We start from the raw sequence: 242,017 nt of genomic DNA on the forward strand, positions 1-242,017 counted from the left end.
GGGGAAAGGGACCAATAGGTGGTCAGTGTGCTTCATAGTGACTGGTCCAGCAGTCGTTCTGCCTTTAGGGTCAATTTGCATATTACCTTTTATTATATAGGATAGCCCAAAAGTGGAAACAACCAAACTGTTCATCAGCTGAGAAATGGATGAACAAGATGTGGTCTACTCATTCAATGGGATGAAGTGCTGATACATGCTATGGCATTGACGAGCATTGAAAACATTACGCTGAATTGAAGAAGTCAGGGATAAAAGGTATATATGACTCCATTTATATGAAATATACAGAATAGTCAAATCCATAGAGGCAGAAAGCAAATTAGTGGTTGCCAGAGGCTAGTGGGAATCTAAGTGACTGCTTAATGGGTATGAAGTTTGCTTTTGGGGTGATGAAAATATTCTGGAACTTGATAGATGGTTGCACAACATTGTTAATGCACTAAATGTCAATGAACATACTGTAAATGGAATCCTGAGCCTTCCACAGTGTGGAAAAAGACATGTGGAGAGAGCGGCCAGCTGTCCCCATTGCCCCAGCCAGGCTCCTGCTGTGTGCGGAAGGCCCTGTCCTAGGACCAGGCACAGCGGAGCACCGGTCCGCCCGAAGCTGCCTGAGAGAGAGCTCACTTGCCATCAGCAGCCATCAAGCCCAGTCAAGTCCAGTCAAGCCACAGAACTGTGAGAAATCATAAATCACGGTTGTCTGAATCCACTTCCTTTTCGGTGGCTCATACAGAGAAACAGTAACTAACATAAAGAGTGGCTGCCAGGCAGTTGTCACTCAACCTGCCTCCTGCCTCGAGGCGTTGATGCCTTGTCCAGCTAACTATTCTATACAACTCTGTCCTGGACATTCTTATAGAAACAACTCTCTGCACTTATCTGATTCCCCCCCTAATACTCTCAGCAACAGCACACTTGCATTTAATAGAAATATTAGGGAAAGAACATTCTAAACATATTCCTAACTCATTAAAGAAGCAAAAGCAATCGTGGTGATTTCAGGCCACGTCATTTGGGAAAACAAGGCCTTGCCAGGCTGCTGAAGAGCTGGTGTAGAATCGACCCTGTGATGTATCTCATGAGTCCTATCCCCAAGTTTTTACTTGTATGCCAGCCTTAGGCTTTCTAGATTGTTCTTCGGGGCTTCCCATAGGGTATGTGGGACACCTGTATATATATATATAAATAATTTAATTAAAATATGTTACAAAATGCTTGGGCCTATGTGAGGTGATTTCTCCATGGAGATTTGATAAGCCCTTGAGTATTTTTTTATTCTGATGAGTGTACATAAAGATTCATTCCTCTGAGGGCCCAGACACCAACTTTTCCTGTTTACGTTCAGAAAACATCTCACATTTGTCTTGTCAAATGTGACATGTGGCTACTTTCTGTCTCCCACCAGGAAAAAGGGGTAGGGAAACTGTTATTATTCAGTGTCATGGATCTTCAGAACCTGTTTGTATTAAAACAATACAGAAAATCATACCTCTGTAGCTGGCTTCTTAATTCCATTTACTTAAAGCTAACTGCTTTGTTGTTTATGACCCTATGTTGTTCATCGTGGGCCCGTGACGCTCCCAAAGGCTGTCACAGTGCTTTGTTAATGATGACCACAAATGCAAGTCTAACTCAGAATATGCAGGAAAACGTGAATGATAATTTCTGGGTCAGGTCAAATTTACCATTGAGGGTCATATGATTACTTTGTAAGGTGTAGAAATATCTAATCACTATGTGATACACCTGAAATTAATACTGTATGTCAACAGTAATGGAAAAACAAATTTTTGAAAAATTTACCATTGAGAATTTTATAGCATAACCATTGAACAACACATCTCCCAATTATATCTTCTCTTGGACTTCACAGGCTATAACAAGGCATTCTGAGCATATGGTTGATTTCAATGTTGAGTGCCCCTGGCTTTCCAGCATCACCACCAGTGGGGAGGTGGGAGTGGGGCCAGGAGTGGAGTGGGAAGAGCTGTCCCATTCATGCAAGAAATGTTCATCTCTCATTTGGCTCAGATTAAGGACCCCTCACAAGACTAAAGACACCATACTGATTGGAGGCAAGAGAGGACATTGATTGGCAGGGCTGATTGACAATGCTGAGCAACTGTCAATAAGGAGAATGTGAGCGCAGTTAACCTGGAAGATTGCCTGATGTGAGGCTCAGAGCCAGTGAAGGGAGTAGGATGACTGTTCCTGTGCCTAGGGTGGGGCCACACAGTATAAAGACCCTTGCCACCTCCCCACTGCAAAGGGTGCTATAGACCCAGGCAGTACCACTGTTTGTCAGAACATATAGGTGAGGCCTGACACAGGAGGTCACACACATGCTAAGTCCAACAGTCCCACCATTGGGGGACTGTTGGTGGCAAAGAGTACTGCAGTTTGCCTCTGTCCAAAGTGAGAATCTATAAGCTCCATGAGGTCCCCAATAAATACCAGCTCTGGACTTCTGGATGACACCATGTGCACCATAGGGGGTTAGTGAGGGCCCCAAGTGGGGAAAGACTGAGAGTAAAGCCCACACAGACCTCATCTGGGTCCAGGGTGGCCTGGATGTCACTACTAGTCCTAGCTAGTCCTAGCACCTAAAGGTCCATAGACCATTTTAAGGAACGCATTCCCAAGCACAGTGGCCCACTTTCTTCAATCTGCATGTGTCAGTCCTCCTAAAGTATTGGTAAATTGTAGGCAACAAAATCTATTTCAGAGAACAAAAGGAGACTTATTAGAGAGTGTTACAAAGTTTGCTGTATCATTGCAGAGCTGGAGGATGGGCTTTAGGCAAAGCTTCCAGAAACAATTCTTAGAACCACAGCACAGAGCAGGCCTGATAGGTCAGAGGCTGCTTAACCTACCAACCTAGGAAACCTGCTTCTCCCTCTGCAGTCCGGAGGCTGCTGTCCCCACAGCTGGCCACAAAAACATGCTGCCTCTGCACGGCCTGGGCCACCAATATGCAGTTTGTTTCCTGAGTAAATCTTCAGTGGGTACATCCAACTGGTAGAACTGAAGCTGCAGGTTTGGAGCAAATGGAACTTGAAGGTTCTCCATTGGGTTGAAGGGGTTCACAATGTGAGGACCTTCTAGCACGGAGATAGGATCATTGGAAGATATGGGGCAGCTCTACATGACAATATCCACTCATTAAGATCACTGAATTATGATTATTCCATTAATAAATATAGGAAAGTTGGTAGATGTTGATGAGGAGAATAAAGAAGGTTTAGTTTGGTCATATAAAGCATGAGAAGACCCTCACTAGGAAAAATCCAACAGACGGTTGAAAATATGGGGAGGGGACTTCATAGAGCTTGAGTTATGGATTTGGACATCATTATGAAGAGATGGCAGTGGAAATACTGAGAATTAATGTAATACTGAGAATGTAAGAGTGGGGAAGAGAATGCATGCCTAGGAATGACCACATTTTGGAGGATGGAGGGAGAGAGGAGCCTGTAAAAGTGACAGAGAAACAGGTCAAAGAGGTGGGTGGACCAGACCAATGCAGTATGAGAAAAGCTAGGTCGGAATGGCTACATAATTTTTGGGACCCAGTGCAGAAGGGAAAAGCAAGGTCCTTTGTTAAAAAATCAGCAAGAATTTGATGGTGGAAAAACCAAGAACTGGGCCCCTTCTGAGCCTGTGCAACTAACTCTGCAGGTTGCACAACTGTGAAGTTGGCCCTGGAAGCTAAGATGTTGGAGAGTTTCACAAGAGGGCTAATGTCAAGGAGGATGAAATTTGAGAACAGGCTGTTGAACTTGATTATTTTGAGGTCATGGCCATCTTCAAGGGAGTGGGATGAAGGGTAAAAATCCCATTGTAAGGCGTTGGAGTTGACTGTTTAGAGATGAAGTGTAGACAGTGAAAAGTTAGGGGTTTGAAAAGAGATGGCTTAACAGTTCAGGGAGCAATTAGGTGAAAAAACAGCTATTTTCAAGTCAAATACACACAATCACATATATTGGCTTGGATAATGTGAGCAGAAAGATTCAGGAAGGGGAGGAATATGTGAGGGCACAAGGTTCGGAAGTGGTAAACATTAGCATTATCAACAGTAACAACAGAGGTGGAGAGATGGTAGGTAACTCTGGAGAGTCAGCCTCTGAGCCACTGTAAGAAAAGATGGGAGCATGAAGATAAAAGAAATGGGGAAGGAGGGGAGCTGTGGAACAGAATAGACCATCACCGAGTGTTCCCAGGATTTATGCCACTTGTTTATCACAATCAGTACAACCGGACTAACCACTTTAAATGGACGTGGATTAATTTATGAAAACAACTCTCTGTGTTTGTGTGGGTTCTCAATTTAGAAAGCATTCTTGCACTTCAAAAAGTGATTGGGATTTAGTCAGAATCAACTGTCCACTGAGTGCCCGAGCTCATCTCGTTTAGAAAAATGACTGCTAACAAATTAGTTTCTTGAGTGTCTTATCCTTGCGTTATTTCTGTAATTTGTACTTGTTTAATTCTATTACAAGGTGAAGCCTTTCAAGCATCCCCCCTCCTCAATTTTATTCTTTTTATAGAAATCTTTCACAATCGCAGTTTCACATGGAAAAAAATGTCCTTCCAGATTTTTGAATTGCACGTTATGAGAAATAAAAGAAACACTTGTCTACAAATGTTTAAAATCCCCTTAATTTAAAAATTCCCTTAATTTTTGTTTGTTCAAAAAGACAAACACACGTGAATTTTTAAACATTCAGGACTAAAAGTGACCCAAAAGGAGGAAATGTTGTTTAGTTAAACTCAAAGAACAGTATTTTACAGTTGTGTCAGTTATTAACCTCTAATTTGTGTGAAAGAATCTTCTAGAACTTTCCCTTTCCGTAACTAGTAATTAAACCATTACTCTGATTGGAGCAATTAGAGCTGAGTGTTTTATAAAAACAAAGGTAATGGGAAAGACGCTACACACTAAACACATCCAGATTAAGAACTGCTAAAAAGCAACCGAATAACAGCAAAGAAAGCAATTTGAAATCACAAAGGAAGTTAAGACAACCCATTTCAACTAAAAACAAACTCTTGGTGGAAAACAAAACAGGACCATTGTAGCACTTCACTCACATAGATGCATACATAATCCTCCCTTGGAGTGGCAAAATGGTCCCACCTATATTAAGATAAAGTTTTGCCAATTTCGGATTAATTTATGCAGCTAAATAAGAGAATGTCGTTTGAGCTTTATTGATGTTTTAATTTGAAAATATAACACTCCATTAACATGGTGTCTTTAAGAAATAAGTAGGATAACTGGGAAGGAACTTTGCCTTAGAGTATTAACATTCCTGAACCTCTGTTACTTCTCGGAAGGCAGGGTTTAACTGTTTTAGCCCCAACACTTTTGACCAAAGGGTTTCACAGATCCTTGAAAGGAAGCACTTAACTTTAAAAAAATGGTAACAAAAGTGGATATTCTTAGAAATCTATTGATTTAAAATGCTTCCCTATCTTTGCCCAATTTTGTCAAAGCCTTGTAAATGTAAGACTTCTTTTAAACAACCGATTCAACCCCAAATACGTGGAAGTTGGATGTCCTATTTAGAAAGTTTAAAATATATAACACAACCTTTGCTGTTTATTCAGCAAATAGCCTAACTGTTCAGTTTATCTGTACACCTCTTTGAGAATGTACATTTATGAGGAAAATCTGATGAATTCTGACAACCTAAAGCAGTGATTCTCACACCCAGAATTGCCTAGTAGGGTGCTTACTAACATTCAGATTCTTAGACACTCAGCCCACACCTGAGATTAAGAAACAAGCTTTGTTTTTTTTGAACAACAGTCCCAGGTGAGATAAACTTTTCAATTATAATAAGTTAGTAAAATTCAACCCTTATGGATTGGATCTGGCTCATATTCTTCATATGAGTCAAGTTGGGGGGTAATTAACTATATCTTCTTAAACAACAGAAATGTGACTTTTAAAAACTTAGACTTTATTTTTAGAGCAGTTTTAGGTTTACATAAAAATGGAGGGGAATGTGTCCATCTACTCCCTCACTGCCCCCTCTCCCTAGCTTCCTCTATTACTAACATGTTCTATTAGTGTGGCAAGTTGTTACAATTGATGAGCCAATATTGGAAAGTGTCTTGGCCAAGACTGCCCAATACATTACTCAGTGCCTGGGCTGTTGCTGGGATCCGCGCTCCACCCACACACCCACTTGAACAAGCTGCCTGGTAATTTCTCTTGGAAGATGTTCTGTACAGATTAATAATAGCATAATGACTGTAATTGTTCTGCTCCCATATTTGAACACAGGTGGCAGACTCATTTGACTAAGCACTTTGATTAGTGCCTGGGATTGCTGTTATTTATCCTGGCTCTATCTTCGATACGGGACACAGTCTTTATTGGCCTATGAAACAGGGCAACTATAGCATAGTGCACTATCACAAATTTATACCATGACATTTTCCAAAGGGGGGTGGGCTGAATAAATATTAACACTGGAGAACTGCTCTGAGAAGGGTTATAAACATGCTAGGAGTTTCACACAAGGGTTCATTCATTCTTTGAGAAAGAGGGGGGATACAAATTTTAAAGCACAGATCCCTTTGTTAAGGAGCTTCCATTTTCCCACCTGAAGACAGGTAGGACACCAATAAAAAGCCCCTTACAAAACGATGTAGTTTCTTCAGTAGTCTTAGAAATAAGTCACACCCATGGCTCGGTGGAGCTGGAAGCAGGGTGAGTGGCTTGGCATCTGGTAGGCTTCCTCTGGAAGATGTGACTTTCTGGCTTGACTTTTAAAGCATGAGTTGGCAAATCCCAGAGAGCGCGTTTCTAACTATTTGTGGTGAAGAACCAGTCATTTTTGTGTCCATCTGCTAGGAACCAATAGGAGATCCCTGCTGTGCCAGGTATATGACTCACCATGCAGTCTGACAACACCCAAACTGGTTTATACTCGGTTCAAAGAGTCCAACGATCATGCGCTTGGATGTCGTGGCATTTTAAAATCATTACAAAAGTTTCTAAACCTTTGTTCTGTATTTCTCTACCTGTGGCAGACAGCCTTCAGTTTGCAGATCTGCACAGGTCCAGGTGCCACCCTCTGAGGTCTTGTTAGAAATGCAGATGGTCAGCGCTCGCCCCACTCAACTCCAACCTGCACTTCAACAAATTCCCCAAGTGATTCCTGTGTACGCTAAAGTTTGAGGACCTGCCGTAGCGGAAACCAGGACTCCGTCCATACCTGGTGGGTTTGATCCTTCATCCATCCGACTTTCTTATTATCTCTGTTTCCTTTAAGTCCCAGAACAAGGTTACATTTTTAAAGGTGCAATTGGCCACGCCCTCTTCCAGTTTACGAAACTGCTTTTCCCCGCGGCTAGGAAAACGTCTGTTAGCCTGACCGCAGGAGAGAAACTCAAGACGGGAAAGCAGCTTCCAGAAATTCTGATTAGCCTCAGTTCATCGCTTTGATCTGACCCAACAGCCGGGGCCGCTCCGCGGACCGCGCTTCCTTCCTGGGGTCGCTCATCTGCCGAGCTGCATTAATGAGATACGGGTTGAGCGGGTTCCAGGGTCTGCCGGAGATCAAAGGCACAAAAGAATCTCTCAACCCCTCCTCCCCGGTGACTATTTGGTTTCTATCACCAGAGGGAAGAGTCAACTCCCCCGCCAGCCTTTAGGTGGGGAGGCGGGGACAGGAGTGGAGCCACTTGGAACCCGCCTTCCCCGCCCGCCGCGGAGTCTGGAGCAGCCCAGGCGCGGAGTGGGCGGGGTCTGGGTGGTAGGTGGGGCGGGGCGTGCCGCGGAAGCGCGGGGCGGGGTTGGCTCCGGGCTGGGCTCCTGGAGGGGCGGGGCGACGCGGGCGGGTGGGCGTGGCCTAGCGAGCGGATCGGGGCGGGGCGTGCTCCGGTCTGCAAGTCCCTGAGCCTCGTTGAGCCGGCTGAGCCACGGCGCCCGAATACTTTTCGCGGCGGCGCTCGCACGGGGAGAACGACTCCGGGCTCGCCTTGTGGCCGCTGTCCCCGTGCCGGCGCCCAGCGCCTCGGGCCGCAGCTCAGAGGGAGAGGGAGCACTCCCCAACCCCCCGCCGCTCTCCCTAGCCCCGGGGAAGAATGTGCTACCAGCTGTTCTCCGCTCGCGTGCGCTGCGCCCAGAAGTGAAGAACTTGGAGGAAGAGGAGACAAAGGCTGCGTTTGGGACCGATGAGTGAGAGAATTGGGTTTGGGCAAACAAAAGGTGCGAAAGACGAGCAGGGGATGAGGCGATGGCAACGGGAGAACCCCTAGGGCTTGAGTTCCTGGGAGTCGCGCCGTGACATGCATGGTTTCTTCCCCGGACCTTCCGCTGGGCTGACTTCTCCGAGCTGGACACCCGACTGGGGCAAGTCGGGGGACGCACTGGAACAATGGACAACTTCTTCCCCGAGGTGAGTGCGCTCGCGGCCCCGCGCGGGCTCCCTTCCTGGCCGGACCTGGCCTCGATGCCCTGGAGGAGGGACCTGCCCACCGCACCGGGCGCCCGCCTGGTACCTTTCCCTAAGCCGTGGAGGGCGAAACTTCCCGTGAATCGCCTGAAATCACCCCCTCACCCCCCGGGGGAGCCTCGGGATGAGTAAGCCGAGGCAGGTTTTGTTTTGTCCCGCGCTTGCACTTTGCTCTGGGAGGTAGCGAAGGTGAGCTTCCTTTTGCGTGGGTAGCTGGCTCACCGGTGTCCCCGCGGCGCCCGCGGGAGGTGAGGCGGCGGGCGCCCGGGCCTGGCCAGGACTTCTGCTTGCCCGACTACCTGGGTGCAGGAAGCCTAATAAAATGTTCCACCGGGACGTGCCTTTCTCCAAGAAAGGTCTGGTATTTCCTTTGCAAAACGTGCCGGCTTCCTGTGAGAGGGGTGCAAACACTTCCAGGGGAGACGGCTTTAATGAAGTGTGAGCGGGAAAGGCGAGTTTAATCATTCACCGTGTTCTCTGCCCGCTGGACCTTTGGTGTGTGACTTGTAGTTCTCCCCAAGAAGCGCTCTGTAGGGTTTGAGATCATCCCAGGAGGTGAGATCAAAAGATCAGGTATTTGTGCTGACTGCCCTTGGAAGATTTTGAATTTGAATGTAAAGAAAATCGTTTAGGGCAAACAATGGCCGTTTAAAAAGATTACACTGATGCCCCTTTTAGGTTCTTTGAGGGCGGGACACCACAGTTACTTGAAATCCTTGACTGGAGAACCCTCTCCCCTTTCTCCCCCGCTGGGGTCCAGAGTTACTGTAGTTTCTTGGCTCCCTTTCCTTTCTTGGTTGTGTTTATTTAATAAGTTCTGTTTAAGTTTGAGGTTTGAAGTGGCTCAGAGTAAACTTAGTTGACTTAAGGGAGTCAGATGTGACTTTCATTGAAAGCCAGGAGGGGGTGTTTTGTGAATCCAGGACAGTTTTGGAATGTTCCTGCAAATTATATTGGTGAGGGGTTGCATCTGTGTTCCCTAACTTACTTTTTCAGACGTAATTGGATATAATATTTCAAGTCATTCTGCTTTCGGGATGCCCACGTAGACAACTATTAATAATAGCCAAAGTGATAAATATATTCTTGTGTAATAGTAATATCCAGTTTTTTTCATAGTGGCATCTCACATGTGATACCCATATTCTCTGAGATGTGGGCTGGAAAGGAGTTAATCATCCATTAATATGTATTTTTACCTTTTTTTAAAGAATGAAATCTATAAATGTGAGACTGTAGCGTTTTTTAATCCGTAGAACTTCATACCTGCAAGAAGGCACCAGAACTTTTTGCAGGATTGCAGATTAAGCCATGAAGAAAACCTAGGCTATGCCTGCAGGACACTAATTCTTAACTTTTATTGGCTTTATTTTACTTTTGCCTGTTCTGGGTCCCTCAGGAGATATGATGGGACATAGAATTTGTATTGAGTTTTTTGGGATCCCAGTCTCCATGAAGCCTGTCTGGACTACAGGGGGTCTGTGGCCTCCCCTTGGGAAGAACTCTGCCCCCTAGTGCAAGTGGGGGGAACTTCAGGATAACGTGGGACAGATGCCTCTCACATTTTCTGGTTGAAAAACTTTTTCCTTACACTATACTTTGGTTCAGTGTAAAGTAACCTGGTTGTTGGATTTTTTTTTCAGTGATTAATATAATACTGAAGTTGGCTTTTAGTGATCATCCATCCCCTTCATTTCCTAGTCGAAGCATTTTAAGTCAAAGATTAAGAACTTGTTGTAGAATCCAGAGCCTTTCCCCTCTGTTGCTGGTGGAAATGTTCATTTTGAGGATATTTTCAATTTTTAAAATAATATTTTTAATTTTGTGGTGTATTTCTAATCAGCCTTCAAAGTTCCGCCCCTGAGGTGGCGGCCAGCAGGGCCAATGAGGGTGGACACACATTGCTGTATTAATTGAAAACAAACTCCTAATTTAGTCTCTCTGTTTAGTGTTTTATAACAGAGCCTCCTTTTGTGAAACTGTCCAGGGAAGAAAATCTTGTTATGTCCCCTGAAAGTAGAAACAATAAGTGTGGAAGTGATATTTCCAAGGACTCCTTATCACTAAGTGGTGTCCTGTTCTTGGGTAATTTTTCGCATTGTGATTTGGGCATAATGACTTGTTGCTTGTCGGACAACAATTTGAAGCTAATGCTAACGGTTGAGAACAAAACATTGAAGGAAATGTTACATGTATTAGCTTCATGTATGAATGGCCAAATAATAAGGAAATAGGAGTTACCTGGGACTTGCAGCGGTGACTCAGAGCAGGGCCAGGGTTTCTCAAACTGGGTTCCAGTGTCATTTGGGGCCAGTTCATTCTTTGTTTCAGGGGGACTGTTCTGTGCATTGTAGGGTGTTGAGCAGCATCCCTGGCCTCTAGATGCTAGTAGAGCCCCCAAGTTGTGACAACTGAAATGTCTGCGGACATTGCCAAATGAGCTCTGGGGAGCAAAATCACCGCCACTTGAGAACCACTGAGCTGCACCCATGAAGCAGTTGCCTCGTGGAATGAATTCTCGTGCGTGTTGCATGCACAGCCCTCTTGCCTTGGAGTTTCTGCTGTAAGGAGCAGCAGACATCTATCTTCCTGCCCACCAGTCAGCTGGACACCTGTGAGGCTCACGCCCCTCAGCTGATGGCTGCTGACTTCAAAGTGTACCCTGGGATTGGAGAAACTGAGCACCCCACACTCCCTAATAGAGTTTGTTTCTTCATGGTCTGCCTTTAGATATTGATGGCTACTCTCAAGTAAATTATGTGTACACTTCTGGGAAAACTAGTTTTTTGTTGTTGTTTTTTAGCATTTGGAGGTAAGTTGTTAAAACGTTTACTTTAGGCAGCAACTAGATTTGCTATGTCTGTAACCAAAGCAATTGAAAAAATAGCAGAAGAGTCTCAACCAGCACAGTGGCCAGACTACTGTGCAAATGTGTTGTTGTTATTTTGAAGTGGACGCTGTTTCCATGTCCCCAGGGCCAAGTACAGTGCTGAGAACACTGGAGGGCAAGTAAGCACCTACCAGTTGAACTCATACATGAGCTTCACTTTTCTGTTTTCCATTCTAGGGATAGGAGTGGCACAATGGCTATTCAAGCAAAAGCTCTTTTGAGGATTACTAATGGGACATACAAACGCTTTGATTTTTCAGAATAAATATGTAAAATGTACACACATATACTCAGACATCCAGATACAGGAAGCAGGTATGAATGTTTGAAGGCAGTGGTCTGCAAACTCATTAGTCAACAGAGCCAAATATCAACAGTACAACGATTGAAATTTCTTTTGAGAGCCGAAAACCAACTTCTGGCATGGGCCACGAAGTTTCAATCGCACTGTATGTGGGTGCCTGCACGTGGTATTTTGTGGAAGAGCCACACTCAAGGGGCCAAAGAGCCACATGTGGCTCGCGAGCCGCAGTTTGCCGACCACTGTTTTAAGGGATAAATTGTTAGGTACAGCTAGAATGTTTCCCACTATTTCTTACAGCCTGGTTCACTCCAGGTTGGAACGGACTCAACTTGGAAGAGGTTCGGTGGGAACACCTTTTTCCTCAACACTCAGTTTGGGTTTGGTTGTTACCTGGAGTTGTTCAACGAGCTTAAGGTGCTAAGAGTGTTGGAGCCTATTTTTTCATAGCATTTTATTTTGTTTGGTTTTAGAGCTTATTGGTATTTCTTGTTTTTGTTCAAAAAATCAAGACTCTTATTTTTGGCAGCTCCTTCCCTCCCCCCAAATCATCTCTCCCAGGCAAAAGGGAAGTGCTGAGGACTGCCTTGTCTCACCAAATCCTGAAGCCCACCCTTTTGACGACTGTATAATAGAATCAGAGCATTTGCCTTTTCTCACCACGGAGGTACAGTGTCTTGCCCTTTTTGCACAACCTCAGAGATTTCTATTGTCAAGTACATTTTTTGGCCCCTGTCACATTGGGAACAGCAAAGCCCCGGGAGCAGCTGCAAGCAAGACAGTTGTTGCCAGCAGGGAGCCCTGATCTCCCTGGCCAGGGCTGCGGGAAGGGCTGCTCCCCGCATATCATGTGGCCTCTACAAAATCAGGCACAAACCAGCCTAGACAGGTCTCGTTCACGCGGACCCCTACCTCTCTTTCCTCTGAGCTTGGCTCTGCCTTCATATTAACCAGAGCGCTGAAGGGAGCAAGCAGAGTGTTTGCTTTTCCAGCTCTGCTGGCTTTAAGTGGGGTCGCCTGTAAGGACAGGAGCCTGGGAGGTGCTCCTCTGTTGAGATTTGTAGGCGAGGCTACCTTTTGGTTAATGGGTTTTCAAAATTTTGCTTTCAGGGTAATGGCTACGTAACATACATTTTCATGTCATTAATTTGCAGGGAACATTTCAAGAATGAGTAACCCGTGAAGTCTACATTAAGCTTGGCAAGACTTCCTCATGCCGAAAGGCCCCTGGGCGGAGGGAAAAGCACCCCATCCCAAAAGTAGAAAAGATGTGGCCTCTGGGAGCCCCCTGTACCCCTCCCCGCTGTGGGAGCTTGGCCAGGTTACCTGACCTTTCTGGCCTTGATTTCTCTGGTCTGTAAGTGGGCATAATCGTGTTGACCTTGCATGGAATTAGAGATAAGATTTACAGATCACTTGGCACGGAGTAGGTGGGTGACTAATAATAAGAGTTTAGTTACAGTAACTGAGAAATGAAGCACGGGCGGCTGTCCGTGGTGAGTGAATCCCAGCACTCACAGGCCTTAGAGCTTTCCCAGGAATCATTTCTGGTGCTGGATTGCATTTATTAACCTGCTCCCTTTCAACCTGTACACTCTGTACAATACAGAGTTTGTATTTCCAGAATTCTGTCTTAAAGCATCTCCGGATTGCTTACAAAATCAAGTTCACGTTCCCGAGTCTGGTTTTCCAGGCCTTCTGACCTTGCAACTGTCTTCATTCATCCCCACCGGGACTGGGCTCCAGAGGCTCCCTTACCAGCCCAGCCCGCACCTTTGTGCAGGCCGCCCTCACTGCTGGATCAGATGGCCTGCCTGCCTGCCCAGCTCCCTTTTGAAACCGCCTCTGACAGGTCTAGTTCACGCTGACCCCTACCTCTCTTTCCTCTGAACTTGGCTCTGCTTTCTGTCCTGGTCGTCTTAGGAATTTACTCCTGTTTTTAGAGGCTTTACATACCTTCCCCCACCCACCCCCTCTCAAGTGAGTAAACAGAGCCTTGAGTGGTTAAATATCCCATTTACAGATTTTATCACCTCGTTCGCACTAAAAGGTCCTTAAGGACGGGATTCTATCCTTGGATAGCCTTTACTTTCCCCTAAAGTACAGATTGTTTTTATGATGGGTGGGGAGATGTTCATAATCTTTTTTTAAAAAAATATTTTTCTTTTTTTAAATTTTTAAAAAATAAATCTTTATTGTTCAGATTATTACAGGTGTTCCTCTTTTTTTCCCCCCATAGCTCCCCTCCACCTGATTCCCCACCCCATCCCATGCCCTTACCCCCGCCACTGTCCTCATCCATAGGTGTAAGATTTTTGTCCAATCTCTTTCCGCACCCCTCACACCCCCTTCCCCCTGAGAATTGTCAGTCCACTCCCTTTCTATGTCCCTGATTCTATTATATTCACCAGTCCATTCTGTTCTTCAGATTTTTTATTCACTTGATTTTTAGATTCACTTGTTGGTAGGTCATAATCTTTTTTTATTAATTACAAAGCATTTTACAATTCTTTACAAGACAGTGATAAATAAGGCTAACGTTTACTGAGTGCTCTCTATGTGCCCCGCATGTTCCTGAGCACTTTACATTCAATACCTCATTTAATCCGTTTAGCAACCGCATTCGTAAGGAAAGTGAGGCACAGAGAGGTTAAGTCATTGGCCCAGTGTCACACAGCTAGAAAATGACAGCCAGGATTTGAACCCAGACCAGTAGTCTTCAGAGCCTCTGTGCTTTTCACCGCCTGGCCACGCTTTTCTCTCCTGTTGGTGTCCTTAGCCAAAGTGCCATATACAGTAGGCACTTAGTAAGTGATTTTTGAGTTGAAAACAGCATGGGAGTTTGGGAAAACAAGTGATCCACACCCCAGAAACGTTGCAAACCCAGCAGGAAATTGTGAATCAGCTTTTGAACACGCCACTGATTTTTATTTGGTTTGTTGTTGACTTAGGAAAGACAAGTATCTTCTGTTTCTTTGTAAAATGTGACTGCTACAGCCGCTGGCCCCAGCCTCCTGAGGATGGTAGGGAGATTGTAAAAGAAGGCGCTTAGAACACTGGGTTTTTGAGAAGTGTTTATTTTATGAAAAGAAAGGGTTGGAAGACTATAATTTTTCTCCCCAATTCTACTGCTCAGTTATTGGAGCATTCCTCCTTCAGATTTCCTGATGGAATCTCCTCCTTCGAGTACAGCTTCCGGCTCCTTTCCCAGAGTTCCTGCATATCAGCTGTGCTCTGCTTGTTAGCTGGTGAACGCTCGTGGGGTGATCATGATGGCAGAGAGAGAGCAGGAGCCTTCCCTGAAGAACGTTTTCTGCTGCTTTCGCTCTGAGGGCTTTTCAGAAAACGTGTCCACCAGGCCAAAAAACCTTAAATCTATTTTGATTGCCCATATTTCAGCAGAATCACTAATTTTATTGTAGTCATGATGTTCACACAATAATTTGTGTATTATTGATAGTAGCGCCAAAGTAGAAAACCTTTCTTGAGTCATTGTGTGGTTCTTAGATTTGTTTTTGTATTAATTTCAGTTTGGAGAAGGCCTGCTTTGTTAAGGCTGGGCATTAGTTACTGCTATTGTCAACAGAACTCATATAGCCATATTTAGATTTAAAAAGGTATAGGATTGCACATGATAAATTATTGATATTACAGGATTTACACAATTTTGTAATTTTATTTTGTCACTGTCATTGTGAATCTCACCGTTTTTTAAAAAATTGATTTCAGAGAGGAAGGGAGAGAGAGATAGAAACATCAATGATGAGAGAGAATCATTGATCAGCTGCCTCCTGCCCACCCCCCACTGGGGACCGAGCCCTCAACCCAGGAAGTAAACCGTGACCTCCTGGTTCATATGTTGGGACTCAACCACTGAGCCATACTATTCCTTAAAACGATCTTTAGGCCCATTAAATAGTTCTTAAATTGTTTTTCAAAGTTTCCAATGCTGTGCATATTATAAAGAAAACTGAACACAGAAGTTAATTCATTAAAAGTCTGTTTTCAGATGAGACTATACCTTAATGCACATTGGCCATGAAATAGTTTACATAAAAATGATTGGGGATCATGTGTGTGTAAATTTTTTTCTTTTCTAGTCATACAAATATTTTTATTTCCTTTATCTGATTTTTAAGTATTTTCTTGAAATATCAATTTTGTTGCATGTTTCACATTTGTTTCTTTTTGATTGAGGAAAATTTTCTCTAATATTTTAAAAAACACATGTTTAAGTGAAATGGCTAAATTCATTCTGTTTGGGGTTGGGGAAAGCTTTTGCTAATATTATTAATAGTAAGAAATAGTTCATATCAAATTACTGCCATTTACTGCAAGTTTGAAATTAATAATATTTTTCACCCAAGACCATGATTAGCTCTTTGCGGGACTTCTGTTAACTTTTTTTGTGTGTGCCTTTGTTATGTACAGGGCACTCTAAAGCCTACAGCACAAGGCAGGGGTCCTAGGTGTCCAGTTCTAAGAGTGGTCCTGCCCATTTCTCCTGGGCATGTATCATCATTTATATGACCATTTTAGGTTGTTTCTAGCTAGTTGTTTGCTTTTATAGAAGACATCACACAAACATTCTTGTTCCAGTATCATTGCATGCTTGTCTGATTATGTCTTAAGGATACCATTTTCATCAAAGTGGAGATGTTTCATCAAAGCGTTTGTCACATTATTACTTACCATTTGGCACAAAAACTTTTATGATATGTGCCAGTGCAGCTTACTGCAGGCACAGCCGAGACACTCTGTCATGATGTACTTACGATAAGAGGGATTTTGTAACTTCTTGTTAGTGACATGCACTGCTTAACAGAGGATATTAACATTGAGTACTCGATTTCTGTGGCCACTGTCAGGTTCTTCTTTAAGTCTGGGTGGAGGAGAGAGGCATTCTTCTCAGTTATTAGCAGGGCTGGTGATTTATGTATGGCCCCCAGAAAACCCCAGTGTGATTGCTAATGTTCGTTTAAGACCAAAGTACACACAAGGGATGCAGCCTTGGGCTGAGTGGGGAACCATGGGCCATTTGTTTAGGGTATTGTTTGTATGGATTTTTCTTTTACTTCTCATTCCTTTGCATTGTAAGTATCCTTGGGCGTTAACCCTGGGCCACAACAGTTATGGGGTGGTGGTTTTAATTGTAGGGATTTGGGTGACATGCAGCTCTGGGGTGTGTGTGTGTGTGTGTGTGTGTGTGTGTGTGTGTGTGTGTGTGTGTATGTTTCACTTGAAGGCTTATTATTCTTATTAATTACCCCCAGGAAGTCTTTCCATGAACTTTGAAATAAAAGTGTTGAGTGCTAGGTGCAAATAGCACTGCATCTTCTACGATGTTGTCATTTCATGCAGCCTTGCCTCTGTGTATTTCCTCCCCCATGTTGTTCTTTTAATGACTGGGCTAAGGGCCAGGGTATTCAGCCCTCCGGTAGTTTTCAGCCCCAAATTTGCAGATGTGGATAAACATGCCCTCTTTCTAAGCCTTCGCAACCTCGTCACTGTTGACATTTTCAGCTGGATCAACCTTTGCATTTGGGGGCTGTCCTGTGCATTGCGGGGTGTTGAGTAAGATCCCTGGACTCTAATCCCTAGATGCCAGTAGCACTTACCTCCTCAGTTGTGATAACCAAAATCGTCTCCAGACATTGCACATGTCCCCTGGGGAGGGAGGGAGCGCAAAGTGGCTCCAGCTGAGAATCGCTGTGCTGTGTCCATACTTTTATGGCCATACGTTAAATTTGGGTCTCACTAATATCCAAACCCTAAATCATTGTTTATCAGCTAAGTCGTGGGTTAAGTTGTTCGGTCTGGTTAGAATACCCACATCCGGCTGTATCCTCTGTCCAGGGCTTTTGCTAGTCCCCCTTCTAGAGTTTGACCTCTCACTCCCTAATTTCCCGTTCAGATCCTCTCCCCAGAGCATTAGAGAAATATATGTTACTAGAAGCCCAGCAAGCGAAATCGTGCGGCCCCGACCACCCACGTGTGCCTCGCCGCCCATGCAGCCTCCTGGTGACGGGTCTTTGGTCGTTATGGTGTCACGACCACTGGGTTTTTATTATATAGACACTGTACAGAGTGATGTGACTGACAGTTCTCTAGAAGGCCATGTTCTCTGAAAGTTGAGAACATGTTTAACTAAGTTATATCTCCTGCGCTCTCCCCCAGGTATTTATTTCAGTTTTATTCTGGGATGCTTTTTTTTTTTTTTAAACAATAGGCTCAGCAGTTCCCGAATAGTACAGCACGGTCCTATGTACCTGTCACCCAGCTTCCTCAGTGGTGACATCTTATGTAATAGTAGTACAGTATCAAAACCAGGAAATCGACATTGGTGCAGTCCTCACACCTCGTTCAGATTTCACCTCTTTTTACACACACTTTAGTGTTTTCACATATATAGGTTTGTGTAACCACCAGCATGATCTTAATACGGAACTCTCCATGCTTTGTGCTAACCCATGAGAAATATTCCCCACTCAGTCCCTAGTCACTACTAATCTGTTCTCTATGAATTTGTTATTTGTGAGTGTTATGTAAATGAATCAGACAGTATGTAAACCTTCTGAGATGGGACTTACCACTCAGTACCCTTGAGACCCACCCATGTTGTTGTGTTTATGGACAGTTTGTTCTGTTTAATTGCTACTTAGTGCTTCATTATTCTGGTATTCATTTAATACCTGTTGCTAACATCCATTATCATTCTGAGGCTAACGGTCATTTGCATAATAAAGTACTTGTTTTGTCCCAGGGTTGTTAATACCCCAGATTCGCCTGGCCCCACTTATTTACTCCTTGTAGTAAATTGAAATGCTGTTGTCCAAGAATTTTCTGATCTGTGACACCATTCTCAAGTCTTGTGCGGTAGATTCACTCAGACCTGGTGCATTCAAACTCTTGCTCGTCGTGGTGCCAACTAGCAGATTCCGATTCCTGGTCTCTTTCCCTGAAACAGAAACTTCATGAAATGAAATGACTTCTGCATGGTTAGTGCTGTCGATGTCACAATCCTAACATGTGACAGCCCTATGTGGCCTAGCCAGGTGAGTAAATGGATGCTGGAGTTTGCTAGAGCTAAGACTTCCTAGCCACTGAACGATAATGCAACAAGCTGTTCCTGACTTGGCTGGTGTGGCTCAGTTGTTTGGAGCGTTGTTCCATACACCAAAAGGTGGCAGGTTTGATTCCCAGGCAAGGCACATACCCAGGTTGCAGGTTTGATCCCCGATTGGGGCACATGCAAGAGGCAACTGATTGATGTTTCTTTCTCACATCAATGTTTCTCTCTTTCTCCCTTCCTCCCTTCCTTCCTTTTCTCTCAAATCAATTAAAAAAAAAACTTTAAAAAAAGGTATTGCTATCATCCATCAGTATCTCAGCAGGACTGAATGGAAAGGGGATTTGATTTCTAGGACTTCTAAGGCCACTGAAAGTGCCCTGACTTGAGTCAGGTGTATGGTGGTGGCAGCAGTGAAGGGGTCATCCTGTAAGAGGTGTGAGAAGAGATAGCCTCCACCCACTTGATCAGCCAGGGACTGGGCCATCCCGATACCACAGTCCTGGGACACTAGCTGAACTACCCTCACACATATAGCCAATTACTGTGCCAACCTACTAGGCTCTGTCTGTCACCCCCTGGGTCTCTGATCTTGTTCCTTTTTCTTTTTATAATTAAATGGAGTCAATCCATTTCATACCTGGTCTTCTTCTTTTCCTGCTGCTTTCTATTTTTCCCCACATTGTTGTCTTTTCCAGAGAACCCTGCATTGTCATGACGTGCCCGGAGTAGGACAGTTTGTCATTTTTGACTCCAGCGATATTTCGGGCTTAATTTAATTGAGGGACCCCCTTGTTGGTCTTTCTGGTCATCCAAGGTATCTGTAGAACTCTCTCCAATCCCATATTTTAAGAGAATCAATGTTTTTCCTATCAGCCTTCTTCACTGTCCAGTTTTCCAATCCATACATAGTAATTGAAAATAAGAGGCTGTGGATGGTCTCAGCCTTGGTTTCTAATGGCACATGTTTGCTCTTGGTGATCTTTCCTAATTCTTCCACTGCTGCCCTTGGAGTCTCTCTTTGGAAACCTTGTATCTTTCCAAGGCCAAGTTGCCTGTGGGCATTTTCCACATCTAGTGGATGTGTTGTCAGAAGTGGAGTCTTCAGTAGGCACTATATCTGAACTGCTTTCAGATTTTTAAGAAGATAAAAGTTAGCAGCCTCCCCACAGTTAGCAGCCGCCCTACACTTTTACACATTCTTGCCTTGGGGTCATCAGAATACTGCTTGTGAATCGTAGGTCCTGCATTTCCAAAGATTTTCATTCTCCAGGGATTCTCTCAAGAATAGGTGCCAAGTTCAACTTCAGAAATATGAAGTCAGGTGTAGACTGTAATTTCTGACCTTAATTTTTTCAGCCCTTGAGAACCACTGGAATTCTGGGATGTTCCTCTTGGTAACGTGGTATTTTTCAGCTGTAACAGTTTTTCCTTCTTGCCTTTGTGCAGATCTGGTAGGTTAGCTTACTCTGTTTTAGGTCCTAAAACCATATTCACTTAAGGTTCTCCTTGCAAAAGCCCTGTGTCTTTCCTACAAATATTTCAAAGATGGAATCTCTCATTTTTCAAAGTTACCGTAAGAAGAAAAAACATTGGATAAAATGAGCTCTTGGTTTGAAAGTAGGATGAGTGGATTCTATCGTATTTTGGAGAGTAAGTCAGTCAGGGGCTGTTTTGCCTAAGCTGTGAAGGGTCATTTGGAAATCTGTCTCTCCAGCATAATTATTTCCCAGTATTTTATTTTAAAAAATTAAAATATGAGTCACCAATTCTAAGAGTAAAAATGGGGAGCAAAACTCATCCTAGGTTGACTTTTCAGGCCCTGCTCTTCTGCGGCTGTATGCCGTGCTCAGAAAGTGTGCTTCGGAAGTGGACAGCCTCTCTCAAGGAGGTCAGAGAGCTCTGACAGGGCTGGAGCTCAGCCTGTACGCTCCTGTTGTTTCTGCGATAGCAAGTGGGTTCCTTTTACCCGGAGGCACAGAGAACTGGGTTACTTTACCGAAAATCTGCCACAGATGATGGGGTCAGAAATATAACTGAGGTTGTGTCTTTTAAGTCTCTTAAAATCCCCACAGGCTCGTAAACCTCCACCAGATCCCTAAATGGTAATCTTTAGAGTTGGCGTGTGCATATGAGACAGGAAATGGGCTATCCTCAAGAGCTCAAGGCCCCGGGAGGGTTTTCTTTCGAGTTGTAAAATGTTTGATGAAGTTGAAGAGCTATTGCCTCCAGGAAAGCAGAATTCTGGAGGCTTATTTATTTATTTATTTATTTATTTAAAGGGTATATCCTATCTTTACCTTACTGAGGACAAAATTACCTTTTAAAGAAAAAATATTTATTCTAGTAGTGTTCTCTAAGTCGTCAGTGGTTTATTTGTCCAAGGAAGAAATATGATGTATCATTAGGATTTGATATCCTGAGGGACTTTGGTAACAGATTGAATAAAAGGAACTCAGACCAGGCAGGTGTTGCTCAGTGGTTGAGCATCGACCTATGAACCAGGAGGTCAGGGTTCCATTCCCAGTCAGGGCACATGCCCAGGTTATAGGCTTGATCCCCATTGTGGGGCTTGCAGGAGGCAGCCGATCAATGATTCTCTTTCGTCATTGATGTTTCTGTCTCTGTCTCCCTCTTCCTTCTTCTCTGAAAATCAATACAAATATATTTTTTTTCAAAAAGGAACTCAGCCTTGGGGCTTAACCAGGGTTTTTTTTTGTTGTTGTTCAGTCTTCATGTCCCCTGCGTTTTCTTTTAGCTGGTTTAAATTTATTGAACACTTACCATGGCCTGGGTCTGTATAAATTCCTTATGTGGATTAATTTATTTAATCTCCCCAAAAGTCTTAATGTGGTTGGCACCATTCTCCTCTGCATTTTACATAGAAGATATACGGAGTCTTAGAAGTTAATTTTCCCAAGTTCGCACAGCTGGGAAGTGGTGGAACCAGGATTTGGACCCAAAGATGGAACTTGGATTCATGTGGAGGTTGCTGGTAGTGGGTTTTGTAGATAGAAGGAGGTATGGATAGCATCTGTGTGGAGATCTTTGGGAATGTGTATTTGCTTCTCCAAAGTCATGTGATACAAGCGGGGAAGAATTACCCATTTTTGCCAGCAACTGGAGTAAGGAATAGAAATTTTCCTGTAATCCATCAAAGCGAAAACACAGTCCTCTGATTGTTAATGTGACGACAGCAAGTGAACACTTGTAGGTGAATACTGTTTGGGAAGAAGATTCAAAGACTAGTTTCAAAGAAACTTTTATAGGTTTCTCTGGGGAGCATCTCTACTGAAGGCGAAGGCCACACTAGATTTCCTAAGTCATTTGTCGTGGCTTTTGTCTGTTTCTGACAACCCCCAGCTTCCCGAGAAGTGATGCCGCGAGAGGCATGTTTGCTTTGGAATCTGTGGGCAGTTTTGTGAATCTTGCTTGTCATCTGCAGAGCGGACAGCTGCTGTCTGCCTTGTGGATGTCCGCGGCCCTCATCACAGATGTGGGCATTTGAGCTATTCATATCTTCCTCAGCAAAGAGGGAGAAAAGTGCCGCTTCATTCCCGTTTAGGGATACATTTTCTCTGACGGATTTTTTTTTAAAGAGAAGTTTTAGGCTCATAGCAAACAATAACATTTTAAGGAACTATTTAGGAGATTGGCCTTCCTTTAAGTGAGGTGAGTTTAAAAAGTAATTAATGGTTTACATTTAAATCGACTTTTCAAAGCTGTAATTTAGTTAAGATGGTGATATGGTAGCTGCTAATGTTTTTCATTCCTAACCAAGACAGATTCTGTAGTTTACAAAGAAGAGTCTGGCGTGGTTGTATCAGCAGGGTGTTCTTCCTCATAAAGTGTGCAGTCTGGATGCTGGTAAGGGCTGGGCAGATCTTTAGGAATGGGATTAGAATTATGTTTTATATAGAATTGAGGTTCTCAACTTGGGGCAGTTTTGCCTTCCTGAGGATATTTAGTGATGTCTGGAAACATTTTTGGTACTTACCACCAATGTGCTATCAGCATAGAAGGGATAGAAACCAGGGATGCTGCTAAACATCCTCAGATGCATAGGACAGCTCCCCCTAGCACAGATTGATTCAGTCCAAATGCCAGCAGTGCCAAGATTGTTCCTGAAGTGTACTTTTTAGAGGTAGGTATGCACATGTGTTTGCGTATGATACATTCATCTGATTTTTAAAAATTAATTTTAATGTCAGAATTATATTTTATAGCTTACCTATACTATATATCTAGATCTATAGATATGTTATATATATATATATATATATATATATATATTTTTATAAACTATATTTTTATTGATTTCAGAGAGGAAGGAAGAGGAAGAGAGAGATAAAAACATCCATGATGGGAGAGAATCATTGATCGGCTGCCTCCTGCAAGTCCCACCCTGGGGATCAAGCCCACAACCTGGGCATGTGCCCTTGACCAGAATCGAACCTGGGACCTTTCAGTTCGCAGGCCGATGTTCTATCCACTGAGCCAAACTGGCTAGGGCTATGTTAGTTATATTTATTCAAAAATTGATTTCTGTAGTATTTAGTGAAAAATAAATATATTTATTAGGTATAAAAATGTATATTTATATAGTGAAATATAAAGTTATTTTTTTCCTGGCTTCCTTAACTATGACCTTGCACTTGATTGTAAAACAGCAGAAAATAGACAATTGGACAAGTTGTGTCATCGAACACCAGGAAACCGATACGTGTTTCTGAGAGGGAAGGAAGCTAGGGAGGGCCAGCATCAGAGATCTGCACTCTGCTCTCTGGACCTCCCTCCCCTGATAATAACCAAGCACTCAGGTTACCCATCTTGATAAAGCAAGAGGCGGCTTCTTGGAAGCAGTCATAAGTGAAACTCCACACCTTTCCTTTTCCACCTCTCTCAGTTTGGATGAGTAAGGGTGTGATTTTTTTCTTTCTGCTTAATTTTCACCTGGCATGTTGTTTTCTTGCAAGCCACAGGAATGAATCACCGAAAGCTTGATAAAGGCTGTTGAATGAGCAAGGAGAACTCTTCACTTGCTGAAAATATTTGGGAGAATATTTAGAAGTTTATACCCTTACAGCTCTCCCCAAACCTCCAGGCAGGAGGGAAATTAAGTTGGGTTTGTTTTAAAATTCCTGGGTTTAATCTGTGGTTTAGGGGTGAGCTGTTTTTTAAAAAATTTATTTTAGTTTTATTGAGATATAATTGACATATAAAATTGTAAGATGTTTAAAGTGTACATTGTGGTAGGAGTGAGTTTTTTCTATGTTTCTCCTTCCCTCCCCCTCCCCTTCTAGCAGGAGGACAAAAGAAAACATTTTAATCTGATGTTCTTTTGACCGTGTTGCTTTTTAACATGTAAAATGCTGTAAATGAGACATCTTCCTAGATGAACTGTAGTATCATGCATGCTTTGTTTATCGATTGGGAATCATTTAAGTGGACTTGCAGGACTCCAAATGGGGTGTTTAATTTGTTAGAATAAGGGTCTGTGCCACTATCTACTGACACACAGTTAACTTAAGTGGATAATTTGTTGGGCATTAGCTGACCCTGACATGGAATGAAGGTTTCTGGAGATGGTTCATGATGGAAGTCTGGGCTTGATAGGTCGGTAATGAGGCTGCAGCGATGACACTGTCACCAATTAACACTCTGACCAAGCCATTCAGCTTATAAGGGACCAGCACCCAGTACTTATTCTCCCACTCAGTTCATTCAGATTAATAAGCAACCTGAGTATGGTGAGCAGTTTCTTTGCTTTAGAGATCACTGCTTGTTAAAAGACCACTGTTGGTGGAATTCAGCATGATTCAGTTGTGCGAAGGGACCTGTGAGGGACCCGGCAGGTGTGAGACTAAGGCTATGCTAAAATCGACATCTAGGCTTAGTGGGATTCCCACCCTGCCTTACTGAGACCATGATGTCATGGAGGGGGCACCAGAGGACTCGGAGGAAGTACTGTTGATTAACCCATGAACCTGAAACGTCCCTAAGGTTTATCCAGACGCTGTAGACTTCTAAAACTAACAAGAATAGAGTATATTTATGAGACATTTACCTGGTAGCATTTACTGTGCTAAACCCTTTCTATACATCATGCAATTACAGTAAATCCTCTGCATGTTAGCAACTATTGTTAATCTCAGATAGAGTTGATCAGTTGTGGCTTTGAGAGACTAAGTTACTAGTTAAGCCACAGCTGGGAGATGGAATTCCAAGTTTTTTTGTGTGACTTTGGAGCCTGTGTTCATTTTTTTTCTTCTGAGTTGATGTCTCAAGAGCTTATCAGAGTCTCCCGGCCAGGTGCATTGCCAGTCTGCAAGGTGGATTTATCAAATGTTTAGACTTTTCTTATTGCTATATGATCCCACCCTGGGCAACAATCATGTTTCAAGGTTATTTTCATGGCTTGTGTACCCAGATTGAGGGTGTGTTTTGTCTAGGGCTCCCTCCATTATAGGACATATCTGGGGCTAGAAACTCAACATTGCAAGTGGACAAAACAAAAATAGTGGCTTCAGCAAAAATAACAGGTCTACAGAATTAACAGTGACATAGATGGGCCACTTAGGCTTCCTCGGACATCCCTGGTCCTGAGATGTGATGGGACATAGTGATTTGTTCTTTTGCTGGCTGCTCTCTGAGAGCCTAGACTTACTGATGACGGATATCATCATTCGGTTCTTTTACAAATGGGTCCCGCGGGCTTCGTAGGGTGTTTCAGCAGAAGCTCATGAAGTTCCTTGGAAGGTCTTACGGGTCAGAATCACATAGAGTGACTGTGTGGCCAGCAGGTGGGATCAGCAGAGTGGAACCCAGCGGTGAGTTCTCTATGTCTGGCTGCTCTAACATTGGGATCAGACAGACGTTGCTCTGCCAGACATTCCTATTGCCCAAGTCCGTGGCCCCAGGTTCCTGCTTCCAGTGAGGAGCCCACGCTGTAGATGGGTGTCGTATCTTGTTTCTTGCCTCACTGAAATGATAGAAAACATTCAACATTGAGGTACAGAGTACCCCCATGATGGAGGTTCTTCCTTCTGTGGTGCCTCCTCAGCAGCATCCTCAACACCCCCTGCCCCGCGCACCCCAAGTAGGTATAGGCTTGGCTTTACCTGTTGTATTTAGAGCTCTCATTGTTGCTGTCCTTATTTTTGAACTTTAATACCCATGGATGTATCGTGGTTCTAACTGGTCGCTTTTGTTCTGACTCCATAGCTGGTGGTCCCCTGGCCACGCCCACCCCAATCACATAGAGTGGCCCCTGCTTAGGCCACTGCCCAGGGTGATCATGCTTCTGTGTAGAACCGCCCCCTCCTGACCTCCTCCCCCGTCTCTGACTTGTTGCCATTCTGGGGTCTCAGTGATGACAGTTCTTAGCAGGAGTCTCCACCCTGCAGATGCAATTTCTCCAGGACAGGCCTGGGAAGGAGGAGATTCTCCCCAGGCAGAACTTGAAATTAATTATTCAGTTTTGAGTGTCAGGTGGCCAGGCGAGGAGAAGCAGGACAGCATAGTTTGAAATGTTCACCAACAATTTATGGAACAGTGGCCTGGATTTCCTGGCAGAATTACCATGTATCCTACTCCCTGCTTTATTGCTAGTCAGAGAAGAATTGATGATATCACTCAAGGTTTGGATTTTTAAAAGTAATTGGCAAGAGTTTTAAGAAAACATTGAGAGCTGCTTGTACCTTTTCTATTTGGTGAGTTTTTAGCACCTTTCAATTCTGAACATGAAAGTCGTTTGTTTTATATCTGGGGAAAGCAAGCAATTTTTGACATTTGTGTTAGGATAACAATCACAAAAGAATGGAAGCTCTGTGGGAAATGTAGGCTCCTTTTTGGTGAACCTGACAAACACTAAAGGGAAGATATAATCAGTTTTTTTGTTTGTTTGTTTTTGAGGAATACACAGAATTTCCTTGCATTCTGGCGTTCAGTTGGCAGCCAGCCAGGAAGCATGCCTTTAGCTCAGAAATTATCCCAAACCAAAGTAATGGAAAAAGTCTGACTTGCTGGAGGCTGAAATTCAATATCAAGGTGGTGACATGGTGTGTGTGTGTGTGTGTGTGTGTGTGTGTGTGTGTGTGTGGTGCATGCATGCACATGCACGCAAGGGTGTGTGCACTGGCATTAGTGGTGGGGCAGGGTGGCGGGTGAAAGCTGTTGGAAGCCTTAACCCCTGGCAGCTATAAATAGAATACTTACTCACTTGAATGGCTAAAATTCATGCTTTTAAAAAGGGCTTTATCCTGCCATTTGGTCAGAATTAAGATTTGATTCAATATATTATGGCCAAGACTGGCTTAAGAACATACTCATTTTCTTTTTGATTTGAGCCAAGTTTAATTAAGAGCGTTGCTCGACAAGCCCATTAAAAATTGAAACACTTCCCTTCAAAAGCGTACGCTGAATGGAGGCACTATGCACAAAATAATGTATATTTTAAAACCCTATATTGAGACCCAGAATCCATGAGGCAGTATGTAAAAGGGTTGCAAATAGTAGACCACAGGGCCCAGCAGGTAAGGAAAATGAGTGAAATGAGCCAGCTTATGGGCGATAGGGCCTGGTGGGGACTGTGGTTGACAAGCTCACAGATCTGGGAGAATTAAGGCTCAGTGTTGCCAGGCCTTCCAATTTTTAAAGAGAGGCCAGATATGTAGATGTCTTAGAATTATTCCAATTTGGAAAATGTTGAGAGGTAATGCAAAACACTGTTTTAAAGTATATTCTTCTAAAAAATTTATTGATTTGAGAGAGAGAGAGAGAGAGAGAGAGAGAGAGGGAGAGGGAGAGGGAGAGAGAGAGAAACATTGCTTTGTTGTTCCACTTGTTTACATATTCAGTGGTTGATTCTTGTATGTGCACTCACCAGGGATTGACACCGCAACCTTGGCACATCGGGACGATGCTCCAACCAACTGAACTATCCGGCCAGGGCCAGACATTCTGGGTTTTTAATGAGTGGGCCACACAAAACTTGACTGGGGCTTGTAGTCTCTAAAGAGTGAAGAAGTTACCATTTGCAACAGCATGGGTGGAACTGGAGAGCATTATGCTAAACAAAATAAGCCAGTCTGAGAAAGGTAAATGTCACATAATCTCACTCCTATGTGGGATATAATGATCACCATAATTTGATGAACAAAAATGGATCCAGAGACAAATGGCAGGGGAGGTGGGGGACGGGGGTTAGAGAGCAACCAAAGGACTTGTATGCATGCATGTTAGCATAACCAATGGACACAGACACTGGGGCGGTGGGGCCTTGCCCAGGGTGGGAATGGCTAGTGGTGGTGGTGGTGGGTGTCAATCGGGAAAAAGACATATGTAAAACTTTAGACAATAAAAATAAATAAACAAATAAATAAAAAAGAGTGAAGAAGTGATACTTAACTTTGGAGCAAAGAAAAGGAATGGGATGGCTTGCATTTTCCTTTGAGTTAGTTTTAGTTTGCTTCCAAAAAATATTTACTATATTGTGAAACTGTTTTGAGGGGATGGTATCTAGGTTAAATTTCTGCACTTTCAGAATGGAACCCATGTTATTCAGTCTTTTTGGCCCATTCCTTACGTTTTCACTTGGGACAGAAGCTGGGTAATTTTGTCTTTGAAAGGGGAAAAGGGTTAAAAGTTTACTCTGTTCTTTTTGCAGAGCTGTGAGGTTTGGAGAGTTGAATGCCGTACTAGATTCTGTCCCACCCCCTTTCTCACTTAGCATTCAGTCACAGTGACTGAGGACTCCCCGTAGAGTGTAGGTTAGAGGGGAAGGTTGTGGAGGCACACCGCCCGGGTTTGAATGCTGTCGTCCTTCTGCCCAGTGTAGGACTTTGGGCAAGCTAGTCACCGTTCAGTGCCGCATGCTCCTGTTTGTAAAATGGGTTTGATCATAACTGTCCTGTCTTAGTCAGCTTGAGTCACCACAACCAAATACCACAGACTGGTGGCTTAAACAACAGACGCTTCCTTTCCACAGTTCTGGAGGCTGAAAGTCCAAGATTAAGGTGCTGGCCGATTCAGTTTCTGGAGAGGGCTCTTTTCCTACAGAGAGCTGCCTTGTGGTTGTGACCTCAGCATAGAAGGGAGAGAGAGTGTGCTGTGTGAGTGTGGTCTCTGGTGTCTCTTCTCAGAAGGACCCTAATACTATTGGGTCAGTACTCCATCTTTATGACCTAACTTAACCTCCAAATAAAACCCCAAATCCATTAAAGAGTCATTCCCCATTCATCCCATCCCCAGCAACTGCCAGAATAGATAAGTCTCTATAGGTTTTCCTATTCTGAATATCTCTATATATAAAAGCCTAAGTGACCTTTATGATCCGGTCGACCCTACGACTGGTTGATTGGTCACTATGACTTGCACTGACCACCAGGGGGCAGATGCTCAACACAGGAGCTGCCCCCTGGTGGTCAGTGCGCTCCCACAGCCAACCTCCTGCGGCCGGCCAAACTCCCACAGTCCCTCCCCCCAGCCGGCCAGCCCCAATTGGCCCCTATCAGGACTGGGCAAGATGGCCCCGATCCTCCAGATTGCCGGCCAGGCTGCTGAGGGACCCTATCTGTGCACGAATTCATGCACTGGGCCTCTAGTTTCATATAAATGGAATCATGTAGTATATGACCTTTGTGTCTGACTTTTCACTTAGCATGTTTTCAAGTTTCATTCACTTGGTAGCTTGTAGTATTTCATTCCTTTTTTTTTTTTTTAAAGTTTTAATTGATTTTCTTTAGAGAGAGAGGAAGGGGGAGGGAGAGAGAGAGAGACACATCCATGAGAGAGAAACATCATTGATTGGCTGCCTCCTACAGGCCCCCTACTGGGGACCGAGCTGGAAACCTGGGCATGGGCCCTGACCTGGAATAGAACCAATGACCTCTTGGTTTATGGGTCGACGCTCAACCACTGAACACATTGGCCCAGCTCATTTCAGTTTATGGCTGAATAATATTCCAGTGTTGGCTCCTTTTTAAAATATAAATGTGTATAAAACACATTGTATAATATGTCTATATGTTTTTAATACATCTCACATATATAATGTACATATTGATTTATCTCTGGCAAGAGGCCCACATTTAGAGAGATTGGAATGGGTGTGTTTTTATTTGTGTTCTTGGTATATGGTATCATGGTAGCTTTCACACAGGTCCCACTTTGTACCTCTATTTTCAATTGGTTTAATAAACGTATTTAAAATGGTTTATCCATATCCCACACACAAGTGATCAGTGACAGCTTCTTTGGTCCTCTCTCTAGCAGTTGATACTTTCTGCTTGGGTTCCCCCAGCCTGTGTGGTGCTTCCTGTTAGCATACACTCTTCTTCTGTTTCCTCTGTTGGCTTGTTCTCCATCTCTCATTTGAGAGACAGTGTAATAATTATGGGCCCTGGAATAACTTCTGTTTTGAATCCTGGCTCTACCATTTAATAAAGTTACAAAGAGGCAAGCAAAGAACAGAAAAGGAGGAAGTAAACTTTTCAAGGGGTTTTTAGAAATCATGATGATCTGGTTCCTTGAATATACATAGTTTCCTCCTTTCCACATTAGCCTAGGCCAGTGGTTGGCAAACTCTTTAGTCAACAGAGCCAAATATCAACAGTACAACGATTGAAATTTCTTTTGAGAGCCAAATTTTTTAAACTTAAACTTCTTCTAACGCCACTTCTTCAAAATAGACTCGCCCAGGCCGTGGTATTTTGTGGAAGAGCCACACTCAAGGGGCCAAAGAGCCGCATGTGGCTTGCGAGCCGCAGTTTGCCGACCACTGGCCTAGGCCCTAGGGGTTCAGAGAAGGGGTAGATCAGAGACATTGATGGCAGACCCACAGGGCTCTGGCACCTCTTGGATGTAGGGGATGGGATTGTTTAGAAGGTCAGTTTCCCACCTAGTGATGGCAGAAACCTTCAAGATGGGGGTGGAGGAGGAGAAGGTTTGTAGAGATGATAGGGTGGTTTCGGCCATGCTGACTTCCGGCATCTGGTCCTTGGTAGTTAATGATTTATAATGGCCTTACGATTGCACTCCCGTCCTGGCCCCCGCTGCTCTCAGTCGTTACCTTGAGTTCACTCCCCTTGAGAGTTTGGATAAATTCAGTTCAGAGCTGTAACTGTCCTAGAAAATCAATTCACTAAAGGCTGATCTCTCCATTCAGAAGTGTGTAGTCTGAAAGTACAGTGATGAGAAACTGCTATTTTATTTTCATTAAAAAGCTTGATTGAAAACAATAAATGAAACTGCTTCTTGAGGGGGGGGACTCAATGGGCCTGAAATAGCCCCTGGTCTAAAGAAACAATGGCTCTCAGAGGGGTCATTTTGCACCCCCTGGAGGTTACTTAGCAATATTTGCAGATAGTTAGTTTTGCTTGTCAAGTTAGGGGCAGGGTTGTCAAGTGAACAGAAGCCAGGGAGGCTGCTAAACTTCCTGCAGGTCACAGGACAGCCTCCCACAATGAAGAATCAATTGGCCCCAAATGTCAGCAGCATTGATGTTGGGAAACCTGCTTTAGGCCCTTCCTTCAGTCCTAGGCGAACCTGCGCTCCTCATTCCAGTCTATAGAGATGTGGCCATGTGGCCGTGGGGTCCTGGGGGATGACCAGTGTTGACCCTATCCCTAGTGACCCTGGGGGATGCCCTGATTGAGGCCTGGGAGCAGCTGTTCCTTCAGGGAGTGGGTACCTTCAGGGAATGGGTGCCTTCAGGGGGTGGGTACCTTCAGGGGGTGGGTGCCTTCAGGGGGTGGGTGCCTTCAGGGAGTGGGTGCCTTCAGGGGGTGGGTGCCTTCAGGGAGTGGGTGCCTTCAGGGGGTGGGTGCCTTTGGGGGCGGGGGGTGCCTTCAGGACCTGTAACCGGATACAGGCTGCGTTTGAGAGAGAGACTGTTACCATTTTTGTGAAAATGCCTAGTATAAGAATCTCTGTTGCCTCTGACAGGGACTGCCGTTGAGGATGTGTCCATCCTAATCTGTGGGGGCTTTTCTTCCCTCTTTTTGTTTGTTTCTGATTTGCCATGGAAGATATGGAACAGGAAATCGGACTCAACAATTGCTGGATTGTTCTCCCTCCTCAGATGTCACTTTGTTCGGAAGCGTCTCTTAAGTCCCCACAGCACTCATCTTGGACCCATACATTGTCCTGTGCGGGTCAATGCACAGGATGATGTATGTAAAGGCTTTCTCAGCCACTTCGTATCATTGAGATCAGGGGTTAGATTTCTTAGTTCTTCCCCTAGCCAGGGAGTTTATTCTTTAAAGCAAACAAAGGATCAGTTGGTGTCATTGCGTTCCTGAGAACCATAAACTGTCTTTGAAAGTGGGTTCCGGAAGGTAATGCTGCCTTTGGCTTTGGCAGCCCCTAGAGCGGAACTTTCTCACTTTGGGGCACTTGTCAATCTGAAAGGGGCGCATTGCCCTGGCAGGCTGAGGGCTGCTCCTGCCACCAGGGGAAGGCTGGGTGCCAGGGAGGTGGCTCTGGCAGGGGACTCTAGCTGCAAGGGCAGGAGCAGTTTGAAGAGGAGGAGGGTTTCAAGGTCATTGAGGGCGATGACTACTCTCAGTAGACAACAACGTAAGCTTTGCAGAATGAGACCAGACAAACGGCTGAGGTGGAGTATACTGATTTCATTCTTGGAAGTGTTTCCTGAGAGTTGGGAAGCCAAGAGTGTGTTGGTTTGTTTAGAGACGGTCATACCCATCTCTAGAAAAGGGCTTAGACCGCTGTCTACAGCAAGCATGATTCTTTCCCTCATGTTATGTGGGTCAAATATGCAAGACTCGCCTTATAGAGGCTTTGGGCTCCCTCCGGAGTTAGTGTTTTAAACGATTTAACCTGATAGCCAACACAGCGTCCTCTCTTTTACAAATACTTAGCTCAAGAAACACAGATCCTTACTCTCATTTAAACACACAATTGCCCTTTGTCTTTGTATGTGCACTTCCAGTTTCATTTATCTCTCTGCATTTTATTATGGCTGTTTTCTGCATTTACGGGTTTTGTCTCTGATTAGATTAAACTCTGAGAGGGTCCTGTCTTATTCATTTTCAGGCCATGGAGCAGTTCTCTCTGCTAGGCATCAACATCCTTTTACTTGTGCATTTCCTAAAGTTAACCCCTTCACTGCTCTGCTGACCGGAGCTTATTCGCAATTCGTAAGATAGGAAACTGTCTCAGGAAAGCCAAGTGATGGGAGAGGTGGAATTATGAGGAATTCGGAGGATGAACTTGCCTGGATATAAATAATTTGATGGTATATACATTTTACATTAATAAAGCTGTTCTTTTAATGAAAGAAAGCAAAATAAAAAATAAAAAAAACCCAACAAAAAACCCAATGCCACTACCTGTTAGCTCTGGGATTCGGGGCAAGTTCTGTAACTGCTCTGTGCCTCATTTCTCACATCTGTTAAAGGGGGCAGTATTGTTTGGTGTGCATTGCTGGTGTTAGAATTAAACAAGTTAGCTCATGCGAAGTGTTTAGAACAGCGGCTGGCAGACATGTCTGCTGTGACTGTTACTCTCCAGGGCAGCCAGTCAGGGCATTGGAGTCTGGGCTGCTGCGTTCTGAAGCCCATGTCCTCATCTTTGAATTCTGTGTCTGTCTTGGCCCAGAGACTGGCAACAGGGGCTAAGTCAATATTTGTAGAATGAATGAATGCATTGGAATTTTGGGTGGTGGCGCTTCTCTAGGTAAAATGAGTTTGCTAAACGTTGAGACCCTACCTTGGGATTCATGGAAGAAATAGAACACCAGGTCAGAGCTCTGGAAAGTACTCTTGTATACCTCAGCCTGGGCTGAAAAAACAAACACTCCTCAAATCAGTCATTTTAAAGGAACGCCCACCCATGTGGAAACTGTGGCCTCATGTTGGTCTGGCTCTAGAGCTGCCAGGCACTCAGGCTGGGGTGGTGGTGGAATTCCTGTGCCCTCTCTGCCATCTAGAAAACCTGTCTGGCCAGCGCTGGAGGTAGCACGGTGGGGCTGGGCAGTGAGCGGATCGGTGCCTGGGTCCCTGGGTCAGCAGGCACTGACTTCTCATTGTAGGGACTCTAGCAGAAGGCGGGCGCTGCTAGGTAATCAGGATCTGAACTGTTTTAGGGGGTAGCTATCACTTGTATTATTGGCTTCCACAAGTGTGAACCCCAGAAACTGTAGTTTCCAGTCTTCTCACCTGTTTCAGTGCTGTAAAGATAAGCTTAAGGGAGTGAGTTGAACACAAAAGGTCAAGGTCATTATTAATAGGAGAGGGCTGGTAAAAGACAGAAGCACTCTCCTGGCAAAGTGTACAGATGGGTGGAGTTGATGCTGAAGCCCACCGTGTTCTTGGGTCTTCGTTACGAGTCTGTCCTTCTGTCTTTCCTTGCAGAGGTGACCCTGCCTCTTCCTCCCCCCGCCCCATCTAGCAGGGAGGGCTGGCACTGCAGAAGCTACTTATGTACTGATTTCTCCGTCTGGGTACAGAGGTGCAGGAGCAGAGGTGATTGTGTTGGGGAAGCAGGCCAGGGCCTCCCAGGGGAGGTGATATTGATGCCCAGGCTAAAAGAGTGCAATGGTATTGCTGGCAGAGCAGTGGGGAGAGGCTCCGCACGGCTGAGACCTGAGGAAAAGTCCAGACGAGGCTGGAGGCGGGGAGGCAGGGGCCAGAGTGCCCATGGTCCACAGGCCACAGGAAGGATTTTGTCCAAGTGTAAGGGCTTTAGATAAGAAGGGATGTGGGTCTGCAAGGATCACACTGGCTTCCTGGTGTTGCATAAATTAAGGAGGGACAGGGTAGGGTGTGGGACCAGGGTCGGGGCATCAGACTTGGGAAGGTGTTGAGAACAGAGGGTCTAACTGGATCTTGTCCCTGGATGGTGCAGCCCATGTTTTGAAAAGCCAGTTTGCCTCTCTGAGCGGTTCACCTCCCTGCTGAGTACTGGCGGGGGGTGGGGGAGGAGGGGGATTTACAAGTTTTCTCTGCAGTCTTTCTTCTGATCCCTATTCCAGACTACAGGGTAGTTATCACTGCTGCTCAAATACCTTCACCTTCTAACCTAGAGCTCACGGAGCCCCCAGTTCAAAACACATTTGCCTTAGACTCTTTCCTCTTCCTCTGTTGTCACATTAAAAATATCTGGTCATGGTTGGGAGGAGGAGAGGGCAGTTTTGGGGTGAAAGCACATGCTTTCTGCTGCTTGATGTATATATAATTAATTGTCTAGTTTTGTTTGTCTTCACTCTAAATCACCAATAACTCAGTTAATGAGCTGACATATGCAATTAAGAGTTCAAGAATTTCTAAAACATTGCTGTTGAAATTTCTGCTAGTTTTCTATTACAGTAAACAGATACGTTTTTTTCCTCCCTTGGGTAAAAAATGTCATGGGTATTTATGTGCCAAGTTCCCCAATGCTGTTTAATCATCTTATAGAGTGGGCATGTAGAATTTACATTCTTAGAGCAATTCTGTTTTATCACATGCTTTTATTATTTCAGAGCTAGAGAAAAAGAATGTTCTTTATTTCCCCAAGTGAATGTTGAATAGGTTAGGGTGGGGCAGGTGAGGTGATGAATAATTCATACATAGCTTTGCTGGTTGTTGTCCCTGTGGAAGTTTGTTCCTTAAAATGAGAAAAAGCAAATAAAAGGAGACACCCTTCCCCCCACACACACACGCCCCCCCCCCCCCCCCCCGCCATCTTAGCTCACATATAATGATGTCTCTAGATTCTAGTGTCTAGAACTTCGTGATCCAGTTCAGTGGGCAATTAAAATACGGCTGTTCTGAAGTGAGATGTGCAGGGTCTAAAATACCCCCCAGACTTTGAGAATTACCATGAAAACATATGCAAAATTCTCATTCATACATTTTTATATTGATTACAGGAGGAAGTGATAATATTTCGCACCTCTAGGGTTAAATAACAGGTAATATTCAAATGAAGTTTACCTGTTTCTTTTTACTCTTTTATAAAATGTGGTGGCTAGAAAGTTTAAAATCTGACACGTGGCTTGCCTGCATCCTGCTGTGAGCATTGGTCTCAAAATGCACTGAGCCTGGAGGCAAGAAGGGCTCAGGGGGAGCTGGGAACCGAGCATGGAGCTCCTGAAGGTTTTATCTCCGGAGTCTGAGCTGCTGGCGATAAGTCTTGCTGCTCGTCCCCCAAGGAGAACGCACTGCTTCCTCCATTGCTCTGCTGCGCGGGCCTCCCCTGCCTGCCAGCAGAGTTTCTTAGGAGAAGTCTGCTTATCTGCCAGTCCTGATTGATGACAGCAGGAGGGCACACATACTTGTGGGTCAGCTCTTTCTTAGAACAAAAAGAGTTCAAGGAGTTCTTGAGATTAGGAGGGTCTGGAGAGTTTTAGTGACAGTCATCAAGTGCTCGATAGCATTTGGTGGGTTGCCCAGGATCTTTCTGAATTCTGGGTTAGCCACCGAGAACATTTGGTCCTTGCTAGTTTTCAATGGTCCCCTTGCATTTAAACCAACCTCTTTGGGGTGGGGAGGGAGGCTCTTGCTCTTTCCTGTCAAGTGAGGGGTTTGGACCGTTTTGGTTCTGACCTCCTAGGTCAGTGGTCGGCAAACTCCTTAGTCAACAGAGCCAAATATCAACAGTACAACAATTGAAATTTCTTTTGAGAGCCAAATTTTTTAAACTTAAACTTCTTCTAACGCCACTTCTTCAAAATAGACTCGCCCAGGCCGTGGTATGTTGTGGAAGAGCCACACTCAAGGGGCCAAAGAGCCGCATGTGGCTTCCGAGCCACAGTTTGCCGACCACGGTCCTGGGTGATGCTAGGTCTCGTGGCCCAAGCAGGATGTCCCCAGGGAGAGCCGTCACTGTAGCCTGCAAATGGAGGCAGTGGAGACGAAGGGTTGTTTCTCAGGACTTCCGGTGTCTGTTGACAAACCTCAGTGGCATTTGTTGGGAAAACAAAGGAGTTTGGATTGTAAGGACATGGGGCCTTCCAGTTTGCCTGGTGTTAGCAGGAGAGAAGAGCGCACGGAATTGCTGTGGAAGCCTGTAAAGATCTCTTGGCGTTTGAAAAGCCGAGGTGTGGGCTTACACTCAGATACATGTGCATGGGTGTGTCTGGGGATGCCAAATTCACCCACCAGTAGGGCCCTTTGCACAAGTCTTGGAATGGGATATTTGGTATTCCATCGCCATTTCTTCAGGGGTATTGCAGAGTCCCTAAAGAATGCTAATTAAGGACATTTTCTTTAAAAGGGTACATTTTTAGGGGATGGTTGGCAAGCCAGTTTTGGTATCGGTGCAGTTTGGTGGGAACTTCTAACATAGTTTTTAAATGGCATGTTTCCAAATGACTTAACTGATTTCCAAACAAGTATGTGGATTGCAGTGAGCGTTGGTTTTTGGATTGAATACTTGTTGAGGTGTACGTCAGCATTGTATAGTACATACCTCAGGAGCAAGGCGTTCTGTTTGGTGACAGAATAACTTAACTTTTCTCCCGCCGCCTCTTCCTGGTTTTGCTCGGACCTAATGCTTTCCCCTCGAGGGCAGCTGCTTAGATTCATGGTTTTAAACCCAGTGCTCTTCGTTTAAGCTGGTGTTTGCTTTGTGCAGACCCCTTGTTTCCTGGGAGTGGACCAGGGTTGAGAGTCACTGAATTGGTGAATGTGCAGATGGGGGCAGGGGAAGGAGCCCTCAGCCTTCACCCCCACCGGGCCCAGAACCACAGTGGAGCCATCGAAGATGCAGCGCCTGCCCTCCCAGGAGTGCACATCTGGACTGGGCCCCTGGACTCTGCTGAGGTTAAAAGGCTTTTGATTCTGCTGTGAAGTCAAGGATGAGAGTCTCCCTTCTGGGCGTTTCTATCCCTGGATAGTTTCCTGGACATGTGCTTGGCCTGGCATCTGAGTTATGACTTCCTCTGCCTGCAGTGACTTTCCTTCCGTGAGCCTGTGCAGTGGCACAGGGCCCTGTTTTGCAGAGAGAAGCAGTGGGGCCAGGAGGATGGCTTAGTGATGGAGCTCTCGCCCAGCCCTGCTTGGCCTGCTCATCCTGCACCCAGGCCCACCCGGTCCTAGAGGAGGAGCCCCTCTGTTACGGGGTCACCAAAGGGGTTTCATAGGCATGCCCTTGCTTCAGCCAGGAGTCAGGCTTTGTACTGAGCAGGCAGAGAGAGAGAGAGAGAGAGAGACAGACAGACAGAGAGAGAGAGAGAGAGAGAGTTAGTTTACTTGTAGCTCAAGTGGTGTGGGAAAGGATGCAGTAGGGCAGTAGGGGTTGGAGGACTGGACTCCCCTCATAGGAACTTTCCTTTGGTCTCGCTGGGGAGCAGCTCCTTTGCAGGGCCGAGCCTGTTCTCACCACTAGCCCTTAGGTAGTGAGAGACCTCGTGGGAATGAGAAAGGGGAGCAAAGCGTCCTGCATGTGGACCAGGGCCACTTGGTCTAGATGGGGCTTGGCATCCAGGGGCAGGGAGAAGCTGACCAGGAGCCAGGAGGAAGTGGGAGGAACTTTTCTTTTAGCTTCAGATCTCAGAGCTTGGTATTACCTGCCCTGAGCCCCCCCACCCCCCGACATTTGGTTGGCAGGCCACAGATTCAGCCCACCGGATTCAGCTTGTTCTCCTGGTCCACCCCAGTGGGATCTTAAGTACAGTCTCCAGTCCCTGCTTCTGCCCACCATTTAGTCTACTCCAGGAGATCTTGAGAATTTCCAAGTTTTGCATGACCAAGGGTCTTTTGAACTGAGATAGAATTCAAAGTTGATACCTCAGAACGACGTGGCTGCTGTGTTTTGCTTCTTGTGTTTGTAAAAACATAGTTAGAAAAAAAATCTATCGCATTGCAAGACAGTGGAATTTGACCCACAGTCTGTTGGTCAGTGGGGAGGCAGTTAGTCCTTAGTGGTTTCTAGCGCTTGGTGGGTTTGAGTCTGAGACTTGTTTCTTTTCTTGGACTGAACAAAGGTGAATGCCTTCGTTGTTCCATTGTGTGCAGCTGTTAATAGTTTACAGATGGTGATGAAGTCAAGCAGGTGAGCCATGGTACAGAGTCTCTTGGCCTAAGTGGTGCTTGGCTGATTTGCATCATTGGGCTTTACATCTTGAGCCTTCCACCTGCCCGGTGGGGTTTGTCCTATTCATTCATCCGCCAGGACCCAGATCTTGTGAGGCCTGCTTCCTTGTCAGCACCCCCAGGCACCGGCACTCTATGTGTATGTATCCCCAAACTAGCCCTGTGGCATCGAGTGTAAATGACCCAGCTTCCGTCATCCCTGTTAGACTGCAAGCTCTGCTGTGTGTTCATCTCTGGGCTGTGTCTCTGGCACAGCGTCTTCCTTGCTCACTTGGTCAGTGGCCACTTCCGCTCTCGTTGGGGAATTTGTGCTTCTCCACTCATCCTCATCTCAGAGTTACCTGGGAGGTAGGTGGTATTTATTTCTCCTCTTAGATGAGGACACTGAGGTCCCTGGTGGTTAATTTGGCCCAGACCACATTCAAATAGATGCAGGAAAGCCAGGATTCCCATTCAGGCGTTTTGACGCCTGCGTTGAGCCATCACTGGAAACCACCATACTGTAGTCTAACCTTGAGAAAAACCCCAGACGAGCACCAACTGAGGGGCATTCTACAGATTACCGGACCTGTGATCCTCAAAACAGTTTAGGCCAGGGGTGGGCAAACTTTTTGACTCGAGGGCCACAATGGGTTCTTAAACTGGACCGGAGGGCCGGAACAAAAGCATGGATGGAGTGTTTGTGTGAACTAATATAAATTCAAAGTAAACATCATTACATAAAAGGGTATGGTCTTTTTTTTTTGTATTTCAATAGTTTTATTCATTTCAAACATTTTAACAAGAATGTAAACACTAATTATTATAATTTGAAACTTCAAAAAATGGAGGAATCATAGCACAATAACATACCTTATATTGAAGATGGCAAAGGCAAAATAAAATTGCCTAACAAAGGAAAGGTACAAAAGCCTTTCAAATTAAACTTAAATATAATAAAATAATTTAAAACTAAAACAAATAGAAAAGAAAAAAATGTGTAAACAGTAAATTAAACATTTTCTTTAGTGCAACTTCCAAATTATGCCCGGGACGTAGATGTAGATGGCAATGTAAACTGGGTTGAAAGGTTTTTGGTCTTTAAAACATCAACTTCAGTGGGAACAGTGTTGTTGGTCTCCTTTTTAGCTAATGCTCTGATACTGTGCTCTCCAGGGGCGTGTCTCCCTACATCACCACGATACCGTGTCTACGCATCCCCAGGGTGATGTCGGGGGACGCATCCGCGGGCATTACAAGGAGCCTCTGGAAGATTGAGAGGTTGTTCCTTCTACTGAATGGGCGGATATAAATCCACCCACTCAGAAGAAGGAGCTGCGGCTGTGTTTCCGGATGTTGCCATGTTAACACTGCTGCTGGTGAAGGAGCGGAGGGGAGAGCAAGAGAACCCTCCACTCTTTCGGCTCTGCAGGCCGGATAGAACAGCCGAACGGGCCGGATCCGGCCTGCGGGCCGTAGTTTGCCCACGGCTGGGTTAGGCCTTTAATCAAGGAAAGTCAGATATGGGTCTACTTGTTTTTCTGTGTAGTTGTCTGTCGCTTCCGTTTCTCTTTTTTCATTTGAGATATAATTCACGCATCATAAAATTCACCCTTTTAAAAATGTATACAATTGAGTGGTTTTCAATGTATTCTTCGCTAAATACTAGTATTTGTATATATTGGTATACTAATACTGGTATATACTAATAGTTATGCAACCATCACCACTATCTAATTTCCAATATATTTTCATCACCCCATAAAGAAACACCATACCGCCGAAACCGGTTTTGCTCAGTGGATAGAGCGTCGGCCTGCGGACTGAAAGGTCCCGGGTTCGATTCCGGTCAAGGGCATGTACCTTGGTTGCGAGCACATCCTTAGTGGGAGGTGTGCAGGAGGCAGCTGATCGATGTTTCTCTCTCATCGATGTTTCTAGCTCTCTATCCCTCTCCCTTCCTCTCTGTGAAATATCAATAAAATATATTTAAAAAACAATAAAACAAAAAAACACCATACCTATTCCCGGTCACTCCTACACCCAACCCTAGGAGACCAGCTACTGCTGTCTGATATTTCATATCTATGGAATCATATAATAAGTGGTCCTTTGTGCCTGACTTCCTCCACTTAGCATAATGTTTTCAAGGCTCATCCATGGGGTCGCATGGATGAGGTCTCCATCCTTTACATTCCCGAGTAATATTCCACTATGTGACTATACCACATTTTAAAAATCTGTAGTGACTAATGCTACTGGAAGCATTTGTGTACTGGTTTTGATGTGTAGACATATATTTTCATTTCTCTTGGGATATGCCTAGGAGTGGAATTCCTGGGTCATATGGTAGCTCTGTGTTTAATATTTTGAGGGACTGCCAGACTGCACCATTTTTACATTCTCACCAGCAGCACATGAGAGGTCTGTTTCTCCACATTCTCATCAACACACATCTGTTCTTTTTTGATTGGACGGGATTATCTTTTAAGCACCTTTAAATTCAGGAAGTATGATTTTATGAAAAACATTAACTATTTTTGAAATTTAATAAAATTCTGCAGAGGCATTAATTAGCATGGACACGATAGCAATGAGAAATAGCTGTTTTAAGTTTATTTACTTACCACTGTGTACTTGGGTCGTTTGTTTTTATGAAGTATTGGTGAACTCCTGTTCTGAGTAAGTTTGTGTATTTTTTGCTAAAAACAGATGGTAGCCAGAACACAGCCAGGATTTCATCAAGATAATTTTATCAGTTTTTGTTTATTTGTGAGTTTTGTGGGTTGTTTTTTTTTTTTTTTTTTTAAATGTATTCACATCAAGAACAGGAAAGGACAATAAGCTCTAGGAAAGGGGAGATAAAGGTCGTCTGGTACTACATGCCATGGAGAGTACAAACATCTTGAGATGGCTTTTATTGCTCCTTCTGTTCCCTGTCTCCTACTGTTTCCACTAAAAGGAAGGATGGAATGCAGCTCTAAACCAGCTATTTTATGTCTCCTGGAGAGGATTTCCCACTAGTTTTTTATAGTCCTTAGACTCAGAACCGTTTTATTCATTTTATTAAATTTGCATATCTTTCCCCCACTTACCTGCTTTTCTTCCTTGTCTTGTTCTACTGCTCCTTATGTTACATAACTTTTCCCTTTGAAAGAGACTAGATGGGCCCTGGCCAGTGTGGCTCAGTTGGTTGGAGCATTGTATTGTACACCAAAAGGTTGTGGGTTTGATTCCCAGTCAGGGCACATACCTAGGTTGTGGGTTTGGTCCCCTGTTGAGGCACGTATAGGAAGCAACCTATTAATGTTTCTCTCTCTCTCTCTCTCTCTCTCTCTCTCTCTCTCTCTCTCTCTCTCTCATCAATAAACATATCCTCGGTGAGGATTTAAAACAATTTTTTCATAAATTAAAAAACAAGATAGAGAAGCTTTTTAGAATAGGCACAGTTTACTTCTAATATATTGTAAGCTCTTTAGAGCAGGAACCATTTTATACTGTTTTGTAGTGCTGATACGAAATAGGAAGCTTAAGAGATATTTGTGGGAAGCATGGTTTGTGGAAAGGTGGTCTGGTGGATGATGGATGCATGGACAGATGGACGGACTTATGGGTAAATGACTTACACATCCTGAATGAATTTTAGGGGTGTTGGCTGATTCGTTAGGTCCATTTTCTGTGCTGGTTTTATTTTTAAAACACCTTGTTGGCTAGGTGATGTTTGGTTGGCTAATAGACGGAGTAATTAGATTTTTGTTTCTGGATTGTCATATTCCTACAGTGTTCATCAAGTTGTGTCAGCAACTTGGAGATGTCTCATTTCTTTCAGTGTTAAATTGTTTCTTGTATTTCTAGTCACTAGATCTAACTGAAAAGCTGTTTCAAGGAATTGCAAGGAAGGTAGGGAAAATCAGCATATGAAATCAGGACTGAAACATTTGGCAAGTTGAACCCCTATAATCATGGGGATATACTCTTTACGGGGGCATAAGTTCATCCTGTAGGCATCTTGCCGTTTAGTCAAGTTGGTTTTTGTTTTTGTTTGGGTTAGAAGTAGGGGATGCCGATGAGTCTTTATTAAATATAAAAGTTAGTTTATTTTGCTGATACTTTTTCCCATTTTCTTTCCTGTTTCCTCCCTTTCCACCATCTACTCTGTACAGCTTTTGTTGTACCCTTTGCATGGAAGCTGCCCTTCTTAGTAGCTGGTAGTGATGACAGAGTTTGACCTTATGGGCAGGACAATGGGAAAGAACGTTGGTGCCATGCGATCCTTCTTGCTGGGTGCACTGGAGACCGGACTGGCCAAAGACCTGGATGGGTTGTCTGTGAACTTGATAGCAAAGAATGCAGACATAGTGTGTTGCAGGTGTGAGTTAGTTGTTTGGGACACTAATCTTCCTGTGGAAATAGGGCTATAAGTGATCCCAGGCCCATAGGCAATCCCAAGAGATGATGTTGATGATGATGATAATGATGATGATGACGATGATGACATAGCCGAAAGCTACAAATAGTTGTAGCTACAAATGGTTGAATGCATTTCTTATTTAAAAGCAACACCTTTCAAGACTTCTATAAACCAGCCTTGGGAATAACCCAACACTTCTGCTATAATCTTTGGGGAGGGGGACAGATTATGCCATTGAGTCCTGACGTGGAATGTCAACCACACATTTTCCTCTGGAATTGAAAGGTGGCATCATGTCCGGTGTCGTTCTTGGGGTTGCCTGTATGGGAAACAAAACGCCAGCGTGGTCTCATAACCAACAGTCAAGTGGCACAGACTTGGGATCCTCGCACCACATTTCTAACTTCTGGGGCTGTATGCTCACAGTTTCTCTTTGACCCCCTTTGCTACTTTTTCCTCCTCAGTGGTTGGTACTGGCCTTTGAGGACAGAGCCTACACTTGCCCATGTTCCATTCAGAGACTAAGAGCCCTGGGCTGACTTGAAGCTTTGCTCTGTGGAATCTGATACAGTTCAGAACTGATTGCCGGGCTCAGGTCTAAAACCCTGCACTCACGCATGAGTCATGAGTTCACTCAGCGCTGTGGGTCCTCCCTCTGCACGCTGAGCCGCAGAGGCTCAAGGACCACCCACGGCTGCGGGGATGCTTGGAGAGCCTGGCGCCTGCCCTCTTCACTTTATTTCCAGGGCCCTCGAGATTCTCCAGCGGGGAGGATCTTAGGTTCCACCTTCCCCTTTAATTTTCCATCTCCTGTGTCTATCCCCAGCCAGCAGTACTTCTTGTCCCTGATGCTTGTATTCACGCTGCATTTTTCGTACTAATTTTGTGGTGTGATTGTGTTGTGTCTTCATTCTCTCTGTTTCCAAGCGTCCTGACAGGGTTTGCAAGCACTTAGGGTGGAAATAGCTCCGGAGGGGGAAAGCGCAGTGAGCAGTTCCAATGACCTTCATAAGAACATTAAACGTCAGTTCTAGTGAACGTTAAAGAGCATTGGAAGAAACAAAACAGAAACAGCCCCATGGACAGAGTGGAGGAAGAGAAGAGTCCCTCTGGCACCACCGTCGAACCGGCTGCCTCAGAGACTTTCCCCTTATGTGTGTCAAACGTTTTGAATCCCATTGCAGAGGTCACTCCCAGACCCTGCTGTGTGCACTCAGTTTAATGTCCCTGGAAATTAGATCTGTCCCAGGTATACTGTGTCCGGGCTGATCCTACTTTGGGAGGTTGTGGAAATTCCTAGAATTTACAAGGGAGTCTGCTTTCAATTAATTATGTCTTGGACAGTGAATGGTTTTGAGAACTCCTTCAAAACTTTGTATGACTCTAGATCCACAGTTGTCAACTGGGACAGTCCCCTCGCCCACAGCGTCAATAATGCCGAGGTTGAGAAAGCAGCTTTAGGACGTTGGCTGTTACAAAAGCCGTGTGTCCTTTGAAGTGGGTTTTAGTCATAAGGATTAGGAAAAAATAACATCTGTTAAGTTGAAAAGGTATTCCTACTTCCAAGAGGAAAAAAGACAATAAAACAGGAGACATCTCACTTACATGTGGAAGCGAGATAAAAGAAACCAAACTTAGAGGTACAGAGAACAGATTGGTGGCTGCCAGAAGTGGGGGTGGGAGAAATGGATGAAGGGGGTCCAAAGGTACGGACTTCCAGTTATAAAATAAATGCTGGGAATATAGTGTACAGCATGGCAACCACAGTTAATAATACTGAATTGTGTACTTGAAAATTGCTAAGCGAGTAGATCTTAAAAGTTCTCATCACAAGAAAGTAAATTTGTAGCTATGTGTTGTGATGGGTGTTAACTAGACATATTGTGGTGATCATTTCATAATATACACAAATATTGATTCATTATCTTGGATGCCTGAGACTAATATAATGTTGTATGTTAATTATATCTCAATTAAAAATAAACAGGAGAAAAAGTGCTATTTAAATCCTTAGTACTATAATACATGATCCATATCTGGTTTCTGGAATTCAACACCATTCACAACCAAGATCCCCTTGCCCACTCCCCCAGCCTTCCACAGGAGACTTCTAGGCCAACTTGGGTTGCTTCTTTACTAATTCACTACAGGCAAAAAAGTAAGAAATTTCTCTCAGCTGCTCAATTTACTGCAGATTTAAATAGTCTTTAATTTATCCTTTACAAAGTTATTTGACCTCTTTGTCTTAAAAAAAAAAAAAAAAAAAAAAAGGGAGATCACATTTCAGGACCAAATTGTGACTTTCTCATGTAGGTTGTTAGAGAATCCTGAACTGCGATACTTAACATAGGCCAAGTAAGCGGTTGTGGGACAAAAGTAGGTGTGGTGCCCTGTTCTGGGTCTGAGATTGAGCTGTGTGCTTTGCTGAAGAATATTCTCTTTGCCATGAATCTATAATTAGAACATGCCACACAGCATGGTATTCAAAGTCCATCATCATTATCGCTTTTCAAGGGTTATTTTCTTCCCGTATTTTTAAACCTAATTTTTTTCAAAGCCAGGAAAATCATTGTTAAAGCCAAAAGAGAAATATCATAGGTTTTCAAAGGGCAATAGGAGGTTGAAATCTGTGTGGTGATTTTTATCTTCTTTACCTTAAGGTAGGTAACAATAAGCATTTTTGTGCAGAGGGCCATTTTTATGTAAGTATTTCAGGCTTTGTGTGGCTACCTCACATAGCCGTGGTAGGAGGAAGGAAGGAGCCAGGTTAACTTTCTTGCCCAGAGGGGCACTGGCTGGGGACTTATGATTAACTAGAGGCCCGATGCATGAATTTGTGCACCAGTGCGGTCCCTCAGCCTGGCCTGCGGGATCACGCCGGAACCATCTCTCCGACATCCCCTGAGGGGTCCCGGATTGCGAGAGGGTGCAGATCAGGCCGAGGGACCTCACTGGTGCACAATGAGGGCTGGGGAGGGACATGGGAGGTTGGCCAGCCGGGAAGGGACTGCAGGCGGGCTCCAAGGCGTGTCCGGCCCATCTCGCTCAGTCACTACCAGCAAGACCCCAGCAGCAAGCTAACCTACTGGTCGGAGCATCTGCCCCCTGGTGGTCAGTGCACGTCATAGCGATTGGTCGATCAGTTGACTGTCTGCCCCCTAGTGGTCAGTGCATGTCATAGCGAGTGGTTGAGTGGCCTTAGCATATCAGCATATTACGCTTTGGTTGGCTGAAAGGCTGACTGGTTGACCGGATACTTAGCATATTAGACTTTTATTATATAGGATAATTGAGTTCCATGAGACACCGCACCTTTCGATTACCTTAGGCATGTCTTGTGTGGTGTCTTGGCTCCCTGGTCAATGTTAGTGGAGAGGAGATACCAATTAATTCAATTCAGAACTCTGAGTTTTAACACAACCCTTACAATTAATTGTTATGGGTTTGATTTTTATTGAGTGGTTTCTTTTGTATGTTTCTTGGTTACTTCCATTACTCAAATACAGAAACATGATTGGGTTTTTCCAAGTATGGAATAGTTAAAAAATAATTATGTACAGTGGAGATGTATATAAACTGGGAAATTAATTTTTAAAGATGATTTGAAACTACCAAGGTATAATAACATACAATAAAATGCACCCATTAGAAGTGCACAGTTGAATGAGTTTTTGTACATTTATACAGTTGTGTGGCCATCAACACAGTCCTGCTTTAGAACAGTCCCATCATCTCCCGAGTTCCATTTTCCACGTTCACAGTGTCCCTTCCATCCTAGCGCCAGGCAGCTGTTCTACTTTCCGTGTCTATGGATTTGCCTCTTCTGAACATTTCATGTAAATGGAACCCTGAAATACATACTCTTTTGTGTGTGGCTTCTTTTACTTAGCATGAAGTTTTTGAGATTCATCTTTATCTGCTGATTCTATCAGTGATTCGTTTTTATTACTGAAGAGTTTCATTGTAGGGGTTTATCACATTTTGTCTCTGTACCAGCGGTGGACATTTGATTGGTTTTAGTATTTGGCTATCACGAATAATGCTGCTATGACTATTTGCTTGCAAGACTTTTAAAATTTTTTTCTTGAGTAGGTAGATATCTAGCTGTTGAATTGTTGGGACATATGGTAAGATTATGTGGAAACTTTTTTGTTTTACATGCTCGCCACTATCTCCACATTGTCACCAACACTTGGTTTAATCGGTCCTTTTTTATTATAGCTAGGAAATCATTTGTTGGCAATGGAAAATGGAACCCCTATGAACCTCACTTTTGAAGAAGGGATGGTATTTCTTGCCTCCCTATATCTTACAGGATTGCTCTCAAGATCAAAGGAGATGGAAATTTATGGGAAAGGGCTTTATAGTGTAAAACTGTTACTGGTGAGTATGTGCAGAAAAGTATTTAGCTGTTAAATTTAACACATATCCGTCTCAGAGATTAAGATGAAAACTTGCCCAAGTGTTAATAAAATGTGTATGTTATGGTTGAACTTGTTCTACCTTCTTATAAAGGCATATTTTACTCAAATTGTGAGCTTCCTCCATATGCCTGCATTGTACATTAAATTATCAGCCTTATTTCACCATGACAGAATATAATGGTTTGCATATGCTGGGCAATTTTTTCTTTCCCACTCAAACTTGGATGGTCTGGTAAATGTCTGCTTGTGACTTCATTTTCAAATACCTGTGGGTGGCCTCTTTTCTGGACCTGGGCATATGTGTTCTATTCCAATAGAATGGAAGGAGAAAGTCTGGGGACTCAGAGAAACGACCAGGAAATAGTTTTTCTATGTGAATTTACTTTGCAATTCTGATTCTATTAAAATTGCCAGTTTAAACTTTTTCAAAGAACAAAGGGAGTTTTCAATGCATTTCCCTCCCTACCTGTGGGAGCCAGCTGCCACAGGTCTTAGGGGAACTGGCCTGGGGGCCCTAAATTTGCTATTTGGGGCTGTATTTCATAAAACTTGCTTATCAGCCGTTCTTCACACCTGTTGAGAAAGACCTTTGGACTAACGAAGTTGAACTGGTGTTTTACCATGTACCACTGTGTCAACAAAGGGCTTTATGGCGCTTTCAAATGGAAAGGTAAACAGAAACAACAAAACTCAAGTAGAAGAAGCTGCGTGCCTTACAGTTTCTGGGAGTCCGGAGGTTTATATTAATCCTGGTGACAATTTGTATTAATTCAGTAATGTTCCCTAATAAAAACCTTAACTTGTTTTTACTAAATAGACAGTTTTAATAATTGGGAAATGTGTACATGAAAGCCTTTTTTGATAAAAATGATGCAGGTGATGGGTCATAGCAGCAGGGCTTTGGACCCAGGATCTGGGATGGAGGTCCATTGAATTAGTATTTCATGATTTTACCTACTGAGCAAAAGTTCTCACCTTACATGACTTTGAAAATTTCTGTTTGAATATGGGTACACGCATATGTGCGCACACGTGTGTGCTCACACCCGTGTAAGTATTTCAAAGCTTTCAAATGTTGCCGTCTCCAAAGTGTGAATTAAACAGGAGATGCAAAAAGTAGTTGAGGCTCTTGGAAATCTTTTTCTCGAGCATTACTAATAACACGGTTTGGTATGGAATGATGTCTGAGAGAGCAGTCTTAGAGAAGGCCCGAAGTAAGTGTTCTTTTTGGAAGCAGCTGTTTGCTAATAAAGAATCAGAACTGTCAGGCCGTTGGTTCTCATTGTTTCTGGGTGTTACCAGCATCTCAGCCTGCGTCGGGCATCAGAGGTACGTGACCCACTCCTGTGGAGATGGGAACTCGCCACTGTGGGTGTTACGCCTGTTCTTTAAATAAGCAGACCTCAGGACTTACAGAGAAACCCCTCATATTCATTTCTGATGATCTTTTCCACCTTGATCGTGGAGGACTTCAACCCCTCTTTGGAGGGATGGTGAAAGAAGGAACGATGGGGTTAACAACTTAAAGTTCCCGTAATAATGAGAAATGGGGTGCCATGGGGAGGGCCTTGCGTGGGGCTGTCATAGGGGATGATGCTAGGAAAGTTGCAGAACTCACACAGGGAATCATGTGAGCTGGTGCCCTTTAAACTTTAGGCCTCAGCCACCTTGATGTTCTTGGAAATGCTTGTAGAATCTTATGCACATGTGGCCCCCGCCTCTGGGTCCCCCTGCTTCCAGAGACCCTGGTCCAGTTAGCTGGCCCCAGATGCTTTCATCCAACTCAAGGTGACTTCCTGGATCCTGAGTGACAGTGGTGTAACAGCAAACATTTTGAGTCCTGGCTGGTTATCGATGGCACCGAGGGAGTAACTTAAATTGGATTTGTATATCTTCTTAAAATTTTCCTCCTGGGGGGGGAGGGAGGGAGGGAGGGAGGGAGGGGGAGAGAGAGAGAGAGAGAGAGAGAGAGAGAGAGAGAGAGAGAGAGAGAAAACGATTGTATGTGATAAATGACCACTTAAAGGGGCCTTTGTATTATACTTTAATTATTGACTAATCTATTAATACATTTGATTTATTTATGGGTTATTTCAAGGAGACAAATAGAGTCGGTGTGATGTGTGGAAAGAGCCTGGGGTTAGGGAATGGAGAGATTTGAGACCTGACTTGGTCACTCACTGACATCAGGCAAGAAGTTAGGTGCTGAACTTCCGTCTCCTCCCAGGGAGGGGATTCTTATCTTACTGAGGATTAGTGTTAGATATAGAGTGTCACTGAGGCTTTTAGCACCTGGCCAGGACACCTCATGGCACTCCGTTACTGCAAGCTGTTGTTTTTGCTGTTTATAAAGAGCAAAAGTAGCATAAATTCAGTATTCTTCTGTGTTACTTCCTGCCAACTCTCTGTTAACAGAGCAGTAGTAACCCCTTAAACTGGAAGTTTAACATACCATAACCAATATATTGTAAATATTTCACTTAACAGTTCAAATTAAAACAGAAATTACACAGGCTATTGAAATGAGGTTGAAAGTTCTAGAAAAAGAAGTTGTTCAGTTTAACTGCTATGTCAAGTTATAATTTGGTATATTTTTTCCAGTTTCATTTTTGTTGGAGTTAATGAAATGGTTGAGCTCAGTAGCAATAACGTAATGAGGTACTAAAGCTGTCCATCATATGGGTGTACATCTTAAATGCAATTCTTTATAATTGGAATGACCAGCGAACACCCAGTAATTTCTTCAAACTCCTTTATTACTCCTTGGAAACAAATAGTTTCTATGTTGTGAAATCAAAGGAAGAACAGCTAAAAATATGTTTATTTCATTTGTCCACTTGGGAAATTACAATGGAAATGAAATCAATGCCAAAAAAATATTCCCTTCATTAAAACAATGGGATCTGGAAGTTATCTTTTGGACTACAACCCCAGACTTTGGAGTGCATTTGGTGTCTGTTGGAATCCTACCCACATTCCTACTAGTGGATTGGGTTCCCATATTTACTAAAATATTAGTCCCCTCTCTTGGTGAATCCAGTTGACTCATGGATTTGGTACAACTAGGGAGTCTGATGCCCTCCAAGAGGGCAAGTACATGGGGCTTGGGCCCAGGAAAATGAGAGTCCTTGCAGGCCCCAAAGAGTTCTAAACTTGGGGTGAAGCAGAGTAGTGACCTGGCCAAATTTGTGGTTTCTGGAAGCCAACTGCCTGGGGTTGAGTTCTCTCTCTGGCTTGCGATGCTGGGCATAAAACTTTACCTCTAGGCCTCTATTTCTCCATCTGTAAAATGGGCGTGTGATAATAGTTCCTGCCTCAACAGGTGTTTGTGAATGAAATGAGATAATCCCTGTAAGTCAGCTGCACTCAGTAACACGGGCTTCAGTTTTCTCAGCCCCTTCTTTGTTCTCTCTGTCCAAGTGGGCCTCCCTCTCAGTCACACTTCTCTATAGTAAAGCTTGCAGATGATGCTTTCTGAAGAGTCATTCTTTGCTTGTTTGAGAAGAACATTTACATTTCAAAGAGTTTCTTTTTTATTTTTTAAATATATTTTTATTGATTTCAGAGAGGAAGGGAGAAGGAGAGAGAGATAGAGGAGAGGGAGAAGGAGAGAGACTCATTGATCGACTGCCTCCTGCACACCCCACACTGGAGATCGAGCCCGCAACCTGGGCATGTGCCCTTGACCAGAATCGAACCCAGGACCTTTCAGTCCGCAGGCCGACGCTCTATCCACTGAGCCAAGCCGGCTAGGGCAAAATAGTTTCTTTTTTAAAGGAATGTCATAGTCATAGTAATTTTGAGGGTGGTGTTTTGCCACAGGCAATCCAAATGCATCATTAAATTCTGTTTATTTTGTTTACAGGGAACACGGGTCTGGCTGAGAGAAAATGGCCAGCATTTTCCGAGTACTGTCAATTCCTGTGCGGAGGGCGTCGTCGTCTTCCAGACAGACTATGGTCAGGTGAGCACATTCCCTTCGCCCAAGGAATGCGAAGTGCGCACCTCGAGTGCGTGTGAGGCGCAGTGAGTTCTCCAGTGGAGCACGGAAGGGTTCCAACCAGGGCGGGCAGCAGAGCCTCCACTTGGCCCGTCTCCTTCCTGGGGGATCTTGTCCAAGAATCAGAAGTATGGAATGCAAGCAGCTGGAGGAAAAGTCCGAATATATGGATGTTTGCTCATTGGTTTCCGTACCACTTTCCCTTAAAATTCTTAAACTATTCCTAGAGTATCGGAGATCCTGGCTGCCAGTGAGAAAGTAGTGTGGCGGTGTCCTGATTCCTGTAAGAATCAGACTGACTAACCCCCTCACCTGAGCTACCCATCCACCTTGTTAAGCAGCTGCAGAAGTTCCTTCTGTGTGTGGGAATTCCGCTGCTCCTGGGTCTCCATTTTTGTGTGTAAAACAAATGAAAAGCCCTATCACTGAAAACCGAAATAGGATGTGAATCCAGAAACTGGCTCATTGATTGAACAGCTGACTCTTGAACAACACAGGTTTGAACTGTGCAGGCCCACTTATGCATGGGTTCTTCTTCTTTTTTTAAAAAGTGTATTTTTATTGATTTCAGAGAGGAAGGAAGAGGGAGGGAGAGAGTGATAGAAACATCGATGATGAGAATCGTTGATCGGCTGCCTCCTGCATGCCCGACACTGGGCATCGAGTCTGCAATCTAGGCATGTGGCCTGACCAGGAATTGAACCGTGACCTCCTGGTTCATAGGTCGATGCTCAACCACTGGATTTTTGTTTTTTTTCCCCAAGAAATGTTGTAAATGTGTTTTCTCTTCCTTATAACTTTCTTAACGTTTTCTTTTCTCTAGCTTACTTTATTGTAAGAATACGGTATATAATGTATATAAATATACAAAATGTATGTTAATCGACTATTCATGTTATTGGTGAGACTTCCGGTCAAAAGTAGGCTATTAGTAAAGTTTTGGGAGAGTCAAAAGTTACATGCAACTTTTTCAACTGTGCAGGGGAATAGGTGACCATAACATGTTGTTCATCAACTATATCTAAATAATTGTGAAAGGAGCCCAGTCTCTCCATTTTCACGAAGGAGATTAATTGTAATATTACAAATGGGTCCCTCCCTCAGAGGCACATATCAAAATTTAAGACATAAAGAAATAAAAGGATGTCATACACCGGTATTTAAAACTCAGAGTTTCTGAATCTCATTTGTAAGTCGTGCTGAGCATGAAAGCTGCAAGGCCAGTGCTGTGTAGTTGGAGGCAGACGAGCTCCTGGGCGCTCCCTGCCTCTTAGCCCAGCTGGTCCCCATGAGGTGGCACCTTTCTCATTTCTGGGCTTCACGAGGAGTGATTTTACTGGGCTGTTTTGTAATTCCTCAGATGCTTTTTCATCTGAGTCTTGAATGGCTCTTCATCGGGTGGTGTGAGGATATAGCTGTGTTTTGTGGACGTAGATTGGGGGCTGGCATCGGGAGAAGGTGGCATCGGGAGAAGGTGGCATCGGGGGAAGGTGGCATCAGGGAAGGTGGCATCGGGGAGAGGTGGCATCAGGGAAGGTGGCATCAGGGAAGGTGGCATCGGGAGAAGGTGGCAAAAGGATCTCATGTTTAACAGCCCTCGCAGGTGTGGTCGCTGCACTGGTGCCCAGTCTGGTTCCTTTCCCATCCGGTCGTGTTGTGTGACCTATAAACCGACTAAATGACGTCTGCTGACCTTCAGGGTCAGGCGCTGCTGTGATGCTGAAGTTCCCTTGCAGGCTTGGTCAGCATTTTTCTGTCTTTCCTTGACTTCTGCCTTTTCTTTCTCACTGGCCCCACGAGTTCAGTCCCTTTCAGGCCCCGTACTTACTTCTCAAGATGCAATAAAAAAGGAAGACAATACTTCCTCAGTGTACCAGTTTGACATAAGTATTCCTAAAAGATTTATAATGCAATTATTTTTGTTGTTGTTGACTTATCTTTTAATCCCAAAGATAACGTTTTAAACCTTTTTTCCCGTTTTGAAAAAAAAAGGTGGTAAAAATACACACAACATGAAATTTACTATTTTAAGCACTTAATCGTGCAGTTTGGAAGTGTTAAGTACATTCACATGCTGTGCAACAGAGCTCTAGAACTCTTTCGTCCCATAACATGGAAACTGTACCCACCAAACACGGATCCCACATCTCTGTAACCCCCTTTCTACTTTCTGTCTCTGTTATTTGACTGCTTCACATATTCATATGGGTGGAATCATACAATATTTGCCATTTTTTTGTGACTGGCTTATTTTGCTTAACTGTCCTCAAGGTTCTAAGACACTTTCTGTTCTTATTTCCACTTTGCTTGGTGGATGGAGGCTTCTAACATGGCAACTTCGGAGCGTTTCAGTGCTGCTGCCTGTGACATGTGGTCAGCAGTCTGTGTCACAGCCCATGGACAGCTCTCGGAGAGGGTGGCAGTGGAATGGGATGGTCAGGGAGCAGTTCTGCTCACCCTTGACAGTATTTATGGATTGTGGGTTTAGAAAGAACGAGGCAAGAATAACGTGTACTTAAACATGAAAACAACTCTCAACGTGGACTTCTGATCTTCAATCGGTCTTCAAATACTTGGTCTTAATGTTGTCTACTCTGTCATTCCCAAGTCTGACAAGTATAATTAGCTTGGTGATTTGTGTAGGAATTGCAGGGTTTAAAATATGAGAAAAGTGAGATGAGATTGAAAGAATTGGGCTCAGACTAGGATCCAGAACTGGCAGTGGCCAAAAGGCGCTAGTTTCTTTTTTTACTTGCCCTACAAGTTCACTGTGGGGCATAGGGACATGGTCACCAAGGAGTAGGAGATGTTCATTTACAGCTCCTGGTGCCTAGGAACATCTGCTTTTTAACTGGGCTGGGATAAATTCTTTTTTTAAAAATCTTTATTGTTGAAAGTATTACATATGTCCTCCTTTTCTTCCCATTGACCCCTTTATCCTGCCCCCGCCCCCGCCCCGGCCTTTACCACCCTATTATCCATGTTCCTGGGTTCTGTACATATGCATACACGGTCTTTGGTTGATGTCTTCTTACCCACCCACCCACTCACCCACACCTTCCCTCTGAGATTCAACAGTCTGTTCAATGCTTCTGTGTCTCTGGATCTATTTTGTTGAACAGTTTATTCTGGGATAAATTCTTGAAGGAATCTGGTCAAAGATGCAGAGCATGGCCTTGTCCTAGTCAAGCCCGTGTATAGTAACTTTCCAAGGCATTGGCTGATTTCAACCCAATTTGGTATGTTATCAAAGGGTGTTAAGAAAGTGTTGTTTCTGACCTAGCCAATGGGGCGCGCAGTCAGTTGGGTGTCCTCTGGTGCACCAAAAGGTTGCTGGTTCGATTGCCAGTCAGGGCACTGCCTGGGTTGCAGGCTCAATCACTGGTAGGGCGTGCAGAAGGCAGCTGATTGATGTTCTGCTCTCACATCACTGTTTCTCCCTCTCCCTCTAAAAAATAAAATCAATAAATTATTTTAAAAAAGAAAAATTGTTGTTTCTGGGGAGAGAGAGGAATGAGGATTTATTGTTTAATGAGTGCAGTTTCAGTTTTGGAAGATGAAAAGGTTGTGAAGATGGATGGTGGTGATGCTTACACAACAGTGTGAATGGATTTAATGCCACTGAACTGTATGCTTAATGGTCAAGATGGTAACTTTTATATTCATATGTATATTTTAGTGCACACACACAAAAAAAAGATATTAATGTTTGAAGTCGGATGGTAATTGGTAAAACATGCCAATGGGTATTTTTCTATATCTTTAAAAAGACTTTTGATGAAAATTTTTATGTTGCCAAAATATGACTTCTCAGAAACATAGACGGCTTGAAAAACTAATTACTCTTTGGCTCAGAGCAGTGCACCTCAAACTTTGCTATCCACGGATCACATGGGGGTCTCCTTCCCATGCCAGTTCTGATCGGCAGGTCTGGGGTGGGGCCTGAGGGTCTTGCATTTCTCACAAGCTCCTTGGCAACTTGATGCTGCTGGTTCTTGAGCCCCAGTTGAGGAGTGAGGATTTAGAAGACATTCCTGGAAGTCACCTTAGGGCCATGGTTACGGCAGGGAAGTCTCTCCGACCTCTTCCATCTGCCACCTTGCAGGAAACCACGATAAAGATAAAGGTGGAGGACTTTATAGAGAAAGCTGGAAAATATTTCTTTGGTCTTTCAAGGCTTTTCTTTTCTTGGTGTCCTCCCTTCCAACAACCATTTTACCTTGAGCATGGCCAGGGGTGGTGCTGGCTGCAGCATAATAATCCTCGAGTGAATTTAAAAGCAGTTTTTAAAATTCTAGTTAGTGTTAGAGACCAAGGAGAGCCTTGTGTGACTAAAATCCTACAATGTAACCACGGGCACCCTGGGAGGTCGTAGGCGATAGTGTGGCCGCACAAAAGGGCATGTTTTTTTATTTCCTTCAATCTCTGAGAATTTTGCACACTCATGCAAGCTGTTCTTTTTTGGCAAGGGAGATAGTTTTAAAGCTCACTTAAAATTCCATTCCACACGAAAATTTTAATTGCTGTTGATGGGTCCTCGGAATACGGAGGACCGAAATACTCCCCTGGGACTCATAACTTAGGCTACACTCACCAGCAAGTATTTGCAGAAGGAGAAAGAAATGTGCAAGTGACAAGCTAACACACTCGGTTGAAAAATATGCATAGTTGTGTCCTCGGGAGGATGCAGTACATGGGCAGGTCAGCACATGACCTGAAATGTCAAAATTACTAGCTTATCGTCCTAGATAACAAGCTTCGGACAGAGATTTAGAAGAGGCAAATTAAAAGGCACCACGATTCTGCAGGGTGCAGAGGTGGCTGAGCGCTCAACTCTTGTCCAATGCCGTCTTCCAGTCTTACCCTTTCTGACGTAAGGATGTCTTTTCAGGAACATGCACGAGGCACATGGGTGATCACTATAGCACCCTTTATGCACATTGTAGAAGTGAGTAATAAATTCTAAATTAGATTTTTTCACTTTGAGAGTGAACTATTCTCTCTGATTGCTCTGAAATTGCTTAGAGAGATCAATTTACCTAATTGTATTTTAAAGGGTAATTATTTAACTTATCCCAGTAAACTTAGGACGATTACTGCATGCAATGATTTTGTAGGATTTTCTGTGTGCAGTCTCTGTATGGGGTCTTTTGAAATACTCTACTGGCAGGAGATATAATTGCCCCAATTTACAAATAGATGTCCTCCTTCATGCCCTTCACTTTTTATTTGCAACCAACATAACTAGACTTTGTTTTCAAAGTTATCCTTCTCCTTCTGTTAATCCAGGAAAAGGCTATTAGGTTGCCTGGCACTTTGAAGTCATCCCCCAAGAAAGACTTCCCCAGGCCACACAGGAAACACAATCCTAATTATTTATAATCACATCTCCCATTTAAAGCCGTCTCTAACCTTTTTGGTCTGACCTTCTGGTTTTGACTTGTTAGAATTAATATAAGATGGGCCCAATGTTGGGAAACTTGGTAATGGGTCAGTGTAGTGATTTTGAATAATTTTTTAAAGTCATTTTCACACTTTCTGCCATGGCCAACTGCTTTTCTTTTGCTTCCCTCCCTCGCCTCCACTTTGCCCCCATTGGTTCCTTTTTGTGTCCCTTGAATGTCTACGGACATGGGTGGCCTTTTGACCTCTCCACACCCTCCCTCCTGTGCACTCCTGTGTCCTGGAGAAATCTGCCCCAGGCCTGCTGAGTGCTGGCATTCTGACTGTGGGCCTGCCCAGCACGGCTCTGTCCTATTTTAGAGCTCCAAATAACAGTGGGACCCACACATTGTCAGGAATTGGACAATTAGACTCTATGATTTCAACCTTTTGGCGGGGAGGGGGGGTGTTCAACCTTTTGGCGGGGGGTGGGGGGGGTCTGAGTTGGGTCTGACTGCTGATGGATCCTAGGTATAGCCAAGTGAAACATCTCACATGAAAGGAAGCTGACTGCACACACTGGCCCCAAGAGCCCAGGAATGCCTGCGCTTTTCAGCAGCCAGGGGAGCTGCATTCCAGGCTTCACACACAAAGCCAGCTGTTGGTAGAGGCAACTGCCTGGGGACAGACGTCCCCCCACTCCCTCCTTCTACAGGAGCCGGTGGGATGTGAGAAACCATTGGCACTGCTCCCAAGTGAGGTGGCCAGCAGCGGGGGACCAGCTGGAGTCTCCGGGGTAGCTCACAGCCCAGGAAAGAGTCTCCAGGCTATGACTGGTGGAGGAAGGGGAAGAGACCTCAATTTATGAAGATGGAGAAAAAGGAGTATGGAGGGCAATATTAATGATGCAGAAGTAGTCTCCTTTGACTCGAAGGGCCACACGCCAAACTCAGGGACAGCAGGACATTCTTCCTAGTCAGCTGTCCTGGACATAATTCCCTTTCTCCCCACCCCCCCAATTTTATTTTGTATTGGTTTCAGGTATACAGTTTAGTGGCTAGACAATCATATACTTTCCATAGTGTGCCCCTAACATTCTCAGTACCCCATCTGACACCATACATAGTTATTACAATACTAAAGGCCCGGTGCACGAAAATTCATGCACTCGGCGGGGGGCGGGTGTCCCTCAGCCCAGCCTGCGCCCTCTTGCAGCCTGGGAGCCCTCGGGGGATGTCCACCTGCTGGCCTAGGCCTGCTCCCTGGGGGATCGGGCCTAAGCTGACAGTCAGACATCCATCTGGCAGCCTGGGAGCCCTCAGGGGATGTCCAACTAACGGCTTAGGCCTGCTCCCCTGTGGAATCGCACTGACCACCAGGGGGCAGCTCCTGCATTGAGCATCTGCCCCCTGGCAGTCAGTGCACATCATAGCGACCAGTCGTTCTGCCCTTAGGGTCAATTTGCATATTACCCTTTTATTATATAGGAATTATATAGGATAGGATTATTGGCTGTAGTTCCTATGTTGCACCTACTTCCTGGGGACTGTTCCATAATTACCAATTTGGGCTTCTTAGTCCCCTCACCTCTTTCACCCAGTCCCCTTTTGTTATTTTTAAAGTATATTTTATCTCCTTCTCAAACTTTCTTATGTCCTTTTTTGTGTGTAAAGCAAAGTATTTTTATATTACTGCATGTATTTGGGAGAAACCTTACCCATTTTTTTTTTTTATGGAAAGGAAAGAAACATAGGTGCTGTGTCTTTTGGCTCCTGTAGTCTCTCAAGTCTCAGATGTCCCATATTTTGCAACTAGAGGCCTGGTGCACGAAATTTGTGCACGGGGGGGGGCGGTGTCCCTCAGCCCAGCCTGCACCCTCTCCAATCTGGGACCCCTCAAGGGATGTCCGACTGCCCGTTTAGGACCGATCCTAGGGATCGGTCCTAAACGGGCAGTCGGACATCCCTCTCACAATCGAGGACTGCTGGCTCCCCACTGCTCGCTTGCCTGCCTTCCTGATTGTCCCTAATTGCTTCTGCCTGCCAGCCTGATCACCTCCTAACCACTCCCCTGCCAGCCTGATTGATGCCTAACTGCTCCCCTGCTAGCCTATTTGCCCCTAACTGCCCTCCCTTGCAGGCCTGGTCACCCCTAACTGCTCTCCCCTGCAGGCCTGGTCCCCCCCCCAACTGCCCTCCCTTGCAGGCCTGGTCACCCCTAACTGCTCTCCCCTGCAGGCCTGGTCCCCCCCCAACTGCTCTCCCCTGCAGGCCTGGTCCCCCCCCAACTGCCCTTGCCTGCAGGCCCGGTTGCCCCCAACTTCCCTCCTCTGCCAGCTTGGTCATCTCTAACTGCCCTCCCCTGCAGGCTTAATCGCCCCCAACTGCCCTCTCTTGCAGGCCTGGTCCCTCCCAACTGCCCTCCCCTGCTGGCCATCTTGTGGCTGCCATCTTGTGTCCACATGGGGGCAGCCATCTTTGACCACATGGGGGCAGCCATCTTGTGTGTTGGAGTAATGGTCAGTTTGCATATTACTCTTTTATTAGATAGGAGGATTGCTGCTGCTGACCAAATGAACCTGGCGGGTCTTGTTGAACCATATGAAATTGCCATCTCTCTAGGATGAGAGAGTTGAATATTGGCAATTTTATGTGGCCCTCTTTTAATCTTGTGTTTTAGCTTATCTATATGTTTATGATGTAAAAGATAGAACTTTTGTGATGGGGTACAGTAAAGTTAAACAGAACGATGTTTCTGCAGGTGAGGTGAGGAGCAAAGCATGTCCCTATAATGATATCCAGCGCTGGCTCTTGGAGTACCACTGCCATCTTCACTGCTGTTGTGGTTGCGTATGTTTGTTTGTTACTGCTGTGACATTTTGCATGCCTTTTGTGGTTTTCCATTTTTCTGATGTTTAAAAATTTGCTACGATGGGTCTCTACTGCAAGTGTCCAAGTTGGAGCTGAAAGAAAAATGAATGAATATACAATTTATTTTTTTGAACTGGAGCTTGGGTTTTTCCATATTGTCATGTTGGTGTGTTCGTGTTTATTGTGGGAAATATAAATGACATAAAATTGGCCATTTTAACCATTTTTGAGTATATAATTCAATGGCATTAGTTACATTTGTAGTGTGTGCAGTCATCACCATTATCCATTTTCAAAACTTTTTCCTCACCCCAAACAGCAACTCTATAACCATTAAGTACTGACTTTCTATACAATTTATTTTTTAGCTACCTTCCTCCTGGATGCCTTTTCTTGTGCCGATTTCAGAAATAAGAGGATGTTAGAAAGTCTCGTTTGTGTTGTTTCCTAAGGAGTACCGTAGATAGCATCGGGAAGCAATTGCTTTACTCAGTTCCAGATTCCTGGGTGCCAGGACTGCGGCCCAGCACTGAGCATTGGGCACGGGCCATGGATGTGCACGTGGGGTGGGAGGTACTGCCCGGGGTGGGCAGAGGGCCCTTCCCAGAGGAAGGTGGCTGCACAATCATTCAGAAATTAAGGGGAATGCGGGGCACGATGGTGACAAATGGCAATTTTTAAGAATCAGATGCTTTTGGCTCTTTTTTTGTTGAAACTTCAGTTTGGGTCCATCTGTTATTCTTGGAATTCACTTCAATCAAAACAGTGCAGCTGTATTAAAGGGACAACGCAGAGCTGGGAAACTTCTAAATTCTCTTTTCTTTTCCCACAATCTGCTAATTCATCCTGGAAATACCCGCCTCTGAGATGGATATGACACACCAGCCACGAGTTTCTTAGAATCAGAAGTCATTTTCCTCCAGAGACTGAGCGCCAGGGGGGCTTTCAGTCTTGCTTTGAAGACCAAATCCAACTTACTTGGTTTTGAGTGGGAAAAAAAAATAATGTTTCTATGTTCTAAAGCCATGTGATTGGCCCTCTAGACCTCTTCCAAGAATTTGGTTTGGCATCTTATGGCTCAAAGATAGGAAGTCAAATGTTTCCATTAATTTTCACTCTGGAATGATAGAAAAAAAAAAATTGATGTCTGCTTGCTTATTAGTGTACTTTATTTTTTTAAAATATATTTTTATTTATTTCAGAGAGAAAGAGAGAGGGAGAGAGAGTTAGAAACATCAATGATGAGAGAGAATCATTGATTGGCTGCCTCCTGCATGCCCCCTACTGGGGATCAAGCCCGCAACCCAGCAATTGCCCTTGACTGGAATCGAACCCAGGACCCCTCAGTCCGCAGGCCGATGCTCTATCTCCTGAGCCAGACCAGCTAGGGCTGATTAGTGTACTTAGCTCCAGAGAAAAACATGTGAGATTTTGCAAGTCACAGCTCTGCATGGAGGGCTCCCTTATTGTAGCCTGGGAAGAGCTTGTCCGTCAGGCAGCCTGGGTGCTCGTCTTTCCCCTTTTTGGGAATCTGGTTCCTGTACAGATGCACCTGGCTCTCCCCGCTTCACTCAGGGATGAACGCCCCGAGGGAGACCTTCCCAGAGAGAACTTCTCGACCTCTCCATCCGAAAGAGCCCCCACCTTGACATTCCGTCACTGTGTTTATTTGATTTTCGTTCTCTTTCCTCACCAAGCTCTCTGAGAAGGGGGCCTTCTCATTGTTGTGTCCGTAGCAACTAGGAGCAAAGCCTGGTTGGGGAGACACTCAACCAGTATGAAGCCAGACTAGTCATAGAATGCTGTGGGCTCTGCCGAGACTGTTTTATGACATTTCAATAAAGAAATGACAAGTCTGAAAGGACCTCAAGTGACAGAAGAAAAAGCCGCGTGTCGCAAGCATCAGGGTGAGAGTTTTGTGCGATTCCTATCCTGGTAGTATATCAACCACGCTTGGACCCGAGGACTCCACAGGACCGGAGTGAAATAAAGGACATCGGAGATAATTAGAGCCTTTTTCAAAGTACTTCTTTCACGTGATAAACTTCAACTTATATGAACTGCATTTTCATTTTTTGAGGGGGAGGAGGTGGATATTGATCTTGGTTCAGAATATTTTCCCAAGGTTTGGCATTTTGACACCTGAGGCTGCTAATCCATGTACTTCAGCCTCACATTGAGGCAGGAAGCAGTTTACAGTGACAAACACTAGAAGCTCTGTTGGTGTTCTAAGGACTGTGGGCTGTGTCAAGTGCTGTAGACTTCAGCTAGCAAGGGCGCACACCGTTTCTGTTCTGCTACCTGCTATATTCCTAGCTCCTGAAAATCCATCGCAAGACCTCGAGTCCTCCCTCCCTGTTTCTTTAAGAGTAGCTAGCTTAAGTAGATTAGGAATCCAGCTTATTCCTGCCCCTTGCTTTTAGAACATAGCTTTTGTCTTCAAGCCCCCACCTCTCTTGAACTAAACAGACAGGCCCCTCCCTGCCTGGCCCTCGCACTGGGCGGGTGGTTGGATGGGGAGGGAGGAATAGATGGCTATTAGAGGTATTTACTGGCTCCAGTGAAGCTGGAGCGGAACACACACACATTAAACAGTTTTTTTTTTGCAGGAGAGCAAATGGCCTCTGCCCTGGGTCACACCTTCTTTGGCTTCCTGTCCTCCTTTGAGCCAACTTGACTTTCTCCGTTGTGGATACGTCTCGACTTTGGCCTCTTCTTTCCTCCCTGGATCTGTTGAATGAGCCTCTTCCCAATCCTTAGGCTTGGTCTGTTTCTTTGGACTCAAGCCTCCCTCTGACCTGCCTGTGCCTCCTGTCTTTGGTTGACTTCTGGGTTCCAGGTTCTGCGTCAGGGTAGCTCAGCCGACTTGTGCCCTGTGTGAGCCTGTGGTCTATCCAGATCCTTCCTACAGCCAGCGAGAATCCTGGTCCTGCAATGGTATTGTCCAGGCACAAAGAGAAGAGCTGATATTTTGTGCCATTGGACTCATTGTTTTTAATTCCGTGGTTAGTTCAGCAAATTCAGTTGTTCATACTTGAAGGTAAACCGGACACTAACTTGCATTTTTGGTACCCACGAGGACTGAAAATAGATAATTAACGCTGGGTGCTACGCTCAGGTTAAATCAAAACTTGATTTTTTTTTGGAGGCTTAAATAAATACTGTGCTTTTATTATAAATTTCACTTTATGAAAAATGTATGTGAAGACCTTATTTGGAAACAAAACAATTTATAAATTATCCGTGGGAACCAGACATGGCACCATTTAACGCTGGGTGTGATTTCAGCAGAAAAAGCAGAGGCAATGTGTTAGAACCAATTCAGGCAATTGTCAGTTTGTGACTCATGTTGCATTCCATTTCAAAAATTCATTTACAACCAGTTTTCCCAAAGACTTGATGATATAGGTGGGGAATTGGTGTATCCAATCCATCTCCAAAGACCTGTGTACATACCGCAGTGCTGAGAAAGTTCTCTATTGCCTGGTTCCGACCTTAAACGTGTGTTCAGAGTTCCAACCTAGGATGCCACCACGGTGAGATAAGGGAATTGCATTCTTCCCATGATCACCTCTTTGAGAGGTGAGCCGTGAGAAAAGGGGGCACCTCACTTCTCAGCCATAGCTTCCTCAGCAGGGCTGGCATTCAGGACGGGTCTAGGGAAGAGGATGCCATTTGTTGGGTGGCATCTCCACCTGGCAGCATGCTAATGCATTCTGTCTGTGTGTCCTCGTGAATCCTCGCAAATACCCTCTGAGGACGGCGTGATTATGCACATTTTAGTGATATGGACATGGAGCTTTGGTGAAATAACATGTACAAGAGTCCACACTTGGTCAGTGATAAGTGATAGAGCTGGAGTTTGGGTCCAGAGTGGCTCGTCCTCCCACTTGATCACCTCCCTTTTTAGGGAGGACGTGCAGGAGGATGAGGTGAGACTGGTGATGGGGGTTGACAATTTCAGAAGTTCTCAGGCCCTGTTACTCCTCATACGGGTTATTTCTTTTCTCTCTTTAGGCCCCTCATCTTCTTGTCATGACGTTTGTGCTTTCTCTTGAAGTCACTCTTTGTGGTGGCTTCCCGCCCCCCCCCCCTTCCTCCAACCTTTGTTTTATTGCTCTAGGCCCAGGGAATACAAGGGTCAGCAAAAATCACTTTTTTAAAAAAATGTTTCATTATCTTGTGTTCACAGTCTTGCTTTGCTGCTTCTGATGGTGTCTTTATCAGCCTGGCCGCATGTTACAACTCACTGGGCAGCGTTTACCAAGCGCCTTGGCCGTGCTCCACAACCACGAAATCCGAGTCTCGGCTGGGACTCGGGCCAGGGTGTGTTTTCCAAAAGGCTCTTGGTTGCCCTTTAGGGAGCAGCCAAATTCAGAGCCATTTCAGAGACAGAAGGAGACTCATCTCAAAATATTACCTTAAAAGTTGTTGAAAGAGCACAGCTTGTGCACAGTGGACTTAGCGCTGATGTTACCCGTGATTCCTAGGCCTCGGTTTTTCCCATACAGCTCCTTTTCTGGAAGTCTTTGCTTACACGGTTTTGTGAAATGTCTCCTGGGTGCACATTCTTTGTGACTGCAGCTCCCTCTGCCCATCCAGCTCTCTCTGCAGTGAATGGTACCTGCTCCTCATCTTCTCATCTTCATCTCTCTGCTCCCACCCACGCTCTTCACGTGGGGATACTCCACGAGAGTGGGGCATTTGGGTTTAAATGTCCCAAACCCAATGCAGTGTTTCTCGATGTGTGATAATCGTGGGGGCTCTCACCCCAGATCTGCGGGAGCCCACTTCTCCGTGAACACGGCCCTGGGATCTGCAGTTTAACAAAGTTCCCAGGTGAATCTGTTCATGTTGAAATTGGAAAACCTTGGACACAGTGGGTATTTTGACCTGAGATAAATTGGGGAGTGTTTTTCTTCCCTCTTCTCACTGCCTCTCATTTGCTATTTACTTCACACTGGCCTGCTCCCTGCCCTAGAAAGCTAAGGTCTCTGGGGAGGGCTGGCCTTCTGGTGTTGAACATCCCCCCCTTCCACCAGGGATGCCCCTGACCTCACCTGGGCTGGATGAGAGGCAGGGTGAAGAAGGGCTGGGAAAATCCCAGGTGGCTGCCCAGCATTGGAGAGGACAGGGGCCTAGTCGCAGTGGGTGCCTGTGTGTCACTTCTGCTCGAGGGGCTATATTGCTTAGCTCTGCAGTGAAAGCGTGAACTTCCAGCTTCCACTTCAGGCTACTCAATGAGTAAAGGTGACCAACGTCTAAGGAGTCATGCTGCAGGGCTACTTCTAAGGAATGTGATGGGAGGAGAGCGCCAGTGCACTTTCTGAGGTCAAGGAAACGGTCAGCACATAGTTTCTGGGTGGCTTGTCAAGCTGTATATTTTGCCGTGTTAAACCTCAGCGTTGTTTTTTTTTTTTTTTAAGTAACATGTAGCCCTTTTGAAGGCAGCTGTTTGTATTGAAGTTACATATGTCAGGAACACCGCATTCCTGAGCTCAACAAAGTCCATGTAATTACTCCGTGTTCAATGCAGACGGCAGCGGCAGCACGGCCCACGCCTGCTGCCTGTATTTTACCGGCTGTGAGCTCAGAATGGCTCTCACGTTTTTAAATGTTTGGGGGGAAAACAATCAAAAGAATCCTATTTTATGACACGTGACAGTGATAAGAAGTTGAGATTGGATGGAGTGGTGCTGGACCTCGGCCACGTCCACTCGCTGACTTGTCACACGGGACTTGTTCGTCTGCAGCGGCCGGGGATTTGCCATCTGGCCCTCTGCAGAAAAGTCTGCTGACCCTGATGGAAGGGCTCATTTTCCCCAATTACTTCTGATATGCTATTTAGGGCTGCAGCGGGGGGTCTGGGGTAGAGGGGGGTAGAGCTTTAGTGGTTCCCAGTCCTGGCTGCACGTTGGAATCATTTGAAGGGCTGCTAACTGAGAATCCTGGGCCTCTAACCTGCGCCCAGTGGTACAGCTTCTCAGGGGGTGGGCCCAGGAATCTGTGCTGTGACCCCCACAAACAGATTGGTTAGTGAAGCCCCAATATTGTGTTTTCCCTGGGAGGGGGTGATGCTTGCCCAAGAGGATAAAGCGCATCAGTGGCAAAGCCACGTTTCCTGCTGCTTGTAGGGCAGTGGCTCAGACCTGAACCGGCCTCAGAACCACCCAGAGGGCTTGTTAAATCACCGAGTCCTGGGCCTCCACCCAGAGCGTCTGCTTCAGAAAAGCTCAGGTGGGGCCTGGACATTGGTGTTTCTGCTCCCAGGTGCTGCTGCTGGTCTGAAGCTACCCTTTGAGAACCAGTTTATGGGGCTTGGCAGGCTGTGTGTGCACTAAAGAAAAAAAAAACAAAAAAAACCATGTTCTAAATAAAAGCATCTGATACACAGTCTTCTCCTCAAAGCCTGTCCTATAGAAGCACAGATGGTCACTCGGACAGTCCAAGTAGCTTTTGACTGCTGCAGCCGTGGGTCATTGTGCACAGTGCCTGTCAGGTCCGGGGCAGGCTGGAGATCTTGGTTTTAAGGACTAACACCTGCCGATGGTTTAGTCCAAGGGTGGGCAAACTTTTTGATTCGAGGGCCACAATGGGTTCTTAAACTGGACCGGAGGGCCGGAACAAAAGCATGGATGGAGTGTTTGTGTGAACTAATATAAATTCTAAGTAAAGGAGCGATAGGAGAGCAAGAGAACCAGATAGAACAGCCAGATCCGGCCCGCGGGCCGTAGTTTGCCCAAGGCTGGTTTAGTCTGTAGCCCAGTGTTCTTTTCTGGGTTAATGGAGGGTCATGCCCAGGACAGCAAAAATAAGAATATATAGCCTGTGGGTTATGTGCTCGGTACTCTCAAACATTTCCAAGGAAGTATTTCAAAAGTGAGCTGATTGTGCTTGTACACGTTCAAAGTTGCTGTGTAACTTTTGACACCGCGTGCTTATTTTTAATATTGAAGAGCAGTTAAATTGTTAACTCGTCATTTGCTGGGTAGGCAAATATGTAGCTCCCATTTTCTAAACGAGGTGCCAAAGCCAGAGAAGGAAGCAGAAATTCTGTATGTGTAGGAGCTGCTGTGAGGACTCCCAAACTTTTCACAGTTACCCTGAGGTTAATATGCTGTTGTGTTCCATTGTCCATGTCACCCTGGCAGAGAGAACGTTGTGCCCGTAGCTAGAAAGGGGGCCAGGACCCGGGTCAGTGAGTGGGGTGAGTAGGGCGCAGGGATATACAGAAGTTGCATTTGCACGGCCCCCATCCAGATTTGGCTTATTATCCTTACACGGTGCGCCAGGCCCCTGCCTCACCCTAGTCCTGGTCCTGATCAGAACCTGGGAGTTTAACCAGATCTCCCCAGGACAAAAGGTCCATCTGTCGAATCGGACATCCCTCTTCCCCTCTCTTTACTTGAATGACTTATTGGTACTTTAAAAAGACTCTGAGAAACAACTCATTTTGAACAGTCCTTTCATAGGTACTTATTTTCAAATATGTGTGTTCGCAAACATTTTATTAGTGAACATGTTTTAAGACTCAGTTATTGCAGCATGCAGTGCAGTGTATAGTATGATGGTATTGACTGTCCGCATGAATTTTTGAAGGGAAAAAATGTTCCCAAGGGTTTCCTGGACGAAGGCTTGCTAGCAGGCTGTGCAATCTCCTCTAAGGCTGTAATGACGTTTGTAAGTTCAGCACATGGACTGTATTAGAAGCCCCAGATTTGGCAGTGGCTTCATTTCAGAGGTTCAAGTCAGCTTTCAGCTGCTTTTTGGGTGTTCCAAATGGGTCTTGCATTGATTCTGAATTAATTATCCTGATTTCTATGTCTTCCAGTGAGGGTAACTGAGTAGCTCACCCTTGAGAATTCAGCAAGTATTTTTGTCTTCTGGAATGATCTTCTGTCCTGAAATGCATCCATCTTCCTGCCATGTCAGGGTTCACAGTGGCTTGCTTCAATCGTCTGCTTTCGCTCTTGGCAAGGGAGCTAATGACAGATGTTTGCTGGGTGGTGCTGAGACCCACTCACTCCCATGACAATGGGCCGGAGCATATGCTGTCCCCAGTTCCAGAAAGCTTTTGTAACAAAGGACTCAAAAGAGATCGGGCCACGGGGGAGTGTTGCCAGCAGGCCTTTGTACAGGGCAAATCCTGGCCGATTAACCCAATTTCCTTCCTGGAGCAGAGATAAACCGGGGCGATTAAAATTGCAGATTTTTCAATGTTAGCATTCTTCGCCCCCCCCCCCCCCCCATTTAAAAAATGTTCGTAATTACAATTTAAGCCTCTTTTTTGTTTGTTTTTTTTCTTTTCTTTATTGATTAAGATATTACATATGTGTCCTTACCTCCCCCCCCCCCCCCCCCCCCCCGCTCATGCCCTCACCCCCCTGGTGTCTGTGTCCATTGGTTAGGCTTATATGCATGCATACAAGTCCTTTGCTTGATCTCTTCCCCTTACCCCTGCCTTCCCTCTGAGGTTTGCCGGTCTGATGGATGCTTCTCTGTCCCTGGATCTGTTTTTGTTCATCAGTTTATGCTCATTATATTCCACAAGTGGGTGAGATCATGTGATATTTATCTTTCTCTGACTGACTTATTTTGCTTAGCATGATGCGATTTAAAAAATGTTCATAATTACAATGTAAGCCTCTTTTTAATTTATCAAATGTATGATGCTTCATTCCGCCCCCCCCCCCCTTTCATCAGAAGGACTTAACTTGCCTTAGAAGGTAGTACCTGGGCCTCAAGAACTTTCACTGGAAGTGTCACTAGTGAGAGTAGATGTCAGCATCCGAACCCCACACTTGTTTGGGAGGTTCCCTGTTTGGGACATTCCTGCAGTGGTGTCAGTGCCACAGAGAAAAGAATTCCTGTCTTTGGAGGAAAGTTACACTCCGAAGTAAACATTGTTGGCTCCTTGCTGTCTTTGATAGAGATTTTAAAATAGTTTGCAGATGTTACTTTTAGCTAAAAGAGTAAAAGAGGTTGTGGCCGCATTTTAGCACCTAGGATATGATTAGTTAATAACTTTCATAAGTTTGGTCTTTGATCTGAAATGAAAAGAACTATTTTCTATTTTAATTTAATTTAACACAATTTACTCATTTTAGGTACACAACTTAATGGCTTTTATTATATTCACAGAGTTGTGCAACTATTGGCACAATCAATTTTGGAACATTTTCACTACCCCCCCCCCCAAAAAAAACACAAAAAAACCTTGTACCCCTTAGCCATCATCCCTAAACCGTCCTATTACACCTCCCCCACCCCCCCCACTCTCATCCAAGTACTTTTTGTCGGCACAGATCTGCCTATTCTAGACATTTCATACAAATGGAATCATGCAGTCTGTAATCTTTTGTGACCGGCTTCTTACACTTAGCAGTGTCCTCAAGGTTCATCCATTTCATCCATGTCCTAGCATGTATCAGTACTTCATTCCTTTTTGTTGCTAAATAATATACTATTGTATAGATATGCCACCTTGTATTGAAAAGGAATGGTCTTTTAAAGCTAAGTAGAAAGAAAAATATGAAAGACTAGTGGCCCGGTGCACAAAATTCGTGCACATTAAAAGGGAATTAATTAGAGGAAATATTTTAATATTGCTATTTGCCCTTTCTCTATAACAGAAGTTTCAGAGATGAAAGAAAATTAGTAAAATGTATATGAAAATATTCCTCCTCTCAGAGTCTGGGGCATGCCGCGGGACCCAGAGTCAAGTCCCTACTCACCCTCGCGCACCTTGAAATTGCGCAAGATTCAGACCCAGCCGGCCCCACCCCTGTCCAGCCTCACCGGGTGGGGGGCACGGCCTCAGGGCCCCCATCAAGCCCCACTGGGCAGGGGGGCATGGCCTGAGGTCCCTTGTCAAGCCCTGCTGGGCGGGGGGCACAGCCGCAGGTCCCCCGGCCAGGCCTGGCGCCACGCAGCCTCAGGTCCCTACTGATCGCTTGTTATAGGAACCCCGCCTTCTCTTTGGGCGCAGCCATCTTGTGATGGCGTGAGGGTCAATTTGTCAATTTGCACATTACCACTTTATTATATAGGATAGCAAAAGAATGGCGAGCCATATGTAGTCACTTTTTATATGGTTAGTAATGGTCACACATTTAATATTTCTAAAATTAAATTGGAAATATTAAACGTGATATTTTGATGTGTAGGCTGGAGATCAGGATAATAGTTGAGGGCTGTGAGATAATTCTTACTTATATTATAACACCAGCTTAGACTTTCTCTTAGGTAGTATTTCTAGTTATGGCCTCACATCTGAAAATGGGCTCAATGTTGTTTATATAGTTCTGGGAAGACTGGGAGATCAAAGGCGTAGAGACCGGTTTTCCCCAGAAGCAGCCCAGGGGGTGGATTATTTAGCCAGAAGGTTAATTAAAGCCCATAGGATACTTAGCTCGTGCAGACCAGCTATTCTTTCCTCCCGGAAGAATGGACTTCAGTCCAGACGGGATGACCCTCCTGCACTGCCAGCTCTCCGGACACAGGACCTCGACAGGTTGGATAGCAGCAGGGAGGCTGGTGTGCTTAGCCATTGAGAATAAAGAGTTGGCCCCTGTCCTGTTTGAAAGAATGGCAATGCCCTGGGTTTTAGACCTGAGGGTTGTCCGGAGTCATTTTCTCTCTGCCTCTTCTGTCCAGGCCGGTGAGAGAGTGTCACACATGTTTCCTTGTGCAGGTGAGACTGTGTTACCATCCTGACCTCGACGGGATGGACGGTAATCGCTACAGGCGGACGGGACATTTGACGATGCTGTAGCAGTGTAGCGACTTTTAGAGAAGGTGTAGCTTGAAGAAATGAAGTTTTTATAATTGAATTTTGAGATTCTCTTAGTGGTGTCTCAAGTCATCACCGTTTCCTTCTAGTTCCACCCTCACCAGTCCGCAGGGATCCCCATGGGTACAGCTTACTATTCTTTTTCCTCAGCTCCTCTGTGGCTGCCCAGGAGGTTTGCACAGCTCATTTTAATTCCAGCATTTTTCAGTATCTGCTAAACACGGGACCTTGGGGGAGGAAAGGACATAGGGGACCACCTAGTTTTGCGGAGTCATTTGATGTGAGTGGAGCTGGCTCAGAGTGCTTTAATTAAAGTCACCTGAGAGAGAACAGGCATTGGGAGCGAAGAAGGGTTTTCATTCTGGATCGGGCCTGAATGGTTCTGCTGGCCATCTCCCGCTGAGGGTCCTGAGGGGCGGCTAGGCCAGGCCTGGAGACTAACACGAAGGAACCCAAAGACGCTGGTGAGGGAATCATGATAGGAAATCACAAATTCATGCCTGACAGGCATGACTCAGTGGTTGAGCATCAACCTATGAACCAGGAGGTCACAGTTCGATTCCAGGTCAGGGCACATGCCTGGGTTGCAGGCTCGATCCCCAGTGGGGCATGTGCAGGAGGCAGCCAATGATTCTCTCTCATCATTGATGTTTCTATCTCTCTCTCCCTCTCCCTTCTTCTCTGAAATCAATAAAAAAGTATATTTAAAAAAAAAAGAAATTCAAGTAATGTCTGAGAATCAGAAGCAAAAAGACTGAGTTAATGTTTTGGTACCAGCTGCCCAATTAACCCTTGTGAATGAATGTATTTGGGATAACTCTCAAAATAAGGCCCTGAATGGAGAGAGGAGGGCTGTTTTATACATCCATGATTAAGCCGTTGTACAAAATCATTCATGGACAGTAATTAGTAAATGTCTCCTTTGACTTAGAATCTCTATTTTTCGATACTTTGGGTCCTTTTTTAACCTATACCCTCAACTGTGCTTCTTATTTAATGAGCCTAAACTTGCTTGCAGACTTGGTTTTTATAGGGCTTGTTCACCACATCTGTATCTGTCTCTGTCTATATTTCTATTCTCATCCATCCTAACCAATGGCTAGCAAATTCTGATTTCTTCACTAAATTTACCAGGAACAGCATGTTTGTGTACTAACTGCTACTTGTCGTGTTTTCTAAGTGTGTATTATTTAATCTTCCCAGAGGACCCAATTTGGCAAATAAAAGAGAAATCATGATCACAGTTTTGCAGTCCTTACCTCGAAAGGTCACTGCCTCCCATTATCCCTGTGAGCACCAGAACGAGGTGGTGTGTGAGGAAGTCTTGCAGAAGCCCGACATTCGGATAGTTCTCCCCTGTTCAGAAGGCACTTTCACTTGATGGGTCTAATTTTGATCATCATAACAATCATGCAACCCAAAAGACCAATGTCATTTATAAAGATCTAAGTTCTTACCACGTCCTCTCCATTGCATAGACAGAAGCAGTTTCGGGTCTGTCACTACCGGGACCTGACTGCAGGGTAAAACAAGGCTAGGGAGCTGGGGGAGCGTCCTCAGGCCACCTCTCTAGAGGAGAAACAAAATAAAACAAAAACCACCTGAACAGAGTGGCCACTTTTCATTCTCTCCCTGAAAGACTTCAGCTTCCGAAATGTAAAATGGACCTCAGGGTAGAAATAAAGATTTTATTGCTGTCTACTCCGTAGTTAAAAGCCATTTTACATGGCAGGAAAAATCCAGAATGCATTCTGTACTTCTTCCCCCCACCCACCCCCATCTCCCACCACCGTTTTTAGAGGTGTCAGAATTGCCTTTTGCTTGTGCTTACCTATACAATGGCTTTATAACCATCTCTCTCCCTTGCCAGTGTCCATTCCATTCGCTAATGGCACTGTTAGGCTCTTTGGCTGAGAATTTCTCTTATGTTGCTTTCTGAAAATTCTTTTTTTCAAAAAAGTACAAGCAGAGTATTGGATTGGACTTGGAATGTCAGATTGACTATGTCACGCCAGTATAAACTAGAAATAGCTGAAGGAATTGATGGTGCTTTCTGATAAAACATCTTTACTACGATTGCTAGGCTGGGCAGAATGACTGATACGCTGAGGGATATTGGTGAAGACTGATTAATTTTTTACTCACCTAAAAGCATTCCTTTGTCTATAGAAATGCCGGGTCTAAAGTCGCCATGAGGGTCAGACTTGCTGAATCAACAGTTTGATGTCAGTCTTCTCGGTTACTCTGTGTTGAGACTAGGCCATCTGCCTTTACATGCTTTTACTCTGCTGGCTCGCAAGAGCACACGCCTTTTGTTTTCAGATTGAAACAGATGTACACAGCCTGCCATCTTAATTTCTTTAGTATGGGTTGGTGTGTATGTTAGCTGCTTTGAAATGTTGGAAAAATTTCAAATCACGTTAGGGAAGAACATAAATAAGTTGATTTTTTTTCCATGACCAAGTTTACTAGTTCAAATATTTTGTGAACAAGTGTTCTCTGAAAAAAGTACACTTATTTAACACCATTGAATGCTTCTCTAAATTTGTTGTTAATCTTTTTATTTTTGTTCCAGATGCTTAACTTATGTCTGAATCATGGAACTATGGTTTGAGTTCAGTGTATACAGGGAAAGAGTGTTAGATCTTGAAATATTTTGGTGCATGAATGTATTGTGGGATAATGTTTTCTCTCCAAAACACAAACTCTGCAGCAATCTTGAAATTTATCCTCCTGATTCAAAGTTAGCTTTTATCTTCGCTAGTTTGTGCTTTTATAGGTGTGTACCTTATTTAGGTGGCATACATAGACTCTGCCCTTAATAAAATTTTAGTTAGAACTGACTTTTAAATTAATCAGTTACTCTTAAGATTATGCCTACAAGCCATTTTTTGAATTTATTTTTACTTACCTGTGGAAAAGCCATATATTTCTTTAAGGTGGGGGAGGGGATTCAATCTCCACCGTGGCCCAGCTGCAGAGATTCGTTTGGAGTAATCAATAAGTGCGTGTCATGGCAGATTATGGATTGAAGGTATTTTCCAGTTACCAAGTGGAAGGAGAAAAAAAAAATGCTTTAAAAAGAATTAATTCGAATAAAGACTTTAAGGGCACCTTTTTTAGTTGCTATTAATTAACCTTCCTGAATAATATTCATGTTTCCCAATGTAGTTGAGAAAACTCTTGTGCCTGCAAAGTATGCTCATGCCCAAGGCAGAATTGAAGAAAGAGCCGTGGTCTCTACCTTCGGGCACTGATTGCTCAGCACCATTGTCAATGATGTGAACCAGGACCCGTCCCGCTGGTGATGATGCTGGTGTAGACACTGGCCCCTCGAGTCTGGAGGAGAGACTGGTCCTTCCTTTTGTGGCTCATAGGTAGGCGTCAACTCCAGGCGCTTCACTAAAGGCAGTATTAGCTACCAGTGTTCCCCACAGACAACTAGGGAGCACCAGTCCTAACTGACGGTTGGAGACGCAGGTGCGGGGTGGGCTACATCAAGTGTGGGAAAGGCTACATTATTTCTCAGGAATTAAGCACACATATCTATAATAACAAAAGCGTAATATGCTAATGAGACCAGACGTCCTTCCAGATGACCTTCCGGATGAAGCTGGGGCTGTGAGAGAAGCCTGGGTCCTGGTGCCCGAGGGAAGCCGGTGCTGGCAGCCAGGGGAAGGAAGGCCTACCCTTGCACGGATTTCGTGCATCGGCTTCTAGTTTAATCATAATTTCTGCAGGTAAAGAAACACGTTTCATGCTTTGCTTACTAATGCTGCACATACCTCAGGAGAAGCCGTTCATAAAATTAGTGCTCACTAACGAACACACATTCACTTCGGGAAACGCTGAACCAGACGCTTCCTTTTATGTGGCTGCCTTTCATTTGGGTTCTTAGATCAGTGAAACTCAGTTCATACCCACACTGTCTTCTCTGGGATATGAGTCCCATCTGAGTCCCATTTGTATGTTTTATGTTTCTCCGTGACCTTAAAAAATGTGTGTGGTTGTGCGTGTCTCTCTTCCTGGACTCTGCGCTCCGTGAGGTGGACACCGTGTTTTTGTTCCTCTGTATCATCTCCCAGAACGGTGCCACACAGGTGCTGTTGAATAAATACTGCTTGGATGAAGGAATAGAGATGAGTTCTGTGTTCTCGACTTAGTTACAGCTATGTGGAGGGCACGGGGACACGATTTATCTTGAATGGCCTGAAGAGGAGCATCTTAGAGATCAGATATGACTGGTGATAGAGGGCGGAGTCCTCCCTATGACTGCCACCAACTTCGGACAATTACATGACATTAATTCTCTGTTTTCCCATCTGGGAGACGGTGATGGGAATACTGGTCTTTCAGCGGTGTCTGGAGGAAGAGGGAGGGAGGGAGTGCGTGAGGGTGCCTAGGGATGTGCTCACATCCTATATACTTAGTGCCCGCCATGTATTATGAAGAGTCGTCCCCATGGCAGGCCCTGCACAGGGACGATTTTCCCCACCTTTTAATACCAACTGGCCAGTTAGGAACCTATTTGTGGCCACCCGGCTTCTCTTCATCCTCTTTTAGCTGCAGGCACACCTGTATGGCAGGTTCAGGTCCAGACCTCTGTAATGAAGTGAGGATTGCAGTAAAGGAGGGGGTGATCTTTTTGCTGGTAGAAGGTCTTGCCTTTGGTTTGTGCAAAATGCCACATCTGTGAAGTGCAGTAAAAACGAGGTGTGCCTGTACTTTTGACAACAAAGAACCAAGATAATAAAGGCGTTGGAAGATGATCAGTGAAATCTGTGTTTTCATGATGAACAGAATCTAGGAAATTTCTCTCTTATTTTTTAAAAATATATTTTATTGATTTTTTACAGAGAGGAAGGGAGAGGGATAGAGTTAGAAACATAGATGAGAGAGAAACATCGATCAGCTGCTTCCTGCACACCCCCTACTGGGGATGTGCCTGCAACCAAGGTACATGCCCTTGACCAGAATCGAACCTGGGACCCTTGAGTCCGCAGGCTGACGCTCTATCCACTGAGCCAAACCGGTTAGGGCTAGGAAATTTCTCTTTATAGTAATGGACTCTCTGAGCCTTTCTGCTTGGGTGTGGAGGAGGCTGGGGGAGTGGGAGGAGAAAAGGGACTTGGCAGGTCCATTCTAGTACAGTTTGTCTCACACCCAGGAATAGCTGTCACCCTTCAGTGACTTCAAAGTGGTTTTCAGGGTTGTGAAAAGCTTGCAGTGAAGGAAACTTCATTCAAATCCTTTTAGTCTTATGACACTTAAAGATAGTAATGTCCTAATTGGTCCTTCAATAGCTTGGCCTCATTTTACTTTGAAAACAAAATCAGTAAATACAGCCCTTGAGAACACCTAGCCACGATCAGTCTGCATTTGCTGTTCTCTGGTGCCTGGACGCTGCAGCCCCTTGGTTCCCAGGCCTTTGGTTTTCTCCACCCAGAAATTCCAGGAGACCAGCAGAGAGCTTGCCCATCTTTTCTATTTCATAATGCCTGGGCCAGCATTTTATTTTTTAAAGGCAATTGTAATACACTTTCAGTGTGTTGAAGGACATAATTTTACCCTAAAGGATAACATTTTAAATGGAAGAAATTAAGCTTTAGGAAAAAATCATTCCATTGTCTTATATTTGTTTGGCTACTGATAATAAGTAGCCCCACTTAAGTGTTTGTAGTCCCTGCTGCAGTTAATTCAACAATAGGGATCTTTTGCTTCAGAGCGGAAAATGCACTTCCAACCCCAGGCTTGTAATTCCTGGGCCTGGTCTCAGCAAGAGGTTTAGTTCTGTAGCAGGTATTTAAATTACTCTCATTCCTTTTGCTTAAAGATAAGGGTTTTGATCGTTTTAATGCAGCTAGTTATGGCTTCAGTTATAGGTTTTGGTAGGATAATTAAGAGAGTTATTTAAAAAGGATATATATATATATATATATATATATATATCTGGAATTATTTTGTTCAAATACAATGTTACTGGAAGTTCACAGATTTTATAGACAACTAGAGGCCTGGTGCATGAAATTCATGCACGGGGTGGGGGGTCCCTCAGCCCAGCCTGCACCCTCTCCAATCCGGGACCCCTTGGGGGATGTCTGACTGCCACAGGAATCGAGCCTAAACCGGCAGTCAGACATCCCTTTTGCAATCCAGGACCACTGGCTCCTAACCTCTCACCTGCCTGCCTGCCTGATCACCCCTAACCACCTCTGCCTGCCGGCCTGATGCCCCTAACTGCTCTCCCTGGCCAGCCTGATCGCCCCTAACTGCTCTCTCACTGGCCTGATTACCCCCTAACTGCTCTCCCCACCTGGCCTGATTGCCCCCTAACTGCTCTCCACTGCTGGCCTGATCGCCCCTAACCTCCTCTGCCTCGGCCCCTGCCACCGGGGCTTTGTCCAGAAGTATGTTCAGAAGATGTCCAGTCTAATTAGCATATTACCCTTTTATTAGTATAGATAGAAGGAGGAGTGGGTAGAAACAACCCCCTCATTTCTTCATTTGTTTCTGTGAAACCTGGAGTTCTTCAGAGCTGGCTTTAAACACCACTAACTGAAAATAATCTAGTCAACATAACACGAGCTCTTAGTGCTGCTGTAATTTTCACCTAGCTTTGTAGTTGGGTTGACACACTTTTAGGGCAAAAATTAATATACCAGGGGAAAGTTGGAATTAGTCATTGGGTATAGATTGGGTTCTAGAATTCTGTTTATGCCAGTTTTGTGTTAATATGGTGTAAGACCATCTTTTGCTTTTCAGAAAACAAGTAGACTTTCTGTTCTGGTAGATTAACTAGCACGTTAAACTGAGTAAGTTTTCTTCATTTGTTCATATTTCTCTTTTCTTATTATAACTACTTTCATAACTACACATTTGCCCTTTTTGATTGAGACTATAAAAAAAAGTCAGTTAGGCAAATCGTTGGGGAAAGTGTAGTGGATAAACCGTGGAGTCAATGGATGCAATCTTTATTTTCAGGAATCATTGTTCTCTGCTCCTCTTAGCTCACTGAGGTGCTCTGAGAGTGAAAAACTATGTGAAAATTAAAGATTTGTGTTCATATGGGATGTGGACCTGATAGCAGTGAAATGTATGTTTTTTTCTGTGATTTGTGAGTAATACTCAGGGCCCAAATACTCAACACTGAGTTGGATAAGGGATTAATTATTCAAAGAAAAAAAAGGTAGATAAAATTGCTTGGAAAATTTTTTTTAAATCTAGTAAATTGATTTAAAGAATAATTTTAGGGGTGCACAGGGACAACTGGATAGAAATATGGAGCAGAGTTCTTCAGGGTGACTGAGGGGAGCAGAAAACACGGAGAAGTGAGTTGATTGTGATTGGCACCTAGATCAGCGGCTGATTCATTGAGGGACTTAGGACAACCCACTTTTCTTGTTTTGCCCAATTTTCCCTCTTGTGCGTCAGTCCCTTTGTTTGTTGGGATAAATTATAATGAAGGAATATGGGTTAAGTATTTAAAGTTCTTATGTAACCGTGTAATTATTATTTATTGGTATCCTCACTTCACCCTTCTGTCTAACTTGTGCAAACTAGTTTTGATGCTATTAAGGAAGTTCAGAAGGCCGAGAAGCTGTTGGTTAAGTGTTAGCATCCCATTTCCTATGACTATTTCACTTCTTTAAAAAGAAACTCTGCTTTTACCCATCAATGTACATTTGATGTGCTATACTAAAAGAGTCCAAGTGCTTAGCATAGATGCAGTTTTAAAATACTGTTCCGTTTATAACTTGATTTTTAACAGAGGGCAGGCAGGAGCTACTATTTAGATAATTATGCTAAGCAAAATAAGCCAGTTGGAGAAAGGCAAACATCACATGACCTCACGTATACGTGGAATCTAATGAACAAAATAAACTGACCTACAAAATAGGTCCAGAGGCATGGATGCATGAAACACAATGACAGAGCTCAAAGGGGGTTGTAGGGGAACAGACGGGATGGGAAGAGATTAACCAAACAAGTTACATGCATATATGCATAGCCCATGGACACAGACAATCATGTGGTAGGGGCCTGGAGTGGGGCAGAGGTAAAATGGGGGAACATCTGTAATACTGTCAACAACAACAAAGTTAGATAAACTGGTTGTAGGACCTTTGGATACAAATGAAACATATTTCAAAGCAGGAAAATACGGCGCACGCTGGTAGCACAAAAGCCGCATTTCCACAGTAGCCTGGTATCTGATGGATGGGCCTTCGACTCCCAGCCCTGCCTGCCACACACTGACCTTGGGCAAGTTGTTGAAGGTCTTTGGGCCTCAGTTTTCCCACTTATAAAATGGGGATTCAAAGAGCACCTTCCCAGAGGGCTGATTGCCATATTATACAGATAAGAATTTCCAGACCTATATATGTATATCTGTTTGTGTGTGTGTGTGTGTGTGTGTAGGCATATACGTGCATGTAGATACACACGTATGAGTTACAGAAATAATTGGAAGTAGGTCATTGCCGTAGGCATTTGGAAGGGAGGGGTGGAGTGGAGAACATGATTTTAACAGGAGCATGTGGACAGCCTGATGACGTGTGGAGGCCGGTGCTGAACTGGTCTCTCTGGGTGTGGTTTTGGCTGGCTGCCAGGACGGCAGGGAATGGCTGCAGGAATGTATGGCCATTGGCTCAGAGTACTAGAAGAATGAGACAAAACAGGGAAATGGAACCAGAATCCATAGCAGGATTTCCAAGGAAACAAGCCTCTGACAGTTTGGTGCTTGAGCCAATGGGCCCACTGCCAAGTGATAGCATGAATCTTACCTTGGCACAAGCGATGCCCACTTTTCCAGGTCCTGTAAACCTGGGCATTGTTAACACCTGGATGATGATCTCAACAGCCTTGTACCTGGGAGTTTTTTTTCCTGCCTTTGGACAGATAGAAGGTTCTGAGGAGTGGACTGACTTTTGTCAGCTCATATCACTGAAAGTGCTGGGACTTCTGTGAGGAGGTGATCTCCCTGGTGGAGTTGTTCTCCCTGCACCTTTGTTATGGCCCCTTTTAGGACACTTTCGGGATCATTTTTTTCAACCGCCCCTTCCTTTGACCAGCTCTCATCTGTCTTTTCACTGAGTGGCCAGATTATAATCTGGCCACTCAGTGTGTGTGTGTGTGTGTGTATATATATACATATATATATATTTATATTAGAGGCCCGGTTCATGAATTCGTGCATGGGTGGGGTCCGGCCAGCCTGGCCAGGGGGAGGGGACATGGGCGGTTGGCCGGCCTGCCTGCTGGTGGAACTCCTGGTCGAGGGAGCAATTTGCATATTATCCTTTTATTATATAGCATATATACTGAGTGGCCAGATTATTATGCGTTCAGAGATCATAATAATCTGGCCACTCAGTGTATTTCCTCAGCTCCTTGAACATGTCAGGCACGGAGTCAATACATTTTGAACAAAAAGAGCTTTTGGCAAAAGGCAGGTGAACAGACTTAAAACCCCATCAGTCAACACATGCATCAGAAATTACACTTTTCTAAACTTGGACAGGTGTGGGCCACATTTTCTGAAGTGTGCAGATATGTGCAGAGGGTTTTCTCTATGGTGCTATTTTCTAAGGGCCTATTTTTATTCTGTGAAACCAAGGATGTACTTGCTCCCTGATTATCTATTTATTGTGTAATACTACCCCCACTCCTAACAAACCCTCCAGAAGATTAGTCTCATAGCTTCGATGATTCTGTCCTCTTTGTCTAGGTATCAGATATTGTGCTAATCTCAGCAGGGAACAGGGTTGTGCCCAAGTGTGGGCTACTATGTGCCCGACCAGTTAAAAACACTCCAGGCCCCCGAGCTTGCCCGGGTCTGAAATAATGAGGCGAGGACAAAGAGATCATGGGCTTTATTATTAGACACACTTGCAAAAAAGCTTATTGATGAAAAGCATTTGCGGGAAGAGTTGGCATAGAAGCCAGCTTCCATTGTTAAGAGTCCGAAGAGCACTTGGCTTTGGACTGAATCAGTTATTAGTGTCTCAGGCCACAGGCTGCTCTGCTCGGCTGTGATGGTCCGTGGAGCTCATGAAACATAACCGTCCTTTCTATCTCAGAGAAAGAGGGAAAATTAAAATTTTCGTATGAAAATTAATCTTCAGCCCTGCTGTTTCATGCTTGCTCATGCATAATTTAAAGGGTGTTACATTTGCAGAGGCAAATGTTGGTGTCAGTTCAAAGTAAAGACATTTTAAGCCGTTTTTCTCAAATCTGAAAATTCTGCCCTACTGTCGAGTGTTAGCCCGATTAACAGAATTGTTCGTATTGTTAGTAATTTGTTTTGACCTTTTGTACAAAAATATGGTCTCTATTTTAATAGGCTTAGCTCAATCCACAGAGTAATTACCCGTAATATCTCAATTCTTCTAATTTACGGTGAAAGACTTTAGAGCGGAATTCATTTGAAAACGTGCATTGTTTCTGAATAAGATTTTTTTTCTGGGTCCCTAGGGTTTCGTAAGCAGCTTCTAAACATTGTAAATCACCTCTTTTTTAATTTTTTAAACAAAGTTAGCTCTTTGTATGTTGGACCTTCCCCCAACTCTGCATACATTGGTTTTGGCTTTATTTGTAGCAGCCAAACATTGTAAATAAAGGCTTATGGCCTGTTTTTCATTGGACCTTGTTGGCAATTGTAGCATCTCCTCTGAAGCCGTGTGAACCCTAGAGATTGGATGTAGCTGATGGTGTGGGAGTGGCCACACTGTTCCTGTGGCGGTAAGTACCAAGGCCATAGTATTTTTCCACAAGGGCTTCTAAGACCAGGAAAAAAATCGAATGTTGCGAATAAAATGTAAAGCAGAGAGTCTCAGGGCAGGAATGTTCAGGCTCTTCCGTGTTACTTTTCCTTCTTAATTGCTGTGTTACAGTCTGTTAGTGGGAAACCTGGCCAGGGATTGTCAGAGCCGGCTGGACTGTGCACCCCTGTTCCATCTTATCCACAGGCCCACCCATCTTTCTCCTGGCCGCCCAGACTCCTACTTTAAGTGTGGAATTAAAGCACACGGTCTCTATAACTGTAACAGAGTGGTTCACCAAAGTAGAGGGCATAGGGGAACTGGGATTTGAACCCTGGACTTATAGAGAATGTTGAATATGGGGGTTGGTTGGTTTTTCTAACCACCTAGGTACTGAATTGCTGCTAAAATCTCTGCAATCTTCCTCCTCCTAGCTTTGTTTTCCTGCAAATGTACTGGTAAGTCACCCAGCACACAGATCCTGAAGCCCTTCTTCCCAGCTACTCAATTGGCTCATGTCCTGTGGATTCTGTCTTCATGTGCTGACAGCACCCTGAATTCAGATCCACATCTGTTCGTGCTGGCTGTTAAGGACGCCTTTTCTGGAGTCTCTTTCTCCATCCAGTCATACCCAGATTCATATATACATTAGTAATAACAGTGATCAATCGTGGTCTCAGGTGCTACTCAATGGTTCCCAGTTGTCACCTGCCCTCGTCTTTATAGCTGATTCCAACACCCAATTGACTGGCTCCACTCCCCACCTCTACCCAGTCACACCCTCTGAGGGAGGGACCAGATGGCAGCACGACTCACAGTTCTGCGGAGAATTCTTGGACACACCAAAGCGGGAGGATGACCCTCACCACGCCAGCCTCAGCCCGGCCTCTGCTCTGGGTCTTACTCTGTAACTCCGGCTCCCATCTTCTGGTACCACACACGGCTCCCCACTTAGTAAGGTATTCAGTGAAATTTCAGAACCAAGTCAGGAAAGCAAGGTGACAGTGCTGATTTTGTTTATGTCATAGTGATGATCATGCTAAAGCACATTGCAAATGTCTCATGCTTAGATAGTGTGAGAACTAAAAGATGCCATAGCTCTGAGTTTTGCTGGGACTCTCTACTACCCACCCAGGTATTCCCAGTGACTCTTGGTCTAGTGTGCTTACCGGTGCTTGAATTCACGTTTTAGAGGAGGATTTAAAAAAAACACACCAAAAAACATTCAATCCATCGCTGGTGCTTTTTGATGCTCTCACAGTTAGTCATTTGGAAAGGCAGGTATTTCCTCTTAAAGGGGTATGAGTCCCAAACAGGATTCTTATCCTGGGAGCTAGTTCAGTATCCTATAATCCTCTGCAGAGTTAACAAAAACAGTGTGAGTTTCTGGGATTTCTGGTTTTACCTCATTTCTGCCTGAATAAATACTGTGTTTGAGAGATTAGTTCAGTAAAAAAAGCTCTATACTATTTGGTTCATGTAACATCGAATTCACAACTGGAGGCCCGGTACACAAAATTCGGGCATGGGTAGGATCCCTAGGCCTGGCTGGTGATCAGGGCTGATCTGTGGGGTGACCAGTGAGGCAATTGGGGGGCCCCCGCTGGCACCCACCTTGGCCAGCCTGGTGCCGCCCACTCGCCAGCCCCCCTCAACTTCCCCACCGTTGCTGCCGCTGGTCGCCTCTCTCTGCAGAACTACCAGTGGGCGGGGCGATCAACCTCCCCCCTCTCCCCCTCCCCGCTTTGGCTGGCCTGGGGCCTGCGGGCTGGGGGCAGCTCCTGCGTTGAGCGTCTGCCCCCTGGTGGTCAGTGTGCGTCATAGCAACCGGTCATTTCTAGCAGTAGAAAGTCCTGAGAAAGGGCCTATTGGCATATATTTCTGAAATAAAATTCTCAGTTCACTCCATTTAATGATTTTTGAGGACTTATCCATTAAGTATTTATTAGTTGTGTCTTTACTAATAGATTAAAGAAAGATCTTTTTCTATATTAAAGAAAACATTTCCCATTGGCTAAAGAAAATATCAGCCCAGCTGGAGTGGCTCGTTGGTTGAGCATCGTCCTGTGCACCGAAAAGTTGCCTGTTCCACATCTGGGTTTCAGACCGATGCCTGGTCGGGGCATGTAGGGAAGGCAACTGGTGGATGTTTCTCATATCACAGCCTTGATTGGACATGGCAACAATGTGAGCAGGGGTTTGAATTGGGGTCAGTGGGATGCCAGAAACTATAATGACCAGTCACAATTACTGTTTATACCAGGGGTGGGCAAACTTTTTGACTCGAGGGCCACAATGAGTTCTTTTTTTTTTTTTTTTTAAATATATATTTTATTGATATTTTACAGAGAGGAAGGGAAAGGGATAGAGAGCTAGAAACATCGATGAGAGAGAAACATCGATCAGCTGCCTCCTGCACACCTCCCACTGGGGATGTGCCCGCAACCAAGGTACATGCCCTTGACCGGAATCGAACCCGGGACCCTTGAGTTCGCAGGCCGACGCTTTATCCACTGAGCCAAACCGGTTTCGGCCACAATGAGTTCTTAAACTGGACCGGAGGGCTGGAACAAAAGCATGGATGGAGTGTTTGTGTGAACTAATATAAATTCAAAGTAAAGGAGCGGAGGGGAGAGCAAGAGAACCAGATAGAACAGCCGGATCCGGCCCGCGGGCCGTAGTTTGCCCAAGGCTGGTTTATACTATAGATTAAGCAAGTGATGGCTGGTGACTTAGAACTTGATGTTTTCTACTTCAGCCCGAGCTGTAGCTCTCTGTGTCCCTGATTTGGCCACACTGCAGATGCCTTGCTTTACGCAGCCTGGTGCTTTCCTGCCAGCCCACCATGGCATTTGGAAATGCGTCGGGTTTTGTCCTGTTGCCAAGACTAAGATTCCAACCAACTCTCCATCAGTCTTTCTAAACCTCAGGTACTCTGGCTTTTAGATACTTGGACCTGATTTCCTACAGCAGGTGTGCAAGGCTTCTTATAGCCTTTGCATTCACAGACATTTACAGAGGAACAGTATTTCTTTGTTGATACTTTTCAGGGAGAAACAAGCAAGCATTATTTTTTTAGTTCCCTTAAGTTGTTCATGGTCCAAAACTCAGTACATAGTATTAATTTTTCTTATTAAATATATATATTTCTAAAGGGATCGTTGCCATCATTTAATGACATATTTTTTCAGTCTTTTCTCTTTCCAGCCTACTGCCTCCTCCTAATCCTTATAGTAATTAAAGTAGCATTTCCCTGACATTTCCAGAGGATTCCTTGGCAGTAGGGGTTGGGTTAGCATACAGGGACAGTGTGGGAACCAATCCTTGCATTTTCCAAGCTGTGTGCTTTGTTTCTGGCCTTTCCTATTATCTCCCAGATGACTTGGTTTCTTCTGCTTCTTGCACCATAAGTTTGAGCCAAGCTGGCCTCTTGCCCCCCCCCCCCCCGCAACCCCCCGTACATATTTCACCAAACTAACAGCCAAAAATGACTTTGGATTTCAGTCTTGAATCTGGAATCATTCTGTCATTGTTCACTGGATTAATAAATGCCTTGCTTCATATCTCTTACTTGCCACTTGGAAATGAATAGCATGCACAAAACATAGTGCTTAAAGCTAGGATTAATAAAATTGATTGTGACTTCGTTTTAAAACTTCAAGATGTGTGCAATTTTGGCTCAAATGTGCCTTTTTCATTTCACTTTAGAGCAGCTAAGGAATTACTATAACATTATTCCATTTTAGGCAGTTTCAAGGCAGCCAGGAACTAAAATGTTGATTTACAACTCAGCCTTTGGAGTTAGGTTTTACATGCAAATGCAAGGTGCTCCTTATATGCTCCTCGCACCATAGAAGGACAGCTGGTGCTCATCCCTTTAGCAGACGGTTAGTAAGCCAGTGGCGCCAGACGTGTCAGTAGGCGATAATGTCCCCGAGGTTTTCACGAGATTGGTCCTTCCCGATTGGTCCAGTACAAGGCCGGCAGCGTGGCCCTGACTACTGTAGACATCACTGTTCTGTCTTGCCCTCCTTCCCACTGGCTGGCTGGAGCCCCAGATCCTCCTCATGCTGCTCCAGGAAATCAGCCACTTCCCAGCAGGAGCCCAAAGTTTTGCCACCCTGGTTCCTAGGAAGAGATGAGAAAGAGATTGCATATATCCGTTGGCCATTGGTATGTCTTCTTGGGAGAAGTGCCTGTTCAGGTCCTCTGCCCATTTTTTAATTGGATTGTTTGTGTTGTTGTTGAGTTGCATGTGTTCTTTATATATTTTGGATTTTAACCCCTTACACTTGAAACCTATATAATTTTATTATCCAATGTTAAGTACAATAATGTCACCTCAGTAAATGTAATAAAGATTAGCCGAAACCGGTTTGGCTCAGTGGATAGAGCGTCGGCCTGTGGACTGAAGGGTCCCAGGTTCGATTCCCGTCAGGGGCATGTACCTTGGTTGCGGGCACATCCCCAGTGGGGGGTGTGCAGGAGGCGGCTGATCGATGTTTCTCTCTCATCGATGTTTCTAGCTCTCTATCCCTCTCCCTTCCTCTCTGTAAAAAATCAATAAAATATATTTAAAAAAAATGTAATAAAGATTAAAGAAGAGGGTACAGTGATGACAGGAGAGGTTCCGTGCAAGGTGCAGTGGGAGGGAAATGCCTGGCTCAGGCTGGGTGTGCTGGCTGAAACTTGAAAGAGGATGACCAGGAGGAAGGAAGGGTGGACCCCAGGAGAGTGTACCGCAGTGTGGAAGGTGAGAGGGGTAGGAGAGAGGGCAAGAGACAGGGCTGGAGTCAGCTTGGTGGGAGAAGCAGCATGGGCCTTCAGGAAAGGCATGGTAGGAAACCACATTAGGGAGATTACTCTTCATCCTGGGAGTGACTGGGAACAAACTGGGAGAATTTCAGTCAGGGCAAGATCAGATTACATCACTGATAATAATAACAGGACCCACAGTGGAAATACCTGAGTTGCTTACTCAGCTCCAAGAACTATCTCCCTACCACTTTGCGAGGTATATGTGTTACTATTTTCCTTTTCTTGTGTATGATGAAGTGGACGGTGACAGAACTGAGTCATTGGAGCAAGTTAAGGTTGCTCGGCCAATGGGGAGCAGAGTGAGGTTCAAGCTTACCAAAGATGATACCGCTCAGACTTGAGTTGTGTCCCCTTATAGAGCCTAGTCAACTCCACTTTGGGAAACAACAGCCGAAGAAACCAGAGATATTTCTCTGAAAATGTCTTTCACTTCTAAGTTATCAGTGCTAGGATAGATTGTCATTAAAACTGGTAAAAAAAACCAAAACAAAACAAAACCAACTGTTGTTTTTTTTAAGGGAGAGGTGGAGAGGGAGAGAAAAACATCAATGTGAGAGCAAAACATGGATTGGCTGCCTCCTATACACCCCCTACTGGCAATTGAGCCCACAATCAGGGCATGTGCCCTGACTGGGAATGGAACTGGTGACCTTTTGGTGCATTGGATCACGCCCAACCAACTGAGCCACACTGGCCAGAGCGAAAACAAACAAACAAACAAAAAACCCTTAAACTTTTTTAATCATTAAAACTCAAAATCAGCTTGAGCAATAGGAATTCATGCCATGGGACACTGGAGGCAGAGATACTAATTAGAAAGCTGTTGTAAGGGTCTGGATGAAGAACGTGAGGAGTGAGCCATGGCTGAGGCAGGAGTGGAGAGGAGATGGATTCCAGGGAGTGTTGATCATTTAATCAGCAGGACGTGGAAGGTGGATGTGGAGGGACTATAGGCTGATGTTGGTCTCTGCCTTGGGAGCTGGTACTGAAGGTATCATTCCCTGAGGAAAGGATAAGGAAGGAAGTAGCACAGGGTGAGGAGGAGATGTAGTCATGGGGGTTGCTTTTCTTTGAGACGCTTGTGAAACATCAGTGCAGTTCAGAATTGTAGGAATGGAGGTTCAAGTTCATGCTATAAGGGTCCTGGCTCATGATTCAGAATAAAGACATCAGAAAGGGGTCCTTAAAATTAGAACAAAGACCAGGACATTTACACATAAGACAGGTATCAGGTGTCAAGTGATGTTTGGGCCAAGAATTGGGGTTCCTGGACTTTCACCCCATCCCTGTTTCGTCTCTGGGTTGAAATTTACTATGCATAAGACAAGTGGGTTAGAAGAGAAGCCCTTTTTCCTTCTAATAGTTTGCGATTCTTGGTGGAGGTTTAGTATTTAATTTTATTTTGTTTTTGTTGCTTTTTGAAAATATTTTTTAAAATTGAATCAGTTGTATGTGTCCAGATATGTTCATTGATAGCTATATTGATTGGCCCGATTTATCTTTGTAAGTCTAGAAATGTTGAAAATTTTTAGAAAAGTGTCATAGAAATAAACAAAATTAAAAACACCAAAAAACTTGCAATCCATCATTGGAGTTCTGATATATTTTCTTCCAGTTTTTTTTTTCTCTATGTTTGTAGACGCCATTTGTTTTGAGATCATTGTAAACCTACATGCATATGTAAGCAAGAATACAGAAAGATCCCAGGACCCTTTGCCAGTTCCCCCCAGTGATCTTACATAAGATCCCAGCCAGGGTGTTGACACTGATATAGTCAAGATATAGAAGCGTTCCATCATCCCCAGGATCCCACATTAGCCTTTTACAGCCACACCCACTTTCCCCTTAACCTCTGGCAAAAACCAGTGTTCCATGCTCTATAATTGTGTCATTTCAAACATATTATATAAATAGAATCATACTGTGTGTAACATACTGGGGCTGACTTTTTCAGCTTTAGCGTATTCCAGATAAAGCTGCTATGAACATTTAAGTTTTTGTGTAAATGAGCGTTTTCAATTATCTGGAATGAATGTTCCAGAGTACAGTTGCTGGTGTGTGTGTGTGTGTGTATGTGCGTGTGTGTGTGTGTGTGTGCACTCACGTGTGCGTGCATATGCATGTGCATGTGTGGGTGCATGCACATGTGTGTATATTTTAAAAAATAAGCCTAGGATTATACTATGCATGTGCATAGAATAATTTTATCAAATTTTAATAAAACTTTAATGGAAAAACATTTGTATAGCATGGTCTTTTCCAGCAGACTGAATTCTTTAACGTGGAAAGACCAACTCAAAGGAGTAACCTCTTCCTTTCCTTGGGGACTTGGCCTGTGTGGTGGTGTAAGCCATGAGGAAGCTGCTAGAGCCATGTCCTAGCACAGCTGGAACAATAGGGTGACTTCCTTTGGGCAGAGTTTCCTGAAAATTTACACATATAATTTTCTTTAGTGAATAAGAAATGTAGCTTAGCATTTTAAAAAAGTCTACATAATTATTTTATAAAATAATCACAATTGCTAATGTTCCATATAAATTCAGATTTGAGGTCTTATTTCCTTTATATGCAAACTAGAGGCCCAGTGCATGAAAATTCATGCACTGGAGGGGCGGTCCCTCAGCCCGGCCTGCCCCCTCTCACAGTCTGGGAGCCCTCAGGGGCGGGAGGCGACTTGATGATCAGGGGAAGGCAACGCCCCATCACACCTCTGCTGCTGCCACTGCCAGCAGCGCAAGCCTTGGCCGGCTCTGGTTACCTGAGCCTTGGGTGTCCCTGGGCGGCTGGTCAGCCGACATCTGAGGTTTGCCTGTGCCTTGGGCGTCGGCTGGGCAGCTGACATTGAGGCTTGCCTGCACCTCGGGCCGGCCCTGGGCGGCTGGGCAGCCAGCATCCAAGGCTTGCTTGTGCCTCGGGCCAGCCCTGGGCGCCTGGGGGGCTGAGGGGACTGGGGGACTCTGGAGGCAGGCACGTGGTGCCTCAGCGGGGCTGAGGGGACTGGGCGCCGCCATCTTTGAGGGCGTGGCAGTCAATTGCCAATTCCCTCCTTATTGGCTGTGGGTGCCACCATCTTTGTGAGGGCGAGATGATCCATTAGCATATTCCCTCTTTATTAGATAGGATAGTCTACTGTGTTCTTTAGTGTGTGTGTGTGTGTGTGTGTGTGTGTGTGAGAGCCATTCCTTCCAGCTGTGCCAACTCACTGTCACAGTTGGTTCACTTTTCTCTCTGAAGTTCACCGGGAGGGGTCCGGGCCAGTGTATCATCTAGGCCTTCCTGGTAGTGGGCTGTTGCCCGAGCAGGCGAGCTAGCTGCCTTTGGCACTGCTTGTTGTGTGGCGTGGCTCTGCATCTCCAGCGGCAGGCAGGCTTTCAGAGGAACTGCCTGGGTGTGTTGGACTCTCGGGTTCTCACCCCTGTCCGTCTGCCGCAGACTCTGCAGGGCCATCAGGAAGATCCCTGCTCAGTGGTTACCACTTACTGCTTGGGCTCACCTGCAGAGCCTCATCTTTCCCGGGTTGTGCGTGTCATTGCTGGTGTGTTACTTGTGAACATGAAATCAGCGAGAGGCCCTCCATGGGGGGACAACAGTGCTTGTAGTGGTCACCCCAGAAGAGACTCAGACCTGGCTTTCCTGGGGGGTTTCTGGAAAGTTGGTCTCATTGAATTGCATTTTGTAGTGAGATTTCTTCTTTGTGTCTGGTCTCTAGAAAGGCAGTGTCAGTGTTAGGTTTGCTAGTAGAGTTGTCCGTGACGGTGAGTAGGTAGAGAATGTCTGCCCCCACTTAGGGGCTTACATGGCCTTCAGCTCCTTTGGGTCAGAGGCCAAGTGCCACTGCGGGACACGGGGCCCACACGCTGCCCCCGCCGCACTCCACCAAGCACCTGCCTTGTGCAGCCCGGCCTCTGTGTCTGCTCTTCCCTGGCTGTCCTCCGTCCCACGTGACTAGTTCCCATTGTGCCCTGGGAATTTCCTCTGTTTCAGCCCCCACCACGTGGGTATGATTTGCCTGTTTATTTTTCTGATCCCTCAGTGGATGGTAAGCTTTTTGACGGAGGAGTGTTTAATTCATCATTGTATTCCCAGAGTCCCACTCACAGCATGGCATGGAGGACTGGGGAACTAGAGAGAGTAAATGAGAAATAATGGAATAATTGAGACATTAAACCCAGCATCGATGTGTTTTCCCCTTCCCCTCTGTATCTAGATCTGGGATTCAGAAGGCCACAAAGTTCTTTCCCACTATATGTGCCCAGGGATGGACAGCCAGTAAGTTGGCAGAGCTGGATGCAAAGCCCATCTTTAAACTAGTGTCCCTCCAACATGCATGCTTTTCCATTCTCCCAAGGAATTCAATGCTAGCTGTGCTGTGTGCTGTTGGGCAGGTTTCCTAACTGCTCTGGTCTTTTGTGAATTCATCCTTTAAAAAATGAGCAACAGTATTTCCTCTCCCTTGAGGATCAAGCGAGGTAATGAAATCCACGTGCCTGGTGCAGGCAGCCAGCACTCAGTAAGTTCGGTTTCCTCTGCCCAGCCTCCTTCCTCACTTTGGTTCTGTGCCCAAATGCTGTGCACGGTGCTGCACTGGGCATCAGAAACCTGATGACAGTTTAAGGAACTTAATCTCACAAACTAGTTTGAGTCTCTGGAAAAGAAGATATCAGTCTTTGCTTTATCTGTGTTTTGTAGTCGGTTATCTAACAAACTCACCCAAAGGAGGTCAAAGCAACAGATTCTTACTTATATCAAGGTTATTTTAACCCCCTGTGCCATGGTTATTAGGATGCTAAGTCTCTGACAAATTTGAGCTGAAAGCACCATTTTCCCCCCATTAGACATGTATAATTTTGCTTTGGATTAGATCCCAATGGAACATTCTAGTGGAGTTTACATTTTCATGCCCCAAATACTTTCTCCAGTCTTCTGCGACAGAGCAACACAATTAACAGGCTAGGGCAGATTTTCAGTTAAGTGGTCGGCTTCTTTTAGACTTGTCCTAAGAGCATAGCTTGAGTCAGTGAAGCTTAACACGAGGAAGCTCATTTTTTATTTACATGATTGCTCATTTTAGCCATGTCAGGAGGCAGATGTCTTAACCTTTGTCATGGATCATACTTTAATTTGTGAGTTAAGGAGACAGTAAACAAATGAAAGAAGGAAAATAAATTGAGAGGCCTCCCCAGATAAAATGTAGAATTCCAGGGAAAATCGAAACAAGGCTACCCAGATTTGTGCAAAGGGATTAAAATAGAAGAAGAAAGTGTTATGTCAAATAGTTTTCATCAGCACACAAGTCAAGAGATCGCTATGGAATATGGAGAACTAAATGTGCAGTCCTCCCTCTGGCTCAGTCCCTTCTCCCGCACATTGGGGTTCAGCCCTTGCCTAAGTAGTGGGAGCTCCCCAATCCATGCCGAGTCTCTGATTATTTCCTTATAGAATGTTCTGTGTTGTTCCTAGCATTACATCCCTCTCACAAAAATAGCAACTTTTACTGAGCTCTAGTGTGTGCCAATTACTCTGACTTTTATCTACGTTATTTTATTTTGTTTTCACAATAATTCTCTGAGTTAGGTATTATTATTACCATTCTTATTTTTCAGATGGGGAAACTTGTGAGCCAGAGGTTATCTTACCCATTGTCCCTGAGCTGTAGGTAGCATAGATCTAGGAGAAATGAATCCACCCAGATCTGACTCCAAGACCATGTTTCGGGACCTAGCCAGTGTGGCTCAGTTGGTTGAGCATTGTCCTATGCACCAAAGGGTTGTAGGTTCGATTCCTAGTTAGGGCACAAGCCCAGGTTGTGAGTTCAGTCCCTGGTTGGGGTGTGAGACAACCAATGGATGCTCCATTCTCATTATGATGTCTTTCTTTCTTTCCTTTTCCCTCCCTCTCTCTCTAAAATCAATAAAAACTTCAAAAAAAAATCATTATTCCATTCTGCCTCTCCTTCTATATTATACCCATTTTGAAGGCCAGGACCATCTATTCTGCACTTGAGTCTGTATAGTGGGCCAAGGCTGGGCACTGGGGAGTAAGCTCAGCATGCTTCCTGCCCTCATAGAGTAGAGTTTTCAAATTGTGGTTTGCAACCCGTAATAGCGAGGTGTGAAATCAGTCTGAGGGCCACATCCAGCATTTAAGAGAAATAGAATAGAAAGTATTGGGATGCATCAGCTATTGTGGTGTGTTTTATTAAACTACTAGAGGCCCGATGCACGAAATTCATGCAAGAGTAGGCCTTCCTTTCCCTGGCTGCCAGCACTAGCTTCCCTCTGGCACCCGGGACCCGGGCTTCCCTCACAGCCCCGGCTTCATCCAGAAGGTCGTCCGGAAGGATGGCCAGTCTAATTATCATATTTTGCTTTTATTATTTTAGATGTGTATAGTAGTTTACAGTATAAACATATTTCTTACTGTAGGTTGTGGTGCGAGTGAGGTGGTTTTAAACAAGTATGATAATAGATCAGATAAGTGATTATAAACTGTCATAATGAGCTATGAAGATAGCACACGTGTGATAGGTGTCTTCTGAGAGGGTAACATTTGGGCTGAGTGACCTCAAGGAAGAGAGTAGCAGGATGTCAGTGACCCAGACAGGGGAACAGCAGTTACAAGAGCCACAGGCCAGGGAGTCAAAAGTAGACATGGTATGGACCATAGCAGCGGTCATTAACCTCTCGGACCTCACAGACCACCAGTGGTTCGCGGGCCACCGGTTGGCGACCGCTGGACCATAGTGTCTGACCATAACACAGTACAATTAGAAATACAGAAATGTAAGCAAACACAATGCCTAGTAGTGACCTTCATCATTATTATCATCATAACCATGAACCTTCTTTAGCTGCGTCAAGTAAGGAAGACTCAAAAACTCTACTAGTAAGTTACATAATGTTGTTGTTCTGGCCTTTGATTTACCTCTACCCTATTCACTGTCTTTAGTTGTTTCTGAAAGACTTGTTTTTTTGTTTTGTTTTATTTGTTTGTTTATGAAAGGTTTTGCTTATAGGCATTGGCTTACTCTCATCATTTTTTTTCTAGAATCTATATTGACATCTGGTTGGTTGGCCTGCTGTGGGATTTCTAAACCAGGGTATCTCAGCCTTGGCACTCTTGACATTTGGGCTGGATAATTCCTGACCTTCGCCAATAACCTCCTTCTCCACCCGCCACCCCCCCACCCCGCCCCGCCACACTTGTGACAACCAAAAATGCCTACAGACATTGCCATATGTTCTGGCGCGGGGGGTGAGGTTGGGGGAGGTGGCAAAATGGAGGACTTGGAGAACTGCTCTAAGGGAAATTCCAGGCTAACATGAGGTGAAGTCTCCCAGATTGAGAATACCCTCTATTCCACCTGTTTATCAGGAGAGGACATGGTAAGACTACTCCCACCCCTGCCCTTTCTCTTCAATAGAAAAAGTTAGGTTTTATGACTGAGAGTTCCTAATGACTTCAAGAAAGTCTGTATCCATCACTCCTTGCTATAGAAACTATCGTGTAAGTGTGGTGGGGTTGCCTTGCAATGTGTACTATCTTAAGGTTAAAAATAAAAGGGGATTGATAATGGCTCAGCTGTTTTATCTAATTAGTTGACTCCATGCCTTTTCATACAGAAGTGGACACAGCCTTGGGCAAGCCTACTTTGAGTTGTTTTTCCAATAGTGTTGATGGGTTTCCTTTGTTCTCCACGCTTAACCCAGTCCATCTTGTGACCAGTGGCTTGTAATTCTGTAACAGGAGCTATTTGTTCTAAGGCCCCATTTTTCTCTAAATTGATATCCTGTCTTTTAATCTTCTCTATTTTGCTCCATTTTGTAACCTCACTACATTTCTCCCAATAAATGCTCCATTGAAGTAACTCAGTTTATTCTGAGTTGGGTTTTTAGGGATACATCTTGTTATTGTATGTTGGCAATTATCTATTCCTGAAAAAATCCTGAAGAAAAATTCCATTCTTTAAACCTAGAATTTTCCTTTCTGCTATTTTGGACTAATCTTGAGCAACTAAATACCCTGTTGATTTTCGTACATAGGAATGAGTTTTGATCATTCAAAGGCTCTCCTTAAAAATCCTGGAATAAGAGCCCTAGCTGGTTTGGCTCCGTGGACAGAGTGTCGGCCTGCAGACTGAAGGGTCCAGGGTTCAATTCCAGTCAAGGGCACGTGCCTGGGTTGCAGGCTTGATCCCCAGTAGGAGGTGTGCAGGAGGCAGCCAATCAATGATTCTCTCTCATCATTGATGTTTCTATTTCTCCCTCTCCCTCTCCCTTCCTCTCTGAAATCAATAAAATATATATTTAAAGAAATCCTTGAATAAGATTGTTGGTCTTATCAACCTATTGAAATATTTGAAAATTCAATCATGTGGGGCAAAAGTAGGTTTATATTTGTGAGTATTCGAAACACAGGGTTTATTCTTGTACTAGTAGCCCTGTGCACGAATTGGTGCACCAGTAGCTCGCTGCCGCCCTCCAGTAGCTCTCTGCCCACTGCCCCGCCCTCCTGTAGCTCCCCTGTCCCCTCCTGTAGCTCTCGGACACCCACTTGTAGCTCGCTGCCCCACCCTTCTGCTGATCCGTGACCCGGTCCTTATGCGGTTGGTCATTACGCTTCACAGCATAACGACCATTTGCATATTACATCTTTATTACATAGGATTATTATTTTCCATACGAATAACATGTATGCCTCACTCTGAATGCATTAACATCCTGAATTCAGTGGGCTAGTTTCACCCCTTAATTACATAGGGTTTCTACTTTGATATTATCCTACCAGTGAGGCTGTCCCTAAATACCTAATATAAAGTAGCCTCTCTTGGCACTTAGTCCCCTAACCTTCATGATGTCTTCATAGACATTTCTTAACATCTGTGATGCTATATACTTGCTTGCATGTTTGGGTCCTCCCGCCCCCGCCTTTCCTTATTGGAATGTAAGCTATATTCCTAATGCTTAGAACACACTAGTAAATATTTGCTTGAATGAGTGAATTTTCTTAATTAATTTATCAGACACTTATTTAGCACCTTTGATGTGCCAGACATCATTCTAAGATCTTTACAAATATTAATCCATTTCCAAGTGGATGGTTATCCTTGCCTTTCCTTCACAAATACATTTTCTCTACTATCCCCCTTTTCTTTGAAATAATCATTGTTTTGAGCAGCTGCATTCCTGTATCTTAGCAGAATGCTTCTTTTTTGTTCATAGCCTCTTGTGTATGTAACTGTTTTTTTCCATCATGATTTCCTCTCCCTGAGGTCATGAATTGTTCTAGGTCTCCCGATCACCCCTCTCTTGGAATGGGCATGGGCCCAGGTATGTTCCAGAAAATATCTAAGGAAACCCGTGTAGAATGTGGGGAACTCTATTTACAGGTCATGGCCATTTTTTCAGTGGCCATGTGACCAGCTCTGAGTGGCTTACTTGTGCTCACAAATGGTCTTGCTGCTCCCAGCACATTAAAAAACAATGCAATGTTTACATAAGACATAAATATTTAATCACTGTTCATATATATTTTAGTGTCTAAGTGTTGTACCGTGTGTATTATTTCCAAAAAAGCAGAATCAACAGAAATACAGACAACGATTTTAATATTTTAAATTATTTCTGTCCTCAAATTCTGGGATTCTCCATCTACCCAGACAATTCGTGGAAAACGTTGTTTGTTTTCATGTTGGGCAGGACTTGCTGGTGGTGAGCTTGCAGGAGGTAGTTTTGCTGACTTTAGTAGTGTGTCTTGGTTCCTACAAGAAAGACTTTTCTGGGGAACTTGAGTCACCTGTCTGCCAGTTGTGGTGGCAGGAGCTTTGAGCAAACAGAGCGAGGAGAGACCTTCCCGGGAGTGCTGGGAGCAGAGAGAGGACAACGCACAGGGCTTCTGTGCGCTTAGCCTGCCGGACATTGCCTGGCCCCGCCCAGTTCTGCTTCTGCGCCCACCCTCACAGTCACTTCCAATGGAAGACCAAGAAACCTGTCCAGTGGTGGTGGTTCTGGCAAACCTGCCTGGATTGACATCATGGGCATGTAGAAAGCTGGGGAAGGCAGAGGGTCCCAGCTGTTGCTTCTGGGATTTTCCATATTGCCCTAACATAAGTACCTGTACTTTTAGCCTACATTTCTCTGTTTAACTTTCTTCCATGGTATTTATGAGTTAAAATGCAAGCATGGGTGTCCCGAGTGTTTCCACACTCTTGAATGTGCCTGTGCATTTTTCTTACCACCTTGTTATCCTGGCATACTCCACCCTGAGCGCCCTCCCAGGGCCCCAGGCCTGCCCCAGCCTGCGGGTGCTCACGTGGCAGGGTTGGCCACCTCGCCAGGAGTGGGGCTGCTGGGAGGGGTGCATCTCCTGGTGGGTGTCCCGGCACAGGAAACAGCTGGGGAGAGTGGCTGGTCCTCAGAAGGCGAGCAGGGTGTCTGCCCTGGCCTCGAGCAGTTTCTCAGGACTGGTTTTGAACAGCTCTTGTGGTTCACATGGAAGAAATGCCACTGCTGAAGTTTTAATTTTTCTCTAGAAAAAGAAAACATGCCATTTTCCGTGGCTTATGAAAACCATCGAATTGGCACTTTTGCTTTTTTTGGTGTGTCATTCTCTTTTTGCAATAACATACCATTTGTTGCCATGTAGGCAACTGGTCAATATTTAAAAACAGAATCCCCAGTCATAAAGTTCTGCAAATATTCCAGAAGGTTGTTTGGTGTGTGTATGTGCACACGTGAGAATGGGTGTGTATGAAGACTGCTTATTTTCATGTCTTTTAGTTTCTTGTTTTTTTGTTTTTTGCATCTTGGAGTTCTTGTTTTGTTTTGAGGATGGACGTAATAAAAGTGTGAAGTGAATAAATGTGGAGTAGACTCCATAATTAAATGATGTTACTACATGAGTTTGCATGTGAAGCTGGACAGGCTTGGTCAACAGATGGAGCAGACTTGAAATGGTTAACCCGAAACCAAATCAGTTGTGAGAAAGAAGGACTGAGCAGGTTTGAGAAATCCATGCACGTTCGGTAATCGGTCTGACAGTATCAGAGTTGTCTCGAGTACATGCTAAAGCTGGTATCCAGCACTCACCACGGGCATTTGGGACTTTCAGGAAGACAGGCTGTCAAACAAACAAACCGATTTTATTTTAAATCTGAGAGGGGATTTGTTTTGCCTAAAGGTCACGTGAATGCTATATATCCCGATAGTGAGGGGAAAGCATCCAGGGATATTTTTCAAACATTCCTGTGCAAATGCGTTCCAATCTTTGAACAAATCTGTAGACATGCAGTGAATTTACGTACCACTTCAATGGGAGAATGATATTATGAAGCTTTGAAATATATGATCCCGTGTGAAAGATTATGCAGTGAAACCCAACTGTTTTCTAAAAGCTTGGTTAGCCAGTTTCTTAACTGATTTATATCAGTTGGAGAAATAGGCAGAGAAGTGAACTGTAAGGTTATAATTTTTGTGGTTTCCGAAGGATAGTTAGCCCCGAACTCATGTCTCTTAAGAACGTCGAACAGCAACTGTCAAGACAGTTTCTTCCCTTAAAAACAGATGGGTGGCACAAAGAAAATGAAAAAGTTCTCTGCAGTTTGTTTTTGTATTGGCTAATGCAGGATCTTGTTGCTGAAATGTGTATTGTTTGTATGGTACGTTCAGGAAACTTCTAGAAACTCTGATAACTGAACAATTGAATTCATCCCACCCCCTCTTTCAGGTTTTCACATACAAGCAGAGCACAATTACGCACCAGAAGGTGACCGCTATGCACCCCACGAACGAGGAGGGCGTGGAGGACATGGCCACCTTGACGGAGCTGCACGGGGGCTCCATCATGCACAACCTACACCAGCGATATAAGAGAGACCAGATTTACGTAAGTGCCGCTTCAGGCCCTCTAAAAGTCCCTCAAGTTTGACTGTCTTTTTTTTAAATTTTCAATTACGGTTGACATTCAGTGTTATACAAGTTTCAGATGTACAGCATAGTGGTTAGACATTTCCATAACTTACAAAGTGATGCCCCCAATAAATCTAGTACTATTTTCAAAATTATTGTTTTCAAAGAGTACTTCCTGCCTTTTGAGAACCTCTAGTTAAGGTAAGTAAAACTATGTGTTCAAATGATTTGCCAAATTAGAAACGTGGCTCGATAAATCATGTTCTCTGTGTTTATTGCCTTGATTTTATTAGAGGGATTACTTAAATTGAAGGGTAATTTGACCTTTCTTCTCCCGAATGCGTTCTGTTTGTAAGTGTTCTGTTGTACAAAGAAGGCAGGCAGGAGGAGTGGTTTGACTTCCTCAATTAAGGGTTGGGAAAATGTGGATTTGCAAAGCAATGTACCTGAGCTTAAGCTTTTTTCTCCTTTTATGATTTCCTTTTTTTTTTTTTTTTTTTTTTTTCCTGGCTCTGGATCCCACCCAGGGATATATTTGGATTCAAGGGAAACCATCTACTTTACTTGTGGAATCTGTTTTGAATGGAGACATGTCCATAAGAAGCAGACATGCACATGTTTCTCTCAGTGTTTATGAAATGTGACTATTTCTGCATTATCAAGTAATATTTAAAACTCACTCCTATAATAACCATCCTTTACATTAAAGCACATATATATTACATTATCCATCAAGATAGAATGGCCTGCAGATTTTATCCATTTTATATCTGCCTGTTTGCAGGTTTTTACAGTAGACTGGGCCAACTGTTTATGTATTTATTTTTCCTATCAAGTTCAAATTCATATAGCTCTTAATAAAACATTTGAATATTCTGTGACAACCCTTCATCTTTGAATAATTTTTGTTCTTTTGGAGTTACACTGAACTTGGCTAATGTGTCTGTGATTATGATGAAGAGTAATGTCAGCTTTTGGAAAAGCTAGTAGGTACTAACTGATACTTAAAGGCACGCTTAGGAGTTAGGGCCCTCCAATTTACCTACCTTAGACCAGGAGAGAAGAGTTGGGAAAGAGGAGGAATGAGAGATTTGGGGGTTTGGGGCTTCATTTTATTCATCTTTTTAACAAGCATGTTTATTTGCCTTCTCTTTGCATTGGGAAAGTGTCATTTTTGCCAGATCGACCTAATGTTTGCCAAATGTTTTCAAACAGCCCTGTCTAGAGAAATTTCATCATGTTGTAGTCCTCTGACGTGCTGAGTTTGCTTACACTAAGTCTTCAACTTTAAAATGTTTTCCATATGTTCTTCAGAAAAGGTAACGTTCATACATGTCTATGTAAAAGTGGCTGTGTAGTCTGTGTCTTGCATGTGCTGGCAGGACGCACGTTTATTCCTCTGCTTCCATCTCAGAAATCTCTTGGGCAACAGTGAATGCCCTCTTCCCAGGGAACGCTCACGGCACGGGTGTCTGAGTTCCCATGTCCTGCACTGTGTTTTTAGTATTAAGTATCCGACAATTCCATGTATCTACTTGTTTACATAGCACATTCCTTCCTCAGTTTGTCAAGGACTTATTTTGTCTTTCTGGAGCCAAGGACATTGCCAGGCACCTGGTGGTTGTGCAATAAATGTTTGTATAATAAATGTCATACATATCAGAAAGAACCAGTTCTGGTTGGTAATGAAATGGGAACCTAGGTTGAAATATTTTTTATTGGTGCATGTCTCTTGTAGGTGAGTATTTCAGAGCTCATCTCTTTTCATGCAGGTCCTTACTCTACATTTAATAGTCAAGCACAGGTAAGTCAATTAGGAGGAGAAAAATCTGCCCAATGGATTTATTTATTTATTTATTTTTAAAATATATTTTAATTGATTTCAGAGAGGAAGGGAGAAGGAGAGAGAGAAAAACATCAGTGATGAGAGAGAATCATTGATCGGCTGCCTTCTGCACACTCCACACTGGAGATCAAACCCGCAACCCAGGCATGTGCCCTGACTGGGAATCGAACCATACCTCCTGGTGCGTACGTAGGTCAACACTCAACCACTGAACCAAGCCTGCCAGGCTCTAAAGTGCTTTTCTCCATTTGTTCACTGCTATGTGATCCAAACCCAGATGACCCCCGAGTGCCAGAGACTGCAGGGATCTAAAAAACAGACAGAGATAAGTACAAGAGAATATCTCGGGAATTGACTCAGAAGTATGCCATGTGATGCTACCTTAAAGTCAGACTAACCGGCATTATAGTCGGAATAAACTTGAAATTACTGTTCCTTATTTTATTTTTTTTATCCGGCTGCTCTCCTATCAGACCTCATCTTTTTAAATTTTATTTTTTGTTTACCTCCCTCCATTCATTCACAAGCTCATCTCAGAAGACTTAAGTTCTTTTAGCTTTGGACAATAACTGCTTTTAGAAACTGTAAAGCAGTTACAAGAGGACAGTTGCCCAAGATTCAGAATTTAAAAAAAATGGGGCATGTGTATGTTGTGGCCAGTATCTTCACTCTAATTTGGTTATGAGACGAAACCATTTCTCACTGATCTAACATGCTGAAGAGATCATCTGAGGGGGAGGGAGATGGGTGCTCAGTTGTCCCATCAAAGGAAACAGCACTAGTCTAGCAGCATCCATCTCTTCCACTGCTGGAGATCTGAGGTGACATGATATACTCTGTGCTCATAACTGATGTGGCTGGAGAGCTGGTATTGAATTTATAGCATCAGCAGAACAGAAAATGTGATGTCTCTTATGCATGTCAGCAAAGGAATGACCTGTTCTTATTCTACTGAGAATGGAAATGGGAAGTCAAACATCCTTTGTATTCCAAAATAGGGTCTCAAACATTTTGTGATTTCCATTTAAATTGTTAGGAGACTTGGAGCTATTAGTTAATCTGTCTTCCAATACACTGTTTAATATAGCACTGAATAAATGATGCAAGTTGTCAATGGATGAGTGATCAACTAATAGCTCTGCTAGTCATTGATTTATTTTTCTTCAATAAAGTTGCATAAACCAGTGAATTAGCTGCTGGATTAATCAGCATGGGAAACAATCTTTTGTAAATGCAAAGCTGTTTTTTTAATTTATATATATATTTTATTGATTTTTTTACAGAGAGGAAGAGAGAGGGATAGAGAGTTAGAAACATTGATGAGAAACATCGATCAGCTGCCTCCTGCACACCTCCCATTGGGGATGTGACTGCAACCAAGGTACATGCCCAGAATCGAACCTGGGACCTTTCAGTCCGCAGGCTGACGCTCTATCCACTGAGCCAAACTGGTCAGGGCAACAAAGCTGTTTTTGTATATACTGTTGAGATCTGCTTCATTGTTTGACATCAGATGATGATGTAAAGTTCAAAAGAGTGAATATTTTGCCATGTTCAGTGAAAAGTGCATGGTCTGTGCACAGGTTGACACATTGATTGACCTGATTTATGCAGAATTAATAAGATAGTCAGATACTGTGGTTTTCGTGTGCTGCGCATGATACTGGCAACACTGGAGTTCATAGATGCACTGGGGACCCAGCAGTTTTGAACATGTGTATGGAGTTTACAAAATTTATTTTCCAGGTGCAACCCCTATATAACTAAATTTTTTCTTCATCTTGTACACTTGACAGGTAAAGACACTATAACATGGGAGTAATAATGGGTTTAAATTGACAAAATAAAGTACTGTTTGGTGTGGGAGTTGTAAGGCTGTGTTGAAGTGACTTAACTATGTGGGATATTGAGTATCCATTGAAATGGGTTTGTTCCGCCATTTACATTAAGGAGCATTTAAATTCAACAGATATTTCAGGTGACTTAACATGAGTGAATAAAAATAAATGCTATTGGAAAAATAATAATAAATTGCCCAAATAAACCCTGTGATTAGGATCTTGTTTTTGTTGTTGTTGTTTTCCTGAAGTGAAGATATTTTTCCTCTCCTTAGAGGGGAAAAAACCCAGGATTTTTGTACATCCAATATGCTGGTCGACTCAGTTAATTTTGCCTATATGCCTTCCTTTTGAGACTTGGATCATTAGATTATTATCCATAAAGCAGCCACCAGGATTTTCTGATCATTGCTGAAGCCATTGGCAGTGGGTGCCTACCGTCAGGTGCCCCAGTGAGGAAAGCACGGCTTCTCCGCCTTTTATCCCAACTCTGAGTGATGCCCGTCTGCACATGTAAAGGAGGGAAAAGATGGCTTGACTTACAACATAGGTGAGAGCTAGCCTTTCTGGATGCTCGGGGGTGGGGGAGGACCCACTTTCTGCTCGTTCCTGGTGCTGGCAGAGTTCCCCTGGGACTGAGGTCCTCGCTTTCTTGCTGGCTGGCAGCTGAGGGCTGGCCCAGCTTCTAGAGGCCCCCCTTCCTGGAACTCCAGGTTCCTCCTGCTTAAGGCTCTACCAGGTCAGCCTTTCCCATCCTCTGCTGACTCCCCAGGCGAGAGCCCAGCTCAGCACTTCAGCTCCCTACCTGCAAACCCATCCCAAACTTCCACCTTGAATCTCTTGCCTCTGGGCTTCCTGATGGTCTCACCCCTGGGAGACAGTCTGATGAGGGTCCCACCCTCCTCTGTCCCTTCCTACCATTGAGGAGACCTGGTGAAGACAGTGTCACTCTGTAAGTTCCTGAAGACTCAGGGAGTGGAAAGGCAGGGTGTGTGTTTGTGGTACCAGGAGGCAGTAGGTGGGTGAGGAAGCCTGAGCTGGGTGTGAAAACCCTATGGCGCAGGGGCAGTAATGACAGTACGGAGAGTTGGTTAGAAGGAAAGCCTAGTGAGACATCACGCATGAAGATGCAGATGAGAGTGAATTTGGTGCGATGGCCTCACTACATCGGGAGGCTCTTTGCTTATGGAATCTGGTGTTTGTTGGGGAACGCTGAGATGTATGCAGTCAGGCTGGGTAAGGGAACCCCGAAGCAGTGGTTCTCAAACAAGTGATGCGGCCCCTGGGGACAGTTGGCGATATCTGGAGGCAGTTTTGGTTGTCATAGCTAAGGAAGAGAATGCTAGTGGTATTTGGTAGGTGGCGGCAAGGGATGCTGCTAAAGGTCCCACAGTGCACAGGACAGCCCACGACCTGGTCCAAGACGTCAGAAAGGCTGAGGTGGAGAAACCCTGCCTTCCTTAAAGCTAGTCAGCGAAGTTTGGGCTCAGTGTTGTACAGACTATGCTGTCTTTGTTAAAGGTTTATGAAGAGAGAATCTACCAGAGAACAATTTTTAAAGAGTTGATAGGGAAGTGATGTGAGATGAGATTAGAGAGTCAGTTGGCTTAGAGAGTGTTGCAATAATTCAAGGGTGAGGAGCTGAGGGTTTTAGACCAGGGTATACATGGTAGTGAGCAAGATAAGAACAGATATGAGGAGTGGGAGGGAGGTGAAGGGGACAGGATTAGCTTTAATGACACCCCTCATCAAGCCCCTGAAAACCTGGCACCGTTGGTCCAGGCAGCCAGGGGAGGGGAAGGGAGGTGGGTTTTGGATGCCTGATGTACTGTAGTTTCTGGAGCCTGGACCATTTCAAATTGTTATGTACCCAGGATCTAAACACAGTGTTGACAAGAGTAGATGAGGTTTCTGTTATCTTGAAGGTGAGCTCTGTGTCCAGAGTGGAGAGACTGCCACGCAAGGCCCATGGTGTGGCCGCTCTATTTTCCTCTGAATGGAAGAGAAGCCCATTCTCCCCAGGAAAGGGTTTGTCATGCTCTGGGTCAATTGCACGGAGACTCCTGCCCCAGCCCTGAAGGAATGGCTCAAAACCACATCAGGGAGAGAGCTGCGGGGAGCTTGGGGCGCGCCTGCAATTATGGGGCAGGAGACGGCTCCGAGGAAGCCGTGCTGTTCCACCCCGCCCTTGGTTAGTTTGTTGGTCTTGTTGTACAAACAGTGCAGAGACCAGAATCAAACCAGGCCGGTTAACGACGTGGGGCTGTGTCTAAGGATAAGTGCTCATGTCAGCACAAAGGTTCTTCACAGCTAACGTGTTTTTAGGTGTTTCAAAAATACTCTTCTTCGGTTAGGTGGCGTTCCAGACAGAATCTGTAAATGTGTTTGATGTTGTTCCTGCATTAACTTTGAAGCCTGTTTCTGTCAAGCCAAAGGTGTTAGCATTTCTAAAAGGCAGCAACCAGCCCTAGCTGGCTTGGCTCAGTGGATAGAGCGTCGACCTGCAGACCAAAGGGTCCGGGTTCGATTCCAGTCAAGGGCAGGTACCTCGGTTGCAGGCTCCTCCCCGGCCCCGTGCCCTGGCTGGGGCGCGTGCAGGAGGCAACCAATCAGTGTGTTTCTCTCCCATCGATGTTTTTCTGTGTTTCCTTCTCTATTCCATTCTCTCTAAAAGATCAATGGAAAAATATCCTCATGGGAGTATAAATAAAACAAAACAAGACAAAAGTAAATAAAATGCAGCAACCAGTTAAAGACCTACTAATTGCAGGAGGCAGGTGGACTGGGGCGTTAGACCGGACACCATGCCATGGAGGGTACTGTTTTGGACATGTGAATTGAAATCTGCATTTCATTTCCTTGTGTTGATTTTTCCCAAAGTAGACCTTTTATTTTTATTTTTTTTGGTTTGTTTCTTTTCCTTTCCAAAGCCAGTGTCGAGTAACAGCTGCCTGTCACGGATTCGGGATGGCCCGTTGGTGGGATGAGGAGTAGGCCTGGCATGTGTCTCGTACCGGGAACAGCTGAGTCCAGTGTGGTTTGCCCGTTTTTTTTTCACATGAAATCAAGAACTGGTGTTGCCAAAAGATGATTGTAACCATCTGTCTGACTGGGGATGTATTTTTAAACTTTACCAACCGTTTATGCTTTGAGTGGCCACTTCCACGTCAGCACATGATGGTGGAAATTACAAACTTTGTTTTTGTGATTTTTTTTTCTTCTTCCCTGCCTCTCTTTGGGGTCAGATTCCTTTCAGCAAGGAAGGGATTTTAGTCTGAAAGCCACTCGAATTAAATCGAAATGTCACCTCTAAATGTAAGAGCTTGACTTCAGTAACAGCTTGAGTTCTCTGTTGTGATCTAGTTTTCAGCGGCCTTGAATGCTTCATGGTTTTTTTTTAATGGAAAGGTTTTTAATTGTTTAATCGACAGTGATGGCAAACAGTTTTGTTATGTAGAAGCTAGTGGCTTAGAGAACTAGAACACATTTACAGTGTGAGTTTATCAGGTGGGTTGGTGGTCAGGTCTCGGGCTCCCAGTATATCTATACTGATTCAGCCCTGCCTCTGTGTCAGGATGTGTGCTAGGCCCCGAGGGTGCAAATTACTCTTCTTCAAGGTAGTTGCTTCTTGAAAGATTGGATAAATGAAGGACACTGCCCCTCCAGGACCTCCCAGTTTATTGGAAGACAGACACAGCACACCATTGACAAATAGCTCGGGGTAACAATGCATGTGACAAAAGTACTTACTAGGAACACAGAATGGGCCTTGGAAAGAGATGGTGAGGACAGGGTCAGGAAGTGATTCCAGCCCAGGCACCAGTTGGGCCGAGTCTTGGAGCATTCACTGGGGAATTTGGTCCAGGAGGAGGGTGCCTCATTCCTCACAGAAGGTCAGCGTGTACAGAGGCATGGAATCGTGTGATGTTAAGCATTTGTCCAATTGCAGGACATTGAAGATGCAGAGATGAAGGCTGCATGTGGCGGGCTGACAAGGGGGTCAGGAGCAGGTGAGGAAGGGCTCTATGTGCAAAGTCGTGACCTCAGATTTATTTGTGAAGGCTGCAGAGAACAACTTTACACATGAGTTCTGGGGAAATTCATCTGGCTGCAGGGTGATGGGTGAGTGCAGGAGGGGTGGGTCTAGGAGGAGAGGGGACCAGCCAAACAGATGGGAAATGATGGGGTTCTGACCCAATCCTGGGAGAGCTTTGAATTCAGAAGATACCGAGAGATAGAATCTTAAGTGATTAAGTCTGGGGGGGAAGGCAGGCTGAATTTCTGCAGGATGATACCTAGATTTCTAGATTAACCATTCTGGTGCCATTTGTCATGCATGAGGTGACCGTGAAGAAACAGGTGTTTGGGGGAGATCAGCTGAGTCCTTGTTACGTGTGAGCTAAGGGGCATCTGAGTGAAGATGTCCAGTCGGCCATCGAGTGGACAGACCTGTCATTTAAAACGGAAGCTGCGTTCTGGATAAACATTCTGGGAGTAATTCATTGCTACGTTTAACTGAGATGATGGAGAGAGAAGGAAAGAGGAGAATGGTGAGTGGCTAACGACTCCGCTTCTTAGCAAGTTCTTCCCTTTGGAAAGTGTGCCATGCACTGACTTAACCAGTGTCCCTGCTGCTTTCACATGACTTGGTCCGCATCCAGCTTTCAGGACCACATGACAAAAAGCAGTTGTGGTTTTATTTTCATTAACAGGAACCATCGTAGATAACTTTGATTTATGTCACAGTTTTATGGAGCAATCGTGTGGGATGACAGGGGATGTTGTTATTACTGATCAGAATCTTTGGCCCGGAGGGGTGTCCCAGGGAAGGCAGCCCCAGGCTGAGGACTTCCAGCTTCTGACTTGGCCACACCTTGCCGTCCAGTCATCGGCTTCTGTGTTGGAGAAGCCACTTCCCAACAGTAGCAGGACTGCTCCCTGTCGCCAAACAGCTCTGCGGCTGAGGCTCCGGGGCACTTCGCTTTCTTAGTTGTAGTTGTGTGTGTGTGTGTGTGTGTGTGTGTGTGTGTGTGTGTGTGTGTCCAGGGTTGGAGAGCAAGTATTATATCCTTATTATGTCTTTTGAAAGCCTTGAATTGGTAGATGTTGGATTGAAGAAATATAGTGAGCTCCTCCCAACCGTTTGCAGCAATGTGTGCCCCAGCTGTTCCAGATTATTAAAATGGGCAAGGATTTGTGTTTTTTGGTGAGTTATGTGGAACTTTTCTGAGTCTGAGCAGAAAAAAAAGTTTTATGTGCTTCAAAATAGAATGTACTTTCTATTTCTGGAAAGCCGTTACAAGGACCAGGCTATTGGTTCGTGCGGAATTCGGATTCTAGTAGGAGGGCACCCGGACCTGGTCCCACCTCGTGTTGCATGTGCCTAGAATCTTAACTACCGAAGTCATCAGGGCCCTTTTTTAGAGCAGTAATGATACACTTTTTATAGAGTGATAAATGGTACAAGCAACAAACGTCGCCTCCTAGTTCTCAGGGTTCCGTACTACCTTTTCTCTGCTTCCCTTGGTACTTAATTTTCTATGGGCACTTCTCCTGCCCCTCCATTCCCCAGTTGCCATCTTTACTTTTTGTTACCTGTTGAACTTCCTTTATTCAAGGAATCTGTTCTTTATTTAGTGACAAAATCACTCATGCAACGTGGTATATTTAAGGTAGTGGGGAAAATAAGATCTCTTGTCTGGGCAGTGATTATTGTTGCTGATGGACCTCTGAGATGTCACACAATGTCTTTCTTTGGATAAAGCGTTAGGAACTATTGCTCTTGTTGCCATGTTACTTTACACTTGTGTTTAGGGAGGTTCACCAGTGCTGTTTGGTGTGCACATGGGCACAAGCAATACACATTCAATGAGTCCTTATCCTTAAAGACCCTCAAGGAACTGAACCCCGCCCCCCCTGCCCCCCCCCCAACCTTAACTGCAGTGAGAATAATAGAGTAGGGCATGGGGTGTCCTATCACCTTCTTGGAGCCACTCAGACGCCCTTTTCGAATATTCCTGTGGTTGACCCTGAGAGTCATGGGAGGGATGAAGAGTTTTAAGCAGGAGAGTTTCGTTTTCAAATGTTACTTGTCAAGTGTGGAGCTTGGATTGAGCATACAGGGCCACGTGGGACATCAGCGAGGAAGAAGGCGTTTATGGAAATCTAAGCAAATGAGGTCAGGGCGGCGGAGAGGGCGGGAAAGGGAAATGTTCTAGAGTTTACTGAAAGCGAAGCTTAAAGGACGGGGAGGCTTTGGCCACTGATGATGCGACTGGAAGCATCTGGAGTGATTCCCATTCTGTGTGTGGTGGGTGGTGAAGGCAGTCACGCAGACCCGCAGTGTGACAACAGTCCCTGGCGCTGTGACTGTAGGGCAGTGCTTACCATCCTCTGCCCATTTGTCACCTGCCAGAGGAGGTGGAACAGCGCCTCTGCCCTGCCCCCACCTCCAGGCTGCCTTGGAGCAAATGAGGACTTGTGAGGATGTCATAACGCAGGTAGTACGTCCTCTGTGCCCCACGATTATAAATGTCAGGTAAAGTTGTTTTGGGAACATGTAGACTCAATTGTCATTTAAAATCGGTGACAAGCCTTTTGAGAAATAACTTAGGTCATTAGTGAGAAGGTGAAATTGTAAACCTTGAGCCTTCATGTTTTAAGAGCCTAGTTTACTCTGGTACTAAATGGAGTTTCTTGCAATGGAGAGGCCTTTTTAACTCTAAATGAAGCAAGATTTTCTATAATCTTAAAAAATCAAAAATGGGGCTCTCTCCATACCAGCCAGACACACATTTAACACATTCTTTGCTTTCTTTCCTTTTTCTTAATAAGAGATTTCAGATTATTGCATTTGGTTCATAGTCTGTTGTTTGCTGTTGGGTACGTTGTTTGCTATGGTATATGGGAGTCCATTTGTTGAATTTACTGTCAACCACAGCACGCATATTTTATTATTTGAACTCTAAAGAGACTATCCCATCCCTGAAAATCTAGTTGCCTCTGTTCTCTCCCTTACTCAGTGGTCTGTGATTGTCACCAGAGCATGTCTGTTCCTCACTTGGAGTTGACATCTGAAGATGTGTACTCTAAAACTTTTTATGAAGGTTAAGGAACATGATGCATCTTGTTATTCCTGGATTTGTGAACTTGTGTGTCTGGCTTCTTTAATTGGGTAGTGTTTTCAAGGCTCATCTGCATTGCAGCAGATAGCAAGTAGCAAGTACTTCGGTCTTTTTGTGGTGAATATTCCATTGTATGGATATTCCACTTCTTGATTGACATTTGGGTTGTGTCCACGTTTAGGCGATCATGAATAATGCTGCTGTGTCTTTATTAAAGTACCTGTTTTTAATCCTTTTGGGCATATACCTAGGAGAGGAATCATTGGGTCATACGGTAATATCCCTTTTATGTTTTTAACCTCTTTTGGTTCAATATATTTCCAAAACACATTACAGACCCCCTTCCATTTGAGAACAGTTATATGGAACGTAGATCCTTTGCTTGATGTTCCTGGCAGTCACCATGAATATAAATGATTACAAATTGCTGTAATATGGTACAGATGCTGTCCGGATGTTTCCTGCTTTCTGTCTAGTGTTCCCTGCGTTCCTCCCGCTCTGCTGCATTGCCCAGCCTGCCAGTGAATGAGAGTGGGCTTTGCATTAGGTCGCCAGGGTTCATTTCTCACCTCTGCCACTCACTGGCTGTGTGGCCGTCCATGGAATTTTCTCTCCATGCCTCAGTTTCCTCATTGGAAACTCAGGGATAGTAATACATTGAACTTCCCAGGGTTACTGTGAGTGTTAAAGGGGTCAGGCCCTCTGTATGAGTCTGCTCCTGCTGCCGTAAAAAAATGTAACTGACTGGGTGGCTCAAACAACAGAAGCTGATGTTCTCACAGTGCTGGAGGCTGGAAGTCCAAGATCAAGGTATCTGGCGGAGTTGATGACTTCCCAGAAGTTGATTACTTCTCCTCAGCTTGCTGTGTCCTCCTCTGGCCTTTACCTGTGCACACACATCCCTGATGCCTCTCTGTGTATCCAAACCTCTTTTCTTGTAAGAACACCAGTCAGGTTGGATTAGTGCCCACCCTAATGGTTAACTTCAACATCTCTTTAAAGGCTGTGTTTCTCTCTATGGTATAATCGTATTCTAAGCTGGTGGGGATTTAGGGCTTCAACATGAATGGGGGGCACAGTTCAGCTCATTGCCCCCCTAAACCCCTTGGCACATTGCATGCGTGCCATAAAAGCCGGCTGGTGGCCCTGCCGCCCCCTCTTCTCATTGGCTTCTTCTCTTGGGTCTGATACTGGAAACCAGACAACCACACTTCGGTAGCATCTTGCAGAAGTGCAAGCGAATGCTTATGTCCATACGGAGGGGGCATGAGGTGTTCCGGTTTCATAGCTCAGTGGCCTGTCCTCCTGCTCTGAAGATTTAGCTTAATGTCTGGCCTGGCTTTGGTTCCAGAAAGGTCCGCCTGTCTGTCTGCTCAGTTCCAGGTGAGTGACAGGCACTCAGGAGCCATTGAAATTACTGACTACCCAGGATTTTCAAAAAGTCTTGTTACTTTTTACACATTGAGGTTCAATACACACACAATCACATTTACCATTTTGATTATTTTAAGTACAGTTCAGTGCCTTAAATACATTTGCATTATAGGGGTGATCTTTGTAAGTTATATAAATGTCTAATCATGGGGTTGTACATCTGAAACTAGCATAATATTGTATGTCAACTGTAATTTAAAAATTTTTAAAAAGCATTTGAAATGTTGTGTAACCATAACCACTATCTACTTCTAGAATGCTCTCACCATCCCAAACAGAAACTCTGTACCCATTACTCTCCATCCCTCCTCCCCCAGCCCCTCTGCCTCTCTCGTTCTTTCTTTAATCCTGCGTTCATAGCAGCCACCTGAGAGGACAGGGTCATGACCAGGGCAGGGTTAGGAGGTCACAGGGACAGGGATTTGGGCCTGGGCTGGTTCACCATCTTTCTCTTGTGTTCCTTCCATAGCAAGTCCTCTTTGAAATGGCTGCATTTGTTTGTGCAGAATGACTAGATTTTGTACCAAAAGTTATTGGAAAAACGAATGCAGTGGGGAGCACACATTACCTTTCCCCTACGGGACACTCAGTGGATTCCCTGACATGTGGCAGCCCGCCCCCTCCTCCCCCCGCCCCCCGCCCCCGCCCCGCCCCGGCCGGCCCTGGCCCGGGCCCCGGCCCCCCATGGTGCCACATAGAGCTGCATGCAGACGCCCTCTGGCCCAGCCCCAGCAGGGGTGGCGGTGCCAGCCCTCACCCCCCAAGGCCGTGTCTAACCGTGTCCCTGTCCTTGCAGACCTACATCGGCTCCATCATCGCCTCCGTGAACCCCTACAAGCCCATCGCCGGCCTGTACGAGCGTGCCACCATGGAGCGCTACAGCAAGAGCCACCTGGGGGAGCTGCCGCCGCACGTCTTCGCCGTGGCCAACGAGTGCTACCGCTGCCTGTGGAAGCGCCACGACAACCAGTGCGTCCTCATCAGGTAACCAGGGGCTCCGCCCGCAGCGCTCGCCAAGCCGGGCCCCCACCCGTGCCCGCTGAGAAAGCCCATAAGCGCCTGATGCCTCAGGGAAGCTTTCCGTTTGGGATGATGGCTGGGTCCCTACAGCTTCCAACACACACGAGGCGCTCACTCTAGAGCAATTACTCCGTTTGTTTCTTTTTGGAAATTTGCCTGAATTACTCTTCAGCTTATTCCAGTTGTGAGGCCCGCGCTTCCTGTGGACGTAGGAGGTGTCGCCTAGTTCTTCACTGAGAAGGTTTGATGCTCCAGAGTGCTAGACAGCATGTCGCAGGTTTGAGCAAGCCTCTTTTTCCTCATACAGCGTGACTGCCCTAAATGGCTCTCCCAAATGGAAGACTTTTCGGTGGTTTTAACTGGACACTCCTAATCCGTACCTTTGAATTGGCTATAGAAAAGGGACTGCTGTTAATATGTTTAGGAAATGATAGGACAGCATGCTTATTGGATTTAGTTTTTTTTTCGAGGAGGTAGGGTCTTGACATAATCTCTTTCAGCTCAGTCTTCCTCATTGATTGGAATAAACCACCAGAAGCCCCAATGTCAAAACCTTCATTACTAGGAACTGTCTAAGAAGGAATAAATTCTGTCTCTTTAAAAAAAACACTTCTTCGTTTTTATTAACTAATTCAAAATGGCTCGTCACCTTTATTCTGGTGACATCTTTACTGGACCTTCTTATTAATTGTTTATATGGGGCTCCTGTTCTGGTGACAGTCAGCACACCCCTGGAAGGTGTCCAAGGAGGACGAGCTGATGTCACTTTCAGTGGGGTTTCCGTGGAGTCCCATGCCGAGCTGCGTGCCACTTTCAGTGGGGTTTCCATGGAGTCCCAGGCATTTCATTCATTTCTCCTCCAGGCATTCCCTCCTGGAGCGTGGCTGTTACTGGGAATCAGTGGTGTATCAACAGAACTGCCGGGAAAGATTTTGACATCTGTTTTAGATGGCTTTTTAGTCCCAACCTGTGGCAAAATAATCCTATTATTTTAAGAGGAAAGGGGTGTGTGCATTTGGGGAAGCCAACAAATAAGATCCCACCTACCCGCCGGATTTCTGATTCAGTGGAAGTCAGGCCCAGGAGACAGATGGACAGCCATATGGCCGCTGTAGACTTCCAGCCGATCAGGATCGCTAACATTGCAGCCCCAAATTAGACAGACAGCCCACCTGGTCAGAGTGCAGGCAGGTAACTGGTGGCCACAGTTCCTGTGGGAAACCAGTTCCAGATGGCGAGAAGCAGGCCAGCCTGTCAGAGAAGTGCTCCTGGTCCTGTGGGGCATGGGGTGGGGAGTGGGGGATGGGGGTGGGGCAGACATGCTAGAGCAGGCCCTTCCTGGAAACCTCAGGGAAGGGAAATGGAGGAGCCTCTAGCCAAGGATCTTCTCGAGGGGCTACCCCACCCTATGTGGTACCTGAGCGAAAATGGCTAAGAAATGACAGCTGTTCTTTTCTGAAGTATTAAGTGTACTGGACACTGTGCCAAGAGCTTTCCAGGCATCAGCTCATCGAAACCTTCCCATAGCCCTTTGATGTGGGTGTTCAGTAGGATATGTTCACAGAAAAGTACTGTCAAGGGTGTGTTCTTCTCACTGGCAGTTTTTACCCATAACTCTAGTTCTTGGCTCCTTGCTTTAGTAACAAATGGGCATGATATGAACGACAAAACAGTGCCTTTCTCATCCCCCCGCCCCCCCCCCCCCCCCCAGCCTCTTTCTTTAAGGGCTGATACTCGTTTTCTCCATCACCTTACTGGTGCTTATGTGCTGGGCTGTGGAATCCACTCAGAGGGACTATCAATTTATTCATTTAAGCAAATATGCAGGATTATAACTTACAGTTAATGAAAATAAAGCTACTTGCTTCATATATAAAAACAGAAGCACTATTTCTGGGTTCATTCAGATGACTTCACAAAAGTTCAGAAGTTAGGGTTTAAGGTCACTATTTCAGGTCACAGAATCTAGTTTAATAAGATTAACAGAAAGAAAGAGAACTTAATCTATTTTAAGAAGATCGAATTGTTTTCCACACTTAGGTACCTGAATGTTTGCCATTGATAATGGCTTGTGCTTATTACTTTAAGTGGAAAAAAAAAAAGAGAGAGCATGACTAATATATCACTTGCTAGACAGAGCAGCTTAGGAATAAAGTGAAAAATCAAATGAGATCATTGTGCATTTCTGTGTGTGTGTGTGTGTGTGTGTGTGTGTGTGTGTATGCAATAAAACGGAAAAGGGTTGGCATTTTCATGCCGAAGACTGTGGTCTTTAAAAGTCAGGTGGAGGGAGTGGGGGAAGGGAAGGGGGGGAGTGGATCCCTAACAGAAAGCTCCCATTGTGCCATGCTGATGTGAAAAAAAACTAACTGTATTTATCTAAATTAACTCAGGAAACAGTCTTTCAAAATAGATTTCTCATTAAAATGTATTTTGGCTTTTAATAGCTCTCTCCAGCAGGTTTTTTTTGTTGTTTTGTTTTTTAAGTGAGGGCTGGGGCTATTGGAATGAAGAGAAAATTGAGTATGAAAATAAAAATAGCAGGATACTGGAGCCCTATTTAGATTTCCTCAGGCATAGTCTGCCCCCTGGTGGCTGCAAAATAAGCCTATTTAGAACTAGACAGAACTTCCTACATCAATTTCTCTCTCACTTAATGAGCCCTCATCCCTTGGCCAAGGTCCCCAGCTGGTTGGTGTCAATGCCATGTCTCTCAGCTTCTAGTTCAAGCCTCTTTTGTTGGTCTTACTGTCAGGGTCATTCACCTCGCTCTGTTAAGCCTAGTTTTCACTTTTTGTGCACATTTAAATGAAGAATGCTCACGCTATTATCGTTTTAAATACATAAGTTCAGAATTTACTTGAGAATTCTTTTTTCATCTGACAGACGAGGTCAGCATTTGACCTTGGCTGACCTACTACATTCTGCCTTGACTTCAGTTTTTCATACATTGTGTTGGACAGGCAGAGTTTAGTTAATGATGGTCTTTTCAGTATATGTGATCTTTTAAGAGACATAGTGCAGGCAAGGGCTGTGGCTCATTCACCTTTGTCCAGGACAGAGTCTGGCAGAGGGCCCGCCTTCAACAGCTGTCAATCAAAGGATGGACAGAAGGAACAACTATTGGGTTAGGACCTCTTCATCCTTTGCATATTTTGGTTTTCCAAAACCAAAGCAATTTCTTCTTAACTGTCGTTTAGATTCTGGAATGATAATTGGGTGTGTGGTATTTTTCTCTTTCTCGTAATATATTTAGAAGTGATTGAATTGGAACAGTGAACAAAACTTGCACCCTGGACCAGAAAGGTACCAACCAGAATGAGGTGCAGGACGTGCCTCGTGCTCATGTCATACCTCAGGGTCCTGTGCTAGGCTTTGGGGATGTAAAAAGAAGAATACCCAATCACTGCCCTTCAGGAACCTCTACTTGGACGGGAAGAAACTGATGTAAATAATTTCCATTCAGCCTGCCAAATGCTGTAATAGAAAACATGGCTGCTCAGTGAAGGTGCCAAGAGAGCATTTCACAGAGAAGGTGACATGTGACCATGTGGTTATACAGCCAGCAGAAAGGGTAGGAAGGACACAGAGCATTTGCAGAAACAGAGATATTTGGTCAAACAAGGATACTTAGGAAGTGGAAGGTATGCCTCTAAGGCTGTGGGGTTTGCTGAGGGGCATGAAGGAGCTGGGAAAAGACAATGGGAGAGAACTGATATTTATTGAGAAGACAGGCTTGTGTGTAATCCTCAGAAAAGCCCAGGCATTTGGGGAAGCTGAGGCTCAGATTTTGAATAACTTGCTAAAGAGACCAGCTATGAACAACAGACACAGAATTTGAACTTGAGTTTCCCAGTGTTTGTTTCAGATCAGAATCCTAATTCCTGGTACAGAGTCGAGCGAACTTTTAAGGATTTTGTCCTGCTTGCTAAGATCTTTGGACTGAATCCTCTGGGCAATGCAGATGTCTTCTTGGTCTTCTACAAGCAAGGGAGCGGTGGATGTACACTCTGAGAAGATCATGTGGAGTGGAGGGATTTGATTGACAGGACGGAAATGTTTTTGGATGTCAGCAAAGGGCCAGGGTGTACATATTTCAGGCTTCGTGGGTGAGACTCTCTGTTCCAACTGCTCAACTTTGCCCTTGGGGTATGAAAGTGTTTATAGATAGTCCACAAATAACAGCCGGGCTGTGTTCTGATAAGACTTTATTTACAAAAATGGGCAGCTGAGTAGATTTGGGGGCCATAGTTTTGGGACACAACTGCACTGGTCTGGGACAGTGGTCGGCAAACTCATTAGTCAACAGAGCCAAATATCAACAGTACAACGATTGAAATTTCTTTTGAGAGCCAAATTTTTTAAACTTAAACTTCTACTAATGCCACTTCTTCAACATAGGCTCGCCCAGGCCGTGGTATTTTGTGGAAGAGCCACACTCAAGGGGCCAAAGAGCCGCATGTGGCTTGCAAGCCGCAGTTTGCCGACCATGGGTCTGTGGGGTGGCTAAAGGGCCCCATTTGTGGCAGAGGCCCATTCCTTCCTGTGTGGTCGAGATCCCTCTCCTGCTCTCCCGGGGACTTCACTCCATCTCTGAAGTCTGCTTGACCTGATGCTTTGGCTGTTTGGCATCATCATCCAAAATTTCTAGTGTGTTTCATTAAAAAAAAAAAAAATACATGCACCTTTGGTTCACGGCCCGTTACACCACATGTTCCTCCCATCTCCTCCATGGGGCTCCTTCCTGGCTCTGTGGGCACGCCTCCCCTCAGTCATGTTCCACCTTCTCCTCTTCCAACACCTGCCTTTCCTCTCAGATCTTCATGACCGCAGACTGAAACACCTCCCACGTCAGTTTCTCCTCTGAGCTCCAGACACACATCCATGAGCCCTTGAGGCGTCATCACAGATGTTTCACAGGCCTCTTGGGTGCCATGTCCTACATCCATCCTCGTTTTCTCCCAGAAGTGTGTTTCTCCTCTCATGTTTTGCATCCTCAGCAAGTGGCCTTTCCTTTCTGGAGATCCCAAGCCTGAGATCAAGAAGTCATAAAATTACATATAGCAACGCATGTTGCTTTTACATGTACACTTTGATGAGTGCTGCCAGTTGTGCACACCTGTGTTACCAACGCCCAGGTCATGCTAGCAAGCTCCCGGCTCTCAGGAGTCATTCCCATGCTCCCTGTCACTTAAAACCACCCCTCCTGACCAGGGGCCCCCAGCCCTTCTTCCTTTCTCCCTCCGCAGTCCTGGGCCTCACTTCTCATCTGTTCTCACATCTTGTTTCCCACTTCCTCCTTTGCTCCCTCCATCCATTTTCCACACTCCGTACTCTACACAGTGATTCTTTAAAACCTTGAACCTGGTCATGACCCTCTCCTGCTTAACACCAGTCTTGTGACTTCCCATTCTGCCAGTGATAAAATTCTGAAAACATTTGATACGGCCTGCGAGGCCCATGTCAGTACTCTGGGTTATTGTTTTTTTGTTTTTCCATTTTCACGCTTATCTTTGTACAGTATAAGCTCATTTGGGTTCATCTGGGTGAACGTGTTTTCGCCGAAGCCCATGTTTCTGTTTGCAATCGAGTTGGCGTCAAGGGTTAGGACTCGAATGGCCCTGGGCTAAGGAGAAAAGAGTAGGACTAGAGATGTAAGTGATATGTTTGCTCCAAGTGAAGGTGAAATAACATCGTAATTGCTGCAGGAGTTACTGTTTTACGTGGCTGGAGTAAGGGAGGGGGTGGAATAAGTGAGTCACAACTTGCCCGTGGTAGAAAAGGCTCCGCAGGCTGAAATCGAAGCAATAGGGCAGTCAGGGTGCAAAGTGAGCAAAACGAAATGAACCAGAGGGTTCAGTTAGTCTTGTTAATTTGCCTTTTTTTTTTTTTTTTTTTTTTTGGTGTTATATTTTCCCTTTGGCTGAAATCCTGACCCCTCCTCTCGCCTTCCATTCCCTCTCTTCATTTTCACCCAGTTAATCGCAGAGCATATTTTTGCATTTTCCCAGAGAGGTCTTTACGGAACCCTTACCCTCCATCTAAATGATGGCTTCTCCCATCTAAGATTTCTGTTTGACAGTATTAACCATCATTTGTGCTTCTGCTTTGAGATCATAGACAAACAGTGTCTGTGGACGTTTTGCTTATGACTGTGGCCCAGACCGTAGGGCATAAAAGGCATGTGAATAGGCATGGAGGGGTGCTCTTCCATTGTTTCAAAGATCGTGTTGGTTTACCCTCAATAAATTGCCTTCGTTGGGAACGGTAAAGTCGTAGGCAGGGTGGGAGGTGGAGAGGAGGTATAGAGTGAGTCCTCCCACAGAGTCCTGCCGACTGGGCATTAGTGTCTGCAGCCATCAGGCATGTGTCTGGGTTTTAATGACTTGTGAGTTATTTATTTTTATTCGTTGCCTGGTTTATGTCCTGTCCCCAATCCTGTTTACAGTAGCCACCAGTTCTCATCTCCCAGTACAGTCCTGTCAGAATTATGTGAATCGTAGTTCCCAAACATGGCTTCATAGTAGAATCATCTGGAAAGCTTTTTAAAATAGTGATGACTGAGTTCTCCCCTATAGGATTGGCGCATACTAGGGGAATCTAGTGTGCAGCCAAGGTGGAGAGCTTGCAGAGCATGGCGTAAGCCTCAGCTTTACTTTTCTTCCACGTTCACCCAGATGAACCCAAACAGGTGTACTTAAAGGAGACACTTGCAGAAAATGTGGTCCAATGTGAAAAAGGGGGGCTGAAGATTGATGTAGGTCGATATCGGGGACTGGTTAATGGCCGCGAATGTCCTGGGTTTTCTTCTCTACCAAGTCTTTGCTGTCCAGTTTGAAGGATATCTTCTCTGAGATTGTATTGTTGCTGTGCTGTGTTCGTCAGGGTAGGCTGATTGCTGTACAAACAGCCCCCAAATCTCAGGGGTATAACATGAGCATGGTGTATTTCTTTTTTTTTTCTTTAAATATATTTTATTGATTTGTTACAGAGAGAAAGGAAGAGGGATAGAGAGTTAGAAACACTGATGGGAGAGAAACATCCATCAGCTGCCTCTTGCACACCTCCTACTGGGGATGTGCCCGCAACCAAGGTACATGCCCTTGACCGGAATCGAACCTGGGACCCTTGAGTCCACAGGCCGACTATCCACTGAACCAAACCGGTCAGGGCAAGCATGGTGTATTTCTTACTCATCTCCCATTCCTACATGGGAAGCTGAGAAACTCAACTTGACTCCGTATTATTTTGTTTTTGAGATGTGTTATTCCTGAGGGCACCTGGGTGGCAGGTAGAGTCCAGAGGACCACGAGGGGTGTTAGCCACCAGACATGGGAGCAGCACATGTCCCTCTTGCTCCGTTGTTCAGTTGGCCAAACTCGGTCCCTGTTACTGATTGCTGTCCTTAAAACAGGGGGGTGCAAATGTTGTCTGTTCTGTGTGCTGGAGCATGGAGAGTGAGATTGCGGAACACGTGACGTTATTTCTGCCTCACATGTTTTAACTAGAGAATCATGCCTTTGAGTTTGTTTTTTAAACATAATTTAATGATCAACAACCACTAGAGAGGTGAGTGTGTGTTTTACTATCAGGAATTATTTAAATCTCTTCTTGTAACTTTCTCTTGGGTTCTGTGTTGTTCATTCAGTGCATCCTTGCTGAATAGCTCGGGTCTGCCAGCCACAGGGCTGGGCAGGTGCCAGCTACGGGAAGGCGAATGCTAAGCCCCATGCTGGGGAGATTCTGGTTGCTGGTAACAGAAAACCCAACCACAGTTGGCTTAGCATGCATGGCTCTTATTATCTCAGACAAGACAACAGGGCAGTTTCAGGGTTGTGGATTCAGCCACTCCCGCTGGCTTTCACTTTCTCAAGGTAGGTGTGGATTCCCAGGTGCTCGTCTCCAGCCAGCAGGGGGTGGGAGGGCATTTCTGCCTGTTCTCTTTGGTGTGCATTTAGCCCTCCCCAGGAGCCCTCAGCACACACTTCACTTTCAGTCTCTTTGGCTGAAATGCTGGTGCCTGTCCTTGTCAGCGGACAAAGGGAATGGAATGACTGCAATCGGCCTGGACCAGTGGAGATGCCCCATGGGCCCGTGGCACCCAGCAGGGCACAGAGGTGTCATTTCTAAGTCATTTCCTCTCCTTTATTACACGTGTTTAATCATTCACCAAGTGTTCAGCAACATTCCTCTCTTATGATAACTTCTTAGATTTTGGCACTCAAAGAGCACTTCTTTACAACTTACGTGGAGCTCATCTGTTTATGTCGCCCATTTAGCAATTACCAGCATGCTGCCTTGTGATATCGGTGGCATTGCTGTACTGTTATTCATGTCCTGGGTTTACCTTTTTTGTAAGTTCTCTGCCTTTTTACTACTTCTGCTCTTCCCACTGTACCGAGCATGGTGCCTTACACAAAATTAAGTTTCCCCTTCAAATCCCTTCCATCCCCATACTTTCCTTTCCGTCTCCAGCCAGCTGGACTTGTCCAGGAACTACCACCTCAGGGTTATGGCAGCTGATCTCTCCGAGGGACCCTCTCTCCTGGAGCATTAACTCCAGAGCGACTCTGATGCGCTGTCTTTGCCTTCCGTCTCATGCAGGTGCCTCTGAAGGGTCAAACTCGATCCTTTGGCTCCCTCGCTCCACCACTTCTACTCAGTCCTGCTGACCTAACCAGAACCGCACTCCCTCGTAGACCTTTCCGAGCTCATCTGACTTCCGTGCTCTCGCTCACATTGTTGTCTAAACCCAGTCCTTCCCCTTTCCTCTTTGCCTGGCTGGTGTTTGCCAGTCCTTTAAGACACAACTTGTACCTTACTCAGTTCTTTCCCATTGACCGCCCCCCACCCCTGCATGGCTTTGTTCCCTTTCCCTTAATTAACCAGCATTAAAGTAGGGCTTCTCCAGGACTTTGGATGCAGACAGATCTGGTGTTAAATTCTGATTAAGCTTAGCTGCTGCCTCCCACTTAGGACAATCATGGGAATAGAGTGACTTAGTGTGGGTTGAGTACTTGAGGGTTCATATTTCATTCCCTCAATAATATTTATGACTGATTGCATTTCTGTGCACATTTACCTGCTTAAAATGCCCCAGAAACACGCTGATAATGTGCTTTTTTTCATTTAACAATGTCTTACCCAGTGCCTGTGACCAGCCTGGCACTGTCGAGGTGTCTGGGATATGCTCGTAGACCTTCCCTCCCACGAAGGGCACCGTCCATCTAATTACCTTATCTTAGCAAAGGTAGTTCTGTTGACCTCATATGCCCTCTGAGGCCAGTGGGACAAAGGACTTCTCCTTTCTTTCAACTCAGCTCTTGAAACAGGCATTTTGAGTTCTCTCTTTCCACCTTTCACCAGTTGTTCAGTGGATGGGTTGCAGTGACATTGACCAAGGTGGTTTTTGTAAAAGAAATTATAGAAGCACAAACTTTCACATTTTGTCTTTCAGTGGTGAAAGCGGGGCAGGTAAAACCGAAAGCACAAAGTTGATCCTCAAGTTTTTATCGGTCATCAGTCAACAGTCTTTGGAACTCTCTTTGAAGGAGAAGACGTCCTGTGTTGAACAAGCCATTCTTGAAAGCAGGTATTTCTTTGTCATCTCTCTCGTTTCCTGCAAATAGGATTCACTTTCCTCACGGTATGGCTTTTTAAAGGAGGAGTTAAAACTAGTGGGTCTGTTTCCTCTCTTTCTTGGACTTCTCTTTCCTCAAGGAAAGGTCTTGACACGCATATAGCAATTTCTAGTAACCCAAGCAACAGAACCTGACTCTCCATCCTTAGGCCAGGGTTGAGTTGGGGAGGCCTCCTTCTACCAGAGTCCTTGACCGGCTTTTTGGAGGCCTTGTTATCAGCAGGAATTTCCGCCTCCAGCCACTGGAGACAAGTGAGCCTCTGTTCTGCATTCTGCCCCTGGAAGTGCCACAGGAGCAGGTCGCTTATTTGTAGCTTCATGTGGCAGAAAATCACTGATCCATCCGATGGCAGTGAGCTCATGAATTTGAAAGTGTGGTGAGGTATCATCTGGAATTTTCTTTAAAATATGCAGTTGCCCAGAGTCTGATTTGTGCCTTACAATATTTTAGAACCTGTAGAGACTTTTATAGATCCTACTAGATGCTCAGTGCACGAAATTCATGCACAGATAGGGTCTCTAGTGGCTGCCAGCTGCCAGCCGGGGCCTTCCTTCGTTCCGCATCACCCCCCTGGTGGTCAGCGCACATCATAGCGAGTGATAGAACTCCCAGTATCCCAGTCGAACTCCCGTGGGGACACTTTGCATATTAGCCTTTTATATATACAGAAGATTCTTTAGACATTAGTCCAGGAGTCTGCAAACTTAGTCCAGATCCTACAGCTGGTTTTTGGTGGTTTTTATTTATTTATTTATTTATTTTTCATCCAAACTTATTTTTATTTTTATTTTTTTAATATATTTTATTGATTTTTTACAGAGAGGAAGGAAGAGTGATAGATAGTCAGAAACATCGATGAGAGAGAAACATCGATCAGCTGCCTCTTGCACACCTTCCACTGGGGATGTGCCCGCAACCAAGTTATATGCCCTTGACCGGAATCGAACCTGGGACCTTTCAGTCCGCAGGCCGACGCTCTTCCACTGAGCCAAACCGGTTTTGGCTTATTTTTTTAAATTGTAATAAAATGCACATAACATAAAACTTCTAACCTGAAATATTTTCCCAAGTACGGGATTAGGTACATTTACCAGGCTGTGCAGACATTTCCACTATCCAGCTCCAGAATGTTTTTCATCATCCACCTGCAGCCTGTTTTTATAAATTAAATTTTACTGGGATCCAGACACTCATTTGTTTATGGTTCATTTTTGGCTTCTTTCAAGCAATCACGCCAGAGCTGAGTAGCTGTAATGAAGACCCCCGTGGATATTTATAGAAAAAGTTGGCTGACCCCTGACCACTTAGAGACGACCCAAAGAAGTTACTCCCAAGACACAACTAATGGGTAGAATTTTCAGGATGGGCTTTATTCAGTTCCTAGAATTACAAGAGGAGCTTTTTCTGTGCAATCCCTGGCTGGTATAAATAAGCCCAAGCTAATTGGTGCAGGGATGAGCCTTCATGGCCTCCTTCACTCAGTGAAGCATCCTGTACTCTCACAAGCAGCCCTGAGAGCTCTCCTTCAAGGTGGATGTTCTTGATAAACCCATTTCAGCAAGTGCTTTGGAAACCTGGCTCTTCTGTGAAGGAACATAACCATCGTTGGTCCTTTCGAACTCAGATTTTTCTTGCACTTGTGTATTTTGACGTCTGTGGGGACTGCCCTTGCTGTGTCTTAGCTCTGTCCTCATTAACACTGCTGCTATCCTGACTTCTTTTCAGCCCCATCATGGAAGCTTTCGGCAACGCGAAGACCGTGTACAACAACAACTCCAGTCGCTTTGGGAAGTTCGTTCAGCTGAACATCTGCCAGAAGGGAAATATTCAGGGCGGGAGGATTGTAGATTGTATCCTGTTTCGTTTAGTTTTTTGTTTTTTGTCTACAGTATTTGACTCCGCAAGTAGAAACTGTTCTTGTCATAAAGATGGATGAAGAATATGAATGAAACATTTCTGTCTGGTTCTTTTCTATCCAGTTTTTGCTCTATTATTACTGTGTTTGACCTATTAATTATTCTAGGGGATAAAGAACCATTTTTCTTTTGGAACTCTCTGATAGCATGTCCATAATCTGAAAAAATGGATTTCTGATCAAACATTAGCTGTTGTTTGAAATCAGTTCTGCCCAGCTGTTCACAATTGGATTTCGGTGAAATAGTCTATGCTTTCAGGGCTTATGTTTTGGCACTGGAAGTCTCAATGTCAACGGACTGGGGGATTGTAATTATTTAGGTAACAGAGAACAGAAAAAGAGAGAGTACTTAAGCGGGTCATATCCTGGTTTTGTTCCTTGACTTGCCATTGCTTTTCACATGAAGATTTATTAGAAAAAGTAAGTAGACATGATTTAATTCACGTTTTCCTTCACAATAACAATTTTTGGAAATTATTGGTTTGTGTTAATTAAGCAGGGGAAAACATCTCTGAATAGAAATCTGATTTATTTCCACAGAACCGAGTAGTAAGGCAAAATCCTGGGGAGCGGAATTACCACGTATTCTATGCACTGCTGGCGGGGCTGGAGGGCGAGCAGAGAGGTGAGTCACTCATTTTCCCTTTAAAAACCATCAGGACATGAGAAGACGTCTGTTTGAACTTTGTCAATATTCCACCAATTGATTCAAAATGTATGAGAGTATAGACAATGTTGAGTTCCTTTCAGAGCCAAATAATGTACAGAGAAAGTCATCAATAGGGAAATCTTGGGTTTTGTGTTTGTTTTTGGAATCTTGGTGCTTTTCTGATGTAAAGAGTATTTATGAAAACATTTATATATAACGTATTACTACCTGTTTTAGTTTGAAGCTATACCCGAAGAGAGCTAATTTGTGAACATTTGATTTTTTTTTCTGAATATTTGATTTCTAAGAAAAAGTAGTCAAAACAGGATCCTTATCGATTTTTTTTTCAGTAACATTTTCTATCATACCATTTAGTTTCATTAGATTATTTCTATTTTTCCTATCTGATGATTAAGAGAGAACTTTATCTTAATAGGGGACTATTAGCACAGAATTATTATTATTTTTTTATTATATTTCTATTGATTTCAGAGAGGAAGGGAGAGGGAGAGAGAGAGATAGAAACATCAATGATGAGAGAGAATCATTGATCGGCTGCCTCCTGCACACCTCCCACTGGGGATTAAGCCTGCAACCTGGGCATGTGCCCTTGACCAGAATCGAACCCAAGACCCTTCAGTCTGCAGGCCGATGCTCTATCCACTGAGCTAAACTGGCTAGGGCAAGCACAGAATTATTTATGTACTTGATTTTAACATCACAAAAGTAAAAAACTCAGATTCAGTCTTATCCTGGCCAGTCAAGTATTGATATTGTTGTTTTCTCCTTTTCGTAGAAGAGTTTTATTTATCTGTACCAGAAAACTACCACTACTTGAATCAGTCGGGATGTGTAGAAGACAAGACAATCAGTGACCAGGAATCCTTTAGGGAAGTTATTGTAAGTTACTTTCTTATTTTCCCTTATTAAGAGTGACACAGAACAAATTTTATTTTCTTTTTCAAATAAAACTTTTACTAAAAACAGAAATAATTACATTTGCACCACTGTCTGGGAACAGTATTTCTTTTCTTTCCCAATTTTATTTTGGCTCCCTCAATGTCTCTTGTGACTCAGATTTTCTCCATTCACAATTCATTTACTGCATTACTCCTTTGCTGAAAGATCTTGCATCAGAATAAATTAGAAAACTCATTCTTATTTTTGATGAGTTGCAAAAAAGACTTGTCTCAGGATTTTTTTCGATTTTGTTTTATTTTTGCTTTCTTTTTTTAAATTTTATTTTTATTTAAGTATAGTTGGTATGCAGTCTTATATTGGTGGTATTAATTTCAGGTGTACAATATAATGATTCAATTTTTTTATACTTTACACTGTGATCGCCCCACTATGTCTAGTATTCATCTGTCACCCTGTAAACTTACCACAATATTGTTGACTATAGTCCCCTTCCTTTCACCCATCCTCCCACCCCCCTTCCTTCTGATAATTATCCCTTTGCTCTGTTTCTGAGTCTGTTTTTATTTTGTTCATTTATATTGTTCTTTAGATTCCACATATAAGTGAATAAAACATATGGTATTGGTTTTTCTCTGGCTTATTTCACGAAGCATAATACCCTCTAGATCCATCCATGTTGTCACAAATGTCAAGATTTTGTTCTTATTGCTGTGTAATATTCCATTGTGTGTGTGTGTGTGTGTGTGTGTGTGTGTGTCCACACCACATTTTCTTTATTTATTCACCTATTAGTAGACACCTACATAGCTCCCACATCTTGGCTATTGGAAATAAACTAAAAGTAAGCAGAAGGAAGTAAATAATAAAGATCAAAGCAGTAATAAATAAAATAGAAAATAAAAACAATAGAAAAGATTAAGGAAACTAAGAGTTGATTCTTTGAGAGGACAAATGAAATTGAAATCAAGCAAAAAAGAGAGAATACAAATAAATGAAGTTGGAAAATGAAAGAGGAGAGATTACAATGGACACCACAGAAATACAAAGGATCATTCAAGAATACTATGAACAATAATACGCCAACAGAGTCCCAACCTAGAAAGTAATGATACATTTTTAGAAATACACAACCTTCCAAGATGAAACCAAGAAGAAACAGATTCTGAACAAACCAATTACTAGCAATGAAGTTGAAGCGGTAATCAAAAAACTTCCAACAAACAAAAGCCCAGGACCAGATAGCTTCACAGGTGAATACTACCCAATACTTAAAGAAGAATTAGTATCTATCCTCAAACTCTTCCAAAAAAAATGGAAAGGGAAGAAACACTTTCAAACTCATTCTACAAAGCCAACATTACTCTGATACTAGAACCAGACAAAGACACCACAAAGAAAGAGAATTACAGGCCAATATCCCTGATGAACATAGATGCCAAAATTCTCAACAAAATATTCTGCTTCTTTCTTGAAGCTGCCCAACAGTGCTTTGTGATAGGACCTTGTTCCTGGTAACAGATAGACTCCTAATTATCTAAGTGGTAGTTCACTGCAGGTGAGACTGACCAGCTGACTGGCCACTAGGGGGCACTGGCAGTGAGGCCTGCCCTCGTCCTGAGTGCCGGGAGAAGGTGCTCTGATGGCTTTCCTCTTGGGGCACCATTTTCTGATTCAGAACTGTTTGTTCTTGTTAGCTGCAAGTTAATTTTTGGAGCATGCCCTAGTTTCAGTGATTGCTAGCATTTATTTTTAAATTGAAATGATAGGTTTTGACATTTGAAATGTGGTCTTACGATGAAAGGCTTTGTCTTCTAGAAAGGAAGAAAAGTGTATACATAAACTTGGCTTTGTGAATGTACACAACAAACTTAAAAGTATTCTATTAATAGATCCTAATACTTACTTTGCAATTACCTTTTAGTGTGGACGCGTCAGAAATGTCAAAGACGACGTTAGCTGTGATTATTGAAATGTGGTTTCCTTCTTCTGGAAGTTCTAAGCAATGTTGTCAGAAAAGAAACATAAATGAGCAGCTTTTCAGAAAGGAGGAAAAATATTCTTTTCTATAAAAAATAAGATTCTTTCCCCCTAAACTCCCAAAATCATGAATTGGAGAATGGCTTTAATAATTTGTTAAACCCATAAAGAGCCATGGCAACAAGCAAAGCACATGTTCAAGTATATTTAATAGTTTGGGAAAACTTGCTTATTACGTACATAAGGAAGGTGGTTTGCAGCACTATAATCTTTTTATTTAAATAATAAGCATTATATGTACATGGTGGGGCCAAAGTAAGTTTACATTTGTGAGTATGCAAAACAGAGTTTATTCTTTGATTATTTATTAATTATTGCATTATTTTCCATACAAACAACTGTAAAACCTACATTTGCCCTACCCTGAATATATATCATGTATATATAATAATTATATATGCAGAAAAGTATTGGAACAAAATATACCAAAAATGTCACCCATGAGGCAGAATTCTAGGATTGTATATATTTTTTACCAGTCTCTGTGTTACATTTTTACAACAATCATCCCAACTTTGTAATAATTATTATGATAACATTCCTAAAAGTCATATCCTATCTAATGAAAGAGTAATATGTACATTCACCGTCACTCCATGACAAAGATGGCGGCGCACATAGTGGCCCGGGTGGGATGCTGGTGGCATCGCCCCAGCAACACGAGCCCAGAGTCCGCACCCCAGCTGCATGGAGGGAGGGGAGGGGAGGAGCCTCGGGCCGGAAGCGGAAGCTGAGAGCGCAGGGAGCACCAGGAATGCTGGGAATCGTGGTTCTGGTGGCGGACGCATTGCATGATCTCCTATACACTCGAGCGAAGTGAGCCTGGAGCAAGTTACTGTTGTGGGTGGGGGATGGAGGGAAAGCAAAGGTGAGAGACATAATTCAGAGTGTTGATGAAAAATTAAAAGGAAGATATCCTGCAACTTCTAGGAAATCACCAATGGAGCAAAGAAAAAAAAAAAGACCTCTATTATTCTGTGAGCACCAAACCAAACTGGGCTGGGGTCTCACACAGTTTGCTCATAGGATTGCAAAGACAGAGAGAAACTTCACTCTTTCATGTACCCAGGGAGATACAATGCACGACATGCACGTTTTCACGGAAGAGGACTTAACAGCACCATTTGCTATACACCCTTTGCTAAGTCACCTTTTTGGTGGCCATCTGTGTTAGTTAATTGCCATAATCAAGAGTAAAAATTAAAACTTTTCTATCTCTAAGACAAGCAGGTCCTTACAACTTGGAGCAAGGCAACTATCTATAATAATAAAAGTGTAATATGAGGGGCAATGAGGCAGGCAGGCAGAGGTAGTTAGGGGCGATCAGGCAGGCAGGCAGAGTGGTTAGGGGTGATCAGGCAGACAGGCAGAGGTGGTTAGGGACGATGAGGCAGGCAGGCGAGCAGTTAGGGGCAATGAGGCAGGCAAGCAGAATGGTTAGGGGCAATCAAGCAGGCCGGCAGGCAAGCGGTTAGGAGCCAGCGGTCCCGCATTGTTAGAGGGTGCAAGCAGGGCTCCAAAGACACCCCCCCCATGCACAAATTTTGTGCACTGGGCCTCTAGATTCTATAATATAGGAATATAATAATAAGTATCATTACCAGTACCAGCCAGCCCATCTTTCTGCCTTGAGCAGCACTCTGTTACCAGAAGTGACACAGAAATGGATAAGAAGACTCCAGACTCTTCTGGCTGGAGGTGATTTCATATGTTCAGCATATTTGAGCCTCTCTGTGTGCTGGGCACTGGAGAGACAGAGCAAGCAAACCACATGATCACTGCACTCTGCTGAAGAGACTGGAACGGATTATACTGTTGTTTTTTATCTGATTCATCTCAATATTTCCTTCCAATGGCAAATCCCACTTAAATTTGTATGTTCATACTCAAATTCCGTAAAGCTCCTTTTCCCAGAGGTTTGGGGATTATAGGAAGGGAAGGGACCACATTCTGCTGGGACTCATGGGCATATGTTAGCAGAGTTGTTCAATTGCTAATGGAGAGAAATTATTTCTATGAATATGTATGAACATGTCACTGGTGTTCTTTTTATTTTTTATTGATTTTTTTTTTTTTTTTTAGAGAGAGGAACGGGGGTGGGGGGGCATGGAGAGGATCATCGATTTATCGTTCCGCTTATTTATATATTCATTGGTTCATTCTTGTATGTGCCCTGACCTGGGGTTGAACTGGAAACCTTGGCATATTGGGATGACGCTCTAACCCACTGAGCTAACTGGCCAGGGCTGGTGTTCATTTTTTTTAGCTTCTAAAAAAAATTACCCTTTTTATCAACTTAAATACAATATACTTTGGCAATATACTTATGAATTTTTCTTATTTCATTGAGAATTTATGTATTTTTAAAATTCACCATTGCCATCAACAGTGATGCCATTAATATAAATAAGTACCTGTAGCATTAATATAAATAAGTAAGTACCTGTGAGGTATCCTGAGCAATTATAGGGCGACCTAGGTTTCCTGGGGCAGGAACAGGACCTGTTAAACTTCGTGACCATTTCTTATGCAGCCTTCCAAGTTTCCTGTTAACTGATCAGTTAGGATGGAAAGCTATTTTAAGTCAATAGTAACAACTAATTTATTCTGTCCCCTGCATTGACTCACCAGGATGGTGGCTGATGAACTGTGTGTGAGGTAAGATGAGTCTTTGAGCTGTGATCTCAGTATTTTCTTCCTCCACAGTATTGAATGTTTTGTAGTGAGCCTAGTCATGAGCCACTCTGGGATTTCCTCACCGTATCGGCTCACTGGGCATATCCGTGGGTGTTTAATGGTGTGAGCCCATGTATATGTATGCACAGATTCATGCCTCGTGAGTCAGAATTTATGAAAATTTTAAGGGCTGACTTGATACCTCAATCTTACCAAGCTTGGAAACAATGTCTTTCAGTGTTGGAAAACGTGGGAATATAAACCAATTTTATATCATGAAATAGCATATTATGGCCTTGCTGTAACATAACATTACAGAGTAAGTGATTACATTACTTACAATAATTTGCTATGCCCACAATAGCCTTGTCTTCCACCATTTCCATTGTACCATTTATTCGGAGTTGATCTGTGATCCCTTTGCCTTCTTGAATGGAGCCTCCCCACTCACAACTGACTTCTGAGATCCTGAGCATATCACATGTACCTTTTGGCAGTGCATTACCCTCAATTCGCCGCTCTTCTCTATTTGTTTCTAGTGTGACAGCCTCTCTGCCTTCAGTCCTTCATGGTTGGGACTGTATCACCCCCAACATCTCTCACACACACTTTCACAAACATTTAATTTTTATGGGCTTAGTACAGACTTTATTGAAAATATGTTGTCTAACTTTGTGCCAGTTTCATAACTAAATTGCTGTTTAGTGCTTCTGAACTATACTGAGAATTTCCCAGGGTTTTTTTTTTTGTTTTTTTTAAAGTCTTGAGCCCTATTGTTGAGAAAATAAGATAATTATAATAAACCTTAAAGTGCTACTCTTGCCTAGGGGTGGAGATTGCTACTAAAAATATCGTAAATAGGACAGTAAGAGACAATGGCTGGAGCTCTGGCTAGCAATTTTGGCACCCACACCCACGCTGGCGATAATTGGTTGCAACCATTAAATTACCCCATGGTGTTATTAATGCAATTACCACTTATCACCACACTCCTCACTAATTAATTCACTCAGAGTTGGACTTGAAAGTGAAGAAGTCACAACTTTATTAATGAAGTAAGCACACTTTATCCATCTGCTTTTGTATCTCCATGTGTACATTGTATGTATTCTCAGAACTTAACCAACAATTTTTTCATAGGCATCTTTTGACATTTTTCATTTGACCGTTTGAAATTTTCTGCTACTGTAGACTAGTTTTCAAAAAATCCTGTTTCTTTTAGCGATGTTTAAAGTCCAGGTAGGTGACTTAAAGCAGTGAATATTTTCATTTCTGTGGTCATTCTAAGATGAGCTTAGAACATTTTTACAAATGAGTATTGACTGTGTCTGGTAATATGAAGAAAACTTTCATCATGGAAAAGGAAAATACTAACTTTTGCACAGCATAGGTGATTTTTAAAAATTATTTTTCTGATGTCTGATTTGATCCTGACCACTGTTTTAAAGTCTAGAACGTAATAAATTGTTCTGTATTTCTTAGCCATATTTCTTTGCATTTAGAATAAGTAAATTTGAATAATTATTTTTCCATAGGCCTTTTTATTGATAAACAATTGACTAATAGTTGTTTTTGCATTGTTTTCTTTGTACCCTGAAATGAGTCTTCTCATCCTTGATTAAATAATTCATGGTCTTTCATTTTTTTTGTAATAAACTTTACTGAGCTATAATGTATATAAAATAAAATGCTCCCATGTAAAGTATGCATTTCAATGAATTTTTAATTTACACACCCATGTACCTACAACCACAATCAACATAAAGGACAGTTCTGTACCCCAGAAGTTCTTTGTTCCCCTACCCAGACAATCCCAGCTACCCCACCCCACCCTGGGGAACCACCGATCTTTCAGTCACCATACATGGCATACATTGTCTTTTCTAGAGTTTCGTGTAAATGAAATCACACAGAATGTATTCTCCTGTGTCTACCTTCTTTCGCTCATCCACATCCCACATAACACAATTCATTCCTCTGCATGGGGAGTAGTGTCCCCATTGGGTAGAGAGCGATTTGCATAATAGTCTCATTTGTTGTTCAGAAAGATGTCAACAACATTAAAGGACATGATACAACACAGTGTTTATGAGCCACTAACACTACCATATTTTTCATTTTGTAAGTTTTCTTCCCATCCTGATTTTATTAGTTATGGTTAAAAACTGTAGTTTTTACTCTTTGGATAAAGCAAAATATAATCATGTTTCTATATGATGTTGAGAATTTCCTTTAAAAATGATACACTATTCTAACAATGTTATTTACTCTATTTGTTTTGCCTAATTATGGGTTCGTTAGAATTCTCTGAAAGAGTTAAGATAACACTGTAGTGACATTTTGCAAAACTTTATTATTGTCAACATTTTCCTTGGAACAAATTTTCATCATTGAAGTTATGGGAGATTACACAGGAGAGTTCTTACTTTTTTTTAAATGTCCTTGGAAAGTAATAAAGTTGGATTGATAACAAATTCCTGGACTTTGAATCTTGCTTATGCAACCCTGAGAAAATTCCTTAACCTCTGTAAACATTGTAAGAGTGTATGCACGTGTGGCCCAACACAGTCCTGCCACATGATCTTGTTTTCCAAAAAGTTATATTCACTTATAGTATCAGTGGTCAGTGCCTAAACATCCTAGTTTCACCACTTTCAGGTCAGTTCTTCAGAAATGTGTTGCTAATTTAATAGAAATGATCCCCGATTTTCTTTAATTTGTGCATGTTTCGTTTCTATGACGGAGACTACTTTCCCTGAGGATTTGCACTTCCTGTGTAAGAAGGGCCTATTTTATTTTTGTTGCGTGTGTATCTCCCAATATAGCTCTTGCTCCTTCCTTTGCATTTTTTCCCTTTTAATGTTGTTTCCCTGTCTATTGTTTTTGCCCTTTGTTTCAACTTCATTGTTTTTTCCTTGTAAAGAAATTATGTGTCTCACATTTTAAAATCTCCAGTTGTTTCCTTTTGCAATTTCTATTGCTTCAAAGTGGTTGGTGCATGGTTTCCTTCTCCCACGTCTCCTGTGGTCAGCGCAGTGATTTCGGATCCAAGTGCTCTTTTTTCTTTCTTTTTTTTAAATATGTTTTTATTGATTTCAGAGAGAGGGAGAGAGGGATAGAAACATCAATGATGAGAGAGAATCATTGATTGGCTGCCTCCTGCACCTCCGCATCCCCACTAGGGATTGAGCCTGAAACGCGGGCATGTGCCCTGACGGAATCGTACCAAGACCTCCTGGTTTGTGGGTCAACACTTAACCACTGAGCCACACCGGCTGGGCCCAAGTCCTCTCTGTAGGTCATTTCAGGAGTCTTGTTGCCAATTTTGTCCTCAGTTGTGGATGTGGGTGTGAAGAGTTCCTGACATGAATATGGCTCCTAAATCCCAATAGAAAATGAACAAATCTTCGGTGTGGTCGAGAAGACTCCTGGCTAAAGTTGTTTGGATACTTGCTGGTTACAATGCTCCTGTAGGCAGATGCCTGTTTATTGTTATTTTTCCCCAAACAGCATTATGTTAGGTTTCATTTACTACCCAGAGGCCAAGATAAGACCTTAAGAACCCTTCGGAGAAATGAGAAGTAGAGACGTCAAAGAATGTCTAGGGCAGATAGACCCAGATCCATTCCTAGGTCCACCAGTACCTATTGTAAAAGGATACAAAGACTCTCCCATTATAGAGTCCCTGTCCGAATTTTATTCCACCTCCTTGGGTTCCTGCTGTGAGTAACCATGAGGACGAGCCCCAGAGTTGATCCTGCAGAACTCTCAGGAAGGCTTAGCTTCCCCAAATTGCCCTCCTACTTTCATGTGTAAGAAAATAAATGTTCCATTATGTTTTGATATCTGTAGGGAAAAAATATAATTTTTTGTGGCATAACTAGGAGACTTGTACATTAGGTGGATACTTATTTTTATGTCTTCGATTAGGCTCTTCCTCAACATTCTACAGTTCTTAACCTCATGTTCTTTTATGTGTATCTGTGTAAAGTCTTTATCTTTAAAACTGGTCGTGCATCTATTTCTTATTTTCTTGCCTTTTAAAACAATACCTGACAATTTTGTTGAGCAATGGGTGTTTTTAAAATTTTTTCTTTAGTATGAAAAAAAAAACACAACATAAACAATGAAACACGTTACTTTTCTTCCAGACGGCAATGGACGTAATGCAGTTTAGCAAGGAAGAAGTCCGGGAGGTTTTGAGGCTGCTTGCTGGCATACTGCATCTTGGGAACATAGAATTTATCACTGCTGGTGGGGCGCAGGTTTCCTTCAAAACAGGTAAGGTCGCCCCTCCCATCCCTGCCCCTCTTTTCTTCCTTGGCTTTTTCCTAGTAGGAAACTTAGACCTGAAATAGTTACTGTCTGGCCTTTTACAGAAAGAGCTTGCTAACCCTGAAATAAAGAGCTACAGAACTTTGTCCCTGATGTGAACTGTCAGCAAATAAAGGGTCAAAACCTATGAGACTTGGTTCCAGAATGGGATGGCGGTTGTGTTCTTGTTCCTATTAAGAAAGAAGGAACATGGGCCAAATCAGAGGAGACACGCGTAAGGAGGATGAGATGTAGGAAAAGTGTTCTGAGTCGGGCGGAGTGTGGGCATAGTTCTCCAGTTATCGAGTGGTGGCGCAGTGCAATGGTGAGGGCCTTAGTTTTCAAGGCAGAGGCTCGGTCCACAGCCTGGCACTGCCTCGGGCTATTTCCTGGGTTATTTATCCCCTCAACACCAGCAACTTCTTGTTGGTAAAGTGCCTCGGGGATGTGTTGTCGAGATTGAGTGAGTTCATGCACACATAGCTGTGTCAGTTGTCATTTTCCTGGAGCGGTTTTTGTATTTATTTTTAAACTGTTCTGATGGAAGCACTGTATGAGGGCATGGAGGCTGGGAACTTAATGAGGTCAAGTACAAATGGCTGTAAGGAGCCCAGTGTTGCAGGCCAGTAGTTCTCAATTGTTTGGACCCAGCACCTCGTAATAATCTTACCATGATGGAGAACCCCAAAGAGCTCCTTTTAAAAATGGGATTCTTATCTATTGGTGTTTACAATATTAGGAATTAAAACAGGCATTGCAAAATGACCATAATAAATCCTTTGCATATTAAAATACAATATTTGTATGTAAGACTATTTTCCAAGAAAAACAAGTCAGTAAGAAGAGTCATATTGGCTTATATTTTTCCAAGTTTCTTTAATATCTAATGTAATAGAGGCCAGTTGGGTTCTCATATCTGCTGTTGAATTTATTTTGTTTGAGATACCTCAGGTTATGTAGTCCTAGAAAAATCATCGGTATACTGGTGAGGGAATGAGAATAAAAAAGCAAATAACATCTTAGTATTATCATTGATAATAGTTACAAATTCACAAACCTCTTACAGTGTCTTGGGAACCCCCAATCTTGGGGTCTCTGGACTGCACTTGGTCCAAGCTCCAGGTTCTTTGCTACTAACCTAGGACTTGATAAAGGAGTGACAAACTTACAATAGAATGTATGTCCTATAAATTCTGTCTGAGGGGAGAAACCAAGATGGCGGCATAGGTAAACACCTAAACTGCTGCCTCGCACAACAATTTCAAAACTATAACTAAAAGACAAAACGGACATCATCCAGAACCACAGGAAGGCTGGCTGAGTGGAAATTCTACAACTAGAAGGAAAGAGAAAAGCACACTGAGACTCAGAGGAGCTGCAGGAGGCAGAGGTTCAGAGACGTGCGTGTGCGCGCGGAGAGGACTGGCAACTGAGTGTGTGGCTGGCTTTCTCAACCAGGAGGGAGACAAAAGCTCCTGACTGCGCTGAACTCCAGTTCCTGGTGAGACTCTGGGGACCCAGACTCATACAGGGTGAAACTGGACTGTCAGGAAAGAGAAAAGCACACTGAGACTCAGAGGAACTGCGGAAGGCAGAGGTACCAAGGTGTGTGTGCACAGAGAGGGCTGGCAACTGAGTACGCTGCTGGCTTTCTCAAGCCGGAGGGAGACAAAAGCTCCCGACTGCACTGAACTCCAGTTCTGGGCAACACTCTGGGGACCCAGACTCATTCGGGGAGAAACTGGACTGTCTGGCAGCGGGCGGAACTCGAGGGCGGCTTTCTCTCAGAGGTGCTTGCAGCGATTACCACGGGACACTGAGACACAGGGGCGTATTAAGGCAGGGCTGATGGGAATCCAATGCTGTCTGCTCCGCCCTGAGACTCCGCCCCATCCAAGCTGAGCACAGAGGCTTTTGCAAGTCCTGTCTCATAAGGGTGTCTCCAGCACAGAAGTTCTCCCAGCGTAGACACAAAGGGGTACACCAAGAGTGTCCACCTCAGGTAACTGGGGAGGCTGAGCCACTGGGCCCTAAAGGACACCTAGCACACAAAGCCTGTCTATCAACTCAGGGAAGCAGCCCAAATGCGGAGACAAAGAAACAGATCACAAATGAAAGAAATGGAGGAAAGCAAAATACTGGATATAGAGTTCAAAACCACGGTTATAAGGTTTTTCAAGAATTTTCTAGAAACCGCCGATAAATTTAGCAAGACCCTCGAGGATATGAAAAAGGACCAACTAGAAATTAAGCATACACTGACTGAAATAAAAAATATTATACAGAGATCTAATAGCAGACTAGAGGATCGCAAGAATCAAGTCAAAGATTTGAAATACAAAGAAGCAAAAAACACCCAACCAGAAAAGCAAAAAGAAAAAAAAATCCAAAAATATGAAGATAGTGTAAGGAGCCTCTGGGACAACTTCAAGCGTACCAACATCAGAATTATGGGGGTGCCAGATGAAGAGAGAGAGCAAGATATTGAAAACCTATTTGAAGAAATATTGACAGAAAACTTTCCCCACCTGGTGAAAGAAATAGACTTACAAGTCCAGGAAGTGCAGAGAACCCCAAACAAAAGGAATCCAAAGAGGACCACACCAAGACATCATAATTAAAATGCCAAGAGCAAAAGACAAAGAGAATATTAAAAGCAGCAAGAGAAAAACAGTTAATTACCTACAAGGGAGTGCCCATACGACTGTCAGCTGATTTCTCAACAGAAACTATGCAGGCCAGACGGGAGTGGCAAGAAATATTCAAAGTGATGAATAGCAAGAACCTACAACCAAGATTACTCTACCCAGCAAAGCTATCATTCAGAATTGAAGGGCAGATAAAGAGCTTCAAAGATAAGAAAAAGCTAAAGGAGTTAATCACTGCCAAACCAGTATTATATGAAATGCTGAAAGGTATTCTTTAAGAAGAGGAAAAAGAAGAAAAAGGTAAAGATAAAAATTATGAACAACAAATACATATCTATCAACAAGTGAATCTAAAAATCAAGTGAATAAAAAAATCTGATGAACAGAATAAACTGGTGAATATAATAGAATCAGGGGCATAGAAAGGGAGTGGATTGATAATTCTCGGGGGGAAAGGAGTGTGGGGGGTGCAGGAAGAGACTGGACAAAAATCGTACACCTATGGATGAGGACAGTGGGGGGAGGTAAGGGCAAGGGTGGGATGGGAACTGGATGGAGGGGAGCTATGGGGGTAAAAAAGAGGAACACTTGTAATAATCTGAACAATAAAGATTTATTAAATTAAAAAATTAAAAAAAAATTCTGCCTGAGGGATTCAGGGATGCTTTCTGCTTTCATGTGTTGCTATGAGTGGTTAGTTTTGTACCCCCATGGGGTCCCTTCGTCTTGGTCCTCTTGGGGGCTGGGAGTTCGTGTTTACTTTGTTCTTCGTTCCCAGCCTTGGGCAGGTCTGCGGAGTTACTTGGGCTGGACCCCACGCAGCTCACGGACGCTCTAACCCAGAGATCGATGTTCCTCAGGGGGGAGGAGATCCTCACGCCGCTCAGTGTTCAGCAGGTACATGCTCTTTGCTATCGAGGCTGGATTTGGATGACACTCCTGGGGTTTCAGATCCATGGCTTTGATTCAAATAAGTAACTGTGGTTCACAATCAAATAAAGATATCCACCTTGAGGGGAACAGATAAAGTTATTGAATTGTTTCTGAGAGACGGTGTAGCTGCCTCTTTAAGAGAGTTCGGTCTGGTGCTGATGGCCTCTGTTTGAGTCCTGTCTCTTCCACCTTTTACTGTCTGTTCTTAGGAAATGTGTTCACTGTGCCTCAGTTTCCTCTGTAAGACCTATTTCAGAGGATTCTTGTAAGGGTAATAAGAAAATGTATATTCTCAGTACTTATTGATTGGCACAGAATAAGAACTAAATAAGCATGAACTATAATACATTACCGTACATGAAAACAGTGCAACCGTATGTTGTATTACTTATTTTTGCCTCTGTAACGGCCTCAAGCCAGTTATATACTCCAGCCCGTATAATACCTGTTTCTTAATTAGATAAGTCAAAAATACTAACCATATCCCATAAAGGAAACTTTTATGTGTACAAAGTACAATAGGATAAGAAGATAAAAATGAAAACACTGTCTTAATTATTGTTTTAAACCCAATAAAATTTGTAACCATATATATCAGCTCAGATTCTTACCTAAACTCAACATACAGAGTTGACTTTGGAGCCTGGTATTTAAAGGCATCCTTGGTGAGTCCTACTGTAAAGTGACAAGCAAGCTCCAGTTTATCCTTTCTTTCAAGTCTGTGTTTTCCGAGGTGGCATTGATTTACTTGCCAGAGAGTGCACGGTGCCACCCCTGCCACATGTCTCCCAAGAGCTCCTGAGTGGGTGGGGCAGACCTGCCTGCCTGGCTGTCCCTGGTCAGGGACACGATGATCATGTCTCCTTCCCCCCGCACCCCACCCCGCCCCCCGCCAGGCAGTAGACAGCAGAGACTCCCTGGCCATGGCACTTTATGCGCGCTGCTTCGAGTGGGTGATCAAGAAGATCAACAGCAGGATCAAAGGCAAAGACGACTTTAAATCTATTGGCATTCTTGACATCTTTGGATTTGAAAACTTTGAGGTATGCTTCCCACAGGTGGGACACATGCATTCTTTTCTAGCCACTTATTGGCTGATCTTCAACAAAACTTTCATAACAAACACTGATATTTTTTTCTGGAGATTTTTTTGCATCTTTATATATAATAGTGAGAGCATTAAAGATACCTTTTGAATGGTTTCTTCCCTTAGGTTAATCACTTTGAACAGTTCAATATAAACTATGCAAATGAAAAACTTCAGGAATATTTCAACAAGCATATTTTTTCTTTAGAACAACTAGAATATAGCAGGTAAGCACTCATGGAATTCTATTTCAATTTTTTTTCTTTTTTTTTTTTTTACTTAGCCACTAAATGAAAAAGGCACAGGTTGCTGTAACTCAGCTTTTTTAAATCTCTCTACAGAGAAGGATTAGTGTGGGAAGATATCGACTGGATAGACAATGGCGAATGCCTGGACTTGATCGAGAAGGTAATGTATTGTTGGAGAGTTGTTTCAGTCCCAAGCGTGTCCAGCTGGGCTGGTTCATCTTTATGGGAACAAAATAGCTTGTGTGAACACGCACATCAAAGATGTGAATGTTTAGAACACAATGGACCATTTGGAAATGTAAATGTGAATGTGCAAGGTTGACTTAAAACACTTGGCTGCTTCAAGGCTATTGTCTCCTTGAACTCAGCATTTTAGGATCAGCAGCGGGCAGAGCTGCTTTACTCACGTAGGTTTTAGGTCATCATCAAGGACCTTGACAGTACCAGGAACAGTTCTTCTTTAAAGAACTGTTATGAATTTTTTCAATTAAAGAGTTACTGTGCTTTTATTTTCTGTTTTAAAATTTATTTTTACTGATTGCAAAGAGGAAGGGAGAGAGAGAGAGAGAGTTAGAAACATCAATGATGAGTGAGAATCACTGATCGGCTGTCTCCTGCACGCCCCGTGGGGAATCAAGCCCATAACCCGGGCACGTGCCCTGACCAGGAATGGAACTGTGACCTCCTGGTTCATAGGTCAGCATTCAACCACTGAGCCATACCTCCGGGCTGTGCCTTTTCTTTTAACCACTTATTTGATAGAGAGTAGAGCGCAAAGGAGCTCTAAAATATTTTGAAGCATATTATGTTCACTTTTAATTCATTTAACCTTCTTTCCCTCTTCTAGAAACTTGGTCTCCTGGCCCTGATCAATGAAGAAAGCCATTTTCCTCAAGCCACGGACAGCACCTTATTGGAGAAGTTACACAATCAACATGCTGTATGTCAAGACCTGCCAATTCTTAGTTATGTCTGGATAGCAGATCTGTCGATTAAAATGACATTTCAGTGCTGTTGGCCCCCTGGGCCTCCACATTTTTAATTTTGTTTTTTCACATAACCAATGGAGCACTTCTTCGATTTCTAGAACTAAGTTAAAACAAGCCAAAGGGGTAGATTTGCCCCCCCCGTGCCTCCACATTTAATTTTTCTTTTTCTCTTAAGCCAATGGAGCTCCTCTTCGATTGTTAGAACTAAATCAAAATAAGCTGAAGGGGTAGATTTGGGGCTGTTTGTCACATTATGCCCATATTTATGAGTATAGGATTTTGTGTTTTTAGCCTGTTGTAATGACACAGGCAAGAGGGACATGGTTTTCATTACGTGTATCAGCGGCTGTGTGGATATATGACTGGTTTTGAAATTGCTTTCACTGTCTGTTGTAGTTAGTTTCCTCTGGAACTCAGTGGAAACCAGTAAGTAAAAGTAGGCATTTGTATTTGTTTTTTTATTAGAATAACCACTTTTACGTGAAGCCCAGAGTTGCAGTCAACAATTTTGGAGTGAAACACTACGCTGGAGAGGTAACTTCTTAATTAAGATCCTTACTGACATTGGCCGAGTGGTATTTAGAGAAATAATACTTTCAGAAGCCAATCATAAATATATTCATAGGACTTTTTTTCATAGGCCTATCTTTAAAGGGAGTCTCATGCTTATCACCTGAAATTACTCTTTTGATCAATTCTTCCTTCGCACGTTTATTTCTTTAAAACCAGGTGCAGTATGATGTCCGGGGCATCTTGGAGAAGAACAGAGATACCTTTAGAGACGATCTTCTCAACTTGCTAAGGGAAAGCCGGTATGTCAGTCTCTTCCCTAAGACATCATTAGCGAGCAAAGTAATATTTGTGCAAATGCTTTTAATTCACAAATATAGAAACAATGAATATGGAAGCAACTTAATCTGTTCTCTGCTTCCCTGGGCAATAGTTCATTAATAAAATGACCAACAGATATATGAATAGCAGTGACTACCATTTAATCAGGTGCTGTCAGAATAGCAAATCCGTGAGTTAGATACTATTATGAATCCTGTTATGCAGATGAAGAAACTGAGACTTGGAGCAGTTAAGTGACTTGCCCAAGATCCCACTAGTTTTGATTGGACTGCTTGGCTCAAGAACTCAAGATCGTAACCAGTATGACCAACGTTCTTTATGACAAGCTTAGAGCTGCGGTTAAATTGATTTCAGCCTTGGATTTGTAGGACCCCTATATCTGTAGTTAGTGCAAAGGCTGTCAGGAAAAATAAACTGGTATCAATTCAGCTAAAATTACAAGTTATTACACATTCAGTTATTCATTCATTAATTGTAAATCCACACCACTAAATCGATAGTTGATTAGCTTAGCTATGTGTATATATTAAACTAGGAGGCTTCGTGAGAGAGAAAGGGAGGAAAATAAGCCTATGTTAAAGCTTTCAATACCTGTGTCAGATCCTGAGTGAATATAACAGAAATAAAATTTTAATACCTAAGGAAGGAAAGTAGCCCAATTATTTTAAAGTTGTAATACTTACAGGAATGCCAAGGCCAGGTGGCCACCCTGTCACTTAAATAGCTGTGTACTGAGGGGAAGGGAGCCCACTGCAAGTGTCAGCGCAGAAGCTCAGAATTGGAAGTATTCAATCTTCAGATAGGTTTTAACTCTTCCCTATTTACAAATTGTCGCCATTTTTACTCTTAGATGAGCTTTTAGATCTGTAAAAATGGCGATGTTTTAAAAATTCCATGGCATATGATCTACCAGAGAAGTTTCTGAGTTATTTTGATGCATTTAAATAAAAGCAGTGGTGGCTTGATGTTAAATAGAAGCATTCTGTTGTAATGAGAAGTTCCCAGGCATGGAGATCAGCAAGCTGGCATTTGGCTCTCACACGTAAAGTGGTTTTGTGATTGGACTAAAGAACTCTCTGTTTCAGCCCCAGGTTTCTCTCTGCAAACGGAGGGGCTTGGACTGTTTGCTCACTCTGCCCTTTCACCTCTGACATCTGTGACAGTGTCATGGAACCAGAGCTTTCCTTCAGAGTGCTCAAAGCATTATGGGAGGGAGCATGAAGTAGCACCTGGGGACAAAATTGAGAAAGGGTTGGGGCAAAGTGAGATGTGATGGAGGAAGCACTGGCATTGCCACATGGGGAGTTGTGGATGCCCAGACGTTGTCTCCACCTTTCCTTGTCTCAATGAAGCCACCAAACCACACTCCCCCACTCCACCACCCCCCAACCGCCAACGCTCCACTTTACAGCCCAAAATGTTTTCCATGCATGGAAGATAAAAAGAAGTTACTGAAAAGCCTTCTACTTTATTAGTAGGGGCAAAGAATTCTATACAACTTCAGTAATAGGACCAGCTACCAACTTCAGCACTTACCATGTGCCAGGCACCCTGCTCAGCCTTTTGTACATTTTCTCGTTTCATTCTCACCCCAGAGTGATGGGGATACATTTTAAAATTACTCCCATTTTCCAGATGGAAATACTGAGGCCTGGAGAGAGACAACCATCCTGCCCAAGTCACATGGCCTGGGAATAGCGGAGGCAGGATTCGAACCCCAGTCTGCCTCACTCTAGAGTTAGCACCTATCCACCTGTTAAATGAATGGATGTTGCAACACTGTGAGATGAGCAAAACAATATGTCCCTCCAACCGGAGGGAAGTCAAGGCTGCCCGTCACTTTCATCACAATCCACTGTTCTGCAAGACTCTAGAGCTCTGGAGGCGACCACATTTTTTTTCAATGCCTGATGCAGTGGTTGGTTTGAAATCTTTGGAGCTGTCTTAGCTCTTCCAGGCCTCGGTGTGTGACTGTCAGTGGGAAAATGCATTGTAATTACAGTAATCTAGCACCTAATAATTGGGTGTGTGCCCATCATAGTCCCCGCTCTTTGCTCTCACAGATTCGACTTCATCTATGACCTATTTGAACACGTTTCAAGCCGCAATAACCAGGATACCTTGAAATGTGGAAGCAAGCACCGGCGGCCCACGGTTAGCTCACAGTTCAAGGTTAGTCTCCTTTGCTGGCTTTGATGAGTTCATTGTTACTGTGATCTAAGAATTAAAAATAGCAATTAGGAACAAGAGCTCCATGAGCCAGTGTTTGTCTTGTATATCATTCTATAAACCAGAAATAGTATATAGTTTTTTTGTTGTTGTTAAAAAGTAAGTAGCTGCTTATTCTTACATTACGAAATGGCAATTCTTAAGAATTGCCATGTGGGATTGTGTTTAGCCACATGGGATCTCTCTGATTTGTATCCAGATGATCAGGTGAAAATTATGTCTATTTCTTCCTATGTCTGAATATTTGTATTTGTCTCAGGTCTATTTATAATATCATAACTAGGAATAATAACCAAGTGCATATTTAAATAAGGTCAATGTCAGTTACCTTGTCAAGATAGTTCAGAATGCAGGGAAAATAAGGAACATTTTTATTTTAAGCATTTTATTTTCATTTTAAGCATTTTATTTAGTTTAGAGGTAGAGCACATGATGACCATTTTTGTAGCTTAATCCTAATGTGAAGAGATACGGAAGCACAACAGACATTTAAAATATATTTTTTATTGATTTCAGAGAGGGAAGGAGTGAGGGAGGGAGGGATGGATCTCTGAAAAGAGAGAGAGAGAGAGAAAGAGAGAGAGAGAGAGAGAAACATCAATGATGATCATCATTGATTATCTGCTTCCTTTGTGACTCCCACCAGCGAATCAGGAGTGAGTATGCAAATTAACCCAACAAAGATGGTAGGTTAATTTGCATACACAGGCGCCAAGCAGCGGGGGCAGGGCGGGACGCTTGTGTCATTGCCATGGCGTTCCACACCATCCCAGCCGCTCTGGGCCTCAGGGCAGCGTGAGAAGGCGGAAAGGCAGCTCCAGGCCAGAGCAAAGGTGGTGCCGGCATCCAGGGGAAGGAAGGCCCATTCTTGCACGAATCTTCGTGCATTAGGCCTCTAGTGTAATAATAATAGCTGCCATTTATTATATACACTTATGTGCAAGGCATTGGGCTAATCACTTTATGTACATTATCTTGTTCACTTCTCTCATAATTTTATAAATACACATTATTGTCCCCACTTTATAGTTGAGAAAACTGAGGTTTAGGGAAATGGAGACCCATTCAATCCCTCTGAGGACTGAGCAGATTTGAATTAAGTGGAAGTCTGTCTGACCCTAAAATCTAGCTTTTACTCTCCCAGTGGAACTTACTTTTTCTAGGTTGGTGTTGTCTTGCAAGGCTTTGTGGATATTTGGGGATTAAATTGGACTAGGAATCAAGGAAATGGAAAAGAGTGGGTGGACCTACCAGGTAGAGACAAGGGCAAGAGAAGGACTCCTGAGGCAGGAATGTGATGAGTCCTGTCCCCGGAGGATTGTGAGTAGATACAGGCCAGCTGACCAGGCACCTTGTACGAACTTAAGTTGGTACCAGGATATGAGGGGCCATGGATGCCAGGACATTTTGTCATCTGTGAAAAACTTAAAGCTTTTAAACAGAGAAGTAACTAATCAACATAGTGTTACAGACAGCCCAGTTTCCTCAGCAAGATTGTAAGAAGAGAAAAGAGAGATGGGGGGAGGACAACCAATGGATTAAAAGAGACTTAAGTGATATATCAACTGACTACAATACATGAATTCAAAGAACAAGCATTTAAAAATGAAATTTGCGACAGTTGACTAACATGAAATGAGACAAGTGCTCTTTTTAATGTTAACATTAAGGAATTCATGGCAAATCTTTTTAGGATGATATGGATATGGTTATCTATCTATCTATATTTTTAAAGTGATTATCCTTTAATAGAACATACTGAAATTTTGAGGGATGAAATAAGCAATGTCTCAGATTTGCTTTTCTGCAAGGGGTGGGCATAGTACGGATGGAGACAGGGATTAGAGGACATGGGATTAGCTGAAGCTGATGATGAGTAATCGTTGCATGCTGTCTGCTTTGGTAAATGTTAAAAATTCACAATAAAAAATCATAAAGAAGAAGAAAAGAAAACGGTATTACAGAAATTGAAGGTAAGAGTGGAGATTATAGGTCAAAGACCAGCGAGGTGCTGGTAGAGGCTGTCATTTGGATGGAAATAATGAGTTTGGACAAATAACTACAGTGGGAGAGCTCATAATTCTCAGGTTTTCTTTGCTAACCATTGAAGTAGCCTATGCTTTTTTTTCTGGTTAACAGAATATGTTATTTTTTTAGTGGTACTATTTCAAGGAAGTGACAAATAACATTTGTATACCGTATTGTGGAATAATTTCAGTGACAATGAATTATAATATCTTTGCTTTATTTTATCTTAGGTTGACATAATTAAAAATAAAGACCATTATTATTCCTATGATTAAATTGTTGTTTTTTAATTTGTTTCTGATAAGTGTCTAAGGTGCTGAAAAACTTAAAGAACGAGATACTAAGAGACTAAATCGACATGTACTTTTCTGTCTTTCTGTTAGGACTCACTGCATTCCTTGATGGCAACCCTAAGCTCCTCTAATCCTTTCTTTGTTCGCTGTGTCAAGCCAAACATGCAGAAGGTAAGAGGGGCCAGTTCTAGATTGAGACCCCGTCTTTGAGGACACTGCCTCCCGGGGTGGTTACTCACAGATTGAGTTTCTCCGAAGTCCTTTCATTATAGATGGTCGGAGATGTATGTGGCATTATTATAACCTAATGTTGCTGAATGGAAAGATTCCCTTTGTCTCCTGGGTCTATTCGTCTGCTTTTGAATGATGCCATTCAGCTTTAAAGAAGTCTAGTTGAAAAGGAAACACTGTAAAGCCTTCACTCTTTTTCTTTTTTTTCTTTTTTTTTTTAAGCACTTGATGTGAAATTCTTGGGCAAGCTTCTATTTTAGAAGAAATCATTGGTGTATTTTTGGTGGTTGATTTTTCTGTTTGTTTGATTTTCTTTTGTTTGTTGCTAAACGTGATGAAGAGTCTGTATTCTGTGTTTTAAGGACTTTAGGTGGTTGTAACTAATTTGAAAATTCCTGGAAGGTTGCCATTATGAGTTTTCTTATGTAGGCTCCAAGATTTTAGCTTTGAATGCCATATCCTGATCAGAAATAATGTGAATTTTAAAAGGAAAAGCTATTTTAACAAAGAAAATTTAAATTTAGCATTAGATATAGATGCAGTTGCTTGGTCCAAGTCTAAACTGGGCAACTTGCCTTAAAAGTGTTGTTAAAAATTTGAAATTATCTTGATTTGGTGAATATCAGCTCTTAGTAGCCCCCCACTGAAGAGAGGTAAACCCCCACAAGGTAGTAATGTCAAGGGCCCCTCGTGTTGAAAAACAGGTGTTATCCTCAGAAGCATTAAGATAAGGAACCTGACCTGAACTGTGACCTATGAGATTTGTGTTAGATTCTGATAATGTGGCTGAGGCTAGATCTTTATATAGTGGTTACCAGTTGCCTTTGACTTGGTATTACAGGGATTCCTGATTTATGGTTTAAAGATGTTTAATTATAAGAATTACAGTTCAATTCTCTGTCTTCTCGGAAGGCGGGAGTGTATGTTCTCTTTATTGAAGAATAACCTGTTCAGTTTGTTACCTTACTGGGTAGTACAGTGGTGAGAATCGGCACGTATAAGGCATTAAGGTGGTCGAAACTGGTTTTACATAGAAGATCTGTGATGACTTAATTTAATATACATCTATTCTGGCAGTTTTCACATTTACATTGAAGTGTTTTAGGTTACCACAAGAAATGACACAGAAGCAATACATAGCTTTTTGACATTATGTAGGAAATTAACAGTTAAGGCATAACCGCATATCATTCCAGCTGGTTTATACTTCACTTTATAACCCCAATGGGCAGTATTTACAAGACAGTATAAATGGGCTTGTCATTTGGGGTCTACACTCACAGGAGCTGTTTAACACCTGTCAGCATTTCTTTTCTGATTTTATAACAGAGATGATAATACTGTATTTCATCCTTAAACATGCATGGTTTTTTCCAACTTAAGGTCTTGGAGCTTGGGATGGATTTACAGCTTTTGGCAAGCCATAGCTATGTTTAGTTCAGGCTCTTCCTCTTTCTTAGCGGTGGCATCTCCGATTCAATGAAACGGGGGACCTACTATCTCAGCATTGTTATAAGGGTAGACATTCCTTTAAGTTGTAATAGCTTTTGATTTAAAAAGTATATATTTTTGTGATAGCTTTTTAAATTAGGCCCTCTTGAATTGAAAATTGTTCCTCAGCCAGAATAGTAAAAAAAAATGACTCTCTTTTTTATGTTTATTTTTCCTTGTTGGGATTTGATTGTGTCTAGTTCAGGGGTGGGCAAACTTTTTGACTCGAGGGCCACAATGGGCTCTTAAACTGGACCGGAGGGCCAGAACAAAAGCATGGATGGAGTGTTTGTGTGAACTAATATAAATTCAAAGTAAAGGAGCGGAGGGGAGACCAAGAGAACTGGATAGAACAGCCGATCCGGCCCGCAGGCCGTAGTTTGCCCACGGCTGGTAGTTGCTTTGGTTTTTGCATTTAAGAAAAAAGAGATCCAGCTCAAACTCACATTTCCATTTGTGTTCGCTCACACCCCCTTTCTTCTCCTGACCCGGGCAGACACAGATTTCCAACACACCAAGAGATGGGCTGTAAAGACTTCGGGAAAAACGTCTTGGTAACATTTTAAAGACACCCAGGCCGTAAAGGCATAGACACAAGAACTGACTTGTCTGAGGCCTGGCATGAAGGTGTGAGTTTTAAGTGTAAAGATGCTAATTAGAATATGGAGATGTGAAATCATGACTCGCTCAACCTTCATTTGGTTCCATTGAAAACACAGGCGTGTTACTGGTCATTGTTACATGACATGTATGTAAACAGCCCTCATTTGGAGTTTTTTTATGAATACTCTTTTGCCCAAAGATAGATGCTTCTAGAAATTTCACAGGGAAAACTTTGCCTTCCTTTGCCCCAAGATGGGACATGTGGATTTCCGGCCTGGAGGGGTGCGGCCGTCTCCCCTTCCCTCCGCGCCCCTCCCACCCTTCTCAAGTGAGTTGTTCATCACCGGCCTGAAAGCATTTATTCAAATACATGTGCATGAAGGTACTCTGTGTATCATTCTGGAATATGGATCATGGGTTTTGGCAGATTCTGCAGTTTGTTTGTGGGTTTTTTGTGTGGGTTATTATTATTATTATTTTTGGCAATTCTGTGACCAGAAAAGGATAAGAACAGAGACTCTAAGGTCTGTGGCCTTAGGAAAAGCGAAGTAGCTGCTTTGTGCTCTCAGGAGCATGTTCAGCATATCCAAGACTCCCTGGAGGCCTGTCCAATATGAGCATGTCCCGCATATCCAAGACTCCCTGGAGGCCTGGCCAGTATGAGCACACAGCCCCGGGCCCAGGCTGCCAGACTGGCTGCCTCCGCGGCTCAGAGTGGGTGCTTGGGCCTCCAGCAGCACCCAGCATCGAGAACTCCTTTGTGGGAGTATGGCGGGGTTTTGTATTTTGCTTTAAATTGCTTTGAAAAGCAGGTGCGTGCAGGGAGAATGGAACAATTATGTCAGTTCAGTTACAGTAATAGGTGGACTTCTTTCTTTTTGCAAACAACTGGTAGCTAATGCTGGGTATTGTAGAACAGGCTCTTGTCTGGCGTCATTGGAAAGTCCTCCTGGTACTGCTTTATAAAGTGAATTTTAAAAAGCACAGCTCTTGACCTGGTGCTCTGTCTTTGGCAGCCCTGAAGGATATACTCTTCCACGCGACTCAGAATTTTCAGTTTGCAAACAGCAGACTTCCCTATTGAACGACTTTTAGATGGTGGTGTGGCCAGTTAGCACTTTTCCTCTTGTATTAGCTTAGGCAGTAGTGGTTTCTGGCCGGAAGTGCCCAAACCAAGCCCAGGAGATACTTGTATGCCAGGAAACCTGCTTTGCCTCCTCAGAATTTTCCCCCAAGGGTAACCTAGGGCCTGTGATCTACCTCCCTCCCTCCCCCACTTGCCTGGTATTTTAGCAAATGAGTTCCAGTAAGAAAAGTCTGTCATTAACATTCCTCAGAAAAACCCTGAGGAGGACAGAATTAAAGAAGGGAACAGACCGATACACATCAGGAAACCTTCCCAGGTGTGAGAACTGGCTGTCTGTAGCGCAGTGCACCCGGCAGGGCAGCTGTCACCTCCCATTGAGCTGGACTGGCAGCCTCTCCTCCCCTGGCTGTGGGGAGCACGCAGGTGCTAGAGGGGGACCACGTTTGATTTCAGCAGCATTGTCTCTACTTTTTTAACCCACATGACAATATCCTGAACCATCCTGTCATGTCTTCTTCCCAAAGGCAGGCCTGCGGTCACCAGAGGAGCTCTGGGCTGGAGACAGGCCACGTGGAGCAGTTTATTTAAAAGAGGAGGGGAAGGGAGAGCAGAGGGCTGGCCACACTGAGGTAGACTGCAGTCATTGCTGGAAAAAGGGATGTCAGAGAGGAGAGTGAAGCTGGAGACATAAGGTTTGGCTCTTGCCATTTTTTTTTAACCCTCACACGATATATTTATTGATTTTTTTTTTTTTTTTTTTTTTTTTTTTTTTTTTTTTAGAGAGAGAGGAAAGGAAGAAGGGAGGGAGGGAAACATCCATCAGTTGCTTCTATAAATACCCAGACCAGGGATCAAACTTGCAACCTAGGTATGTTCCCTGTCAGGAATCGAACCCGCAACCTTTTGATGTATGGGCCGATGCTCCAACCAATGAGCAACCCAGCCAGGGCTGGCCCTTGTGGAGGCTCTGTCTCTCTGAGACACGTGGCTGTCAAGGGTCTCACACAGTCTTTGAGGAAAGTCAGAGAATGCCACTGTCCTTCACTTAAATGAACGCTGATGGTCTGCATCCCTGTCTTTCATGTTATCACTGTTGACCTCAGGCTAGGTCCCGTTTGGACAGCACCCTAGACAGCCCGGAGCCACACACAAAGTTACAACGATAAGCATGCATTATGGACACGTGAGCCTTTTGCTTCCAGAGGCATAAAGATTTGAAGACCGAATCAATGAATCGATCACATTTAATCCTCAGGAGTCATATTGTGTGGCTCAGGTGCTGCCTGCCATTTTTGTCTAGGCCTTCGTTTTTGTTTTTTGTGTTTTGTTTTTGTGTTTTTTTTTTCCCCTTTAACAAAGACCAAACAAACATTTCTGTGAAAAGTTCTCATGATAATGTGGTGTATGAACTACCTTGAATTATATATATATAATTCAATTATATATATATAATGTATATATATAATTTATATATATAATTATGTATATATATAATTTATATATATAATGTATATATATAATTTATATATATAATGTATATATGTAATATATATATATAATTCAATTATATATATATAATGTCTTTAATCCTTATATATATATATCTTTTTTATTGATTTCAGAGAGGAAGGGAGAGAGAGAGATAGAGAGAGAGAGAGAGAGAGAGAAACATCAATGATGAGAGAGAATCCTGCATGCCCCACCCACCCTGAGGATCGAGTCCACAACCCCGGCATATGCCCTGATTAAGAATCGAACTGTGACCTCCTGGTTCATAGGTTGACGCTCAACCACTGAGCCATGCTGGCCAGGCTACCTTGAATTTTTGTCTGATTTTTATTCTTCCTCTGTCATTTTTTTTTTCTCTCTTTTTATCTTTCCTTAACCTTACTGAACTTCATTCCAGCTGCGTTTTACATGTCATTTGAGGCTTTGGCCGCTCTACCCTAATCCCGTTTTCTCAGGACAGTATTTCATAGAGAAGACAGTGACCAGCCCGGCTTTGCAGGGCCTGCCTTGTGCACCTTTGCTTCCTGCCGCCTGGCTCCACGTCCAGGATGTCGTGTGTGCTCAGTATATGTTGGATCCAATTGCTCATAAAAGGGCCCTGGAGAGATGCTCATGGTATGTGAGTGCCTAACGTTGCCGGAGGTAAACGCTTATGTGCTGTCTTTAATCCTTATTGCCACAGGTTCCATTCTAGTTATTTATTTTTGGCACGTTTTTCACTTCTGGGTTATCTTTGATTTGTGTAGTTGGGAGTTACTCTAGGGACATGTCTATAGGCCATTGCTATAGGCCATGATCTTTCTATGTTAATGCGTTTCTTCTGTCTACCTCTCACATCTGACCCCTTCTCCAGGGTCCCCCTAGGGTTCAAAGCCCTTTTTGAACAGCCAAGCACAGCCCTGGAGGCTCACGCACAAACACTTCTTCAAGCTGGGGCTGGTGCTTCAAAGTCAGATACTCAGATACCTAACTGGGGTCCTCCAGGGCCTTTGTTACCTGCCAATTGGGCAAGAAAGTCTGGAGTGTGACTCTATCAGACAACAAGGGTTTAAACTGAAAGATTAAGCATTAGATTTTTGCCTTTTGATTGAACTTTCTGGAATTGTAATCAGTCAGTTCAAGCGTGATCTGAAACCATATTTTATTGAATATGGCTCCCATGGGGGTAAAATGCACCGTTATCTATAAGCCATTGTGGAAGCAGGGGCTCTGCCTTCGAAACCGGGCGGGAGGCTGCACTCAGCTCTTGGCTGTTTGCGTTGCAGGAAATACGGAGGGAGGTATGGGAAGGGGTGGTTCTTTTGTCTTTGAATAACTAAATTAAGAGGAGACAGATGGATAAGAGAAAATCAAATTTAATCTTGTCCACACAGGGACCGCCTATACATGAGGGAATCGGAGCCCCACTTGAGATAGAAAGGGGGATGGAGGTGTTTTAGACACCCTGAACTAGGATGAGGTAAGGCGCCTTGGAGGTCTCAAACGGTTGTTTCAGGATAATAAAAAGAGCACAACTTTTGTAAAAGAAGTCTGCCTGGTGCCCTATAGATAGGTCAAAAGAAGTTATCTCTTATAATCTCTTAGGGGCAGATCCTCCAATTGAAGTTCTTGGAGGTACTTAAGGGGGTGAGGAGAAGTTCCTCTTGAGCCTGAAGCTAAAATTGCCTTTAGCTCAAAGTAACTTGCATACCATGGAGGCACATCTCAGCGTGGCTCCTTCTGGACCCCCCAGAAGTCACTCCTCTACCACCAATATTTGTTTCCCTAATGTCACGGTTACACTGTGCCATTTTGTTTCCAGGCCTTTCTGCAAATAAAAAAAACTCTCCGGTTTCACGAATGAAACTGCAATGTAATTTTTGATGACATTTAAAGAACAGCTGGATTCAGTTGGAGTAGTGTACCCAGAATTTGCTAAGATAGAATGAAAAGCTGTGATGAAGTTCACACACAGCCACGCATTGAATTACATCAGGATGGCTGCTAGGATGTCAGCGAGTCATAGACACATCCCAGTTTCAGGCACATCATGATGGCAGCGTACTTTGCATTAAGAATGGACGGGTCCTGGCCATTGGTTGGGCCATGTCCTGTGCACCGAAAGGTTGCCTCTCCGATTCCCGGTCACGTGACTGGGTTTCGGTCTCCGTCCCCAATGGAGGGCATGTAGGAGGCAGCCGATTGATGTTTCTATCTCTCTATCCCTCTCCCTTCCTTTCTTTAAAAATCAGTAAAATATAGATATTTTTAAAAGGATGAATGAAACATGGTCTTTTTATCCCCTTTATATATGACAGAGAAGAATCATCTTTCTAAATGGAAGATTTACTCTTTCCTCACACCTAGAGGCAGCCCTTACTGTTTGTGGGAAAGGTCTTACTGGCACTGAAAGAGAAATCTGTACTCCTGTATCTCCTATTCAGCTGTGATGTTCATCTGGTCATTGAAGATTAAAGTGAGATGTCAGATACATATTCATTCCTAAGAGTGTGTCAATTTTTTTTTTCATTTTTAAATATATTTTTTATTGTTGATAGTATTACAGATATCTCCCATTTTCCCTTCCTTTCCCTTCTCCTTCTATCCCCACCCCCCATCCTCAGGTCTTCCCTACCCTATTGCCGGTGTCCATGGGCTCTGCATATAAGTATATAAGTTCTTTGGTTTCTTGTCCCCCAACCCCCTGTTGAGGTATGTCAGTCTGTTCCATGCCTTCCCTGCTTCTGGTCTTATTTTGTTGGTCAATTCATTTTGTTCATTAGATTCCACAAATAATGTGTCAAATATTTTTAAACCCTTAATCAATTTACATTTCCCTGCTCTACTAAACACCCTCCTCGGTTATCTCAGAACTTTTGTTCAGACATCAGCACATGCTGGTCCAACATCTCAAAGCTCGTGGGGTACCTGGGTTTGTAGGGCTTTGCTTGTCTTATTGCTGACTGTATGCGTCTCATTCGTGTTTATTTAGTCCGCTCCTTCCTCTGTGACTTTTCCCACCGTCCCCCAGCCCTCTCCCTTCATGCACTTGCAGGGTTACCTGCAGAGCCTTGGTAGCTAGGTCATTCGTGCTCCCTGCCAAGGACATAGGTGGCTCTGCTCCGTTCCCAGTGAGACAAGGGCATGAGGTGTCCTGGTCATGGGCTAGGATGCACCACAGTCCTGTGAGTGTGGGAGGCTGCTGCAGAAGCACAGGTGCAGAGCCTATGGAGCAGTGGGACCAACTAGAAATAGATTAAAGGTGTGCGCCTGGATTTCTGTCCAGCCTCTTGTCACTAAGCAGCTGGGGGGCTGGGCTTGTTTCCGAGTCTCTCCAGTGTGTGTGAGGACAGTGCCTGCCTAGAGGAGCAGGTGGAGGCATTAAACGATGTAATGTGGACATGCAACCAGCTGCATTTGACTGTGTGAAATACGTCACACTTGAGTTGTATGTTTGAATGTGGACAGTATGCTCAACAATTTCACACCTCACTGCGTCCTCACAGGTTAACTCTCAATTTTAGCCAAATCATGGAAAATCTTTCTAAGACCTTTTCCTTTTCGAGTTTGATTTTTACTCACATATCTTTGGTAGATTGTTGTAATTATTTTTTAAAAGAAACAGATTCCTTTAATCCTTGACATTGTTATGGGATGAACATTTTTATTTCAAGTTTTTTTAAAGTAATAGACTTGATTTTTAGAAATTTTAAGTGTACAGAAAATTTGAGAATATAGTTGAGTTCTTATATCAATCACTCTCCCCTTCAACACACACACAAACACACACACGGTTTCTCCTGTGATTAACCTCTCAAATTAGTGTGGCACATTTGTTATCATTAGTGAACCAGTACGGGTTCACAGTAAGGTTCGCTGTGTCGAACTGGTCTTTGATCTTTGACAGATGCACACCATCACGATGTGTCCAAATGCCCAGTGTTTCATACCCTATTCACAATAAGATGAACTCTTTTAAAGTAATATTTTCATAAGAGTAGGATAGTTTGTGATTGGCCAGAGCTGAAGCATGGAGAATGAAGTTTTATTGCACCTGATAAAATGTGAATGGTATGTTTTATGTACTTAGACTAAATGAAAAAATGGGGAGGGCAAAGCGCAGGGAGCTAGGATTGTCTTAGAACTGAAGGGATTATCAGCCCCTGCACCTCCTCCCTACATTCGGTTAGTCGGACAGCCATTTGAGATGGTTCCATGTCCGCTGCCTCCTTGCTGAAATATGCCCCCTTGGCATTCATTGGGTAGCTTCCACAATTCCTCCTGTCTTTGTGACTGCCACTCACGCTGCCTGTCATCCTGTAACTGGAGCATCTTTGACTTTTGAGAACATCGCGTACAGAGGAGAGGACCTGTAAAAAGGGTGCTTTGCTTTTTCAGGAAATTTCAGTAAAGGAAGCATTAAGGCTACCATTCTTCTCCCTCAAGAAAACAATGCCACTAAACCCCTCGGTGGTCACTCGAATCCTGTTTACCGAGTTGCCATAGCAACTATTCAGTAGCGCTATGTAAAGACCAGGATAAATAGCGGTCAATGAAGCTCCGCTCAAGGGAAGAGTGTTGTTCTCAGGGTAGACTTTCTGAGGTCACAATCTACTTGATTTTGTCCTGGAGCATTGTTTTCCAAAAAAAAGAAAGAAAAGAAAAGAAATAATAATAAATTTTATTATTATCTTTTAAAATCAAGGTTCTTTGAGCATTTGTCAGTGCATAGAAGGTGGTTGGTTGCTTTCCTCCCCCAGTCAGGAACTATCCCGCCAGCCTCGCCAGGCTGGACTTTCTTTCAGTAGGAGAGTGAGGAATGAATTAAGCAAGCAGAGCCCAAGACACCACATAAAAGACTGGGAACACCGGCCAGCTGCAGAAAGCCGGTTTTTGTGTCTGTCGGCTCACAGGCTCCTGGTCCGGACTGCTAACGATGCGGCCATTTACTGGGGACAGAAACTGAAGGGGGGGACCAGACACCCAAGGTAGGGGTTTTACTCTTACTTGCACTGCTTAAGAGTTGTGTGTACCTTGCCATGAATGCGATCGTGTAAAATTTTGCAGAGGACCTTTTTTTAAACCTCAGGGGAACAGATTTTGCCGTCTCTGTGAGCACCATATTTAGTTTCTAAATGTATGGGTAAGTGCTGATTTTGATCACGTGTACTAATACTAATGCTTTGTAAAAATCAAGGACATGACAGACTTACCAGATAAGGCACTGATCATGCAACATGTTTTTGGAGAAGGAATTCATCTCTTAGAAGGAAAGATAATTTTTCATATTATTTTTGAATGGCAGTCAGCCAGAGGTGAAGCATTGAGAGTGAAGTTTTATTGCACCCGATAAAATGTGGATGGTACGTTTTCGCAGGGGGGGATTGTGAGTGGTGGTTCCTTTTATTTCAAAAGAGTTCTCTTCAGAAGTTTATGCACTACAGTCATGCAGCTTCTCCTTGCCTTGTGCTTTATATGACTAAGAAATCTGCACAAGGATAACCATCTCTTTGTAAATTATCTTATAAACTGGTTTCTGCACAAGTACGGGAATGGGGGAACTTACTGGAGCTGAATGGTCATTTGGTGAATATTCTGTGCTTGTTTCACGAGTTTACACATGCCGGGATTTTGCAATCTGCCTGGAGAAACCTGATAAGGCACGTTTTGTAGAGATTCCCTGATTCCCCAAAGTAAATGTCTCCAAAGAAAAGAACATAATAAAGAGAGACTGAAATGCTAATCCCTTCCTCTAGGGGACACATGAATGTGTTCAGTTGATTTCTATTCAGTTGCTAAAAGTGCCTTTTAAGAGAGTCACAGTTTTAAATGTGAAGAAGGTGGTCTTTCAGATTAAGTTGAGTTACATTTAAAAGAAACGAATAATAATGTGTCTGACGGCTACTTAGCTCAATCTGCTTTTGCTGAGATAATTTGTAGTGCTACGTGAAAACCAAATGTTAGATGGTTTTACTTTTTTACCATCAGTTTTTAAAAAGTTAATAGTAATTATTGCGACATAAAATTAATTACACCGTAAGAGAAAGGCTGAGAGTACGTCCTGGGAAAGATTTCTGCCTCTCCTATAACGTTTTCTCACCCTCATTTCTGTGTTTAAATATTGGGTCCCTGGTTCCATAATCCCATTGCTGTTTGCAAGAGGGTTTCATCTATGGATACACTCACTCTCTGGTGAGTAATAGTTCACTCTCTCCAATGAGTGCCATGGCGTGTTAAAGGGTACATTCAGGAAGACACCACCCAGTCTGCCCTGCTCGCTTCCCTCCCGGGGTGCTAGCTGGTAAAACGGGGTAAACGTTTTCCGCTGCGCCCACTTTGTCAATAGCCATGGCTCCTCACTGCATCCCTGGGGCTGTGCATTTTACTTGGGCTGATCCTGATGAACTCTGGGTAGCACCCAAATAGAATCCCAGCCCCAGCTCATCTGTCTGTCTTTTGGTTGCTGTTGGTCTCCAGCATAAGTGGCCCTGTGTTAGCATTTTCACTGGCAGCCCCCAGGCCTCCTTAGTGGGTGATTTCTGTTAGTGACCTCAGGCTAAAACCCACCACCGCTCCCCCAGCAGGTTTGTGAAGGTCCAGTTTGAAAGCTGGGGTTCCCCTCATGACTCTGGAACAAAGGGCCGGGTTTGAGACAGTGCTGGGCTCCGCGCCTAAGCTCCCTGGGGCCTCACACGGCCCCGGGGGAAAGCCCCAAGCACCTGCCCTCTCCTCTGCGTCTCCCTGCGCTGGCCTTTGACCCTGGGGGAGGGCCCTGCTCCTGCCTCAGGTGGGCTCTTTCTGATACTCAGATATGCTGCTGAAAAGGTAGTAACAAGAATAAGAACCACCACAAGACTTACTGGGTTTTGTGGCCACCCCTTCCCAATAAAAAGGCAATACTTATAAAAATTAGGAAAATAGGCAAAATATCAAAAACCTTAAAATTACAATTATCCATAATTTCACCACCCAGAGACAATCCTATTTACATTGTGTTGTATATATACTTTTTTCCCCCCTTTACACTTGGGTCATAGTCTATCTTGATTTTATAACTTACTTTAAAAAATATTACTATGTCTTAAAATATTCCCATGCTTTTTTTCATGACTATAGAATTCTCCTAGTAGCTATACTTTCAGTCAAATTTCTATTATTGGATTATTTCCATTATTTGTTTTAAGCAGTGTCGCTATATTATAAATGTGTATCAGTGTGCACAATCAAGACTGTTTCCTTAAGGTAAAGTCTCAGAAGTCGATTTGCTAAATCAGCATGCACATTATGGCTTTGATGTATACAGACACGCATGGGCAAACTGCTCTTCATTAAGGCAACAATAAACAGGAAAACAGTTTTTGCAACATTTAAAACCATGGATTTATAACCTTAATAAATAAAGAGACCTTACAAATCAATAAGGAAATAATACAGATTTTAATAGGAAAATGAGTAAAGCACATAAATGAGAAGTTTCCAAACGGTGAAATACTAATGGAAAATATCCTGACAACGTCAGTGGTATAGTCAAAGAAATGAAACTTAAAATAGTGAGATACCTTTGCCAGTGGGAAGGTTGAATGAGCTGTTGGTTTGTGTTGTTTTTTTAACAACACTTCCCAGGGTCTGTAAATAGTTAAGAAACTACGATTAATGCACTCTGGAGCTGGGGGTTTAAATTGTGTCAGCCTTTCTGATGGGCAATCTCTGTCTTCTTGATTTAACTTTTCTTGCCTCCCTGGGACAGTATTCTATCAGATTTTTCTCTCTTGTGCTGTCACAAATTCCTTCTTCTGGGATTCCAGCTCCTTGATCACGCTCTCTTTGTACTAAGTACATCTAAATATTCTAATATAATATTAAATATAGAAATTATCTATATATATAGAATAAAGGGAGGTGAGTGTGAATAGGGTTTTCCTTTGAACAGTCATTTTTCACAACCAAACATTTCTACAAAGAGTCCCTGCCCACTTTCTTACAGCTAATGTTGTGCCATCCAATCTGCCCTGGCCTCTCTCTTGCAGAAAGCTTCCAGGTGCGGTGTTCTCCGCCCGGCCCTCCTAATCCCCACCCCCGCCCCCAGGCCTGTGACTCTCGCAGTCACCGCCTCCTTCCTGGCACCTCTCTGCCGGAGCATCTCCCCCTCCCCCCTCACTCTTGCTTGGTTCCCTGGATGGAGGCCTGGCCTCAGGTTCTTCCCGCACCTGTCCGGTTTCTAAAGGAATGCTCACTTCTCTCCTTCCACCCTCAGCCAATGTGAGTACCGTTCCTCTGTGTTTTTCCAGCCCAAAGCCCTCCTCCACGCCGTGGCCTCATAGTCTAGTTTTGTAATCTACTTTTTTTTTTTTCTAGTTCTCTAAAGTTTCTAGTTCTGTGCTGGTCTATGTCACCTGGCCAGCAATTCATATTGAAATGTGTTCAGAATTATATTTCACATTCTTTCCGTTTTGCCTCCTTTAACCATTTTTTTATTTATTGGGTCACAGTAGTGTCTCAGCCTTGGCACCACTGACATTTTGGACAGGACAGTTCTGTGCTGGGGGCACTTCCTATGCATCCCAGGATGTGTAGCAGCAGCCCAGGCGCCAGCACAGCCCCTCCCCCTGGTGTCTCCATGCCCCAGGGGACACAGTTACCCCTGATTAAAACTCACTGGGTTAAGGTGTCAATGTTGATTATTTCTTATTTTTCCCCTTCTTTTTATGCTCAGTAAAAATGGCATCTATATGCAATTCAGTTTTTATTACAGTTCTCGTTAGGGCTTTTGAACCCTGTGCCTTACTATGGAATATATGGTGAAAGTAGAAAATTGAGTAGCATTTAACATTTTCCAGATGTACTGAGTCATTAAGTTAAACATATATTATTATTTCCTTTCCTAGTAAGTGATAGTAGAAATTTTACTTGTGGCGGAGAGGGGGTGGGGGCTGGGCACCCTTAGCATCAGCATGCCCTGCAGGATTACGTAATTGCTCAGTGCTATCCACTTTCTCAAATGAATGGCTGTCCTAGTTTCAGCCACTGTGAAAGGACAGAACAGCTCATTAAAGGGTGCCACATGCTTCGTTTGTCAGTATTTGACTTAAAAGGGAATACTGTTTGGCTTTGGAATTATAGTGTGATAGACTCCAAGTTTGCCTTCATGAAATGAAAGAAAAGTACCCCAGTTAAAAATATTGTCGCATCTCTCCACCCCCACACACCTGCTCTTCTGTGTGTTTATAATGATGAAAACTTCACTAGCAGCAAATGTTTTAGATACTCTTGAGTGAAGCTTTTAAAAGTCTCTTTAATACATTTGGATAGCTGGTTTTTAAGCTCTGGGCTAGGGAAAGGACAAGGGTTTGAATGTGAAATCTTTGTAGGCATACCTTAATCTTGTTTTTGATGGGACAGTTTAAGGTTATTACAATTACATAAGTAGAAAACCAAGACCAGTTTTGCTGAGCCAATTAATAAATCCCACAAGATAATTAGAGCTAAAGGTAAAGCTTGTTTAATATGTTCATTGTGGCTTGAGAAATGGCAGAAGGAAAACGGGCCTGGCCCCCTTCCATTTCCTCCTTTGTGTGTTTGTTTTGGTATTAACTCTGAAACACTGGCCTATATGTGTTTGACTCACTGACTTTATTTCATCAATGCCAAGAAGGCTTCGACTATTCCATTTATGTTGGACCTCACAGCTGGCGCTCTTGGAGCCTCTTCATCAGAGGTACCTTGAAAATTAGGGGAATACGGTCCTAAGCAGAGGTGGGCGGGCAGCGGGCGATGTCACTTGATTTGCAGTTCCTGGATTCTGGACACAGCCTGTTAGTCCGCAGGGCCAGCGGTGTGAAAGGTGCAGGAAGTTTAAAAAACTGCAAAGCTTGATGTCACTGACCCATCTCTCGGACCAGTCTCCTTGCATCCGAGAATAGGCCACTGCTGCTCAGGGGCCCCCTCTGTGTGGGGCTGTGCTGAGGCAGGTCCTGGTTTACACAGACTTGGGGCCTTGCCAGTGTCCACAGTTCAGGCCTTTCCCTTCTCATGCTCTTTTAACAGATTGACTGCAGGACAATTGCCGCTTGTTCCCCATTACTCACCTGGCCTGCCCACAGCTCATGCACTCTTCCTTGTTACAGCATGTTGACCTAAAGGGTTTAAATCGCTGAGAAGGCAGTTTGGGAATAGTGGCAGGGCCTTGAGCAACTGGCCTGGGTGCCCAGGCTTTTTTGTTCTTTGTTCTGGTTGTGTTGGTGAGCATGCCTAAAGCACAGGCTTTAGGGTACAGCCTAGAGGCGGCACGGATGTGCAGGTGTAAATGAATAAACCTTCTAGACCCTCTGACGTTGAATATTAACTGTATTGAGGGGTGGGTGCAAGTTAATAAAATGGACAAGGGAGTGAAGAGAAGAACCGATCATGTCTGAATTTTTCCTGTTTCTGTTCATTATATTGCTGTCTGGCCTTCGATCATTGATGAGGGAACGTGGACAGACTGAGGAGGGGTTTTTAGAGTTCACCAGTGTTTATAAACAACTGGTCCTGTGTATCCTGGTCCCCTAGTTTGATTGCCTTTATCACAGAATTAATTAATTAATCAATTTTTATTTTGAATCACAGAATTTAAACTCTAATTCAACATCTCTTCCCCCCCAACCCCCTCAAGCGCAGTGACACTGTAGCAATCACTGAACTTGGGCCTGTTTTTCTACATATTCCAGGGCATAAAGCTTTCATAATTCTCAGAGAACAAGTCGACTTTGTGGCTACTTGCTGGGGAAGAAGGCAGCCCGTCATCCTTCAGGCAGTGTGTGGTTGATGGGATGACTCTACGGGTTGTTCTCCAAACGGTTCAGGATTGAATGACTGATGAAGATGTAGACATGGGCGGCGTGTCTCATGGGACTGGGTGAAGTTTTATAGGAAATGCCGTACCACTGCCTTTCACCCGCCACAGGTCTGTCATTTAAGAACCCCGTTTTCTCCTCGATGGAGTAAGGGCAGATCACCCATGTTTAGGGTGGTTAAACTGATCATGTCTGGATCCTCGTTCAGACTCTGGCTCACAGTGGCCACTGATGGTCATGGTGGCTAATACATAACAATGATTATACTTGTCATTATGGAGAGAGGCAAGGGATGTGTCATGACAGAGACCACTGATGCTAACTGTTGTGTGGCTCTCCCAGCCTAACCTCCTGGGACTCGTCACTTAACTTATTCCCCACTGACTGAACTCAGCACCTCACCCTCCACTGGGATTTAGGAGGGACATGCATTCGTTTGGGGGTTGGTGTTGAGAAAGATAAATAAATTCATGGGGAAAGGATGATCAGAACCCTGGGACTGTTCTTCACACCGGAGAATGGGGACTTTGGTTTGGTAAAGCTGGTTGGATCACTAAAGATGTGGGTGAAATACGTAATTCTAAGGGCGGGTGAGGAGAAAGTTTTATTGTCGCACGTGTGTTTCCTGTCTGTCTTGGATCATTCTAGGAGCATGTTTGCTCTCTGTCATTTTTTATTTTGTACCGTTTTGCTGAGTCGCTGAAGTAGTCTTCAACTTGAAACTCTTTCCTGCATACTATTGCCCAGGCACAGTGTCCTGAAGAGAAGTGCTGGGTTGCAGATGAGCGAGCAGTTCACCCCGAGGGGCAGGTCCAGTCGCTCACTGGGAACCCTGGTCTCTGATCTGCGATGCTCAGAGTGCAGCCTCAGCCAGTCCTTTCCAGGCCCTGGGGTGGGAATACCCTGGCCTCCGAGCATCGCCTGACCTCCTGTTTCCTAGCAACTCCCAGCTGCTCAGTGGAATATGTGGTGGTGTTCCTCATTTCTACGTTACAGATATTGGCTGCGTCTAAGGCTGGCTACTTTCCCATTAGGCCTTGCCGACATCCACTTTAATACATGAATAAGCAAGAGAAAGGAGTCCTAGAAAGTTGGGCTAACCCGCATCCCCTCCCCACCAGGCCCCCTTTTCCTTCTGGAAAGTAGAATCCACCGAGGACTTGCCCATACATTTCCAGTTTTCTCAGGGCAGACCCGTTCAGCAGTTTCCAAGTAAGATTCTCCATTTGATTTTTTTTTTTCTGCTAGCCCAACCTATACTCATGAATATTTATAAATCAGCTACATCCATTCTCAAAGAGATAGCTCTCTCCTTGGCTTTATTTTATTTATTTTTTATTTTTATTGTTAATCCTCATCCCAAGGATATTTTTCTCCTTTTTTTTTTAAGAGAGAGTGGAAGGGAGTGGGGAGACAGAGAGAGACACATCAGTTGGTTGCCTCTCACCAGCACCCTGACCAGGCCCGGGGATTGAGCCTGCAACCGAGGTATGTGCCCTTGAACAGAATTGAACCTGGGACCCTTTGGTCCTCAGGCCGACTCTCTATCCACTGAACCAAACTGGCCAGGGCCTTGGCTTAATTTTTTTAAGCAACTGGAGAGTGGTCACTTCATCTCAGTACCTTCCTGTGTACAGGTGCTGATGGGATGGGGTCATTTCTCAGGCCCCTTCCAGCTCTCAACTAACATGAATCCAGTGGACTTATGCTGTTTCTGATAATTGCCATCACTTTGGTTTATGGCTCAGATTTTTTTTGAGGTGCTCATTTTATTTTTCACACTTTTCATGGCAGCTCAAACTCTTCCTTCCCAATTTGGCTTTTTACTTATTTGTCTCTGAGAACCATTGTTTTCTTCTGTATTCTAACTTAAAAAAATTTGGCGGGGGGAATTTTTGTCTCTGAATTCAAACATGTCAAAGCAAGAACCCATGCTAGTATGCTCTCCTGGTGATATCTGTAAACTGGTTTGTGCTGCCATGGTGACTGGTGACCCCACCCCATCATCTCATTTATAGAGGAAGAAACTGAGATGAAGTGGAGCTTTATATTAATAATAGAGGAATATGCAAATTGGTCGGGACGCCCTCACACAACGACTGAACAGCAGGCTGCGTGGGGCAACCAGGCCGGTGGGGGTCAGTTGGGGGCGACCAGGTTGGTGGGGGAGGCAGTGAGGGGCGACCAGGCTGGCGGGGGGGGGGCAGTTAGGGGTGACAAGGCTGGAAGCAGGGGACAGTTGAGGGTGACCAGGCTGGCAGGGGGGTAGTTAGGGGCGATCAGGCTGGCAGGGGGGGCAGTTGGGGGCAACCAGGCTGGCGGGGGGGGGGGCAGTTAGGGGCGATCAGGCAGGCAGGCAGGTGAGTGGTTAGGAGCCAGAGGTCCCAGATTGTGAGAAGGATGTCTGTCTTCCGGTTTAGGCCCTATTCCTGGGATCAGGCCTATACTGTCGGACATCCCCTGAGGGGTCCTGGATTGGAGAGAGTGCAGGCTGGGCTGAGAGGACCGCCCCCCCCCCCCCCCATGCATGAATTTTGTGCACTGGTCCTCTAGTAGAAGTAATAACTGGCCAAGCACTGAAAATGCACGTTTGACGAACTCTCCTGGCTGTGGGCGAGGGAGAGTGTTTGGCCGCTTCTTTCCTTCCTCATCCTCTGCCTTTCATTTTCTACCTCGGCATCCTATCGATCTCACAGAGCCCAGGTGCCAGCATAAGGGACTTGCAAAGTTCCAGGGCCCTTTTGGCATTTGAATGACTGATGTCTTGCCTGAGTCTACAAAGAGGGACAGCTGCCTCCTAATTTGTATTTCTCTTCTAATTTGTATTTCTCAGCGGGATTTTCACAGTGAGTCTGAATAAAGGGACGATGTATGACCTGTTCAATAGGGTGGACTGAGAAACAGAAATGTTAATAAGGATGAATAGAGTGAGATTAGGGTTTCGTTAAGATAAAAAGGGTTTAATTACGAGCATTAGATAAAATGGCAATAGGTCATATCCCAGAGGGAGGCAGCTCTAAGGGTTGCCAGATGGGATTTACGCCGGGGGTTGGACCTTCTGTTTTCTTTATTTACACCGAGGATTGGCCCTTCTGTCTTTACCTGGGCTTTTGGGTTGATTTAGAACAAGTCTTTAGTTCCTTCCCTTCCTCCCTGCTCCCTTCTTCTTGGTGTTTTTCTGAGTCTCTTTCAACACATACTTATTGACTCTCAGGATCAATTTTTTTTTTAAATATCTTGAACTACTGAGAACTCCAAATGTTAAATTTATGTGACCTATCCAAAATTTAAATTTGTCTCTCCAACTCAACCTCTCATCTTTCTGTTGTTTTTACTCCCTAATTGGGGTGGACGTGCTCCTTTTCACCACACAGGCCTCTCAGTCCCTTCGTTTCTCGTGGTTTCCCCATGACCCCCCTGTAGAATTTCATTATTCCCTTGCCTCAATTGGATTGATTGGTGGGCCTTTTAAAAACTTTATAAAATTGGAATATAACATACCTATTTTTTAAAAGCGATCAAATTCTAAGTGTGCAACTTTGAATGAACACAAAATGAGTCCAGACACAAAACAACATCCCGGATCAGGGAGCTGGTGAACCATTCATTTAGTCATGAACTTGCGGCTTCCGGATTCATTGACCTCTCCTCCCTCCAGATTGCCAGCCCTGTCTGGATAGTGCCCACGTTCCCCTCTCTGGTCCTATAGTGTTGCCAGTCATCGAGCATTGTCCTTTTTGATTGGTCCTGGTTCACATTTGTGCCAGCCTAGGAAGAGGAGGGGGCCTCCCTGCTCCCCCACCCCACTCACCCATGCTTTCCCACACTCCGGAACCTGATGTCAACCTTCCCACTCCTGCATGACCTCACCGTGCAATCCACCACAGGACTGAGAACATCTGTCATTATCCAGCTCACCTGCCTTTCTCCATGGCACCCTGTTTCTCATTGTCTTCCTCCCTCTGGCAAGTCCTCACTGTATTCTGAGAACCACATTCCTAAAATAACCCCATCCCAAGGCCATCTGGCTCTTTGGCTGTTTGAGGGGAGGCCACAACCTAGTGGTTCTCACTGTGGCCAACAGAACCTGGGCCCATGCATTCTGTCTTTGATTCTCACTTCTCTGACCTAGATTTGAACTTGACCACAACTCTGTGATGTCCATCTGGCTTTGGCATAATATACCAGCTTCTGTGGCCACTGCTGACCTCTGCTCCATTGTTGATTTGCCTTTTGAGACTTACCAGCATTAACCACTATACAGTTTTAAGCTAGACACTAACCTCTCATGATCACCATGGATCTTGGTCTTCTGGAGTTTCAGCCTGTTCCCCACTGGTGTCCCCTCCTTCCCTTTTTCCACAGGATCTCTTCATTGTCTGCAACACACACATGCTAACCCCTCGGTCTCTTTCTGGGCAGACTCGGACTCTTTAGCAACAAGACACAAAATAACTGGACCACCACCCTGGCTGGTGTGGCTCAGTGGATAGAGCGCCAGCCTGCAGACTGAAAGGTCCCAGGTTCGATTCCAGCCAAGGGCACATGCCTGGGTTGCAGGCTTGATTCCCAGTAGGGGGCATGCAAGAGGCAGCCGATCAATGATTCTCTCTCATCATTGGTGTTTCTATCTCTCTGTCCCTCTCCCTTCCTCTCTGAAATCAATAAAAAAATATTTAAAAAAATAGAATAACTGGACCACCAGTGAGCTACACAGTTTGTACACGTAAGTATCACATTTAATACTAAGCGCTTGTTTAAGAGGCTCTGCAATGTCGGGGCTTTGCATAGATGCCTCTGTGATTCTCTTGGTCCTTCAACCATCCCATCCTCACAGCACATCCGTATTCACTTCTTTCAACAGATAGTTTGTGACTACCTGTTGTGCCCTTGAGAGGATGCATTACAGAATAAAGCAAACAAAGACCTTGGCATCTTAGAGTAAACACCAACTCCTAAATGGAATGCAGGCCGTGCCTAAATGGGTTGCTCTTTTATTAGGAAGGAAAAAGTTTTTCCCAGGAGCCCCTGAGTAGGTTTGCCTCATATTTCCCTGTTTCTAGGGCCAGACGAGCCTGTGGCTGAGCCTCACTCCACAGGAAGCTAGGAGAGCATCTGGCAAAGGTGAATGGGTTTGCAGGGTTGGCGTGAGTGATCTCATTCCCAGGCCAGCTGCCCTGAGTACAGTGGGCATTCCATGAACAAGTGAGGGTTGAGTAAAACTGTTATCAGAGAAATGCGTGGATGGTCTTTCTCCCTTGCTAGTGGAAGTGGGGTGCTTGGGGTGCCGCTGGAATAAGCATTTCCAGAGGCCCCCACTTTCCCCATGGGAGAATGACATGTGGTTGAAAGCTTTATTTTTGTGGAATTACATTTCTGGGTTTGCCAAGTCCCATTTCCCTTAACCCAGTGGTCGGCAAACTGTGGCTCGCTAGCCGCAGTTTGCTGCTCTGTTGACTAATGAGCTTGCCGACCACTGCCTTTATCCAATCCTGGAAGAGGTGCAGTTGAGGATTCAGTAGAGCTAGAAGCAAAGCCAGCATCCGGAGTTTTCTTTCCACGGTGGAGCTGGGTCCAGTGTAGCATTAGGCTAGTTGCATTCCATCATTCCATTGTGTAGGGCCCACATGGATGCTGGTCACGTGGGCGAATGCAGGAGTGTGAGAGCTCCGCAAGCCAGGAGTCAAGAGAGCAAGAGCACAGGTAGGCAGGAGAGCAAACTCCTTTGTTTAGGAGCCTAAGGTATCTCAAATCTTCCCCCACTTGCAGTGGCCATGCCCATTCTGGCCAATTACCTGTTCCCAGGTGTGGCTGACAGCCAAGTACATTTCTTATTTCACCCAGACTTTACTGGGCAAGCCTACAATATTTGGCCTTATCTTTGCTCCTTTCCTTTTATTAATTACTAGAGGCCTGGTGCACAAAATTTATGCACTGGGGAGGGGAAGAGGGGAGAGGTCCCTCAGCCCAACCTGTGCCCTCTCGCAGTCTGGGAGCCCTTGGGGGATGTCCGACTGCCGGCTTAGGCCTGCTCCTGCCACCACCGCTGCACTCGCCAGCCGTGAGCCCAGCTTCTGGCTGAGTGGCGCTCCACCTGTGGGAGCGCACTGACCCCCAGGGGGCAGCTCCTGCGTTAAGCATCTGCCCCCTGGTGGTCAGTGCGCATCATAGCGACCGGTCATTCTGCCGTTCGGTCAATTTGCATATTAGCCTGTTATTATATAGCCTTAGGTTAAATTATAACGGTATCACAACTTTAGATGAGGAGTGGAGGGTATGAAGATGGAAAGATTGAAATACAAAAAATGTCTGTATTTTATCTTGTGTACAGTTTGGAGAACTTTTAGTCGGGATGTGATGTCAGATTTTGGGATAGACATTTTGCACTTGTAAGTATTGAGGAAGAATTTAGATAAAATATATTTTCCTTATCTATGGAGCCTGGTACTTTATTTAATATTAATTAATAATACATAACAATAGTAGATTTGTGTGCAGACAAATGTAAAAATAATTCTTAAAAGCAGTACTCAGTTTGACATTGGTACCTTCTAGAGCAGCACTTACTTCTTAAACTATGTGGTGAAAGAGCCATTCTTTTTTATTGTTGCCAGTTGGTGGTGCACTGTTACTTTTGAATACAAGAAAAATTAAGCAGCCTTGTCAAATTGCTGTGAAGCTCCTAAGTGCTTCCTCCCATTATGGTAGACGTCTCATCATAGACGGCAGCCATCACAGGCCACCTTGGAGTCGTGCCCTTCTGGCTTTGCTAGCAGGAGGAAGAGCACAGAATCTAGGTATAGGTCCTAGTGCCTACTAGTCACGTGACTGGACCTGTCACTCAGGCTGTATCTGCTCACTTCCTTCATGTATATAAGGGAATGATATTTCTGGCTTGTCCACTTGCCTCAATTGGGTTCTTTGAGATTTAATTAAAATTCTTGGTTGGAGTAACCCCTATTTAAATATTAGGTACCATTTATTTGCTGTTTCGCTTTAAATTCAGGAAGGAATTAAATTCAATATTGAGACTTAAACGCCAGCTCCTCTGTTAGCGATCCAGGGGTCCCCTATTTGCAGGGACACCCTGTGGCAGAGGTTATCCACAGGAAAGCCCCAGGCACCTTGGTCCCCAAGAGGGGAGGGGCAGGCGTGAAGATTGGGAACTTCCTACCGTTTCCTGGGGATTCACAGGTGGGCGGGAGGCAGAATGGGAGCTCTGCATCCGCTGTGTGCAGGAGAGGAGGGAAGGAAGCCCAGCAGCGTGCAGTATTCTAAGGAGAGGAAGAGAAGTCCGAGCTGCAGGTGCACAGGCGGTCCTTAAAATCAGGAAACCGGAAAGGAATAAGAATGGAGAAAGACATTTGGAGGAGGGTGGGCTTGCATTCTTGCAGCTCAAGGAAGCATTGGACCAAGTGTTACATACTGTGGTTTTCAGGCCATTTGTAGGTTTTGGAAACAAGTATGTGACATGGGACAATGGTAGCTGAGATTCAAAGGAGTATATGTCCCAGGGATGCAATTAAAGAGAAAGTGCTTGAACTGCACTTTGGGGAGCTTTAGACTTAGCCTTTCCAAGCATAGATTTGCCACGTTGGGGGTGGGGGAGGGGAGAGAATCAGAGTGTGTATTCCCTCTTCAGTCTAGCTTTCTTACCAATTCCCCCAATGGTGCTCTATTTCAATGTTAACATAAGTGCTGAAGAATCGGGGTTCAGTGATTGCTAAAAAACCAACAAACATCCTAAGAATCTTTTGGAGTGACTTTGGAAACTAAATAGAAGTTTATTAGGAAAAATTAAATTAATATATTTTGTTGAAGAATCATTGTCTTGATTTGAAGTGGATGGAAATTCTTCATGCCCTAATACATTTGTCTAGAGTCTGTTTGTTAGTCTCCTGAAAACTACTCATGGGGTCTCTTCTGTTTCACATTTGGGTGTTTTTCATCATTGGATGCTAGATATTGTTTTTCATAAGAAGTGATATATTTCATTTTAGCCTCTATATAAGCCTGGCAATAAAGTGGTCTTGCAGTTCATCTATATAAAGCGTTCTCTGAATATGAAACCGAAGTAAATAAAATTATAACTTCTTAGGCAGGCAGACATCCCCTGAGGGGTCCTGGACTGGGAGAGGGAGCAGGCTGGGCTGAGGGGAACCTACCTCCCCCCCTTTCGCTGCCCCCCCCCCCCACCAGTGCAAGAATGTCATGCACCAGACCTCTAGTAAAATTATAACTTTAAGCTTGCTGTTCTTTCACTGGTCCAGGTAGACCAGGGGCTCAGCCTAATTTAGCATTTGAAAAATAATATGAGTCAGATAGGAAATTAAAATTCTTCCAGTAGCCACATTTGAAAGTATAGAAAGGAATTAGTTTTGTGAAGTTAGTTTTAAAAATATATTATAGCCTGGTATGTCCCAAATGCTGTCATTTCAACATAGTAAATTTCAAAATTATTATTGAAATAACTTACATTATTTTTTTGCTCCCCCCCCCCCCCCCAATCTGGTGTATAATTACCTTTAGCACGTAATTTCCATTTGCACTGTTTGAATGCATTCTTTTGCCTGGCTTTCATTCTCTGATTCAGGCCTGCAAGTTTTTTTATAGTAAATATTGTAGGTTTTGCCACTGTGGTGTGAAAGCAGTCACAGACAATGCATGGCTGTGTTCCAAGGAAACTTTATTTAGAAAAACAGGTGGCAGAGTTGATGGGGCTGGGAGTTGTAGTCTCCAACCTCTGCTCTAACGAAATGAATTCAGTGTATTGTCTTATTTGCGTTTTAATTCACAGAAGTTGATTTCTGTTTGGGCCTAACGTCCACTACCAGGTTAGCTATTGTGATGCATTTCATTCAAGAATATTCAGGAAAAGTGCGCCAGGAAACAAACTCCATTGTTAAGAGTGAATGCTTGGGAACCGCAGGAACTCTCCCTCCCCCTTTTCCTGAGTGGCCCCAGCGGGACAAGCAGTGTGCGGGCTGGGAATCACGCTCCTGCTGCCGGGGCATAAGCATAAGCTTTATGACCCTAGACCAGGTAATTAACCTCTCTGTGCCTCAGGTTATACATCCGTAAAATGGGGTGATGATAATACCTACCTGATACCGAGTTGCTGACATTAAATAAAAGCAGCATGGCAAAGCAAGCATAGTGCCTGACATATAGTAAGCACGGGAGGTACATGGTAGCCTTCACAGGGACTGCTGCCAGGACTGCTGTGGCTACCATTACTAGGACTGTTGCTACTGTAGTATAAGTGCTGCTGCTGCTGCTGCTTCCACCACCACGGAGGTTCATATATAGAAGCCAATCCATGCACCGGAACAGAAGCCTTTCGACTTGATCAACCATCCACAGATGATCCTAGCAGCTGCACACATGGTGTCACTTTGGACTTGTTGATCAGTATCTTAGGGAAGCTTTGACAGAATCTGTAGGGATTCTGATGTTGGAAGTGGGTATCTGTTGCTTCTCTGGGTTGGTAACTACTGTGGATGTGGCGTCAGTCGCTCACATTCTTTGGACCTACTCAATGGAAGAACTAGTGTCCCATGCACCTCACAGGGGGGTAGAGATGAGCACATGATGTCTTGTATAAGTTCTTCAGAAGGTGTGAAGTGCTGGGCAACTGTTAGCTAATGGCATTTCCTGAATGGTTGCTCTCTTTGCCTTTTGTCACACGTTTAATTTGATCAGCGTGGTCTGATGGAATTCATAGCGTGGTTATAAGGATTAAGTGAGATCATACATGTGGAGTGCTTAATTCTACGTTAATGGAAACAGTTCCTGTTCAAGGTGTAGGTAGTGCTATTTTTTAAAAGAGATTTTTAAATTGATTTTTACAGAAAGAGGAAGGGAGAAGAAAAGAAAGGGAGAAACATCGATTGGTTGCTTCCCATACACCCCTGACTGGGGATCAAACCTGTAACCTGGGCATGTGCCCTGATCAGGAATCGAACCAGCAACCCTTCAGTGCCCAACCAACGGGGTCACACCAGCCAGGGCAAGACTTTATAATCCAAATGGGAGTTCACATGGATATGCAAACATATGTGACATGAGAGAAAGCCTGGTCAAGGCCACCTCATGTGCCGGGAACCCAGGGAAAGGGGGTCACAGATAGCATTACTTGTTGGCTGCATCAGGAACAGTTTATTGAAGAAGGAACATCTGAGAAACTGATCAAACTCAACAGGGAAAGACAAAGGGAGAACATTTGAGGTGGCGAGGCTAAGGCTGGTTCAGCTGAGGTAAGGCAGGAAGTGAAGATTTCAGTCCAGAAACAGTTATCTATAATCTGGCTCAAATGTAGGGTGTGTGTAGGGGTGTACTGACTGGGGAGGTAACATAATGGAGTCGGGGGGGGGGACCTTTATAGTGCAGTTGAAGCCTTTGTGTTGATTTGGGTGTGCTGGGAGTTTGTGAACAGAAGTAGTGGGACCAGCTGTGCCTTAGACAGATGTTTTCGTTCTTGGGTATGTGTACCTGCATAGACTTTCTGTTCAGATTTTTCCTTTCCCATTAAGTAGTGGGGTTTGTGTGGCTCAGAGGTGAGCACACCAGCTTTAGCTGTAACAGAGCTGGCGTTTCCCGCTCAGGGTATAACTGTTGGCTGGCAGGGGTGGTGGGAAGGCTGTGCTTGGGGAGTGAGTAACTTCAGGACTGACTCACGGCTTTTGCCAGTCATGTAACCATGTTGCTCCCGGCTTCTCACCTGGGAGGGCATTGCCCTTTCTCCAGGGAAAATTCGTTTCTGCCTCTGCCACCAAAATGCGAGAATTAGCAAGATGGCAAGGACTGTGTCCAGTTCTCATAGCCCAGGAGAGGAACGGCTGCTGTAAGTACGAGGAACCTTCCTCGCCAGTTCTGTTGGCTTTTGTTTGCTGCCTGTTCAAGGTCAGGAAAATCGTATCGTTTTTAGTAACTATGCTTTTGAAAACTGTTCAAAGCCTGATACATTTCTTATCCAACATGTATTCACTGCTTTTTGGGAGTTTGATGGAGCAGAGAGAGCAAATAAAGATTGAGAGGCCTTACATCTTCTTTAATTAGTTTTTTGTTTTGTTTTGTTGTTAATTGGTAAGACTTTCTCAATCAGTATAGGGCTGGGAATGATACTTTGCTTGTGTAACATGATCAACTTCTGGAATCTTTGACTTTTTAAAGCTGATGAAGGGTTATCAAAGGTAAGGGTTTTTTGGTTTTTTTTTTGCTTGTTTGTATTTGAAGTTGAATTGGGGTAGAGGTAGATCCCCTAATGGTAATGCAAACAGATTATACCTAAAATGTTGAATCCGTATCAAGCTTGTTGCAATGTCTGTCCCCTCCCTACTCTGCAGTATTTACTGATCACAATAAAGTATTCTAGTTTCCAGCATAATTTTTCCCCTAAAGAAGTTTCCAACTCATTCCTTTGAGAGTTGTATCCTTTGGAAATATGCCTCCAATTTTATAACATCAGTAGGAAAATAGGTGTGATGTGTACGCATTTGATTTACATGTTTTCAGGAGTACAAAGCTCTTTGAGACTTACTTTCCTAATTGTTTGATTTAAACAAATATTAAAACTGGTTTGTACAGGTCATTGAGCCTCGCTCAGTCCCAATGTCCGCATCTACAAAGTGGAATAATATTCCCCACACAGCCAGCCCTGTTAGGGTTTCTGTGGCCAAGTGGTATATGAAGTGAAGGATGGCTGTTGGTACCGTACCTCACAGGCATAAACCAAAGAGGCCTTGATTCCTGCAAGGCTATTAAACAAGAATTCGAAATTCTGTGTGTAAAATCAACAGCAGGTCTTTGAAAGGTGAATAATAGAAATCTTCTTTTAAAAATGCATTGATGTTCTTAACATTATATTTTTATGGCTATTTTGGACTTTAAAATATATGCTTCTTAAAGGAATTGAGACATCTGTTGATTAACATCTATGAAGTCATTCAAAAAGGAAGGCAATATAAAATACCTGGTTAATGACAGTTATTAAGAGAATGAAATTTAACTTTGCGCGTCCTGTCAGCCAAGGCAGAAGGGGGAGCACAGTGCATTTTCTACTCTTTTCCCTTTTTTATCACTGTATTTTCAGTTCATCTTGCCTTACTTCCTTTGGCACAAGGTAGGGCCTAAGTAAATTACAGTGACATAGAGGGCTGTCAGTTTACAAATTTATGGTCAAACAAAGCATGTCATTCTAGAGAGGTTCCCCACCCCCACCAAGACCAAATTTGTAAAAAATTGAATCTCATTGATCCAGGTTAAGTGATATTGCCTAACGATGGATGATGGCAGAGTGCAGTAAGAATCCGTTATGTGCCTGTCCCATGCCCTTGTCTAGCTTGTCCTCTCTCAGAGTGACAAATGGTATGTATTATTCTCCCAGGAGACAGAGGGTCTCCCCCCTCACCCCTAGTGCTGACTTCCCTGCCATCACCTGGCTCCATGACTTGCAGATACAGTGCCTCATCAGCATGTGTGACTTTTACCATCATTTTAGAGAAAAATACCTTCTCCCTAAAGCCCTGGCTGGCCCCCACCAAACCCCTCTGGCCTCTGAGTGGCAGGCTGGGTTCCTACCCCACTCCTCTCCCCCCGTCCTTGGTTGGTTTCTGTGAGATCTCTCAAGTAGCGAAAAGCATTCGAACCTCAGGGTCCAAAGGTGATAAACTCACTCTATTTTCTTAATTAAATAAGCACAGCTTGAATGTCCCCACACTGTAGACAGGTGATGATTTCCAAGCTTGCTGCCACACCTTCTGTTTCCTTTATGCTGTGTTTATGAAATTATGGAAGGCGAGGTAATGTGCAGGGTAATCAGATTCATTAATGCATACATGAATTCCTCTCTGTCCTTTCGCTGTAAATCACTCCCCTGTCCCGTGGCCCTTTATTTAGATTTTAAGCTGCAGAAGGTAGGGCTTGCCCGTAATTGAGTTTTGTGGAGGGCTTAGCATGCTCTATTTGTTTTGTCTAGGCATTCTGGAATCTTACTTTTTTCAGGTTGTAGGGGAGGAAAGGTTTTTCTAACTTTTTTTTTTTTTGGAGAGTTAAATTACCTGAAACTAAATATACTTAATCCTGTCTCCAGGACGCAGACTTGGTCCTGCACCCATCTCTTCTTGTCCATTCTAAATCCTTCCATGTCTCCCTGCCTTTTAGAATACGGTCTTGTAAAAAAAAAACAAAGTCATTCAAAAATTAAGGCAATACACACACAACCACAACAAATAAAGGAGCGGCTTTATTGAGATATAATTCACCTACCATGCAATTGAGCCCTTTAAAGTGTATAATTCAGTGGTGCACAGGTACATACAACCATCACCACAGTGACTTTTGGAACAGCATCACCTCAAAAAGAAACCCCCGTCTTTCCAGCTATTCCCTCCTCTCTGTCCCCATCCCTTTCGCCAGCCCTCAGCATCCACCACTCTACCTTCTGTCTGTAGGTTTCCTATTCTGGACATTTTATATGAATGAAATGAGATACTATGTAGCCTTTTATAGCTGGCTTCTTTCACTTAGTGCAGTGGTCGGCAAACTGCAGCTCTTTTGACGAATGAGTTTGCCGACCACTGACCTAGACTCTCGATTCCAATGATTACAGGCTGTTGTTGTTCCTTGTGATTAAGCCCCTATCCCAGTGGTCAGCAAACTCATTCGTCAACAGAGCGGCACACTGCGGCTCGTGAGCCGCATGTAGCTCGCGAGCCGCAGTTTGCCGACCACTGACTTAGTGTAATGTCCTCAAGGCTCATCCATGTTGTAGCATGTATCAGTGCTTGATTCCTTATTTATTTATTTTATTTTTATTGCTTTCAGAGAGGGAGGGAAAAGGAGAGAGAGAGAAACATCAATGATGATGAGAGTGAAACATTGATTGGCTGCTTCTTGCATGCCCCTACCAGGGATCAAGCCCAGAACTCGGGCATGTGCCCTGACCGGGAGTTAAACCAGTGACTTTTTGGTGCATGGGACGATGTCCAACCAACTGAGCCACACCGGCCAGGACTGTTTTTTTTGTTTTTTAATGGCTGGGTAACATTTCATGATGTACATGATATCAAATGTCCCAGTTTCCAGTTGTGCTGTTGCCAGTAAGAGGGTCCTTCTGCAGCGTAGTCGGACCATGTTCATCCCCTGCTCCAAGCCCTTACCTTGAAAACCATGGCCATGGAGGCTGAGCCTTGTGCACCATCAGCCCAGGCCCCTCTCCACCTCCCATGCTCACTCTCAGACGGACTGCGGGACAGGCCAGGTTCTTTTCCTGGCTCTTAGCGCTTGTTCGAGCTGTGTTCTCTGTGGGGAATGGCCCATCGCTCAAGCACTGAATAGTACTTGTAAGAGCTCAAACTCTGGGTCGGACTTGGGTTTTTTCCTCTCCTTAGTATTTCCTCTCCTATATTCCCAAGGAAGTTCATTCTAATCTTTACTATGTTTTGTATTGGGCTTTCTACTATATAAGTAGTGATGGTTGGTATGCCCATCACCATCCTAAATTCAGGGTCCTTGGAAACAAAATTCTGCCCCTCTGAGGTTGTGCAGTGTATAGAGGCAGGGGGTTATGGGAAATCTAAATCTGTAAAAGAAATTAAGTCTAAAAAAACCCCACTATGGATCCCTGGCCAGTGGCTCAGTTGGTGGGAGCATGGTCCCCTACACCAGAAAGGTTGTGAGTTCGATCCCCAGTCAGAGCACATACCTGGGTTGTAGGTTAGGTCTTCAGTCGAGCACTTGGTGGGAGTCAACCAATTGATGTGTCTCTCTCTTTCTCTTTCTCTTTCTCTTTCTCTTTCTCTTTCTCTTTCTCTTTCTCTTTCTCTTTCTCTTTCTCTTTCTCTTTCTCTTTCTCTTTCTCTCTCTCCTTCTCTCTCTCTCTCTCTCTCTCTCTCTCTCTCTCTCTCTCTCTCTCTCTCTCTCTCTCTCTCCCCTCCCTCTCTTCATCTTCCTTTCTCCTCCCTCCCTCACTTCCCCTCCTCTCTCCCTCATTCTTCTTTCTCCCTTTCTCTCTCTCTAAAATCAATAAACATATCCTTAGGTGAGGATTTATAAAGCTATGGAGACAGTAAAAGGATTAGTGGCTAGTAGCAGTTGGAGGGTAGAGATGAATAGGCAGAGCATGGCGAGTTTTTAGGGCAGTGAAACCACTCTGAATGAAACCCTAACGGTGGCTCTATGTCATGTTACAGTCGCCCAAACCTAGACTGTAATGTAAACTATGGACTTAGCTAAGGTGAGAACGATGTAGGTTTATCAGTTACACGACAAATGTACCATTCTGGTGGGGGGTGTTGATTAAAGAAAAAAAAATCTACCCTCCACCTTTTCTTTAATCCCACCCCCCCACCCCCACAAGCATGAATCATGGACCTTTGCATGCAGAGGTGTTTATTAATTTCGTATCCAGTAAATGGATTAAGACCAGACTCCTGTGACTATAATTGCCCTGGCTTATGGCTGTTATTTCCAAAATTCACCCTAATTATCGCCATCAAAACTTCACTGTTAGTACCTGCAGGCGGTCTTTGTGGGAGCCAGCTCAGCTCTGGACAGGGACTTACCAGCGAAGACTGGGGAGCACTCTGAAGTTTTAAAGGGCATCGTGCCTTTAAGTTTGTGGCTTGTCCCGTCTCCAGCTGGGTCATCTCTGAACACTAAATTTATCAGAAGAGAAAGTGGGAACTCTAGAGAGAACCACCAGTGGAAATACAGGGTTAGCCCCCGCACGATGGCAGCGTGGGTTGCCCCTGGCAACACTCTGCCTATAGACCCCCCCTTCCCCTGGTTTCCTTTCTGTGAAAGCGCAGAAACACAATCGCAGTGGGCGCCTGGAAGGAGTGGCCACTCTTAGTGGCTCTCTAACCTCCCCTCCAGCCCCTCCCTGGGCCATATGAAATCCTACAACCACACCACACTAATTAGCCCGAGAATGGAAGGGGTTGTCATGACAACCGAGCACTTTTTAAAGCACAGGAATGGTGTTCATTATTGTTCAGTGTCTTTAGCTGTGGCGAAAAGGTCAGCGTGGCCGTTGTTTTCCATATGAATTTTGGCCCCAGAGCCAAACAGAGTGGAATGTTCCTCGGAGACACGGGATGATGGTAAGTGCAGCTGCACTTTTTGGATGGGGCATCCCTTTAGCTATACAGTTTAGAATGTTTTGATAACTAGTGCCAAACTAAGGAATTGTGTGGACTTTGTTAGAGATTGGAAGAAAAGAAGCAAGGGAAACGGTATGGGTCAGGAATGGTGAAAGTTTGAAGGAGATTCTTCATTTAAAAAGTTTTGGAGCATCAAATGATTACATGCTAAGTTAGGAGGTTTCTCTGGTTATGACTTTAACAAAGTTGTCTAAGTCTGATGCTTTATTCGGGGTTTGTCTTATATTAGCGCTATACTAGTCTTTGCTGCTGGTCAAATTATGTTACCAAATAAATGTAGCAAGCATTTTAACCACATATCTTCAGGGCAGCTGCCTCTCTCCGTTGTTAATTCAAATAGTAAGGAAGAACAGTAACCAAGGGTAATTTTGTTTTCTCACTTTTATGTTTTTTCACTTTTCTAAGGATATTTGAAATAATCAAGACTAGAAACCTCTAAGGCACAATTCTTGGGATGTTTGCCCTAACTTGTTGGCTATCCCCGGGGAGAATACTGCTGAGTTAAGACAATTTGACTAGTGTTTGCAGAAGAAATTAAGTATAAGTCAGCCTGCTGGAGAGGATGACAGCTATTCCGTCAAGAGCTGGAAGGGAGATTGGCACAGCATTCTTTAAGTTTATGTGTTGCTAGTTTGGAACACGTACAGAATTACATTGCTTTCAGCCTAATTTTGTGTTAATGACCGACTACGTTTCTATGGTTCTCAAATGTGAGCCACTTTCCATGTTTTACACTTTTAATCAATGTACTTCTAGCCCATGGCACTATTTTTCAGCCATTTTATACACAGTTGTGTATGATAACAAACTTCAGATTAATGAAAGGGAATGCGTATTGGAATTAAAAAGCGAATCACTGCCCACAGAGCTGTGAATGGGAAGTGGCCTACTTTTGGGCTTTACTCTGAAAGACTTTATTGTCCTGTGAGCAATGCCAGTTTGTTTGGCAACTGAATGGATAAGAGAATACATTTCAGAATGTTAAGTCTTGGTTTGATTTCCTCTGTCTTTAATTTGCATGTCCTGGGATTCAGTTGTTTAGTCATCATGGTATGGAGCTCTCCATAAATGGGGTATTTGACTGGAAATTGAGACAATTAAAGTTCTTTTTTATCTCTTTTCTCCACCCCCATTCCTTCCCTCCTCCTCACTGGGTCACTGTATTTATTAGCTAAAAATGTCTTTAAATGCTTTGAAATTGAAGTTTAAAAAGTAAGTAAAATGATATTTGTATGACACTTTGGATTCTTTGGAAAATATAGAATTAAATATGGTGGTACATTTATGATATTTGTAAAATAATTAGAAATTGAAACATGGTTATTAATATCAAGGAATCATTGGTATCTTTTAAGGTATGATAATGTTGTTGTGATATGAGAAAATGATAATGATATGTTTACAAGTGAGGCAGTGTGATATCTGGGACTTGCTTCAAAAAAAATCCAAGAGTAGGAGTAAGTGGGCTCCTGGATGGGCAGGATTGACAGGAGGTGATGGTTGTTGAAGCAAAGAGATGGGTCCCTTTCTGAAGGTTGTTGTTTTTTGTTTGTTTGTTTGGTTGGTTGGTTGGTTTTGGTGTAGGTTCAGTGGGTGGGTGGGTGTGGGTGTGTATCACAGTGGTGGGGTGGCCTTGTTAACTTTGTCTCTCACCTTCCGCATGTTTTAGATGCCAGACCAGTTTGACCAGGCAGTTGTGCTAAACCAGCTGCGGTACTCGGGGATGCTGGAGACGGTGAGGATCCGCAAGGCAGGATATGCCGTCCGGAGACCCTTTCAGGACTTTTACAAGAGGCAAGACGGAGCGGAATCAATCCACTTTCTTTTCAAAGGGATTGGGAAGAGAGGGGGTGCAGTAAAAGGTGACACTGGCCCCTTTACGTTGCAGGTATAAAGTGCTGATGCAGAACGTGGCTGTGCCCGAGGACATCAGAGGGAAGTGCACGGCCTTGCTGCAGCTCTACGACTCCTCCCACAGCGAGTGGCAGCTGGGGAAGACCAAGGTAAAGCCACAGGGAAGGAACAGCCCCCCCCCCCCCCCGCCTCCACCTATCCCCCGCCCCCCTGAGACCCAAGCTCTGTGTCCTATGGTCCTGCTGGCCTCTTGTTTTTTGTGTTGGAAAGATATGGTTGGGATCATGCCCAACTTAATTTTTGTCTTCCAAACAGTATTTATTAGAAGTCCTTGACTTTTCAGGGATTCTGCTTTTCTTAGGGCACACCTTGAAACATTGGCCCCAAGTGTTTCTGTGTTTGTATTCTCTCAGGCAGCCAGAAAACTTTTGCTGCTGGGCAGCTCGGTGCCTGGGATGTGCTGGGCAGCCCCATGTCTGAGAAGATGCCTGCCTTCTATTTTTTTTTTTTTAATGTATTTTATTGATTTTTTTTACAGAGAGGAAGGGAGAAGGATAGAGAGTTAGAAACATCAATAAGAGAGAAACATCAATCAGCTGCCTCCTGCACACCCCCTACTGGGGATGTGCCTGCAACCAAGGTACATGCTCTTGACTGGAATCGAACCTGGGACCTTTCAGTCTGCAGGCCGACGCTCTATCCACTGAGCCAAACCTATCCACTGAGCCAAACCAGTTAGGACGATGCCTGCCTTCTTGCTAGGTTCTCGCATGGCGGGGAGGGTGGCAGAGTGAGTTCTGGTCTCTCTTTTGTTTTCCCAATTGAATTTATTGGGGTGACATCTAAAATAATAAAAGCGTAATATGCTAATTAGACTGGACAGCTGAACGACCTTCTGGACGAAGCCGGGGCTGCAAGGGCCGACCCCCTTGCATGAATTTCGTGTATCAGGCCTCTAGTTGGTTAATAAAATTATACAGGTTTCAGTATACAGTTCTACAATACATCATCTGTATATTGTATTGTGTGTTTACCACCCCAAGTCAAGTCTCCTTCCATCACCATTTATCTCCCTTTTCCCTTCTTCTGCCTCCCCTCACCTCCCTTCTCTTCCTTTTCTTATAAAGGCACTAATCCATCATGGGGCCTCACCCTCCTGAACTTAATTACTTCTCCAAGGTCCTACCTCCAAATACCATCACTTTGAGCCTTAGGGCTTTAGCATAAGATGCTGGTGGGGACACAGACATAACATTGACCAATGTGGGAGCAATAACAGGTATTTGGGCATCACCTCAGGGCCACTCAGCAAGGGAAAGTATATAATGGACATTCTCTTCTGCTCTTGAGTTATTTTGACTGGCCAGGGATTTAAGGTCCAAGCATCTAATAGGGTAGAGATGGTGTGCAGAAGTATTGTATTAGTGACCTATTGCTGTGAAACAGATGGCTGCAAACATGAATTATCTCAGTACCTGTGGGTCAGGGGTCCAGGCACGGTACTGGAAGCTCCCCTCAGGTTCTCCAGGCCGCAGTCAATTCCTTCCAGGGCTGCCTTTGCCTCTGGATTATACAGGTTTCAGTATACAATTCTACAATACATCACGTGGTGCCAGAGTCCACTTCCTGCAGTTGGGGGAGTGAGGTTCCCTCTTGCTTTCTGGCTGCCACCTACGGCTGCTCTCTGCTTCTAGACACCTCCCTCCCCAAGTTCTTGACCACATGACCCCTTCCCCAACCCTCCTAAAATGGAGTCTTATATAAGGGGACATATTCACAGAAATGACTTCCCATCACCTTTGCCATATTCTGTGGGCTAGAGGAAGTCACAGGTTCCACCCACACTGCTCAGAGTAAAACAAAGTAACTCATTGGGGGTCACCTCGCGGTGTGTCCTCACAGGTTTATGGGTCTCTACCTAGAATTCTGCTCCCCCTCCTAATTTATCCAACTCATTCTTCAGTTACCAACTTAGATGTAGATTTTGACAGGAATCCTTTCTGACAATCTTCGGGTATCCCATCCCAAAAGCTCACCCCAAAACTGGGTGAAGCCCCTCCTCTGTCATTTCACCTCATCCCATTTTTGGCCCTGTTGTAATATGTCATTGCCTGTGGATTTCTCTGCAGTTCCCCAGTGGAGAATGTAGAGTTACTTGTTTGTTCTACACACTGCACATGGTAGGAGCTCAGTCAGTGGCACAAGGATGCCATACGTTTAATCACTCAAGGAAGACTTTCTAAAGAAGATGGCGCAGGGGCAGCCCTTGGCAGTATAATATAGTCTGCTTTGATTTTTTTTTTTTTTAACCAGAAAGATATTCTATTCTCTACTACAAACTGATATCCTCCTCCCGTCTCCCTGCTTTATATATCGTAGTAGCATCAGAGATCACGATGACTCAGCCAGCCAGTAACAGTCCCTGCTCAGCTCTGAGGATTCAGTGTAGCTTCACTGACAACTTTCCTTGTGGGAACCCGGCCCAAGCCAGGCGTGGGAGCTGGCATAGCATAGCACAGGGGACACAGAGACATAAAGACATGGGCATGGCCCTCAGTTCACCGTGTTGCTGGGAGAGAAGACATCCGCATACAACTGAAGAGTCATCCTTTAAGGAATGAGAACACAGGTTCCCCAGAGGAGAGCTCCCCGGGGTTGACATGATCAGGGAAGTAGTCAAAAAGAGGAGTCTCTAAAGAAGACTGAAGTTGTGATTGGTAAAACACTGGAAGAAGAAGTAGGAAGGAGGCTTATCAATTCACAGAAAGTTAGGAAGTAAATGTCAGCAGAGCATGTGAATGGTGTACACTAAGTAGCTTTGCCCTTAACCGACCACCATTGGACTTAATTATACGACTAGCGTGTGTATCAGTCGGTATTGCCGCCAGAATGTCTTTGCATTTAAAGCCTTGAACCTCTGATGAGCATCTGGATTTTCTGGTAATTTCTGCAATTATAGGAAGAAGACTGTTCAAAAAACTACTTAGGAGCGTTACTTGTGATGGTTTTACACATGCTGGGGAACCCAGGGCGGGAGTAGGTAAGGCCGTGGGTCACAGGTGGTCGGATTCTTTAGTTCCTTTTTTGGCCCAATGTCTGGGAGCAGGCAGAGCAGAGTCTGAGAAAATGTGTCATCAAGAGAACATAATGCATCATGATAGACCAGGATGAACCACAGGAGCGTAAATTAAAATTCATGAGTGAGAGAGGCTGTCATTCGGCTCCCTCTCCCAACTAAAATGCCCTCATGCTGACCGTTCATAGAAAAGCATACAAATATTTGGCACTAATTTTTTTAGGGTACTTCTTATTCGTGTATTAAACCTGAAATTGCATAATGAAAAGGTATCTTGATTGAGGGATTATTTTTTTTCCAAAAATATTTTTTCAAAAGTTATTCAAGTTACTTGAGAAACAGCTGTGCAAAAAAGAGGCACTCTGATCCCTCCCCCACGCTCCCCCGAAAGCAGGCCGCGACTCCCGTGTGAACGTGTCCTCCCTGTGCAAGGAGGATGACAGCATCCTTATCACCAGAGGCAGGAGTCAAGACTGAGAAGCTGCAGGAAGAAACTAGTTACTTCATTAGTTTGCTGCCCCAAACACAAACCCCTTTGCTTTGTCTAATTGTCACGAGTAATTGTCTCTGTGCCTAAAACTGGCGTCTAAGCTGCCTGCTCTGGTCACTTCGGGGCCCATTTCTGTGAGACCTCCATGTGGACGTAATTATATTTGTTTTTTCTCCTGTTAATCTGTCTCGAGTCAGTTTAATTGTTAGATCAGCCAAAAGAACAAAGGAGGGTAGGGAGGAACATTTTCCCTCCTTGACTGTATAAATACTGAATCATTATGATGTCCACCTGAAACTAATTGAATGTTATGTGTTACTTTATGCCTCTGTAAAAAAAATAACAAGGCCCTTCCCCACAGGGAGTGGAGAAGCATGGGGCTGGAAAGCGTGGCTGTGTGTGCTTAGAGCAAAGTTAAGGCGAGGGGAGAAAAGGCCTAAGACTCCCTGCCGTTCCCCCTGCTGCGTCCACACCCTCCCCCACCCCCCAAATATCTTTGACTCGGAGATGCCTTCCTTCTACCAGCCACCTGCTTTGGATCTGACGTGTCACTCCCTCCTGGACAGGTCTTCCTTCGAGAGTCCTTGGAGCAGAAACTGGAGAAGCTGCGGGAGGAGGAAGTTACCCGGGCGGCCATGGTGATCCGGGCCCACGTCTTGGGCTACTTGGCACGGTAAGAAGCATCGGAGGGGAGAAGGCATTAAGCTCCATGCAGCCTTCCCAATATAATCCATCAGGTGGGATAGGCTGGTGGAGTGCTTTTCCTTAAAGGGGACCTGGATGGAAGGTTAGGATCAGGCGAAGGAGAGCCCCAGGTCAGTGCTCCTCGTCAGCTTGCTCTTGGTGGAGAGTAGGAAAGAGGGCACCTAACCTCTCGATCAGAGCACTGGGATTAGGGGACCGTGCTGAGATGCTTAAATTGCTTCCAAGGTTCATCGCCCTGGCATACGGAAGCCAGAGGCAGCCTGGCTATTAACGTTGGTATTTTGGCTGCTGATATTGGTGTCTCATTGGGTCCACAGAGGCCCACCTTCAGTGTTTACCAGAGAAGGCAGCATCTTTTCATGTGCGTCTGAGTTCTGTCCACTCCTGTGGACCAGCGTGCCACCTGAGACCCCACTGTTACATGTTCTGCAGTCCAAAGCTGTCCTGCTGTGGCAACTTTTTTGTTATTGTTTTCCCCCCTTCGTAGGAACAGGGGAATATATCTTTAAAAAATCTCTTTGGGTCCTGTTTACAACCCAGCTTCCTGCCAGAACTTTTCAAAGTCAGCACTAGGGATTATGTGTTTATTTTCAGCCAGGATCATGATAGGGTTCTTGCTTTTCTTTTGTTTGTTATTATTCTTTTGTTTTTCTTCTGCCTTGGTTTTGCCCAAAGGGGCCTCCTGTTCGAGACAGACTCTATAATGAGAGCATCTTCCCAAATGAGGTCCAGTTCTTTTGTGGCATCAACGGAAACTCACTCGAAGACCTCGAAGCCTCATTGCCTCCACAGTTATTCTGTTGTGCTGTGTCTTTGTTTTCATTTTCAGAAAGCAATACAGGAAGGTCCTTTCTTGTGTGGTGATGATCCAGAAGAATTACAGAGCATTCCTGCTGAGGAGGCGGTTTCTGCACCTGCGAAGGGCAGCCATTGTTTTCCAGAAGCAGGTCCGAGGTCAGATGGCTCGGCGGGTGTACAGACAGCTGCTGGAGGAGAAGCGGGAGGCGGAAGCAAAGAGGAGACGGGAGGAAGAGGAGAAGAGGAGGCGGGAGCAAGAGGAAAGGTATGGCGCCTTTGGATGACACAGAAGGACACCTGTTGAGTTGGAGGCTCAGTACCCATCCTCACCGCAAGAGTTCCCCATGGATGCTGCCCAACCTGCTGTTGGAAACAGTAGCTTCTGGTGGCTCAAATGTAAAATGTCTTGGCAGCATTGAGAAGCTGGTTCTGTGTGTGTTTTTATTTCATGCACAGAGTAAATACACTGAGTGGCCTGATTATTATGATCTCTGAACGCATAATAATCTGGCCACTCAGTGTGTGTGTGTGTGTGTGTGTGTGTATTTATACACATACATATATATATATACATACATATATATATGTATATATATATATATATATATATATATATATATATATATACACATATATGTGTGTGTGTGTGTGTGTGTGTATTTTAGAGGCCTGGTGCATGAATTCGTGCATGGGTGGGGTCCGGCAAGCCTGGCCAGGGGGAGGGGACATGGGCAGTTGGCCGGCCTGCCTGCTGGTCGAACTCCTGGTCGAGGGGACAATTTGCATATTAGCCTCTTATAGTATATACACTGAGTGGCCAGATTATTATTCGTTCAGAGATCATAATAATCTGGCCACTCAGTGTATATAGCCAAAGGAAGAGGCCCCGTCCATCATGTTTTTAAGTTGTCTTAGCAAAGCTTTTTAAAGATAATGAGCAGTCTCTGACAAGTGGTTCTGGGATTTTTTTTTTTTTTTCCCTATCATGTTTGTTTATTTTCACTGTCTTTTCTTTACTGTTTTTAGAGAAAGAGAGAGGGCACGAAGAGAAGCTGAGCTCCACGCCCAACAGGTGACAAATGCAGTGACAATGTGGCATCGCGTCCATCCATTTCCTTCCCACTTCAAACACTTTGACTCAGTGTCTTCCTATAGAGATGCAGGGAGAACATTAGAAGAGATGTTTATGGTGCAATTTCTAACCAGTTACAGTTGGGTGAAAATTAGTGCATGTCTCAGATTTTAGTGTGAATCATGACAACGTAACTTCTCTAAACCAGCGCAGCCACCGTGTTAGTGGGCTCAGCTGCCATAACAAAGTGCCGCAGCCCGGGTGGGTTAAACAATAGAAATTTATTTTCTCACTATTCGGAGGTCTAGAAGTCCAAGATCAAAATGTCGGATGTTTGGTTGCTTCTGAGTCCTGTCTCCTTAGCTGGCTGGTGCCCACCTCCTTGCTGTGTTATCACATGGTCTTGCATCTGTGCCTGCGTCCCTGGTGTCCCTCTGTGTCCATTCTCCTCTTACAGGGACACCAGTCAGGTTGGATTAGGGCCCCACCTCACAACCTCCTTCTAACTTAATTGCCTCTTTAAAGGCTCTGTCTCCAAATACAGACACATTCCGAGCTCCTGAGGGTTAGTTAAGGCTTCCACATATCAACTTGTGGGGGGTGATCACAATTGTAGCCCAAAATAGCATGTGGTGGTTCGTTACTGCAGAGGAGGAGCAATGCTTGTCCTCTGTTGCTGACAACTCATGCCTCCTTCCCCTCCGTCCAGGAGGCAGCGGAGCGGAAGCGGCAGGAGCTGGAAGCCTTGCAGAAGAGTCAGAGGGAAGCCGAACTCCACCGGGAGTTGGAGAAGCAGAAGGAAAACAAGCAGGTGGAAGAGATCCTCCGCCTGGAGAAGGAAATCGAGGACCTGCAGCGCATGAAGGAGCGGCAGGAGCTGTCCCTGACTGAGGCCTCCCTGCAGAAGCTGCAGCAGCTGCGCGACCAGGAGCTCAAGAGGCTGGAGGACGAGGCCTGCCGGGCCGCCCAGGAGTTCCTGGAGTCGCTCAACTTCGACGAGATCGACGAGTGCGTCCGAAACATCGAGCGCTCGCTGTCGGTGGGCAGCGAGTTTTCCGGGGAGCTCGGTGACCTCGCGGAGAGTGCGAGTGGGGAGAAGCCCACCTTCAACTTCAGCCAGCCCTACCCAGAGGAGGAAGTGGACGAGGGCTTCGAGGCTGAGGACGATGCCTTCAAAGACTCTCCCAACCCCAGCGAGCACGGCCACTCGGACCAGAGAACAAGTGGCATCCGGACCAGCGACGAGTCCTCTGAGGAGGACCCCTACATGAATGAGACGGTGGTGCCCACCAGCCCCAGTGCCGACAGCACCGTGCTCCTGGCCCCCTCCGAGCAGAGCTCCTCCAGTGGGGAGCCCACCTACTGCCTGCCCCAGAACGCGGGGGGCCTCCCCTCCCCGGAGGGCGACTACGACTACGACCAGGACGACTATGAGGATGGCGCTGTCACCTCCAGCAGCAGCGTGACCTTCTCCAACTCCTACAGCAGCCAGTGGTCCCCAGACTACCGATGCTCCGTGGGGACCTACAACAGCTCCGGGGCCTACCGCTTTAGCTCCGAAGGGGCGCAGTCCTCGGTGAGTACCCTCTCCCCTGGGGGCCCTGGCTGGCCCCCACGGAGATAGGAGCTGTCTTGAGCCACACCCCTGCTGCTCCATCCCTTGGACCATGCCAGGATTTCAGAGTCAGGCTCTTCAAGCCGATCTCAAACCACTTTCTCTTCCCCAAAGCAATCGGATTAGTAAATAAATGGAACTTGGATGTGTCTGCTGTAGATCAGACACAAAGCCCAGCACTGCATTTTGCCCTAAGCCTAAGGAGACTTTGGTGGTGTCTGTCCCTGCTTTGCAGCCAGTTGGGTAATGAGACCTGCCCTGATTGGAACCAGAAGAGCCAGGGCATTTTGGAGAACTTTCCTCACAGTAGCTTCACAGTCCCCACTGCAGGATGTGCTAGCTTGTTCTGGTTAGAAGGGAGGGATCTTTCAGGGTTTAAACATGTCTTTTCCAGAGTCTGCATTTATCACTTTTTAAAAAAATATATATTTTTAATTGATTTCAGAGATGAAGGAAGAGAGAGAGATAGAAACATCAATGATGAGAGAGAATCATTGATTGGCTGCCTCCTGCACGCCCCCTACTGGGGGGGGATCAAGCCCGAAACCCGGGCATGTGCCCTTGGCAGGAATCGAACCTGGGAGCCTTTAGTCCATAGGCCGACACTGTACCCACTGAGCCAAACCAGCTAGGGCTATTTATCACTTATTTTTAACCCCACCCCTACCCCCACCCCCTTGTTGGCCATGCATTGAATACTGCCTTGACTTTCTAAGACTTGATATTTTTAGCTTAGTAATTTAAAGGCAGTTAACTCTTGCATGGTTTGATGAAAATTAGGCCTTTAAACAGCAGGGTTGTTTTTCGAGTAGATGGCTTTTGGGTTAAAGTATGTCCAGCATTTTTTGTACCCGTGCAAGGGACCGTGTGAATGTTTTGGCGACCATGCCACTATAATGTTATGAACCGTGTGTCGCTTCTTTGCCGGTGGTTTTTCCTTTTCTCGATGCTGGTAGCTGGGCACGTTTGTGCCTGCTCTCTGGTTTTCTTGCTCACCGTTGCTCTCTCCTCCTCGTCCAGTTTGAAGACAGTGAAGAGGACTTTGACTCGAGGTTCGACACGGACGATGAACTTTCCTACCGGCGGGACTCTGTGTACAGCTGTGTCACGCTGCCTTACTTCCACAGCTTTCTGTACATGAAAGGTATGAGCTGCAGCCACCAGGGCTCATGGGTCTGGGTGGAGCGATGGGATGTTGAGGCTGTGTTTTCACTGAGGCTGATTGAGGGGGTTGGAAATATCACCCTCCCTACCCCTCACCTCGTGTCAGGTTCTCTAGCTGTGTGGAGGATGCCATGGTGGTGTGACATGGGTGACATGGTAACACCAGGGAGAACATTGTCTCAACTCCCCTCCATTGGTGTAGTGTTAGGACAGAGGTGACAGCCATGGTTACCAGTGATGAGAGTTACAGTTGGACATGGTGATTGCTGTTGAACTTGGAATGTACTGCATTGCACCTTACTCCTTGGAGACCTTGGGCCATGCTCCTTTTGGGAAGTACATACTCCTTTGGGAAGTACATACGTCTCTGGAAAGGACCTTGTACTCGTGCCTTATTCATGATCCACTCTGACTTCCGAATCAGTGACCGGGGTCATGAGAAACCATAATCATCACCGGGTTTTGGTAGGAGCTTTAGATGGATCGTCAGCATGGCCCTGGGCTGGATGAGGGGAAAGAGTCCAAATCCCGGGGATAGGGCAGGGCAGACAGGAACCGTCGTCCCCAGATGATGTCCCTCGCTTTGTGGCCCTTTCTTTTCTCCCATTTTCCTGTTTCCCCAGAATCAAGTTCTTTGTTTTCTCTGCCCCTTTTCTTCACTTTCTTCCTATGACCATCTTTAAGCATTCGCTTTTCCTTTTCGTTTTTACTCCATGAAAAACTTGATTCTGTGTTCCTTTTCTCTGTTTCTTCTGTTCTTTGCCTTTGTTTCTCTCTTCTATCGGCATTTTCCCCTCGTATCTCTTGTCCTCCTGAATACTTTTTTCTATTACATTTTTCTTTTATTTGGTTTCCCCCCTACTTCTGCAACCCCTCTTCAACACTGGCCTGGCTGCTAACATCAGTCCTGCTGTCCTCAGCCTCCAACCCCCAAGGTGCGCATGGAAACCACACCAGGTTTGTTTTAGGGGAGAGCTGCCTTTGGCTGAAGTCACTGGTTGGTGAAAATTTTTATAGGAGCCTTAGGATAACAAAGATTGAGACAGTCTAGCCAAGTGACCTAGCTAGCATGCGATCACGCGATAAAGAACAACAGGTAATCAAAAATCGGGACCTAATAATCCAGTAACTAACCATAGCTATTAAGATTTTTCTCATCCATCTCTCAGAATAAATATAAGCTTTTTATTATTAACTAGAGGCCCAGTGCATGATTAAATGCCTCCCCCACCTCCCGGCCCCTGCCTTCCCAACCACCCCGGAGGCTCTCAGTCTTTTGAGCCACATTCTGAAGCCCAAACCTCGTAACCGGGTGAAGGCAGGGAGAGCCACCTGACACTCACCAGGAACCTGAAAGTCCGAGGCTGAGTGTGACCTGCCCATGGTCTCCCAGAATAAGTTTTCCCTGAGTTCAGCCTGCACTCCATGACCCCCAAGTCTGAGAAAGGTAGGGAATCAGAAGCCTCTTTATATTTTTTTCAGAACCCACTTTAAAATCTGGAATCACTTGAGTTTCCCTCTCCTCGAAACCTGGAGGATGTAGCACTGGCATTTCCTTACTGATGCGACCAGCTCCACTTGCAGCTCTGCTCTGCATTCCCTCCCATGGAGCCTGTCTTATTCCCTCTGCACCAAATGCTCAGGTCCCACCCCTCCCTGACATCAAGGGCCTATTCTGCCTCGTCATTGGCTGCCTCCTTGTGATAGATTGTGACAGCGTGAGGGCATCACTGCGTCAAGGCATGACGCCCACCAAGGCTTTTATTTATAGGATGTATTTCCCCCTCCCAATTAATTGTAGTTCTTAAGTTAGCTTTAAGACTCCCTGTATCAGTATAGCACTCTTATTCACAATGCTAGACGCTCCCACCACTGCTGCTGCTGTGCTAGCCAGCCATGAGCCCGGCTTCTGGCTGAGCAGCGCTCCCCCTGTGGGAACACACTGACCACCAGGGAATAGCTCCTGCATTGAGCATCTGCCCCTTGGTGGTCAGTGCGTGTCATAGCGACTGGTCGTTCTGCTGTTTGGTCGATTTGCATATTAGCCTTTTATTATATAGGATAATGTGTTATTATGAGCAAGGCCTCTAATTCAATTTTTTTTTAGGTAGTTAAAGGGAGGGGCAGAATTTTCACTTGAGCCTGAAGCTAAACTTGCCCTCAAAAATCTACATACCACTGAGACTCATCTTGGTGAGGCTCATTCTGAACCCCCACACTGTTCTATTATGTGTATAAGTATTGGGAACCATCTTATCTCTTTAGTGAAAGGAACCTTTTGTTATGTTACAATGACTAACTTTATCTCATGAGTTGTGTTTTGGCTTCAAGCCTGTATCCAGTATTCATGCAGCAACTTCAGCTCTTCTGTTCACTATTTACCTGGCATATCTTTTATTTTCTTTTCTCTAAATCTTTCTAGATTTATATGTATTAGATTGGAATAGCCCATGGACACAGACAGTAGTCTGGCAAAGGCCTGGATGGGGCGGATGCAGGGTGGAGGAGATCAATGGGGGGAAAAAAAACACTAAAACAAAGGGACATCTGTAATACTTTCAACAGTAAAGATACATTTTAAATAAAGGAAAATATCTTAGTTGAAAAGAGTTTTATGTGAAATAATGTAAGTAATTGCTCTACACTGTACTTTATATTCTCAACTCCTCTCAAAGACATATTAATTGACCCTATGTTCACTTAATGTTGATTGATCCTATGTTCATTGACTGCAGGACTGACTTCCGCCACACCGACCCAGCACTGACTGCTACAGGGGCTGTGATCAGACCCTGCTTTTCTCTCCTGGCCTCTGTCCGGGCCTGATCACAGCCCCCTCAGCAGTCAGTCCTGTGTCGCCTTGGCTGAGGCGCCCACAGCGCTGCAGCACTGACTTCTGGTTGGTCGAGCCTCCGGTCATTGTGGATGTGATGGACCCAGAGTTTTTATATATTAGGATGTGGCATTGATTTATTACATAGTTGTCTGATTAAGACAAATAAGATTAAGAAAAAGTAAATATGCATTCAAAGCATTACGTTTCAACATTAAAAAGTTCAAGAAGGTAAACAAGTGAATTTTTGTCAAAATCATCTCTTAAAAAAAGTTATTGTGTAAATGCATCATTAAATCTTTAATAAAGTATTAAATAAAGCTGTGGCCACAAAAGATCAGAGAAACCATCCTATTTAATAAAAGCCCAGCGGCCAAAACAGCGGAACGACCAGAGGCCAGAACGACCACACCCCTCACCCTGGTTGGCCCCGCCCCCAGCGAGCAGTTAGGAGCAATCAGGCAGACAGGTAGAGGCGGTTAGGGGCGATCAGGTAGGCAGGTGAGTGGTTAGGGGGGATCAGGCAGTCAGGCAAGTGGTTAGGGGTGATCATGCAGGCATGCAGAGTAGTTAGGGGCGATCAGGCAGGCAGGTGGGCAGTTAGGAGCTATGGTCCTGGATTGCAAGAGGGATGTCCGACTGCCACTTTAGGCCTGATCCGCAGGGATCCCTATGGGATCGGGCCTAAACCAGCAGACAGACATCCCCCGAAAGGTCCCGGATTGCAAGAGGGTGCAGGCTGGGCTGAGGGACACACACACACCCATGCACGAATTTTGTGCACCGGGCCTCTAGTTGATAAAGAAAATCCAACCACCAGATAATATTTTATGAGCATAAATGGGTTTTCACCAGCCTATTTGTCTACTAAAGGTGTTTGCAGTTGGAAATTAATAGCATTGCATCAGATTCTCTAAATGAAGGACTATTGAGAGAACACCGAGAACTGCAGAGGAAGGACTGGGAACGAGTCCGATTGACAGCATAAGAGCAACAGAGTGAATACACTAGCAGTGAGGGCTATGGTGATGACGGTTGTAATCTGTCTTTGAAACAACTGTGAATAACCTTTATCATTTAAAAACAGTAAGATAATAGAATAACTTTGTATTACCATTTCCTCTGGGCTTGTTTGAGAAACCCAGATTAAAGTCACAAGTCAAAAAGAAAAGAAAGTTTTGGTAGTCTTTGGCAAGTTTGCTGTTTGTTAGGAAATGGCTCTGGAGCTTGGCGTGACCATAAAGACTTCTCAGCCAGGTGAGCAAGCAGTGCTCGAGATACTAGAAAGGGCGGCAGTTTGTATTGCTCAACGAAGCAGGTGCTCTCTGCACACCAGACAAAGGCAGTGTTGTCATTGCCTTATCTGTTCCAATGTGAGATTTAGATCTATAATCATTAAGAAATTAATCTGAGGGCTTTTATTTAAATTTACTTCTAATATGTAAAAGAAAAATAACTTCTTCATACTTACTTTCAATATCCATGTTTAAATGTCTCTTACTTTCAATTACTGGCTAGTTAAAAAAGATGTGGAGATTTTATAATAAATTATTGAAGTAGATTATGTTCTTCAGTGGATACATTAAAACAGATAATTTTAAAATATATTTTTATTGATTTCAGAGAGGAAGGGAGAGGGAGAGAGAGAAACATAAAGGATAATAGAGAATCGTTGATTGGTTGCCTCCTGCATGGCCCCCACCTCCTCCCCACTGGGGATCAAGCCCACAATCTGGGCATGTGCCCTTGGCCGGAATCGAACCTGGGACCTTTCAGTCCACAGGCCAGTGCTCTATCCACTGAGCCAAACCAGCTAGGGCTAAAACAGATTTTGGAATGATGGCGGTAAGAGTGTCCTTGAAGAGTCTAGACTACTAAGGTAAAATTATCCTGCTAGAAAGGTATTAGTAATACTTTTTATCTTATCAAAGGTGACATTCATATATCTTTGTCTCCTTGTATAATTTTGCTCAACAACAACAACAAAAAAAGTGTCCCACTAAATAAGTTATAGCTAACCTCATTTTTTTAGGTCTAATTACAATTCACTTTGGAGTCTTACTTTATTTCATATTCTAAATCCTATACCTTATACATGTCGTTTTCAGATGCTGCTGCTTTTTTCTTTAAGATGTGCTTATCCAAAAAAAGTCTATTTTATTTTCCTATGTAAGTTAGAGTTTATTGCTAAACTACAAAATCACTGACAAGTCATGTTATGTTGACCAAATAGGAAGGAATGTATAAACTTTGAAACCATCTTAAACTAATTTCCCCTCTGGGGTATTTGAAGGTAAACATACAGAAGTGGTTCTTATCCCATGGCCCTGGCCCTGACTCATTGCAGGGTTAGATGTCAGTCAACATAAGAAGGGGACAACATTCTTGTATCATCCAGCCAAGCTAGTGTAATATCAAGCCAGCACTCCCTGAACAAGCCAGCACCCCTGAACAAGCCAGCAGTGCCACCATCCTTCATTGAGGGGTGTCTGAGGGCAGGTCACGTGTGGCAAAATGAAGGACATGCCGAACCTTAAGACCAACTGATATTGTCATTCAATTTGATTGGCTTTTCTTAAACCCCTCCCTACCCGATCTTGGGGGGAACAGGTGGCCTAATGAACTCCTGGAAACGCCGCTGGTGCGTCCTCAAGGACGAGACCTTCCTGTGGTTCCGCTCCAAGCAGGAGGCCCTCAAGCAAGGCTGGCTCCACAAGAAAGGCGGCGGCTCCTCCACGCTGTCCAGGAGGAACTGGAAGAGGCGCTGGTTCGTCCTCCGCCAGTCCAAGCTGATGTACTTTGAAAACGACAGCGAGGAGAAACTCAAGGGCACCGTGGAAATCCGGACGGCAAAGTAGGTTGATGAGCCTTGGATGTGGCCCAGTGGGTGGTGCTCTGGGCGGCTGGATCATCTGCTGGTGCCACAAAGCCAGCCGGTGTGAGTTCGCTGAGGCAGTGGGCTGCAGTAGGGGTTGAGTGCGTCCCAACCATTCACTTCAGTGGTGTGCTTGATGAGGAAATGAGGGGAACGACTTCATCTGTGAACAGGTCACTTTCTGGGGTTACATTCAAACATGGCTCTCGTTTGTATGATGCTGGTTGGACATGTAACTAGCCCACTGGAGCCATGATTGGTTGTTTGCAAGGATCATGGTTGAACGATTGGCTGAGAATCTCTTTAACATCCTTTTATCGGTCAACATACCACTTTCAATTCTCGTACACCCCCAGCTGTGCCAACAGATTGCTGATTTGGGAGCCAACCGCCAATCTGGAGGTGTTTGTTTTTTGTCCTGTGTTGTTTTTAAAGATATAGTTGACATGTAGCATTATATCAGTTTCAGGTGTACAACCTATAGATTTGATATTTGTATATATTGCAAAATGATTATCAGCACACAGTTATATATTTTTTTCTTGTGATAAGAACTCTTTAAGATCTACTTTCTTAACAGCTTTCAAAATACACAATATGTGTTATTGACGGTAGTCACCATGCTGTACGTTACATTCCCTCAACTTACTTATTTTACAACAGAGAGATTTTACTTTTGACCATCCTTACCCATTTTTTGTACTTGCTGATCACCTTCCCCACATGAGGTGTTTTCTGAAATGAAGCATTTGTCTTCTTCCCATGGTGGATATATACCATCTTCTTTCTCAGCAATGAGCAAAGCAGAGCTGGTCTTTGAACCCAAGATGACTCCTTTCTCTGTCACCCTCTTGGTGCAAAGCATTTGAGCGCCTATTATTTTTGTTAAAAATTAAGTAAGGTTTTTCAGCCCTAGCTGGTTTGGCTCAGTGGATAGAGCACTGGCCCATGGACTAAAGGGTCTCAGGTTCCATTCCAGTCAAGGGCACTTACCTCGGTTGCAGGCTCAATCCCTGGCCCTAGTCAGGACGTGTGCAGGAGGCAACCATGTGATGTGTCTCTCTCACATAGGTGTTTCTGTCTCTCTCCATCCCTTCCACTCTCTATAAAAATAAATGGAAAAATATCCTCGAGGTGAGGATTAACAACAATAAATACATACATACATGCATGTATGCATGCATGCAGTGTTTCCAAATCCCCTTTGTAAAAAAAAAAAAAAGTAGGATTTTCACGAAATGTTGGAGTTAGGGGCAGCTGGAAACTAGATGCTAAGCATAAAACTTGTTTAGCATAACCTGCAGCCATACTCCACTTGAGCAACCACACGTATTTAGAAAACTGGTAATAAAGGCTTAGAGAGATCAAATGAACTCCTGAAGTCATGAGTCCTGAAAATAACCATCCAGCATGATCCGCTTTAGAAAATGATTCATGAAAAAGTGGAAAGTCAAACAGGAAGAGGAAAGTGTTTGGGGTATTTACAGACAAATAATGAAATGCAGACGGCAGAGTGTGGGACTTTTCCGGGCTGCCTTCGGGCTGGGTTCATTGTAGGAGCCCAGGCTCTGTTTGCTCTGAATCCCCCAAAGAGTTTTCACAGATGGCACAGCTCTTTGCCTCACGCAGTCTTCCCTCAGCCCTATAGACCATGATGTTCCTCCTTATTTACCCCATAGGAGGGGGGCCCACTGATGCCAGGAAGCTACGAGAAGCATGTGGGTCGTGGTCTTGGGTTTGACACTTTGTATACTGTATGTTCCTTTCGCACCTCATTCTGCTGCTTAATAAAGCCCCGTTCCTCAGGTATTTGTAAAAGTTTTAGACTTGAGGAAATGTTAGCTCTTAGTCATTTCTGTCATAGTCTCTAGAGCAGGGGTGGGCAAACTTTTTGACTCGAGGGCCACAATGGGTTCTTAAACTGGACCGGAGGGCGGAACAAAAGCATGGATGGAGTGTTTGTGTGAACTAATAAAAATTCAAAGTAAAGGAGCTGAGGGGAGAGCAAGAGAACCCTCCGCTCTTTCGGCCGGATAGAACAGCCGAACGGGCCGGATCCGGCCCGCGGGCCATAGTTTGCCCACGGCTGCTCTAGAGGAAGAGCACCAGTTGTTAGGGTTTTGCCACATTAGGATTCTTTATTAAGATTTTTTATTTCAGATTTTGAAATGTTTTATTATAGAAAACTCCAGTCACATGCAAGAAGAAGAATATAATGAAATCCGTGCACTCATTGCCCAGCTGTTAGCAGTACCCACCGTGGCCATAGTGTTCGTTCATCCCCCCACCCCCCACTGCTCCTTACAAACCACATTCTGTAAAGCAGGTTCCTGACACCCTATAACGGCTTCTGTAAATATTTTAGTATACACTGGAAGATTAAGACTCTTTTTAATATATAATCATGATCTTATTGTAACATTTAAAAATAACATTAACTCCTTATCATCTAAACTCGAATCATTGTTCAGATTTCCCCGGTGGTCTTATAAATGAAGTGTTGTTGATGGTTTGGGTTGGTTTATTTCTTCACATTAGAATCCCAGTCAGGTTTATAATTTTCAGTCAGTGGACGGATCTCCCAAGTCCATTAATGTATAAATTCCCCCTCCATCTTTCTTTCCCTTACTACCTATTATTGAAGATGCTGCCTTGTTTATCCTGTAGTTTCCAGACCACATTTTGTGTTGACCGTGGTCTTGATAACGTCATCTTACCCCATCTCCAGGGAAGCTTTCTACAAAGGCAAGCCCAAGGTCCCACCCGCAGAGGGCCCCCGCCTGTGTTTGCTGAATATTTCCCAGGACTTAAGACCACGGCCTTGTAGTCAGACCACGGTCTTACCCCCTCAGCACTCAAGGTTGCCAACTGAGTTCCTGGGAGGCAAAGTGGCTAATCCAGGACGACCTGGTCGGGACAGCTTTGCCCAGGGATTATCATCCTGCTCCAGGCTCCTGGCTGGCCCCTCCCCACTGCTCAGCTCTCACCTGCCGCTTGGAAGAGGCATCCCAGACCACTCTGTAAAGAGTCATCTTCACTTTTTTGTTTAATATTTTATCTCAGTGATTCTAGCTGTAAGTTTATACTTTATTTTTTTCTATCTTGTCTGACTGTGTAGTTTTGCAGATATAAAATGAATGTTGTACTATGAGCAGTTGTACTATTCCAGTTGGCAAAGCAAGCTGGCTTTATCCCCAAGATCCCTCATCAAATATTGCCCTCCCTGGGCCAGTCCTTACTCGGCTGGTGTTTTGTCCGAATGTTGTTAACCCCGTCCACCGACTTGAAACCTCTAGGGCTGTTTAGGGATCCTGCTCTTGGCCTCAAAGTCCCCCAGGGAAACAATGAGGCTGTGTCAGGTTGAGTACAGCAGAGGTGTCAGCCAAGGCCTCGAACCGCAATGGGAAGCTACGATGAACTGGGAAAGAACTCTGGCCAAACCAGCCCTCCTGTGGGGGTCCTTCCATTGACGAGCTGTGAGAGGAACCACAGGAAGGGAAGGCCCAAGGGAGGCTGCTGCCCCAACCATCTGGGGCCTAAGCAGGGCCAGGCCTTGTGATGCCAGTGTGAGAAGAGAGGGGCCCCTCCCTAGAGAAGACTCGGAAGCTTGTACCCCTGACCAGGCCAGCAGCCCTTCTGCCCCCCTCTGCAGGAGAGAGGAGTCTGGCTCCCCCTAGAGGCCACATGAGGCTTAAGCAGATGTCCAACTCAATCATCAGTTTGGTGAAATTTCTTTTCTCACCAGTTGTTAAGAGTTCTGTGTTCCTGATTTGCTTTTGGCGCTTTTCCCCCTGCAGAGAGATCATAGATAACACCAGCAAAGAAAACGGGATTGATATCATTATGGCCGATAGGACCTTCCACCTGATTGCTGAGTCCCCCGAAGATGCCAGGTAAGGCGAGCGCTGTGGCGTCGACCTCATTGTAACTACCTCCCCACTTCTGGGCAGACCTGGGCGTCACCCAGATCATTGCTTACCCCACTCGCTCTGAAAAGGTTTGATTGATTGGTCAGTAGCATTTTCCTGTTAGGATGGGTGAAGGACTGTTGAGTCATAAGAAACTGCTGAGGAGAAACCAAGATGGCGGCACAGGTAAACACCTAAACTGCTGCCTCGCACAATTTCAAAACTACAACTAAAAGACAAAATGGACATCATCCAGAACCACAGGAAGGCTGGCTGAGTGGAAATTCTACAACTAGAAGGAAATAGAAAAGCACACTGAGACTCAGAGGAGCTGTGGAAGGCAGAGGTACCGAGGCACGCACGCGGAGAGGGCTGGCAACTGAGTACGCGGCTGACTTTCTCAAGCCGGAGGGAGACAAAAGCTCCCGACTGCACTGAACTCCAGTTCTGGGTAAGACTCTGGGGACCCAGACTCATTCGGGGATAAACTGGACTGTCTGGCAGCGGGCGAAACTCGAGGGTGGCTTTTTCTCAGAGGTGCTTGCAGCGATTACTGCGGGACACTGAGACCCAGGGGCCTATTAGGGCAGGGCTGATGGGAAGCCATTGCTGTCTGCTCCGCCCAGAGACTCCGCCCCATCCAAGCTGAGCACAGAGGCTTTTGCAAGTCTTGTCTCATAAGGGGGTCTCCAGCACAGAAGTTCTCCCAGCATAGACACAGCTGATCCTCACAGCCAATTGGCCTGGAGGTCAATTCCTCCCAGTGATACCAACAACAATCAAGGCTTAACTACAACAACAAGACTGTGCACACAGTCCACAATAGGGTGCACCAAGAGTGTCCACCTCAGGTAACTGGGGAGGCTGAGCCACTGTGCCCTATAGGATACCTAGCACACAAAGCAACTCTATCAACACAGGGAAGCAGCCAAAATGCAGAGACAAAGAAACAGGTCACAAATGAAAGAAATGGAGGATATAGAGTTCAAAACCATGGTTATAAGGTTTTTCAAGAATTTTCTAGAAACCGCCGATAAATTTAGGGAGACCCTCGAGGATATGAAAAAGGACCAACTAGAAATTAAACATACACTGACTGAAATAAATAATAATATACAGAGATCCAACAGACTAGAGGATCACAAGAATCAAGTCAAAGATTTGAAATACAAAGAAGCAAAAAACACCCAACCAGAAAAGCAAAAAGAAAAAAGAATCCAAAAATATGAAGATAGTGTAAGGAGCCTCTGGGACAACTTCAAGCATACCAACATCCGAATTATGGGGGTGCCAGAAGAAGAGAGAGAGCAAGATACTGAAAACCTATTTGAAGAAATAATGACAGAAAACTTCCCTCACATGGTGAAAGAAATAGACTTACAAGTCCAGGAAGCGCAGAGAACCCCAAACAAAAGGAATCCAAAGAGGACCACACCAAGACACATCATAATTAAAATGCCAAGAGCAAAAGACAAAGATAGGATATTAAAAGCAGCAAGAAAAAAACAGTTAATTACCTACAAGGGAGCACCCACACGATTGTCAGCTGATTTCTCAACAGAAACTTTGCAGGCCAGACGGGAGTGGCAAGAAATATTCAAAGTGATGAAGAGCAAGAACCTACAACCAAGATTACTCTACCCAGCAAAGCTATCATTCAGAAATGAAGGGCAGATAAAGAGCTTCACAGATAAGAAAAAGCTAAAGGAGTTCATCACCGCCAAACCAGTATTATATGAAATGCTGAAAGGTATTCTTTAAGAAGAGGAAGAAGAAAAAGGTAAAGATAAAAATTGTGAACAACAAATACATATCTATCAACAAGTGAATCTAAAAATCAAGTGAATAAAAAATCTGATGAACACAATAAACTGGTGAATATAATAGAATCAGGGGCATAGAAAGGGAGTGGTCTGACAATTCTCGGGGGGAAAAGGGGTGTGGGGGGTGCGGGAAGAGACTGGACAAAAATCGTACACCTATGGATAGGACAGTGTGGGGGGGAGGGGGTAAGGGCAGAGGGTGGGGTGGGAACCGGGTGGAGGGGAACTATGGGGGTAAAAAAGAGGAACAATTGTAATAATCTGAACAATAAAGATTTATTTAAAAATAAAAAAAGAAACTGCCTGGCCTCTCACAGCACCCCGTTCAGGATTCGCAGCTTCGAGTGCCGCCTGCCGGACCCTTGTCGTCCCAGCTCAGGCGTTTAGTGTCACCGGCAGCCTGTGTAACCCGCAGCCACCCTCAGCTGAGAGACCGCCCTCCCGGAGCTTCTGAGCTTTGAAAGGGAACAGCTTGTGTTTGCTGAAGGATTGAAGAGGCAGGAGCATCAACCACCAGTTGTTTAGACGGATGAGAGTGCAGTGACATTTGGAAGGTGTTTATTCTTGATATGGAAGAATTCAGTAGGATAGAAGAGACAGTTAACACTTAGATAATTTGCTGTAATTCAGGCCATATTCTAAAGTCTGTAGGGTGATGCTGCCGATCTCTGTCATCCACTCTGAGCAATGCCAAAGAAGACCTTCCAGTTTATGAGGCTGACATCCTTCAGCTGACATTCTTCCCTTTCCAGCTCACAAATCACAGCCCTGCCCTTTGAATGCTTTCTGTGTTAACACAACACTATGGCGAGCGGCATTAAGGGCAAAGAAAATACTAGTAGTTCTTCCCCCCGGGACAACCCGCAACCCTGGCCAGATCCACAGATTAGGACACAAACTGGAAAAACAAGCAAACCTGGGGTTGTAGCCTATCATTCTGTCTGGGGTGCATAGCGACCACGCATGGGGGTTTTTTTGTTTGTTTGTTTGTTTTTGTTTGTGGTCCAAGGAATGCCCACAGCTTTCAGCTGGATCACAGGCTCAGCACTTGGCAGCTGCCTGGTCTGTTTTGTGCCATGATGAACCTGCTAAATTTAACATTTGGAATATTTTAGCCAAGGACTTTTTCCCCTGACCAGTGGAACGCATCTTTTAAAATTTCTTTCAGAGTCCAAGTTACTCTGTACTGATTGAAAGCTCGGCAGATTTTGTTTCTGTGGCGTGTGTGTGTGTGTGTGTGTGTGTGTGTGTGTGTGTGTGTGTGTGATCCCTGTGGCCTCCATCTTGTTGTGTTTTTAGTGTTTAATTTGGGATATTTTTGAGCTTCCACATAAAACGATGACTGTAGTCTTGCCTCTGGGTTAACCAGAGTCAACAAAGCAAATTGATGCTGGAAGTTTCCCATGTCTCCCTGACTATGTTGAGTCAGTATATGTTGAGTATTTTCAAGCGCATGGGCACATTTTCTTCTGCAGGAATCCCAGGTGATAGATTTTAGTGCTTTTCTATAAGTAATTTACATGGCTTATCTTTACATATAGGTACTACCTTTTTGCTTAAATATCCATGTGTGTTAAGTACTTTCTCCTCTGCCTTATTTAGTAGGAGTATGTATATATGTTTGTTTTTTTCCAGTTACAGTTTACATGTAATATGACTTTGTCTTACTTTCGGGTGTACAGCATAGTGGTTAGACAGTCATGTACTTTACAGAGGGTCCCCCAATATTTCCAGTACTATTTGCCCCCTACAGGAGGAGAGCGTCCTAGCGTCTCTCCTGTTTGATACTGCCCACATTTTGTAGCTGCTGAATAAACGTTGGATAGATGGACGGACAGAGGGATAGTCATGGTCATTTTCCTTAAGCATGTATTGATTTTCTAGTTACATCATAACCTTTGTTCTGCTTGACTTTCCTGGGGTTGCTGGGGTTGGCATGTTTTCCTTTATTATTTGATTCTGGTGGAAACGAGAAAACTCTTCTGAAATGAAGATAGAAGAGTTCTCTGATCAAAATAAATGTCCATTTTCAAGTCCAAGGAACGTTTTTCTATTTCCAGCTCTCCTGTGGTTTCCTTCACTTTCGTAGAAATCCTCTGGGTGGGTGGAACCCCCATCCTGCGGGTGAGGAGGGAAACTGGACTTCAAGTGCCCATTCTGAGAAGGTCCTACATTATTGGCCTTCTCCCCTTGCAGTTTACTTTTCAAAAATGAAAAAGCACTTGAATATTCCCAGGCTTTCAATCAAGATTTTTCACGCAAGTGCTCTGGGTAGAACTGAGGGTTTCATGTTTCCTGCCAGTTTCTCTAGGAACTCAGGGTCATTGTTAAATGTCTGTAAAGGTCTGTGAGACGTGGAGGGAAGCCCTTCCAATGATCTGGAAGTGCAGCAGCTGGAACTGACGGGTACTTTGGCTCTTTCTCTTCACTTTGCTCCTTGGTGGTGGGAAAACCCCCATGTGCCCCGACGTGTAAGAGGTTCACAGCACTGCTGGTCGGAGGCCTGGCCGATTTCCTCCATGTACAAGGGCATTGCCGTTGCGCAAATCCAGACGCTGGCCACTGCTGACAGCCGCTCTCCTTCCCACAGCCAGTGGTTCAGCGTGCTGAGTCAGGTCCACGCGTCCACGGACCAGGAGATTCGGGAGATGCACGATGAGCAGGCGAACCCGCAAAATGCCGTGGTGAGTGAGCATCCATGGGGTGGAGGTGATGCCCCGAGGGAGGCGAGGGAGCTGGGAATTTCTAGGCAATCTTTATTTTTAAAGGGACAGTATAGTAATTGAAGATTAAAACAGGAATATTCTGGCTAAAAAATCATACATAAGAACAGAATAAATTGTACATTAGAAGTAGTAACAGGTTCCAATTCTTCTGCCTCAAACCATTAAAAGAACAACAACAACAAAAAATCCCAATTTTTACCAAATCATGGGAGCATATTACACTTTTCTTACCAGGACTTAGTGAATTTTGAATTGTATTCTGTCTTCGTCTGTCCCAGACACATATACAGAGCCATAGAAATCTTATTTTAGAAATAAAGTCTTATCTTCTCATAAGAAAAACTTAACATCCAAGTTTCTTAGCAGAGTAAATATAAAATTTAGTGATGGATCTTAGTCTAAATCAGAACATTTGTATTATCAAAAGAAGTGCATAGATACTCCTCGCTGAAGGCACTTTAAGAAAAAGGCAGAAAGATTAATTTATAATTTTTTGAATGAGTGAACTTGTAGAATCTGCCCTGCCTGGAGGCTGTCTGTACTCACTAAATGCCTTTCTTAGGAGTCTTGCTGGCCTGCTTGGAGGGTCGTGATCTGGGGGTATTCAGGTAAAGAGCTCTGTATCTGAATGGTTCTCTCATGCTCTCTACTTTCGGCTCCCTCTGTTCCAGGGCACGCTGGACGTGGGGCTCATCGATTCCGTGTGCGCCTCCGACAGCCCTGACAGGTGAGCTCAGAAGTGACTTTTAACAAAAGTAATTGGTTACCTGCATGTGCTCACATCTCTCTCTGCTTCTGGGCCACCTTCCTCTTTATGGGGCTGTGAGAATTCTCTAAGCTGCATGTTCCCACCGGGTCAACCTCAGCAGTCCACCGTCTTCGTTCTTGGTACCCAGTTTTACATCATCTGAAAGTTTTCCTCTGTGTGTCTCTTTGGGAGTGCTGGGGGAGATAGTGAAAACCTAATGTAGACAGTCCATTAAGACAATAAAGAAACACATGTAGGAGAAATAGTCTTTATTTGGATACAGCACAAACTCAGGATTCATACAGGAGGAAAATGCCGGTGTAGGAAAACAGTGTTTTAGCACAGTATTCCAAAAAGGGTGTAGCTCCCCTTTCTAAACTTAATAATGATTTCAAAAGATTTAAAAAAAAATTATTGATTTCAGAGAGGAAGGAAGGAAGGGGGAGAGAGAGAGAAACATCAATGCTGAGAATCATTTGATCAGCTGCCTGATGCACGACCCCCCACTGGGGATCAAGCCCACAACCCTTGACTGGAATCGAACTTGGGACCCTTCAGTCCACAGGCCGATGCTCTAGCCACTGAGCCACATTAGCTAGGGCTGAATTAAAAAGATTGTGATTGGCATTTATATGTAGAGTATTAATAAATTAAAACATATGCATTTCTTTTCCTTGGCATGTCTACCTTATCTGCACCTTCAGAGTAGCATTGGCTTTTGAAGGCATATTGTCTTCGGAGATGGTCTCCTTGTCCCAGTGACCTCTGCCTTTATCATCTCTGGTTTTCTTGGCTGTTTGTGAATTCTGAGTAAGAATCAAATCAGCTCCTACCTTCAGCAACAGCTTTAGAAAGTGAAATGTATTCAAACTGACAACGAAACTACTGTCCACTAGGCAACATTAGTTTTGGAGTGTCATCGCCCCGTTGATGAAGGCTCTCCTGGACCATACGTCCTTGTTTTGGCTTCACCCTGCACCTTCCCACACATGTGTCAGGCCAGTCAATACCCAGAGCCCACATTCTTTTTTTTTTTTTTTTAATATATTTTATTGATTTTAGAGAGGAAGGGAGAGAGAGATAGATAGAAATATCAATGAGAGAGAATCATTGATTGGCTGCCTCCTGCACACCCCCTACTGGGGACCGAGCCCGCAACCCAGGCATGTGCCCTTGGCTAGAATCGAACCTGGGACCATTCAGTTTGCAGGCCGACGCTCTATCCATTGAGCCAAACCAGCTAGGGCCAGAGCCCACATTCTTACTTTGACGGTGTCATTCCTGCCTCATCAGTGTCTGTCTGCTCCCATCCCTTTCACTCCCTCAGGCGGGGCATGTGAACCATGCTTAGAACTTCCATCTCTGCTCCGGCTTTCTCCTCCTCAACTGCCCACCTTTCTCCCTTCCCAACTCTGGACAAATCTTTATTGCTGAGGAGCACCTGTCTTTTTCTGCCTACTACACTCTTGTTAATCTTCCTTCCTTTTCCTTGAACTTTCGCTGCACTTGAACTTGTAAGAGAGGCAGTCACTAGCTGACACAGTTAGATAGAGGAATTCGTATGAGCAAGGACCTGTGAGAGGCTCAAGGTGCTGAGGGGAAAAAAGTAAATTTCCATTATTATGTTACCCCTGACTGGAAAATGAGCCCTTGTTAGATTGCTTTGAAAACGGGCCCACGTGGCTTTTTGTACCCGGCATAATGAACTGTATAAGATATTCCGTTTACACCTTTTTACTGATCTTCTTCTATTACTGGTGTCTGACATCTCATTACCGACCCACAGAAATATTATCCAGGGCAAGACCCAGAGGCAGAAAGAAATTTACTTTGGAGAGGCATCAAAACAAAATTTTCCCCTTCGGTCACCTTAGGTAGCCTTCCCGGGACCAAGTTGCATCTGGAAAGTTTTGCATGGAGACATGTGTTCCCTTCCAGGGCCCTCAGAATGTGTCGCTCCAAGTGAAAAGGTTTAATGATGCATAAAATAAATCCTGCGGAAATGAGCAATGCTTGCCGTCCTTACCGTAAAATACAAATAGCACGGCCATTTCCATCCCCATTGACCCATAAGCCCGGAGAAAGGCATTCAGTCCTGGTTCACACAGAGGTGATGCTTACCGTCGAGCTAAGAGGCTTTGCTCCCTTCTCACCCTGTCGCTCAGGCCCAATTCATTTGTGATCATCACGGCCAACCGGGTCCTGCACTGCAACGCCGACACGCCGGAGGAGATGCATCACTGGATCACGCTGCTGCAGCGGTCCAAGGGCGACACCCGGGTGGAGGGCCAGGAATTCATCGTCAGAGGTGACTGCCAGCAACGCTTTTCTTTTTCATGGACTCCTGCTTTCATGTGCAGTATTTCCATGTTGAGCAGCTTTCCCAAGTCATTTACTTGCTAAAGATAAGACAGAAATGATCACGGTCATTTCTAGCAAAACATTTGTAAGCATCATGCCGATGATTACCTGGTATTGGGCGTTTCTCTTCCCAGTTCTAGTTTTACACTCTCCTCTTGCTCTCCAGGGTGGTTGCACAAAGAAGTCAAGAACAGCCCGAAGATGTCTTCGCTGAAGCTGAAGAAGCGGTGGTTTGTGCTCACCCACAACTCCTTGGATTACTACAAGAGCTCAGAGAAGAATGCTCTGAAGCTGGGCACCCTGGTCCTCAACAGCCTCTGCTCCGTCGTCCCCCCGGACGAGAAGGTTTTCAAAGAGACAGGTAACTGGGGCCGTGTGCTCACAGCGATCGGGGCCCGAAACAGCCGCATCGACTCATAAGAGTTCTGGGTCTGCTCAGGGCAAAGGAATAAGATTCCTACCAGGAGTGTGTGCTTTTTATTTCCTCAAAAAGAAGCTCTTCTCTGGCTGACTTATCTTCCGAGGCTGTCTGTGCTTAGCTATGTGAACACTTAGTATTTAAACCATCGTAAAGAGGTCTTGATTGATGGAGTTGCAGAAAGAGTCTTCTAAGGACAGGAACATGTTAAGCCGATGAAGATTGTCCTTTCCAGGAAGCTTTATTTTTATTTGCTTGAGTTTCATTGTTTTTATCATTGTGCAACGAGAGTCAGAATGCAATCTGAAAAAAGGTAAATCCTGCCAGTGAACGTAACTTAAATAAAATAGGGGGTAAGCTTAGTTTTTTTTTTCTTTTCTTTTCAGTATTATACAAAATAGCTCTAGGCTTATTTTGATTTTTGTTGCTAGTTTTGATCTTGTGCTCCTTTAAAAATATAGCTATTCCATGTAAAAAATACTGGTATGTTTTTAGTTAGTTACTCTATTCCAAATGACAGCTTGTTTTGAGCACAGAAACGGCTTACTTATTAGCACAGGTGTTTTCAGGGGAGAGTCTGAGAAGGGAGAGGAGAACAGGGAGGGAGAAGGAGAAAGCTGTGGGTAGCGTTTTCTCTCTAGTCCAAGAGCCATGAAAGGGGCTTAGTTTATGCGTTTTTCATCCAGATCAATTGTTAGAATTTGCACATTGAATTCTGGGTTTATAGTTTATGTTTGTCTTCCTCTCTCACTGTGAACTCCTCCTGTCTTTTGGATACCTGGGTACCCAGTGCAGGGCCAGGCACCTGTACGAGTTCAGCAGTGACTATTGAATTAAGCAATTAAAGGGGCTCAGGTGGAGATGACGTAGGCTGGACTCCTGGGACCCTGAGGCAGGAGCGTGGCCTTGGTGGCAGAGGTCAGCGCTGACATGTGTGCGATGCGTCTGTTACAGGCTACTGGAATGTCACCGTGTACGGACGAAAGCACTGCTATCGCCTCTACACGAAGCTGCTCAACGAGGCCACCAGGTGGTCCAGCGCCATTCAGAATGTGACGGACACCAAGGCCCCCATCGACACGCCCACCCAGCAGCTGATTCAGGACATCAAGGTAAGGCGGATCCGAGCCCACCCGGGTGGTTCAGAGTCGCTCCCAGATTGTCACCTTTAGGACATCAAGGTGTCAGCATTAGTCAAGCTCCATTTTTCTTCTATAATCAGAGCTAACTCTTGGGTAAATTTTGTGTTTGCGTAGCCCTGCCTTTAGGAGTCCAAATGTGAGATTTTAGGCGAAATTTTATGCTGAAATGTTTTATCCTCACGGGGTGTTTGATGTTGCTGCTGAGGCAGACCTGACTGCTGGGTTCGAGGCAGAGGGACGGTGGTCGGTGGTTTGGAGTTAGGTTCCCCATCCCAGTGGTGTGGATTGCGTTGGGAAGGACATGCTATGCCAAACGACTTCAGCCCTGAGTTGGGGACTGTAGTGTCTCACGTTTGGGCTCCAGTTTGTAGTGAACCCCTTTCACGTCCCGCGTGGTTCAGGGTTCGGGCTCTGGAGGAGGCTGCACACAAATGAAAGAGACTAGAAAATATTAATTTGGAAATATTGGGGGCCAGGCGGGAGCCCAACTCAAGGGGAAGGACTCCACTTTGCTCCGGCCTAGCGATCCCTTTTATTAAGACTATGGGATCCACCCATAGCTCTAGGCAGGCAATTCCAATAATAGCCAATCAGCAAGGATTTATATAAGATTAAAAGGTGGAGGTTGCTTTAGCTACCATTGTCTCAACTAAACAGTGGGTGGTTGGCTCTGACCTTTCAGAGCTTCTAAGTTGACCAGCCTTCCGGGTTCCTTGTCCACACCTCTCTGCTAGTGAAGGCAATGGGCGGCTTCCAACAGGGGACCTTCTAGGAGATAATTCTTCTCTGAACTATGTACAGTTTCTAGACCGCACAGGTGGAGTCACAGAGAGCCCGGGTTGGTCTAGAAAATGTGGAAACTGTACCAGGGGCCCCCAAACTCACAAAAGCTTCTGTCCCCAGACCAACCGTGACCGTGTTAAATTGCCATTTCCTGTGTGTAAAGATGAGCTGCTCAGTAAGTGTGTGTTGAATGAATGAACACACAATTAAATGACCGTGGTGCCCGAGGATTACTGCACTCTTAATCCTGGGAGGGAGACAGACATGGGTATTTGGGTTGTATTGCTCACTCAGCTCGTCAGTCTCTGGTGCAGAGCCAGGTCAAAGGAATTTTTTCCGCTATTCCTCCATGTTATCCATGCAGACAGATTCCCAACACGAAGGAAAGAGCTGGAGCTGATTCTAAAATGATAGTGAGACGGGTATTTATTTACTGATTAGCTGGCCCCACTGGAGTCGTTCAGTTGGTTGAGCTTCATGCAGTGCGCCAAAAGGTTGCCGGTTTGATTCTGGGTCAAGGCACATAACTGGGTTGCAGGTTCAATCCCCGGTCAGAGCACATATGGAAGGCAGCCAGTCGATGTTTCTCTCTCACATCAATGATGTTTCTCTCTCTCCTCTCTCTCTCTTTCTCTCTCTCTCCCCCTTCTCCTCAAGTGAGGATTTTGAAAACAAGGAAATTAGCACATTGGATGGAGGAGGCAAACTCAGCCTTTTCACATGTGGAGAGGGGTCTCATGTCAGTAGTATGTTACTGTCCCACCAAATTCAAGTCAGCCCCTTGGTATCAAAGTTATATGTTTCCTGGGTGTTGGAAGCTAAATTCCACCAAGTGTGTTATTATCCAAGACTCTGCAAATCTTTCTGTGGAGCCCAGGATGCTGGATACTAATAACTTTATTTCTAGCCTTAAAATTTTTTTTGAAGCTTTCTTTTGAGATCGGAGTAAAAAAATGCACATATCAGCTGAACTTTCTCTTCTAAGGTTTATCTAGTCTTACAGTCTCTTAATCAATTTGAAATCAGGCATTCAAAGAGTATTAGAATTTTCCAAATGTGAAAGCGAGCTTTTCAAAAACCTAGACAAGTTGCCCTGATTAAATCTGTACCACTTTATTTTTAAGTAAGTAAAGTTTTTCCTACTTTTAATCAGGTGTTACTGACAAAGTTTCATAGTGGAAATGGAATTACCAGGGTAGAGCGACTCATTGACTCTCCTCCAACTCTTCTGTGTATTCAAAGTCATAAAAGTAACTGGCTGTTTCGCATCCCACATGAACATTTTAGGAGTATAAATACATGGTGAATTTCTGTGAGCAGATCTCTTAAATTTCAGGAGTGAGAGAGAAGGCAGGCACATGAAAGACAGTCTCACTACACCTGTAGCTTTCGGGTAGAGAGAGAATACAAAAGACAAATTAAAGATCTAGCAAAAGGCATTTTAAAATGAATTATAGGTAAAGGTACATGGTTTGGCTAAGCGACAGCTAAATAATTAGCAAGAGAACTTTAAATTTATTTTTTAAGTCTGCATCATTTCAGGGGGAAACTTTTAAATAACATGGGAGAATATATGCAAATGAAATGAAGAGCAAGAGTGATATAAGACAATGTGTGGTTGTGGCTTGTTTGCAGACACAGACTGGGGTCTCTTTGGGCTTCCAGTTACTGATGCTGGGTTCCCACCACCACCCCGGGTGTGCTGGACGGCGTAGACTTTGGAAACACATTGGTGTGTAGGAGACTACAAGTGTGATAATGTTTTTTGCCATGCGTTGGCTTGCTTTCTGTAACGGCCCCTTTGTTTCCCAGGAGAACTGCCTGAACTCGGACGTCGTGGAGCAGATTTACAAGCGGAACCCCATCCTCCGGCACACCCACCACCCGCTGCACTCCCCACTGCTGCCCCTGCCCTACGGAGACATCAACCTCAACCGTGAGTCCCCGTGCCACCCACTTCAGGCACTGGTCCTGCTTTCCCTGTTAACTCCCTCACTGTATCAGCATCTCGTGGTTGTAGTGGTACGAGGACTGTTGTACTAGAGGGGAAAAGGAATCCGAAAATGCCAGCACTCCTGTCCACGCACTCAGTCACCTTAATATCACCAAGAACAGATGCTACAGTCTTTGTTCCAATTATGGAACCAGTTGGCAACAGACCAACTTTTTAAGTAAGAATTTTGTACAATAAAGTAATTGAATTACATAACAAGACATTTATCCTATATAATAAATGGGTAATATGCAAATTGACCGTCACTCCAACACACAAGATGGCCACCCCCATGTGGTAAAAGATGGCTGCCCCCATGTGGCCAGCAGGGGAGGGCAGTTGGGAGGGACCAGGCCTGCAAGGGAGGGCAGTTGGGGGCAATCAGGCCTTCAGGGGAGGGCAGTTAGGGGTGACCAGGCCGGCAGAGGAGGGCAGTTGGGGGTGACCAGGCCTGCAGGGGAGGACAGTTGGGGGGACCAGGCCTCCAGAGGAGGGCAATTGTCGGGGGACCAGGCCAGCAGGGGAGGGCAGTTGGGGGGGACCAGGCCTGCAGGGAGGGTAGTTGGGGGTGACCAGGCCAGCAGGGGAGAGCAGTTACGGGTGACCGGGCCTGCAGGGGAGGGCAGTTGGGAGCAACCGGGCCTGCAGGGGAGGGCAGTTGAGAGGGACAAGGCCTGCAGGGGAGGGCAGTTGGGGGGAACCAGCCCTGCAGGGGAGGGCAGTTAGGGGTGACCGGGCTGGCAGGGGAGGGCAGTTAGGGGCAACCAGGCCTGCAGGGGAGGGCAGTTGGGAGCGACCAGGCCTGCAGGGGAGGACAGTTAGGGGTGACCAGGCCGGCAGAGGAGAGCAGTTATGGGTAATCAGGCCAGCAGGGGAGCAGTTAAGCGTTGAACAGGCTGACAGGGGAATGGTTAGGGGGTGATCAGGCGGGTAGGCAGAAACAGTTAGGGGCAATCAGGCAGGCGAGCAGTTGGGAGCCAGAAGTCCTGGATTGTGAGAGGGCAGTCGGGCATCCCTCGAGGGGTCCCAGATTGGAGAGGGTGCAGGCTGGGCTGAGGAACACTCTCCCGTGGCCCCCCCCCCCCCCCCGCACGAATTTCGTGCACCGGGCCTCTAGTATAATTATATAATTCATAAACAGTTGTGACTTACAGAACATAACTTGCCCCTGTAGTTTTTATTATTTTATTGAAATGGAGGGAAGGAGAGAGAGAGAGAGAGAGAGAGACATTGATCATTTGCTTCCTGCCAATGCCCCAACTGGGGATCGACCTGCAGCCTGGGTATGTGCCCTGACTGGAAATCAAACGAACCCGTGTACAGGACGATGCTCCAACCAACTGAGCCACCCAGCCAGGCCACCCGTCTGGTTTTAATAGCTTTTTCCAGCCGATTCAAAGTTACAGAGACTCTGGTGAGCACTGTGTCATGACGTAGCTGTCTGTCACCGCTCCTTCCTCTCACCTGCTGCTCATGTCGTCCTTCTTGGACCCCCTGGTGTGACTCCTGTTGGTTTGCTTTCCCCAGTGCTCAAGGACAAAGGCTACACCACCCTGCAGGATGAAGCCATCAAGATCTTCAACTCCCTGCAGCAGCTGGAGTCCATGTCCGACCCCATCCCCATCATCCAGGGCATCCTCCAGACGGGGCACGACCTGCGCCCGCTGCGCGATGAGCTGTACTGCCAGCTCATCAAGCAGACCAACAAGGTGCCACACCCGGGCAGCGCCAGCAACCTGTGCAGCTGGCAGATCCTGACGTGCCTGAGCTGCGCCTTCCTGCCCAGCCGGGGGATCCTCAAGTACCTCAAGTTCCACCTGAAAAGGTACAAGCTGAAGACAGATACCGTAGCATTTCACGGGCGTGTGGGATCTGAAAAACAAAATAAACAAGCAAACAAAACAGAGACAGAGGCATAGACACAGACGGTTGCCAGAAAAGGGGGGCGGGGGCGGGGAATGGCTGGGTGACAAAGGTGAAGGGATTGAGAAGTACAGATTGGTAGTTACACAGTAGTCAGGGGATGTAAAGTACAGCCTAGGAAATAAAGTCACTAATATTGTGATAATTATAAATGGTGTTAGGTGCGTACCGGACTTACGGGGGAAGGGGGAAGGGAATCACTTTGTGTAAGGTATATAAATGTCTAACTACTAAGCTGTACTCCTGAAACGAATAAAACATTGATGTGTACTATAATTTAAACATTTAAAAATGATTTTTAATGAGGAAAAGGTAGGAGATGGCCTGGGCGGAGCTGTTCACGCAGGTGGTGTGATGGACTGTGGTTCGGATCCAGAGGATCTCGACCTAGTGGGGTCAGGGACTCCAGGTCAGACCCGTGGGTCGCTGATGTGAGCTCAGAGGGAGCACAGATAGCATTCGTCTCTCGAAGCCACAAAGGCTGTGTCAGGGACCAGGCCACCTTCAGGGTAGTTTCCAACGTGTCGGAGGACATTGGATACATTTAATTACTACAGCCATATAGAGATAGAAAGCCGCCAAACTTAGGTACTCATTCCAGATGAAACACTGGTAGAAAGTCTGGTTCAGATCCTGATTAACTGTGGAAAACCATTTTCACAGGACAGTCCGAGGCAGGACTCTCCAGTGCAACAGCCCTTCAGAGGTGGAAGTTGCTTCCAGGCAAACACTGGCTTTTGGGGTTGTTGTTGTTTGTATTTAAACTGAACCTGCACAGGCTGGGCTGGGCCCCTGCCGGGAAGTGGCTGGTGTTTGCTCCATTCACCACCAGGTGCCTGCCCGCCACCTCGAAGCAGCCCGGCTGCCAGCTGCCAGCCGTCCCCAGTCTGGCAATTAACAGTTGGTACTTGTCTCCTAGGACACGGGAACAGTTTCCAGGAACCGAGATGGAAAAATACGCCCTCTTCATTTACGAATCGCTTAAGAAAACCAAGTGCAGAGAGTTTGTGCCTTCCCGCGATGAAATAGAAGCTCTGATCCACAGGCAGGAAATGACGTCCATGGTGTACTGCCACGGCGGGGGCTCCTGCAAGATCACCATCAACTCCCACACCACGGCCGGGGAGGTGAGGGCTGCCCCGCCTGGCATTCTGTGTGATGCCTGATGCCGATTTGCTTAAGTCAGGAAAGTGGTGCACAGTCAGATTGGCTGTCATGCCAGGTTGTGATTCGCATAGTGTGGCTGCTCCGTAAACACGGAAACAAACGTAACCTGCAACCAACCGCTGTATAAAGAGATAAAAATAGGTACTGAAGATGAGTAGAGACAACACCAAATCAAAGTGCCAGTGAATCTGAACAACCCCAATCCTGCTGATCTTACAGGCAGTGATATCTCGTAGAGATTGCCACCCTGACTCGGGCTGTCCACTATGGCAAGGGTATCACACTTCCGCAATACGGTGTTGATATTTCCACACGAATATCTAGAATGTTCACGCAGGTGAACACCTTTTCTTTTCTTTTTTTTTCTCTCTCCTTTAACATTTAAGTAAAGGCCGAAATTGTCTTGTGTAGAAGATACATCAATGGAAATCACTGTTGTGTCTTGCAGGGTTTTTTTGTTTTTGTTTTTAAGAATTTATTTGAGCCAAACTGATGACATGCTGGGGACCAAGATCACTCTCTCTTTCTCTCTCTCTCTCTCTCTCTCTCTCTCTCTCTCTCTCTCTCTCAGTTTTTGAAGCACAGGGCTTCCGTTTTTCCGTCTTCATGCGCTTTTCCTCCTTGTATGGGTTTATAAGACATTGGCCCAACATCTGCCCCTACCTGTGTTCTTTTTGCCAAGAAAGAGCTAATAAAACTGGTTTCAAGAGAACAAAAGAGAAACAGCACCTTTGGAATTCTGGGTGGGCACACAGGACAGTTTTGGGAGGCTCTTTGGACCCTCACTTGCTGGCAGCTCCCTCTGAGTTCCCAGGAAGGCACATTCTAGAAGCACAGCTCTGGGCGCTGACGGCCTCGGCGTGTCTTCCAGGTGGTGGAGAAGCTGATCAGAGGCCTGGCCATGGAGGACAGCAGGAACATGTTTGCCCTGTTCGAGTCCAACGGACACGTCGACAAGGCCATCGAGAGCCGGACCATCGTCGCCGATGTGCTAGCAAAGTTTGAAAAGTAAGTTCCTTCTCCCTGAAGTGCCAGCCGAGTAAGTAACTAAAAGCAACTTAAGAACAAGAGTGGGGGGACTTGAACTTCCATTTCCAGCCTCCGTGTGCACTGGAGTTTGTTTTATTTTACCGGTGTTGACGCTTACCTGGCTTTTCATCTCTGCGGACTGATCTTTTGATTCCTACATAAAGCCACTGTCTGAGATACGGTTCCGTTTGTCATTGTTCCTTTGCCCCATCCCTCCCGTCCCCTCTTTTACTCATTGCCTTGGGATTCCTGATTTGCAGGTTTTCACGTGTTCATTAGCTTTGAAACGGGGCCAGTAGACGCAAGCCAACTTAGAACTCTGTACCTCTCTTGGAACTCTAATTTTGATCTGTGCCTCTTATATCCCTTTAATGGCAGAAGAGAATATTCCTGTTCCATATGAACACAGTCTCTGTAATATTCATGTGAATTTGTATAAATGTTGTAGTTAATTTAGGGTTGGGAATGAAGAAATCGCCTTGGTTTCTTTCCTTTCTGTGGGTTCAACATAATGCTTAGCTGGCACTAACTAGACTGGGGCACTCGAAAAATACTTGTTAGCACAGTTTAATTGAAGGCTGCCTGTTTGCTGTGTTCAAGTGAGACCCGGATGGAAGCATGGCTTCCAGCTCTGGTTCAGTAGAAATCACGAGGGTCTCTGATACGCCTCGCTCTTACTGTTTTCTCGCTCTCTCCCTCCTCATCTCTGTCCACTTGACTATCTGAGCGTGGACAGGACCTCTGCATCCTTACAGAGAATAAGCCGTGTACAGTCAGCTCCCGGTGGGTCACCCAAGGCCTGCCTCCCGTTTTGCTTCCTGAGTCTCTCTTGACTTCTGTCTGTAGGCTGGCTGCCACCTCCGAGGTGGGCGACCTACCCTGGAAATTCTACTTCAAGCTTTACTGCTTCCTGGACACGGACAATGTGCCGAAAGACAGCGTGGAATTCGCGTTTATGTTTGAACAGGTAAAGGAACTTTTTAAAAAAAAAAAATTTATTGATTTCAGAGAGGGAGGGAGAAGGAGAGGGGGAGAGGGAGAGAAAAACATCAATGATAAGAGAGAATCATTGATGGGCTGCCTCCTGCACGCCCCCTACTGGGGATCCAGCCTGCAACCCAGGCATATGCCCTGACTGGTAATTGAACTGGGACCTTCTGGTTCATTGGTCGATGCTCAACCACTGGCTGGGGTAAAAGGAACTTTTAGACACAGAGAGCAGGGGTGAAACCCATTACTACTACCTTTGTAAATTAACTGCTAATCCTTAGAAATTCGACATGGCAGTCAACTTCCCCGCATGGAGAGGGTTGGCTGCTTGTAGATGAAACTTATGCCCATTTTAGTTGAACTCCTGTGCCAGGAACCGCTCTAGTTGGGCTGAGAGACAATCAGGAATAAAATAAACGTGTTAGATGGTATCCGTGCTAGGGAAGCAGTGAAGCGGGGTCAGGGTACCATTTTCAGGGAAGGTGACATTTGAGAGACATCTGATGGAGGAGGGCGTGAGCCAGGCGGGCATCCTGTGCCTGCCCCTAACGCTGTGACCGCGCCTTTCAGGCCCATGAAGCTGTCATCCACGGCCACTACCCGGCCCCCGAAGAAAACCTCCAGGTGCTCGCGGCCCTGCGGCTGCAGTATCTGCAGGGGGACTACTCGCTGCACAGCACTGTCCCGCCCCTCGAGGAGGTGTACTCCCTGCAGAGGCTCAAGGCCCGCATCAGCCAGGCCACCAAAAGCTGCGCCCCCTGTGAGCGGCAGCGGCGGACCAGCTTCCTGGAGGGCACACTCAGGCGGAGCTTCCGCACGGGCGCGGGCGCCGTGGTCCGGCAGAAGGCGGAGGAGGAGCAGATGCTGGACATGTGGATCAAGGAAGAGGTCTCCTCTGCTCGCGCCAGCATCATCGACAAGTGGAAGAAGTTTCAGGGGATGAGCCAGGAGCAGGCCATGGCCAAGTACATGGCCGTGATCAAGGAGTGGCCTGGCTATGGGTCCACACTCTTCGACGTGGAGGTGAGAGCCGGCTGTTGGGCGGGTGCGCGGGCAGTGGCTGCTTCAGGGACCAGGCTGTGTCCGAGGACATAGATCCGTGCGCCCATGGCCAAGTGCGCACGGGGGGAGGATGGGTCAGAACACTGCTCCCTCTTTTCTTAGAGCCCCCAAATTTTACTCCTAACACCCACCCACTAAAGGTGTTTTTTTTCCTTCTTTATAGTAAATGCTTTTTTAATAATAGGAGTGAGTGAAAAATTAAGATGTCACCTATTCTGAAATAACTTCTTTCTTATGGAAGCCACAGATCCAATAAAAAGTGCTGGTAGAAATGCATTGTATAATTTTAAAAAAATTAGAACTATGTATTCAAAACTTGGGCTATACTTGGATTATTTTACTTTTTTTTCCCCCCATGACTATTTTTAGGGAAGAATTTCTGTTTCATAATTGGAATCTAGCCATTTCTGTTTTGTTAAAGTAGACCATTTATTTAAAAAAAAAAATCTTACTTATGGTTTAGATCCAGGCTTGGCCAACTGCAACCTGAAAGCCAAACCATGCCTGCCTCTTTTTTTTTTTTTTTTAATAAAGTTTTATGGGAACACAGCCATGTTCATTCCTTTATATATCTTTGGACACTTTCACATTAAAGTGGCAGAACTGAGTGGCTGTGGGAGAGACCATGTGGCCAATCAGCCTGAAATATTTACTGTCTGTCCCTTAACATAAGCTTACCAGTCCCGGGTCCAGATGGGCTTCCGTTTTTTCTTACCACAATTCAGGATGTTATCTGATAACCTCTAAGCGAGAGTGTAAACATCTACAGATTGATTTTCTATTTCAAGATCCCTTCATGGCTTTTCAGGGGATGCTGTCTTTGGTTTGGTTGGTGGCTTGTTTGATTGAATTATGTTGGTTTTTGAGCATAAATCAGATGCTTTGTCCAAGTGGCTGCTCTTGGTGTCACTCGTGTGTGTGATGGTTTCACTGTACTGGTTCAGATCAGCCCGTGTTGTTTTCCCTGCTCTGGGGCTCTCTTTTCCTCCCCTGATCCCTGCGGGGAAGTCTGTCCTTGCCCAGTGAGATCGGCCACTGCCACACAGCAGGTCACTGCGGCTCCCTGTCAAGACACGTGCTGTTCACAAGGAGCCAAAACTGTTCAGCACAGAGTGATGTAAAGAACTTCCCTCTGTGATCCTAGATTTTGTCAGAGAGATGCCATTTCTTGTGTTTCCATTCCCTGGCATAAATGTGCATTGCCTGTGTTCAGTATTCTGTGCAGAGGCTGGCCTGAAAGCCTGTCTCGTTTTCTGGGTGCTGTGCTTCTAATTGCTTCCTGATCTAACCCTAACACTGACTCTCATCCCCAGTGCAAGGAAGGCGGCTTCCCCCAGGACCTGTGGTTGGGCGTCAGCGCAGACGCTGTCTCCGTCTACAAGCGTGGGGAGGGGAGACCCTTAGAAGTCTTCCAGTATGAACACATCCTCTCTTTTGGGGCCCCCCTGGCCAACACGTACAAGATCGTGGTGGATGAGCGGGAGCTGCTCTTTGAAACCAGCGAGGTAAGAGGCAAACCATGGCCTTCAAAAAAATAGAAAAACAATGCGCCATTTCCTGATGCCTTTGACCAAGTAGTTTTATTTGAATATTTCTCACTAAGGCATGGGAAAACAGTGTGATGGTCTCTACCCAGCTTCAGGTTCCTCCCAGGCTGAAATCTGATCATCCCAAATTTCTTCTGTATGCCTCTGCAACAGAGAAACCTGGTTCCCTTGTATCAGGGAGGAAAGGAAGAGAGAGAGAAATGATACGGATGTTCAAGAAGAAAAACATGTATTTGGCGATAGAGTCTTGTGAAGATTAATGGGTGCTGAGGGCAGCGAGTAATAGCAGTAACACTCGTCTCTGTGGTGTCCACGGAGCAGGAGCAAGCCAGGGGTGTGGCCATCCTGGGCAGAGCTAATTCTGGCTCACAGAGTCATCAAAAACACCTGAAATATGTGTGCTGTCCGCTCCAAAGCTTACTGTAATAATAATGACGATGATATAAGAAGCCCATTGAAGTCTCCACATAGGGAGCTGCCTACGGTGGAGGCAGGGAATGGAGATGAATCCCTGCTGCTGTCTGGCTGTTAAGTGCTGGAGAGGAGGGGCTGGAAGGAGCGGTCAGGCCAAGGATGTGTTGTGGGAGCTAGATGAGGCCAACCTGAGATGGAGAGAGGTGTGGGGGCCGTTGCCTAGAGGATCTCGGGTGCCAGGCTGCAGGGTTTGGTCGACTCGAATGGACAGCAGGGAACTGCTCTGAGATCTTTGTTCATGAAGCAAGGACAGTGATGACAAGCAGTGATGTGGGAGGGGATTGGTTGGCAGGAAAGAGAGAACCGGGAAGTGGAAGCCAGTTAGGATGTCTTAGCAGGGATCCAGGCCAGCCATGAGAAGCGATGGGCCAAAGGGTGTGGGAGGAGCTAATTTGAGCTTGCACAGGCCTGGAGCAGAGCTGGCCGCCTGCCGCTCTCTGCCCGTCCCTGAGCGTCTCAGTTCTGTTTTCTCAGTTGCACCATGAGGCGTTGACTCAAACTGTACGATCCAGTCTTTCACAGCCATGATTGTGGGCTCTGTCGGTCACCCTTACTTTAAGTGGGTAGAGAAATTCCAGCCCTAGTGATATCAACTTTAGCATCATCGGGTTGGTTCCTTTGTTTTTAATATGCAAAGTCCGACAATTTCACATTAAGCAAAATTGTCGTTTTTGCATGCAAGAACCACCAGGTGGTGCACACTGTTTGGAAAAGCCACAGTTCCCTGCTCCCTGACTAGGAATAGGTAAAAGCAGGTAAACTGTGGCTTCATACAGAACTTGAGCTGTGGATTTGCACAGCAGGCCGGTGGTGGCTTTTCCTGGGAGGACATGTGGTTGTGGGCTGGGCCTGCTGGCCCAGCAGAGACTGGTGACCCTGTGCCTATCTGCTTCCCGGGCAGGTGGTGGACGTGGCCAAGCTCATGAAAGCCTACATCAGCATGATCGTGAAGAAGCGCTACAGCACCTCACGCTCCGTCAGCAGCCAGGGCAGCTCCAGGTGAACCCAGGCGGGAGTCCGTGTGTCTTCAGTCTCTGAACATGCCCCCCTCTGGCCTGGGCCAGCCCCTGCGTGCCAAGCCCAGGGCAGAACTGCCGGGCCCTCTGGAAGCCTCCGGAAGGCAGGTGTCTCCGAGGGACCTGTCGCCCCGTCCACTTCAGTGATCATGTATGAAGCTGTCAACCTTAACCCGATTTCCAAAGCTTTACTACTCTTAGATGACATATGCCTTAACAAAGAGCAAACATACCCACGCTGCCGCCAAAGCAGCCAGAAGTGCCTTAACTTGTGGAGCAACACTAACGGACCTTCACTGTGCTACTGAGGGGAGTGCTCCCCACCTTGTTGGGGAGACTGGCAAAGCCTGGAAGTGGGGGGGCATTTATCCACCAACTATGCACTAACCTCCCCGCCTGATGCCTGATTTCCCGACTTTGAGGGAAGGTGAGGGAGTGAGGAGGGGGACAGGGAGCGCAAGGGGACGGTGTATTTTAGTCGGAGTGCTGCTGGCAGCCTTCCCGGAAGATGCGTATTAACTTTTTTTCTTTGTTTCATCTTTTAAGTATATGTGCTTGCTTGTGCATGCATGTGTTCATAAACCCATCACTTTAATCATTGTCTCAAGAGTATTAAAAGCAAAGGGAAAAAAGGAAGTGCAATGGTGTAAACAGTCTGTCTGTATATTTTAATAGTTCAGAGTTATAGTCTCCAATTTTTACTTTATAAGGTGGTGATATTAACAAACCGAATCCCGGATTTCCCCCATCTTTGCTGTATTTCGAAAGCCGCATTTGGACTCAGTTTTGTTATTCATGTAGCGAAGTCTGCATTCTGTGTCTGCTGTGTTATAAACAGATATGCAGCCTGCAAATAACTGTATTTATAAACCACTCTTAAACAGCTGGCTCCAGGGCTGTTTTTAGAACTATATGAAGTCTTTTTGGAGTCTTGAGTTTCTAAAAGATTTAAGTTAAAAAATGTTTCTTTGAAAGTTAGCTCGAATGGCTCCGGGTAAATCACAGTATAACCATGTTGAATACGGGGAGAAGTGCTGTATTCCCCAGAGGTGAACTACGTGTGCAAGTCTTTAAAGGACCCTGACATTAAATGCTGAGGCTTTACTATAATACACAAATTTTATCTCAAGTTTATAATGGTGGTCTGAAAAGGCGCCTGTAAATAAATCAGCATTTCTGACCAGGAGAAAAATAATCTGGTCTTGGACTTTTATTTTCATATGGAAAAGTTGTAAAGCCTTAGGCCAATTAAGTCTACCCACAAAGAAAAAAATAATGCCTTATCCCTTATGGACAGCCATGTGAAAGTGAAACCATCGTTTGTTGGCTGCAAGAAAGCCTTGACAATAAAAGATATTAGCTGATGTACAGTGTGCTTTCTTTATCGGAGCGGCTCTCAATTCATATGGGGTCTTGTTGTTATTGTTGGTTTGGGGTTTAAGGCTTTGGGCGTCAGGGTGTCTCAGCTGTGTGTTCAATGCCCTTGATCACTGGTCTAAAAACAGACATGTAGGTATCTCGACTGTTCTTGTAGGCACGGAGCATGACTCCAAGAAGGCTGAGAAGGTAAAAGCAGGGTTCGAGGAAATCGCAGGTGAAGGGCAGGCGGTAAACCTTGAGTTGGTCGGGCAATATGGCAAAGGAGAAGGAGGGCCCCGAAGGAGTGCAAGCACAGGGGTGGAGGTGCAGATGGCATGCAGCAGGCGTCAGGGCCATGCTGCGGTTCCGTTGCCCTGGCCCCAGAGAGCATCTTCACTGATCTCACATGATTCCACCTTTGTGCCCCTCAGCCCCCCCATAAATGCTATTCTCCATAGACCAGACGCCCAAAGGGATCTTTATAAAACACAAATCCAAATATATGCCTCTCCTACTCAAAACTATTACTCTCTCCCCAAAATGGTAATCTGTACTACAGTACCCCTGTGTTTTCTGCCCTGGCTGCCTCGACCCTGGTTTCCTGCCACTCCACCTCCCTCCTCCTTCAGCCAAACTGACTGACTCAACAGCACACACTGTCATTTCATCCTTATTTTATCAGCCCCCCAAACTGGGGTATTAGCTGCCCAGCAGTGAGGATGGTAACTGATGTCTCCTGGTGAAACCCGGTGTCTGTACTCAAGAAGACGAGAGCGGTAATTCCCCGGAACCTGGAGCTCCGGCAGCGATGCGCTGGTAAGGATTCATCAGGGCTTCTCCAGGGGGAAACAGTCCTGCTTCGTAGTGTTTGCTGGTTGTTGTGGTGACAGAGTTCCCGCCATGGTTCATTTCAAGCTCCAAGGAGACGTGAGTGTGTGCAGAGTTGGAAAAAGATGCGTGGTCGGACCCATTGTGGTGGGAGCTTGACCTTGCACACCACTGGAAGGTCGCATCAATACGTAATTTTTCAATTAAAAAAAAAGTCATCTTCAGAGGAAAATGTCTTAAGTAAAAAAACCTCAGAAGTGAAAAAGACACTCATAAAGCTTTAAGTACTTTGGGGAGGAAAGTTACATGAGAAAATTGAAGAGGTTTCAAAAGTATATACTTTGTTCCTATCTTTAGTTTTCCCAGGGACTTTGTTTTCTCTTTCAAGTAATAACAGGATTATAGTTGATTTGCAGTTTGAGACATAAACAGGGTCTGTTACCCCTGAGGCACCCAGATGTTTGCTTGGTGGGAACCAGTTGCCTGATTAGAGTTCTCATGATTCCTCATGACCCGCCAGAAAAGAAAATGAGTAATTCCTGTAACTTTGATCTCTTGGGGGAATGTTCTCTATAAGTTTACTTTATAACTTGACATTGAAGTTTAATAGGCCTCGTTATTAGAGATAACTCCAAGGATCGACACCAACCATAACAATTTAACTTTTACTAAATATTTACTAAATTCTTGCTGTTCAGATTTTTAAAATATATATTTCTGTAGGGTTTGCAAATGAACCATAAGAATTGTCTTAAGTTGCTTAGAGCCTCTTTGGGGGTAAAAGATATAAATATATGAAACTAGAAGTTGATTGTGTCATAGCAAGAGTATCTGGACGCTCTGCATATGTGCTGAAGGAGGGTCCAGAAAGCAAGAGTGCAAGGAGGAGAGTTCAAAGGAGAATACTGCACTAAAAAAGAAAAAAAAACACAAAAACACAAAGGCAGATTTGTAGTGTGAGCACATGCCAGTGGCACAAATGAATGAAGAAAATCCATGAGGCAAAAATGAACAGAATGTGGATTCCTAAGTCTTACTTCTTACACTGCCGTGTGTTTCCCTTTGACCATCTCTCCATCGTGGCCAGCGGCATTAATTACCATTTGCTCAGCACACATTATGTTTCAGGCTGTCCCAGGGGTGGTATTACCATCAGTATTTCATTGTGTCCTCACGGTAAGCATGATGTAGGTGCCAACACACCTACTGTTCATAGCTTTTTGAGATTTCGAAAATTTAACTTGCTGTGACAGCTTTGCTGTGTAACAAATCACTCCAAAATTCAGTGGCTAAAGCAACAAGCATGTTAATTCTCTAAGTTGTCTGTCTGAGCTGGGCTCAGCTGGGCATTCAACTCCAGTTCAGCTGTGGCCAGGTCAACTATGTTGACCTTGACTTGGCTTTCTCATGTGTGCAGGGCCTCAGATCAGATGGTTGAGCTCTGTTCCATGTGGTCTCTCATCCTCCAGTTAGCTAGCCTTATTAAATTAAAAAAATAAGTAAATAAATGAAAATAAAAAGTAAAGTATTTCTACATAGCAGCAACAACCAATTATAATTTTTTAAATGATACCTTTGAGAATGTTACAAAAAAACACGTTTAATAACTAAGAAACGATCTGAAGAAATAAGGTATTGTCTGATGTCAAAGCCCATGACATCTGTATGCTACAGTCGGAACTAAGATGTAAACTCATCTACAAAAGCAATTGAAATGAAGTGAAACAGAAAATACTATGATACAAATGTCAGTTAATCATAAAAACAAAAATATGATACCTGGCTGGCATGGCTCAGTGGTTGAGCATTGACCTATGAACCAGGAGGTCATGGCTTGATTCCTGGCCAGGGCACATGCTTGGGTTGCGAGCTAGATCCCCAGTGTGGGGTGTGCAGGAGGCAGCCAATCAATGATTCTTTCTCATTGATGTTTTTATCTCTCCCTCTCCCTTCCTCTCTGAAATAAAAAAAAAAATACTTTTAAAAAAACCACACAAACAAAAATATGTTGCAGCTTAAAAGGAAATGGGTTTATAACCCAATTTATTTGTTATCCAGGTGAGGAAGCTAATGACATATAGCTTCTAAGTTCATGGTCCTTCCTCTTCAATGATGCTGAGTGTAAAGTGTAGTAAAAAAATTAACTTCTAAAGTAAAACAAAATGCAGCCCTTTGTGACATAAAGAAAGTGCCATTTATGGGTTAGTAAAGAGCTTCTGCTGGAAATGTTTATTTCATATTTTAAACCATCTGGCCTTCTGCTTGGTAGAGTCGTGAATTTTTTAAAAGTAAATTTCTGCCGCTGTTCAACCAGAGCTCCCTACTTGGAAATACCATGTGAGAAACACAAGGTTGCAAATTGATACCTGCCATTAAAGGCACTTCTCTTTCCCCTGATTCTGTGCAATGACTGTCATTCAGGCCTCAGCTTTAATGGCACCTCTCCAGAAAGGCCTTCCACACCCTCAAATATAAAATAGCTAGTCCTTATCGCATCCCCACTGTTTGCCACTAAGTGGTGTTTCTTGTTTGTTCAATTGTCTCTTGTAAGTCTTCCCCAATGAAAACATAAGCTTGGTGAGAGCAGAAATCTTTTTGTGTTGACTACTGTCACTCTGTTAACTAGAACTGTGTCTAAAACAGTAATTTTTTCTTAAATAATTGGAGGAGTAAATAAATGATTTTCAATTTGGGGGCCACCCCAGCTGAGATTCCCTAGAGAATGGAGGTTAACTGCTGATGCTTTGGGAAGTGCGATTCCCGGGCAGCGAGGGTAAGGGCACTTGAGGCAGGAAGCTATGCGAAGTGATGTATTTCCATGCCAGCCACTGCTTTGAGTCCCAGTCCAGTTGCTCAGCAGGAGCATGTGTGTGGCCACATGGGATATCTTTACACAGGCTGTGGTGAAGTCCCTCCTCTGAGCAGTCCTCCAGAGAAGAAAGAAAAGAAATTTCTCTTCCTAGCTTGGTCCTGTCTCCTGTTTCCCATTGGTTGAATTTCACTATGAGAGATTTCACATTTTCATGTCATCTGTTGCCTTTAAAGGCCACGTAGCTACGAAGCCATGTCCCACACTGTGGCCAGCTGAATAATGGCCCCCAAAGATATGAATGTTACCTTGTTTGGCACAGAGACTTTGCAGATGTGATCAAATTGAGGATTTTGAGATTAGCCTGGATTATCCATGTGGGACCAATAGAATCACATTATGAGAGAGAGACAGAAGATCAGACTCCGTAGTAGGAGATGTGACCAAAAAAAGGTTGCAAAGGGGCTACAAGCCAAGGACTGCTGGCGCCTCAAAGCTGGGAGAGGCATGGAAAGGATTCTCCTTGTAAACGCTCAGAAGGAACCAGCCCTGTTGATACCTTCCTTTTAGCCCTGTGAGACTCTTTGCAGACTTCTGATGTCCAGAACTGGAAGAAAATACACCTAGGTTGTTTTCAACGACTGAGTTTGTGGTAACTTGGTGTAGCAACAGTAGGAAATTAATACCCACATCCTGTAGGGGAGCATTTCCTTTAAGTCTGTGGCAGGAGGATCCAGAGACACCAGATACACAGCCTGACTTCTCAAGGGTAGAACGCCACAGACCTACAGGGAGTCGGCCAGCCTTCTTGGCCCTGAGAGCCTGGGGACCCATGAGGCCAGAAAATCTGAGCAGGTCTGCAAGATGTGCACAGTACAGAGGCCCATACTTTTTTTTTTTTTTTAAGGTATTATATGTGTACATATCTTACCATTGCCCCCCCCACCCCACTCCCATACATGCCCTCACCCCCCAATGTTTTGCATCCGTTGGTTACTCTTATATGCATGCATAGAAGTCCTTCAGTTGATCTCTTATTTCCCCCACTCAGAGGCCCATACTTAAAATGACTGCTCAGCCCTGGCCGGGTGGCTCAGTTGGTTGGAACATCACCCCCTACACCAAAAGTTTGCAGGTTCAATTCTAGGTCAGGGCACATACCTAGGTGGTGGGTTCAATGCCTGGCTGGTTGAAGATAAAAAAACAAACAAACAAAAAAAAACACACTGCTTATACTAAGGAGCTGACAGAAAAAAAGTGTAAGTTGATTGAATTAGCATTGCCTTTTCTCTCCCGTCATTTTCAGTTTCGAAGAATAACTGCCCAGCTCTGTAAAACGTCCTGGGCATCCCAGAGTAAATTTTATAATTCAGGCTAATCACACAATCTATAAGTCAGAGCATCACAAACATACCTTCAAAGTTCGTAAAAATCAATTCAGACAAAAACAATTTGATGTAGAATTTATAGAGAACATGTACTATGGTAACTTCAACTGCTTTAGCAAACAAACTCCTGCATTTCAATCACCTACCATATTAAAGATGTTTCTTGCACCCAGAACAGTCCAATATGGTGCCATGTTGGGAGGATGGTAGTTCTGCTCCTGTGGTTATTCAGGGCCTCAGCTGACAGACACTCTGCCTTCAACATTTAGCTGCCAAGGTCACCTGGGCCTAAACAGCTGGCAGAAAGGGAGCAATGGATTGGATAAGTACATTTTGGCCTGGAAGTGACATCACTTCTGCTTACAATCTTTCAGCAAGATCTAGTCACATAGTGTTACTTACTAGTACTTACATGCAATGGGTGCCATGAAATGCAGCTCCAGGCTCAGCAACCACCTTTTCTTTCCTTTTCTTTTTTATCTTTATTGTTGAAAGTATTACCGATGTCCGCCCCCCCTCCCATTCCCCCCATTGACCTCCTCCACACTGATCCTACCCAGATCTCCCACGAACTATTGTTTGTCCATGGACTATACATATCCTATCTAATAATGGAGTGATATGCAAAGTAACTGTCACTCCGTGACAAAATGGCGGCGCCCATAGCCACAAGATGGCGGTGCCCAGTTCTCTCAGCCCCACCGGAGTCCCCCAGTTTCAGGGAGGGCTGCCGCTGAGAGCCTGCAAAGTAAGCAGCCTGGCGGAATGCTGCCCAGAGGCCCTCCTGACCCTTTATAAAAAACAAATTCACTCCCCACAGCCCGATCCCCTCCCAGCAGTGGCAGCCTGGGGTCTCAGCCTGGCAGGGGTGCGCACCCCCACTGCGCAATCCCCTGCCAGCGGCGGCAGCCTGGGCTGGGGTCTCAGCCTGCGATGGGCACGCACCCCCACGGCGTGATCCCCTCCCAACGGTAGCAGCCTGGGGTCTCAACCACTGAGTCACACCAGCCAGGCAGATATGGAGGAATCTTAAATGTTTCTTTTTTTTTCCCTTCCTCTCTGTAAAAAATCAATAAAAATATATTTTATTGATTTTTTTACAGAGAGGAAGGGAAAGGGATAGAGAGCTAGAAACATCTATGAGAGAGAAACATCGATCATCTGCCTCCTGCACACTCCCCACTGGGTATGTGCCCCCAACCAAGGTACATGCCCTTGACTGGAATCGAACCTGGGACCCTTGAGTCTGCAGGCTGATGCTCCATCCACCTAGCCAAACCAGTTAAGGCTGTCCAATATGTTAAAGAAAAAACCCTATCTAATAAAGAGGGAATATGCAGGGGAGGGCATTTGGGGGTGACCGGGTTGTCAGGGGAGGGCAGTTGGGGACAATCAGGCTGGCAGAGGAGCAGTTAGGCATTGATCAGGCTGGCAGGGGAGTGGTTAGGGCAGGGGTGGGCAAACTTTTTGACTTGAGGGCCACAATGGGTTCTTAAACTGGACCGGAGGGCCGGAACAAAAGCATGGATGGAGTGTTTGTGTGAACTAATATAAATTCAAAGTAAAGGAGCAGAGGGGAGAGCAAGAGAACCCTCCGCTCTTTCGGCTCCGTGGGCCAGATAGAACAGCTGAACGGGCCAGATCTGGCCCGCGGGCCGTAGTTTGCCCATGGCTGGGTTAGAGGGTGATCAGGCTGGCAGACAGAAGCGGTTAGGGGCAATCAGGCAGGCAGGCGAGCAGTTGGGAGCCAGCAGGGATCGGGCCTAAACAAGCAGTTGGACATCCCCCGAGGGGTCCCAGATTGGAGAGGGTGCAGGTTGGGCTGAAGGACACCTCCCCCCAGTGCATGAATTTCATGCACCGGGCCTCTAGTCTATAATAATAAAAGCATAACATGCTAATTAGACCGGACAACCAAATGACCTTCCAGATGAAGTCGGGGCTGAGAAGGGTGAGCGTCATGCACAACTTTCGTGCATCGGGCCTCTAGTATGCATATACCATAACTTCTTTGGTTAATCTCTTCCTGGCCCCTCCCTCTGAAATACATCAGTCTGTTGCATGTTTCAATGTCTCTGGATCCATTTTGTTCATCAGTTTGTTTTGTTCATTAGATTCCATATATGAGTGAGATCATGTGATACTTGTCTTTCTCTACCTGGCTTATTCCGCTTAGCATAATACTCTCCAGGTCCCGCCATGCTTTCTCAAAGGGTAAGAGATCCTCCTTTTTATACTTGCATAGTATTCCATGGTGTAAATACACCACAGTTTTTTTTTTTTTAATGATTATGTTCTTTTTTAAATATATTTTATTGATTTTTTACAGAAAGGAAGGGAGAGGAATAGAGAGTTAGAAACATCAATGAGAGAGAAACATCGATCAGCTGCCTCCTGCACACTCCCTACTGGGTATGTGCCCGCAACCAAGGTACATGCCCTTGACCAGAATCGAACCTGTGACTCTTGAGTCCACAGGAGATGCTCTATCCACTGAGCCAAACTGGTCAGGGCTGTACCACAGTTTTTTAATCTATTCATCTACTCAGGGGCACTTGGGCTGCCATTTGACCCAGTGATCCCACTGCTAGGAATATGTCCTAAGAAGCCTGAAACACCAATTGGAAAGAATATATGTACCCTTATGTTTATAGCAGTGTAATTTACGATAGCTAAGATCTGAAACAGCAACCACCTTTTTAATAACAACTCTACAGTATGTACAGGGGAGGACGAAGCTTTGGTGGACAGCGGACTGTCACTTGCCACAGTGTGCCCCTCTGGCCAAGAAATATTCATGAAGTCTCTTCTCCCAACAACAAAAAAAGAACATTCAAGGGATTTAACTCAAAATCCTATTAGTTACTGACTGCATCCGTAGGGGCAAAACTGATGGTTCACCAATAAGAGAGTGCTCAACCTACACAATCAAAAGAAGTCAGGAGGCTGGGGGGCCACCACCTCAATAAAAAGTTACAATCCCTTGCCCAGTTTCCAGGCCTGAGTTAAGTTTTGGACCCAGGCCCATTCACTGAAGAAAAGACCATTTCCCCGGGAGGTAGAACCCTGCAACACCACACAAGTGTATCTGCTCCTCGGTCTCCCAGTCCTTCACCAAGGAGATCTACTTGGTAACTGAACTCTGAGAAATATCCAAGCATCTTGATGACTGTTGGACAAGGCCTCGGTGGACATTAATACCTAGAGACATTAATCATTACCACGGCGGGAATATTGGGGCTAGGTAATAAATGGAGATCTGGCCCTGATCCAACTTGCAAGGGTCCACTATGACTGTGGCCCCACCTGGTGGTCTTTCCCAGGCCCAAATATATAATGGAAATAGACATGCTATTGCACAACCTCACATTGATTCCTTGGCTTAGGGCAAGACTACCATAGTGCAGAGGGCCAAGAGTGCTCTGAAAAGAATCCCCTCCATGACCAAGACAATGAGTCAAAACTGATGTGGCATCCTGGGAGGAGTAGCAGAAATTAGTGAGCCCTAAAGAACTAGAAGATTCAGGGTAAGGCCCCATCATGCTGCCTGTTAAGTCTTGCCACTGAAAAAAACCCCCACCAAATCCAGTGGACTCCGGCAGAGTCAACCAAGTGGTAGTGCAACTGCAGCTGCTGTGCCAGATGTATCATTGCCAGGTCAGACTTGCTTGGCCTTAGGGCATGTCACTTGTGATTTAACATTCATTCTTCAGTGGAATCCTGTCTTTTGAACTAATTTTTTGTGAACTTAACTCAATCTATAACTGCATGTCTGAAGATACACAATATGTAGGGTAGCGTTTATTTTCTCAGATATGTAATTAAAGCTTAATAAATGACATTATAATAACAACTTATTTATATGGTACTTATTTAGCAAACTCAGTAATTTGGACATGGCCAAGGATCTGTAAGGAGACACAACTTGGCTTCGTGTGAGTAGTGATTATTAAGTCCAGGTGAGCTTTGCTGATTCTGCTTCTGCTCAGAGAGGGTCAGAAGTTGATCTTCCCTTTCAACACACGCAACAGGAGCCCTCCCCTCTGCTCACCCCCCTGTGCTCTCTCATCATTAATGTTTCTATCTCTCTCTACCTTTCCCTTCCTCCCTGAAATCAATGAAATAAGCCAGTCAGAGAAAGATAAGTATCACATGATCTCACTCATTTGTGGAATATAATGAACTACATAAACTGATGAACAAAAAACAGATCCAGAGACAGAGAAACATCGATCAGACCATCAAACCTCAGAGGGAAGGTAGGGGAGGGTGGGGGTAAGGGGGAGAGATCAACCAAAGGACTTGTAAGCATGCATATGGGCCTAACCAATGGATACAGACAACAGGGGGGTGAGGGCATGAGTGGGGGGGATGGGGGGGTAATGGGGGAAGAAGGACACATAAGTAACACCTTAATCAATAAAGAAATTGAAAAAAATGTACATTTAAAAAATTCTCTTGCATCTGCCCTGTCTTCATGTCCCTGTCTTGGTTTAGGCTCTTAGAATATCTCACCTGGACTATTACAAATGTCTGTTACCTAGTCTCTCTGCCTCAGCTTCTTCCAATCCACCTGCCACTATACCACCAGGTTATCTTTTTAAGATAAGAATCTGATCATGTCACTTACCTCCACAGTCTTCTCATCACCTACAGGGTATAGTTCAAACTCTTTATTATAACGTACAAGCTCCTTATCAAGTAGTCCATGTTATATTTCTAGCTCCATCTCTCTTACCCCTCTATAAATAGCCTATATTTCAGTTCTACCTATATTTAACTACAGATTCCCAGATATGTCATGCCTATTTCACACCTACATGCTTTTGCACATTTTGTTCCATTTGCTTGAAATGCTTACCAATTTGTCTTGAAAATACTGTGACCTACCCTTCAAGCCCTAGATCAGAGGTACTCTTTGTTCTGAAGTTGTCCCTGATTGCTTAGTCATAATTTTTAGAACCTGATCTTCTAATAAATCTTGTCTTATTGTATTGAAATTAATGTGTGTCTGTATTTCCCAAAAGACAAGGGGTTCTTTATTACAGGGACTGTTTTATACATAATTAGATTCCTAGTCCTGCCGTTTGTTTAGCTCATAATAGTCTCTCAAAAAATGTTTGCTGAGTTCATTTTTGTGTTAGATTTTAAGTCTTTCAAGGCTGAAACCATACTGTTGTCCATAAATATATATCTCTCATGGTGCCTCTCATAGGATCTTGTATATAGATGATGCTCAATATAAAAAGGTTGAATTAAAGAGGTAAGTTACTCTTCTCTGGAGAAAATAGAAATATTTCATTTCCTGTTGCTACAATATTTCAACCATCATTTCATTCCTGTGCTGAGTGGTGTTACAATGATTTTAAGCCAAGCAAGAATTCATGGAAAGGAGAAATATCTTGGGGAAAAAAGAAATTGAAGGGAACTGTCTTTTTAAATATGTTTATTAAGAAATTTATGTATTTTCTATTCTTTCATTAAGTCTTCTAAAAACATTTTTGTTGTTTTAACATGTTTCAAATCCACAGGCAAGTTCAGAGAACACCCGGATACCCCTCACCAAGATCTTGCCACACCCGTTTCCTCTCTCTATTTATCTGTCTATATATATATACACACTTCCCTTTTGCTGAAAGCAGATGGCTGTACCATGGCTCTCACCCCTAAGTGTTGCATCTTGCTTCACTCAGGAGAAGGGCGTTCTCCTGCACCAGCATAGCACCATTATCTCACTTAAGAAAAGCAATATTAATTCAACAAAACTATCTAACGTGCAGTCTGGACTTAGATTTTCCTAAATGTCTCTCCAAATGTCCTTGATAGCTATTATTTTTTCCACCCAGAATCTAATCAAATTTCACACACTGATTTGGCTGCTATACCTCTTTATTCTCCTCAAACTCTTCCTCTGTTCTTGATATCACGCACTTTGAAGGTCTATAGACTAGCAGAACATCCTTCTTTCTGGATCCCTCTGATTTGTCAGGATTTGATTCAGGTAAAATGTTTCCAATACATTTTATTGTGTCCCTCCCATAGCAATATAGATCAGGGAGCTCATAAGGTCCAACTGCCCTGATATTGGTGATGCCAAGCATGAGGAGATGCAGCTAAGGGGAGACTGACATCTCTCCAATGCAAAGAATCCCTATGCAATGCATAAGTAACCTGTGAGATTGTGTAGACACTCTCTTCCCTAGTCTTTTCCCCAATAAGTCATGTCATTCATTGATGATCATTGCCTGAATCAATTATTAACATGAGAGTTACAAAATGGTGCTTTTCTAAATCTATAATTTAGTCTGTATTTGTTAGTTTATGACCTTTTGTAAAGCAGAGCTTTTCCTTTTTCCCTCTCTTTTGAGAATCATTATAGAGTCATGATTTTTTTAACTCAATGTATTATCATTTAACAAGATTATTCTTTTTGATCCCCAAAGTTTCCCAGATTTGGTCAGTGGGATCTCCTTTGAGCTGACTTTGTGTCCTTTTGACATGGAGTGTGAATCATCTTCTCACATGTCTTTGCTTTCTAGTACACCAAAGGTTCCTAACTCAGACCTAGTATCAGCCAGCTCTCTAAGGAGCCCTGGTTCTTTTTTATAGGAAATAGCCAGAAACCAGCACCTGCTCCCCAAGTTAGCTCATCGCCATGGGGTGTCAGGGATTCTAAGCTCTTTCAGTTGTCAGAGCTAGAAGATGAGGTTATGATCTCATACTTACTGAGAGCTCCCATTCAAATCCTGTACCACAGGGTTCTTCTTTGCTTCACTTATCCCACGTTCTCTTGCCCTTCACTGAAAACCAGCATTAGGTCCACGAGCAAGAAGTAAACACCAACCTTGATGATCTGAGTTTGGGGGTGCTGATGTGGTTGAGAGAGAGGCAGGTTCCCTTGCCAGTTAGCTAGGTTGTGCCCCAGGGGAGCTGGCTTGCCAGGCTTCTTGGAGTGAGCAAAGTTTTATAAGCAAGGAAAGGACGTCTCACAAGGGATGGCCATCATCCAACTGAAACATCCAACATTAAAACACCCAACTCTGACCCAATGCTTAAGGAAACTACTTGTGGACTTTTGACATAGAATTAGCTTTTGAAGATTTGCTACCTAAGAACAAATTAAGGACAACACTGCTTTTGTCGTTTTCTCCACGCAAATAACATTTCCAACAAAAAGCTACTTCATCTATTACCGCTGGAGAAATGTCCCCTTTAGCTGAACAGCATTTTCAGTGGAGTGTTGTGGTTAAATCACCCAGGCGTGAGACCAGTTTCTCTTTCTCACTCTGCACACTGCAGGGAATTTTTATGTAATTCTATTAGGCACAAACTTTGGTATCTGTTGCAACACTTTTTCCATGTGGTGCAGGTCTTCCCAAGAGATACTGGGTAACCATTCCCAAAAGGCTGGGCATGGAATCCAGATTCCCACGGAGATGCTCTCCCCCTGGGTCCCCACTGCATTTACCTCGGGTAATTCCCACAACAGTCTTGAGAACCAGGAGTTATTCCTGTTTTAAAAGATGAGGAAACTAAGACTCAGAGAGACTGTGTTACAACACAAAGTCGGAGTGCTAGTATATATTAGTGGGTCTACGATGCCATAGATGTTAAAGTACATTTCATTCTCAGGTATGTTAATGTGGGGAGGGAAACGTGTGTCTCAGGATCAATGAGACAGTGGTTGGTGCCTGGACACTTGGGTCAAGTTCAGATTTTCTTGACTATAAACCCCATGCTCTTTCCACTTGAGCAAGGGTCGATGGAAGAAGAGTGAGCAGGCTGCGGACAGGAGAGCCAGGGCTTGGGGAGACAGGAAAAGGCTTTAAAGTGTGAGCAACCCAGGCATGTGCCCTTGACTGGAATCGAACCCGGGACCCTTCATTCCGCAGGCCAAAACTCCATCCACTGAGCCAAACCAGCCAGGGCTGAAAGCTTTGTTTTAGAGGAGGGCTGTGCAAGGTGGATTGGAAGAGGAGGAGGTACGAGGCTGCCACGGTTTAGACAGGCACTAAGTGATGAAGCTTGAACAGTGATGTCGGCCTAAGACTGAGAACAGGGATATAGGCATGGGAGTGTTTAAGAGGAAGGATCCTCCGTAGTTGCTGACAGATTGGAGATGGATGGGGAGTGCATATAATTTATCATCCAAACCAGGACACCCTTAAGAAGGAAAAGCGAAGTGCTATAAATAAGCATGCCAGACAGCAGCCATAAACCAGGACTGTGGTGGGCAAACCTGACATATGGTTACTGCAGACAGAATGAAGGAGAGACCAGAAGCAAACTTACTCGCATATTTCTTGCCTCGGGGACTGTGGGTTACTGCAGTTGACAGGGAAGTTGTAAATGCCACTCTTTTTTATCTCTACCTGTCCTCCTCAATCAGGCTAGTGAGGAATCAGACACCCACCTCCCCTGCCCCATATGATATAGACCCGTGGTCGGCAAACCGTGGCTCGCGAGCCACATGCGGCTCTTTGGCCCCTTGAGTGTGGCTCTTCCACAAAATACCACGGCCTGGGCAAGTCTATTTTGAAGAAGTGGCGTTAGAAGTTTAAGTTTAAAAAATTTGGCTCTCAAAAGAAATTTCAATCGTTGTACTGTTGATATTTGGCTCTGTTGACTAATGAGTTTGCCGACCACTGGTCTAGATTAAGGAGCAGGCTTAATTCATAAGGTGTGTGCTAGGGCCAGGAGGCTGGTTGGGACCCACTGGGGTGCACATTCCTGGGGAAGGAGCTCCTCCCCTCCAACTCTGTCCTCTGTTCCTTATAGGGTGAGATCCAGAGCAACCCTATCACTGGGAGAACAAACTGAGGTAGGTGCATGGATGCCAGCACTTCGCAGACACTGTCTGAGAAATCCACGCCCAGCACCTGGGGAATCAGGGCCCACGGGAAGCTGGCGTTGGAAGCAGGAGCCTCTGAACCTGTGGGACCCTGACTCACATGCATCTTCTCCTTGAGAAAGGAGAAAGGCCTCCCTCCCAGCCAGAGGCTTTTACAGGCAACCCAGAATGAGCTCCCGTGGCCTTTAAAATTTTTTTATTTATTTTGGATAGTTCTGCTTGTGAAACCAGAGGACCTGGATTAGGGCAGGAATGAGTGCAAATGGGGTAGAGAAATCATCAATTTTCAATAAATTGGCCACATGCAAATATAGTAAGTAGGTCCTCACATATGTTGTTGAGTTCAGTGCCATTTTGCTATAATGTTGATGAGAAGAAAAAAAAAAATGGATTCCTGTCCAGGGCCACTGTGTGTGTGGTTTTTGCATTCTCCATTTTCTTCATGTCTGCATGGATTTCCTCCCACATCCCAGAGATGTGCACGTGAGGCGAACGGATGTGTGCCTGTTGTCCAGTCTGAGTGAGTGTGGGTGTGAGCGGCCCTCTGATGGAAGGGAGTCCTGTCCTTGCTCCCTCAGTTGCTGGGAGAGGCTCTGGTCATCCTCGACCCAGAGCTGGAATAAGATGGTTGGACTAATGATCTTACTTATTTTTATTCATCTTCCTTAAATGTAAGAATAGCTAGCATTTATTGCACTGCCTAATATTAGAAGTGTTTTGGGTCTTTATCTAAAAGTTTGATGATGTTATGTTTTGCAACCAGAAATATGCCATAGGAACTTAACTCTTGTTTATACCAGTTAATCCACGGGAAACTTGGTTTTGTTATGTATTGTTTTACTGAAAGTTGCAGTTTCCAAGAACCTATCAATGATGTTAAGTGAGGATTTACTGTAGACTGAACTTTGGACTATTTATATATGTAAAAGCCTAAGTGACCTGCTGACCAACCAACTGGTAGCTATGATGCACACTGACCACCAGGGGACAGACACTCAACACAGGAGCAGAAACCACAGGCAAGGAAACATGGAACAGACTGATGAATCTCAGAGGAAAGGGGGGGAAGGGGAGGGCGGGAAGAGATTAACCAAAGATCTTATATGCATACTAGAGGCCTGGTGCACGGATTCGTGCACCGGTGGGGTCCCTTGGCCTGGTATGTGCCCTCTTGCAATCTGGGACTCCTCGGGAGATGTTGGAGAGCCGGTTTCGGCCCAATCCCCGCAGGCCAGGCCGAGGGACCTCACGGGTGCACGATTCCGTGCACCAGCCCTCTACTATTAAATAGAACCTTAATATTCCTTTGATGGTTCAGAAGACACTTGAGTCTTGCAAAGCTGAAGGGTCCCCATGAACATCACTGGCTGTGCCATAAACACCCGGTTGTGCCATTCAAGCATGGTCTATGAGGATAACATGTGACACAGCCTGAATATGTGTTCCCAACAGGGCCTTCGGCCATTGCCCAGCCTAAAGGGGCACCTGTGTTTTGTGCCTAATTTCTAATGAACTAAACTTAGTAAGAGATGACAAGCCAAATACACACTCTGAAGGGATGCCTGTGGGATGGAAGTCTCCTAGCTACTCCATTCTATTCCACTAATCTAATTTTAACTTAGAAAATACCCTTGAGACTGGAGGCCTGATTCCGAGGCCTGGATTTAGAGACAATCACATGAGAGTTTCACCCCCTCACTCCCTCCAGGGAAGTCAGTTTAGCTCCTGGGCCCTCAGGAGGCTGGTGTGTGGAGTCTGCCACTTCCTTGGTGAAAACAAACAAACAACAAAGAAACCCACAAACTTCAGGAACTCTCCCTCTCCCCTCCCCACCTCAGAAGATTGTGCCTAAATTAGCGACTGATACTCAAAACACTCTTCCCTCTGATATGTTTATCCAAACGTCTCATCACCTTCTCTGCTCCTCATCCCCTTCTCTGCTCCGTGCAGTTGATCTGAGCTGGGCAGTGCCTCTGAACTCCTCTGGGCCTTGCCCTCCACCAAGTTCTCATATAGCCCATCCCCCTGCCTGCATCCATCTCTCGTTCATAACTCCTGCTGGTCTCTGAGCTGCAGGCCCCTGTACCCAACTGCCTAATTGACATTTTCTAGGGTGACCCAAACCTCTCCTCCTCCTCCTCTCCCATCTTAGTGAATGACAAGGAAAAGTGCCAGTATCTTTGCCAGGCTCCAGGTAATGCACTGAGCAGAAACACCTCCCTAAAACACAAACCAGCCACTTCACTCTCCTGCAGACAGCCCGCCAGTGGCCCCAAAGCTCAACTCCTTAGCTGCACACAGAGGAGGCCCTTCTGAGCATTTACCTGCTCATCTGCTGTCCCCTAATTCAGAACTATTCGTGATTTCCTCTGGGGCCAGGCCAGCTTCTCTCCTGCCCAGGCCCCAGCACATGCTCCCCACTCCCTCCCCCCAGCCGCCTTCTTCAGATTCCTTTTCCCTTGTCCATGACCTAAGCACCATGAGGGAAATAAGCAGTTCTGCTTGTCTTACTATAAGCCCCACAAACAGCCTTTGATGAATGTTTAATGATCAATGAATGGAGAAATAAGGCATGAATGAAACTAAAGTGCAATGAGGCAGAACCAGGACCAAAAAGAAGAGGTGGCAGACTAGGTTGTTGGTTTGCAACCTCAGAATTTCCCTGGGTGAAATTTGAAACTGGCCCCCTACACAGAGGGTGAGGAAATGTGCTGACCATCCCGGCTGGGAGGTGGCGGGTTTAATAAACAAGGGACCTCACTAGGCTTACCTTAGGCAACTGCAAGACAAGATCTCCACACCTGCCCGCCAGAATCTTAAGGGTTTCTTCGCAGGTTTTAACAGGGTTTAGTCCAGATGGTCTCAACAACACCTTACTCTCCCTGTGGAAACAGTGGGAGGAATGTAGATTCCAAGGACGGGGAGGAGGCGAGGAGGCTCCCATTGCCTGGGTCCAGCTGGTGGTTCAAGAGGTGGTCCCATCCCCTCTATGAATTCCTCCAGAACAGTGGCTGGTCAGCTGATTCAAGTGTAACTGCTGCAGGGTGGGATGGGGTTGGAAGTCAATGTCCTGCAGTCATCCTTGCTGAAGGTGTGTGTGTGTGTGTATGTGTACCTATGGATAAACAGTACCTTTTCAGGATATATTCTTATTGTAATGTGGCCTAAATCCTCCCTAATTAACCATTCTGAAGCCTTAAGAAAGCTCTCTTGTCTATTATTAGGGAGCAATACCTACACTGGGAGCATAGCTGGTGCACACAACTGACATTCCCTTTCACTTAGGCCAGTGGTCGGCAAACTCATTAGCCAACAGAGCCAAATATCAACAGTACAACGACTGAAATTTCTTTTGAGAGCCAAATTTTTTAAACTTAAATTTCTTCTAACGCCACTTCTTCAAAATAGACTCGCCCAGGCCGTGGTATTTTGTGGAAGAGCCACACTCAAGGGGCCAAAGAGCCGCATGTGGCTCGCGAGCCGCAATTTGCCGACCACGGACTTAGGCCATATTCCATTTGCTAAGACCAATAACTTTCATCTCTGGACTTGCCCAGGATCCGAACCCGCCAGAGAATTCTCACTCAAAAAAGCCTGCCTAGAGTCCTTTACAATCTCTGACTCCCCATCCCTGGGTGCTGGTGCCATTTGGGGCTCAGCCCATCTGGTTTCCAAATGACCTAATAAATTTATAATCCCTTACCACTTTCGGCCTGGTGCATTCCTCCTCCGGTGACCCTAACAATCCCCCAACAGAAACAGCCAATCCCTTTTGAGAGCCGGGCCTTGGAAACCAGGTACAATCTTCCTTTCCATTTCCTCCAGGTGGCTGTTGTGTGAGGTTCCTATTTATTTGTGCTTAGAGTGAACTACCTGTGTTCTCTTGGCCCAGTGACAAGAAAATGAGGGAAAGGAGTAGAGGATATGGTAAGAACAGGAGGGTAGAATTGCTTTCGTAAAATTATCAGCACAGAAATAATCTACCTGCAGGACTAGCAAACAACATAACATGTATGCATGGCTCCCTTCATTTAAGAAGTCATGGACCTGCTGACGAATTCTAACATGGAACATTTTAGGGAGAAAAATTATACTGGGGCATTTCCCTCTCATTCTAAGGCTTAGCTTAATGTGGTCTATTTGGCCTCTTGGAATGGGAATTAATTATTCATTATTTTTCTCTCCTATTACAAACTTTCTAGCTACTTTTGGAAGGGAAAGGTGAGTGGCCTCTTTTTAAGAGTTCCTATGTGTGTTTTTAGTTTCTTTGCTGGAGCTGTGTTATTTTCTAAATTTTCTCTTAGAATCAGTGGTTACAACTGTTTTGCTATCTCTACCCGCCCCCGCCCCCCGCCCTGTTTTGCTATCTCTTTTCCCCCCTTGTTTCCTTGTTTTCTTCAGATCTACATTGTCAAATCATCCGGCTCATTCATGTTAATCACTCTGTTGCCAACATTACAGAGATGCAAAATTCAGAAGAGAATCTTAAACAGCAAGGATACCCACAGGAGTTTTAAACATGACATGTTCTTGAAAATATGGGACAAGGTTTATTTTAACCACCATTAGCATCATTTTTATGTAGTCTTAGCACTGAATAAATTACTCAAGCATCACAAGATAATCAGACAAAGAAAAAACACCCAGCAATAGCACCCATTTGTATGTCTATGCCAGTGTCAACTCCTGTGACATTATTCCTTTGGCAGTAATAGTTAAGAGGTCAGAGGTGAAAAAGACAAATGAGAGCAATTAGTTCTGTTTTTATGCAGAAACAGTTTAGTGTAGCACTTTTTTCCTTAGTCATTTTAACAAAGAGAGAAAGAAAAGATTTCACATAAAGGTGGGTAGGAAGATTTATCAATTAAATAGAGGTAATAAGGTTGCAAACCACATAGAACAAATGTAGTTTAGCTTTTCCATGTCTTGGTTGTCAACAGCTTTTACTATTTCAACAGATCCTGACAATAATTAGGATTTGGGGGAGGAGGAAGGACTCTTGCAGACTGCTTCTGGAAGCATAGCCTCACTGGTTTGGACGATAGGGATGTCTGGTTCCTCGGCTCCTCTGCCCTGCATTCTCCCCTCCAGCTGTGGAGTCTAGTGAACATTTTAGAATACTGCACCCCCTGGCTTGTACCCAGTGCTACATAAAGGCCAGATTACACAGTATAGCATCATTTCTCTTTGCAAAGCTCCTCCACTAGGGCCATGAGGAGGGACTGACACCTGGAAAAGATAGATTTTCTTTTGTAAACAAATAAAAAACCCCAATTGTTTCTACATTGCTTGCTCATTGTCTGCCAGGCCACTTTCTTTTGGGTTGTCAAGGGATTCTCTCTTCAAAGGCACGTGAGAAACCCCAGAGACTCTGCATTGCCTTCATGTTAAAACCCCAACTTCCCGCCAGGAGTGGATCAGTCAAGGCCTGGGTGGTCTCTGCAAATATACAGAAGGAAATGTGCACCTCCACCTGCACCTCCACACCTTCTCTCTAGTCTGGATCTCCCAAAACAGATTACTGCCTCCTCCCCCAACTCCTTCTCTACTTCCCTCCTCCTCACAATCCAGGGTTGATGTCATCTACTCCAAAGAGCCTCCTGAAACCTGACTCCTCCACTCCTTCCCTAATTTCAGGTGCATGATTTAAGAAAGGACTCAGCACAGAGCGATTATTTCTATCACAGGCATTTTCACAATTGTTATTGGCCCTCCTTGGAATGTGAGCTTCTGGTGGGTGGAAGCCATATCCACAGAGCTTAGCAATGCATTGGGAACATAGTAGGTGCTCAATAAACCTGAGTCAAGTCAAGGAGTATACTGTTACATACATACAGTAAAGTGCACACATCTGCAATATATACACAGAGAGATAAATGTATACAATGACCACCCAGTGGAACATTATAGAACTTTCCCCAGAGGCTCCCTTACCAACAGGATTTTTACTTGTTCTGGGGATGAGCCCCATCCAGCCTGTGAGAGCAGGCTGGCTGCTAGCAGGAGACTCCAGGAGGATGTAAGATGCCCTGATTCATCAAAGGTAGAACGCTCAGGATGGAGGGAGGGGCATTTTATTCTAGAGAAAAGCATGAACAGGGGGATTAGAACTTGGACACGCCACTGCTCTCCTGTCTCCTTTCCAATCCCAGCTGTCAGAGTCCCACATGAAAGAGAGGACAAGCAGGAAGGATTTTTTGGGAGGACTTTGGCAAAGGGACTGTTGACAGGTGTGAGAGCAGGGTCAGATTGCCAATCAGGGAGATGGCACCTGGGAAACAGAAACCTTCCAGGGTTTCAAGGGTTTGAGATAAGGTGGTCACACCTGAGTGGGCGGGCAGGAGAACAAGGGGGCGTGACCATCTGATAGGTGGGAAGTGGGTAGTTGATTAGGGGTCGGGTCCACATGATAGGCCAGAAGTGCAGGGACGGAGCCACCTGATGGCCGGAAGTGGGCATGTGATCATGGGCAGGGCCACTTGATGGTCGGAAGTGGGCACCTGATCAGGGGGCTGTGTCAGGTGATCATTCAAGACCGGGGCTGAGTTTCCACCTGATGTCTGCACCCCTCTGTCTAAGGGGTCAACAGACTTCCCCTTCCAGACTGGTTTGAGGACTCTGGGGCTGCAGGCAAGACCTTGGGTAGTGACAGGCTCAGGCCCAGGCTTAGCTGATCCCTGGAGCTGCTGTGGAGCTCTGAGTGTGCTGTGCACCAAATAGGTTCTCCAGGGGATGAGAGATTCGGACACGGAGGTGGAGTGGCATCAGGGACTTGTACCAGGTGGCACCCGGGCGGAGCCACGTCTCAGAGAGGGAATGCACCGAGTTAGGGGTTTCGAAGACCCCGAATCAATTTCTTTTCCAGGTAAAACAAAATCTACCAGGGGAGCCAGGTGGGGGGAAGCCAGACACAGGGAAAATTATGGTACTTTGGAATCTAAGCCACAGCCTGGGAGGGGAGGCTGGGTGTTGTACACACAGGCCCTCGGCTAATGCAGTGGGACTCCGTCTAAGTTACCAGCTGGGAGGGAGCCCTGGACAAAGAGAGCAAGCACCAGAGGCACAGGTGTAAATAAAGGAACCTGGTCCCCTGGGGATGGAGGAGGGGGTTGGTAGGAAGGGTGGAGCCCATCAGAGCAAATGGCCACAGGGTGAGGGTGCTTACCCAGAGGTCACAGATGTAAAGGATTTACAGGCTGTGGGCAATACAGGGTTCCCATTCTAGCTCAGCCCTATTACTGCTGTGTGCCCATGAAATAGTGGCTCTTCCTCTCTGTGCTGCCATAGCCTCACCTGTACAATGGGCCACAGGTGCTGCTCATACTGCCCCACTTGCCCTGAGGGCTTTCCGCTTTCTAGTCAGCACCCCAGCCCGACCACCCTTCCCTCCCCCAGCTTTCCTGGGACTTTACAGGACCCTCTGGACTTCTTTCACGGAACCTGGACACGCCACTGCTCTCCTGTCTCCTTTCCAATCCCAGCTGTCAGAGTCCCACATGAAAGAGAGAACAAGCAGGAAGGATTTTTTGGGAGGACTTTGGCAAAGGGACTGTTGACAGGTGTGAGAGCAGGGTCAGACTGCCAATCAGGGAGATGGCACCTGGGAAACAGAAACCTTCCAGGGTTTCAAGGGTTTGGGATAAGGTGGTCACACCTGAGTGGGCAGGATAACAAGGGGGTGCGACCACCTGATAGGCCAGAAGTGGGTAGTCGATTAGGGGTCAGGGCCACAATGATAGGCTGGAAGTGGGGAGCTAATCAGAGGCGGAGCCACTGATGGCCGGAATGGGCATCTGATCAGGGGATTGGTCCAGGTGATCATTTTAGAGTGGGGCTGAGTTCCCACCTGATGTCTGCACCCCTCTGTCAAGCGGTCAACACAGTTCCCCTCTCAGACTGGTTTGAGGACCCTGGGGCTGCAGGCAAGACCTGGGGTCTGTGACAGGCTGGGGCCCAGGCTTAGCTGATCCCTGAAGCTGCCATGGAGCTCTGAGTGTGCTGTGTGTCAAATGGGTTCTCCAGGGGATTAAATAATACACATTTAAACAATGCAAATGGTGAAAAGTGAATATAAACAGTTACCCTCTTCCCACACTCATGCAGAAGTCCTGGGGCCAGTGAGGGCTGGGATGCGAGGTTTCAGGATTCCCTGTCACCCCCTCCCCATGCATGCGGTGACACAGAAGTGAGCGCAGTCCAGGTTTGCCAAACCATTTGGATACATGCAAAGTGTTCAGTCTCCGCAGGGGTTCTGGTTTCTGAGCTCCCCGCTCACCTGTACCTCTTTCCAGTACCTCCCACCAGTACCTCCCACAGACCAATGCGCATTTTGGAGCCAGAGGACTTTGCCCACAGTTGGAGAGAGGAAACGCCCACCCCCCCCCCGCCCCGCCCCACCTCCCGCCCCAATTGCTGTTACTGCGAATGTAAAAAAGAGAGGGCAAGATGCTCTTTA

The 242,017-nt window shown here is 44.7% G+C and overlaps 2 protein-coding genes across 7 annotated transcripts; both read left to right on the forward strand.

The window, feature by feature from the left end:
* Positions 1-7,880: 7,880 nt before the first annotated feature.
* Positions 7,881-122,969, forward strand: LOC308253745 (unconventional myosin-X-like). The gene is made up of 6 exons (XM_080679461.1): positions 7,881-8,420; positions 51,456-51,554; positions 97,937-98,095; positions 111,157-111,344; positions 120,838-120,972; positions 122,747-122,969. The coding sequence occupies exons 1-6, from the start codon at positions 8,400-8,402 to the stop codon at positions 122,955-122,957; spliced, it is 813 nt and encodes a 270-aa protein (XP_080535587.1). The 5' UTR covers positions 7,881-8,399; the 3' UTR covers positions 122,958-122,969.
* Positions 122,970-123,553: 584 nt separating this feature from the next.
* On the forward strand, positions 123,554-219,691 carry MYO10 (myosin X). 6 transcript variants are annotated; one of them, XM_080679454.1, is made up of 34 exons: positions 123,554-123,561; positions 124,382-124,485; positions 133,371-133,500; positions 136,960-137,078; positions 138,011-138,157; positions 138,328-138,428; positions 138,543-138,609; positions 139,297-139,389; positions 139,904-139,972; positions 140,168-140,250; positions 142,354-142,462; positions 144,931-145,011; positions 178,405-178,529; positions 178,624-178,738; positions 182,722-182,828; positions 183,690-183,923; positions 184,685-184,730; positions 185,440-186,306; positions 187,366-187,489; positions 192,953-193,196; positions 197,015-197,110; positions 201,539-201,632; positions 202,346-202,401; positions 204,588-204,730; positions 204,950-205,144; positions 206,156-206,313; positions 208,939-209,062; positions 210,647-210,944; positions 211,962-212,169; positions 213,081-213,217; positions 214,085-214,205; positions 214,799-215,251; positions 216,604-216,795; positions 218,213-219,691. In XM_080679454.1, the coding sequence occupies exons 3-34, from the start codon at positions 133,377-133,379 to the stop codon at positions 218,312-218,314; spliced, it is 5,232 nt and encodes a 1,743-aa protein (XP_080535580.1). In that variant the 5' UTR covers positions 123,554-123,561; positions 124,382-124,485; positions 133,371-133,376; the 3' UTR covers positions 218,315-219,691. The 6 variants fall into 6 exon arrangements, with proteins under 6 accessions (XP_080535580.1, XP_080535584.1, XP_080535585.1 ...); XM_080679458.1 differs by lacking the exons at positions 123,554-123,561; positions 124,382-124,485; positions 133,371-133,500; ... (7 more) ...; positions 142,354-142,462; positions 144,931-145,011 and adding an exon at positions 154,558-154,728; XM_080679459.1 differs by lacking the exons at positions 123,554-123,561; positions 124,382-124,485; positions 133,371-133,500; ... (7 more) ...; positions 142,354-142,462; positions 144,931-145,011 and adding an exon at positions 154,731-154,883.
* Positions 219,692-242,017: the final 22,326 nt, after the last annotated feature.

This window comes from Plecotus auritus (assembly GCF_963455305.1).
Source record: "Plecotus auritus genome assembly, chromosome: 7".
NCBI classification, from domain to species: Eukaryota; Metazoa; Chordata; class Mammalia; order Chiroptera; family Vespertilionidae; genus Plecotus; species Plecotus auritus.

Coding starts and splice junctions, on each gene's coding strand:
- LOC308253745 (XM_080679461.1), top strand. CDS start 8,400: ATGGACAACTTCTTCCCCGAG. Junction 51,555..97,936: donor TCCAGACAGACTATGGTCAG/GTGAGCACATTC, acceptor CCCCTCTTTCAG/GTTTTCACATACAAGCAGAG. Junction 98,096..111,156: donor ATAAGAGAGACCAGATTTAC/GTAAGTGCCGCT, acceptor CTGTCCTTGCAG/ACCTACATCGGCTCCATCAT.
- MYO10 (XM_080679454.1), top strand. CDS start 133,377: ATGGACGTAATGCAGTTTAGCAAGGAAGAAGTCCGGGAGGTTTTGAGG. Junction 140,251..142,353: donor AACTTGCTAAGGGAAAGCCG/GTATGTCAGTCT, acceptor TTGCTCTCACAG/ATTCGACTTCATCTATGACC. Junction 184,731..185,439: donor CTGAGCTCCACGCCCAACAG/GTGACAAATGCA, acceptor CCCTCCGTCCAG/GAGGCAGCGGAGCGGAAGCG.